Source organism: Urocitellus parryii, chromosome Y (assembly GCF_045843805.1).
Source record: "Urocitellus parryii isolate mUroPar1 chromosome Y, mUroPar1.hap1, whole genome shotgun sequence".
In the NCBI taxonomy this organism is placed as follows: Eukaryota; Metazoa; Chordata; class Mammalia; order Rodentia; family Sciuridae; genus Urocitellus; species Urocitellus parryii.
Genome location: NC_135548.1, coordinates 15,554,898 through 15,843,255, shown reverse-complemented (window position 1 = coordinate 15,843,255; position 288,358 = coordinate 15,554,898). Strand labels below are relative to the sequence as shown.

At 35.1% G+C, this 288,358-nt stretch overlaps 2 protein-coding genes and 2 pseudogenes across 2 annotated transcripts; 3 read left to right on the top strand and 1 right to left on the bottom strand.

Moving 5' to 3' along the window:
* The first annotated feature begins 26,866 nt into the window (after window positions 1–26,866).
* On the top strand, window positions 26,867–34,706 carry LOC144250941 (ankyrin repeat domain-containing protein 34B-like). The gene is given in 5 exon segments (XM_077794107.1): window positions 26,867–26,882; window positions 28,745–29,133; window positions 29,246–30,029; window positions 32,745–33,335; window positions 33,835–34,706. Coding segments are annotated over 5 exon segments (2,652 nt in total).
* Window positions 34,707–45,584: 10,878 nt separating this feature from the next.
* LOC144250940 (protein FAM151B-like) lies at window positions 45,585–67,555 on the bottom strand. Its single transcript, XM_077794106.1, has 6 exons — window positions 67,546–67,555; window positions 67,102–67,227; window positions 65,431–65,596; window positions 61,655–61,872; window positions 58,587–58,722; window positions 45,585–45,744 (listed from the first exon to the last, which is right to left on the bottom strand). The coding sequence occupies exons 1-6, from the start codon at window positions 67,553–67,555 to the stop codon at window positions 45,585–45,587; spliced, it is 816 nt and encodes a 271-aa protein (XP_077650232.1).
* A 26,257-nt stretch (window positions 67,556–93,812) lies between these two features.
* Window positions 93,813–115,297, top strand: LOC144250939 (nucleosome assembly protein 1-like 3; annotated as a pseudogene).
* A 5,211-nt stretch (window positions 115,298–120,508) lies between these two features.
* On the top strand, window positions 120,509–263,501 carry LOC144250938 (roundabout homolog 1-like; annotated as a pseudogene).
* Window positions 263,502–288,358: the final 24,857 nt, after the last annotated feature.

The window sequence follows — 288,358 nt, the reverse complement described above, 5'->3', positions numbered from 1 at the left end:
CTTGGTTCAAATTCTTATGTGATTGTCCCAGCGCATCTTCTTAAGTCAGGCCCTGTAATAGCCCAACAGCTGCTTGTGGAATGAAGCTTCTCCCCAGTCAATGAACTGCCTGGTCCAGAGAAGCACCCTGCTTCTCTCTCTGAATTCCATGTGGCAGGGCAGGCACGCCAAGCCTTGGCTTCCTTAGCTTGTGATTAAGGACAAGTTTTAACCTTTCCCAGACCCCATTTCTTCAATGGTACATGATAGTAATACCTTCCCTAGCCCATAGAGTTATCATTCATGCACTCAAATATCAATGCTATGGACTGAATATTTATGTTCCTCCCTGACTCCCAAATTTATATGTTGAAGCCCTGACCCTTAATGTGATGGTGTTTGGTCTTACAGAAGTAATTAGTTTTAGATGAAGTCATGAAGGTGGGGCCCTGTGATGGGATCTGCATCCTTAGAAGAGGAGGTGATGAATGGAGCTTGCTCTCTCTCCACTTTATGAGGACATAGGAAGTAGGTGGCCACCTATCTACAAACAAGGAAAGGGCCCTCTCCCCAACTTGCCCATGCTGGCACCCTGATCTCAAATTTCTAGACTCCAGAACTGTGTGAAACAAATTTCTGTTGTTTAAGCCACTCAATCTATGATACTTCACTCTGGCAGCCCAATTTAAGAATTTCAGAGAGGTGAATCAATCTGAATAGTCAATCTGAATAATCTCAGATTTTTCTTTTTAGAACAAGAACACTGAGGGACAGAGCAAGAAGAAGGGCAAGACCAGAAGTAGTGGCAGTCAAGAGAGAACTGTAACAACATCAAGGAGAGAAGATGGGGACCTGAAATAATGGGGCCACAGTGGGGAGGGGGAGGAGGGGAGCAGCCCCAGCCAGGTTTTAGAACTTTTTAATTGTGGAAGTGAGGAAAAGAAAGAATAAGAAGCTGACTCCCAGGTTTCTGGCTTGAGAGACTGGGGAAGAGAGGGTTGTTGAACCCCAGAGAAGGAGATTAGGAAAAAAAGAGGCAGGGAGGTGAGAACTCCCATTTGGACAGGTGGTGTCTGAGGTGTGTCCAGAATTGGCAGAGACACTGTGGTTCTGCAGCTGGATGGTAGGCCCATGCTTAGTGGAGGATGCTGAGCTGGAATCCAGGTGTGGAGCTGTCAGAATGCAGAGGCATCTGAGACTGGGGCAAGAGAAAGTGGGTATGAGAGTGAAAGGATCCATGGCGGGGTGTATGGGGGGCACCCCTAGGTGCAGGGGTGAGGATGTGGGGATAGTTAAGGGAGGCTCACTCACTAAAATAGAAAGGCAAAACCGACATCCCTAAACTAGCTACTCACTCCCATCCTGCCACTTAGGTGTGTGCTTTGACAGGGACTGAATAAAATCATTATTTTCTGACAAAGATTCATGGTGTTAGACAAGAATTTTTCTGGCCAAGGTTTAAGATAAAATACAGTTTCAAAGTTCCGGAGGCGTGTGTGTGTGTGTGCACATGTGTGTAATGGTTGTAGGGTTACAGGTTCTGGGGAAAGTTCAGTCATGAACGGTCTTTCTTGTGTTCCATGGGGTTCTGGTCCAGTCTGGAACTCTCATTGCTCTGCCCTATAATTTACTTGGCTATCTCCATTGTGGACACAGGCAATGCATTAAGGAGCATCGTTCTAGAAAGGATTTAAGGCATGGATATACTGATCAGCTGAAATGGAAGACTTTAACGAAGCAGAGACTGACGTCGCACAGAGAGGAGGTAAAGGACACAGAGGACCCCAGAGCCCCACTGCCTTGGAGAGGAAGCAAGAAGGACGCAGTTGGGAGGGGGCCCAGCTCACTGCGTAGGTGAAGGGGGATGAAAGCATTTGTGGAAGAAGAGGTAGGTCATGTGTGAAGTCCCCATGAATATAGAGAGATGGAGAAAGGCTCCCTGAGGATGGGGGAATACACATGTTTAAAGAATGTGAGCTCCAGGGCTGGCAGTAATATGAAATAGAATTGGCCAAACACCATAGATAGATACAGGACAAGCCAACAGGGTTTAACAGAGAAGAGCATCTTGTACATCTGTCAAGGTATGTACATTTGGGAATGAAAGTGAAGGACAAAATGTGAACTGGGGAGTTGCTCAATGATGGAGCCCTTGCCTGTGTGGGAGGTCCTGGGTTCAGTCTTCAGCACTGAAAAAAAAAATTGTGACGGACAAAAATCTCTGTATTTTAGTCTTTCAGTGGAAAAGGACCCAGGGAAAGTCATTGTTTCTTCTGTAATAAATACAGACTAATTCACAGGCAATACTATGACAATACATATGACTGTGGTTTTGGCAGGAGAGTACAGTTTTTTTAAAGTTTCAGTTTCCACAATATATTAAAAAAGTAATAAAAATGAAGAAAGAAAATGAGCACAAGTGGGCATAAGATATGATCTAAACAATTATCACAGAAAAAGACCTTTAAACATATGATAAGCGGCTCAACATCACTAGAAATAAGAGAAACACCAATTAAAACTGCACTATAAGACTGAAAAGCTTAGCTGAGCATAGTGGCACATGCCTATAACCCCAGCAGCTTGGGAGGCTGAGGCAGGAGGATCATGAGTTCAAAGCCAGCCTCAGCAATGGTGAGGCACTAAGCGCCTCAGTGAGACTCTTTATCTAAATAAAATGCAAAAAAAAGGGCTGGGGATGTGGCTCAGTGGTTGAGTGCCCCTGAGTTCAATCCCTGGTATCCACCCCCCAAATATGTTTAGTAACAGAAACAGAAGAAATTATACTATAAATTTCCATTTGTATAAAGCTCATGAATACACTACATTAATACATGATATTAGAAGCCAAGAAAGAGGTTGCATTTAGGGGAAGAGAACAGGGCTATTCAATTAATGAAAATTCAGAGTCAAACTTCAGATTTGTGTATGTTTGTTTTTAAAACGTTTTTATTGTGGTATAACATTGGGAGTGATCTATAGAAAGTGTAATAACCTTAAAATACACAATTAGATGCACTTATATATGCACCCTGTAACCACTACTCAGATGAAGACATAAAACAGCGCTCCAGAAGCTTCTATGATACCCCTTCCCAGTCAACACAAACCCCCCACCACTACACATACATGTAATCATTATTCTGACTTCTATCACACTGGATTAATTTCTAGTGGTCTGTTAGTCCATTATAGGAATAGAGCATATTATGTGTATCTGTTCCCTGTGGGTGGCTAGTTGGGCTCTTTCCAGTTTTGAATTAGGGACACTCCCTGCACACGTGCTTCATTCAGTAGACACTCTTTTCTCTTTGGTGATAAACCTCAGAGGAGGACAAGGTAAGATAAATTGCTGAGTCATTGGGAAGCAGATGGTAACTTTAGTAGTTAATGTCAAATAGTTTTCTAAAATGGTTGTACCAACCACAAAAAAATGAGAGTTTTAATATTTCTATAACCTCAAAATTCTTGGATTTGTCATCTTTTAAATTCTAGCCCTTTCGATGGGTGTATATGTCATTGTGGTTTTAATTTGTATTTCTCTTATAATTAATGATGTAGAGCATCTTCTCATAAGTTTATTAGCCAATTGGATGTCTTTTTTGTGAGGTGCCTGTTAATTTTTTGCTCATATTTTTTTTTAAACTTGGGTTGTCTTTTTAAAAATGGATTTGTGAGGAATTCTGTATGTTTCCTGGATATCTGTGAACTTTATCAAATATAAGCACTGAAGCTATTGTCTCAATCTAGAACTTTCTTTTTACGATCTTAATTGTATCTCTGATCTTCTGATGAACAAATATTTTATATTTTAGTGAAATATAATTTGTCTTTTTTCTTTCTTTAGTTACTATGTTTTTTGTTTCCTGTTTATTTGATTCTGAGCTAAGGGTATGGCCCAATGATAGAGCACTTGCCTAGAATTATAAGGTCCTGAGTTCAATTCCCAGCACCACACACACACACACACACACACACACACACACAACACACACACACACACACACACACACACACATACACAAAATGCTTCCCTAAATCAGGAAGACTTGTTCCAACACTTTTTTTAGAAATTTTATTATTCTACCTTATATATGTAGGCCTTAAATTAATTTTTTGTATGTAGTGTGACATAGGGGTCAAGTTTTTAAAATATTTTTTTAGTTGTAGATGGGCTCAATACCTTTATTTTATTTATTTATTTATTAATATGTGGTGCTGATAATCAAACCCAGTACCTCACAAGTGCTAGACAAGCAAGCACTCTACCGCTGAGCCACAATCCCAACCACACAAGTATTTTTCTTTTTTAAATAGAAATATCTCCCTGCACCAGGACTATTGAAAAATCCATGTTTCTGCCTTTGGATTGCAGTGGTGTTTTGTCTCATGTCAAGTAACTGTATATGTTTGGACCTGTACATAGACTCTGGTTACACTGATCACCTTGTCCTTGAAACAACACTGCCTTGATGACTCTAACTTTATAGTAAATCTTGAAATCTTATGGTATGTGTTCTCAAAATTTGTTCTTGTTCACATTGTCTTGCCTATTCTAGGTTCTTTGCAGTGCCACATAAATTTGAATTATTTTGTCAGGTCCCACAAAAATACCTCTGGGGATTTTAATTGAATCTAGACATTTGTGGGGTGGGGGATGTACTGGGGATGGAACCCAAGGGGAGCTCAACTACTGAGCTACAGATATAGCCTTTTATATTTTTTATTCTGAGACAAAGTCTCACTAAATTGCCCAGGATGGCCTCAAACTTGCCATTTTCCTGCTTCACTCTACTGAGTAGCGGGGATTACAGGAGTGCGCCACCAGATCCAGTTTAGACATTATTTTTTGACAGTTAATAGCTCTATTTATTTGACTTTGTAATTTCTCTCATCAATATTTTATGGTTTTCAGTGTAAGAGAGGTCTTATACATCTTTAGTTAGGTCTATTTTGTGAGAATTTAGAACTTTTAGATAGTATTATCATTGCTTTTTTAAATTTCATTTTTGCTCATTTTTGGTAACATAGAAATAATTTTTGCATAATGATTTTGTATAAAGAGACCTTGATCGATTCATTAATACTAAATTAATGGATTCTTTTGGGTTTTCTTTGTAAACAATCATGTTATTTGTAAATTTAGACAGTTTACTTTCTTCTTTTCTAAAGTTTAGACCTATTTTCTTTTTCTTGCTTATAATGCTTGCTACAATATCTAGTATATATGACATATTATTCTGTATATATGAATGACATACTGAAAAAAAATTTTAACTTCATGACAACTGAGCTAGAATAAAATGACATAACCAAATATAATACATGAAGCCTGATTGGACCTTAGTTCTAAAAAATTTACAGAAGTCTTGTTTTTACAATTGGAGAAATGTGAATATCATCTGAATATTAAATGATTGAAATTATTAAATGATTGAAATGATTGAGCATAGTGATACATACTACTCTTAGAACATGAATGTTATTTTGAGGGAAATGATAATAACAATATTTTTTTTCCATAAGATCAATTCTTCTTATTTATTTTTTCTCTTTATTGTTGCATTATAATCACACATAACAATGTGATTTCTTGTTACATATTCATACACACACTCAACATAAGGGTATAAGTTGGCCAATTTCATTCCCCAGTAGCTGCCCATTATCTTCCATGGTACCCGTCCTCTACTCTACTGGTCTCCCTTTTATTTTCATAATATCCTGACCCACCTGTTTTTCTCTTCTCTCTATAGCTTCCACATATTAGAGAAAACATACAACCATTTGACTTTCTGAGTTTGTCTTATTTTACTTAGTATGATATTCTTTAATTCCTTCCATTTACCAAAAAGTGTCATAATTTCATTCTTATTTGGCTGAATAAAACTCCATTGTGTATATGTGCCACTTTTAGTTTTTCCATTCATCCATTGATGGACATCTAGGCTGGTTCCATAGTTTGGCTATTGTAAATTGAGATGCTATAAACATGGAATTGCAAGTATTGTCATATAACACTGACTTTAATTCTTTGGTAAACACCAGAGTGGTATAGTTGGCTCATATGGTGATTCCATTCCTAATCTTTTGAGGAAACTCATACTGATTTCCAAAGTGGTTGTAGTAATTTACAATCCCACACCAGTGTAAAAATGTTCCCTTCCCTCCACATTCTCACCAGCATTTATTATTATTTGTATACTTGATGCCTGCCATTCTAACTAGAGTGAGAAGAAATCTTAGTGTAGTTTTGATATGCATTTTCCTAACTGTTCAAGATGTTGAGCATTTAAAAAAATATATTTAATTTTTTGCTGATATATTTAAATATATTTTAAATATATTTAATATATTTAAAATTGCTGGCCATTTGTACTTCTTCTTTTGAGAGCTGTCTGTTCAGTTTGTCCATTTATTGGTTGGATCATTTGTTTTGGGAGTGTTTAGTTTTCTGAGTTCTTTATATGTTCTGGATATTAATCCTCTGTCAGAACAGTAGCTAGTGAAGATTTTTTCCCCATTGGTTTGTCCTCTCCTCATTCTCTCATTTCCTTTGCTGTATAGAAGCTTTTAAATTTGATGTCATCCCATTTATTAATTCTTGGTATTATTTCCTGAGCTTTAGGAGTCCTATTGAGGAAATCATAGCTTGCATGTTTGTGTTGGAGTATTGACCCTACATTTTGTTTTAGGAGTTGCAAAATTTCTCTTCTAATGTCCAGGTCTTTGATTCATTTTGAAATGACTTGTATGCAGGTGAGAGCAAGGGATCTAGTCTCATTCTTCTACATACAGATAGCCAGTTTTCACAGAACTATTTGTTTCAAAAGCTGTCTTTTCTCTGAAGTATGTTTTTGGTACCTTTGTCATGACAAGTATTTTTAGATAGTTCAGCAAAAGGGTGTGTGTGTGTATGTGTGTATGCACATGTGCACGTGTATGTGTATGTGTGTGTGTGTGTGAGTGTACAAAGAGAAAGAGACATGAGGAGAGAAAGAAGACATACAAAATGCTAATAATTCTTGACTCTAAATGCAGAATTGTCACATGGTACCCCCTAATATGTAAACATTTTGTAATAATTTTAAAAAGAAAAATGAAAATAAATAAACGGAGAATTATGATTCACAGGCTTGGAGAGGTTCCCATGATCGATCATATTCTCTGGTGTTTGTGCTGCTATGTGACCCTCTTCCCTTGTGTGTACATGGGATCTGTGACTTGCTTCTGAATAGTAATATAAGGAAGACAGAATGTACATGATTATGTGTACATGATTATGTTCCTTGGTACCTAAGACTGTACCCTCTGTCCTTGTGGAGACTTGTCAATTTTGAGGAAGAAAGAGGCCATGTAGGGGAATTCTACAAGGCAAGAAACCAATGTAGCCTACAGCTGCTGAGGGCAGACTGCAGTTGACAGCCAGTAAGAAATTGAAGCCCTTAGTTTACAGACACAGAGAAGTGAATTCTGCCAACTACCTAAGTGAGTTTAGAAGTGAATAGTTTCCCAGTGTAGCCTCAGAAGAGATTAAAAACCCGCCTGACACTGTGTGCAGTCTTGTGAGACTCCATGCCCAGGATCCTGACCCACAGAAAGTGTGCAATAATAAATATGTGTTGTTTCAAGCTGCTAAGTTTATGGTAATATTGTTTTGAACCAATTTAAAGTTAATCAATCAATCAATCAATCAATTTAAAGTCAATCAATCCATTCATCCTATTGGTTCTGTTCCTTTGGAGAACCCTAGATCATACACAAGGTCATCAAATGTCATTACAACATTCTGAAAGCTTTTCTTTATGTTTGAAAAAATTTTTAAAAAAATTGGGGAAAACGTTCTAAACTCAGCAAGTGATGAGAAAGCTCCTAAGAATACTCAATGGGCTTCTTTCTGCCTTAATTTTCAGCCTCCCTCCCTTCCTTTCCTTCATCCCTGAATCTACTTAATATTGGATTTTAAATATACAATAGACACTGTGGTTAAACATAAATAATAAATCTACCCATTTTAGTGCAGATTTATGCTCTATAAACATCACATTGATAAAGCTTGGCCTTAACCTTTGTTCAGTAAATGTTTCAGAATTTTTTCTACTGCCATATTATAAGATAAATGTCAGTCTAACCGTAGGCTTTTTGTAAAACTCGGGAACTCTACAGATGGCATCTAATCCATAGTTACAAAAGACAGGAATGCATTTTTTTGGTTGAAAATAATTTCAAGAAGCTCTTCTTAAGTTCCCACCAGAACATAATGCTGCTCTTGACTCTGCAGAAAGTCATTTAAATAAACTCAGACACTGTCCACCCCTTGATGTCAACCAAACAGTAAATTATATAAAAGCAGTTTTTAGCTAAGTACCAATATAACCACTTTTTTCAAAAACTCTGATATTATCTATGACCAAATAGCTTTTTTATCCCCAGATTGCTTTACCTGATTTGAGTTGATGAATAATTATATAAGAAAACATACATGGTTAGCTAGAGGCAAATGATAGAGATAAGCCTCATACTTATTTTCTGAAATATCTACCTTTAGGAAGCCTGTTACCATTGACTTTAGATTCTTAGGAAGTCCTGCTATACAGCAGAGTTATGACTCTTCACTTTGGCTGTACAATAGAATCCCAGTTCTAGAAGGCTTAAGAAATACTGGTGTCTGAGCTCGCATCTGCCCATCCCAGACAATCCAGTTTTGGTCAGGGGTGTGGTATGTGCATCAGGATTTGTGTTTCTCTAGTGATTTTAATGTGCAATGACAGTTTAAGAATTGCTCTGATAAAGGTTCAATAGGTATTATTGGAGAAACGAAATGAACTCTTCACATAGTCTCAGATCATACTCAGAACTAATTTTGAGCAAAGTGCTGTGAATCAACTGTGAAAGTGAAAATGAGGGTGCCAGGTGATCGGGGCTGCTCATGCTGTACCAAACGGCATAAACCTTGAGGTAAAAACAGAGCATGAAAGGAAAGGACTCGGGGCTGGGGATGTGGCTCAAGTGGTAGCGCGCTCGCCTGGCATGCGTGCGGCCCGGGTTCGATCCTCAGCACCACATACCAACAAAGATGTTGTGTCCGCCAAAAACTAAAAAAAAAAATAAATATTAAAAAAAATTCTCTCTCTCTCTCTCTCTCTCTCTCTCTCCTCTCTCATTCTCTCTTTAAAAAAAAAAAGAAAGAAAGAAAGGAAAGGACCCAACATTTTGCAAGATTGGAACAGCTATAGCAAAAGAGGGTATTAAGTCTGAAAAGAAAGAACCTGAAAGCATGAGATTGCCTTCATATCTCTGAAGGGTGCACCAAAGGCCTCTAGGTCATGGATGATAGCTACAGGAAGCCAGACTTTGACATAATATGAAGACTTGTCTAAGAAGCAATGCTATCAGGAGACAGACTGAGATGCCATGACATTCTGAGTAACTGGTCTCCATAGGAATTCAGACATTGGCTTTTGATGTCTAGGTCAGGTAGGTTGCGGCAGAAGAAACCCCTGCACCTGGTGCCTAAAGATCAAGTTCTTTTTTGTCTGTCCAGCTTTCTTTGGCTCTTTCCTTAGTAATGCCTTCTAATTTTCTTTGAAGGGCTACTCTTCCCTCAATCTCAGTTCTGGTAGAGCCAACATCCTGTCTAATTTAGAGAGGAACGCTGATTCACTCCCAACCATTCAGAAAACTGTGGTCTCCCTATATAGTACCTGATTCAAGAATGAGAAAATAACTGAGTTAAGCCAATCAGCCAATGAAATTAAACTCTTAGATTTTTGCTCAAAATTTGAAGACTCTTTCTTCTACTAGATAATCTCAGTTCTGGTAGAGCCAACATCCTGTCTAATTTAGAGAGGAACGCTGATTCACTCCCAACCATTCAGAAAACTGTGGTCTCCCTATATAGTACCTGATTCAAGAATGAGAAAATAACTGAGTTAAGCCAATCAGCCAATGAAATTAAACTCTTAGATTTTTGCTCAAAATTTGAAGACTCTTTCTTCTACTAGATACAAAGTTTTGAAAATGTGATGCAGATACTATGAACTCAGACATTATAAAAAGAAGAGATGAAAAATTCAATATGATTTTTCTAATAGTCTAAAGGAGATTTAAAAAAGATTTATCTGTGAAAGAAGAATATGGTGCTTTAGAAAAAGAACGTTCAGATACCAAGAAAGAGTTCTTAGAAACATGCTTTTAGTAATTAAAAAAATCACCTATGAAGTTGAAAAACAAATTGGAGGAGATCTTACCAAAAGTAGAACTAAAAAAAACGAAAACAGATGAATAATAGAAGAGCTCTCTCTCTTTCTCTCTCTCCTCTCTCTCTCTCTCTCTCTCTCTCTCTCTCTCTCACACACACACACACACACACACACACACACACTCACATGCACACACACAGAGACACACAGACACATGATAAGTCTAAGAGGATTAATGTGCTAAAAATAGAGGCCCCCAAAATTAAAAAAAAATGAAAACAAACTATCAAAAAAATAACACAAGAAAAAAATCCTAAAATTGAAAAACAGGAATGTTTATAATGAAAGGTCCTACCACTAAAAGCACAAAAAAGATATATTTAAAAGACACTTCATGCTGGGATTGTGGCTCAGTGGTAGAGCCCTCGCCTTGCATAGGCGGGACCTGGGTTCGATCCTCAGCACCACATAAAAATAAAAGGCATTGTGTTATATCCATCTACACCTAAAAAATAAATTAAAAAAAGGCTTCATTATTGTCTCTGAAGATAAATGCATATTGTCATAGGGCTTGGAAGAAAGTAAAAATAAAAATGTTGCACTAAACAAGGTTCTTATCAAGATTCTAAAACACAAGTACCAACCAACTATGCCCCTTTGTAATAAATGCTACACTTCAACAATTAAAAATGTTAAAAAATCATTAAAATGTTAAAAGCACTTGATATTTTAAGGAATTCTATTATGATTTATTACATCAATATGGCAACTAAAAGATTGCCTATGTGTTAGTCTTTGTGTCACTGTGACTAAAATACCTGACAAAAAACAACTTAGAGATGAAAATGTCTATTTGGATTCATGGTTTCAGAGGTTCAGTCCAACTCCATCTCTTGGGGCCTAAGTTGAGGTAGAAACATCACAGCAGAAGGGCAGGGAAAAGGAAAACTTCTCACCCCATAACAGCCAGAAAGCAGAAAGGGAAGGAAGAGTCTTCAAAGAAGATAAAACCTTCCAGAGCAAGCCCCCAGAAACCTACCTCCTACAGCCACATACCAGTAACTGCCTGCAGTGACTACTCAGTATAGAAGTACTTTCAAATTATTAATCCATAAAATGGATTAATCCATTGATTGGATTACAGCTTCCATGATTTAATTGTTTTACTTCCGAACGTTCCTGCATCAACACAAGAGCTCTGGCTGGGGGGGGGGGAATCTACCTTGTCTCCAAACTATAGCACCTAGTTTGTGCAGGTCTAGAAGACAAGCTAGGGGACTAAGAAAGGGAACTGGGAAAATAGCCTCCGTTACACTTTTCCTAAGGATGTTAAAGCCCATTTGTCTTAGTCCATTTTGTGCTTGAGATTAAAATTTGTAAGTAACAGAAATTTATTTCTACAGTTTTAGGACTGAGAAGTCTAAGTCAAGGCACCTGGTTTGATCTGATGAGGGTCTTCTTGCCATGTCCTTTCATGGCAGAAGGCAGAAGGGCAAGCTCATCTGTCACTGGGTGAAGCCTCCATTATATAAACCTCATTAATAAGGAAAAAGCTATCTTGGCTTAACCATCTCTTAATGGCCCTGCCTCTTGATACCATCACATGGGCAACACTGAATTCTGGAGTGGACTCTTTCAAGTCACAGCACCAACAGACTGCATATAATTTTGAAATACTACACAGGACTAGCGAACCTCTCAAGATGCTTTTCTGAGGTTCAAAAATTCTCTTGGTAAAGAAATGAACACAAAATTTTGCCAATACTACAATTGCATAAAAATGCATTTATAAAAGGACCAACCATAATAATCATAAAATTAAAATGTTTTGACATTATGTTTCTATTAATAATACTTTTATTCACTTGAATTTTTCTTAATATTATTATGTTACTTATTATTATGTTACTTTTTCAATTGAAAATTAAACTTTTCCTTTAATTTTAAAATTAAACTGACCCCAAGTTAAAAAATGATGGTTTTAGTTCATTTTGTTTACTCTCATGACAAGTTCCTAGACGATTTTATGAAGACCTAAGTCTTCCATTTAGTATTAGGAAGAAGTAAAATGTTAAGGGGTATTTAAGCTCTGTAAAGTTGAATAGAATAGCATTTGAATGACAGGATATAATTACAGATCACTAAGGATATGGTACAAAATGTACCAAATCCCACCTCTTCATACTTAGCTGAGAACAGAGTGTCTCAGTGAGATATGAGATTAATAGAATATTGAAAGAAATAATGATTTGAGAAGAACCAAATTTTCCTGGTTGAAGCCATCAGAACTGGAAGAATTATTACTAAAATTAAATAAAATCCAATCAACCATAATGGGCTAAAGTCTGTACTTCTCACATGTTATTTAATTGAAATCTACCCTTTTATTTTCATTTTATTATTTTCCAATAATATTTGTACAAATACTCTAAATGCTGAAGTTCCTTATGGGAAAATATTGTACTGTATACAAAATATCTCTCTGTTTTGGTAGAACTTCCCTAAAAGCAGACTCTAGGTCTGAGAATAGGTTGTTTCTTAGGGATGCAACCTAGGAAGCAGAATTAGGGAGTGGAAAGAGGGAAGAGGTGGAAAAGGTCTTTTAAAAGGATAGATTCTCAAGGTCACTTAGGTAATAGAAGCCTGGTTAAAATCAGAGATGGTCCAGGTGATGTGGCCTGAGGCACCCAAAGCATCTTGGTAAACTCACATACCTAGAATTTTGGCCCATGGTCAAAAGATTCTCAGTTAAAGCTTTATGTGTAATGCAGTCCACCCAGTGACCCCCAAGCTTCCTGCTCCCATCAGTGATATCATCGAAGACCATCTGAGGAAGAGTTGCATGTTTCCTTTTATAATTATATTCCAAGATCTCAGTTTATTTTGTCATGTGTTTTGTAGCCAACAACAACAGAAGCCTTCCCATACTAGTGTGATCTAAGCATGGCAATATTGTTTATGAGGATATGAAAGTATCTCAGGAATCCCCAAAGGAGCTTCAGACTGAGTCTGCATTCAGAAATCTCAAGGTGGCCCCCTTCTCCGCATGCTGCTTTGTTCTTCTCTCTGCAGGATTTAAAATGAGCCATCATGTCATGGGAAACGAGGATGAGAAATGGAGCGGGGAAGTTGCTGACTATAGATTGCGTTGCTGGCTATAGATTCCACAGAGGGCTAGTTGCATTCTGTCTTTCCAAACATTTTGTAGACTATTAACCTCTTTTTTTTTTCTGCCAGAGCTACTTTGGGTTGAGGTGCTGTCACTAGAAACCTAAGCCATCATTTCTAACACTGCATTCAGAAGTTGTGGTGTTCACACTGGGTTTTGAAGGACAGTAGCTTTTGCTAACCAGAGAAGAAGAGGTGGAGGAGAGAAAGTCCAGAAGAGCAGTTTATGCAGAGCATGAAAGTGGAGAGCCACTTGGGAAAGCCACTTAGAATGGCCTTGTGCTCCATCCCCAGAAAAACACACATGCAAGTTAAGTATCTAGTCAATTAAGGAAGTCCACAAAGACATTAAGGCTGGCCAAACACCTTCTTTGCCTTCACTCACCAGCAGTGATTGAGTGCGTGTTGTGATTCTATGACATGTTACACATCATTACTACAAATGCTACATCACAGATCAGCTGGCTTCTCCTTGACTTATTTTAGGATGCTGTCATGTTCCTGATCCTATCCACATCTGCCTTCCTCTCGTGTCCTAATCTTTATAACCCTCTCCCCAACTCTAGCTTTTGTGAGGACTGTCAATCAGTCACCCAATGCTCATTGCCCATGCTGAAGATGGGTACTCCCTCAGAGAGCTGAGAATTTCACTACAATAAGGCAGATAAAGAAGATAAAGAAGTCTAAAGACATCTAAGGACTACATAAGAACTACAGGAGCTTGCATAAAGCATATGCCCTCGTGCTTGGAATGGTCAGTGAATGCTGCACAGAGGAGTTAAGCTGGTCTTCTAAGGAGGTGTCAGAGTTAGAAAAATAGGGAAGAAAGGGCAGGAAAGGGAACAGGGTCAGCACAAACCAAGAATCAGAGGAAAGAATGTGTCCAGTCCAATTCTAGGACTGGAAATGACTTGACCCGTGGCTCCAGTCACACTGGTTAACTCCCTTAGTGAATGTTGGTCAGAATGATAAACCATTAGGATGTAGGGAACATCTTCCTGTTCGTTGAGAACTAAGTTCAGCTGCTGACTTAATCTTGCATAAGATATTAAAATCTGCACAGAATATCTTTGGTGACCATAAACAATCTTCACTAGGATCAAAATAACATTTAGATGTCAGTCAACAGAAAGGGGTTCTAATGGGAAAAAAAAGGTGTTTTTCCACTCAAAGTCTTGACACGTACATATTTTCCCACAGAACCTGCAGACACGGATTATATTATATTAGTATGAAGACCTCATAATCCATTTTAATATTTCAAGCTTAAAATGATTTTCTTTGAGTTGGAGGCAAAACTAAAAGTTATGTTATTAATTTTCTATTTCTTAACTTTTCCAATTTACAAGAAATAACATCCCCAACTTAAACCCACAGATCATAAAATTCTCCTATTATAGAGTGAACAGTTATCATCACCTAAACGTTACTTCCATGCAGATTAAAACAATTTCACCTTTTCACAGTGACTGAATGCATGTTGTGATTCTATGATATGTTACACATCGTTACTACAAATGCTGCACCACTATGATGTAAAAACACCAAAGACTTTCAAAGTTTCAAAATTATTTTTTTAATATCGTATCTCAATCAGGTACTCACTTCTTCATTTTTTTCTCCTACCATGTTTAAGTAGGAGTGACAACCTCAATCTTATAGAAGCAGTTCCTTTTTGAACACTTCTTCTTTCCTAGAGTGAGAGCTGAACTTTCTCCATGAAGTCATGTCTCAGTTTGGGCAGGATTTCATCTCATCTTCTCTGTCCTGTGAAACCTCCATTCCCTATATAGTCATCACCCTGTTTTGTAGACAATTTCCTTTTCCCCGAAGATCCATACTCATCCAACAACATAAGTTAAAAAAAAATTGAAAAAGAAGATCTCTATTGGGTATGCTATGATTTGGATAAGTGTTTCCCCCAAGACCCATTTGTTTATAAACTCTTGTTCTCCAGAATGATGCTAGTGGGAGGTGGTATAACCTTTAAGAGATGGGACCTGGTGGGAGGTCTTCAAGTCAGTAGGGCATTCCCTTAAAGAGGATTGTGAAACCCTGGCCCCCTTCTCTCTCTCTACTATGTCCTATCCATAAAGTGAGTGATTTTGCTCTGTCAACCACCTCCACCATGATGCACCACCTGCCCACAGGCCCAAAGTGACAGGGCCCTAGACTGTGGACCAAAACCTCTGAAACTGTGAGCCAAAATAATTTTTTTTTATCTTTATAAGTTGATAATTTATAAGTGATCTATTTGTTGCTGTAATGGTGAGCTGACTAACAAAGGCATAAATCAAATGAAAAACCAAAATCAACTCTAAATGGCAATAGCATACAGAAGGGATGAGTTATCCCAAGGCATATTAGTGCTTTCAATATGTCCCATCTGTCAATAATGTAACATTAACTCATGGTGATGCCCAAGAAAGCAATTTTATTTTAAAATCTCTATTTTAAAGCCTAAATGAATCAAATTCCCTCCTTCCAAATAATTTATTAGTTCTCTTGAGGAGTCCATGTAGCTACCATCTGTACAACACATAAAGTAAAAGCCTCAAACTGAAGGACTGATTCGACCTAATGACCAGACAGTGGAACTTACTGGTGGTATGTCCATTGGCAACCTGATCCTACTTGGCGTGTCAACACCCAGATCAAAGATAGAGTGGGCCTAAGTTCCAGAAGTTACAGCTGGATTCATGAGAGTTTTTGAAAGGTGAGAAGTTTCAACAAACTTCAGGGGGCATAAAAATACAACAACCAGGAAGTAGAGAAGGATATTCAAATTCTTAGGCTCCTTATCCATACATCCCTAGGGACAAGAAGAGAAGGTCAAGTTTGGCTCTGGCTTGGAGACTCTCCTGTTCTTGTCCAACCCCTTTGTCCAGTAGCTTCTCAACACCTTCTCACACTTTATGTGTGGCCATTCTCTGACCTGATTCTGCGACACCTCGGTCTCTTAACTTCATACTGCATAATCTCAGCTCTTAAAACTAAGCACCTGTCTTTGCCTCTCTCCTCCCTACCCTGCCTATCTTTCCTGCCAAATGACATGGTTCCCCACCATCAAGTCCAATGGACATCCCTACTCTCAGTAATTACAAATAGCTACACAATTTAGAGTAAATCTTATTTTAGCTAGTCTGAACCTCAGTTCTCCTATTTGTAAAATGAGGTGTTTGGATGAAACTGTTTGTATGGTCTCTTTGAATTCCAAAATATTACTGCATTGTCAGACTCTTGGAGATGGTGACCTGCCCCTGATTAGTCTTTCATCAACAGAGGAGGTGAGTAGCAATTGAATGTACTGAACAGACATGTTAAAGAACAATATTCTTTGTAAAACATATGCTTTCAAGTCAGTGGGCCCTTAAAGTAATTGTAGTTTTAAGATGAATCATTTCTGGCCTCTAATTGAACCAGGTCTAGAATAAAGTTTTCTTCTTGTATAATACCCTCTGTCTTATCCTCACAAAGAGCATGAAACAGCCAAAGTTTCTGCAGATAATGAAACCAACACTGGTGAGCTGATGCAGAAAAAGAAGTTACTGAAACAATTCAAGGGTGTTTCAAAACATTTCAGAAAGCCTGGAGAATTAGCCTTGGAAATAGGAAATCAGGTGTGCATAGTACAGCCAGGCTCTTACCAGAGGCTCAGTCAGCAGAGAGTGTTGGCCCCAACATCATTAGCCCTGCACACTTGTCATCATCCATGAAGTCTCAATTCCATCCAGCCATCTCTGGCTTTCTTATCATTCCTGAAGATCCAGAGTCCCAGGAAAGAGTATCTGATTGACAGAGCTCCTCAGATGTCCTCACAAAAGATTCAGGGATCTATAGGGGGATTATCTGTTCCTCTCCAGCTTCCAGAGCCAAAAAGTGAAGGCAGAAAGATGTGAACCCTTCCTCACCCATCATTACTTAATCAAAGTTTTGCATGACATGGGAGCCTTCAGAAATAAACACCCATGGTGAAAGGCCTGTTTTTGTGCCTAATTTTGATGAAGAATGGACCAGCCACATAAAAAATGTAATTAGATAAGAGAAAAGATCTACTAGGGATTCACTGAAGAAAAACTAAGAGGGGCTGTATGTCTAGATTCTTCCTGGCCTTTCTTTGTAGCTTTCCTGCCTCCCAGGTATGAGGAAAGACTACTCTGAAATGAAAGTCTTCAAGGGAGAAAAGAGAGAGAAGACTTTCTGGATTTTATGGCTTGATTTTTTGGAAGAGAGTTCTAGTCTCTATGATATTCTTTAGAGAAGAAGAATCCTGTTTTCTATGACTTTGAGGGAGAGAGAGGGCTGGAGAAGGTCAGAGAGACATTCACCACTGAGGCCTTCCAATCTCCTTTAGTTCAAAGTACTCAGCATGGCAAATTGCTGTACTTTGAGGTACATTCTTCTGAGCTCCTACAGAAGAAGGATTCTGGATCAGTGAAAAACAATCTTGGATTTGCCAGAATAGAAAGGGTATTTGGATGCTGGACACACAAAAAACAACAACAACAACAAATATTCACCTCACAGTTTTCTCACTTAGGATTACAAATTTCACACATTATGAAGGCATGTGTACAGGGTTTGATTATGCTATGAGCAACTTTAAATCTTATTAATTATTGCAGTATTACCTCATCTCTTCAGTGTTTTATATGAATCAGTAGTTGCTTCTGTTAATGAAAACATATTCATCAAAGTAGTGACTAATTTATTAGGCTGGCTTTTCATATTTGCATGGCACCTCTGCATGGCAAAAATGAGTATCTAGAGTGAATAATGAATCACCAGAAGAAGAAAAAAAACACATCTTTGTTCTGAGTAGAGGCTGTCACTGATTTTTAAAGTGAATACAATACCTGGTATTTAGTCCTGGTTCAAAGTTCTTCACAAAACTGATGTGATGTTTTTCCAAGATGTTCCATTGCAGTTTTATAGGTCAGAGAGGTGTGTCTGAGTTACCTGGAATTCTTCTTTTAAAGAAAAGAGGTTCTGGTCTAAGGCTTAAGGGTTGCATCTGGTAATGGCAGAGTCTGGAGTGCAGGGCATCATGTGGCAAGAGACAGGGAAGCTGACTTACCTCGAAGTTAGAGGACATATTTGAAGAGACACAATAGCCAAGACTTCTCAGTCTCTCCCTAGAATCTACCTGCTACCTCTCACAAGCTGTTCTTCCACCCAGAAACAAAAGCAGCAACTTATGGCACTCAAGGCCCAGGTATTAGTAGAGTTTTGTCGAGGAGCTCAGGAGTCAAGACAGACCTTCTGAGAGAATGTTCAGCTCAGAAGGGGGATTGGCTGATGAACTGCAGGGGCATCACTGCATAAAAGACTCCCCCTTTTTTAAAGACAGCCAGGGACCAACCAAAGAAAACCTTCCCAAAGAGAAATAATCATCCTGCAACCCAGAGTCATCTGTCCTGGACCCCACATTCCTCCTCACCTCAGTGTACCCAGTGGCTTTGACTCCTAGCTCCATAGGCAGAACAAAAACAACAATAGACAATGTGTAAACTAATGATGTGGCCATGTTTCAATAAAATTTTATTAATGGACACTGAGATTTGAATTTTGTATAATTTTCATGTGTTATCTTCTGATTTTTCAAATCATTTAAAAACGTAAATGCATTCTGAGTGCATGGGCCATGCAAAAGCAGACCAGAGCTGAACTTGGCCCATGGACTATGTTTATCCATCTCTGCCAAAGAGCACAGTTCTGGCAGAGAAGAACTGAATTTGGTGCATTTTTTTTTTAAAAATCCCTGTACACAGTGTATTTTGCATTCATAAGCACCTGCTGTGTGCCCAGTGCTGGGCTTGATGTCAAAGACAAATATGAATTGTCTGGTTTGGGGGATGTAGATGCACATAACTATAATACTGGACTGGCAGTGATAAATACCCTAGGAAAGCTACAAACTGAAATTGCAGCTCCTGGTTAAGGGGATGGAGAATGCTTCATGACAAGGTGGCATCTGGAAAGTGAGAAATGGGTCAATTGCCTTATGCACCTAGAAATTATGAGCATCCAATCTGGCTGTGGTCCAGGATGAATTCCCCAGGGAGTCATGGACAGGTTGGGATGTCCTGGTCAGGCTGCGCAAGGGCCCTCCGGAGCTACCATGGCTGGGTGACCAAGAATTAATAAGGATAATTCAAATGGATACTATCAAAAATATATCAGTTCTTTAAGATTCTAAATTTCAAGCCAGTAAAAAGCAATTTTTGAAGTTATTTGAATCTTTTTATGTTTCTAATTTACCAAAGAATCCACCTGGCTAACTGTTCTGGAAATGAATTGAGTTCAAGGAATCCTAGGAGGGGAAAGTGCCACCGTGTACTCCAGGAAATAGTGTGTCCCCAGGAGCCCTAGTTTTCAAACGGAGCCATTGTATGAAAGCAAGCATAAAACAATCATTTCAAATATGCACTAGAACTCTGAGCTTCTATCAATCACACTATGCCCTTACTGAATCCTTATTAAACAAGAAACCCCCATTTTGTGCTTCAGGAGAAAATTACTAAACATTACACTGCCCTTTCCTTTTGGCTTTGAAATGGAAGTCTTTTTGGAAATCATGAATAGGAAAATAATAAATTACCCATCCCAACATAAAATAGGCAGAAAAAAAAATGAACTCGTACTGCAAGGATGAGAACTAAATTCTCCTTCAGTTGGTTAGAAAAATGCCACGTTGCTCACCCAACAAAAAATACAGAATGAATCTCTCTGAGTGCCTCATATGAAAAAGATACCATCCTGGGACCTAGGATGCTCAGAAATGGAAGTGACATTAATCTGCATGCAGTGATCACCTCCCTCAAGCTGACACACAGGCTGTCTGATGGGAGATGAGCAGTCCAGTTGCTGGCACCCAGATGAGCTGCACTGGGAGGAGGCTCAGGCAGAGCGCTGCAGTCCTGCCTTCCCACTCAGGCATTCACCGGCTGCTCCTCTCTCTGCCAGCTTCATCCATCACCTTTCTCCTTTGCCTGGTCATTGGATTAGTAGATAAGAAACCCAAATGCAGGCTGAGTGCTAATCAGTAATGAATGTGTACAAACTACAGTGCACAAGATCAACACTTCAAATTCAATCCATCATTATTTTCTTTCTTTCTTTTTTATCTGTCTATCTATCTATTTATTTGTTTATTTGTGTGTGTGTGTGTGTGTGTGTGTGTGTGTGTGTGTGTGTGTGTGATACTGGGGATTGAACCAGCACCACACAAACATACACAAATAGGCAAGAACTCTACCAACTGAGCTGTATCCCCAGCCCTTATCATTAGTTTTTGAAAAATATTACATTTATATGGTTCAAATTTCAACTATTCTAAGTATATATGAATTAAAAACAAAATAAGACTCCCTCCTGTCCCCCAGCCTCTCAGTTCCCCTCTTTCAACATAGCCAATGTTACTAAAATTTCCAAATCTCTTTTCAGAAATATTCCATGCATATTATAGATTTCTAAAGATACTATTTTAAATTATGAAAATAGTTACATCAGTTGAAGTAAAGAGCTAGGAAGAAGAGATCCAAAATGCAAAAATCTCAAATAAAAATAGAAGTTTCTTCTAGCATGCATGAGGCCTTGTGTTTATCCCTAACACCACAAATAAAAGAAAATAAATAGGAATTTCTTTCTCATTTAATAATCCAGAGTAGGTGTTCCAGGTCATTGGGTGGTTCTGTACTAAAAAGTCGTTCAGGAATCTAATATTCCTGACAGCTGTACCATCATCATCTACCAGGTAGTTCCCATCACTGCCACTCCTGCAGGGGAAGAGCAAGTAGTCAGGGACCTTCTCTTGTGCACTTCACTTCCACTCTCTGATGACCAAAGCTTAGTCACCTGGCCACAGCAGTTTCAAGGGAAGCTGGGAAATACAGCCATATCCCAGCTATAACTCTGCTACCACTCTTGTGGGTGTGCCTTGTCACTCTAAGGAGCTGGGTTGCTTAGTCCCTGGCCCCTTCTCTACAGGTCACCCACAATACTTTTCCAGGCTGCTGTCATGTGTCTCTGCCGAATGAAGGCATCTGACCTTCCCTAAATCCTCTAAGTACAGCTAATATCAGATTGCAATGCTTAACTGTAATGTTTACCTCAGAGGAGGATTACCATGCAGAATAACCATGCATAATGGTAGGCCATGCTAAATGCCTATCCAGTGGATATTCTGCCCTTTATTGACTTATCTAAAAATACTTTCATAGTGCTATGTTCTGTGTGCTTTATAAACATGAGCTCATTATATTCATGATAACCCTCTGATGTAGGCACTATTATGGTCCAAAGTTCATATTGCAAATGAGGAAAACAGAGCCAAGAGAGGTTAAATTGTCCAGGGCCATGGGTAGAAACATGGAATCCTTACTTTTTGTACTAACAGAATCCTGATTTCACTGAGCTCAGTAAATGACTCTTGCTTCCTTTAAAGGCAGAGATAGTCACATGACCCAGTTCAGGCCAGTGACTGTGAGTAGAAGTCAGAGGTCAGGAAGGAACCAAAGAAATCTTTTTTTTTTCCTGATCAAATAAGAGAAATATAGGACTGAGGCTGTGGCTCAGTGGTAGAGTATTCGCCTAGAATGCATGAGGCACTGGGGGGTTCGATCCTCAGCACCATGTAAATGTAAAATAAAGATATTATGTCCACCTAAAACTAAAAAATAAATATTTTTTTTTTAAATAAGAGAAAAACAGTTGTTACACATTGTTTGCATTTTGACCCTTACCCTTCAGGCCTATAATATGGATATGATGTCTAGAAGATAGACAGCTATTTTGTGATCATGAGAACAAAACTATGAACTAAGAATGACTGAAAGGGAGAGAAATAGAAAGAGTTAACCTTAGATTCTTTGTTAAGTAATGTGTGTGTGTGTGTATGTGTGTGTGTGTGTGTGTGTGTGTGTGTGTGTGTGTGTGTGTGTGTTTAGTCCCATTTGGTTAAAACACTGAAATTTGTCCAAAGCTACCTTAACTGATATTTAAATATGGACTCTGGTCCTGATCATCCTGAAGTCCATAGGTCAATTGTCCTTTTTTAGGAGTACCCCTACTGGCCTCTCCTTCATTAGACCTGCCTTGTCCTCTTGTCCAAGACTTATTCTCTCTGTATCAGGCCCAATGCCAACTTTTCCTAATGCACAGCAGACTAGCTTTTCATGACCTTGAACATCTGCATTCCAGAAAAGGAGTTTGGATATAGCCATGTAAATCTCAGGATGCAATCCCGAAACTGGATAACCCCATCTCACAACTGCTTCTGAAGTTACATTTACTAAACCCTTTATAAAGACCAAGAAAAGAATAAGAGACATCTTCTAAACTTTGAGAAATTACAGCCTTATTATAAAGTCAAACAGGACAATTTGTTGAGAGACCAAATAATGAGACTCTCATCTCTGAAGGACAGTTTTCAATTAAAAAAGAGCCAAATTAGGGCTGGGGTTGTGGCTCAGTGGGAGAGTGCTCACCTAGCATGCATGAGGCACTGGGTTCGATCTTCAGCACCACATAAAAATAAAATAAAGATACTGAGTCCACCTAAAATTGAAAAATAAAAAAGAGCCAAATTAATACACATGCTGTGCAATATTGACAGACAAAATCCCAGTTCCTTTTGCAGAGAAGATGGTCTAGCATAGTGATTATTGACTAAGAACCAAAAATCAAACAAAAAATGTATATTCCATTGCTATTTGGGAGACTCCCAAAAACTATTCTGAAGCCAATCTTTTCTGTCACTTTTCCTTTGTTCTCATAGTGAGGGTGCCCTGGGCAGCACAGGAGAGAGGTGCATGCAGCTGGGATTCCCTGTGACTGAGCACAGCCAAGTTTAAGGGTTGTGGATTTTAAGCATAGAACTCTTGAAAGGAAGCATTAGCCCTCACTACTGATCTTTCTAGCACATTATAAGCATTTCTTTTCTTCTCAGAGCAGGGAAGCAATTATCTCCCAAAGATGAATCAGAAAAAAGAAAACTATATAAAAAAAACCATCCCCGCTTTAAGCTGTTAGGATTCAGAGAACATCAGGGAAATGTTGAACAGTGAGGGGAAAGGGGGACTTAAAGAGAAGCATGAAAAGAAACCAGAGGAAGAAAATTATTAATATAAGAAGCAAAACATGTTCTGCATTGCTCAGTGTGACTAAAGCTCAGTGTTCAACACTTACCTGCAGCGTTTCTTGTCCTAAGGAGAACCCCCTCCAAAAATAGATCATAGTCACTGTACTGAAATCTTTTCTTCAGTGAAAAAGGCCTTCAAAAGTGTATTTGCATCTCCAGAGCCAAAGCAAAATACTTTCCTGTATTTTAAAGCTAAGAGGATCGGGGGCCAGGGCCTGATGATCAGGGACCAGGCTCCACTGGGATGGAGCTCCACGTGCCTGCCACAGATCCAGGTGGAGCCACCTCCATAATACCCTGTGGTCCCAAAGCAGGAGAGGCCAGAGCTTTGGAGGCCAAGCCAAAGTCAAGTCCCACCACAAGCAAAGTCCTGTAGCCTGAGTGATCCATTCAATTCTCTAGGACATATCTGGAAATACTGAGGAAAAGCTGAGAACCTGTCATTAGAGATGGGAAGAATAAGGGTTGCTTTTCTGAATTTGGGTCACTAAGGCTTTTTTTAAAATCATTTTATTGATCTCCTGAAAGAAAGAAAAAGCTTTCTAAATAAAAATAAGTTTCTTAGGAGACCAAAACAGGAGGACCAAAAGTTCAAAGCCAGCCTCAACAACATAGCAAGGCTGTAAGCAACTTAGTGAGACCCGTCTCAATATAAAAAATAAAATAAAAAGAGCTGTGAATGTGGCTTAGTGATTAAGCACCCCTGGATTCAATCTCTGGTACAACAAACAAACAAGCAAACAAAAAAATGTAAAAAAAATGTTTCTTAACTATTTGGAGTGGGGTTGGAGGTGGGTGACAGGGAAATGTATTGGGGTGGAACCGCCCCCCCCCCCCCGCCACACACACACTAAACCAGTTAGAATGTGTGTTTCTAAATTCCAGATGTTTATTATTGAAAAATGAAGGAAGGAAGTTTGGTTTCTTTACCTGTAAGGTGAGGATAATAAGAGTTGTGAGGACTAAAAGGAATAGTGCTTGTCAAATGCTTAACTGTACTAAATAATGGTGAGCACTGAATATCATTAGTTTTTCTTACTTTTTATTTTGAAATAATTTGAGGCTTAAGAAAGGATCTAAGAATAGTAAGAATTCTTACATGCTTGATCCAGATTCTCCCATCATTCCCATCTTACCTCTCTCTCTCTAGCTATCACTAATTTTAAAATTAACATTTAAGTTGTTATTGACGAAACACCTGTGCATGTCTTGTGCAGTCAAACAATTGCTGTATGTCAGGGCTTGGACAGAAAACCATTAGCCTTTGACTGACATCCCCACCATGGTGCCACTCCCCAAATGAAGCCACGTAAACTCCATGATTATGCCTATACTCAATTCTTCCTGTGAAGACTCCATATTCTTGATAGTGTGCTTATACTAGTTATTGTTTTAAGTGTTACCCATTTGGGGCTTCCAGATGTTCCCTTTTCCACAGTTATTTTTATGGAAAGATTTAGGCACTTAAGCAAGCCCTTCACATCTGGAAACATGTTGTTCATCTTGGGGAAATTTTCTTGGATCCTTTTTTTCCCTATTTTTTCTGATTTGGGGGATTGAACTCAGGGGATACTCTACTGCCGAGTCCCAGTCCTTTGTATTTTTTATTTTGAAACAGGTTCTTACTAAATTCTGGCCTTGAATTTGCAATTCTCCAGAGGAAGAAAATTATTAATATAAGAAGCAAAACATGCTCTGCATTGCTCAGTGTGACTAAAGCTCAGTGTTCAACACTTACCTACAGAGCTTCTTGTCCTAAGGAGAACCCCCTTAGGGGTGAGATTACAGGCCTGTGCCACTGCACCCAACTTTGGATTGGCTTCTTGATAATTTCTTCCTATGTTTTCCCCTGTCCTTTCTTTCTGAAACTCCTACTGGTCAGATGTTGGACATTTTAGATTCATCCTCCATGCCTTTTTATTTTCCTCCATGCCTTTTTATTTTCCTCTCTCCCTTTCTCTGATTGTCCTCTCCCTCCCCATTTTTTTCTTCATAGATGACTTTATTTTTATTATGTACCCTTTCTCTTGAGATTATCAACTTCATATTTTCATATCTGCTCTTTAAAATTTCAAAAGCCTTTTGTTATTTCTGATTGTTTCTTTTACATAATATCTTTTCTTGTTTTATATTGGATCTATTATATTAATGATGGGTTTTATGTTTTCTTCTTCCTACATTGTCTATTTCCCCCAAATTTTGATATTTCTGTTTATTTATTTGGTTTAATTTTTTTACATTTGAAACTTTCTCAAGTCAGAAAATCCTAGATGGTCAGCTCATGTTTAAGAGAATTAGAAAATATAAAGATGTTTGGGAAACTCTGAATATGTATGAGAGATTTCTGGACCATGAACTTTATTGGTGGTTAATCTGAGGGCCATTTGGAGGGAGCATCTGGCAGAGAGGTCTGTCTTCAAACTCTCTGGGAATGCAGCAAGAGGGTAGATAAATAATTATCCTAACATTTATATTACTCCTGTTTCCGTCAGGATGATACCTACACCCCAGCTTAGAAGGACAGGCTTTGGCATCCCATCCACCCTACCTTACCTCTCCTGCTATAGGAAGTCAGTCCTCACAATCCCATCATCAATCCTGAAGTAGATTCATCCCCAGAAATGGAGGATGGAAAGGGACTGATGGTATGTGGGGGACATTCCAAACCACAAAGCCTTGCCCACAATGAAGCATATGTTGTGTTGAACACTGCCTTCCTGCTGTTAACAACTAACAAGTCTTAGTCTATTAGTGTTGCTACAGCAAAGTACCATAGACTGGGTAATTTACAAATAGTAGGACTTTATTTCTCATAGTTCTGGAGGCTGGGAAGACTAAGGGGTTCAATGTCTATCAAGAGCTACTCTCTGTTTCAAGATGATGTTGCCTTGTTGCAATATCCTGGTGGGGGCTGCTGGGATAGTGAACACTGTTTCCTCACGTGGCAAAAGGACAGACAAGCATGAACTGACTACTTCAAGCTCTTTTAAAGGGCCCTAATATCATTCTTTTTTTTAATATTTATTTTTTAGTTTTAGTTAGACACAATACCTTTATTTCACTTATTTATTTTTATGTGGTGCTGAGGATTGAACCCAGGGTCTGGAACATGTGAGGCTGCTCTACTGCTGAGCCACAACCCCAGACTCCTAATCTTATTTTTAAGGGCTCCATCCTCATGAATTAACTCTTAAACACACTGTCTCTTAATATTATTACTTAGCAATTAAGTTTCAGTATATGAATTTGGCAAATGTATTCAGACTATACCACTCCACAATGCAGAGTCTGCTTTCCCTAATGTTTCCCTCAGCATTGGTCCCCAGCCCAAGCAACCCAGACTCTCATTCTCTACATGAAAGCCCTTGTCTCAGACATGGTAGTGGTGGCAGGTTGGTGGTGGCCAGACATGGTGTTCCAACATCAGCTCCCTCTCCTACCAGCCTTAACACAGACCAGGTCACCAGGGAAATCCTCTGATGGATTTTATCTCAGGGCTTTGTTTTTGTAGACATGATTAAATTAAGACTCTTGGGGCTGGGGTTATAATTCAGTTGTGAAATACTTTTCTAGCATGTGTGAGACACTGGGTTTGATTCTCAGCACTGCATATAAATAAATAAAACAAAGGTCCATTGACAACTAAAAATTTTTGAAAAAAATAATCTTGAGATGGCAGATTATTCAAGTGAACCTAGTATAATCACAAAGTTCCCTATAAGTAAGGCAGGGGAATCAGATGCTTCCATGTGACAATGGAAACAGAGATGGGAGGAGAAAAAGGAGAGAGATTTGAGCTTGGAGGAAGGAGCCACCAGCCAAGGAATGCAGGGAAGCTTCTAAAGGCTAGAAAAGTCAAGGAAACAGATTGTCCCCTAGAGCACACAAAAGTAAGGTACCCTGCAGGCAACTTGATTTTAGCCACATAAAACCCAGTTTGGACTGTAAAAAAAAAGAATTGTATTGTTTTAGGCCACTACATTTGAAGTGATTTGTTTGTGGTAATAAATAACAAAAGGAAGGCTAGGCCTGTGGCAGAGCACTTGACTAGCACATGTGAGGCACTGGATTCAATCCTCAGCACCACAGAAAAAATATAAACAAAATAAAAGCATGCCATCCATTTACAACTGCAAAATTTTTTTAAAAAATAAATAGCAATAGGAAATTAATAACATAGGAAGAAAAATTGGATTACTTTAAAAAGTTGTTTGGCAATATCTACAGAGCTGAACATATGCCTACTTCGTGACTCACAATTCCATTACTAGGTATGTACCCAACAGAAATAGGTACATATGTTCACCCAAGGACATCTAGTATCATGTTTATAGCCATATTGTAATGTCTCAAACCTGAATATTACCCAAATGTCTATCAGGAGTAAAATAAATAAGTTGAGCTGTATACACATCATGGAATACTATATAGCAAAAAGAATGAACAAACCACAACCACACACAGTATTCATCTCTAAAATTTAATATTGTGGTAAATTAGTCAAACAACAGGGTGACAGGGTGACAAGGTGATTCAAGTGCCAAACAAGCAAAACTAATGTATGCTGTTTGAAACCACTACTCCCCACAAGGGGGAGATATAAAGAGATCTTCTGGGGAGCTGGCGGTGTTGTTTCTTAATCTGGATTATTCAATTTGTGCAAAATCACTGAATTTGGGAAATGTGCACCTTTAAATATGTACACTACATATACATAGATAAAAAGCTTTAAAAATAGACAATGGGAAGAGACCTAAGACTTCCAGCAAATTTGCCCAGTCCTTTCTGGGAACCTCCAAACAAAACATGGCAAAGGGCAACCCAGATCCAGGACTTCCAACTCCCACCTCTAGGGTAAAATGTCCCATGAACTTGCTTCTAAAGACTCTGAATGACAGAAAACAGTGAATCTTTTCTCTGTCAGACTCTCCAAGATAAGCACAGAGTTAAAACCATTTACTTGGTATGGGGATATAGCTCAATGAGGGATAGATCATTGGCTCATGTGCAAAAGGCCCTGTGTTTGATCTCCAGCACCACCACCACCACAACAACAACAACAACAAAAACTGTTGTTTTAATTTCATCTTTCTTGATCTTTCAGCGGAGTTTAATATATGAACTGTATTTTTGCTGAATGTCATATTAAGCCTTAATAGCAGTATAATATAGTTATGAATTCATAAAAATAAAAACAAGAATGATTGTTCCCACTAACACTCCAACCAGAAGTGAGGCTCTGGCATTGCCTAAGTGACCAGGATAGAGCAGAGTCCCCCGAGGGCAGATTCACTGACCAGCCGCGTGGATACTAGCTGGACAGAAAAAGGGGTGCAGAAGCCGACCAAAGGTCCTAGGGGCGTTGGGGACCCTGCCACCCTAGCTTTAGGACGAGTCAAGTCTTTGGGGCCAAAGCGCAGTGGCCAGAGGAGGGGCGGGGGCCGGGCTTATGAGAACAGAAGGCGGAGCTTCGGAGAACAACCTCTGGCCCCCACCTGCAGCGCAGTCACTCCCAGTGCATCACTCCTAGAGGAAGCCCGCACAGCCCCAGCCTCTGGCGAAGTGCGCGCCTCCCGGCTCCCACTTCAAGCTTCTCAGCCCGCCGCCCGCCTCTCTCTGCCAACCAGGGGCTGGGACGTGGAGGCACGGACTAGCATCTGAGATTGGCGCCACGGAAGACCAAAGACCATTACCCAGTTCCGACGGCAGACTGGGGTGGGCAGCTTGGTCCGGCTTTGCGCCCTGGGGCCACCAGTTTGGAGGGTCAGAGCTGCCCGAGGGAAGCGACGGGCGGCGCTGCCAACTCGACAGAGAGTCTCAGGTCAGTGTGCGGCGCCGACTCTGCTGGCTGCACTTGGGGAAACTTTGGGTTGCCGTGGCAGCTGCTGGGAGGAGGGCACCGAGGGCGCAGCCCGAGACCCCGAGGCCGCGTGGCCTTCCTGCGCCCCGCCCTCGAGCTCAGGCTCTGGATCTCGCACCTCAGGCGCATCCTGACACTGCAGTGCCCCGAGCCGAGAACGAGACCCGGCCCACAGAGAGGCAGCGGGCTTCATGGGCCTCCCCAGCGCTTCTGCCCCACCACCCCGGGGTGCGCTCAGCAGGAGCTTACCCTCTCGCCTCCTGCAATCCCCGCCGGTTCTCGGCTCCGGCTTTGCGGCGGCTGGGGCTTGGACCCCGCAGGATGCGGGTTCCTCCTCCTTCTTTGCCTCACGGCGCTGGGGGAATGTACCCGAGCCGCGAAGCTGCTGGGTGTCGGCCCCGCAGCGGGAGCGGTGCGCGCTCGGCCACAGGAGCGCGCGGGTCCGAGGGTCCAGCTCGAGCGCATCTCCGCAGGTGCCTGGGGCCGCTGGGCAGCAGGAGGTGCAGGCTGGGCGCAGAGGGTGGGTTGTGGCTTGAGGAGCCCTTTGCTGCCTCTGGCTTGAGCAACCAGAGTCAGACAGGGGTGGGCAGCTGGGTCCCGTGGCTCTCCAGCGCGCACATCCTTGGCACCAAGGATGTGCGCGCTGGAGACCCCCTTCACACAGAGGCGGGGTGCAGAGGTGCGCCTTCCCTGGGATAAGGGCAATGGCTGTCCCCTCCCGCGCGCCATTCCCCAAGGGTGGGCTGCATCCTCCCAGAGGGCTGGAGGTGAGGAAACCACTCTTCAGGGGCCCTGGTCAGAATCCCCTTTCGTGGATGGCAATAGCTTCAGCCCGCCAGCGGCTGCCCTGGCTCACAGAGGTGAAGAAACATGCGCCCCGCTCCCATCCGTGCCCCAACGCTGTCGCCCCAGTCACCTTCCTTTGCCCTTCTCTGACAGCAATTTGCTCCCTCCCGTTCTTGGAAAAGCCTGAAGAGACGCCATCGCCATCGGGGATCCAGAGACGCTGCCAGCATCCTCAATAGCTTAGAAATCTAGTCATCTTGGTTCCCTGAGATTGGAGGTGCAGGTTTGTCCTCCACCCACCCCTCTGTTACCTGTGTGTGTGTGTGTGTGTGTGTGTGTGTGTGTGTGTGTGTTGAGGGGGAATCTATTCAGAGATGTACGGGTGTATATATCCCAAGGTAATAGAAGATACCTAGTCCTTTGTGGGTATGTGTAGGGAACAGTACTAGCTACTCCTTCCCTTAGGCATTTTGTCAATAATTCTTAGAAACTGGTGAGGGGGAAGAGCACTCTTCTTGGCCAGTCCCTTACATTTCCTGGGACAATCTCAGATGCATCTTGCTGGGTAGGAGAGGCATGCTTTTCTTGTGGCTGGCAGGCTTTCCTTACTCCAAGTTGGCCTGGGCATCCTGGCCTTAGGCTCCCCACAGGACCAGGTTTTTTCAGACTTGTTTGGGAAGAGCAAGGCAGCAAACCTCCAACCCCCGGGGCCTGTTCTAACTCAAGGCTGTACTCTGAAATCCAAAAAGGCTCCCTTAACTCCTTTCTGGGCTAACCATCTCTACCCTTCACTCCCGCAGAGGAGTTGAGCATCAAACCACTTGAAGACCTGTAAGAGTTAGAGGTAGGGGTTGATAGCATATAGGAATGAAGAGATTGCCCCACATTTTCTCGAAGTGGGCAGCAAGCACCTGGTATTGAATATCTAGGAATAGAGCCTGGAATCTTATTTTTAACAGATTCTCCCTGTGATGTTTATGCCCACAAAAGGTGAGAACCCATTGGTAGAGGAAATTTGGCCTCATTGTCTGACCCCACCCGCACAGAGGATTCACATGCAGAGGACCTGTATTTGCTGATGTATGTTTAGAAACTGTCATTTTTTGAATTCTTCAGCAACAAGTATATTTGAGTATTTTTAAATTCTTAGAACTGTCTACTGTGACATAGATATTATCCTCATTTTAGGGGTGAGAAATGACTTCCCAAAGGTTGGTAACTTGAAGAGAGACAGCCCAGGTTCTTGACACACACACCTTGCTGCCTCTTCTGCATAAAGGCAGGACTCGGGTTAGTGGGAAGGACTGAATTTGAGCTTCAAACCTATTTCTGATGTTTCACTCCCTCTCTCCCCAACCATAGCCAGACAACTCACTTTATGGTGGGATAATGAATCCAATTAGAAAGTATAGTAAAAGGAACAAAGGAAAACAACTTTTTTGACCTAATGAAAGGAAAACTGAGGGAAATATTGGGAGAGAAAGCCATAGGAAAGGCCTAGCCCGTCACCTCCAAGACAGCTTTTAAAGTATCTCAGTCAAAACGGCACTGTCATGTTAGACACTGCATGAGTCAAGTTCTCCAGACAGAACCATGCTCTGCAGCAAACTGGTCATCCAAGAGACAAAGAGATGTTAAGAAAGGACACAGAAACTTGTACTTAACCTCTGACAGGCAGGTGGGTAAGACGAAGGACCTTGGGAGAATTCCCTTTTCTTTTCTTTTCTTCCTCAGCCTTCTTGCCTGGATGAACCAGGTAAGGGCCTGCAGGGCAGGCTCCATCCTACAAACAGACACCCACCAGTTTGCTATGCATAAAATCCACTCCAGGTGCTTTTACAAACTCGTAATTGGTGAAATATGATAAACTGAACAAACACTGTAGAGATTTCTTAACAAGGAATTAAAAAAACTAGACTCTAAATGAGAAAGATGCTTGCAGCAAATCATTGGTGTTTATGTGCCTCTGAATAGCTTTGATTTCCTTTGGTAGGAACTGACAGCTGGCTGCCAGGAGACTCATCCAGGGATAGAAGAGAAAAATTGAAGTATGAAATTTGGAATAAAGTTTTCATGTAACTTTCTATTTCCATTTGGAGTGGGTGTGTAGAAGGGTGAGTATAGTTATTGTTTGAACTGCTTCATTTATCCACACATATTTTTAATAGGACTCATAATTTTAAAATGCAACGATTTTCTTTCTTCCTGGCTTCCAGTCTCCTGGTAGCAGGGCAGACAGAGAACTGGGGATCTCAACTTTCAGCCTACAGATTCTCACTTTATCCACATTTTCAGCTTGCTGCCTTCAAGTTCAGAGCCTTTCTGATCAGTTTGCTCAGGTTATCAATCTTTGTTTTCTTGCAGTTAGTTGTCTGCTACTTGGGACAGGGTGAAATAGCTGGAGGTCCAGGTACTCTGTCTGCAGATTTTCAACTGTCCTCTCATCTTCAGTCCTGTGCCTCCCTGCCACTTTCTTCAATGCTTGGAATCTCTGAGTGCTCAACTTCATGGGCCCTGTTTATGGGTGGGCTCCCTTCTCTTTGGGCCTCCTCCCCTGGCTCTTTATTTTGCAGCTATCTACCATTCCACCAGCTCAACTCTCTTCCAGGGCTTATTTGTGGTGCCTACATCAATGAGAGCAATGACCGTGGGGAAACGCCTTTAATGATTTCTTGTAAGACCAAACACGTGGATCACCAGAGTGTCAGTAAAGCCAAAATGGTGAAGTACCTGTTAGAAAACAGTACCGATCTCAATATACAGGACAAATCTGGGAAAACTGCCTTGATGCACGCTTGCTTAGAAAAAGCTGGTCCAGAAGTTGTTTCTTTGCTCCTAAAGAGCGGAGCTGACCTCAGCTTGCAAGACCATTCTGGTTACTCAGCTCTTGTTTATGCAATAAATGCAGAAGACAGGGAGACCCTGAAAGTTCTCCTTAGAGCTTGCAAGGCAAAGGGGAAAGAGGTCATCATTATAACCACTGCAAAATCACCCTCTGGGAGGCACACTACCAAACAGTACCTAAACATGCCTCCTGCAGACATCGATGGGTGTCATTCCCCAGCCACCTGCACCACTCCTTCTGAGATAGACATCAAAACAGCCTCATCACAACTTTCACATTTTTCTGAAACTGAACTGACGCTTTTTGGCTTTAAAGACCGGGAGGCCTGTGGAAGTAGTGATGATACCTGCCGCAGTCTGGCTGGGCACAATTCAGGAGCCACTTGTCAAAAGAAACTAACTTTATTTTTAGAACTACAATCGCCAAACAAAGCAGCTCCTCAGGATAAAACCCTCAGAGCCCAACTGCCACCACCGGCTTCCACAAGCCTCTCACCCACACAAGCCTCCCCACCTCCCACAATCCTCCTCCTCTTGAGGCTGATTGGCTGGGTCGCGTGGGCGGAACCAAAGAAGTCCCCCAATGAGCAGCTCCATGGTCTGAAAGGGCAGGGAAACAGCCCAATGAGCAGCTCCGTGGAGGAGCCAATCAGCTAGATGTTGCTGGGGCCGCTGTGAGCCAATCATCAGCTGGCAGTCTGAAGGGCAGGGAAACAGCCCAATGAACATCACTGCAGAGGAGCCAATCAGCTAGATGTTGCTGGGGCCGCTGTGAGCCAATCATCAGCCGGCAGCTGGAAGTTTGCTGGCAGCTGGAAGTTTGCTGGGGCCCCTTTGGCTGTGGCTCTCAACAGATATCTGGGAACCAGGCTCCCCTGTGAGGAAGCCTGCAGTGTCCCCTCATGGGCTATCCCAGGGTCCAGCCTGGATCAAAAGTACCCCGTTATTAAAGCCCCAGAACAGAGTGGCCTCCTTGCAAGAGGAGCTCCTGGATATTACACCAGAGGAAGAATTCTCCAAAACCAATGGGCTGGCACTTTCTAAGCGATTCATCACAAGGCACCAAAGCATTGATGTAAAAGATACTGTGCATTTGCTCAGAACCTTTGATCAGGCTGGTTCGAGGAAGATGTAATATGATGAAATAAATTATCAATCTCTGTTTCCAGATGGAAATCAGCCATGCGCTGAAATTCCTGTTGACCAGGACCCAGACCCTAACCAGACGATATTTACCTCCACCTTGAGAAGCATAGTTCAAAAAAGAAACTCAAGGGCGAATCACTACAGCTCTGATTCTCAGCTCTCCGAAGGCCTTATTCCACCAACTTTAGAAGATGGTAAAGCATTTACAGGAAAAAATAAGATCCTCTCGCCATCTCCTTCACTATTGTCAGGCTCCAAAGAATTGTCAGAGACCATCCCCCCAGGGCCCCTGAGCAGGAGAAATCCTGCAGTTTTAGAAAGGCGGGGTTCTGGAGCTTTCCCTTAGATCACAATATTATGCAGACCAGGCAATGGGTTTCTGCCACCCTTAATTGTAATTCCTCACCCTCCCATGTCAGATATCAATGTCAACAATAGGATTTGTAGTCTTCTTTCTTGTGGTCAAAAAGTGCGTATGCCAACAGTTCCTATTTTCCCTAAAGAATTAAAAAGTAAAAAAATGTTGTTAAGGAGACAGTCTTTGCAAACAGAACAAATTAAGCAATTGGTAAATTTTTAAGAGAAGGCTAAAAAACACATTGTCTTCAGATGTCTGTGTCAGAGAAATACACACATAGAAAGCTTAAATGTCCATCCTTTTATGTCTTGTAATTGGTTAGCCCATTGTGGTTAGGTAGACTAAAATATTATGTTTTGAATTAAGCACTGTGAACATATGCATATTGTACAGCTTCTGCTAAGGGAATTCTCTCAAACAAAATGAAAGCTATTTTTCTCAAAGCTTCCAATATTTATCAGCCTTCATGTGGTCCAGGTTTTCCATTTAAACAAAAATGAGCAAAGAAAGGTCACAATATTTTGAAGATTTTAAAAAATTTTTTCAGAAATGTTTTTATTAGGAAACAATGTTTTCAAGTCATAATTATTTACCATTTCATGTCAACAAATAAGGTGGTGATTTTCCACAATGCAAAAAGCATAAAAGAAAATGACAGCTCTAAAATGTTCCAACTTCAATCAACTCAAGGTACAAAGAAAGAAAGATCAAATTCTGAAAAAAAAATGTTGACTGAAGGTAGGTTAAGAATTAATTTAAAAATTTAAAAGGTCAAAACACTATAGTTAAAATAGGCCACCCGTATTCCTGGTGTCAGCTAAATCAGTATCAATCTGGCAGGGTCAGTGATTTTACAAGCTACTAATAACCTATGCCAAGTGTTTTTGTGTGCTTTTTATTTTGCTTTGGTTGTTTTTAAACAACCTTATATACAACTGTTGTCTAATGGTATTATTCTTGTACCACATCTTTTAATTCCTGTTATTTTTGGAAGTAGCATCTACAGGTTTCCAATAACAAGATAATACAGAATTCAAAAAGCATTCTTCCTAAATTACATCAAAATATACTTGTCTTCCAAAAAAAAAAAACAACCAACAAGAAAAAAAAAAGGTTGACATTTATCACAAACAGAAAATAATGCTTGCTTCATTTTAAAAAAGAAAGGCCAATTATTAGATTAGTTTAGGTAAACTTAAAATTAAGAAAGCCAGTAGAAACTTAATGACAAAATGTGTTAAATATTTGGTCAATATTAAGCAATATCTTTTAATTTCAATATGCAGTTATTAGACATTCATATAATAAAGATACATAAGGATAACCTCAGTGTGACATTCTAATCACGTAGTATTTTTTTTTTCACGTAGTATTTTAGTACCTGTGCATAACTTCTAAAAAGATAAATGCTACTATTATAAAATATTTAAAAATGATTACATTATCTACATAACTTAAAGTATGGTGTTTATACAAAGATTACTTACTTCTTTCTAGCAATTCTAAAACAGAATAAACCAAACTATACAAAACCTGAGTGTACTAACCAGAATATTGTCACATCAAATATTATTGCTTTGCATTCTGTAATGGGGGAGATCTTAACAATAGGCATGATGCTCTTCTTGGTAATTTGACAAAAGCAAGTTGTAATGTATATAGTGATTATTTATGTCTTGTGGCTTTTATTTTAAAAAGTAATGGGAGGTTTTTCATTTGATGTTTTGAAAAAATTAATATTCATCACATTAGAAATATTTTTTTATTCAGAACTTAAAATTGTACCAGAAGTTCTTAAGTAGGTAAATGTTTTTTTTGTGAGTAAATGTCAAGAAAACTGCTTGTGTTCAAGTTATAAGGATACAGTTTAAATGAGTATGTAAACAGATTAGTTCATAAACAAAATGGTATCAATAAAAATTTAAAATATCATTTTGATTATTGCTGATGTTTATTTCTTAAATACTAATAATAAATATTTCTACAATTTTCAATGGAAACAGCCATATATGTTACTTTGAAGAAATACAAAATCAAGAAAAATCTGATATTCTCATTCCAACATGACAAAATTTTTATGGGATTAAAAATTTGGGGCCATATTTGGTAGAATTTTTCATCTGCTAGCCATCTTCAGAACATTGTAGGTGCTGAGATTTTTGGAGTCCAATTGTAAAGTGATCCCATGGGAATTTTCACTCCATTAAGTGGAATATATACTGTGGGTACCAATGTGCAGATATTTGCAGTGTGTACGTGTGTGATTGTATGTATGTGTGTGTGTAAGATCTATTTTAAATTATATTTTTAACTTTATGTAAGTATGATTTCATGTGAAATTCTGATGGTACTTTTTTAACTAGTTTTACAGGTACCATTTTCAGTCTCTTGGGACTGGTACTTCCAAGAATGTAGCTGACACTAATGGTAAGAATTGTTCAGTAGAGAACATCGGGCAGTCTCAGTTACTGAGACAAGTGTTGACAATGTGCATCCAATTTGATTCTCATATTGCTTACTTGAGGGAGAGAAAGAATGAACTAGTGAGGGTGATGAGAAGTATATTCCTCAGGTTTTTTAAATTTTTTTATTTCCTGATGCTTTGACATCCTAGGGTCTTGTTGATACTCTTACCTGAATAATAATAAAACTTTTTTTTTTAAATGGGTCTTGCTGTGTGTTACCCAGGCTGACTTCAAACTCCTGGGCTCAAGCAATACTCCTACCTCAGCCTCCCAAATAGCTGGAACTATAGGCACATCACTGTGCCCAACTCAAAACCTACATTATTAAAACAAGAAGGGTCTAGCCCAATGAGAAGTCATAATTCTTAATAGATTAACATTTGAGTTTATATAGCCTTCTTGGGTGCCAGAACTCCTTATATTGTATACCTTCTTTGTGTCTATAGTATCTTTCTTTCTTTCTTTTTCTTTTTTTAGTTGTAGATGGATACAATACCTTTATTTATTTATTTCTATGTGGTGCTAAGGATTGAACCCAGTGCCTCACATGTGCTGAGCAAGCACTCACTGGAGCTACAACCCCAGCCCATTTCTACAGTTTGTTTGTTTGTTTTGTTGTTTTTTGCAGTACTAGAAATAGAACCCAAAGGTGTTCTACCACTCAGCTATATTCTCAATCTTTTTTTTTTCAAGTTTTGAGACAGGGTCTCACTAAATTGCCAAGGCTAGCTTATGATCTCCTGCCTCAGCCTCCCGAGTTGCTAGGATTACAAACATGTGCCTAGGATACAGAATGTCTTCAATTCTTAAAAGGTAGGAAACAAACAAACAAACAGGAAAGAATAGTTAAGGTTGCAATTAACAACATTACCAAAAAAAAAAATTTAAAGAACCTTAATTGGCTAGAACACTGGAACAAAACCAATAGCCTAAAAGCTTAAAAGTCATGGATCTCATATATTGAGGTTTTGAAAATCAGTTGCATAAGATTAAGATGATCGACAATTAATGAGGGAAAAATATGACACTTATTTAACTCCTAGCTTAATATAATTCAAGTATGTTGGGATTGCCAACAGGGATAAGACTATGTTATTAAAAGATTAATCAGTGCCTTCTACTGATTCTGCACTCATAGGTCATATCTGAAACAGTGGTTTTAATTCTAGATACCAAATCTTAAACCAAAGTATATACACAAGAAAATGAAAAAGATGGTAAAGGCACTTTTTTGTTTTGTTTAGTACTAGAGATTTAATCCAGGGCACTTTACAACTGAGGTTACTACAGAGCCACCTCCCCAGCCATATATATATATATATATATATATATATATATATATATATATATATATAGAGAGAGAGAGAGAGAGAGAGAGAGAGAGAGAGAGAGAGAGAGAGAATCAGTTATTTAGGGACACCTTAAATTGCTGAGGCTGACCTTAAGCTTCTGATCCTCCTGTCTCAGCCTCTGAAGTTGCTGGGATCATAGGTGTGCACCATCACCGACCCTGAAAGTGTTTTAAATAGGTTGAATAATTAGTGTTGTTTAGCCTATAGATAAAAGGACTCAGTTGAAATGAGCGAGTTGGCCTACAATACTCTAAGGACTGATGATTGACTTAGTCCAGAATCCTCCAGATAAAAACAAACTAGGACCAGAAAATGAAGTTACAGAAACATTTCAGTTCCCTTGTAGCTACTAAAAACTCTCTTTCTATGGAAAAGCCTGTTCTAGAAAGATGGGAACTGCCATTTCTGGAAATAAGCAGAGAGGATGTTGATCAGACATTTGACAAAAGAGATTCTATAAAGTTCTTTCAACCAGAAGGTTCTTTGAGATAACCTTTTCTTATTAATAGCATTATGTAAAGTTGGGACAAGTGGAAAACTAATTGTCAAAAGTAGATTTGGGGATTTCAATCACCACAAGACTTTTTAGCCATATTTTTGTGTTTATCAGGGGTTGATTATAGTGGCACAAATTTTGATTGCCAGGCAAAATATTTCAATTCAAAGGGGCTTCCTGTCAATTTGGAAAGAAATTTCCTTTGGCATCCAAGGGAAAAACACTTCCACCAAAGGACATAATGATACTTCTTCCACTACTCACTCTGGATTCCTTTCCAAAAGGGGTCATAGTGTTAGTTGGAGTGATTCTCAGAACTACAAAATCAGAGATAGAAAGAATGTGGATGGAATCTGAGGCACACACAGGGGCACCCTTCTGTTATCATGTCCTGTGGTAAACATGAGCTATCACAACCCCATTAACACCATCCTCAAGTCCTCAGAACCCGCAGGGTTGGGGCACACCACCACACACTTTTTCAACTATCAGTCCCTACACAAAACTGTCAGCAGCAGAAGAAGTCCACCTCTGTCTGGGGAAGTCATGGAAGAATCCTTGAAGGAGCCCCAGCTTGGAAGCAGAGCTCAACAGGTTCTGTGAAGAGCACAAGCCCTCTACTCTAACACAGAGGTTGGTTGGTTTGCTGTTTTACTATATGGGGACTGTATGGGCATCATGCATGCTAGGCAAGTCTACCCCTGAGCTACACCTACACATTGAAACCATTTGTTGTTGTTGTTTTAATTGGCCCTTGAATTGACAAAAGTAGCAACAGACTTTCACAAACAAAATTTCAATTAAATTTCCAAAACTGTTATTCTTTCATTCCACAGAAGGGATTAAGAAGAAAGGGACAATGACTAGCCTTATTGAAGCTTTTGCAGCACCGGCCAGACGGATCCAGGACAGTTCAGTCACCAGGTGAGTCTGACTGGTACTTGTAGCAAGACAGGAACATAAGCAACCTCCTTAAGAGGACAGGAGGCTGGGAGCCCTTCTAGCCTGCCTGCTTTCTTTCCCTCCAATCATGGGACCATGTGGGTAGCTTTATTAAGATTACTGTGTTAATCAACTTTTCAGTGCTATGACCAAAAGACCTGACAAGAACAACTTAGAAGATGAAAAACTTATTTTGGTTCATGGTTTAGAGGTTTAATCCATGGTCAGATGATTCCATTGCTCTGGGCCCAAGATGAGGTGGAACATCAAGATGAAAGGGCATGGTGCAGGAAAGCTGCCCAGTTGATGACAGCCAGGAAGCAGAGACAGCTTTAAAGTAAAAGAAGTCAGACATAATATAGTCCCCAAGTGTATGCCCCCATGACCTACTTCCTCAGCCATGCCCTATCAGCCTACAGTATCACCTATTAATCCATTCAAATCATTAATTCATCAAATGGATCAATCACTAAATTTATCTAATAATGTCACCTCTGAATGTCCCTGCATCTACTCATCCATGAGCTTTGGGGGATACCTCATGTCCAAACCGCAATAATTAGGAAATAATTTAAATATGTAGTAAAGTAAAAATTACTTAGGTGGGGAGAATTATATACACAGTGGGGAGAGCAGGGAAAATGGTATTTAAAAAACTGATAGGATTAATTTTTTTTAGAAAAATCTTTCTTAAAATGGAAGATAAGTTCAGAATCAGGCAGATGGAATTTTCATTCCCCCTCTCCCCAAAGTTGGTATGAAGTAGAAAAATCAGTGAGCTACTGAGAAATAAAGCCACACCCTGGCCTCTTTTCTATTTGGGTTCAGTGGCATCACCTGATCTTCTGACATACAACCTAAAAACGCTAGACCCCTCCCTCTCCCCCATACTCATTTGACTAGTTTTAAGCTTTGTAGAATTCTTCCTTTTTAGCCTTTCCTCTATCTGTTGAGCTTCTCCATCCCCCTCTGCTTCCATCATAATTCTGTCCTTCATCTTCTCTCACTTTTGAGAATCCTGTCTCCTAATTTGTCTCTCTCCTCCTCTGTCACTCTGATCACTTTTCTAACACTCAAAATTGATTATAACCTTTCTCTACTTAAAAGGTGCAGGGCAGGGCTTGGGGGGAATGGGGGGGATGGGGTTGTGGCTCAGCAGAACGTTCACCTAGCATGTGTGAGGCCCTGGGTTCGATTCTCAGCACCACATAAAAATAAATAAAGGTATTGTGTCCAACTACAACTAAAAAATAAATATTAAAAAAAGGTACAATGCCCCCCACTGTCTAAGACAAAAGATACAAAGTTTAGTAAAGAAAAGGAATGCAGGCCCTGCCTCAGAGTCTAGTATGCCACAGGTAATTTTTAAAAATTTCTATGTCAGATCAGTATCTTCCCCACTGGCTGGTGTGCCCCCTCCGACTGCAAGGCCCTTCCTATGAGTGAACCCAATTCATCTTTCAAAACACAGCCCAAGCGTGCCCTCCCTGCTGTCTCCTTCAAGCTCTCACCACACCCAGATCTGAGGAGTTTTAGCAAGTGTGCAACTCATCATTCACATCTCTCTCTCTCTCTCCCTATTAGAACATAAGCTCCTTAGGGTAGGAACCTTAGCAAATTAGACAGAGAGATTTGATGCCTGTTTCCTTCCTTCTTCAGAGTTCCTACTGAGCTGGGAGGATTCATGGGATTCTCATTAAAAAAATAAAACAGGTGACTGGTGCCCAGACTAAAGGATGATGGGTATAAAGAGGGGAGAGAAGTAATTACAGCAAGTAGAAGGCTGACATTGATTGGGCTACTCAAACACTATACCCTGAACTCCTGCTGCTGAGGTCCCCAGAGCTCCCTAGGATCCCTCCATACTGCTTGAAGACCTCATTATCAGCTGTTCTTGGCTCCACTTATTCATTATCCTCTCATTTTCTATAGAAAGAATTTCTTTACACTACTGTCATTTTTCTTGCATTGATTCATGACTGTATGAGTATAAGTAGGTTATAAGCTCCTACTAGGTAGATTTACATCTTAGTTAATGAAGTTAGAGAGCATTTTTCTATATATTCACTAGATATCCAATTAAATATGGGTGTGTGTGTGTGTGTGTGTGTGTGTGTGTGTGCGCAAAGAACCAAAATCTTAGCAAATAAGCAAACTGTTCCAAATTACTTTTAATAATTTCCCACTGGATAAATTAGTACATATTTGAATAATTAGCAATTCTATCACTCTTACAGGGCCAAAATCAACTGTGCTTTTCTTTAATTTTTTATTAGTTCATTATATTCATACATAACAGTGGAATTCATTTTGACATATTCATAAATGCATATAACATCATTTGTTCTATTTTAATACCTTGCTCACTCACCCCCTCCCCTGATTCCCTTTCTCTGCTCTATTGGTCTTCCTTCTATTATTCATTATTTTTAAATTGGTATGTAATAGTTCTACAAAATTAATTGTGATATACTCATATATGCTCTTATGGTTTAGATATTTTAGATGTTCCCCAAAAGCTCAAATATGAGACAATGCAAAATGATTCAGTTATGCGAGTCTTATCCTTATTAGTGCATTAGTACCTAGTAGGGATTAACTGGGTGGTGAATGTCGGCAAGTAGGGTATGGTTGGAGGAGGAGGGTCATTGAGGGCGTGACTTTGGGGTATATATTCTGTCCCTGAAGAGTGGAGCTCGCTCTGTTTCCTGATGTCATGTTCCTAGCTGCTTTCCTCCCCTATACTCTTCCACCATAATATTCTGCCTCACCTCGGGTTCCAAAGAAAAAAAGTAGGCAGGCGATGGTCTAAGACTTCTGAAACTGTGAGTCCTAAAGTAGGCTTTTTCTCCTCTAATAATTCTTGTCAGGTCTTTTGGTCACATCAGGGAAATAACTGACTAAAATCATGCACATAGCATAAGTTAGTCATTCTGAATTTTTGAACAACTGAATGAATATCTTATCAGAGTTAGGGTTAGGGTTACTCTGCCAGTCTTGGGCAATAGCATTTGGAGGCTTTGGGATTTCAATATGTTAGACTGGAGAACTAGAGAAGGGACAAATAGTTAATACTTAACCATTTACCTATTTTCATGTTTGAACTTCTTTCCAAAATTTTTCTATAAATATAAATACATACAATTTTACATAAATAGTATGATACCATAATGTTATTTTACAACCTGCCAAGATAGATTGTAACATCTTTCCACATGAAATTCATATATATATAATTTACATACAGTAAAATGTACAGTTCAATAATTTTTTGACTACATACACATTGAAATAACCACAAGAACAAGATACAGAACATTTTCATCAACCCTCAAACATTCCCATATGCCTCATCTTAGAAAATAATCTACCCATGCCCATGGGTAACCACAGTTCTGACTTCTATCCCAATATACTGGTCTGGGCTCTTCTTGAACTTCATATAAATGGATGCTTATACTATGTGGCTCATGTAAACTGTTCCTTTTGCATGTTTTTAATATTTACCCTTTTTGTTTTACGTATCAGTAGTTCAAACATTTTTAGTGATTTTGCCATTTAGCAATCTTCTAATTGATGGAAAGTTGGTTGTTTCTAGTTTATTTTTGGCTAAAAATATAGTTGTTATGAACATTCATTTAATTTTTTTTTTTTTAGTTTTAGATTGACACAATATTTTTATGTGGTGCTGAGGACAGAACCCAATGTCTCACATGTGCAAGGCAAGCACTGTACCATTGAGGTAGAGCCCCAACCCCATGAAAATTCTTGTAGAGATCTTTTTATGCACACATATTAGCTCTTTCCTCTTGAATTTATGCTACAGCGAGAATGGCTGGGCCCTGGGTATAGATACTGTCTTTATATGAAGCTGCCAAACTGCTTTCCTTTCTTTCCTACAATGCACCATTGGTCCTCATTAACATTCTTAGCCTTTCTGCAAGGCAGGATGTCACACGCCTACAATCCCAGCAGCGCCCTAGGCTGAGGCAGGAGGATAGCAAGCTCAAAGCCAGCCTCAGCAACGTGGTGAGTCTATCAGCAAATTTGAGAGATCCCATCTCAAAATAAAATAATAATAAAAGGTGGCTGGGTATGTGGCTCAGTGGTTAATGCCCTGGTTTCAATCTCTGGTACAAAAAAAAATTAGACCTTCTCATTGGTATATATTGGTATTCCGTTGTGGTTTAAATTTGCCTTTACTGGATGAATAATTCGATTGTGAACCTTTTCATATTCTTTTGGCCATTTGACTATCTTCTTTTGTGAAGCATCTTTTCAAATTTCTAATTAGTTTTTTTGGCTTTTTCTTATGAGTTTACAGGAATTTTTCATATATTTTAAATATAAGCCCTGTCAGGTATGTGTCAATGGTGGTTTTTTGATGAGAAGTTTTAAAATTTGATAAAGTTCATTTATCATTTTTTTCTTTTCTGGTTAGTGCTTTCTGGTTATTAAAAAGTAAAAAAAAAAAATTTGCCTACTCCAAAGTCACAAAAATATTCTTATTCTCTTTTAAATGCTTTATAGTTTTAGCTTTCACATTTAGGCCTAAGATCTCAAATTACTCATGTATGGTGTGAAGTAGGGATTCAAGGTTATTTTTCCCATATGGATAGTCATTCAAAATTTACTTTAACAGAATACATTTTATAACTCCCTTGGGTGTTTTTGTTCCTAAGAACACCTTTACATCTTAATCTAAGTGCTATTCTGCTTATAGATTTCTCAATATAAAGGAATTATAATATTAATATTTAAAAATATTATCAAGGGTAAGATAATCAAGTAGCAATTCCTTCTGGACAAATAAATTTTATTTCAAATTTTATCAAAATGCAGTTTATTTATTAAGTCAAGTCTTTGTACAAAAGTAATTAATATATGTCATTGTAGAAAACAAAATTTTTACTGTAATTTAAAAAAAAATTTATTACAATTGTAAAAATTTTAATATGAAATTGCACCTTTCATTTTGGCAAACAACCACAGAAAATGAAATTTTAGGTGTTATATGACAAATAGCACTGTTCTCAACTAGAGATGAATATTAAAGTAGAAATACTATAACTATTTAAGTATATGTCTACAGTGTTTTGTGTTGTATCTTTTAGAACCATCTATCTATAATGCACATAATCATAAGTTGTCTTTTTTGTTTAAAGAAACTATCTGTAGGGCATTAACTGTGTGATAGGCATTGAGTTAGATGTCTGTGTAATGTGAGTCTCACTTAATCCTCACAACTTTCTGAGAGAATGCTCAATTTACTCCCCACTTTATGGATGAGGAAAGTGAGAGTTGATGTCATTAAAATTGCCCAAAGTCTGTGGCTAGTAAAGGACAAAAATGGGGCTGTAAAGAAAATCTGTCTGCATTCAAAACCAAAACTCTTTTTTTTTCTCTATAGAAAACTAATTGATTTTCTGGGAGAAAAAAATAATTGATTAACAAAAGGCAAATTATACCTTAGGGCATTCTCTGGTAAATCAAATTTTACTAAATCAAAGAAGCAACATATTTTTCTGAATGCCTTGCTCAGGACCATGCCAGGCAGAGCAAAGGATACAGATGTATGTACCCTTACTGTGAAGGAATTTACAATCTAGCTTGGAAAACATTTGGTAAATTATTATTATACTAAGCCCACTTTAGTCTCTTCTTATCAAATCTTTTATATAAATGAAGCATTACAAGGACATATGTCTAACAGAGTAAGCATATAATAAGCACTTTTTGATTAGAAAAACTGAGCACAAGCCTATAATCATGATATGGCAATTAATTCAGACCAAAGCAGAGGATTACAAAACCAAAACAGAAAATAATTTAGAAGATGTTCTTCTTAAAGAGTAAATTTGATTCCAATGGCCTGTTTAAATTCATGGTTTTGTGGTTCCAAAATGTCATAGAAAACTTGACTTTTATTAAAATGGTCTCGAATATAAAGCAAATCTTCAGTGGAATAGTTATCATTTTTTCCAGCCCAAATTGTCAGACTGTACCTGTATTAAAATAAAACAGAACTATATTGTTAAAATGAAAATAAGAAACATAAATGAGCAATTCCCATAAGCCTAAAAATATTCCCATTTGTCTCTGAATCAAAAGCACACAGATGAAAAAATTAATTAGCAATGGTGTAATTAATATTTTTCTATTTCATTCCTTCATCAACATCAAAGAGACTAAAGAGAAAAAATTCACACTGATGTTGTCTAAATTATATCACCTCTCTATGTGAATTAAATGGCTTTGGAAACTCACACTGATGGTAATGAAAATGGGTCTAATTTGGGGAAAAGGAACTGAAGAGACTGTGTTGCTAATCAAGGAATTCATCCCCCCACATACAAATTCCAGCTATAACCTGGTCAGAGTACAAAGCACAACTGGAAAAGAGCTTAAATGTTACTGACATTCCCAACACTCATAGTCACCATAGTCAACCCATTCATTCACTATCCCTTTTGGGGGTTTGTATGAGATGTGAGAATGCCAAGAGATGTCATTAAGAATAACAGAACACTGGGCTGGGATTGTGGCTCAGCAGTAGAGCGCTAGTCTAGCACAGGCAGGACCCAAGTTCGAACCTCAGCACCACATAAAAATAAAGACATTGTGTTGTGTCCATCTACACCTAAAAAATAAATGTTTTTGTTTTTTTTTAAAGAATAACAGAACAGTGGCTGGGGTCCTGGCTCAGTGGTAAAGCACTCGCCTAGTACATAAGGGGACTTGGGTTTGATCCTCAACACCACATATTAATAATAAAATAAAGGTTTTGTGTCCACCTACAAGTAAAAACATATTTTAAAAAACAATAACAGAATAAGTTTATATCACCTTCTGAGGAGTTAAAAACAACATATGCAAATTTGTATGGATATATGAATATGCTCAGAATCTAAATGTTATTTACACTCCACATTTTCATTTCTTCCAGTGATAATACCACTATTGCATTAGAGTCTAGGGAAATGCAAAGCTGTTAAGCTCATATTTATTTTCTCATAAACATGTCAGAATTAAGGGAAAAATCTTTAAATCATTTCTTCTACTAATGATAAGAAATAACTGCCTGAGGCATCTGGTCTTAAATTGACACATTCCAGCCCTTAAGAATACTAACATCATTTTCGAAATATAATAACAAAAGAAAGTACTTTGGATTTTATTGCATAGCAGCATCATATAACAAATCAAAAAGAATTTTAAACTACATCAAAGAACTCAAAATAGAAAAAAATGAAAATTAGTTTTGAAACCTGTATTATTATTATTATTATTTTTTGGCTAAAATGGAATCTACTAATTTATGGGTACCATGGCGACAAACCTTATAAAAAGACACAGATATGATCATTTAGGTTAAAAGAATAGCTTTCCAGTGTTATTTTTCATCATTTAATATTCCTCTATTGTATTTAAACTGAAATGGGAGAAATAAAATTGCTGAATATTAAATTGAACTCATTTGAATCAAGTCATAGGCTTCATTTATTCAACTTTTTATTGTGAAAAACCATACATGGTACATAAAACATAAATGTAGATTTTAACAAATCATTATAAAATGAATGCCATTGTAGCCAAAATAAAAAGCAAGAAATAGCACATGGCCATCACCTAAGAAGGCACCTGTGGATCCCTGCTCCATCTCAGCCTCCTCTCCCTGCATGGCTCCTCTTCTACCTTTCCTCCTTCTCCCACTTTGAGAAGCAAAGTGTATAAAGTAGGTCTCTTGTTTTAAAAGGAGAGGGAAATAAGAATAAATTCATATTTTACTCTGATGTGCATGAAGAGAATAATAACTCTGGTTAACAAGAAGCTAACAATGATGGTTAGCGAGATTGGGCAGGAGTTTTAGGTAGATGGAGAGAGGATTTTCATAGTGTAACCATTTGTTTATTTGGTTTTTGAACCCATGCATTACATATTTAAATAATTATATTAAAAATAATTCTGAAAGACAACAAAAAGGCACAAAAGAAACAGCATGTAATTGTGTGAAAGAAGCTAGTAGTTTTACTCAATATCAATTTTCCTTTTTATATCCACAGTACTAGATGACTTAACTAGTGAATTCTACCAGATGTTTTAGGAAGAATTAACATCAATTCTTCTCAAATCCTTACCAGAAAATTAAAGAGGAAAGAATACTTCCAAATTCATTTTAGGAGGCCAACATTACCCTAATATCAAACCTAGAAAATGATACTACAAGAAAAGAATAATTCAGGCTGATAACCTAAAGAATATGAATGAAAAATTCTCAAAAAAATATAGGCAGACTGAATCCAACAGCACTTTCAAACCATCATATATCACAATCATCTTTATCCCTGTGATGCAAGACAGTTTAAAACATGCCACTCAATAAATGTGGCATGGCACATTAATAGAATGAATGATAATAATCATATATTGTTCCAATAGGTGTAGAAAAAATATCTAACAAAATTTAAAATCCTTTCATGATTAAAACTCAACAAGTTAGGTGTACAGAAGGAAAATTCCTAAACATAATAAAGCCCATATATGATATGCACATAACTAACATCATACTCAATAGTGAAAAGCTAAAAGTATTTCCTCTAAGAATAAGAACAAGACAAGGATGCCCATTTTCACCAGTTCTCAACATACTACTGGAAGTCCTAATCAAATCGATTATGGAAAAAAGAAGAAGGAGAAGGAGAAGGAGAAGAAGAGGAGGAGGAGGGGAAGGGGAAGGGGGAGGGGAGGGAGGAAGGGGAGGGGAGGGAGAGTGGTAGGGGGAGGGGGAGGAAATTAAAAATTCACCAAATTGGAAAAGAAGAAATAAAATTGTCTGTGTTTTCAGATTAAATTATCTTATACATATAAAATGTTAAAAGATGCTGGGAACAGTGGCACAAGCCTGTAATCCCAGCAGCTCAGGAGGCTGAAGCAGGAAGACGGTGAGTTCAAACCCAGCCCCAGCAAAAGCAAGGCGCTAAGCAACTCAGTGAGACCCTGTCTCTAAATAAAATACAAAATACAGCTGGGATGTGGCTCAGTGGTCGAGTGCCCCTGAGTTCAATCCCCAGTACCCACCTCAAATCCCTAAAAGACTCCCCCAAAAAGCTGTTAGAAGTAATAAATTAAATAAAGTTATAGGATATAAAAACCAACATATAAAAATCAGTTGCATTTATTTACTTATTATTATTATTATTTTAGTTGTAGTTGGACACAATATCTTTATTTCATTTATTTATTTTTATGTGGTGCTGAGGATCAAACCCAGGGTCTCACACGCATGAGAGGAGCACTCGACAGCTCCGCTGAGAGCCACAACCCCAGCCCTCACTTGCATTTCTATATACCAACAACACACTGGCCAAAAAAGAAAGTAAAAGAGACATTCTGATTACAAGAGTATCAACAAGAATAAATTACTTAAGAATAAATTTAACAAAGGAGGTGAAATATCTGTAGACCAAAACCTACAAAGCATTAATGAATGATATTAAAGATGGCACAAATAAATAGAAAGATAACTTGTGTTCAGGGATTGGAAGAATTAATATTGTTAAAATGTCTATACTACTCAAAGCAGCCAATAAAATCCCTATCAAAATACCAATGGCATTTTTCATAAGAACAGATCAATCCTAAAATTCATGTGGAATCATGGAAGATTCAAATAGCCAAAGCAATCTTGAGCAAAAAGAATAAAATTGGAGGCACCTGACTCCTAATTTAAAATGACATTAAAATTACTTGAATATGAATGAAAAATCCTCAAAAATACAGGCAGACTCCTAAAATTACATTATAAAAATTACAAAAAAATTTTAAATTACATTACAAAAAAAATCTACAGTAATCAAAATAGTACGGCATTAGCATAAAAACAGACACACACACATCAATGGAACAGAACCAAGCCCAGAAATAAATCCACAGATTTACAGTAAACTGATCTTCAACGAAGTCTATAAAGTATGAATATAGACATTATCGGGTTACAATACAATGAAGCTGGAAATTAACAAAATGAAAAAATTCAACCACTGAGGTGCCTAAAAAAATTTCCTTCTAAATACCTTTGAGACAAAAGAGAAAAAGCTACAACTACAGATTATTTATAAATGAATAAGATGAAAAGCTACGTAACAGTGATAGGATACAGTCAAAGAAATGGAGAGAAGGAAAAAAAACAGTCTTAAATGCTTACGTTGATAAATATAAATAATGACTATAAATATATTATCAAATATAAAAATGAATATAAATAAGCTAAGAATCAAAGGAAGAAAAGAAACTATAGAAAGTAGAATCTCTATTAATAAAGATAAAAAGCAGAAAATAATAAGTCAGAAGCCATAAAAATAAATAAATCCAAAAGCTGATTCTTAAAAACAAAATAAACTGGGGCTGGGGTTGTGGCTCAGAGGTAGAGCTTTTGTATACCATGCGTGAGGCACCAGGTTCGATCCTCAGCACCACATAAAAATAAAATAAATATATTGCGTCCACCTATAACTAAAAAATAAATATTAAAAAAATAAAAATAAACTAAAAAAAAAATTCACATAATCCAATCAAGACACTAGTGGAAAAGCTCAAATAAACAAATTAAGGGAATTATCTTAAAGACTTAGAAGTGGAGAGTAATAAACAGTACTTCACTCAACCATATCTAAACAAATTTAAAAACCTGGATGAAACGAACAATTTTCTAGGAAAATATAATTTGTAAAAATTTGTTTCCAAAGAGATAGAAAACATAAAAAAATCATTTACCAAGAAGAAAATAGACTCGGGCCTGGTGGAACATGCCTGTAATCCCAGTTACTTAGAAGACTGAGGCATGAGGATTACAAATTTAAGGCTAGACTAGGTAATTCAGTAAGAACCTGTTTCAAAATGTTAGAAAGTGCTGGGGATACAGCTCAGTGTTTAGCATGTCCAAGGCCCTGGGTTCAATCCCCAGTACCACAAAGGGGGTTAAAATAGAAAAGTCATTTAGTTAAGCTTTCCCCAAACCATTTTACTATTGAATTTACCAAAACAAAGGTTCAGGCCATTTCATTATTATTTTAATACATCCAAAAGGAAAGATCCCTCGTTTATTTATGAAATGTGCATGACACTCATGCCTAAAACTGAGAAAGGAACAAAAAATTACAGACTAAGCTCACTTCCTAATGCAGAAATTCTGATTACAATATTAGCAATTAAATTGAATAGCAAGTTAAAAGACTGATATATCATAATAAAGTGTTGAATGCAAGGATGGTTAAATACTATGAAATATCAAGATAATTTATCTTATTAATAGATACAGAGAAAACATTAGTATTTTTATACAAGTTGGAAAGGTATTTAGTAAAATTCAATTATCCATAAGAATACAGATATTTCTTTAGACCGTTATCACTAGAAACTACTAAAAACTTTTACATTAAAGGTAGAGAGATGTATATGTTTACTAGCAATACTATTATTTAATACTTTTCTAGAATTCTCAATCTTGACACGATTGCCTTCTGTGTGGGGCTGTCCTGTGTAATACAGGGTATTTAGAGAAGTGTGGCTGGCCTCTGTCACTAAAAGACAAAGGAATCCCTGCCCCTGCAACACACACACAAGATCTGACAACTGAAATGGTCCTCAGGCATTGTCTTCTGGAGAATTAAAATCCCCATAGTGACAATCTCTGTTATAGAGGTACTAAGCAATATACCTAGAAAAGAAAAAGAAATTTTTAGAGGTATAAAGGTTGAAAGGGAACAAATAAAATTAATATGATGGAAAAGAATCTAATTTTTTGTTTAGAAATTAAAAAAAAATAATCTGAAAGACTTTAAAAATGAATAAGAGAATTTAGTGTATATATATATATTAGGTCACAGTGTAAATTTACAGAAATCAATAACACACACACACGTATAATATATATATATATATATATATATATATATATATATATATATATATATATAACAACCAGTACCCAGTACAAGATAAAATGGTAGCAAAGAACCTATTTTAAATAGCAACTTAACATAAAATACTAAGTAGGAAAAAAAACTTCATAAACAATGTAAAATATTGAAGTAGAGAAAAGCTTAAATGCTTTTGAGAAATACAAAAAAGGAACTGTACAAATGTATGTTTAATATGTCTTTAGGAAGACTTTAAACCTTCAATTCTCTTGATGTTAATTCAAATTATTCTTCAAAAAAAAAAAATAACAGGGTTTTTCACTTTTGAACCAATAGGCTGATTCTAAATCTCTAGTAGAAGAGGAAAGCAAGCAAAAATAACCAGTATGTTTTTTGGTTTCGTTTTATTTTGTTTTGTTTAGTGTTTTTGGTACTGAGGATTGAACCCAGGGTTGCTTAACCACTGAGCCACATTCCAATCCTTTTTTTAATGTAATTTCTTTAGAGACAGGGTCTCACTAAGTTGCTTAGAGCTTCCCTAAGTTTCTGACACTGACTTTGAACTTACGATCTTCCTGCTTCACCCTTCCAAGCCACTAGGACTATAGGCATACACCACTGCATCCGGCTGCCAGTGTGTTGTTTAGAGCACAGGTTAAGCTGTTTTAACACGGAAATTTCAAAATACAGTGACTCAGACATGACAGACTTTGTATTTCTCTCCCAAATTGTTCAACGGCAGGAATGAGGACTCAGGTGGCTGGGGGTCTCTGTTTCCATGGTCATCTAGAGTTCAGGTTCTACTCTACTCTATCTTCTTCCTCTACTAACTCCAAGAGTGTTCTCATGCACAAAAGTGAAGGCTGCCATTTACTATCTTATTCACATTCTAACCCACAAATGTTGAAAGAAAAAGGGGAAAAAAATGTTGTGAACAGATATGATGTTTGCTGGCCAAAATGTGGTCCCATAAGCACACCTAGTAAGTTGAGATCAGAAAACAGACTCTAGCTAGATGGCCAAGATTCTAATAAAAGCTTATATGGGTTTCAATTGCTTCTGGAACATTTACAAGTAATCAGAAATTCAGAGAGGTTTTTATTCTTTCTGCCTTCTGGTTTGCTGATAATTCAGCATGTGAGATTTTGTTGATATTATTGTCATTCTCCTTGTGTTTTTGATATTTTCCAGGAAAAGGTGTAAGACTGGGAATTAAACCTGTGCCATGATCCTGCTTGAACTATAAGTCCCCATTATACACATGAAATAATATGAATAGTCTAAGAGTCAAAAGAAGTTGAAGGGCTGAAGTTTTGGCTCAGTGGTAGAGCACTTGCCTAATGTATATAAAGAAATGGCCTCAACCCTGAGCAACACATTTAAAAAAAATACATAAAATAAAGATATTGTGTCCATCTACAACTAAAAAAAATTAAAGATGGTTGTATATTTGTTTGCTTGTTTAAGATTAAAAAAAAAACTTTAACAAACTTCAACTTCTCAGCAGAGCAACTGTTCTTGAACAGGTTTGTTGTCAAGAATTGGAACTTCTCCATGCTTCATAGCTTCTACAGCAGGATGAGTTCACCAGCTGCTTAAGCAAGAAGCAAAAACTGATTGGCAGTTCATTGTTATAGTTCCCTGACAAAGAATGAATGCTGTCCTACTTCAATGGCTTTCTCAACATCACAAGATTCATTCATGTACTATGCATTACTGACTGTTTCAAGATGAAGATCTTGTTTAAAGGTGAATGAAACATTGCTGTGCATCTTCTGGGAAATGTTCTTTTTCTAGAAGCCACTCCTCTTTTGTTTTAGTCAGCTGTTTTTGCAGCTGTGACTAAACAACCCAACTAGCACGACTGTAGAGGTCAAAGTTTTTTTCAGGGCTCACATTTCAGAGGTCTCATTCCATGGACAGCTGGCTCCATTCCTTGGGGCTCAGGGTGAGGCACAACATCATGGCAGAAGAGTATGGCAAAGGGAAGCAGCTCACATGATGATCAGGCAGCAGAAACAGAGGCTTCACTTGCCAGATACAAATATATTCCTCCAAACCACACCCCCAATGCCTTACCTCCTCCAACCACACCCCACCTGCCTTCAGTTACCACTCAATTAACCAGCAGGTGGTTAATTCACTGAGCAGATTTAGGCTTTTGTAACCCAATCATTTCCTCTCTGAATCTTCTTGCTTTGCCTCATGCATGAGCATTTGGGGTACACATACATCCAAGCCATAACATCTTTGTAGTATACTATTTGTATTGTATTGTACAAATAATGTACTGTATATATTTATATTGTATTTGTTATGTATCATGTAGTAATGACATTAGTGCATGCCACAACATGATTTATGCAGCACCTGACACCAGAATAATCTAAATAACCTCTAAAACTCTTTGTTTAACATTGCTGCTTGTAACTATTTAAAAACCAGAAAATTCTCTCCAGAAGGCACTGATTTCTAAGTCTCTATGATTAAAGAATGCCTATGAGCATTTGGTTTTTCCCTTTAACACGAGTTTAGTAAATCCCTGTGAAGTGTGCCTAGTACTGTTCTAAATGTTGAGGATTCATGTTATCAAGATAAACAAGGCTGATGTTTTTATGTAAGCTCCAAAACATCAGATAATAAGAAATAATTATTAGGAACAAAATTAAAACACCTACATCCACCATGAAGATAATTCTAACCTTCAGTCTTCTGGCAGAATCTTATTCAAATTTTGTTGCTTGAATCACTAATGATTGAATAAATATCTCAGTGATTTTGCCCTAATTTAAAAAAACAATTAATTTACTATTTCTTCCTATCTCAAACAGTATAAGCCCTTCCAGGACTCTAAGAATGACAAAAATGTTTTATAGATTTTTCTATAGGATAATTAGAAAAACAGTCAAACTACAAAATTAGAAACTTAGTAGAATGAAAATGATCCTATACTCCATAGAAAGAGTAACTAGGTAAGTCTAAAAACAATTGTACTAACCAAAGGTATATTTGGACCATCAATTTCTAAGCGCCAGTAGTTATAAGCCATTTATCCCACTGGTGACAGAAAGTTCCCAAAAGGCTTTTTTTTTTTTCAAGTATGACATCATGATCAGAATTGCATCTTGGAAAACATTCAATTTTAGAATGGGTTGGTGGCAGTGTGGAAAACAGATTAAAAAGGGACACGACCGGAGACATGGGGACCAGTTAATGATAAGAGATGATGGTAGGAAGTGTGGCAAAGCAGAATCTGTGGAACTTGGCAACCACCTGGAGGAATAGCATGAGGAGAAAGTGGTATGGACAGTCTCTGCACACCCCAGACTATTAGGTTATAGTCTGTTGCTTCCGACAATGGAGATCAGTGTGTGGGGAAAAGAACTCGGACTTTTTGCATTTATCTTTGAATTTCTTGTATTTTTTATTCAAAGGACATGTATTCCTACTGTATTTTTTGAGGGGATATTTAATTTAAGGAAACCAGTAGCTGTATGACAATAACTAGATACAACCTCCGAATTTTCAAATGTTTTCTTTCTTAGTAGTCTAACTCTATAGGTCAGACATCATTTAAATAAATGCTCATAGAAGAACTGAAAAAAATTAATTGTACTAATTTTGTGTTGGCCTTTTATGCTGGCTACTATGAAAAACATCCATACATATAACTAAATTTTTCAATAAAACATTTAGAGGCTGGATATGTAGTTTAGCAGTACAATGCTTGCCTAGCATGTGTGAAGAACTGTGTTCGATCTCCAACAACACACACACACACACACACACACACACACACACACATTATAATCCAATATACATATTAACTTCAAATATTTGCTACTATGAGGTTAAAGAAAATGTATTATAATGCTAACTTACATTAAGTATTAATATACAAACATATTTGTCTTTGTACATTAATAAGATGGTATTGAAATGAATTCTAAATTATTTTTAGTGATTATTTAGTGTTCTTTTAGCTACACATTTTTATCTAGTTCCTTTAGCATATATTTAGGCAATAAATTGAATGAGAAGGGAAAATTACCTGTATTATATCACTAAAAAGAGGCTTAAAGCTCCCCATAGAGACTGCCAAGTGCTAGGCAATTTTGTTTATATGAAGAAACTAGATGAAAGCACTTTCATACAGGGAAGTTTTATAACACACACACTCTTAGTGGTTGAAACAATATATGAATAAAAATGCATCATTGAAACAATTAGCACTTCATAACTAAAACAAATAATAAAATACAATTTATTATTTGGCATCCTATTCACTAGGATACTCTCAATAATTACTTATTAAGTACAGTGCTACAATAATTAATTTTTCTAATGACAATCCTAAGATAAAACAAAAATCCTAAAATGCTTTCTAAATCATTTTTAGAAGATTTTATTTATACATATTTATACATTGGCCTGTATTAATCGATATTCTGAATAGTGGTAATTCACTGTTTATATTAGAATTTGTTACTTAAAAACTTTCTCCAACCAGTCACACCTCACCCTTATTGTGAAAATTTGGGGCAAGGATTAATTAATTTTAAATTAATTTTTAAAATGCATTATATAAATTCAGAATAAGGGGTGAAGATAATCACATCACTGTTCCTAAATATATGTTTCAACAACACCTTTTTTTTGCAATATCTTTTGAAAGATAAGATACTTTATTGTGGAAAAAAAGCCTGCTTTAAAAAATTACTTTTACCTTTGCTGTAATATTAATTTAAATAGCTTTTTGTTTTGACCTACTTACATGTGAAAAACTATAGAAAAAATAAATTATTTCTGCATAAACCAGTACTTTCCAGTTTGAAAGATCTAACACTAGATATTTAAGAAATACTTTCTGCTTAATGGGGAGGAAGTCTTAGATTTCTTAGATCAACTGCCACATTGAACAGCTCAGGAATATCTAGTTAGCAGCTAATAATTTTCATCATGCCCACAGAATACTCTGTGTTAATTCAGCTTTTACAGGCCCATGTGGATTATGTTTAAAAGATCTATTTTTGATTGAGGTCTGTTGGGTTATCAGATGTCTCTGTGAATTGAAAGTTCCATAGTACTGAACATGACTATTTGAAAAGCACTGTGACACACTGTTAAAAGACAATATAAAATGTACAGAAATGGAATTCAGCCTGCGCTGAATTTTCTCACAAATGTGGTGTACTTTTATATATGTACTTTTATACATCCTGTTTTCCCATAGTCTTCTGGAGCTTGTGTGCTTGATTATTTGAGTACTATGTTTTCATGAAAATATAGTTCATCTGTATTATAAATGTTTCTCAGATAGAGGCATGAGAATATATTCTCAAGGGCTCTAGAGTTCTGAGAATTTACAATTTTTCATTTAACTGAATGCTTTAATTTCAATAATAATCTTTAAAAGTTAATACAGTATGCTACTTGATTTCCATGCAGTTCTCCAACATTAAAGAAAACAAAACCAGAGGCAGAGTTAATAAATAAATGATGGGTTTGCAATAAGAGAATGTCTAATAGCATCACAGGATACTGCAAGAGTGGATGTCTCCCTGTAGTTCAATAAATCTCTTTCCTGCTTAAGTTAGCCAGATTTGTTTCAGTTGTTTGAAACAAAGAACCTAACTAGGACATTGTCTGGTACCATCTAATGTTTCTCTTTAAGCATAATGCTAGCAGCCATTGATTCAAATGATTCTAAATTCATCTAAAAATACTTTTATACATCCTGTTTTCCCATGCATATGGAATCAAACTACACCTATCTTTGGTAACTTATTCACTTAAAAATTATTTTAGAGAACATTCCATATTAAACATAGCATCTAATGCACTATCTGTAATGAGTATATAATACTCCATCATATGGGTGTACCTTAATTTATTCAACTGGTTTCTGTCTGATAGGGATTTAGAATGTCTCAAGTCTTTTTCACAACTAAAATACTTCAAGAATATCTTAGTACCTATTTCTGTGTGCTTATGTGAACTTCCACTAATAAGATAAGTCCTCACTGATGAAATTCATGGCTCTCTGCCAATTTCTCTTAAGGAAACTACTGGCCAGTTTACACTGTTTCTAGTAATCTATGTCAGTTTCTGCTACTCTCTACAATCTAATGAATTTATTAATCTAGATCTTTCTCTGGATGATTTGTAAAAACTATGTGTTAGAATTCTTTACACTTCTCTGACATATATAAAAAGTACTATTTTACCAGAATCTTTCCATTTTTATGTATTTAAATGTATCAAAATTTCCTTTATAGTTTCTGTACTAAGGAGAAAAATATATTTACTATATTTAAATATCATCCCAGGTTTTTTTTTATGCATTTACTATTTGATGTTCAAGTCTTTAGTTCAACTGGAATTTATTTTGGAGAAGGAAAAAGGAAGCTGTCGTCATTGATTTACCTGCACAGTTAAATGGCCATTCTAACATCAGTTATTAAACTTTTGTCCCAGTGATTTGCAATGCCAGCTTTTTCCTATACATGATAGATTTGGGTTTATTTTTAAACTTTCTATTGACCATTCTATTAAAAACATAGTATCCAAACTGTTTTAAAATATCTAACTTTATAATACATTTTAGTAGTTAATATATGGTCCAACTAATTTTATATGAAAAAGATTTCTGAAATTATGATGAAATTCAAAGAGAAACTATTTAATCTACTCATAAAATTTTGTAAATTTATAATATAATAAAAAGATGAAAACATTTACTAAACTTTTCTGTGGAATAGGATGTTAAATAAGTGAAGGCTCATCATGGAGTTTCAGCTAATGCAGGAGTCTGTGCACTTAAATACTATTTTCATTCTCTCGGTCTCTTTCTCTCACACTGTCTTTCAATTTTCATGCCCTTTCTGTCTTACATGCATACTCTATATTGTTAAACTAATAATACTTACCTGTTTGATTTCTTTAACAGCCAGAGTAACTGAGAACAAGATTGCCTAACTAATGCTGCTCTGACTGGGAATGTCACAGGCTGATTTAGTTCATTGCATATATATTCCATCTCCTTCACCATTGTCCAACTATACCCTGAAAGGAAAAGAAATTTAAGTTTTTGATTGGAATCTTGTGAGTTGATTAATAAAATACTAAATTACCTATTAATAGGTAAATCCATAGATAATCTACAGGTAAACTCATAGGTAATTCATAAAAATTTCCATTTGGAGTTGGAGTGAATTAAATAACATAAAACATAAAAAAAATTCCCTTCAGTGCTGGGGATTGAACCCTGTTCCCAGTGCATGCCAGGCAAACACTTTACTACCTACTGAACTACATCCCCAACCCAAGGAAATGTTTTAAGTGGGAAATGTAGATAAAAATCATGCCATAAATACCCTAGAGCAAATTCAACAGGAAAAAATTAAAACATTAAGAAGATTTTACTGTGGCTGGGGGTACAGCTCAGTGATAGAGCATGAGCTTAGCATGTACAAGGCCCTGGGGTCAACCCCAGCACCAAAAAACAAAACAAAAACCCAAGAAGGTTTTACTAATCTCTCAAGTGTAAAAAAAAAAAAAAAAGCAAAATTTTAAAATTAATTAATTAATTTATTTGTTCTAATCAGTTATACATGACAGCAGAATACTCTTCAATTCAGTGTACACTAATGGAGCACAATTTTTCACTTCTCTGGTTGTACACAGGATCACACCATTCATGTAATCATACATGTACCTAAGGTAATGATGTCTGTCTCATTCTACCATCTTTCCTATCCCCATGCCTGCTCTGCTCCCCTCCCTCCCCTTTGGCCAATCCAAAGTTCCTCCACTAACCCCATCTCCATTATGGATTAGCATCCACTTATCAGAGAAAACATTCGGCCTTTGGTTTTTTGGAATTGGCCTACTTCACTTAGCATGATATTCTCTAACTCTAACCATTTACCTGCAAATGCCATAATTTTATTCTCTAAAAAACACAAATTTGACACTATTTTTACTTACTTTAAAGGTTCTAAAGCTTTTTTCTTAGATATATCTATATCATTGATATTCATTAATATTCTCTACAAACTGAGATTTTCTAGTTGTATTTTCTTTCTCAAAATAAGGTGGTAGGTATTTACTAGCTGTTCAAGTGATAATTCAAATCCGTTTTATTTTTGGCTATTCCAAATTATTTGTACATTTTAACTAAAGTAGAAATAGTGCCAGGCATAGTGCCTGTAATCCCAGTAGCTCAGGAGGCTGAGGCAGGAGGATCATGCATTCAAAGCCAGTCTGCACAACTTAACAAGGCCCTAAGCAACTTTAAGACCCTGTATCTAAAATATTTTAAAAGAAGGGGCTGGGTATGTGGCTCAGTGGTTAAGCGCCCCTGGGTTCAATCTCTGGTACCAAAAAAAAAAAAAAAAAAAAAAAAAAAGAAAGAAAGAAAGAAAGAAAGAGAAAAGAAATAGTGGAAAATTTGATCATGTTAGGACATGTTAACACACTTGCCTGTTTATAAACAACATCAGAAAAATATTTTTAAAAATTGCCGTCAACTCAAAAGTAGGTTGTAAAAAGTATTGTAAGTTAAATTCAGTATAGAAATCCTAAGTCAATATGTTGGTTTGACAGTTAAATTCCTGATAAATAGAAATGTTTTTAGAAAATAATATTTTTATCATTAGAAGAAGGGATTGCTAACAGAAGCTATGCCTTTGTGATTATAAACCTCTGACCTCTCTTTTTTAAAAAACTATGCAACATAAGAAGTAAGGGAGGATAAAGCCTGAGTTGGCAACGATGAGAAGCTAGGAAGGGAAAAGTAGCCTGGAGACATCCAAAGACCCACGTGTGGCTGAATTCAGTTCAGCATGAGGCTAAGACTAGAGTTAGACTAAACAGTGAAATGGAGTTTAGAACCAGTACAGCAGTATCAGATAGTTTCTAGTTTATTCCTCAAACATTTTAAATTATAGGCTATATACTTTAATTAATCTAATAAAAACTAAATTATTAGAAAATTAAAGTGGAATTAGGTTAAAGTATATGATTTTTTCTCTCGATTATACCAATTATTGGTTATTAGCTAAATGTTACTACTCACTAGACAGTAGTTACTCTAAATTTGTTCTGGATGCAAAACTTTACATCTGGGGCTGGGGTTGTAACTCAGTGGTAGATCACTTGCCTAGTATGTGCAAAACCCTTGATTCCATTCTCAGCATAGTGGAAAAGGAAAAAGCACATGAATAGAAACTGAACACCCTGAAATCCACAGGACAATCTTGATAGTCTCTAATGTCTTTTAGTTGATGATTTTATATTTATCATGTGGGTAATATGGCCCAGAGAGTTGCTTACTGGCTGATTATCTAGAAATCACTACATAGGGATGTATGAATAAATAGATAAACCCAATAGTGTAATAAGTTTAAACCAGGAACAAACTGAATGTGAGGTCCACCTGTAGAAAGACAAGAATAAAAAGAAGGGATCCAGCCTACAGAATGTCTTCTGGCTTCCCACTCTCCTGTCAGCCACAAAGAACATAATGAGGGCCCTGTCCAATGACTTGGGAGCAGAACTTGTGCTCTTTTGGTTTCATATCATTTGAAACATTTGAAATTTTTAACCACTTTTTGTTTCATATCATTTGAAAAGCTTTTGACATCTGACATATGGAGTTTGCTCTAAGGAATATGGGGGTGTCTAAAACAGTTAACAAGTTGAAAGAGACCAATTCGGGACTTGTTCAAAGAATTTAAAGAGGCAACTTTGGTTATTCTAGATTTTGCAAATAAATATTTGCCACGGAAGCTCTGTGATAAGATACTACCATACACACAGTATCTATCTAAAATAACAGAAGGATCATACACATACCTGTTGGGTCAGGTCTTTCTCTCCATTACTCTTACATTTTATGGGATGATTTTTTTTTACTTTATATTAAAGATGTTATTTTTATAATTGAAGGATATTTTAATTTGACCAACAAAAAATAAATTATTAGCATTATCACCTTCATTGACTTTCTCAGGATGCCATCCTGTTGTCCAACACAAGGAAAATGTCACATCTGGAAAGAAGGATGTCACGGTGTCTATAAATGGTTTTGCATTTACTACTTTGTTACTTCCATTTGGACCAGGGAGAATATCAGCATTAATCCATACGGGACACTTTAGGTGCCTCTTCACATTTTCTAAGAGTATCATGGATGGTTTCACAGCTGCCAGACTAAAAACATAGTTTGGTATCAATGAGAAATATTTCTAGAGTAAAAAGAAATTCTTTTAGACTAATGGTTTTAAAGTTCTTGAATTTGTAATAAAAATGTAATACAATAATACCTGAATTAAATAAAATAAAAAAATCACACACACACAGAAGAGAAAGATAAGGTATCTCAAAATGTTGATTTATACTTATTATTCATGAAAGGAACTTAAAGGTTCTATCAGTACTTAAATAATTCCACTACTTATGGACGAAATAGGGGTTTCAAAGCTCTCCATATTAGGATCACTAAGTGTGAAACAATATAAGACATAAATATTCACTCATCAGACAATGTATAAATAAGACAATAAATGTGAAATGTACTCATAACCTACACATACACAGTCATGAAATAAAAAGTGTGTCCAGGCACTATATCTCCAGTATCAGCTCAAGACCTTAAAGGAAAAAAAAGAAATATTTTTTTGCCTCATGTATTCTTTGGGTGAATTTGGAGACATAAACACATTTCTAAAAATAACTAGAAAGCAAAAAAATATATATATTTCCTTAAAGTGTTTATGAGTTCCACATTTATTTTTCTTTTACTGTAAGCACCTATTCTATAAACTAGAGACAAGGATATTTTAGTTAAATTGAAAGGCTGCTTCTTTTTTTTTCTTTTCTCCCTACATCTACTGAAGCTGACACCTATGTACTTTAAAACAATAAGGTTTTAATCAGCCTACATCACTTTTACTTTTTAAAATTATACACATAATGTACTAGAAAACCTCACTACTTCTAATTCTATCTTCTGACCTTTAAGATTAATCCTTCTGAACCTTTAGAAATGCTCATTTCCAAGAAAGTTAACTGCAGCGAAGGCTAAGCATTATGAAGGTGGGTGCCAGAGAGAACACTCAGCAACACTCTCCACACTTTCACCTCATCTTAGGGGAGGACACTTCCATCTGTGCTTCTATCTTTCTTCTCTCCACTCCTTTTGTGCCTCCTACCTTAATGATGTATTAAGAACTATGTAATGTTATGAACGACCAATATAAAAAAAAAAGAGGAAAAATTAATACTCTCAGTAAGTTGGGAAATAAACCAGAGAAACCAGGCTCTAGCATTTAGCTTCTGGTCTCTCACTCCTCTTCTCCCACATATCAGCAGAGGGAAAGAGATTCAAGTCTTCTCACTCTTCTGCTCCTGAAATGAAGGCCCTAGATTTTAATGGCTCAAGAAGCCCTAATGTTTGGCTTTGTAGATTCTAATTTAAATACTCTCATTTCTCTGCTTTAAATTCTTCCTGTCTTGTACTGTATCAATGCCATGCTAAAACCACAAATCTAAAATTCATATGAAACAACAGAAGACCCAGAATAGTCAAAGTAATGCTGAGCAAAAAGAATAAAGCTGGAGGCACCATAAGACCCAATTTCAAAACATACTACTATGGTGGGCTGGGGATGTGACACAGTGGTAGAGTGCTTGCCTGGTATGTGTGAGGCCCTGGGTTTGATCCCCAGCACTGCAAAAACAAAAACAGAAAACAACAACAACAAAACATACCACATCGCTATAGAAATCAAAATAGCATGGTACTGAATATCTTATCCTACTTTCCTACAAGTTTCATATAGACATTGGGGATGACAAAACATAAACTATACTTGACATTATAATAAGTAACTTCAAATTACAATTTAAGGGAAAATAATTCTTTGCTTAAACTCTGGAGTTGGCTAAAACTCCAGATAAAATTTAAAAACTTATTATTTTATACTAAAACATGAAACCTAGAAGCATAAAATAAGAACTACTAAACATTGACTAAAATATCATTCAGCTCCTCTCACACAGGTAGTGCAGCAATCTGGCTAGGGGCATGAACTCTCCAATTGGGGTGACAGCTCTTTTTACCAACAATGTGACCTGTGGCAGGCTACTTATCCCTTCGATCTCCATTGCCTCATCTGGAAAATGAGAAAAGCAGCAACAATCTACCTCTTAGGATTGTTACGAGTATTAAATGAAAAATACAAGTAATGCCCTTAGAACAATGTCTGATGCATAATAAGTGTTCTTATAACCATTAATTTACATTCATTCCCCTTCAAATGTTATGGAAAAAAATCACTATAAAATTTCAGTTTTCAGTGGCCCAGTTCTTTTGGGGTAGCTGCTAGCATTTAAGAATAAACAGTTGGGGGGCTGGGATGTAGCCCAGTTGGTAGAGTGCTTGCCTTGCATGCACAAGGCCCTGGGTTCAATCCCCAGCACCCTACCCCCACATACACACACAAAGGAATAAACAGGGGCTGGGGTTGTAGCTTAGTGGTAGACTGCTTGTCTAGTGTGTGGTAGGCACTGGGTTTGCATCTCAGCACCACATAAAAATAAAGAAATAAATATAATAAAGGTATTGTGTCCATCAAAAACTTAAAAAAAATTAAAGAATAAACAGGCTAATATATAGGGAGCCAAAGAATAGATCACAGTCGATAATCCAAGGGGCAATAGTAGATCTACAAAAAAAATGAGCACATGAAAAGGCAAGGCATTCTAAAACTTTAAACTGCCAAGTATCAACGATCAGATGCTTTGTCATAGTGCATAGAATGCCTAGGATCTGGTGCTACTTCAGCTGGCAAAGCTTAGCTGTCATCCTTAGGTAAATCACCTAATCTCTCTGGGACTAAGTCTCTTTGTCCATAAAACAGAGCTGAACCAGTCATCACTCGAAAAGCCTGATGATTTTAAGATAGCTCTTTAACTCTTTAACCTAGTCAATTAAAACCCCTGCATGTCAAGATTCTGTATATTTATTTGTTCACCAACAGAATAATGAGGCTTATTGATATACTCAGCCCCATAAGAAATGGTTAGTCACTTTAAAAATCCCATAAAATCTCCAAATAATTATTTTTGGGGGCAGAGAGGATAATTCAATTTTAAAGTATGACTCAGAGATAAGGCAGGTTTACTGTCAACCCTGGATTTCAATAGCAGCAGCCTTCATAGGGCTTATGGTGCACTTTTCTGGTGTCACAGTTTATTCCTGGTTTTACCTATAATTTTTCACACCAAAATACTTAAAGGCAAAATTTCCTATGATGGGCACATAGAAGTAATGACATTTAGCCTCATTCTTCATTATCAATGTCTCCAAAATAGTATTTTTAAGCAATTCTTTGGTTACTGAAAAGTTCCAAATTATTCCCTTGTTACACAAATAACAACATAAATCAAACTGAATACACATAAAAAAAATCTCTCCGAACCTTTCCTTCCAAGACTACTTATTAACAAAAGAACTTTAGATTTAGCAATCTGTTATCAGAATGATCATGCATGATAAATCCCTTTATAAAAATTAGCTTTAGCCTCAAAGAAACAATTATAGCAAACAGCTCAGTAGGTCTTAGGTCCACTCTGAAACATACTAGAGTCCATAAATCCATTTTCATTTTGGAAAAGATACAAAAGTAGATAGTCAGACATATGTGTGGCTATTAATTTTGACCCCAAGTTACTCTATAACAGCCAGTAGCATGTTTGTACAAATACCTCTTGAAATCCAGCTTGATGCTTTTATTGTTCTTCACAACCTCAGTGAGCCACTCCTGTAGAGTATTATCACTGTTTGTTTCAGGGGGATGGGCCATGACTGGTTGTGCATGCTCTGATCCATTACTTGGAAGAATGACATTGGCCTCTATCATATGAGCATTACCTGTCCAAATAAAAGAACTTAAGTTAATGCTGAAAAACTGCAGAACTGCAGGAGATGTAATGTCCCTCTTAAAGAAGATAAAAGGAAAGAAAGAAAACTAACACTGAGTAACTACTACATGTCAGGTACTGTACTTAATCCTTATTTGTTACAGATGAGCAAACATGCCAAGAAGCTAAATTAATTTACCTTAAACTAGTGTTCTACTTTTGAATTTTTCCAAGTAAATAAAAGTATTGTGTCCATCTACAACAAAATATTTTTTAAAGAAACCACACAAGATGGCTATCTTTAAAAAACTTTTTTAGTTATAGATGGACACAATACCTTTATTTTTATTTGTATGCACCTGAGGATTGAACCCAGTGCCTCACATATGCTAGGCAAGTGCTCTACGACTGAGCTACAATCCCAGTCCAAAATGGCTGTTTTTAAAAACGCACAGTAACAAACGTTGGCAAAGATGTGGAAAGATTAGAATCCTTATCTACACAGCAGTAGGAATATAAAAGATAGAGCCATTTTAAAAATGTATGGCAGTTTAAAAAAATTAAACATACTATGACTCAGCAATTCTACTCTATAGACATATAATGCAAGAAAACTGCAAATATATGTCCACAAAAAATTGTACATGAATGTTCATAGCAGTAGTAAAAGTATCAAAAAATAAGAAACTGAAATATTTATCAACTGATGAATGGATAAACACACTGCAATATACATACAATGAAATGATACAATCATAAATAGACATGAAATAATGATAGACCTTAGAACATAAATGAACTTTAAAAATATGCTAAATAAAAGAAACTGGACACAGAAGTTCACATGTGAAGGAAGAGTACAGGGAGCTACCCTGAATTGTGATTCTGAGTTCAAGAAAAGTCTTCATAAAGCATCAGGCAATTTAATTGATACCAAAGGATGTTTAAGAGGTTAGCCAGGCAAAGTGTGAGAAGAGAGCATTCCAGAAAGAATGTATATAGCAGTCAGAGGAGAATAGCTGGGCCATGAGAGGACTCTAAGGCTGGTACAGACGCAAACTAAGCATACTGGGACAGGAGAACTTGAAAAAACAGGCCAGTTTGCACAAGGCCTTCAGGCTATCGATGCAGTTTGAAGGTTCAACAAACAGCATTACATTTTCTGAAAGAATTCTGAAAAATAAGGTAGCCAAATTAGTAGATGGGGTTCAAAATATTACTTATATTACCTATAAAGATAGGTCAGTGGGTACAGCTTAATTGAGAGATAATTTCTAACTTCCACCATCATCCCCAAATCCAAATTCTGGAACAGTCCTTTTGAAGAAAGTTCTAGCAAACACAAATGTCCAGACTGCTGTTTCTCACTGTTCAGGTGGAAGCAGAGAGAAGAATGCCCTCCTTTGTCCAATGAATTTGGTAGATTAGGACTAAAAAAATTTGGTTAGATATCAAAAAAAAGGTATTGAATTAATCTACTCTTTAAAGCAAACATCAGAAACTGGACTGACTTACTTTTCAATGCCTCATTCATCTGTGCTTTGTGGTTAGCTGCATGATACCAGATGATCTCAGTGCTATCTTCTGTTTTAATCCGGTTATTTCTCAGAAAATATTCCAGTATATTTTCACTCCAAGATCCTAAAATGACAGTATTTACATGAAAAAGAATGTTTCTTTAACAGGTAAAATTTTAAAATGTTTTATTATGTATAATAAGATAGATCATATAGATACATATTGATAGTAAAAATCTTGCTAAAATGAGGCAAATTAACATCATCAGTCATTTGATACAGTTACCTATTTTTAAAGTTTTTGTGGCAAGATAGCTAAAATCTCTATTCACTGAGCATAAATCACATATACACTATAATATCACATATACCCTCATGTTGAACATGAAATCTCTATATTTGTTCATCCAATGTATTTGCCACTTTGTATCCTCTGACCTACGTCTCATCATTCCTCCTTTGAGTAACCACACTTTTATTCTCCATCTTTGTATATTTCAAATTTTAAATTTTAGATTCCTCATATGAATGAAGTCATGAGTTTTTTTCTTTCTGTGTCTGGATTATTTCACTTAGCATAATAATGTCCTTCAAGTTCATCCATATTGTGGTGAATAGCAAATCTCATTCTTTTTAGGGCTGAATAATATTACATTGAATGTGTGTGTGTGTGTGTGTGTGTGTGTGTGTGTATGTGTGTGTGTATGTGTGCGTGCACGTGCACATAGGCACATATACCCAATGCATGCTCATGCATGTGCAATGTGTGGACATAGCATATCTTCTTGATATATTTGTCTGCCTTTAGACATCCAAGTTCTTTCCATAACTTGGGTATTGTGAATAACGTTCATAGAGATATATTTAAGAGGTAGTGATTTTATTTTATTTGAGTATATGCCCAGAAAAGGGATGGCTAGGTGATAGAATAAAAAAAATAATAAAAATGAACTTATCCAGGGAGGATAACAAAGTAATTAGCCTGAGGAAAATACAAGATTAAAAAAAACAAAGAATACTTATGATGTGACGGGTATATAATACATATGAGTAATATAACTAGTAGATATATAAGATGGTCTGAACACCAGAAGCATAAAAATGTAGAAAGAAAATAAAACCAGAAAAAAAGCAGAAATTTAAGAGCAGAATATTTTACAATGTCTTCTAATGATTGTGACCCTAATTTATGTAAAGCGAAAGTTATAATTAAAACTTTTAAGTTTTGTGCAATTTAATTGTTTTCTCTACCTGAAGTCTTACTGTCTATTGACAATTTATAATTCAAATGACAGGCCAGGCATGGTAGTGCAGGTCTGTAATACCAGAGACTGGGTCCAGGAAAGAGGACCACAAGTTCAAGGTCAGCTTGAGCAACTTAATGAGACTGTGTCTCAAAATAAAAAATAAAAAGGGCTGGGGTTATGACTCAGTGGTTAAGGGCACCTGGGTTCAAAACACCAAACAAACAAACAAGTAAATAAATAAAATAAAATTCAAATCTCATATTTTGCTACATATTCATCTTCAAATTATGATTCTCAGACCCTCATATTAAGTAAACTCGAATTAACAGTCATAGATTTATCTAGTATGTACAAATTTAAATAATTCTCATGTCTATCAACTACTTTTGGCATACAAGATTTTTCATAATTATATATTTTAAAATGAAAGTTAACTGAGACTAAGGCAGGTGGTGGCAAAAAATACTTGTATCCAGGCCAACTACATACTATGCCATTTTCTAATATAGAACTTTTTTGAAAGCTTTAAAAAGCAAAAAAAGAGGGAAAAAAAACCCATGTGAGGCCCTGAGTTTGATCTTCCACACCATAAAAAAAGTTTTTCATAATATTAACATCCCTAATTATTGTTTTTTTTTCACTTAAACATTGCTTACAAATTCCCTATGTGTAAGTCATTTGAACTCCATCTAACAACAGTTACAAACCTTAAAAAGGCTATCAGAAACTATAAATAAAAGTAATATTTTATCAGGGAACAGAGGAGCAAATAATTAAACTTTTTACTAATATGCATAGGGACCCAGCAACCACCCTAGATTATGGGCAATAGAATAAAGAAGGAAGGGTTAGCTGGAGAATCCACTATCCCCAGTCTCCAAAACACCATGCATGGCCCTACTTAGCATACAGGATAGAGTCAGAGACTTTTCGGACTTAGATGGCAGTGCATAGGTATCATTTTTAAAATATTTAAGCCAGGCATTATAGAAGGCCTATTATTGGTCCTAACAAATGTCCAACTATAGGATGATAATTAAATCATAGTATATTCTCATGATAGAATATGTTACTAATGTGGCTGTTACAAATAAAGTTTTTGAGACAGACCAAATGACTTAAATAAATGGTTACTTAATGGAATCTAGTTGTTAGATAATGATTCATAATAAGATAATCCATGGCACTTTTCAACTAAACACTGCATTTGAAGTTTTATAAATGCAATTTATAAATTAATAATAATGGGCAACAAAATAGCCAAATTTTATTCTTCTATTGTGTGCATGTACAAATATGTAACAACGAATCCCACTACTATGTATAATTACAATGACCGATGAAACACAAATACTGTGACTGAAGAATCTAAAACATTAGAATTAAAAAGTTCTTGGAGTAGGAAAGACAATGGAATACAATGGTCATCATTACCCTAAGTACACATATGAAGACATGAAGGATGTGACTCTACTTTGTGTACAACCATAAATATGAAAAATTGTGCTCTATATGTGTAATGTAAATTGTAATGCATTCTGTTGTCATATATAACAAATTAAAATTTTAAAAAAATTTCTTGCCCTTTTAATGAGTGAAATTGCTATATTGTACTTAACCACAACTATATGCAGATGCTCCTTAACTTATGATAGGGTTATGTCCTAATAAATTCACTGTAAGTTGGAAATATCATAAATAAAAAAATGCACTGAATACACCTAACCTACTGAACATCTGAGCTTAGCTTACTCTACTAAGCATGCTTAGAAGACCTACACTTGGGCAAAATCACCAAACACAAAGCCCATTTTACTATAAAGTGTTGAATCTTATGCAATTTTTCAAATACTACATGAACATGGAAAATGAAATGTTTTTGCACCAGTATATTTTTGCAAATGAGAGCTACACCAAGAGGTGAGAGAGGGATGAATGTGTTTAGCATGGTACTGTAGGAGGCAGTCTGAAGTAGTTTTGGAATCGATGCTAGAGTCAGATTTATTGAGTTAAGATCTGATTTACCAGCTAGATAACCTTGAGAATGAGGTCAGAAGTGTGCATGATGTGCAACTTTTTTCATGTGATGGATAAAAATGCATTTTTCTTTAATAGAGTGATTCTGAAAATTATTTTTAAGTGATTTTTGATAAATTGAAAGTACAGATATTAATATTTCAGAGGAAAAATAAACTAATTTTAGGTGAGAGCACTGTATATACATTATAGTTACAGGTGATTTAAGATATATTCATATTTATATATTTATACATGTGTTTATTCCTTGCAAATCCCAGCAGAGTAAAGAAGGGGTTTTCAATGTGACGTTTTTGCGAACATGAGTTTCAGCCTAGACATGATGTGAATTTCAAGTTGTATGACTTTCTGGATCTTTTCTGTTATCAAAGTGGTGCCTGTGTGTGTGTTTAAAGATTCAAGATGTGCAATATTTGGCATGTTACACACCATTTTCTTTCCAATTATTGGACTATTATTTAATTGAAATTTTCCTAGTCCAAAGATTAGATCACATAACAATTGATAAAATATCTGTAAGTGTGTTTTTTTTTTTTGCATCCAGAATAGTTGATAACATTTTATATTGAAACTCTTTTATCAATTTCTAAAAACTACAAATACAAGGAAAACTACTTTTAGTAGTTTAATATTTTATTCTTGTCATTTAAAAAGTTCTACTACAAGAATAATTGCAAAAATCCAATTAAAATAATGGTTTAAGTTAGGATTTTAGTTTGTTTTAGCATAGTGATATATCATGCTTGGAAATAAAAATATAGTTGAAATTTATTCATTGCATACTTTTCAGTTAAATATTAATTTAATATCACCTTAATGGCAGGTACTATTCTAGGTGCTGAAGTGACTCAAAAGAGAGGAAAAACAAACAAACTTCAAATCCTGCTTTCATTGCTTTCATGGTTCTTAAAGTACAGAAGAAGGGATATATGGTAAATAATATAAATAACTAAAAGTAAATTCTTTGTTAGATGATGAAGCAGAAAAGGAAAGCAGGAAGAGGGGATAGGAAATGCGAAGTCCCTGGGTGTTCATTCAGTTTTAAATAGGGGGATCTGGATAAGCTTCAGTGAGCATGTGACATTTGAGTAGAACTCTGAGGGAGCTGAAGGAGAGAGCCTGTGCCTTTCCCCAGTGGACACAGAGGGAGTAGAAACTGCAGCAGCCCAGCCCTGAGGGAAGAGGCTTGCCTGAGGCATTTCGGGAATGGCTAGGACCTCTGTGTGGCTGGGGCGGTGGGATGAATAAATGGTGGAGAGTCTCCTAGACAGTTTGGCTTTTACTCTAAGATGGGAGTATTGGAGGGCTTTTTGAGTTAAGGAAGAGTGAAAGAGAAATGTAATTTTGTAGGAAGATGAAAGGAAGTTTAAGGCAGAAGACTCAGTTTGGGATAAGTTTCGAAAACCCATTTTTTATTTAGATGTGTATGTAACCCCTACTAGCAAATTCTACTATTGTTGTATAGGTCCTAAAGAACGTTTGGGTCCACCTACATTGTCAAAGGACTTCTATAATTCAGGCACCTTGCTAGGAGATCTCATGGTAACATTTAGAGAGTTGCTACTGGGGCAGGAGCTTGAGTGAGATTGACAAGTGATATGCTGTAGAAAAGTTTAGGACTGTGTTCTGTGTGAGCATGGGAAAGTAAGATCCTTTTCCCACCTTACAGTAGAAAGAAAGCAATAGAAGTGATAATGAGATAAAGCAGTGCAAAGAAATGAATTGGAAAAATGGCAGGAAGAACAAAAAGAGTCTCTGATCTGAGTCTGATAGGACAAATAGGATTTAACCCTTAAGATTTTGGTGTGTAGGAGGAGGTCATACACTAGCATTGAATTGGTAGCTAAATGGATAGTGATTCCCTTAGGGAACTGAAAATCTACAGTCTCCCTAGAACACAGAGTGTTGGTGGGGGTCAAGAGATGGAAAGACCCTAGGTAGGACAGAAGCTAGATCATAAAGGTGCTCCTCAGTCCAGAACATGGATTTTATTCTCAGGCCAATTGAGAGGTATTGTAAGATTTAGTTGTTTCTACAAACTAGAAGAGCAGCTGTGGTGTCAAAAGATCAGAGTAGAATCATGAATAGAAAACGTCTTAGAAGGTAGACTGCTTTGTTAGTTGGCTTTTATATCATAGAAATACTTCCAAGTAGTAAACGTTTTCCAATTAAAGAGAGAATTATAGAAAATTCCATTAGGGCTTTAAAACTTTCTCTTCTCTAATTACACTAGACTGTGCAGACTTTTTGAACTTGAACCAGCTTTAGTTGAATTTGTTAATGATACTTTATTACATTTGAGAAACAAAACTGAAATCCAAATTATTTTGGCACTTTAGCCAGTAGCCTGAGTAATTTCATAGAGTAATAGGCTTTGGGGCTTCCATTTGAATCCCATTAAGGATTTCTGTGTAATCTGGAAAGATATTATTAAGCTGTATGGACTGAGAATGATCCTTAACAATGAATTCCCAGTAAACCAGTCATAGAGTATAATTTCATAATAAGCAAACTGCCTGGTCACAGAGCAGAACTTGTTAGGAGTGCACACATGTGTCTCAACTGGAAAGAATCAACAGACTCTACTTGATGTTTTAATAAATATCAATAAGGCATATACGGTGTATATATACATACATAGTGTGTGTGTCTGTGTGAATATATCCAGTCTATCCATGTGTCTATCTAATCTCCGTCAAAAGGTGATCTCTTAAGGTCTTTTTTTTTTTAAAGAGAGAGAGAGAATTTTTTTAATATTTATTTTTTAGTTTTTGGTGGACACAACATCTTTGTTTGTATGTGGTGCTGAGGATTGAACCCGGGCCGCACGCATGCCAGGCGAGCGCGCTACTGCTTGAGCCACATTCCCAGCCCCTCTTAAGGTCTTTGGGGGCAACAAGCATTGATTCCACAGGTGGGAGTGGAGGAATGCAAGTGAATTGACTCTGATAGTGTGAACATTTTACCAGGTGAGGATCTTTTACTCACAACACTTAGCACCAGAATGAATCTGTCTGTAATATACCTCAGTATAAGCAAGTTTAGAAGATCAAGTAATTCAAGGTTTGTTTAAGTAGTCTTCATGCTAGAGTCTGTGCTGTTTTACACAATGTATGTTCTTGAACAGTCTAGTACTTTATTTTTACTTCAGCAATGGTTTGGCTGGATAATTTAGTCCACCAATTAAAAAAAGCACCTTTTCACCATTTTCTAAGGGGGGACATGCACAACTGCAACCATTCTCTTTCCCATGAATACAACCAATTGGTGAACTATCTATTCCAAAGGAAATGCTTCCCTTCTCTCTTTCTCCTTGTGTAAAAAATAAATGAATGCTGCAGTTGTTGGACAAGGGATAGCAGTTGATTTGGAAGGAACCAGCCAAAAATGTCCCAAACAAATTAATAGCATAGAAACATCTGCTGCTGTTTTATTAGAGTTTCACATAAAAACTTAGTTTACAAGCTGGCGTTTGGAACGCTTTTCTTTACACTGAACTCTTAACGTAGCTGCGAAAGGCAATCAAGACCATATGTCTTACGTTTTTAGTTCCAAATTTTCCTGCGTCTCCCTCCAACCTGGGACAGTTGCTTGTAACACGAGTGCTGAATTATGCAACCCATTTTTAAAATCAGAATTTTTTTTTAACAGTATGTTTTAAGTCATTGAAACTGTGACATTTGCCTCTCTCTTCTTTGGTTATTATTACAATTTAGCTTAAAAATCATTGTAGTTTATTTTTATTCATCATTATGTCAGTGATTCTGTCTTTAGCTCAGCTTAACACTTACATATACATTACATTACTCATTTTCATTGTTTTTAACCCAATTATGGATCAGGGAAAGCAGTGTTAATTTTTGTGAGAATGAAAACCATATAATAGCTTATAAAATAAATTATTTTACACAACAAATTCACTTACTACATGTTTATCTCATTTTACTTAAACTCTCATAAACTCTCATGAAAAAAAGGGTGAATTTTAGTTTCTGCACCATAAAAGTATTATTATTTATTGCTGTTCTGTCATTGTTATGTGACAGAGAACTGTAAAGACAAATCTTCTTAATATTTTTTTAACTGGGTTTTAATGTTTTTTTTTTTTTTTTTTTTTTTTTTACTTAGTGCTAATAAGAATGCTATAGCTCATTTTCATATTATGGTATGGCATTCTGGCTATTCATTGCCTTGTAGATTTTTCCCTCTTATTTCCTCTGTCCGACCCTCCCCTCCACCCCATGGAAATTCAGTCTTTGCATGCATGCCCACGTGCACACGCATACACAAAGTGTCCTGTACATGCATGAATGCACATGCGTATACTGTATGTATGCATACAAATGTTTAAATTAAAGCTTAAGAAGATGCAACCATATGTTCGCAGAAGCTTTTGTTTGTATACAAGCATCTTCATTATTGCGTTGGTTCTGAGAAGACCGTGAGAAAGTTGCTTAGGGACATTAGTTTTTCTGTAGCGCTAGTGTTTTTTTTTTTTTTTTTAATCACTTATGTCTTTTTTATTCATGTCCAACAACTCTGAAATCAGGCTAGGTTTTACAGTTGATAGCATTTTAGGTTCAGTGAACGATGGTAACATTTTTCACTAAAATAGAATGAAAAATAGCAAAGCCTCATTTGCCTATAGGAAGGAAATTTCTTTCGCTCTGACAGCCCATTTCCTGTTATTCCTCATCACCTACAGATTTTTCGTTTCTTTGGGAAATACCTTAGGTTACACAAAGGACTAACAGTATGAAGATAGAGGAAATATAAATTGTTAAAACTGTAACATTATTTTCTGTGGAGAACACAATAATCAAAAATGAACACAATTTCCTTTTCTCATTTATATTCTAGAATTCTTGGTACTACCACTGTATGTACTTCTCATTTATAGGTGGCTTTGTTAATAAATCTTAAAAAGCAAGTGCTGTGTCCCTATTAACTGTCTAACGGTTGATTTTAAAAATATAGAAAGCTTTTTTTGTAATATAAACTAAGACAATTACATTGTCCTACCTAGAATATTCAAATCATTTAATGACTATGCAGGAAACTTTATTATGCATTATGTAAATTAGCATTTAATATAATTTTAGTTTGCAAAGTTACTATATGCACCAATTCCATCTTAGAACTCAAGAACATATAAAGGGGCAATTGAGTGATATTGTTATTCAGAGGTTTATAATATCAAGTTCATATCTTTTAGTACAAAAGTGTTTGTTTAAACTCATTCTTCCATGTTGTGAGTTGGCACAAGACTTTCAGTGTAAAAGAATATCAGTGTCATTGAAATGAACTTCTACATATGTTCTGCCAAAATAATCTTACTGTAATGCAGATCTGGTTCTCCCCTGTTAAAAACAAAACAGAATAAAACACTTCAGGGGCTTCCTAATTCCTCAAATAGCAAGTTCTTGCAGTGGTTGATAAGTCCTTCTTCATCCAGCCCTGTTTATATTAGTGGCCATCTCATCTCTTGGAACCTACTCGCTCGCCACTTCCATGAAGACTTGAACCTTTTCCGAAGTTTCTTTAGTGTGAGCCTGCCATGCTCTGTTCTCCTTATATGTGTATCCCATTTCCTCATCATGATGTGTTCACCCTCTCATGCCTACCCTCTCCCCTCACCCATCAGTTGTCCATCTGAGACACCTCTTCTCCCTCAGAACTTTCAGTGACCCCTCAAATTTGAATTGGGTGCCATATTGGTTAGGATGAAGGTCAGCACAGGTAACTCAAAAATTAGAGATAGTGAGCCAAAATATTTTTAATAATTTATCAAAAATCCTTCATAAATAGAGTATATGATATATAAATAGGTATATGATATATAAATAGGTATATGATAATGATAATGATATAAATAGGTATATGATAATAGTATATGATATATAAATAGGTATATGATAATTATAATTTTAGTGCAAGTATGTCTTTGGCCAAAATACAGTATGCTTATACTATACTACATATTATGTGCTTTGTTCTTCATTTTGTAATATGGTTGATGGATGAAAATGCATATATTGGTAAGGTATATTGCAACATATAGAATCTAGGCTAAAAACAGCATGAGTTAAAAATCATGAAGATATTGAATGGTATTATATTCATTTGATGATAATAATGAATGATGCATTTCCCCCAAGAGAACTGGAGTCAGTCTAAAAGAAGATGCCATAATGAATATGTTAGAAATGGTTTATCCTCAAACCTAAATCCTGTTCATATTTAGATACTATTATGAGTATAAAAAGAACCAAATAATAGAAAATTAAAATTTTAAGATAACTTTAGAGTTCAAGAAAGGTATTTAAGGTACATCAGAAAATTATCAAATTTGTTTTGCACATGGCTCACTGATCACTATTTGTGTGGTTAAATATTAGCATTAAGAAAAAGGTTTATAATATTTCATTTTCTAGTGACTTTCTCATATGGATGATGTCATTTAGAAACAAAAGACGGAGGGAGATGGAATTTGTCCTAAGTAATCTTTTGACAAAGATATTTCTCAACCTTTGAAAGTGTAAATACTTGGAAAGAAAAAAAAAGGGGGGGTTCAGAAATTGTAAATTTCTCTTGGGTTTGGTAGAAACTTTCCCACAGAGAGCCCTGGTAGAGCAGAAATGAGAATGTGTTAATTGGGCTGACAGACTTTCAAGTGGTAGAAAGCGGACAGGACCAACACGGATTCTTTCCAAGCATTTGAAGATCAAATGAATCATTATGAATCCTGTAAAAGTTCCAGCAGTCCGTGGTTACTTGGAAAGGGGCATTTCATAAACAGGCACACACAGGAAGCCACAGACAGGAACAAGCAGAAGGAGCTCTGGTGACCAAAAGAGGCTTTTGAACCTGAAGCTTCCAGGAGCTCTTACAAGACCACAAGGTCCTGAGCTAATGGGAAAAGGCCCCAAGCAGATGAACCCAACCAGCCGACACTGACACTCAATGGTGGTGACAGCACGTGTTGCCACCAGCCAGTGGAAGACACCAGAAGATAAGGTTTTTGCCAAATCCTAGTTTCTTTCCTTCTTTTTCTTTTTCTTCTCTTTGTTCTTGCTACAGTGAGCTAACTCAAGGAACAGATAACCAATTTCTTATCAAGTTGCTGAATTTCAGACCCTTTGTCATTGAAAATAAATGTCCTCCCCAGAACTTTTTATTCCTTCACAGAGCTCCTTCTTCCAGTGTGTGTGTGCGCTGGGGCAGACAGGCAGTGGCTTTAATAAAGGAGTCTTTTGCCAAAAAGGGTGGGTGAGGCAATGGGAAAGGAGTTACTTTGAAGTATTAATTTTTGAAACATTCCCACTGGCAAAAACCAAACAACTGTTGTGGTTTTCCTTAATTAGGTTCTATACACAGAAAATGTGTTAGTGGAAGAAAGACGAAATCTTAAGTGAAAATGCTTGAGAAAGAAGAGTTGCTTTACTTAATTTTTAATATAAAAATAAATTTTCTTATACATTTGAGGGGGAAAAAAAATAAAAGACTTCCTGATACTCCATTTCTTTGAAATCTTGGGTTTACAAAGGAGTTAATAGTAGAAATCCTGGAAAATAAACAGACAAAATCTCCAAATAAGAGTTCATCGTAGTTACCAAATCTAAATGCAATTATTTGGGAGGGAGGATGTATTATTAGTGACATTATTTGTGAAAGGGTATTTCAAAGTGCTGCTGGGTGGTTTGTTTATTAGCTTTAATTAAATCTGACAAACAATCATTGGAAGAAAATGATTTGGTGTACTCTTAAAGAAACCAAAGTTTACAGCAAAAGAGACACACAGGATTTAGGTGCATGTGGTTCCTATGTGGAGGAAAAAAAATCAAAAGGTTTTCAAAAATCAAACTGCATGTTGTTACCTTTTAACACACAGTGTCACTTTATACAGTCTCAAATCTTTATAAATGAACACAACACATTTAAGAACTTATCACTCACTAGTACCAAGATTTTCCTTGACTGAAAAGATCCAATGATATTTTTCCTTTTCAACTTTTGGTTTTCTGCAAATAAACTACGCTTTGTGTTGCTGGTTTGCTAAGCCACAGCTGAGTCCCTTGGCTGACATGTCCCTGTGAGGTCACTCTTCCTCCTGCCAATAGCAGCCCCTGCTTAGCTTACAGGGGGAAAATGAGGATCATGAACTTATGGTTTCATGGAAATATCTCAGAAATAAGACCTGTTACAATTACCTTTTAAGAATGTTGTGTGGAAGATTAAAAGACCAGTAACTTATGGGGACTGTAATTACTGGCAGAAAATAACTATCAGGAAGTGACTACTGGAGGCCCCTTCATTTTCTATCTTATTTAAGAGCTATTGGTGCCTCATATTTTTGTGTTCTCTCCTATTTACATTATGTTGTTCTATATTACAATTTTTTTTCTCTTTAGTCATGAGCAAGGACCATAGCATATATCCCCTTGGGCATAATGTTATATTCTCAGAATAGAATGTTTCAATGTTTGGAGGAAAGGGAACATTTTGAAAATGTGTGTGCCTATAGAATGTTTTCGACATTACATAGAGCTCTCATCATATGTATCTAATTTAATCTTCATAATAACCATATGCAGGGGGGTTAGAGAGGCATTTTTCCAATATGCAAATGAGGGAGCTTAGGATCATGCTTGTTGACCAGCTTACCAAAGAAACAGAGGAGTGTGAACTTGAGGCCCCTGAATGTAATGCACATGCCTGTGTTTTTAATTTTAATTTTGATTTTTTACTTTTTTAGTTGTAGATGGGCACATTACCTTTATTTTATTTATTTTATTTTTATGTGGTGCTGAGAATCAAACCCAGTTCTTCACTTGTGATAGGCAAGCACTCTACCACGGAGCCACAACCTCAGCCCCCATATCTGTGTTTTATCTGCAATGGCATATTTTCTCCCATTAGAAGGTAGTATAGCTCACAGATTGGGTATGTCTTTTCATTAAAGGCAGAAAATACGTTCTTCCTAAAGCAGGGTAGAAATAGCCTTTATCTAAAACTGTATTTGTTCAGAATGCTTACTGGCTATGTGTCTGGGATCATGTCATCATGAGTTTATATACCTTTTCTGTATTTCAATTTTTGCATCTATAAAATAAGAACTTATATGGAATCTGTCTGCTTAGACTTTACCCCTTCAAAAGGAAAGGACAAACTTGAAACAACTTTGTAAAAGGCTTTAAAATGTTGGTGATGTCATTGATGGTGATGAGGAGGAGGAGGATATTCTATGTTCCTTCTATACCACCTTTCCATGAAAGTCTTTTATAGGATTGAAGTCACATATTTATTGAATTACAATTAACTAAGCTTGATAAACAAAAATAGGTATATCTTTGAACTGTAATCTGTTTTTCTTTTGTTTTGCTTTTGTACCAGATAGCTTAATGAGTCTGTCCAACTCCTTAGACATATCTTAAATTACATATTTGAAATCATATCACGAGCCATTTTTATTTTATTTTGGGATACAATCTCTCTAAGTTGCTCAGACTGGCTACGAAATTGTGATCCTCCAGTTTCAATCTCCTGAGTAGCTGGGATTACAGGTGTATACCCCCATGCCCAGCAAACCTGAATTGTTCTTCGTATACCTTGGCAAAGTGATATTTTAGGCTTGTGTTGTTTTCCAGTGATTAGAACACGCTCTGAAACATGTCTCTCCATGTGTGGAAGATCTTGCTGTCTAGTTTGTACTTTTGAAAAAAAAGTTGGAATGATTATATCTTTTAAAAATTTTTTATTTGTTCTTTTTAGATATACATGGTATTATACATTCATGGAATATGATTTAATCTAATTAGGATCCCATTCTTGTGGTTGTACATGATGTGGAGTTCACTAGTTATATATTCATATATGAATATAGAAAAGTTACATCCAATTCATTATGTCTTTCCTTTTCCCATCCTCCCTTCTCTTCCCTACATTCCCCTTTGTTTAATCAAATTAACTTCTATTCTCCCCCTACCCACCTTTTGTGTGTTAGGATCCACATATCAGAGAGAACAGTCAGCCTTTGGTCTTGAGGGATTGGCTTTTTTCACTTAGCATGAAATTCTCCAGTTCCACCCATTTATTGGCAAATGCCATAATTTCCTTCTTCTTTAAGGCTAAGTAATATTCTACTGTGTGTATGTGTGTGTGTGTGTGTATTATATTTTCTTTATATATTCATCTATTGAAGCGAATCTAGGTTGCTTCCATAGCTTAATTACTGTAAATTGAGCTGCTATAAATATTGAGGTGGCTACAATACTATAGGAGTATGATTTCAAATTCTTTGGATTTATTCTGAGGAATGGAATAACTGGGTCAAATGGTGTTTCCATTCCAAGTTTTCTGAGGAATCTCAATAATGTTTTCCAGAGTGGTTGCACCAATTTGAAGTCCCACCAGTAATGTGTGAGTGTACCTTTCCCTCCACATCCTCGCCAAGATTTACTGTTACTTGTATTCTCGATAATGCCATTCTGACTGGACTGAGTTGAACATTTTTTCATACAGTTGTTGGCCATTTGTATTTTTTTTTCTGTGAAGTGTGTGTACAGGTTCCTTTGCCCATTTATTGAGTGGGTTATTTGGATTTTTGATGTTCAGATTTTGAGTTCCTCGAATATCCTGGAAAATTGGAATGATTATATCTTGAAAGCTTTCTCTCTGGTTCTTGGTAATATGACAAATGACACTATTTTGTATCACTCTGAGGATGTTCCCCCATAAACTGTGCATTCTTCAGCTAGATAGTAGAATTGGTCTATGAGGGGAGCATGCTATTGTAGCAAATTAGCTAGAAAAGTTTTCTAATTAAATGAAATTCTTTTGAATCTAGTTGGGAACTTTCTCACTCCCTGTAAAACTACTCTGCTTTTCAGGAAAATCTCTTCCTAGTGTAACTTAGGCTGTTGAGTCATCTGCAGAATTGCAAAGTAACAGAAATAATAGCCAGAAAAACTGCCTCTTGTTTAGAAGAACTTGACATGTATGAGACCTCTTTAGGGTAGATCAGTTTAAGAAAAAATATCTTTTAAATGCTGTTTAATATAATCTCACTTTTAATATAAAAGTGACATTGATTAGTAAAGTGACATCAAATGTTTAAAAATATCTTCATGAACCCATAGGAAGTGGTTCCTCTTCATTTTTTTTGTTGTGTCCTCATATATGTAAATGAACCCCCAATGTTACAGAATATTCTGATTTTTTAATTACTTGTGGCATTTTATTCTCAAACCAGTTTCATCCTGATTTGTTGTAACTGTACAAAGAAATTAAAATTGTTAAAAGAGTGACATATAGAATGTGCCCCATATTATATTTAGAACTATTGTTACTTTTCTATGTTACGTCATTATCTACATCTAACCACTTGTTTTTCATTTATATTTTATATAGCATATTTATAGCAATTATTTTTTCCAATTAAATGTTTATAAAAAACTCAATTATGTTATTTTCATTTTGCAGATATGTGTTTTTTTTAGTGGCAGTAATAGGGTATGGTTGTAAAGACAATTATTAAAGAAGATAGATTTGAAATTTTAAACTTGGAAATCAGTGTCTTTTGATATAAACTCTTCATTTTGAAATACTGAATATATCTGATTATAAAGATTCAGGGTTAAAATTATGAACAGAGTATTCTATATTTTAATCTTAGAGCTTTAGAAAATAATTTGATATAGAAATTTGTGCTTAACAAAATCTCAACAAAAACAGCAAAAATGTTAATGCTTAATTAAACTGATCCAGAATCCATTCTGTGGTGATACATCCATGAAGTTTTTTGACAAATATATTGACACAGTCTTTAACTTCCTTTAATAAAACTCTGGATCTATAATTTGACTCCCTTAAGCCCTTGAACAGCCATACCCTGCCTCACAGTAATAAGTTCTCTATACCTGTGTTTAGCTGAGTAAATCATTTGTTCCACCAAAAAGCAGAGGGTATTAAGAGGTTCAGTATTCATTCTTTTCATGAACACTTTCATATTTTCTTGAGTTCAGCTTTTCAACTTGTGTTTTTTTTTAATTAAAATTATCTTTCAAAAACCTCATGGTCAGTTGTGTGACACCACACCTATAATCTCAGGGCATCCAGAGGCTGAGGCAGGAAGATGGCAAGTTCAAAACCAGCCTCAGCAATAAGCAAGGCACTAAGCAACTCAGTGAGACCCTATCCCTAAATAAAATATAAAATAGGGCTGGGGTTGTGGCTCAGTGGTCGAGTGCCCCTGAGTTCAGTCCCTGGTACCCAAAACAACAGCAACAACAAAAACCTTCAGTATGCCATCTTCACAAATATGATTAGTATTATTTTACTATTAGTGCTTTATTATTGCTGGTGAGGGTAACATACTATTCTGAGATTGAGGGAAATGCCTTTGGGGTCCCCTTTTCATTCCAAGTTAACTTTCTTGAGCATATTATTAAATTTGTTCATTTCTTTTCTTTCATAATACGTTAATGTCTTTTAAGAGTCCAATAAGAGATTCTAAAAAGTGTAGCAATTTCCTGATTGCCACTGATGGGGTCTTTTTGTCTTAGTTATCTTGTCTTGATTTGTTTCTGAGTGGCTTTATACATCTACTTTTTTTCCCAGAAGTATTTCAGGACTTAATGTTATGTTTTTAATTTTTTTTTTGGTTGCAGATGGACACAATACCTTTAATTAATTATTTTTTTAAATGTGGTGTTGAGGATCAAACCTAGCACCTCACACATGTGAGGAAGTGCTGTACCTCTGAGCTATTAAACACAGCCCCTTAACATTATACTTTAATAGAAACATAATCAAAAAGTACACCTTACTCTGAGGAAGAATATGAGAAAGGTTAATAACAGCTATTATATTATAAAATCCTTCTAGAACAAGAATAACACTCTTGTACTGTGAGTGAGACACCTGTGCCTACTGTAAAGCCACATACAGTGTTAAAAAGGAGATGCTCCAGCCAGGTCAGGGACAGGTGAGGCGCATGAGAAGCTGGAGAAGGTGTGCTAGTCCAATCACAGTTGCTGAATGTGGAGAAAAACCAGGAGATGAGAAAAAGGAAGACCATGACCAGACACCAAGTGGAGAAACAAGATAGGGATTAAAAAGCGATAGAGCCGGGCATGGTGGTGCCTGCCTGTAATCCCCTGGCTGGGGAGGCTGAGGCAGGAGGATTGAGAGTTCAAAGCCAGCCTCAGCCAATAGGGCTGAGGATGTGGCTCAGTATCGAGTGTTCCTAAGTACCGGAAAAAAATAAAAAAGGTAATAAAATAAGAAAACTCAATTTCAATTTTAAAAACTGCAGTAGTACTTAGGCTTAGATTCAGAAATGGCCCCAAACCTGGTAATGTACTGCATGAATAGGTAAGGATGGAACAAAAAAGTAAAATCAATTGAGTTTTATACACCAGAGAATGGACCCACACACATCCTTTATATTTCCACTACCTACTGAAGAGGTTTAGGACAAGCTGTGAGAATTTGTAGCAAGCAAAAAGGATTCCAGGAACATCATCAGATTCCAGCATATGATTTTTATCTATCACATTGTCATTCTGGGAATTCTGGTAGAAAATCATTCAAGCTGTTTTTCTCATAGCCTCAAATAGAACATGCTCCTTCCACCTGCATGCTTTGTCTGGGGATTTTTCTATCTACAAGAAGAACGCAACCTCTCATCTCAGTTTATTGGTGTTCTCCTCTTCATCTTAGTCTGCACTCATGTCTTGCCTCCAGGCAACTACTGAGTAAATCCCCAAGCTCAGTCTCACCTGTAAAACTTCAGCTAGGAAAGTACGAAAGCACACTAAACTACTCTTCTTGGAAGTTTCATTGAACGGAAAATTTCCAAATTACTGTACCTTTTGGATCACTTGATGTCTTGACATGTCTGTGTTCCTATATGTTTGCTTGGTCAGAGATCTAAAAATATGTGATGAAATCTCTTTTGATCTCCTTTGTTGAACATCTGAAAAAGTTTACTTAGCATGTGGTAACAATTTTAATTTGGGAGCATGCTGATAATAAAAAGATGTGTGTGCGTGCATGCATCCACAAGTTAAAAATGAGTTCACATTTATTTGTTCTTCACATTGAGCTTGCCTAACTTTGTTTTTATAAATAGAACTATTAAGCTTGTGGCTTTGGGTAGTAAATGCAGAGTAAACAAAGTATGAATCAATCAAAAAATTTTGATAATATCTATCATTACTCCCTAATAATTTTATGTATTTGGTGCATCAACTGCAGTATACTTGACACTTAAATGAAAATATATTAGAGCCCATGAGACATTAATAAAAGTAACTTTTTATAACAATGGTATGTTTTGCTAAAGAAAAGGCATTTTATTTAAGTGTAACACTGGAATGACAATGAACCATATTCTATACTTTAAAAATCCTTCATTCCTTTATATCTATCTGATTTTTTTCCATATTTTCTAAATAACATATATCTTCTTTATACTGAATTCCACATGTGAAATATGAGGAAAATAGCACAGGCTTCTCACAGTTGTAGTTGATTTGGATTATTTAATGTTTTTTTTTTTTTTTTTTTTTTTTTTTTTTTTTTTTTAGAGAAAGGAAAACTGAAAAAAAAAATCACAAGAGCTGGTGGCACATTACACTATTGTTCTCTGCTTCCTCATATTATGAGGAACAGTCATTGCATGCATATCCAGAGGTCACTTTTTGTCTTGTTTTATTTCCCAATCTTATGGTAAGTATTTCATGATTTGGAAATACATATCTGATTTCTAGGATTACTTTAGGATCATTATTTTCGAATCATTACTATAATTCCAAGACACATTATGGTTATAATTGGTTATGTTAGTGGTGTTTGAGAAAAACAAATTAATTTTTGTAGAGAATCAAATATTTTATTACATTAAGGGTGTGTAATTTCTGTCATCCTCAACTCTACCTGCACTCAAAAACAAACAAGTCACCTCTCTGCCTTTGAAAAGTGGTTAAAGAAGTTGTTCCTGATTGGTTACAAATCCTCTTAGGACATAGTCTGTTTTGAATTGCTGTAACCATATCTCAGAAGCAGGCTAGAATGTGCTGAGCTAAGGTGCAAATTCACAGGTGGTGGTGCTGTTATACTCCAAAGGGCCACATAGCCTTTGTAACAGTTGATGGCACTTTCCCATTCCATGTATATATCATAGCAATACGGAGTTTTAAAATAAGGATAATAGGAAGGTTAATTGAAAATGTCTAAACAACCACTATGGAAAGTGAACATGCTGAAATTCATTCCCTTTGATATTTATAGTAGTCCTCTCTTATCCCCTAGTGATATAAGAGTCCCAGTGGATGTGTGAAGACATTTTTTTTCTTTTTTATTATTAGTTGTTCAAAACATTACAAAGCTCTTGACATATCATATTTCATACATTTGATTCAAGTGGGTTATGAACTCCCATTTTTACCCCGTATACAGATTGCAGAATCACATCGGTTACACATCCACATTTTTACATACTGCCATACTAGTGTCTGTTGTATTCTGCTGCCCTTCCTATCCCCCCTCCCATCCCATCCCCTCCCCTCCCCTCCCCTTCCATCTTCTCTCTCTACCCCATCTACTGTAATTCATTTCTCTCTCTTGTTTTTTTCCCTTTCCCCTCACTTCCTCTTATATGTAATTTTGTATAACAATGAGGGTCTCCTTCCATTTCCATGTAATTTCCCTTCTCTCTCCCTTTCCCTCCCACCTCTTGTCCCTGTTTAATGGTAATCTTTGAAGACATTTTGTGTGTGTGTGCTGAAGCCTATAAATACTATAGACTATACATACATACATACATACATATGGTACTCATGATATACTTTTCCTATACATATAATACTCATGATAAAGTTCAATTTATAATAGAATAATTAAAATGATATACTTTCATCAAATGTTAATGTTTTCTCTCAGAATATCTTATTTACTTTAACTTATTCATTTAAAGGAAACACTTTACAACTTTCCTTTAACATATTCAAATTGCTAACATCAATACTGTTGTGCTTTGAGGCCATTAATAAGTAAAGTAAATGTACTTAAACACAAACTTTCTCATACCACAACAGCCAATCTGATATATGAGATGGCTAAAAAATGAGTAAACAACAGGTAGCTTATACACTGTGGATACACTGGACAAAGTGATGATTTGCATCCTGAGCAGGACTTAGAAATGACACAAAATTTAAAATTCATGAATTGCTTATTTCTGGAATTTTCTATTTAATATTTTTAGAATGATTGACCATAGGTAACTGAAACTTCAGAAATCAGGACCACAAATCAGGATGTTCTACTATACTGTGTGACTAGAAATGGGCTAGGAGTTAACAATATACCAGTGAACAATGACAATGATGCTATTCTTTGCAAGCTTTTTGTCTTATGGGAAGCTCATTTAAACATGCAGTTATGGTGGCTAAAGGTAAATTTAAGAAATTTAAGAAATATCGACTGCTACCATAGCATAAGCAGTTACCTGTCAGCCAGATGCAGTGGTGCATGCTTGCAATTCTAGCCACTCAGGAGGCTGAGTCAGGAGATCACATGTTCAAGGTCAGCCCAAGAAACTTAGCAAGCCCTTAAGAAAGTTAGTGGGACCCTGTCTGAAAATAAAAACTATAAAATCTGGGGATGATGTAACTTATTGGTAAAGTGCCCCATGTGTTCAATCCCCAGTGCAAAAGAAGAGAGAAAGAGAGAGAGAGAGAGAGAGAGAGAGAGAGAGAGAGAGAGAGAGAGAGAGAGACCAGTCTTAGAGTTAGAGGGGATTAGGGAAAACTTTAATAGGAGGAGATACTAAATAGGAGCTAAGCGAAAGAACACATAGGTGAAAACTGGTTCAGATGGTGGAAGCATAGAGTAAATGATTGAAAGATGAGAGATAAGACTAGAAATTAAAATGGTCAAAGTATAAAATTTAAATTATGCCAAGGACTTTATCATTCTTTTTAAAAGAAATAAAAATCTATTTGCATATTAAAGAGGGAAGTGAAAATTTTCAAATATCCATTTAGATAACACAGGTATGTTGCAGAGAGAAGGAGAAATTAAAGAGGTTCAAGTCTGGAGACCTAGAAAGTTGGTTGCCGTAACTCAATAGGAAGAAAAAATGAAAGAGTTTTAGCAAACCGTACAATGTTGAGAGTTCAAGTAGAATTAAAATTGGGACTTGATGGTACATTGGAAGGATTTGAACATAAATTCGTGATGGAGTAAGAATGGGCACAACAGAAATAGGCAAAGTAAAAGATAGAAGGCAGGAAAGATTAGAAGTTCACTTTTAAATCTGATGAGTCTATAGAATACCTATGTGGCATCAAGTGAGGATGTTCAGCTGGCTCTTGCATACAGTGGCTTGGGATATCTACTTTCTGTGTTTGGTGGCAATTTATTGCACTGTAAACAACTTAAGAAAGGTGTGTGTGTGTATGTGTGTGTGTGTGTGTGTGTGTGTGTGTGTGTGTGTATGTACCAATACTATATGGGATTCATTGATTTATGTCTCTCATTGGTCAAATTTGTAGCCAGATGTGGCTAAGGGAAATATTTCATATACACTGGGAACATGTTCCCTATTATTTTTGGCTGCTCATGTCTGATTATTAGACAAATAATAAATTACCAACATAGGTGATGTCTTATCTCAAACATTGTGCTTACATTATTTCATTTGTTTTTCATGACTACAACATGAGGTAGCTACTACTATTATCTTCTCCATTTCGTAATGATGATGAAAAGATAAAAAGAGGTATTATAACTTGTGAAGAGCACATTTGCTAGTATATGGTGGAATTGAGATTCAAAATTAGTAAAAGTCTATGCTAGAAGTGGATAGAACTTGAGAAGATTATGTTAGGTGAATAAGCCAAACTCAGGTCAAGGTTTTTATGTTTTCTTTCATAGGTGGAAGCTAGAGAGAACAAAGAAAAATCAAGTTGGTGTTTTGGTGGCATGGCAGTCTTGTGAACATCAAGGGAGATCAGTAGAGGAAAGGAACAAGCAGGTGGGGAGAGGAAGGAGGAGGAAAGTGCTGTGGAGGGATATTTGGCCAAATTATATTGTTATATTGGGTGCATGTACAAAATATGTAACGATAAGTCCCACCATGATGTACAACTATAATGCACCAATAAAAATATGAAATTTAAAAAAATGAATTAGAAGTTCAGATTAAATTCAGCATCATTAATGCATTAAAAGTTGTTTCCTGGGGATGGCTTTTTGTAGTGTCAAAGATCTGCTCTGCTCCTATGTGTCTCTTCCCCAACTCTTGGGGTTATGTCTGGGTGGCTCCTCTTTTTGGTGATGAACAGTTATCTTCCATAGAAGGCTGATCTGGAAATCCCCTCCCATTTATAATAACATAGACCTTAACATTTCTCTGTGGCAATTTTAAACTTACCTCAGCAGCTGCAGATTGGCCTTTTCCCCTTTTTGGTTTAGAATTGTACTCTATTCTAACTCCCCGTGATATGTCTTATACATAATTATAAACCATCTTCATACTACATTCATGTTTCCCATAAAAACATTGTACTACCTGATGACAATGACCTTGGCATTATCTTCTTTCTTCTATAATATATTATTTTTTTGATATCTCAATAAAGATGGCATCTGGTTCCCTGTCTCAGTGTTACCTGTATATGACAAGCCACTTTTGAAGGCTGTGAAATATTTTTGAAACTTTCATGTCAAAAAAAAAAATATGGTTCATTAACCAGAATGTTACCCAATTTCCATGGTGGGAGGGGGAGGTTATAACTTTGGCCTTCAAGATTGTGTTTAAAAGAATGTGTGATTGCATTGAGAAATAGCTTCATATTTAGCAATAGGATAATAAAAGAATGCCTGAGTATGAGTTGGTATTCTGCTTTCTTCTTTCATTATTTTTCTTGTGTCATCAAACAAACTTGTAGTTAGAGAATAAGGTTAAATCAATAGTGTTATCTAGGGTAGATAGTGTTACTCACCTTCCCTCACCATGAAGAATTGCCTAGAATAAAGAGCTTAAAGAAGGACATGTTTACTTTGGTGCTAGGTTTCAGTAGTTTCAGTTCATGATCTCTTGGCCTTGTGTCTCTGGGCCTGTGGTGGCATAGTAGTAGTATGTATATCATGGGACCAGGTGGAGAAAGAGCTGATCACCTCATGGAAGCAGGGGTGGGGGAATAGGCTGGGGTTCCAATACCCCATGAATGGCATGCCCATAGTAACCTAACTTCCTTCCAGTAGACCCCGCCTGTTTTAATCAGCCTTTTTGTTGCTACAACCAAATGACCTGGCAAGAACAATTTTAGAGTGGGAAACTTTTATTTGGGGGCTCACAGTTCCAGAGGTCTCAGTTTAGAGATATTTGGCTCCATTCCTGGGGTTCCAGGTGAGACCGAACACCACGGCAGAAGGGTGTGGCAAGAGGAAAGCAGGAAGGAACATGGCACCAGGAAGCAGAGAGAACTATGCTCAACAAAGGATGGAAAATAAATACCGAAGGCACTCCCCTAGGAACCCACCTCTTCCAGCCACATCCTAGCTGCTTACAGTTACCAAGTTAATCCCTATCCAGGTTAATAAACTGATTAGCTTGATCATTTTATAACCCAATCAGTTCATCTCAAAACTTTCTTGAATTGTCTCACACAAGAGTTTTGGGGGGTCATCTCACATCTTAATCATAACACCACCTCTTAAAAGTTTACCATCTCTTAGTAGCACCACAGGCTGGCAACCAAGCCTTCAGCATATGGGTCTTGGGGGAACATGTAAGATCCAAACCATAACAGTATTTGAAGGCAATGTTATGTATTTACCGGCCAAAAATTGTTTTCTGTAAAGAAAATATAAATACTGCATCAATAGTTGGAACACTTGGCATAATTTCTGTTGAATAATTTTCAGTATGGGTTGTTTTCTGTTAAATATAATTACAAGTACTGTAATAGGCTGTTTATAAGATACATTTCTGGAAAAATATTTAAATGAGTGATTTAAATTTTTTTCCTATTTGAAGCTCCAAAAATGTTGTCATTGGTAAAGAATGTCATTGCAATAGAACTACTCTGTTTTATTCAGCACATTATCTTCTAAACATTACTGTGCAATTGACTCTCAAATTGATTCTCAAATGCAGGATAGCATTCCTTTCCCTCCTTGCAAAATAAGGGGCCCCTTCCAACTCTGAAGTCTCATACTCCTCTATTAGAAATCGGACTTTGATATATTTAAAATATCAGTGAGAATAATCAACATTTATATAGTGCATACTACATATTTGTATTTAATATCTCTGTTCTATTAAAATATTTTCATTTTATATATTTTTGTTTTACATAATAGTATATTATAATGCCATGAAATTAGCATAATGATTATTATTTCCATTTTATTGGTAGGAAAATTAAGGTAAGGTGAAGTTCAGTGAGTGCCCTTGTTGACTTAGGTGGCTCAGACCGGAACCACGAGTCCAATACAAGCAGCTGGGTACCACAGTGTGGGTTCTTGAACTACCTCCCAATTTGTTCTTTATTTTTATATTTTTGTGCTTTTTTTAAATATTAATTTTGTAAATTTGAGATTAGGAATGGAGTATAGGTCTTTGATTATATTTAGAAAAATTGCAGTTCACAGAAAAAATACAAATGGTCAACAAAAATATGAAATGTTCAACATCTCTTGCGATTAGAGAAATGCAGATTAAAACTATACTGAGATTTCCTCTCACTCCAGTCAGAATGGCCATTATCAAGAATGCCAGTAACAACAAATATTGACGAGAATGTAGGGGGAAAAAGGTGCACTCATACATTGCTGGTGGAACTGCAAATTGGTGTAACCACTCTGGAAAGCAGTATGGAGATTCCTCAGAAAACTTGGAATGGATTCACCATTTGACCCAGTTTCCCACACCTCAGTATATACCCAAAGGATTTGAGATCATCATACTACAGTAATGAAGCCACAACAATGTTTATATCAGCTCAATTCACAGTAGTTAGGCTATGGAGCTAACCTGCATGCCCTTCAACAGATGAATAGATAAAGAAAATGTGGTATATATACAGAATGGAATATTACTTAGTCTTACAGAAGAATGAAATTATGGCATTTGCTGATAAATGGATGGAACTAAAGACTATCATCATGCTAAGTGAAATAAGCCAGTCCCAAGAAACCAAAGGCCTACTATTTTCTCTGGTGTGTGGATTCTAATCCACAGCAAAGGAGAGTGAGGGTGAGGAGGGGAAGAATAAAAGTCCTTTGGATTAGACAATGGAGAATGAAGGGAAGGGGGTCAGGGAGGGGAATAAGAAGCATAGTAGAATTTATTGGACTTAACTTTCCTATCTTTGTATTTGAATACATGACCAGGGTAATGCGACAAACATGTACAACCACAAGAATAAGCTGTAATCCATGTATGTACATATGCCACAAAACATTCTACTGTTGTGTATATATAAAAAGAACAAATAAAAAAGAAAATAGAAAATATGGTCAAACATTAAGTTTTATAAAAAGTCACAAAATAATACCATTTTCCTCTTTGGTGAATGACAGATTAGTTAAAATATAATTCTTTAGTGAATATACTTAAATTTATGTATTTTAAAATAATTGAATGTTTTTTCCTTGAAGAAAAAAAATATGTTTCAATGACTGACTCTTTTTGGCTACAGGGAATTACCTGTGTTTATGAAGAAGAATATTTTATATGTGAATATCAGTTCACAAATCCATATGAATGAGCACCTTGAGATTTTTTAAAAAGCCAAATATTTTTTTTCTTTACCTTCACCTCCCAATATATAGCATACTACAACTTTAGCATTTGCATGTTGGAGTCTTCTGTAGTCTCTAGGGTTCAGTGAATAACCCAATTGACATTGATGGTTTACGTGTCACTCAGAGCACAGTGAAGAACCTTGTTCTGCCATATTTCAACAGAAAAAAATGGTTAAATCATATACTGGCATTCAGACCCCAGGTTTAGGAGATTTCTGCCCGCCTACTTGCCGTCTCTTTCAGTGACATTTTATGATTATTCTTGTAAGTCTAAGTATAACCAAAGTGTTACAATTAAAAGTGTGCACCAGAATTATCTGCAGAATAATTTTTAAATGGAGGAAACCAGATTCCCAGTCCAGGCTAGTGAACATGACAGGCATCAGTATCTTTTTATTTTTTAGCTCTTTAGGAACTTTTATTATGAACTCAATGTTTAAAAAAAAAAAAGACAGTGAACTAAAATGAAGCTTTTGGAATCTAATGAACTCATGTTTACAGTCCAACTCCCACAAGTTGCTAGTTCTATTTGATAACAACTTTCAGACTATTTCTTGTATAAAATACTGATATTATTACTTACTCATAAGTTTGCTCAACAGATAGTGGACACTATTAATATTGATTGTAAGTTCATTTTAATCAATATAAACTATGAGAGGAAGGAAATGAATTTACTCTAGAATCTTTCCTGTCTAGAGTCCTAACATTAAATGTTTGTTCTCTTCAGTGGTATGGGGTGGCCCGTACAGGAATATTCCTTTCTCTTTGTGACACAGGCTGCTCATCCCTGCACCCTGTACTTTTCTACTTGTTATTGTCCACCCAACCTTTGCAGCACTTGGATACACTCAACCTCATGACTGCATAATTACTTGTGAAATTGCTTATTATCAAATTCTGCTACTTCAGCAGCTTGCTAGCTAATACTGGCACATTAGTAGGTAAAGTGATAAATCATATTTTAAAACTCATAACATTTGCAAGAATGACAGGATGATGAAAACAAAGAAACACATTCCAGACCAAAATTAAAGTCAACGAAGCCATTGTGCTGTCTAGTCTTGTTTATGGAAATGACACCTACCATCACCACATTCAATTATGAGACAAATTCTATCAGCATTTCTTAGTACCACACTTCACACCAGATGGTAGGGCATGCTTTCTACAGTGAGGTCTCAGGATTCATGCAATCCTGAGAAGTAAAAACCATCCTACATGAAAGTCAACTCCCCAGGGCTGGAAGGGAGTGGAGCACATGGCAGACAGATGAAACCCTAAGAGGGTCCCCTGTAGCACAGCCTGGAGCAATGTAACATCACAGAAGATAACTGGAAAACACCTGCAGCTGAAGGGGTACTCTGGACAGCAATCAGGGACTGCTCAGCTCATTTAGAGCTTAGCTCTTGTCATATCCTGGAGACAAACTGGCAGGAACAGATGCAATAGTAGCGTCTTGCTGGAAAATAGCAGCCACAAGAGAACACTGTATATCGATGATTATAATAATTACACAGAACATTTCTACATAGCAGTTTTTTGTATGTATTTCTGATCCTCATCACGGTTTTGCAAGAAAGGTAGGACAATTTTTAACACAATGAAAGAGGTGGATAGAAAGGTAAGTGACGTGCTTGATAGAGTACAGATAAAAAAAGCTGATATATTAACAGAGGCAGATGCAGATTTTAGGGTCTGAAATTCATAAAAATTTCAAGTCTTTTTTTTTTAGAGCAAATTAATACAATGTCAGAATGCATAAGCAGCAAATTTTGAAGGGCCTTGAAGCTTCAACTTCATTTGATTCAGGATACATTCACCTGTGCATATTGGTTTCCAAAGTTGATGGCTTTCCCAGGTGACAGAAGTGTCACTGTCAGAGCTTTAACTATGAGAGTGAGATTCTGTGGTTTAATTTTATTTGAAATAAAGTACTATTTCTAATATGCCATGCTGCTCTTTTTATTAGATAATTAAGCCAATTGGCTTGAGTCTCTCTATTAATCTACAGGAGAGAGTAGGATCATAATTCTACTGATACTTACCTAACCCCACAATGGGTTCCTGTGAAGCATTGTAGGAATGAGAATAGCAACAGAGAAATGAATATTGACAGGGAAATAAAGGAGCAAATCCTTCCTGTGTGCAGTCTACCAGCCACTCTCCTTCCCATTCTTTCAATTAAAAGTGTTTGGTCTGGTCTGCCTGTTTCTCTTCTGCAAGACTTAGGGAAGCATGAACCTCTTACTACCACCAGGGTAAATCTGTATGTTAGCCCATTTCCTTTACAGTACTTGTTTTTGAAATTATGTATGAACCCTTTCTTGTCCATGAAGTCTGATGATGGATACTTCAAATGTCTGGGATGGCATTTCCCTCCTCACTCTATCCCTCGGTATTTTTTACTATACGTGAGACTTAGAATTATAGTCACCATCTTTCAACCGTGAAGAGGAAGCAAACATAAAGGGTGAATACTGGAGAATGGAAAGAAACAGGGGCCTTGAAGAACATTGCTGCCCTGGAGAAGGGACAATTTCTGAAGCTTCCTTATCTTAAAACTTGTCGTTCTTTGCTGTTGAGATAATTCCTTTGGTGGTGGTGGTTGTTGATGATAATCTAATGGAGCTGAGAATGTTGGCAATCTGCTGCTGAGAGTCTTTACCGATACAAATATTTAAAGCAATGGATCTAAAATTCCAAGCTGCATATGAGAAGCTGTAAGTCTAGGAGGGGAATTATTTAAAAAAAAAAGTGAGGCTGGGACAGATCTACAATCTACAATCTGAAAGTTTTAGCAAATTTTAGTGTCCTGATACTAGATATAGTAAGAAGAAGCAAACTAGAAAAATAGGCTATCAGAGGTATAAGAGATTTATTTAGAGTTTTATCTTTTGGAGTTCAAACAGCCTCCGGTTTTTGTCGAGGTTCCTGGCATGTGGATAGGGCTACAGTGGAGTGCAAATTAAATTTGTTACAAAGATTTTTTTAAAAAAAGTAGGATTTTTGTATGAGACCTCAGTATAGATGTTGAACTAGACGTTCCTAGATGTTCCCCCGATGTTCCTAAAATTTGGAAGGGTATAGAGGGGATGTATGGGATTGAATTGTCTAAATCCTGATCCCTAGTGGTGCTGGCTGGAAGTGATGAGATGCGATAGCCAGCTCTATGTATGAACGACTTGAGCTTGTTTTCAGGAGTGGGGATTTTTTTTCCCCCTCAAGAGTGTATGATCCATGAACTAAAAGTCTAGAGAGCTCAAGAAGGGCATGTTAGCCTTTCTTCCTAGCACTGGAAAACTGAGATGGCAAGAGCCTCCCAGCATTTTCTCAGGTTAATCAGATTTCATTTAAGACAAAAGTGTATGAAAAATGGAATATATGTAAGACAAAGGGCAGATCTTTTAAAATTTACCAAAGTATGTAGTAAAAACAAAAGATTATAGGATTTTTGAGACCATAAGTGACACCCATTGTTTCTATTTTAAAGGTGTTTTTTTATTTTTATTGGTATGTGAAGTATAACCCATGCTGCTCAAAATGTCAGTCACAAATCATTACTGAAAATGAATCTATTACTTCTTTATTCTAAGGTGGTGAGAGATTATGGAAAAGTCCTCATTCTTACTCATTAAAAGACTGTTTCATACTTGTACCCTAGTTTCATTTGGAACTTTGAGCCAAAAGCTGAAGTTAGGTCCAAATTAGTGCTTTTGAAATACAAATACCATTATCAATATCAATATCTTAACTTCATTTTTTTCTCCTATTTTCATCATTAAAAGTGATTGTCTTGCTCTTATTCATTCTGTTTCCTCGAGACACAAAACTAGTGATGACTTGTTGAATTTTAGTTATGTGTGGTTGTTTTCTCTAGCTTTGCCAAGATCAATCAACACTTATTAGAAATAGATTTCAGCACTTTATTCAGACCTTACTAAGATGGTTTATTATCTTGGATGACAATACTGATCTTTTATATCTTAGCATTTGGCCCAGCCCACATTTGGTTAGTGAAATGAACCCATTCATAATTCTTTTCCCTTAAGTTGTGGAGGCATTTGTCTGCCCTCTTAAATACTATAACTAGTCATGGCATCATTAAAATTTTATAGTATGCAATCTTTTCTAAGTATCATGTATGTATTTGTGGAATTATAAAATTTTAGTGTACTAGAGGCACAACTTTTTCCTGATTCCTCAAATAATTTGTGACATAAATTTAGAATTTAATGTTAGCCATTTTTGCCTATTATCTGTATCTGTTTTACCTGTTTGAACAAGAAACCTTCATATTTTGCAATTATAAAACCAAATGTCCTATACTTTAAGACTTGAGGTTCATTTTTTTCCCTCTTTTTAACAAAAAGAAAGAAACACCACCAAGATGGTAAATATTTAGATGCTTTGGAAATATTTCAGATTGTAACAGGGAGAGGGCTGTCTTCAGAGGAAATCAATATACTAAATGCCTCTTAGAAAATAAGGAGGTAAAATCGATCCAAAATGGGAAGCAGCATTTTGATGTCAGAAACTTTATTTGGCAATATTGGATAGTCTAGTCCTAAGAGTGACCTTTGAATTCAAATTTTTAACTTTGTTCTGGGATCAGTGTATATAAGTGTCTATTAGAGGAAAACCACACAGAGTTGATCGCTTGTTTTAAATGTGTATTTTTATTACTACAGTGTAGACCAGCAGATCACAAAATAAACTCCACAAGAGTGAAAGTAGTTATGTTAATTATGTACCTTGGATGAACTCATTCTCTTACAAATCAGTATCATCTCCCTTCCAAAACTCAGTATTGGATAGTTAAAAAAAAATCTGACTTCAACTAAATAAATAGTACTTGGATTTGACTCTATTAAAGACTGCTTTTAAAGTCTTATATCACTCAAACATTAGTACATTGTGAGTGGTTATATTACAACAATCATGAAATACTATTCTATGCCTACACATTACTAATTAATTTTATTATAGTTTACTTAACAGTCAAGTCAGTATGCTTAATAATTTAGGACAATGATCATCAAGTGTGGTTTCTTGGTTTAGGAACATCAGTATCACATGGGAACTTGTCAGAAACCAAACTCTCAGATCTTTCACTGGAGTAAGTTAATAAAAAATGAGGGGATCCAGGAATCTGCATTTTATCAAATCCATCTATAGGGAATTCTGAAATGAAGTGAGGTTCACGAACCACTAGTTCAGGAACTCCAGCCCGAGAGTATAAATCTTTAGTTCTACTCATGAATTGTTCCTTTATTAACTGTGTGACCTGTGGTTAGTTGCTTAACCTCTCTAAGATGAGGATCTCTCATTTGCAAAGTGGTAAATATGATAATACTTGGATCCTAAGGCTGTCATAAAGATTAAATTGAATAGTTTCATCCCAATACAAACTAATTCCTAAATTATTGACGATTTTAAGAAGAATATCAAGAATTCTTTCTTATTCTGAATGGATTTTTAATTTTATTTAAACTGACATATAAAACATAAAAATAATCCCTTTTACAGGGGTACCATTTAATTATATATATTTAAATCAGGTTAAACATATCTTATCCACAATCATTTATCATTTATTTATGGTGAAAACTTTCAATATACTGTCTCAACAGCTTTTTGAAATGCCCAGTGTGCACGGTATTGTTGGCTATAGTCACCCGATTGTGCAACTCACATGAGGATTTTTTGACTCCTAATTAACTTTGAACCACTAATAGAGGTTTCCCCCTCCTTTCCTATCCCAATTCTCTCGTCTCTGGTCACCACCATTTTTTCGCTCAGCTTCTGTGAGATCAACCTTTTTAGATTGCACGTCTAAAGTGAGATTATGCAGCACTTCTCTGTGTCTGGCTTATTTCATTTAACATGATTACCTCCATTTCCATTGATGCTGTTGCATATGACAGGATTGCATTTTTTTATGGCTGAATAACATTCCCTTGTGAATATGTCCCAAATTTTCTTTATCCATTCATCTGTTGATGCATACTTAGGTTGTTTCTATTTGGGGGGCTATTTGGGGGGCTATTGTGAAAATGGACATGGTAATACAGATACTTCTTTAACATACTGATTGCAATTCCTTTGAATATATACCCAATGGCAAAATTGTTGGGTTCCATGATAATTCTATTTTCAATATTTTGAGGAGCCTCAGCTATTTCCTACCAATGGCTGGACTAACCCATATTCCCACCAATAGTGTGCAGGAGTTCCCTTTTCTGTGCTTTCTCACCAATCTTGTCATCTTTATTCTTTTTAATAATAGTATTATTAAAAAGGTAATGCTCACTATGGTTTTGATTTGCATTTTCCTTACGATTTGTGATCATGATTTGTGACTATACCAGTTGACTGATGGTATATTGAGAAGTAATTCCTGAAGTTCAATGAAGCTTGTTTTTTTTTTTTTTCATTTTCTTGTTTGTTTTATTTTTGTTTGCTTTTCAGTACTGGGAATTAAACCCAGGGATGCCACATATCGGGCCTTTTCATTTTTTATTTTGAAACAGAGTCTACCTGTTTCACTGAGGCTGGCCTCCAACTTGCAATCTTTCTTCCTTAGCTTCCCAAGTACTGGGATGACATACATGTGTCATTGCATCCAGCACTGAAATTTGTTTTATGAAACATTATTTCAACAATTTTTTTCTGTTGTTATTGCTCATATTAAACTTGGTTACATAATATAGGTAGCACAGAGAGCACTAGTAATAAGTCACTTTTCTAAGATACATGCACATCAAATTTGTGTGATAGACAATATTAGTAACTTTACTTTTCTAAAGAGGATAAAGGTAGCAGAGAAAAGCAGTGGGTGGTACATGGTGGAACCAATTTCCAACCAGAAGACTGACTATAGGACCTGTGCTCTTATGTATTTCAACTGATTTATATTTTTAAAAATAAATACTCTTCACGTTAATGCTGTTTATGTATCATTGTTAAAATGTTTCATAATGATAATGAGGTGCTTTTATTAGCATTTAAAAATATTAGTCCTGATTTTTGACTTAGCAAATTTACCTGTTGAGAACCAACAACCTTCACTGACTACGACCTGTGGTGAACTGTACTGAGCTAAGAAGGAAGCTAAATAAAATATGCATCCATGATTTGACAAGGGCATTTATGTATTCATTATACCTTGCAAAACAAGTCTTAATAAATGCAAGTATACAGAGGATAAACACAGTGAAATATAAGGTGGACATATGTGGGGTTACTAAGAATAGCAAATTGTAGGAGTAATTGGAATCAGGTTAATCTCCAACCAGATTGTAAGAAAAAATATAGTACTATGTAAGGAATGATTTACATATTCATCTTCATGTAAGAAGGAATCGAATCATAGGCAGAATTTGTGAGTACATTTGTCTCATTATCATATATACAAGCAGGTATATATTAGGAGCAGCACAAATAAGAAGGCAAAGACAGTTGTTTTGAAAAGTTATTAAATAAGTAACCCACAGTTCCATGTCTCGAGAGCGGTGATGTAGTAAAAGTTGTGTAATAGCCTTTTTGCAGGGGAAATTGGTAAACTGGTATTACCTTGGATCCTTAAAAAGAGAGGCAGTCTGACACCTTACTGATAGTTAGCATCCCCACTGCACTGTTTTAAGAATGAGAGAAAATAAGTGCAGATATGAAAGAAAAAGACCTAAAGGAGTTTTAATTTTTGCCAGATTAACACAATGAGAAATTTAAGATTGAATTTGCCACAACATATTTATGGTGTGCTTCATTTTTATATGGTATTATAATCTCAGTCTGTACCTTTGCAATTTTTGCAAAAAACTCTCTTCTTTTGGTGGTCACATCCCTGAGCACAGCATGACAGGTGGAAGGTGAGCTGCATTTCAGTCCCATTGAATAACCTGTGAACTTGTTCAGGGTGGTACTTCATTAGTAATTTTGCAGTATCTAATGGGACAAGAACTTAGCAATTATCCAGATGAACATGTTCACACTGTAGATGAAAAAATGAAGCCCACACACAAGAACGCCTTGGGAATTATTGAGTAAGTAACCCTTATAGCTGCAAATGACTAAAGGCATCCAAGATTATTCTAAAAGGAAGGAAGGCCTAAGTATAATTTAATATTTAGACAAAATTTACCTATGCAAAATAAGTTTTACAAGAAATTATTGGTATTTTTCTGTAGACAAATATTCATTTATTCCTTGTGTCATAAGAACTTCATTGTTTCCTGAAGAATATGTCTTTTTTTCTCCACAGTTTATTTTTAAGTTTATTAGTAAATTTTTCTAGGTGAATTTCATACTTGGTTATTATAATTTAGTAATTCATAGGTATGTGGTCATCATGTATTCTGTATCTAGACTAAATAATGTTTCCTTAGGCCATATAGATAGAGACTTCAAACGATAATTGAATTGCTTCTTTTTGTATTCTAAAGCATTTGTCTATAATGTATTCTTATGTTTTTGATAAAAATAGTTTTGGTTAAAACTTTTAGTGTTTCAGAATATACCAGACATGACATTTGGGCTTTATATAAGTAATCTTATTTAATTATAAAAGATAATAATCACTACTAATGTCCCTGTTTTACAGATGAGAAAACTGTTGCATTGAATAGTAAGTGGGTGTTTTAACAGTGAATTCACTTTCAGCCTAAACAAATTTATGCTGCAACTTTTATCTCTAAGTTAATAATTAGATAAAATTTTTTATAGGTGTTATGTGTTATTATGCTTACATAAGTTATTATATCTAAGGAATTATAGACCTATTATTCAGAATATCTTTTTTGTAATCATGTACCATTCCCTAACCATCACATTTTCTTTAGTTGCTTAAAAAGATGTTAGTTCAATACCACTTAATATTTCATAGAGCCATAATAATGTTTTATATTTCTCAAGTTTCACTACATGTAAACAAAGAGAAATAATATTTTATTCATAATGACAGCCTGTTCATTGGACAGTGAAGTACAATTCACAATGTAGTCTAGGATTAGATATCCTAGTTTACCAAGAGAATTTGGTATAGTTTGAGAAGTGCTAAAAATCAGTATTTGGAAGTATGATTTGTACCAGTGGCTCAGTTAATAACTAATTATGGGACTTTATAAAGACCTTTACTCCTATGAATCTGTTTACCCATTTATGAATTGAGTAATTTATCTCTTCCGGCACTGTCATTGCATAAGTCTGGAATTTTCTTGCAGTTAGAAAATTAAAATATGCAGACGGGTATGGTGGCACACACCTGTAATTCCAGAAACTTGGAAGGCAGAGGCAGAAGCAGCATTGTGAATTTGAGGCCAGCCTGAGCAACTTGATGAGGCCCTGTCTCAAAATAAAAGATAAAGACTAGTATTATAGGTCAGTGATAAGATGCCTTTGTGTTCAGTACTCAGTACCAAAACTACTATAAAATACATTACAAAATTTAGTAGAACCTAAGAGTATAATAAACATAACTTAATCTTTGATTGAGGCAGCATTTTAGAGTCTTGGATTTCCTTAGGATCACTGTTATGCAAATGTAATTAAACTATAGACATTTAGAATTGCTATATTAATTAATATTAATGTAAAGAAAACAGAATTTGTGTAGTACATAGAAGGTATCTTGGTCAGAAAAGATTGAGTTGGTTTTTGTTGGTTTGAATAATGGCTAGTTTTGTTGATCATCTTTATAACAAAAAATCACACATTCGTTTTTTAAAAATAATAAGAAATTAGTTTTGTATTTTTATTTTCATAGTACCTGTATGAGTGTCTGGCATGTAGCATGGAATCAATAATATTTTTGAGAAAACTAAATGAAATTATCCAGCAAACATATTACATTAACTCACTGTTGTGTATTTAGCTCACTGTAAAATATTGGGAAAATGTAAAGATGAACAAGCCAATTTTAGTCTTTGAGGATCTTAATGTTTACTGAGGACAAATAAACGTGTATGATAATAATTGCAATATAATGTGATAAATGCTCTGATAGACATTTAATTCATACTGTTTAGAGAAATCCTGAAATATTTGAAAGAAGAGCCATGTTTTAATCATCTTTTGCAAATTAAATGAATTTTTGCCAGGCAAAAAAGAAAAAAAAAGTATTCTCATAGATGAAGAGAGACTTAGATATTCAGATAAAAGGGATATCATTTCATCATAAAATATATGGATGAAAAGGAGAGAAATTAATTTGTACATCTTGGAGATAAACCATAGTTTCTGCAAGCTGCATTAAGAATTTCTACTTAATTTTTATAGATTACTTAGTATAATGATCATCTTGAAATATATATTGGGAAATTCGAAGTCAATAAAGTTAATATTTTGTTTTGTTTAATTTTTGGTCATTCAGAAGTGAACAAGAGTGGAATAATTATTTGGCCCAGCAAAACTTGCAGGCTGAGTGAGAGAAGATCAGGTATTAGACATTTGTGTACATAAGAGCATACAGAGCATAAGAGCATTCAGCAGAGATCCCGACTATTTGGTTTTTGCATGCCTAAGTAGAAAGAAACATTTTCCTATTTAATACAAATTTTTCATTGTTTTTTTTACTTGTGCTACTATATACTAATGCCACAGTAGTAGTATGTATATTTTAAATATAATATTTTATTAAAATTTTAAGTATTAAACTAAGATATGTGTATTAACAAAATTCCTGTGAATGTCCTTTATTTATGGATTAGTTTCTGGAGCCCTGGAGCAATGTGTGCTCTATGTAGATATTGTTAGTCTAGAACAGTGATTCTTAACCTCGGCTATAGGTTAAAATCACTGAGCTGCATCCCAGAACAATTATTTCTGAATGTCTTCTATGGGATTCAGACATCTAAATTTTTCTATATCCCCAGGGGATTTCAGTGTGCATCTGAGGATAAGAACCACTTAAAGGGATTAGAAGAATTATTTCAACCCAGAACAGAGAGACAGCAGGGGAGAAAAGTGATTTCTTATATTAGAAGCACATAGGAAACTATTTTGAACCACAATCACTAATTCACCTTTCTGGAGATTTTATATATTAACTTGGGCTAATTTTTTCAGATTTTTGGAATATTTGCATGTGTAATGAAATATCTTGGTGATGAGGTCCAAGTCTAAACATTAAATTCATTGTGTTTCAAATACACCTTAGATACGTAGCCTAAAGGTATTTTTGTATAACATTTAAAATAATTTTCTGCATGAAACAAAAGTTTGTATACATTAAATCATCAGAAAGCAAAGGTGTTGCTATCCCAGCTGCCCATATGGACAATCTATGATGATTTGGCATCAGTAGATCCCTGACTCTGAATTTGTATGCTACTAAATGCAAACATGTTTTATGCTCATTCACACACTAATACTTTATAGTAAAAAATGACATGTTGTTAATATAGAAAAAAAAATAACGTGTTCAGGGTAACTAGTCAGCGAAGGTAGCATCACCAGAATCCCCATTTGGACTATTAAACAACAGCAACAACAAAGAACATCTTTATCCGTAGAGCAGAGAATAAGAAATCACACAGTAAAAAGCCCACCATTGGCCATCAAGCCCACCATGTCTGTTTTATTACCATTTGTGGCAGTGCTTGTGTGGAGGAATCTGGGCATATGCAGAAAATACATAGAGTAGGTGAAGGGGGTTGGGAAGGTCCGTTTTCATTGGGAATGCTGAATAAAATGTGCCGTGTGTCTGTTTTGATTGCAGCCTCTCACATGAGGTCAGGTGTGGAATTTCCCACTGGGGTTTCATATCAGCACTCAAAGTGTTTCAGATATCAGAGCATTTCCAATTTGGGGTTTTATAGATGAGGGGTCTGTGTCTACCTGGTGACTTTCAACAACAAACAAATAGAAATAATCTTAATGTAAATTATACCTTTTAATTTTAGTACAACTAGTAATAAGAAAAACAGCGTGGTACCAGATGCCTTTTTCTTTTTTTTTGCAGGTATGTCCTATGGAAAATTGTGTAGCAAACAAAGAATGTCTTCATGATTCTTCATTTCTGCTTCAGTGTCTTTGTCTCTTGTTTTAAAATTCTCCTCAAAATGACATTGCTGTGTACTTTCTCTGAACCTTCTCTTCCGTTCCTCAGATGTTAATGTTTGTGAGTGTAATCAATTAAAATAATTTACTTATGTTAACTTATTATTGATGCTACATTAATTAGCAGCCAAAGGTGACTGTTCTTACAATATATATGTATTCTAATTGGTTAGCCTATGTCAGGAGTTTAGTACTCAGTTTTGCATAATGAGGAAATCAATTTTACTGTCCACCCTAAAAATATCAGTTCCTTGGGCATCCAGTTCAGTCAAACCTAACTCCTAATGGAATTAATAATATTGGTAGCAATGCTAGAAAGAGAGCCCACTAATACTTAATAAGCAAAACATGAGACTACATTGGTAAACATAGGTAACATTCTGGTTTTATTCAGTGTACTGAGTACAGATTTAAGTGCATCACATATAATAATGTATTTAATCCTCACAACAGTTCTCCAATTGTGTTTTTATCATCAATAGCTACTTTGTGATCTTTCTTATATGTATAGGGAAATTCAAGTACAAAGAAAGCTAAGCAACTTGTCTAAGTCATAATCTATGTAAGTGGCAGAGAGAAGTTTCTTAACCCAGGCAGTGAGACCCCATCGTGTCTTCTCTTACAAACATAGTACCCTCTAGATTTTGTGCACTTGGATTTAAAATAAATTAATTCACACAGGAAAATACGTATGTCAGCAGGAGAGTGTATTTTTTCCCAATAATAACCAAAGGTTTGGTTGTTGTTTATAGAATCGTATTAAAAGCCAAGAAGGGCCAATTTCTGATGGAGATTCAAAGACTTTCTTCACACAGGAGAATGTCTGATAGGGGATTCATGGTTCGATTATTCAGTCATTCATTAAGCGACACTTACTGAATGTCTACCATATCCTTAACTCTATTCTGTGTGCTAAAGACAAAAGTTTTCTTAAAACCCATAGATGAGTGGGAGTAAGAGACAATAAAAAATAAAGATATAACATGCTAACTATACTGTTCAATTGTTATGATAAGATTCTGATTCCACTGCAGCACTGAAGGGTAAAGGTTTGCATAAGGGAAAGTTTATAGAAATACTATAGTCTGCCCTTGCCAGCTTCTTCAGTCCTGTGAAAGCAGATGCTGAGGTCTCAACCACTGTGAGAGACTTGACTGGGCAGAATGTGTCCCCAGATCTTAGCACAAACTGAATAAAGCAATAGCTAAGGCAACTGGGGGAGGGGGAACCTTGTAATTCAAGGCCAAAATGGTTCCCAGTCAGTAATTCTGCCCTGAACAATGCAGCAGAACTTGGGCCAGGCGACTAAACTGTAGTGAAATACTGTTGAATAGCACCAGGGAAACCAGGGCAAGCTTGTTAGAGAAAAAAGTTCTGAATGCTTTAAAGCTGGGGTAATTTGTAATTTTTTTTCTCAGCCAGTTAGTGAAAGATCTTTGCACATATTTTAACGCATGTGGCTTCACTCCTTTTTTTTTTTTCCCTGTAGTTAGCGTTAGGGTGAGGGTGAGGGTGACGGTTTTGCCTCTTTATACAGAGGAATGACTAAATTATTGGGTGTTGAGTGAAGTGCTTTTGCAAAGTAAATAACTGTAGTCCTTTAGTGCATGTTTTAAAAGTCTTATCAGCCTCATTTTATTTTAGTTATTTTACTTATTTCCTATTAAATACATATAATATATGTCACATGGAAAAATGTATTACATAAGTAGAATTCAGTATGGAAGAGAAAGCTATGCCCTCAATTTTGTTTGGTCATCTGAAAATGAACATCTGTACCTTTATACTTGCTGCAATTTTCTACCCTAGCAATTACTCACATGAGCTAGTAGAATATAATTGTCCAAGGTTCGTGTTCATCTGGGTAATTTAGTGGAAAAACTCCTATTAGATAAGCTGGCTGACAGAATTTCATTAAATTGTTTACCAGTTAATCAGCTTTGTTTTATGATGGGTATAAATTTGTATCCTCTATAAAGGTATATGTGCACATAATACATTTCTTTAAAGTATATGATAAACAAAAATCAGAGATAACATATCCATTCAATGTAAGAGTCTGTAGAAAAACAGAATAAATCTATTCTTAAGTAATTAAAATTATAAGTAAATTTTAAATTTTATGATATGCTTTGAAGAGGATTATCAAATTATCAGTCTCAATTTATATAGTCTCAATTTGTATTTGATAAGAAATCTATTAAACAGAAATACTAAGTATATTTTCACATCTGTCATACATAGCAAGATGAATAGAAGGTCATTTCTGAATGGTTTTATTTATGTAGAATAATGAGTCACACTAAAGACTATTGGTATTAATAACTGTTGTTGCTTTAATGCATTTGTTCAAAAAGGGACACAATCTGAATTACTTATATCTTTGGTTGTTTTGTAAAAGCTATGGTTTACCAAGATATGGAAGTCAAAGCAAATCTTCTCTGATACCTTCAAGTGATTTATTCAATTTTTACTAAAATGAATTTAGCAAGTATCTTTTTTGCAATAAAGAATAAAACATCTGAAGGAGTTTTCAATTTGCATCTAATGTGCAGGATCATAACACCTGGAAACATTGAGGACAGTGAGAATGCTTAAATTATGTGATAATTATAATTGTTGCAGTTATGGGCCAGCTGTAGTATTAGAGCTGAACTAAATGACAAATGAATGGTAAGGACTGGTCAGTGAAACTGGTTATACATTGCCTAGGTATAACAAAGTAATAGTCCTCTGTTATGAACTAGCTACTCTTCATTGGGCAAAATTCTTATGTTAGAAAATGATTAAGAAAATAAGTAGACCTCTCAGGATTGTTCTGGCTATCATATGAGATGATTTCATTTACTCAGAAATTATTTGTTGATCTCCTTATTGTGAAAGAAACACTACCAGACCCCAAGTATTCAGAAAATAACAAGGCATTGAAACTTAGTGATATTGATCTCTTAGGAGTTGTCAAGATGGAGATGAGGCATAATATTAAAGCCATTCAGGGCTAAAACTGATATATGGTTAATATGGTTATTCAGTAATCAATAATTTTGTGCACCTACTATTTGTCTGATACAGTATTTTATGACCGAAGATAAGGAAGAAGACAAAAATATTGAAAAAGAGTTAGTGTTGGGGATTGTCCAGCACACGACCATGCAGAGTACAGAGCAAACTTATCAGGAGGATTGGTTTTCTTTCCCATCCATATCCAAATTGGAAAATTATAGGATATTAATCTTTGAAGAACTTTAAAATTTTTTTATTGAGAAAACATATATTCCCTTAAGGCATTTTTTGGAAATTTAGTAAAATCTGAAATGGTTTATGGTATGGATTTTGTCATTATCTTTATATAATGGTTTAATTTAATCATTCTATTGAATAAATACAAGTAAAATAAATAAACATCTATAATAAAGTTCAACTAGGCTTATCCTCTAAACTTTTTTTTAAATAACTTAATTTGAATATTTCATACTAGAATACCAGCACATCCATTCTGTGGATGCTGATTAAATGGGTAAGAGCACTGATTTTAGATTTAACTGATATGGTTTATTCCCCAGTTTTGTATCTCTGTATTTCTTTCTTTTTTTTCTCACCAATAAAAGTTAAGATGATCTGGTAAAAATTAATGAGATGAATGTATAACAAATTGTTAACCCAGTTCCTAGCATAGCATTAAACACTTAAGTAAATGTTAGCATTGAGGACATATATCTTGCACCTAATAGCTAATAAGGAAGTGTAGTTATTAATTTCACTTGAGTGTTATTGTATGGCAGAATGATGATATACTTTGATAATATATAATATGATATGTGATTCTTGCTCTCTTGGAAGCTTCTCTTGGAGCTCAGTGGTAAGACCCTGTAATTTAACATCAAACAAACCTAGGATGGAAAGCTGGTTCCCCCTTACAACAAACAAATGACCTCATCTCCCAAAATGTGTAAAGTGTGTGTGTAAAATAGTAGAAACTCTTGTATTTTTACAAAGATTAAAAGAGATTCATTCCTCAACATAAACTCTCTACATAGTCAACTGCAGATTTTTAGCTATTTATAGTACAGTCATTAAGAATCCATCACATGAATTTATAAGTACAAATGGGGTAGTATTTTAGATTTATGTATATTTTCTCCTTCTACAAAACAATATAAAGTTACTTATAAGAAAACAAGTCAAAACTTAGGAATGTGCAAAGGAGAAACTTTAAATCATTCATAATCTCATTACTCCTAATAGTTGATCTTTTCTTTTTGACACTGCTTGGTAGATACATGCATATATCTCTATGAATAGCTATTCTCTCTCTCTCTCTCTCTCTCTCTCTCTCTCTCTCTCTCTCTTTCTCTGTGTGTGTGTGTGTGTGTGTGTGTGTGTGTGTGTTTTTGTGTATGTTATGTGTATTTACAAAAATAGAAACATTTGACACCAGGCTTTCTCAAATTTATTACTAATGATTTTGTTTTAGAAAGATGTCCATGATGTTCCTCAAATTACTTTGAAAAATTAATGAAATAAAGTTAGCATGGACAGTTGTGTTTGCAAAGTATTAGGGTGAGATAATCAAGTGGGTTTCTTTGTCATTGGACCTTGAAATATTTTCATACAATAAGGACTGTTCTTATCTCCAAATTGGGACTAAAATATCCAGGATTTTCCAGACGTAAATGACTTTTTAAAGAAAATACATAAGGTCAGTTCATTTTATGATAATTAGTGTTTTATGCAGCATAGGTTTGGAAACTACTAATTTTTATGTACTTTTTCAATTAACATTTTATCTTGAGTATTTCATTATCTTCTTTTGAAAAGAACATGATATTCAATGATTGTGTAATAGTTCTTTGCAATGCAGTTCCTATTTTAATAACAAGGTAAAAATCTTCATTGTAGAATGTGGTTGGTTGAAAGCTTGAAATTAAATACACACAAACACACACACACATACACACAAACACACACACACACACACACATCAAATCTGAGGTGACCCAACGAAAGTATATGCAAGTACAAGTGAACTGGGGATGGGGGAGGGTGCTAGAGTATTGTGCAGAAAAGATTCCATTCCATTTTTTTGTTCCTCTAGGAGGAATTGCTTCTAATAATTTCATGGTTGCCTGTCAATCTGAGGCAGATGCTTTACCCTTCCTATATAAGTGAGAGATACTACTGCTACATGCCTTTTTCCTTTTCAAGATCATTTTGAAAGCATAATTTTTAAACAAAATTATCTCAACTAGGAGGTTGCAGGGAGGAGGTTAGGAAAATTTATTCAGGCAGGCATTTTAATCAAAGACGTATTTGTTAGAAATGTGGTCAAAAGTGTACTTGGCCAAGTCACACAAATAATAACTTTTTTCCCTTTGAGCCCTGGTCCAAGGCTTTAGAAATGAGTTATGAATGTAAATAAATACAAATCAATAGGAGTTCTGTTTTTATTATTTCTCAGGGAATTTCTGTACAATTTGAGAGCAACTTGCTGCAAGTTCAGCAGATGATTAAGTTTAACCTTGATCCTGAGCCAGCAAGATTGGCTTGCTTTCTATCAGCAAGGGATGTAAATTTACTCGGACACATTTTAATTGGCATTTATGCAACATGTACACACAGATGCTGAATTCATTGAGAAATCCTGAGTGCCATCTGTTTAATGAGCTTTGCCCTCTATTGTAGTACACCATAAAATAAAATTGGATCCCCTTGGCTTTCTCATATATTTATCTTAAACCATACATTTTGAGTGACCACCCTATTAGCGTGCTATTCTGTTAAATATTAGTTCTTACTATAATAATCCAAATATATACTTTATTTTCTCTTTCCTTTTATGTGGAGAGTTTTTCTTCTACTCTTTCTCTTAATAAAAAGATTATCTTCATAAAGTGTCTTTAATAAGTTTCAAAAGCAGGGTTTTTTTAAGTTTAAGGTAATCTCTTAGTAAAACATCTAACATAGTTATATAGAGAGAAATAACTATATCTCATAAAATGCAAATTTATTTTTTAAAATTTTTTTAGTTGTAGATGGACATAACAATTTTATTTTATTTATTAATTTTTATGTGGTGCTGAGGAACAAACCCAGTGCCTCACACATTAGGCAAGCACTCCACCACTGAGCTACAACCCTAGCCCTGCAAATTTATTTTTAATAATATAGTTAATGTTTCTAAATTTAAAAGAAAATATTTAAAATAATCATTTTATTTTTGGTTCTTTTTTTCCCTCATTTACAATCAAAACTTTTTGTTGGACCCAGTTTTGAATGAAAGTCAGTTGACTCGCTACAAGACTTAGGGCAGAATATAATCCCCAAATGATCTGCATAGACAGACCTTGAAGGAAGACCTTGAGGCAATCTTGTGAAGGTTAAGGGGGAAGTGCTGGTCTTTGCCCATTCAGTGCCTTAGGTTTTAGACAGTAAAAACGCAGCTGGGGGCAGGGGCAGAGCTCAGTGGTGCAATGGTAGCCTGGCAAGTGTAAGTCTCCAGCTTGCAATTATTAAAAAAAAAATCAAAATTATAACAACATCAACAATAAAAACATAAGTCTAAAATACACATTTGAAAAAAAAATCTGTAACAGATATAGATGACATGCCACAATTTGAAGCAAAATTACAACTCTACCTTTCTGATACAGTAAGTCTTTTACTTTAAAAAAGAAACCTAAACCAGCAAATTATTTTTTTTTGGTGCCTTTTCATTTTAAAGTAGGTAGTCAGTCTTAAGAGAGCTGTCACTTTTTAAACCTGTCATGATGACAGAATGAACCATTCATTTGATCAGTATTGGCCTTATATCTCTGTGACAGCTAGTGATTATGGTGACATTGTCTTCAACCTAAATTTGTGAGCCTGAGAATGAAATTCTTGAGCTTGAAAGATGTTTAAAACTGAAAGTAAACTAACAGATATAGTATCAAATTTAAGTTGTTGTTACAGGAATAGGTTTAGTTAATTTCCTCATGTGGTTAATGCTTAATATAGTGATATTACTTACTATATTAATATAATTTTCTTCTAAGTATTGAGACTCTGGGGTTGCTTTAAGAGGTAAACTGTAAAATAAGCAACCTCCCCCACCACCCTACCCCAGGGAGCCACCTCAATCAAATCTTATGGTTTCCAAGGACTTTTCATTAAAGTCCCACTTAGAGCTCCTTCAGAAATTGTCTTAATTCCATCTAAAAAATTTTTTTAAAGAATTTTTTAAAATTAGAATTCCTTTGTTACCTTTGGAATCTGTTCAAGTTTTCATGGGTAATGGTAATCTGATTTTAAGTCAATGGTCTTTCTTAAACTATTTGGGTTATTATAGCATTAAACCAATTACTTAACCTAGCAACTCAATTTTTCCACCTTTGAAATGAAAAAAAAAAAAAGACTTGGACTAAAGAGATCTCTAAATTCCTTTTAACTAAAACATTCAAGTTTCAAAATTATATCCATATAAAATAAGATCACAGAATGTAGATTAGATTGCTTATCTTTTATCTCTGACATGTCTCCAAAATATAAAACTTTAGAATATAAGAATAAATCCTTTGCTGTTAGAATTAAACTGAAAATCTTCTTTAAAATTCCCTTTGCTCTGGAAAATTCACATCCCAAACAATCTGCTTCTATCTTAGCCTTCCTACTAATTGAAATTAAATTCTGTAACATGTTCATCACATCTCTTATGCCTTTACTCCATAAAACTTGTATTTCACGTACTAACACCTACTCACCTTAACTGCTCATATTCTCTGTGTGGATCTAAATTTTCTCATGTACAGACTATCAGTCTTTGGAACAAAGGTAAGAGGTAGGAAATAGGGTCCAGGTGGGAAAGGCTGTAGGTTTTGGAAAGGTGGAGTTATGGGCAGTGAGCTGTGGGGGTGGTGTTGGCCAAGCAGTTATTGTAGAATAATGTCTCAAAATAGATGTAGGCCTTGGTTTTTCACATGCCCTCTAAGTAAGAATTCAAATGTCTGTTTACTGAATTAAAATCAAAGATGTATAAATAAAAAAGATAATTGGCATGGGGTTTGGAGGTAGAGAAAATGATGGTTGTTTTATTTTTTTCTTTTTTGTAAAGTCTAGTTTATACACATGCATTACCAAACCTTATAATGCAGGTATGTGAGATGTGGTTAACTAGAAGTTGCAACTGCCTCAACAGTCTGTCAATTTTGATTATAATCTGGAAGATTAAGGTATGGATTTCTTTAAAAAAAAAAAAAAAAAAAACTTTATTTTTTACGTAGTGCTGATGATCAAATGCATTGCTTCACACATGCCAGGCAAGTGCTCTACCACTGAGCCACAGCCTTAGCTCGTGAATTTCTTTTCAATGCTAAAGGTAGTAGAGTGTCACATATGTTAAATTACTCAAATTGGGTTAAAATATTATGGATTAAAATATTAAAACATCTTCTAAGTGCAGAAGGCCTCATCAATTAGCATGAATAATCTTCAGAAGTTCATTTCCTAGCCATCAGTGTACCAAAAAAATTGTACTAGAGACTAACTTATTAATCTGGCTTTTCTCATGTCTTTACATTTGTTTAGTTGCTACTTTGATCCTAATTCTGAATTTATGCAACCATATGAGCCAAATAATATTTTTAATTGCAAGTATGGCCCCATACCCTGCTCTCATTCTTGTGAGAAATGGGGCAATATTTCAAGTATTTCTTAGATCAATTAGTTATAATTGCAGTAGTTGTCAATTATTTATAGTGTTTGAGAGAAGAATGTACATGTCTCTAATGTCACTTGTCACCTGGTAGGGTACCCATTTCATTTTCTTCTTTGTTAATTACTTTTCTCCATGTGCCTATGATCCCCTCAAATCCTGGAATGTCATAGGCTTAGTGATTGTGGTTTTTCATTTACTAGTGATGATGCTCTGAAATTCTTTTCCTTTGATTCTTTTGCTTCTTAGGAAAGAGAAATGACATCATTTTCAAGATTTTCATGACTAAACAGTATAAGTAGTTTGGTAGTAAAGATAATACAATTAGTGATCCCTAAAAGGTATGCTTTCAATCAGAAAAATTAAACACAACTGATTTTTTTTCTTATATGAAATGTTGGTCATTATCTTCTATTATTTTTTGCAAGTTAAAGAGAACTTCATGACTCAAGTAAAATTATTTGTCTACTTCTGATCTTGAGAACACGAAAGAAAACCAATATAAGAAATTATGATTAAAAAATGCTGCTATATCATTTGTTTAGGGTTATTATTACATTAAATGATATGCATCCAGATTGTTATATATTCACATAAGCTTTTCCTTATTACAGTGAATTTGACACTAATAAACAAACAAAAATAACAAATAGAAATATAATTCAAAGTAGGAATAACAATGTGTTTTCAATTTTATTATTTCCTGGCTTTTGGTATTTAGGTCAAAAAGGCATTCTATGTTTTGCCATGCTGCAGTTTTTTTCTTTAACTCATAAATAATTTTTCATATAACACAGTGATTTGCTCATTAAGACCATGGGATTGCTCCAGGATATCTGTAAGTCCATACCCTCATCTGCATAATTATAGGTTATTGTCAGCTAAAAACAATCATGAATTTAATGTGGGCTTTTTATTTACTTACCTCTCAATATCTGTGAAAAAACTTGAAAACCTGTTTAAACTAGAAAAAAAAAACTGTTTTCATAATTTCTTTAGCAGCAAAATGTAATTTTGTATCATTAGAGACAATGTAAATCTTATTTAAAAAATAAATGCGAATTTCAATCACAGGTTTTTTAATAAAGCTAGACTCGTGGTTTGCGGCTTGCAGTCCCGCCCCGCCCTGAGCTGCCACAGCGGTCGCCAGTGCCACCTCCGAAGCCCGGGCCCTCACTGTCGCCAGCCAAGCATCCAATATGAGCCTACAGAAGAAGAATGTGAGTGGAATTCAGAGGATGAGGAGTTCAGCAGTGATGAGGAGGTGCAGGATGACACTCCTAGTGAAATGCCTCCCTTAGAGGGTGAGGAAGAAGAAGAAATGCCTAAAGAAAACTCTGAGGTGAAGGTTAAAGAAAATGAAGTTCCTAAAGAAATTCCTGAGGTAAAGGATGAAGAAAAGGAAGTTCCTAAAGAAAGTCCTGAGGTAAAAGCTGAAGAAAAGGAACTTCCTAAAGAAATTGTTGATGTAAAGCCTGAAGAAAAGGAAGTTCCTAAAGAAATTCCTGAAATAAAGGGTGAAGAAGCAGATTCTACAGATTGTATGGAAGCAACTCCTGAAGAAAAAGAAGATCCTAAAGAAGCCATCCAGGCAAAGGCAGAACAGGAAGAAAAACCTAAAGTAACAGAGCCAAAGGCAAGGTCTGCAGTAAGAGAGGCTCATAAAAGAGTTCCTGAGACAAGGCCTAAAGAAAGAGTGAGTATTAAAAGAGCTCGGAAGGGGAAACCTAAAAGAGAAGATCCTAAAGGCATTCCTGACTACTGGCTGACCCTTTTAAAGAATGTTGACAAGCTTGGGCCTATGATTCAGAAGTATGATGAGCCCATTCTGAAATTCTTGTCTGATGTTAGAGTGAAGTTCTCAAAACCTGGCCAGCCTATAAGTTAACACCTTTGAATTCCATTTCCTACCCAATCCATACTTCAGAAATGAGTTGCTTATGAAGACATACATAATAAAGTCAAAACCAGATCACAATGATCCCTTCTTCTCTTGGGGATGGGAAATTGAAGATTGCAAAGGCTGCAAGATAGATTGGAGAAGAGGAAAGGATGTTACTGTGACAACCACCCATAGTCGTACAACTGCTACTGGAGAAATTGAAATTCAGCCAAGAGAGGTTCCTAATGCATCATTCTTCAATTTCTTTAGTCCTCCTGAGATTCCTAAGACTGGAAAGCAGGAACCATGAGAAGATGCTATCCTTGATGAGGACTTTGAAATTGGTCAAATTTTACATGATAATGTCATTCTGAAGTCAATCTATTATTATACAGGAGAAGTCAATGATACCTACTATCAAGATGGCAGAGATTACGGAAATAGGAAATACCAGAAATAGGAAATACCGAAAATAAAAAAGCTGGCTGAAAACAATTTTCAAGAATCTTAAAAATTCAAGCAAGCAGAAGTGAAGCAGGTTTATGTAGCCTTGAAATAAATAAAAACCTGCCCTATAACCTGAACACTATTACTCTTATAAATGTCTTGTGTTTTCCTATGTTCTTAGCCCATTTAAAAATTGTTCTATAAAGTGTCTTAAGTATCAGTTTATTCTATTGAGCCTGTTATAGTGTAATATTCTTCAAAATATGTAAACTGTTGTTAGTTATTTAAAGCATGTTAGTTTGGTGCTACAGAATGTTGATTTTTGTGAAATCCTTTTGTCATGTTCCTCTTAGATTGTAGCTGTGAAAACTGTCAGAATTATTAGAAAAATATTTGCTTGGAAAAAAAAGTTCCTGAAGTAACAATGCAAGAGTTTTATTGTTATTTTTTCCTTTTTCCAGCCCGGAAGTCTAAGGGTTTAAATCTGCTTTCACTAGCTGTGCCTTCATTAATTTGCTATAGAAATACACTACTTATTGTTAACTAGAACTGTGCATTGTGAAATTTGACTGCTTGAAAAAAAATGAGTATACTTTTAAGAATGTCTGTCAAAACTATATTTGATTTATATGGATTTGTTTATGTGAATAATAGTTTATAAATCAATCATAATGAAGTTATTGTTTACCACTAAGGTGTTAATATGACAGTATTTTTTTAAAAAAGTTTTATCACATTGTGTAATTGCATACTAAAGATATCACATTTTCTTTGTATTATGTTTTACTTTACCTTTCACTGAAAATGATTGCATTATTTGATACTTGTTTCACGATCCTTTATTGTAACCTCAAATAAATAAATGTCAAATAAAGTGTATGATGCTATTAAAAAAAATACTGAATTTCACATATGAAAAAAAAACACATTTCATTTATAGGAAGGTACAGTGATTTTAAGAATCAAATTTTAATTCATGTTTTAAAATATAATGTCACCAATTGTGCTTTCTTTTGTCAAAATTAAGTATCAGTAATTGCAGCTAAGAAAGTTAAACACTATCAATTTCCAGTTATTCTACCTTTCCCTCTAATAATTAATATCATAATCTAATAATCAATATAGTATTATAGTAAAAAGAATAGATGGCTAATAAAATTATTTTTTGTTTAGTTTTCATTGCAGTTCTAACTGAAAGAGTTGCTAATATATAAAGGAAATTTACATTATATATATATATGCCAAAAGAGCCTATCAATTATTTAAGAAACAGGTTTATCAACATATTTAAAATATAGACAAAGTTTTGTGATGATCAGATTTTATTGACCCATTATAAACTTTGTTTGATAGAAACAGAAACACCTTTCAGTAAGTAGAAAATAAAAAATAAATAAATAAAATAGCAGTCAAGAAAACAGAAGTTACAGCTGCTACTTTAGGAGAAATAAAACATTATACATTTGTTTAATTTACAAGAAATGTTGCTATTCCAACTGGGATCTGTTAAAGGAGAAAAGTAATCCAAAGCTTGCCAGCTTTGCAAAGAAACTCAGAGGTTTCTTTGTATTTTTTTCCTCCCCTGAAGTTGCTAATAGTTTTATAGTTCCTTAAATTGCTTGTAGGATATATTTAAAAAAAAAACTGGTCAGCTAAGCTGGACTTAGGAACCATTTGTTCTTCATTAGAAGCAGAGACCTTAAACTCTCCAGAGAAAGCACACCCCCACCTTCCACCTCCCAATACATCTGACCTAGTTCTTGTTTGATTCCCATTTTGACTATTTATCATATTAAAACTATTCTTTGATCTGTAGACCTTAGATGATTTACCAAACTCAATAATTATAATAACTAATTATGTTTGGTTTGTATTGGTTTTCTGTAAATTTTATGATTAAAATATAACACATAGAAGAATCAGCTCCAATTATGAAATTTAACCAAAATTTTGTTCAAAGTTAATTGCTGTTTATTTGTGAGTTGCCATATACACTGACATTTAGGTTGTGGCTGCAATTAAAACAGGGATGACTGGCCATCTTCTTGGAAGCCCATGACTTGATTAGTGGGAGTGGGGGCCTTGGTTAGGGGGTGGTGGTTACCAGGTAGGTACCCATAGGTTTCAAAGATGTACAGGCATGATGATTTTACATCATTCCAATTCTCACCATCCTCAATATGTCATTCCTAAAACTGGTTTGCCTAAAATGTCCTTGCTTCATGATTCTCTTTTCCCATCTTGACTTTCATTCTTTTACTTCATTCATTTTTACAAATGAAAGGCCATTCAGAGATTCAGATCTTTCTGTTTTGCACCTTTAGAGGTGTAAAAAGCCTAAGGGCAGCAAATATAGGAGCATGTTCCCTGTTCCTCAGTATCCCAGACAGCATGGACTGGGTGATCCATGAGCAAAAGTAACAGATCTCTCAAGTATATAAAATCATTTTGTATGAGGATAAAATTGGGTAGGAGTTGAGTGGAAATGTAAATTCACAGAGGAAAATGAACACTGAAATTTACAACTTTAAGAGGCTGTGCATATATAATGCTATTCCTTGGCATCCATTTCCCTTAGTATTCAGATTCTCCTATCCCTTAGATGAAAGAGTATAGCATTTGCATAAAACCTACACATATCCTCCTATAGATTACTTATAATGCATAGTATAATGTAATGCTATGTAATAGTTTTATACTCTTTTATTTAGTGAATAACAACAGAGAGTGTACATGTTTGGTACAAATGCAGGTTTTTTCTCCATATTTTTGATCTATAGCTGGTTGAGTGTATGGATGCTAAATCTGGAGATGTGAAGGACCAAGTATATCTTTAAACGGGTAGAGTAGACATTTAATCACAATGGTCTTTATAGTTCATTGATGTACAGAATTATGAAGAGTCACAGAAGATTTATTTTTTAACTCAATGTCTATGATATGGAATAATCTAAAACTTTTGTAGGAGCCAACTTTGACCAGTGATTTTTAAATTTTTTTTTTAATTTTTCTCTTTCTCTAACTCCTTTTGTTGATAACCCTGGTTTTTTTGTTTGTTCATTTCTTGCATTTGAAGTAGTCTTTGAGGACATCTTAGGTTTGAGATTCCTTATCTTTTCAACTACTCCATAGCTGTGATAACTGCAGCAAACCACTTGGTAGTGTTTTCCCTGTGTCCATTTTACAGAGCCCTACTCATCCCTCTGGTAGCTCATCATCAACTTTATGTCTAGTTTGATTTGTGGATCAGAACCCACCAACTTGACATGCATGAGCTCTTTACATTTGGATACAAGCATATCACAATAGGCCAGGTGTTTGTGCTAATTCCTTGGCAAATTAAAGAAGTCCCTCTACCAGGCCATCATGGGTGAGGGTATTCTTCAGCATCTTTGAAAACATACGAACTTCCATCACACTTCCTGCAGGAGCCTCTCCTCTGTGTGAGCCAGGAGCTCCAGGGAGAGAGCTAGAGCTTCTCCTGTTCTCAGAGCTGGCTATGGTCTTTCTGTTGTGCACCTTTAACCTGCCATTGTTAGTTGCAATTGTTTGGCCATAAATAAACTCACCTGAGACTTTGAAGTTCAGGTGAGAACTGTGGAAGACCTGCTTTTTATAGCATGGGATTTCCCTCCATTGGAACCGTTCCACTTCCAAGATCTGATATAAAAATAAACACGTGCAAATAACATTTAAGAATGATTTGTGCTTCAAGATTTTTACTTTGATAGAGCCTTTTTTTTTCTCCTTGAGTTAGTTTGTGTTCCATATTAGTTCTTTTGCTTCTACTATTCCTGAGGATAAATAGGTTGTATATTTCATAAAAATACAGTTATTTATATAGATAGCATCACTGATACGATTTGTAAAATGATTTGCTTTTCTACTAATTTAATCCCTAGTACCTTCAGTCAGGGCTTGTTAGTGTGATTCCAGTGCTCAGCAGAAGGGGGTCTTCAGCCTTGTCTTCCAAAGAAGCTGGAGGCTGCTGGGACTCTCCCAAGAGCTCTGTAGTTTGTTAAGGAAAAGGCAGCTCACACAGCTTCACAATTGCATGTTTGTTATGTTCCTTGGAGATTGAAAGCCCTGTTAGGTACTCCGCATTATTATGCTGAAGCCCTAGACAGCCTGTGATAGGGCAAGATACAAGGAATGAACAGATCTGAAAGTTATTATGTTCAGGAATAGTAATAGTGATATAGGGCAGATTGTCACCAATTAAAGACATTTTTGTCTAGATGATATGTCCCTGTGTGTGTTATTTAGACTTGGTGTTTTGTTTTGTTTTTTTCCTGCTCTCACCGAAATATTCCTTTGGGCTTGGGGAGGAAAATGTTATAACTGGCAGCATTAATTATGCTGCACAAAGATGCACAAAGATACATTGGTGAGAACAGTTTTTTTTTTTTTTTTTAAATCTAATAGCTATTTTCTCTGGTCCTCCACAATTGCTAGTGAGGTTTTAATGAGATCATTTTAAACTGTGAGAATGTTTCTCCCTTGAGATTGTTCTTTCCCTCCTATCCCCCAATAAAATCTGAAAACGGCCTTTAACCCTCCTCCTGGGCTTCAGAGGATGAAGGAGCACTTGTGTATATTCCCCCACCCCCAGCCACCTTTGTTCCCCAGCAAATATTTTAAATTAGAAAACATTCTAATATTTTCAGACACTTTTAAAAAATATATGTGTTTATCAAAATAAAGTGTGAAAGCATTTGTTGTGAGGATCTAATCTCATGCATGTCCAGTAGTTCAGACAACCTTGAGTCCTGTCCTTCTCTCCTGACTGTGAGTCCTCATTTGCAGCTGGAGGTGGGAGTCAAAGTGTGGGAGGTTGTACAGAGATGGTATAAATTTGTGATTTTATGAGCTATCATAGTGCACAATTATTTTAAGGAATTATTTGAAATGCTAGGAATGACACTCCTCTGCACTTCAGTTTAAAGTGACAGAAATTCCTCAGCTGGATGTATTTTGAAATGGCCAGAAGTGGATTTCTCATGTCAGCCACCAAAGTCTGAGTTCTAGAAGACCAATAGAGTTTAGTGCTAAAATTTCATGTTGTTGTAGCCAACAGAATTCAGGCCCATATTCCAAATTTATCATTGGCTGACTGCATATTATACACCTGTAAAGGAGTTGGAGAAAAATATTCAACCTGTCCTAAGTCACTCCACCTAGGTGTGAAATGAAAACAATAATGGTCCTCACTGATTAGTTCACTATGAACATTAAAGGAGTTAGTACTCATACATCCCTTGGAACAGCACTGACACTTGGTATGAGCTGTTTCACAGTTTACCTTGTTGTTGTTTCTTACTGGTGACTTTCCAGCCTTTTCTGAAGAACCGTTAGATTTGGATACTCCCTTCTCCTCCATTGTGGAAGTGAAATGGCATCTCCTTCCATTCTTGCTTCCCTCTTCATTTCATTCACAGGACAGCCAGGACAAGCATTTAAATATAATTCCATCTTAAAATCACTTTGCTTAAGACTTCAGTGTGGGCTCTACCTTCTCTGTCAAACTCATGTTACACACATTGCTCTCCACCTGACTCACTACATAGGGTCGACATCTTTAAAATTCCCTTGAGTGTATCTCCTCAAACCAGATTATTTGCTTTGCCTGCAGTGTGCTTCCTTGGGATGTTTTCCCCATTTCTCAGGCTTCAGCTTAGTTGTTCCTTCCTCAGGGTGCCTTACTTCCTATCGAAATTATGTTTCTTATAATTCTTATCCTTTTCCTTCATGGCATGTATCGTAATCCTGTCTTTGTGCTTGGGTTAACTTGAATATTGTCTGTTTACCCCCACAGTACAGACCTCAAGGACCACGAGCATAGGACTTGTGCCAAGTTAAGCCACGATTCATACCCAGTACCCAACATGTAGAAACTGTATTTTAAGCTTTCTCTGATGTATGCTGTGTCTTGGACATTGTTCAGGGTACTGGAGATACAGAGGTGATAAAGACAACCCTGTTCTCATGGACCTGACCTTCAGATACAAAGAGCTGGGCAATAAATACAGAAGTATAGTCTTTTGATTCAGGACTCTCTCAGGGCAGGGTGCTAAATGTAAAAGAAAGAATGCATGCCTGTCCTGCTCCTAATCAGGGTCCCATAGCTCAGATATCTCATTTTGTCTGTGTTTTTTTAACCCTGCTGGGCTACTCCTGAATGTGACTTTTGCTCTGGCACTTAGAAACCCTCATCAATAGCATTCTTTGTCCTCCTTTCCATTTGTACTGGCAGCTGAAAAATTTGGCAATTCCTTACATAGTGACTAATGGCAATACTTCTTTGCAGATGTAATGTACCATAAAAATGGCAAGTCCTGTACAAACATTAAATAATTAGTTTTCATAATAACCCTATCAAGATAGAGTGTAAAAACTCTCTCTTTTGTATGGAAATAACTGAGTCATTATGAATATCCTAACTAAAGTCACAGAATAGTGGAAGAATTTGTTGTGATTCTGAAATTCTTGACTTCTGTTTTCTAACTCATTCATGATTACAACAGTATAGGAACCTAATTGTTTTCTATAAATTTTGCATTTTTTCATTAATAAATCCATTTTACTTACAATTTACATCCAAAAGTGTAAAATGCAAACATCTACTAAGTTACTGGCATCTTTAAAGTCAGGCGTATAATTCTACCTATTGGACTTAATTTGGTGTTACATTTTTTTTATGATCTCAAGGTGTGCAAGTCTGCTGAATATTAACTGTTTGAATGTTGTTTCTTACTAATGTCTACTTTTCTCTGGAATATGTGACAGTCTTTAACTTACATACAGGATGCCAAACTTTTGTTTGTCTTCATGACTTAGTGACACTGTAATAAACACTAGGGACTATGCTCTACTGTATGCAATGAAGGAAGTGTCACGATGGCACCCATGTTTCTGCACAATGGAAATGTGGCTTTAAATTAGACCAAATCTGGAAGTAAGTCTAAACAAAAGGACTAGGGGTGGGTCTGGAATGTAGCTCAGTATTAGAGTGCTTGCTTAGTGTGCGCCAGGCCTTAGATTCCATTTCCACTATTGCAAAGAAACAAAGAACAAGACTGGCTGTGACATACCCTCACTGTCATAGCCCAGCAGAAAAACAGCTCATACAGCCATGTTTAAGTGAGCTGCTCTGCTGTTATACCTCATATAAAGAAACAAATTACACTGGCTTCCTTTATTCTCGTAATGGCATCTCTTTCCATTTACAATAGTTTGTATTCACTGTTCTCTAAGGTTGAGTGATGTTTGACATCTATCCCTCTTATATGACATTCAGAATGTGTAATTTTTGAGTTAAAAAAAAGTACTGCTTTCCTAGGATAAAGCATAAGAGGTTTGTGAAACCTTCAAAACTTCTGGTAGTTAAGAAAATAATTGCTTCTCCCATTCTCCCAGCATATTTTCTTTCACAGTCTTAACCAAAGTATAATTTAAGGTTTTAAAATAAAGTGGCATTCTATAAAAAACACTAGTAGAAGATGACATAATTATTGAAGAATATTCAAAGAATATTCAATCTCAAATTTTAAAAAGTATATGTGTTTCTTTAGGAAATAATCATTATTAAATCATAACTTCTTAATGATGTCTACATGTATCATTTTAAAAAATTATTGGTTCTTTTTAGTTATATATGACAATATAATTTATTTTGACATAATTATAAAAGTATGGGCTATAATTTGTTCTAATTTAGTCCCCCTTACTTCTTCTTCCCATTCCTTCTTCCCACCTCCTGTTCCCTTGCCCCCCTACTCTACTGATCTTTTTGCTCTTATAGGTTTTTTTTTAAACTATTATCTTGTAGATGTGCATGATCATGAGAGTCACTGTGGTATACTTATACATGTACATAGGAACGTTAGGTCAGATTCACACTACTGTCTTTCCCTATCCCATTCCTTTTCCCTTCTCTTCATTCCTCATTGGTAGACAATGGAGTGATCCACTGATCTTTCTTCTATGTTTTCTTTTTTTTTTTTTACCAACCCACCCCCAACACCTCATGAGTTTCCACATATCAGAGAAAACATGCAACCTCTGACTTTTTAGGACTTACTTATTTTACTTAGAACGATATTCTCCAGTTCCATCCATTTACCAAAAAATTTTGTAAAGTCATTCTTCTTTATGGCCAAGTGAGATTCCATTGTGTATTATACACCATATTTTCTTTATCCATTCATCTGTTAAAAGGCACCTAGGGTATACTCATACATTGTTGGTGGGTCTGCAAATTGGTTCAGTCATTCTGGAAAACAGTAGGTAGGTTCCTGAAAAATCTAGGAATGGAAATACGATTTGACCTAGTTATCCTACTCCATGGTATATATCCAAAGGATTTAAAATCAGCCTACTATCATCCTGCAGCCACATTAATGTTTACAGCAGCACAATTCATAATAGCCAAGCTATGGAGCCAACCTAGGTGCCCTTCAGTAGATGCATGCATTATTTTAAAAAACAAATTTCTTAGCCTTAGAAGATGATGGTGTAAGGTAAATGAATAACACTTCTCAGAATATCATTTTAAATGTGATTATTTAGTTTTCATTTCTAATGGGTTCTCTTTCTGTACATTTGTATTCTTGTTGAAATATTTTTAAAAGATTAGAATTATTCAAGAAATTTGAAGAAGTTTTAAGCACATGGTTCATATATGTACATAGGAATATTAGCATAAATGGCAACAACTACAATGCAAGAATGCAAATAATGCTTGTAAAAATGCTTGTACTTTCTTATCCAGCTCCCAAACATATATGTGAATTCAGAATAATCTGCAACAAAATCCTGTTGCATTGCCCTTCCATACAAGGTGGATATTAAGATTGTTTTTTTTTTGTTTTTTTTTTGTTTGTTTGTTTTTGTTTTTGTTTTTTTACAAATATCAGCATTTAACATGTATTTCACTGCAAGGGAAATGCAAGAATTGTAGCATAACTGTCAGGTACAAAAAATGTGCCCAATGTATATTTTAAATGAGAGAGAATTATAGTTATTTTGAAATTAATTGGCATTTCTTCTTATCAACATGTAAATTGGAATTCAGACAGAGAACTAAAAGGACTATAAAAATGACTAACATATTCTCTACTAAAATTAAGGACTAGGTATATGCTTAATAATTTTAAAAATAATTATATGACACATTGTAGTAGAGGCATACTAAATATCTATAGAGTTGTCTTTAGGAATACACTTCATTTATTTTCTTTTCCAATAAACTCTGTGCTTTTTAAGGGTTTCATTGATTTTTTTCTCTTCCTAGTCAACAAGTTTACTATTTGCTGCAGGGTTGCATTCATGAGGTAGTTTGTAAAGCAGAAAAAAAATCCAAGACTGTGTTATTATCTCCCTTTGTTTTCCCCAAGATACCTACTGATAATTAAATGCCCATATTTAATTAAAATGATTATTATTGTACAGTCTGTTCATTTTGTGGTAAAATATGAGTCATTGATAATAAGTAACACATCATGTGTATTCTGAATAATGAATTCTGATTCCCAATATGCTGTGAATGTCAAGTATCTTCTTCCAAACATGGAAAATCTGAGAAAATTCAAGAATGCAGAATAAGATAAACATATGACTATTAAGAGGGAAATTTCTCACTTAATTTCTGTTTCATTGGAAAGAGATTGAAATACTAATTATATCATATACTTGTGTACTTAGAATTGTGAACTCTGTGTTAAGACCAGATAGGTAGACAACTAGAAATCTGAATTCTAACTAGAGATCTGGTCATACTAGAGACCTGAATTCTAACTTGGCCACTAAGTTTTTAAATATTTCTCATTGTGTAATGAAACTAATAAACTCATTTTATCATAAGCTTGTTCTGGGGATTAAGTAATTTGATACTTAGTATGGTTTCTTATACAGTAAACATTTGTTAAACATCCACCATCATTAACATTATCATTTTGCTAAATCATCTTCATCATTTTTATTACCTTTGTGACATGTTCCTCTACCCATGAAAGTCTTAGTTTATTAATTTCTAAAACAGAAAATTTGTACCATATACTCCTGAGGCTCCTAAGTGCAATGAGATTCTCTGTTTCATGAAGTTGAATGCATTATAGTTTGCAGATGTTGAACACATGATTAGGGGACAAGATTAACTTGAGGAGCACTTGAGCCCATCAAGACTGGATAGAGTTATGAGACCCTGGTGCAGCGATGTAGAGACATCATAGGACAAGCCTTCTGTGGTGGTGCTGTGAGCCACATTGGATCAAATCCATTAGAAACACAGTGTATTTGGTCAGAGAAATGTTTTGTACAGGACAATGAGGACATGGTTAGAAAGCCAAGGGTACTGCTCAGGAAATAAGAATACCTGTGTTTTCCTCTTGTCTTTTTTCAGACAAATCACATAGGCTAGCAAGTGGCAATTTCCTGACACTCCATTATATCTAGTTTGGGGATGAATTTGATATTGTTAGCTACTATATTGTTCTATAATGTTTCATTTCTTTCAGTTCTAACTTTTTATAATGTTTCTACAGAATGTTTTAATAAATTAATGCCTCCATTGTTTTTGGAACAGTTTACGTTTACATATTATTTTCTACTCTTCCTCTTATCTTCTCAGCATTACAGATAGGTTTCTAGCACACCACCAATATTTTTCTTTTCTGATAAAAAGCTTTTACTATTTTCAAATTGTATTAAAATCGGTATAAATCTTCTCAGAAAGATAAATGATTAGATTTTGTTTTTTTTCTGTTTAACAAAGGAAAAAATGGAAATCATTTGAGCTGTGTTATATGCACTAGCTTAGACCCATAAAACTTCATAAATATGGAAGAAATATAATCTGGTTACAATATTAGAATGACTATGTCTTAACATCTTCTTAGGTGACATGTACTTGAATATACTATGTATGTTGTTTACTCTTTTTCAAATTAATAGTGAGACCTTTTTAAAAAAATATAGTCCCAAATTAAAAATTAAAATTTAATTTTTTATACTGTTAAAATTGAGAAACATTACAAAATATAGACTGATTATGATAAATGTTAGAGAAGGAAATGAGAGATGTTTAAAAAGATCTGAATTTGGGTCTACATATGGATGTTAAAATTTTTTCTTCCATACTGTTGCCAATTGCATAGATTTTATTTTTATTTTAATGAATTAAATATACACATGTGTTAAGAAAATTCAACAATTTAACTAAGGCTTCATATCATTTTATAATGTGACACATACCATTTTTTCTCAAAATAAAATGTTCAGGGCAAGTATAATAAGAAAGAAATATTGCTTTTATGAAAGAGAGGAGAAAAATCTTAAATTCATAGTTTTATGCAGGATTGCCTGTAGCCATAGGCAGTGCTAGAGTTTTATGTTTTACAGCTGCAAAAATAATTACATGAGCATTATCTAAGCAACAATCTTTAATGGATTACATTTTGTTAGCTTTTCATTATATACTGTAAAGTCCCAATAACATAATAAATGAAAAAATAGCTTGATTTATCTGACATAGCCCTTTGATATTTTGCAAGACATTTTATTATTCATTAGTTTATTTGTGATGTGATCTCAATTTGTAAATAAGATATAGTATTACCAAGTTGGATTAAAGCCTAACAAATTGAAAAATTGTGCAAATTATTTACTTTTACTTGAAAAATATTTTAGTTTGGGTATTTCTGGGGTGTTAAAGCTTTTCAGATGTGTTATCATAGATTAATAATTTTATCCAGCAAAACATACATGTTGCTTGTTAACGTTAACTCATTTGCTTTTTTTATAAAATTTACATTTTTTGTAGTACATTATTAACATGTAATAATAGTCTAAGCTTATAAATAATGAAATTCTTAATAGTCTGTTTTTTTAAAATTATGTTTTAAAGGTAGCTAGAGATTTTATTTCAACAAATCTTACTTTTTTGTCTATATTTTATTGATAGTGTATAATTTATTAATAGTGTATGATGTTAGAATCACAACAGCTTGGTACAGTCATATTTCCATGTCTTTTTTTCTTTTACTATTTTTCCAAAGATAGTGAAGCAAGTATTTTCCAGGCATTAGCATAATCATAGTCTGCCCAAATTGTCTCAATATTTTAATTAAAGAACTGCTTTGAGTATGTGCTATGGCTTACTAAGATATATGCATGTGTTCAGTTGGTATAGAGGAACAAAATTCAAGAAATGAAATAGGAAAATAGAGCCTTTGGAAAACCTATTAATCTGAGGCTTTGAAACTAAAATTTAAGAGTAATGTTTGAAATACTGGTTTGAGTATAAGTTTTTCACATTGTAGTGCTTCATCTTTGAAAACATTTTTAAATGCCATTAGTATGGAAATACATCCATTCCAATGTACAATTGTAGTATCAAATCTACAATGCAATTTATTTTAAAAGATAAATAATATTTATCATAATGTATATCTTAATATACCTATAAACATTTTAAGCACTGTCTTAAATTGAGCTTCTACAATGGGTCACATTCTGTTACACCCAGGATCAAGGATTTGAAGATGGGGAAGTTAACTATTCATTAGACCTCAATGAAGTATATATTCCATATCAGTTTTGTAAATCGGGAAACAGAGATCATCAAGAATGTGTTCAAGCAAACAACAGAGTTGTGATTTAGGACTTACTGATGCCAACTAATTTGAGATGGTTTGATGTTATCAAGATACTGAGGACAATTTTACCATATGAAGTATTCATGAATACATATTGTTTTAATTTTTCACATTTTATTCCTACAGTCACAAAGTGAATAACACTGCTTATCTTATAGGAGCTTAATACTGTATTAGTGTCCAGTTGAGATTACAGTAATGAATTGTTCACGCCTCTAAACTATAGGGTTGATACTATATAAGTTAATAATATCTTTCATTTTTTATTAATATATACATTTAAGTTATAATGCTAATATAATCTTGAACATTAATTTGAGGTATCTGTAACATCTTTCAATTAATAATGCTTTGAATTATCTTTATTTTCCTTTTAATATTTTGTTTGTATTTATACTTAATTTATTTAACTGTAGAGAGCATCATCTTGATAAGTAAAAGGAACTATAATCATTAGCATCTGGAAAGAAAAAATATAGGCAGTAGGCAGCAAAGAAATGGAAGTGAAAATGAACTCAAATGCTAACTGTGAAGGCACTAGGCCCCAGACTACATTCACCCACTGGCCTTTGAAGAATGTCAGATTACCCCTCCTGTGCATGCTAAGGCCAAATATCTTTTTTACATTGAAGTTGTCTGTAAGTAGATATTCTTCAAGCTGCATTGTGATAGCTAATAGTAGTAATTTATTATAGTAAATGTCTCTTTTGCTGAAGTGCAGAGATAAGGATTGCATGTGTCACTATTGAGTGCAATGATTTATTTTTGTTCCTACAGTACTACGGGATGACTTCAGACAAAACCCCTCCGATGTTATGGTGGCAGTAGGGGAGCCTGCTGTCATGGAATGCCAGCCTCCACGAGGCCATCTGGAGCCCACCATCTCCTGGAAGAAGGATGGCTCTCCACTGGATGACAAAGATGAAAGAATAACTGTAAGTACTTAACCAATAGCAGGACCATCTTCAGGTTTGACTGTACACATCTTCACCCTGCTCCACAAAGCAGGTTCTTAGATGAAGACTAGCATTAGCTCTCATTTTTCAATTCTTCCTTAAAATAAATATATTTCAATTCTCTCTCTGTAGACATGAAAATAAGTGAAGAAAATGCACGGTGTTTAGTTTAAAGATCAGTAAAAGTGAAACTATAATTTCAATTTTAATGTCTTGGATTTAACACTTTTATGTAGACTTAATTATTATTGTAACTCAGGGCTTATAACATTTCCACATATTACCATTAAAAGTGTTTCTCATAAATTTTTTAGTTATGTAGTATGTTTCCAGGAGGTCTCCTAAGTCACTTTAGGATTTTTTATACCTCTGTCTCTTTTTAAAATTGCTTTTCTGTTCCATAGAGTTTGATATTGTTTCTGAGAAATAAATCTCATTCGTCATGAGGGTTAATGATGAATTTATCTCATAAAAGAAAACTGTGAGAGTAGGTGATTGAATTTTGAGTTCCTGCTCTGATCTAAGTAGAGAATTACATGATATGTAGTAGGTTGTGTGTTTTCTTCTTGATAGCAGCGCTTCTGTGTGACTTCATTGCTTGTTCTGTAGTGGTAGGTGTTCACTATCACACCTCCATCAACCAAGTTTTCATTGATTCTATGATTGTAAAATATTACCCTTTACACTTTCCCTTTTGTTCTGCATGCGCTGATATCTGTCCATTGTGAATTCATTTACCAAGAATCAAAGTTCCCTAGGAGAATATGTGTGTGAGTAAAGGTCACTGCTAAATTTGTTGAAGAACACAGCTATAACATAAATCTTTTAAATGCCTGCACTATTTCTGCACAACCAGTTAACTGATGAGTGTGCTAATTAAATAGGAGGAAAGAAGAGAAGGTTGTGGCAAAGTTTTAGGGACCTTAAAAGACAACCAAGCATTTTTTTTCTGCACTGATTTGAATTAAAATGAGCCTCAGGGGATTTTTGAAATTCTAGAGACTGGGGTGAGGATGACTCAGCTCTGCATTTAAGAGGTGTTGAAAAGTCACATGTCAAAGTGAAAACTACATGTGGAAAAGTTGGTTATGGGAAATGAAGCCCATAGCACAGGGGAATAGAGGGTGTAGGAACAAATGCTTCTCTTGTTAGTGATAACAAATTCCTTTTGGGTTTATGCACAATTAAGATAAGAATATTCTATCCTTAAACAAGTATTCCAGATCATTTAATGATCATCATCTGTAATTCCCATTTCTCTGCCTTAATAATTCAAACACATTGAAACCATTATTATCCCTGATTTTCCTTATGTCTTTCCTGATTACCTATTTGTTTTCAATATAAATTAATGACAAAATTCTCAATGCCCCGGATGTATGATTAGACCAAAATTGGTGAGTGCCCTTGTGGAGTTTACATTCTAAAAGTGTATATACAGACTATACTAATTAAATGTTATATGTAGTATGATACAGTATAACGAGTCCTGGAAAAATAAAGGAGTCAATAGATAGAGGGATTCATTAGAGGTCCAGTAGGGATTGAAATTTTCAATAGCCCGATCAGAGAATGTCTCATATAAAAAAAAATGGAAAAAAAAATGAGGAAGGAAACTCTACAAGTTTCAGGAAAAAAGGTGTTCTTGCAGACAAAGCAGAACATTCAAATACCTTAAGGTGAGGTGCAACTAACACTGTCACTTAAGTGCTAAGTTAGTGTGGGTTGAATGCAGGGAACAACAGAGAGATTTGTAGGAGATAGTGTCATGTGGGGAGAGGTAGCTGATTGCATAGGACTTTATAGGCATTGTGAATAGCTTTTTTTCTAAGTAAAATGGGAAGAATCAGAGGTTTCTCAGAAAAAGCCTTTGCTATCTCCAGAAGACACAGAAGGTGGCAATGTCAGTGGCAGGAAAGCCAGGTGGGAGTTTTGTTAATCAGGGCAAGAGGGAAATGATGGTTTTAACTGGTCTGCTAGGAATGGAGGTTTTGAGGAGTGATTAGAGTCAACCTAAACTGAGAAGCAACAGCCAACAGTATTTGCTAATGGATTAGATATGGCTTATGGAAAAAAAGAAAAGTCAAGCATTGCCTTCATTGATTGGCCTGGGTAGTGAAAAGGTGCTGACATCTTTTTTTATATAACTTTATTTATTTATTTATTTTTATGTGGTGCTGAAGATCAAATCCAGTGCCTTGCATATGCAAAGTGAGCGCTCTACTGCTGAGCCATAAACCCATTCCCTTGACGTTATTAACTGTCATGCAGATTATAGAAGAAGATTTGGGGCAGGACATACCAGGGGTTGTTTTTTACAAGAGAATTTTGAAATACTTATACATATCCAAGTCAAATGGGCAGTTGGATATGTAAATCAGAAATTCAGAGTTGAGGTTGAGGCAGGAGAAAAAATTAAGTTGTGGTAGATATGTGAGTACTCATTCCTATGTCATCCTCCCTGTCTCCTGAGATCTTGAGCAGACCTAATTGACTATTTCAGATTTATGGGCTCTAAGTGAAAAATAAAGAAATTTTCAGTAGTTGAGTGAAACCAGGAATGCTCTTCTTCACCGCTCTGCAAACAGGGAAGCCACATGTTTTAGGTGGAGCAGCTACAACATAGAGGACACTTTGAGAGCTTCAGCCCCTGAATTATGTGCAGCAGAGCTTTTGCCCCACCTCTATCTTCTGTGATCAACATGAGGAATGAATGAGCAACAAATTGTTGCTGCATTAAATCATTGAGAATTTCTTACCTCAGTATAATGCAGCCAATCCTGATGAATTTGCAACTCATCAGTGTATGTACATCATTTGGAGACTGAAATTATCTAGGGAGTGGTTATGCATAGAAAGAAAGAGATCTAAGACCATGCTCTCAGGGAGTAGAGGCAGAAAGAACAGCAGAAACTGAGAAGGATTAGTCAATGAGAAAGGAAGAAAACCAGACGGCAGCCACCAATATTGCATTTTAAGGAGGTATCAGCAGTAACTGAGTCAACTGTAGCTGGTAGTAATATGAAGATTGGTAATTAACCATGGGAATTATTGAATTGGTGGTCAATCATGGATGAACCTTCTTATGCTGTATCTCATAAATTATATAAAAATAAAAGTGATTGTAATCTCATATGTTAAAAAGGTTCATGTTAATTTTGAAGGATGTTTTGTGTGTGCATCTGTGTGTATTAGTTTTTTTGTAACATTCACAGTTTAAACTGCTGTAGTAAATCTGATTTAAAAAAAATCTTGGAATGTCCTACTGTATCATATATTGAATGAGACAAAATTTTATGGTTTATGTGAAAATGCTTAATTCATTATAATACCTTTATTTACTTTTGCTGTCTAGAAGGATGCTATCTTCTAATTTAAAAAGCATCAGTCCTCAGTCACATGAGTAGCGTGAAGTCAATGTAAGAATCACTTCTAATCGGGAATCAAACAATTTAGAGTTGTAATAACCTATGACTATGAAACGATGGCAGGATGAAAATGTATAAATAATTTTAAAATCATTTGAATGCTGCCAAAATGATCATCCACTATAGTGTTCCATATGCCAGGAAGTTGTAGCATCTGAAACTTTTACTATTTCTGTGACCATCTGTGTGTTTTGTATAAATTATGACTCTTGAACTGACAAAACACTAGAGGTAGAAAGCACATTTATACATTTGGGGAAATGAATAGATTAAAAACCGGCAGTTTGGTTTCAAAGTCAGTGTTTTTATTTAGATCAAAATTGTTTTTTGCTTTATTTTCCTCCTTTAGGCAAAACTAAAATTGAGTATTTCAAACTTAGATCATAAATGGAATGCTTGAAATTTTTTTCTAATACTTCAAAAAATTGAAAATAAATTCTTAGGAGATGTTGGTTACAGATACTTTATGTGAGTCTTTTTTCCAAGCTTTGTATTCAAATGATTGTTTTCATTTCTGTTACTAGTGTGCTTTGCCAAATGTGTTGAGTACGAATGAACAGAAGATTAAAGCACATTACATTTTTATGAAAGGCAATTGAAAATTGCATGGTTATTGCTACAGTTTTTGTTATAGGAATTTCTAGAGATCTTTAATGTGGTGACTTTCTTTGTTGAAAATTTGAAGTACACATCTCCCAGCTGTGAGAACAAAGACACACCCTGCAAAAAGGGGGAAAATGTAATTGAATTGTAGCTGCACCTGTATTTTTTATATTCTTAAAAAATACATTGGCTTGGATTCTGAGCCAAATTTTAGGTCCATGATGATCATAAACCAAGAATATATAAATCACCTTTTCTTATTCCTCTACATGACAAGAGGATCTTTTAAAACCATTCTGGCAAGCTTTTCTTGGAATAAAAGATGTCTTAAATAATATTTGCCTCTAGTTGTTTCTTAGACATGAATATTTACATTTATAGTTAGAAACAGAAGTAGTTTAACTTAGAGACTAGTTTCAGTTGACTTACTTCATGTGTTTGCAACTTAGAATAAATGATATTTCATCAATAGAGATGAATCAGAGGAATAAAGTCTTCCTTTTTGATGTACAAAAGCATTCCTATGAATTGCACAAGAAGGAATGTGCTTCTTTTATTGAACTACATTTTGGAAATATTGTATTTAAGCTCAAGATATTTTGTAGGAGTGCAAAAAGAGAATGATAATATTAAAAAAATAGTGCACAATATTTTCCTGCTCAATCAAAAAATGAAAATTACTCTTGAATTAAGTAAAAAGTTAAATTTACTATAAAGTTGACATGACAAATATTTTCCTAGATTATAAAAGGTTGTAAATATTCATGATGATGGTCACTTACAGGATTAGGTAGAATAAAGGTTGATATGTACATTATTAAAGGCCCAAGGAAAACTTCAGTATAATTTTGGATTTCTAAATAGAATGAGAGATAAATTGTCAGATAAATAATGAAAGTTTTGGAATTAGTGAAGAGAGAGGAAAAATATACTCATGGTAAAAACATTGTTAAGAGGTATAAAGTTTATTAAAATTTGTAACTTATTTTACAATTGTTGGCTTAGATTGCATGGTTATTAGTATGGTTATGTTAATGAAAACGTCAGTTTGTTTTACATTAGTGCAGTTATGGAGAGATTCCAACACAATTTCATAATGACTCCAGACATCAGTTTGATATTCTGTCTGTTGAGCTTCTATAAAGCTAATGCTCTAGTGGTAGCTACAGGAATTGCAGGCGTAGAGAAGGAAGGAAATTGTCAATTTGCTATGGAGGATAGCTTATAAAATTTTATTTCCTTGATTTTTAGATGCATAATAAATGTATTTATAAACTAAAATATTCAGGTACCCAGTGACATCCACATGACAATTAATGAAACAAGAGCAATTGTGGTCAGCTGTCCATATCTGTGGCCTCTATATCCATAGACTCAACCATCCACATGTTGAACATATTCAGAAACAAACAAAAAAAAAGGGGGGTGGTGTTTGTAATGATCATATACAGATTTTTTTCTTATCATAATTTTCTAAACAATACAATATAATAACTGTGTACCTGACATTTATAATGTATTAAGCATTGTAAGCAATAGAAGATTTAAAGTATAGAGGAAGTTATGCATAATATATATGCAGTACTCCACCAATTTGAGCCTTCACAGATTTTGGTATCTGAGATGGGTCTAGGGACCAATCCCTCACAAACTCTGTAGAACAAACATATGTTACTTGCCTTAACATACAATAAATGTGAGATAGCAAATTTATACCACTGTATCAATAAAACAAAATGATAGTTGTATGTATTTATGTGTAAGATCTGATAATTGATGAATAGAAATTAAACATTTTTAGATTAGTTAAGTGAATATTGATAGAAATAATAATACTTTCTCAACACTTGGTGCTTAATACCTATGAAATGTTTATTGAATGTTGCAAGTTAACATTTCAAAGCTTGTATTCAGCACTTCTATTTAAATATATCACATAAATGAATTTGAAAAGTACTTCATTTTTAACCTAAAGTTTTCCAAACACGTGTAAAGCTTTAGAAACAGTTATTGTTCAAACATCAATAATGTAATAGCTATTATGTATTTGAGAATTTACGCATATTTAATGTTTTATATTATCTCATTTCATTTACTTGATTACTTAATGAATGAACTATTTTATTTCCAGTTGTGCACAGTTACCTCACAATTCAGTTTCCCTGGGAAAACAAGATGTTAGTGGTAAGATGTTGGTTGTAGTAGGAACTTAACGTACCACTTCTTATGTGCTAAGCCCCATTCAGATCATTCTGTGTACATATTGACATGTTTAACTTAAAGACACCACTGTCAGAGAAAGTTTGCTAGTGCATTAGCTGATTCCAAATTGATTTGTAGGCGAGAGGGACAACAATTTGGGAACTAGTTTTGTTTGTTGATAACACTTTCTACAGGGTCCTATAGATTTTGCTACATATATGATGATTTTGATAGGCTGTCAATGTAAATTTCAACTCAGTATGACTATGTCTCTTAGCTTCCACTATAAAATTTTGTCTTATTTGAAAGGGTATGGAGATGTTATGGTAATCTTGAAATCGGGCTTGTTAATTTCAATAATTAGTTCATATTATTTCCAGTAATGAAATCATGTAGCATAACAAAGATCTATAAAATTTGGTAAGTTTAGTAATTTCTCAAAAGATGGCACAGGAATCGTGAAATTCAACCTAAGATTATAATCTTATAGCTCAGATAAACTGAAATTATTTATTCTAAAGACTAGAAGTTTTACCTAAAAAATTATTAGAGATTATATACAGAGCGTAATAATTAACTTGTTTCCCATTTGGCAATTAGGGAAAGAAAAATTGATATCCGAAATGATATTGTGAATCAATAAGTGATTCAACTGAATTTACATTTTAGTTAGCAGTCCAAGCTGTGGATCAACAAGCTTCTTAAAGCATCAGTTGCACACTTTTTGAAAGTTATGGCGGAAAGGATTAAGCAATTATGAGAAATTATCTAATAAATAGGAACTTAATTTACAGAAAAAATTAATTGATTTAGTGGTTTGGTAATTTTGTGTAGATTCAATAAAACATAGTAAATACAAAACAGTGTACATGGTAAGTTTTGCCTGGACTCAATTATGAAATTCTAGGATGATTTTCTTCTTAACGACTCTGTCATTTTTTCTAATGATTTTATTTTAGTATTAAAAAGGACAGCTTGAAAGATATTAGTCTTTTCATGTTTGAAATTCTTATCAGGCATAATAACCCTTTGTGACATAAACATTTTCGAATGATTTGTATTATTCTTTTGAGATAAGCTGTCTTTGAATTTTTTACTATTCTTCCTACCTGTCCTTAAAGCAGTCTTAAGTGTTTTACTTGATTAAGGAAAAATAATTTAGATGGTAGGGAAATGATCTTTTATGTTATTTATTTCCATCAAATCTATAGTTCAAACTTAAACCATTTGGGGGGGCAATTTTATCTACTTGTAACTTTTTCCCGTCCTTTCTGGATCCTGTGTATCTTTGCAAGTTTCTTTGATTTCCCTTGTTGGTGTGATATTTTGGTAAAAAGCAACTGACTCATATCCCATCCAAATCCCTAGTGTCCTCCAGATCCTTCACAAATTTGGCATTCAGCCCACTCCTTGCCAATTGCTTCCTTTCCCCCCAATTCCCACGTGTCTCCCTCCTAAACCATCTGCTCCTCCTTCCTTCCTTTGATTAGTGCTTTCATCTGGTCTTCCAATTTCTTTCATTGTTCAGTGTCTGTAGCTTCCTTTCCTTCTCCTCTTCCCTAGAGGAAATGAACACACTTAATGCAGCTGATGTCATGGAGCTCCTGTTCCCTGAGAAGTTAAATTTGCTTTCCTGCAAAATAAATAAGTAGTTCTGTTGTGTGAAGGTCAAAGGAAACTGAAGGGGCGATAAACCAGAAGTAGATTTTTCCCCCTGTGTGTCTTACAAAAAAAAGGTCAATGCACATTATATATTTTATATCTTATAAAGAGTTAAATTTTAAATTAAGTGTTTTTAAATATAAGTGTAAGTTAAACTAACATAATTCTTGTATATCAGTAACAACAGGAAGAAATGAGTTAAAAAATGAATTTATTTCTTATCCTGAATTTTTAAAATTCATAACTGAAAACACTAGATTAATAGAATACAGCATAGGCTTGCACATTATAACACTGTGTTATAAGGTTTTCACATCTGTTAAATGTATAATCTTAAGAAAGTCATTTGAACTCCATGCATTTCATTGTTTGCATCTGCCAAGTAAATTGCCTAATAGCTTACCTAGCTATTATAGGAATACAATGAGAAAATACATGCAATTGTAACACACTCTCTACATATTAGTAATGAGTTCTCTGGGTTAGTAAAGCAGTATGAGCTCCACTATGTATTTGGTCATCAAAAACTTGATGGAGAAGGAAAATCAGGGATATTTGTACCATAATAATTCCAAATATCCCACATAAGCAAGATCATTTGAATGTATTTGAAAATAAATCCAGCATTATATCTCCTCTCTCCTTGTTTGTATCTATATGTGATCCACAACTGTAAGAGTATTTCCAGTTTTCACAGAATAACCATGGGTGAATATTATGAGTAATTAAAGAATTTAGACTAGTGTTAAAATGAAGAAATTGTTTTAAGTTTTGTGTTCACCATTGTTGTGCAATGAAATAGTCAACTGGTGATTCCACAAGGGAATTAAGCCCTAATGCTCTAAGGCATCCATGGTGTTATGAATCAACTCTTTTCCCATGAGTCTAGAACATTTTAGTTATGAACCATCCTTAAGGGAATTGAGAAATTTTGTGATTCAGATGAGAAAGGCTGGTTTGTCTTCCCAAGGAACACCCTGAACCTTACCACAAACTCATAAATCTACTTAAATAATTGCATATACACTTATCATGTCTGGACACTAAAACCAGAAAAACATAAATGCAAGCATTCCTTACTTAGTTGAGAAGCCAAAGCACTCTTTGAAAAGATGATAATGAACTAAGGCATTCTCAGTTGTAGCACACAAGTTAATTTAGATCACAGTACAATTATTAATATAATTCTGATGAGCATTTGATGGTTACTCTAGTTTTTCATTATTCATTTACTAGATGTGCATGTACAGACTTGGATATCAGAGCTTCACAGATTTATGAAAGTCTTTATTTTTGCACATGCTATTCTATATGCCTAGAATATTCTGCCTCCTCCACCCCTTTGTCTAATTCACTCATTTTTCAAGTTCCAACTTAAAGGTATTGTCTTCAGGAGAATGTTCTACTGAATCCTACCACAGTTACTTTTTTTGCCAAGTATTTTATTTCTAATGTGTTCAAATCATGATGTATACATTACTTCTAACCATGCCTAAGACACATTTCAGGGCAAGCTGTATTCCTTGTATGTGTCCTATGGTAGGAGCTCAATATAAAATTTCTTGAGAAAATGTTAAATGAATGAAATATTAATCAGAAATAATGTCTTGTTAAAATACCCTACACTGAAAAGTTGCTAATTTGAACACATTTGATTTTCTTAATTTTATTATCATGCACAATTATGTATTTGTTTTCCTCAATTCGCATAATATAGAACAAGAATATCCTTGCCCCAGTTACTGGTTTCCATTGGTTTAACAATAGGAAATATTACACAGATTATTTGAACACATATATTATCTTAAGTGTGGCTTACGGCTATTCACAGAACCTTATAGATGGTGCTGATTTGAGAGATTGTGAATAGGCAATCTCTTTCATTTTTGGGGAATGAAAGGGAAGCCAGAGAAGTTGATTTATCCTGAGTCACATAATGGATTAGTCTTAAATCTGGAATAAGTGGCAAACCTCTCCATATAGATTTCTTTCTGTTTATACCTTTCTCATGACAAATTAGGTCAACCCATTTAAAACAAGACTTAACTTTGATAATGATATAGATTAACAAAAAAGCCACAAATACAGTGCTTTACTGGATTTATTTCAGACAATTTCTTGACTTGCTTTGTACCCTAAATTCAGTATTTCCTATTTTGGCACTGGTACTAAAATGATACATGAAATACATAGGGTTTAACAACATTATTTATTTCTTTATTGGTTGGCTTACAATAAAAATAGCTATGGGTTTTTTATTATTATTCTATATATTCTGTTTTTTATTAGAAAAAGGTCCAATTCATCTTAATTGAATGTCTGAGTTCACCTCACAATCTCATTGACAAAATTACAGCAATTTACATAGTAATTTAATTTATGGCCATGTTGGTAAAAAAAAAAAAATCTCTTATGTCTGACGTTCTTTTTTTGAGCCCCACTAATAATCAAACCTTGATCAAATCCTTTAATTGTTAAAATATTAAGGTTATAGTATCTTCTCTGCATAATAATTTTCAGGATTCTTATGAGAATCAAGTCATAGTAGTTGAAAGTATTTTGAGGAATAACAGCCTCATTGTAAGCTTATTTTTAGTACTCCTCATCTTTAACTTCAACTAATGTTCTTTCTGTACAATATTAATGATAGAGAGAATCCAGAAATCAAAAATATTTAATGTCAGTGATTAAAATTTAAATTGAATATGTACTAAAAAGAACTACCCCATACCTGTAACACTGTGGTACATCCTGTTTTAACCAATTTACAAGTATCTATCAATTTTATGTCTTCTTTGTATGACATATGCATTTAGTAGAGTCCAGTTTAGGGTCTGCATGCCATTCCCCCACCCCACTCCAGGTGCTTCAGGATACCCAGTTATAATTCCTTACAGAGCCCTGACAGGTCCAATTAAACTGATTCAAGAACCATAGAAAGGGTTTCAGTGCTTAGATGCAGAAAGTAGTACAAGCCAAAGATTGCCAGATAGTGTGTTTTATAGCGTGTTTTGGTCACTTTGGGAAGTGATATGTATATTTTAAGTTTCTTTTAAGTAGTTAAAATGGACCTCCATCTGAGTAAATGTCTTCACATATGTGAAAAATCTGAATAATCTCAATACAGTATGGGAATTGTTCAATATTGGTGTTTTATGCTGTTTTGATTGTTGCCTGCTGTCAGTATTCTGATAAATCTCTTGAGATTATTTTCCTCATTTTTTTTCTCAAATAGTTATCCTCAAAACCAGTTTTGAATGTTTTCCCAAAGCCTAGTCCCACCCAAGTTGTGTTCAGTCAGAGTCCCATTAGGCAACATAGAGGACTGCTTGACGGGTCTGCCTACACTGCCTTCCATATGGAATCTGGCCAACTCTTTTGAAATGACTGGGCCAAAGCTTGGTGTGGAAGTGTGCTGCTGGTCAGCATCTATGATTCTTCAATCAGAGTAGCTCTTCTAGAAAGCAAAAAAATGTCTCAGAAATTCGAGTAATCAGCCAAAAAAAGTTGGTGCTCATCATTCAAAGTAATTATCAATAAAGTACACTAAGCAGAAATATTATAACTCTACAGACTCAACACACATGGCCAAATGACAATGCCTGTAACAGAAATTTGAGATTAGTTTTACTATTCCACCAGAGACAGCAGACTTTCAAATGCAGTTTCCTCTTTTATTTTTTTCCTTACAATATATGCTTACTCAAGCAGCTGAGTTTCTTCAGTTTCTAAGCACTTTGATATATCTGATCAGGCCATTACATTTCTCCAAATGGCCAAAGACTAGTGGAATTTTACTACTGCCTGGGAGCACTTTGTTTAATTATAGGTTAGTAGTTTGCCAAATTAAAGGCACACTCTTTTGTGGGTTCAAGGATGGTGTTCTAACCAGTTTAGTTTATTTTCAGTGTTCTATTAATCACAGATGAGCTGCTTCCCTAAATGTATAGTTTAAAGTTTATTTTAAAGCAGTGCTTAAAAATCTTATGTTTAAAATTGGGAAAAATTTAAATGAAATCAGAATATTTTTTGGTAAATTTCTCTTTTTTAAAAAATTGACTTTTCCAATTGCTTTTAGTCTTTGTGATTGTTCATGAGGACCCAAACAGCATGTGTTTCTTTCTGTTTACATAAAACCAAATGAATGGCAATCTTTTTTTTTTCCAAGAAGTACATTTAAAAAATGCACTTATTGTACAAGGAATTCTATCCTTAAAGCAGAGTCCAAAGTGCAGAAATTGAATATACTTTTAAGGCTTAAGTTTTAAACAATTTTAAATCTGAGCCTTATAAAGGGAGCTGGGATTTCCTTTTCATTATTTATAATTGGCCAAGGTTAACTTTATCTGTTTCTTCATCTTGGCCACATTATCACTTTTATTTAAAGATTCTCTATTAAAGGATAATCCTAAATTTTATGCTGAGGCTGAGGTCTCCTCTAATCTAGTGCTGATTGTGCATTTTCTTTGTTTAAAGGCTAGTTGCTTTAACCAAATAGTTACCAGGAACATCTGACCATTTCAGTTTTTATCTCCTTGAAACTAAAGAATTTGATAATATGATAAATCGTACACTTGTAAAATAATGTGATGTGCATTAACAAAATTGCTACCAGATGGTGCAGGTTTTCTCAAATCTTACAAATCTAGGTGATCACAAAGCTTTAAAGGCCCATCTCATTAGAAACAGGCTCATGTTTAAGAGCATTATCTTGTATGGGAAAATTTCAAGAGTAGTTGAGCTCAATCTATATAATACTGGCTGAAAAATGGAAATTTGTCTCTTTGAGTGGATAAAGTGTAATTTAGTAAGGAATCCATTATTTCTTATGTCTTTGCTTTTAACATACATGGTGTCACTCTTATCTCACTTAGATATATCACATCACCATATTGTACCAGACAGTATGCTTATAGAAGATTATGTCAAATTTTCTCATCTTTATTAGGGAAATTTGTAAATATTCTGTTCACACTTTAAACATGCTACACTCATAATCTCAGGATTATATGGGAATAGGAGAGCAATTCCTCTGAATAAAAACTAATGTGGGTATTTAACTATATTTGCTCCTGCAAATGAAATGTGCATGTGTGAAATGTAAATATGCACATTTTTTTTTCTGATGACAACTAGATGGATTAAAGGCAATTAGGTTGGCTGTTCGCATCAAGCAGGCTTAACTGTGGGGTGAATATGATGGAAAGTGGACTCTCAATCTGACATACTCAGGGAGTCAACGGATCACACCTGTTTTTTCCTCCAGTCGTTCGGTGTTGGTATCTACATATGTGCAAGATATAGCTAGTTGGTGGAATTGGCATGGGAAGCATTTGTTTTCTACCTAAAAGAAAGTCATCTACAGAAACTTTTCTTTGGACTTATCCAGAATGGGCTCCGATACACTTACTAAATGATCTGGAGCAAATTTCGATATTCTCTGAACCTCAGTTTTCTCATTCAAAAATAGGAAACTATACTTTTCCGTGCGAGAATATTGTAAAACTAAAGAATATGCACATAACAGTACCTTGTGGATGGCAGATGTTAGGACATTAGTACATCACAGTTCTTATTATAGCAATAATATATATTTTTAATAAATTCATTAGTGTATTTATTAAATTTACCACAGATTTACTGATGCATTGTTCATGGGTTTGCAGAAAGAACCATCAATTACATTTTTTTCAGATGTTATGTTTTAACAAGTTATGCAATTTGTTCTTTAAAATTTCTGTAGAAATGACAGAAATTTAAATTTTGTTATTTTGGTGTATAGAATTTCAATTTGTTTTCTGTAATGTAATATAAAATAGTGTGTCTTAAATATAAATTCTAAACTATTAATTCTTTTTCTGAAGAGATGACGACTGAAAGTGTAAACAATTCTACATAGCCAATCTCTGTGAAAAATACAGATAATTTTATTTCTACATAGAAGGTTTGCATTTTAAATGCCAAAGTTTAGGTAAAGTACTTGTCATCATGGAATACATATTCTATGTTTAAAAAAAAGAGGTAAGAAACTTTTCCAGTGGTTTTACTTTGACCATTAATCTTTCCTATGGATGATATCCCTTCTTCCAGAAACTTTCCCACCCCTTAACATGGGAATTCCTAATTAGGTGTTTTTATGAAAGCAACTGAGGATTCAGGAAATCTTGATTTTTTTTTTCAATTCAAAACTGCAACAATGCAACCTAGACTTGGATCAGAAACAATTCAAAATACCAATATCCCTTAATATTATTTACCCCACATTTTCTATTCAGTATGCATTTTGTCCCCGTCATGGAACTGGACCATTTATTGAGTGAGAAAGGATATCTCAAATACTAATCCAAACAACTTTTGAACTACTTTTTAGGTAGATTTAATTTTCCCATTAATTTTGTTTTCGGAGATAACTATGGAGTCAGAGGTGGACAGGATGCATTTATTTTAACCTTTTATTTGCCCACAAGTTAATCATTATTTCTCAGGCCATGGTGAGAAGTATCTGTAGATAACACTGTAGCTTTATTTAACCTATAGAAAAGTTCCTGTAAGTTCCATTTCAAACTTTTCTTCCAAAGATTATATTTTCTTCCTTATATAGGTGAATTTGTCTACCTTCTTCCTCTTTGGAAGCACACAGATACATTTTCATTTATATTACCATGTAGCGTAGGGGCACATGGGAGTTATTTATCTTCTTATCATGTACCTTTTATAAAATGAGCCACAAATTTGCCAAATAACTGAGCTAGATTCTAGCATAGTCTTGTGATCAATAAAAGAGAGTAAAGCGACTGGCCATATGGATATTGAATCTCTGACTCTGGCCTGATGAGCCCTGACTTCTGATTAATCAATTAAGCTTGTCACAAGCTCTTCTTGCTCCCCTTGATGCTTTGGGATTAAAATACCACAGAACAGAAATGAGAGTTTATTTCAGTTTGCAACTATTTTAGACATGTTCATACTTCTATAGAGTGTTAGCTAATGATATTGAACTACTTTATTGCTCTTTTGTATTTACAATTAAAAATATGGTTTTGTAAATTTTGTCATTCTCAATTTCTGAATCCAAGAATTCCTGGCATACACAGCCAGATTGACTTTGTCTGCCATGGCTTTGTGTCTTCTTCAGAATATAAGTGGATTTAAATTTCCAGAGGAAAAAATTACACAGGTCTCTGGAAAAGGTATTATCTTAGCAAGGTATTTGGTAGTGAGGGAAATTCTCACACTGGAACAAAACTATAGAGAACAACCAAGCTTAAGAACCCATAGAGGAAAAATAGGGATTTACTGTTGGAAAAGTATTTTCAGCTGGTGAACTCCAAAGAGACAAGAGTTTAAAAATGAGCTTTTCTCCCCTCAACTACTATGAACATTTGTCATCTTTATTTCTAGAGCATAGTCATAATTCCTCCATAGATTTTAGGTTCAGTCTGTTTTAGCAGTGACTGTATGTAAATTCAGAATTATAGCCAGATGGTTGGATGAGGTGATAAAAAACAAACCTGGTTTTGTGGGAAAGTGAAAATTGCCCATAAGACTTTGTTTTTACCTTTAAAACAGCGGGACATTGTTTCATGAGACATGTGAAGGAAATAATACATTAACTTTAATAGCTATAAGCTAAATTAATTTTTCATATCCATGCTGAATACTGCCATGTAATCTGTCCAGAATTTTCATAGAGGTAAACACCAATCAGCTTTCTTTTTCACTTTTAGGAGATAGCTAGCAAAGGCTATTTTATTAGAAAACCACTCTTTATATTGCATGCTTTTTATAGGATTCACTTTTAGGTTCCAGTATTAATGACTTGGGAACCAGACACCTGGGGAATCTGCTAAAAGGCTTCAGTGAGTCATCTGCTTTGCATTTCGTCAGCACTCATTCCACTTGTCTGTCCCTAGTTTATAATACTATAAATTAGGGGGTGATTTCTCGGTTGATTGCTTTAGACTACATACCTCTGAGTGTGCCAAGAAAATGGGTTTGCAAGAGAAAATGCCAAACTCAAGTCTTTGTTCTGGCTTTGAGACACACTTAAGCAGTCAAAATAAGTATATTTAAAGAAGCCTGTGTTTCTTCTTTCTTTTATTCTTTGTTAAGATTAGGATTCATTAAAAAGGTACTCTGGTGATATAGTAGATAGATAGAAAGGTACTAATTTATACCTTCACAAAGAAAATCATCTTTTCCCTTTAAGTTAAATATGTCTCTCTGCAGGGTGGCTCTCACTTTCCTGCAATTAACAATACAGCTCTTTCTGGTGTAGACTATAATCAAATTATCATAGGTGTGCTTCTGCAGCAGCAAACAGCCAACTACCAATTTATAAATCACTAAGAGGAAGAAATGAAAAGTTTAAAAGGAAAAATGGAAATAACAGAGAAATGCAGCTGCCATAGTCCTAGGCAGCAACTCTCCCTGGCCTGTGTGCTCAGCTGGCAGCTCACCAAGCTGTGTGGAGAGCCACGTGTTCCCACTGGGATAATTGCTTTTTCTGCATGAGCCTCTTCCTGTTTCTCTCTGATGATCAAGTGTGTTTAAACTCCTGGCTGAATTCATGTTGGTTTTCAAATGGTATTGTAAAGTGTACCAGCAAGCAAATGAAATTGGATCATGTTCTCTTGTATCTGTGTAGTCCAGGCAAACATGGGACACCAATGGAGAGCTCCTAATTGCCTACTTTTCTCTCAATTCCATTCCTAAGAGAATAATCGAAACACTTATAAGTACATTTTTTTTTCTCCTTGTAACGCTGTCCACTTTATGTCACCTGGTAAAATTTAGAATGGCCCTTCAACTGCTTTCAGTAGGCTGCTTTCAGTTTTCTTTACAAGACCTATATACTCACCCAGCATGCTTTTGTTAGACAAGATGTGTGTGTGTGTGTGTGTGTATTTGCAAATCCCAGAGGTGTTATATATATTTTAAATAGACTGTGAAAGATGAAATACATTTTGCTTTAAAATTGACTGGTAAATGGATTAGTGAAATCAACACGAATCTTTAAAAATCAAATTGAATATTCTTTACAATATGATTGAAACCTCACTGGTAAACAAACAAATAACAACAACAACAACAAAATCAATCTGGTCAATATTAGCATTCCTCTGTTTTTCTTAGTTTGACCTATCTCAGGGTACTCTCAGTTTATATAATGGTCACGAGAACATGTAGCTTCATCTCCTGGCCTCTGGACAAGCAACATGAAACCAGATATGTTCCAATCAAGACATACTTAAAACCATGTGTGTGTTTTTATTCCTCCTCATCCTCCTCCCTCTTCTCCTCCCCCACCCCACTCATCTCTCCAATAGGCCTATGAAGCAGAATGAAATAGGAATAGGGAGATATGAAAATTTTTTGGAAAATGAAATGAGAGTCAGTAGCTTTCATGAAAACTAGAAAGAGTAAATAAACTTTAATAAACTTTGCTTGCCTTGAGGAATAACTGATTTCACTTCCCTTTGTTTATTTTTTATATTTATCCAAAATAAAACTTGTGCTTGGAGACTTAAATATGAATTTATTTTGCAGTGGATATACGATATCATTTAAAAGTGTTATTTTTTGTGCTAACTTAATATAAGCAGAGAATGTTAAAATTAATTTCTTGAGATACATATATTTTTAAACACATTTTTAGTTGTTAATGGACCTTTATTTTATTTATATGCCATGCTGAGAATTGAACCCAGTGCCTCACACATGCTAGGCAATCAATCTACCACTGAGCTAAAACCCAGCCTGAAATACAAATACTTAAGAGAAGTGACCAGAATAAAAGATATAAACCTTATGTCAATGATTTTTGATGGTGGAAATTTATCAAAAATTTTAATTTTTATTTCATAAATACAATAAAAGTCAGATCTCAAGGAGAAAAGCAAAATTATTAATGTGTGTATTCAGAAATATAAAGTACATACATATAATATTAAGCAATAATTAATAAAAACATGATATCATTTAATACTATGTCTTCTTTAAAGCTGTTTTTATTGTACTACTTACCTGGGGATATGCGTAAGAAATGTGGCCAAATGAGAAATACTGTATTTTCTCTGATATTATATAAGATCAGAATTATCTGAAGTATTTTTTACTTAATTATATTGTTTTAGATTGCTAACGAGTCTTTATGGATTGTTTATCCAATCCTTTGTCTATTATTTATACAATGTAATTATGCTACCAGTGTTTTTGCTTGATTTAGAGTGCAGCAAAAGATGATTATTTTTGAAATAAAGGTGATATGTTTTAAAAGATTCGGCTGCTTTATTCTGCACTGCCTAACACTAGAGGTTGACACCAACCTTATCACCCAATAAAAAGTAATGGGAGTTATTTTGCTTTTTCCTTCTCTATGTTCCAAGCTCACACAAGGTTACATTTTTTTTTTTTTTGGTTATTGTTGTTACCATTGTTGAATTAATGCCACATTTTAAGAAAGAAGAGCTGTTATTGCTGTGACTCTTCTTCATGTGTTTCTGTTGAAAGAAGTCCTTGGAGACCATCCAAATCTGTCCTGCAGCTTACTTCACCAAGGAGAATGTCTAGGGGTTATGGCTGGCCATCTGGGATACCTGCATCTCATTGTCACTAAGGAGCCATACAAGGCATTTCTGTAGTTCACAACAGCTTGTTGTCCAGTCTGTAGGTCAAGGATCCAGGCAGAACTGACAACATTGCTATGAAGAGATATCCTGCCCATGCAGAATCAGTGGAAAATTGTTTAAGAACAATAGACTAAATTACAATTCTAAAGTCTCATCTCAGTTTCTTTGGAAAATAGCATGACAATGATTCCATGGTAAAGAACTGAGATTTTTCAGAAAAAAATCACTTCTAATCCTAGGTGCTTTAGAAAAATTAACATTTCATATTAATCCTGCTAATCAAACTGTTACTACTATAAGTGAATATTTCCAATCTTTTAGAAAATTATAAAAATTAAGTATCACACATATTTTTCATTAGTAAGATAATGCCTATGTGTGTCTTGTATGTATTACCTGAACTGTTTCTCTTTTAGCATTCTAAATCAGTATTCTATTAATCCATTATTTGGATGGTATTTCTTAAATGTCTTAGTATTTCTAGTAAAAAGCACAGATTTTTGAATGCAAAGTCTATAAAAGGAAATGAGATAAATTATATGACAGTTTGGTGGTTAGCAATTTGAAATTATCTTTGAAGCCCTTAATATAATTAGCGGTTTCGTTTTTGGTCTGTTGAATTCAAGTCACATTAGGTTAATGTAATTAAAAGCAGAAAAGATTTTGTGTAGCCAAACTAGTTAATTAGGCCCAGTCGGTTTAGTGTGTTAACCCAGAGGTGTATGGATAACATTGTGGGGTTGATGCCTGAAAAAAAAAATTCCTGTGTAACAGATCCTGCAAATCATCTGACTTGCTCTAGGTTAGAAAATGAAGATGTACCAAGGAGTTCATTCTAAGTTCATCTTTATTTCTGATTGTGAGCTCTGATTGCAGGGTAAGCTGTGTACTCCATAGAATAACTAAACCAAAAAGCTTACTTAATTTACTTTTTTATAAAGAAGCATGCTTTTATGTTTGCAAAGATAATACGAATTTTCTCCTGTATTCCGAAAATAAAAATAATGATGGTAGATTTTTTTTCATGCGAATCAGGAGATATAAATGATTTTCTTCACTTTGGGCAGAAAAAATGTACTTTATACCTGAGTTTTCATTATTGTTATTCAGTAAACAGGTCAGAAAAGGAGATAAAGCCTTAGAGAAAGGGATTTCCTCTTGCTCCAGAGCAGTCTTTAAGTGTTTCTAGAGGACTTTCACTTCTCAGGAAGATAATCAAGTCTACTTACTCATAGGGACTATTTCTGCTGTATAAAATCAAATGGATTGACTACACTGAAGACTTTTATACCTAAGCGTCTTCAAAACATTTTCTTTTTAAAAAAATTCTGACTCTTCCAATGAAGAATATAAAGTTTAAAGATATTTGAGACTTTGAAAAAAAAATTTTACCACCCTTCCTCTCTTCCTTCCTGTCTCCTTCCCCACAAGGAGCAAGACTACTGGGACCTTCTTTTTGTTTTGCTTTCATCAAGTATGTATATGGCTGAGGCCCCCCCTTTAAGCACTGTCTAGAGCTTATGGAAATGTGGGCTTCTAATGTGGTTACCACTGGGGCTCGTAAGGTGGATGGTAATGAGGAAGCAAGACCTCTGCCTTGGATTTTTGACATAGGCTAGATGCCAGCATATTATCTGCAAGCTGAACACGTTCTGCTTCTGCACCCCCAGGATTATGTTAATTGAAGTAGTGCTGCAGGAGCTCAGTGTTTAACATTTTGTCTGTTCATTATACAAACTAGTTTTTGATAGGTTTACAATTTGGCTGTCAAATCCAGCTGTAGGAAGAAACCTGCCAAGAAACATTTCTTAGATTGTTTCAAATAGTGCCGTTTTCACATTTCTAGTATTTTGTGTGTGTTAGACATATTTTTCCTCCTTTCACAGAGAGAGGAAATGTCAAATTTTCGTTAAAAAGGGGCATCCTAAATTTACAATAGGTATTACATATGACTCAACATAAATTGGTGATGGTTAATAGTACATTATGTACCAACTGAAAGCTGGTATGCTAATTTGATGGAGGGCACCATACTATGTGCTGTTTCTGTTCTGTGTTTTGAAAAGAATAGGACACTTTGTATTCCATATTGGTTGTTGTGGCAAAGAGAACTAAGGCTTCAGTTCATCCATTGCCAAATGGCATTGCCATAATTCCTAAATCAATTTGATGTTATAGAAATGATAGACTATTATTATATTTTTTTTCTCCTTTTGTCCAACTGTGTTGCTTGTTCCTTATACTTTTATGAATTTCTGTGTTTATAATCTTTGAGGAAATCAGTTTCTCTCAGGCTTAATGAAGCTTGTTTAAAATTCCATTGGAGTTGTAACATCTTTGGGATTCTTAAATGTTATTGCCAGGATACTAAATGGGATGTTGTATTTTATAGTGAAATTGTCTTATTGATGGAGTGGGCAGGGGTTGTGGGCTTGAGAAGTGTTTATACCAATTGGGGAAGTCCAATCAATTTTTTTTCAAATAGAATAAATGTGTCTTATATCATCTAATTTTATCTTCTCCTTCCATTTATCATTTTAATTCAGCCTTTCTCCGTAGTCCAGAGCTCGACCTTTAGAACAAAGTGTCTCAGAATAAGCACTATTGATGTTTTGAGTCAGATAGTTCTTTAATGTGAAGGATTACCCTGTACTTTGTAGGATGTTTAATAGCATCTCTGCCAGGTACCCACTAGATACCAGTAACACTGTCTCTGCTCCTAATTCATTCATTCTTTCTTTCTTTTTCTTTTTTATACAAACTGGGTCTTTATATATATATATATATATATATTCAATGAACCTTTATTTTATTTTATTGATATGCAGTGCTGAGAATCAAACCCAGTGCCTCACACATGCTAGGCAACTACTCTACAACTATGACTCCAGCTGCTTTTTTTCTTTTTAATCTTTTTTGTAGCTGCAGACAGAATGCCTTTATTTTATTTATTTTTATTTTTATGTGGTGCTGAGGATCGAACCCAGTGCCTCATGCATGCTAGGCAAGTGCTCTGCCGCTGAGCTACAGCCCCAGCCCTCCAGTTGCTCTTTCTTTCTTTTTTGTTTTCATTTTTTTGATGGTGGGACTTGAGCCCAGGCCCTTGAACATGCTATAAAAGTGTCCTACACTGAGATACATCCTTAGTCCCCCTTTCTCCTACTTCTGACAATCAAATATGTACATATATATCCAGATATTGCCAAATATCCATGAGGAAAGATTAGGGTGATTGCCCTCACTGAGAATCATTGTTTTGGAGGAAACATTTATAACATATAAAGCCTAAGTATAACTTATTTGTTAGGCTTTACAGTGTTAATACACATGCATATGTTTCCAGATAAAACAAATGAAAGATATGTTAGTTATTAATTTTAATAGAATAATGCTAGATTTGGCCTAACAAAGGAGATTACTTTTGATTAGACAGGAATCTCTTGAATCAATTTTTAGGTTTTTTTTTTTAGTTTTATTGATTTTATTGTTTTTTAAATACACGATAGCGGAATGCATTATAGTTCTTATTATACATATAGAGTACAATTTTTCATATCTTTGTATATAGAGTATGTTTAGGCCAATTCATGCCTTTATACATGTACTTTTTTTTTGCATTACAATTCTTATTACACATATATACCACAATATTTTCATATCTGTTTATACATAAAGTATGTTTACACCCAATAAGAATCTTCATACATATACTTTGGATAATGATGTCTATCACATTCCACTGCCCTTGCTAATCCCCTGCCCCTCCCTATCCTTCCCACCCCTCTTCCCTATCTAGAATTCATCTAATCCTCCAATGCTGCCCCTCCCTACCCTACTATGAGTCAGCCTCCTTATATCAGAGAAAACATTCAGCATTTGGTTTTTGGGGATTGGCTAACTTCACTTAGCATTATCTTCTCAAATGCCATCCATTTACCTGCAAATGCCATGATTTTATTCTCTTTTAGCGCTGAGTAAAATTTCATGTGTATATATGCAACATTTTTTTTTTATCTGTTCATCCACTGAAGGGCATCTAGGTTAACTCCAAGTTTACCTATTGTGAATTGTGCTTCTATAAAAATTGATGTAGCTGTATCCCTGTAGTACGCTGTTTTTAAGTCCTTTAGGTATAGTCCGAGGAGAGGGATAGCTGGGTCAAATGGTGGTTCCATTCCCAGATTTCCAAGAAAACTCCATATTGCTTTCCATATTGGCTGCACCAATTTGCAGTCCCACCAGCAATGAATGAGTGTGCCTTTTTCCCCACATCCTCTCCAACACTTATTGTTGTTTGTCTTCATAGTAGCTGCCATTCTGACTGGAGTGAGATGATATCTTAGACTAATTTTGATTTGCATTTCTCTGATTGCTAGAGATGATGAGCATTTTTTCATATATTTGTTGATTGATTGTATGTCCTCTTCTGAGATGTGTCTGTTCAGGTCCTTGGCCCATTTGTTGATTGGGTTATTCGGGTTTTTTTCATGCTTAGCTTTTTGAGTTCTTTATATATCTTAGAGATTAGTGCTCTATCTAATGTGTGAGGGAGGTGAAAGATCTATACAATGAAAACTACAGAACCCTAAAGAGAGAAATCAGAGAAGACCTTAGAAAATGGAAATGCTCTTGGATAGGCAAAATTAATATTATCAAAATGACCATACTACCAAAAGCACTATAGAGATTTAATGAGATTTTGATCAAAATCCCAGTGTCATTCCTCATAGAAATAGAAAAAGCAATCATGAAATTCATCTGGAAAAATAAGAGATCCAGAATAACTAAAGCAATCCTTAACTGGAAGAGTGAAGCAGGTGGCTATACCAGACCTTAAACTATATTACAGAGCAGTAGTAACAAAAACAGCATGGTATTGGCACCAAAACAGACTGGTAGACCAGTGGTACAGAATAGAGGACACAGAGACTAACCCACAAAATTACAATTATCTTATATTAGACAAAGGTGCCAAAGACATGCACTGAAGAAAAGATAGCATCCTCAACAAATGGTGCTGGGTAAACTGGAAATCCATATGCAACAAAATGAAATTAAACCCCTATCTCTCACCATGCACAAAACTCAACTCAAAATGGATCAAGGATCTAGGAATTAGACCAGAGAGACTCTGCATCTAATAGAAGAAAAAGTAGGCCCTAATCTTCATCATGGGGGATTAGGACCCAACTTCCTTAATAAAACTCCTATAGCGCAAGACTTAAAACCAAAAATCAATAAATGGGATGGAATCAAACTAAAAAGTTTCTTCTCAGCAAAAGAAACAATCTGTGAGGTGAACAGACAGCCCAAATCCTAGGAGCAATTTTTATCCTTCACACATCAGATAGAGCACTAATCTCTTGAATCAATCAAGTGCATAGTATAATATACAATTATTATAACTGGTAGATATTTTTTGTTTTGTCTATATGTGCGTATCTCTGTGTGTATTGAAAGATTGTCTGGGATTTAAAAATGTTTTAAATATCTTATATAATTTTTGTATATATAGTACTATCTTAGAAAATATTAATGAAGAATACCGTAAGTGGAAAATCAAAGGTGCAATTTGGTTGATGTTTTTCAGTCATTGACAGCTAAAATCGTTGTTATTGATGTAAGAAAATACATTTTTTAAATTTAAAATGTTTTATAAATTTAATTTTTAAAGCTTTTATAAGTTTGGAAGATTTTTTTGCATCAGTATGTAAAGGTGATAGTGGGTCTTCGTTGGAAGGTCTTGATTTTATGATACTCAAATTGTTCTGACTCTCAAGCATTCAAGTTTATTAAACTCAAATTTATTAAAGAGTAATGATGATAACAGGATTGTGGGCTGTGCATATATTTTCATCTGTCCAACTCACGTAACCAGAGACCCATATCTTGCCTAGAATCTTAGCCCTGTTCCAACTTGTTATGTGACATCAGACAAGTCACTTTCCTCCCAGAAAATTCTGACTGTTTACTAGGCATGGTGACAGGTTCTGAGGCTATGAAGAGGAATTAGATATGCTCCTCTGCCTTGTAATTCACAGTCAGGAAGGAAAATCTGACATTTAAAAGCACAATTAGAACATGTTGTAATGATGAACACAGTGGAGGTGAGTGGGAGGTAAGGTTGCAGTTTGCTGAGCTGCTGATCCCTTTAGTGAGAAATGAGGGTATTATAACACATTTGCTGCCATTCTAACTGTGGGATTTCACTAAAGACCAATATTTAAAATGATATGTTTACACCAAAAGCATCTCCTGAAACAAAATAGGTAGCACCAAGAACCAAGAGTCTCAAGCTGGGTTTTCATTTTATTTAAGAATTCTACTTCAAGATTTTCTGAGATGATTGCAGATGCATAAGAAACACACAGACATGTAATGCTGATGCTGATTTCAGTGCTATTTATGAGAGGAAACATGGGAACATTTTAAATATCTATCAGTAGGGGAAAAATTTGACAAAATATGTAAAACCATACAATGAATACTATGTAGCCATTTAAATTAATGCTGAATAACTGTTCTATATTTTAGCAATCAAAATGTAAAAGTCTCCTCATTTTCATTGAAAATTCAGGTCACAGAAGACCACATGATTCTATTTTAGTAAAGTAGAATTTTAATATGTACATATGTTCATATGTATATATGTTTATGCATATCTTATTGCCTGTGTGCATATACTACATTTGTGAATACTTATATATGTATGAGTATATATATATATATATATATATATATATATATATATATATATACACACACACACACACACATATACATGCACACACATACATGCGGAAAGAAAGCTAAAAAGAAAGATCACAAAACATGGATAATAATTAGCTCTGGAAGATTTTTTTTCTTTTTAGTGTGACATATATTTTCTTCCCTGATTTATTCAAAAATTTAAATACATATGGAAGCAATGAAATTATAATTGTATATTTTAACATTTATTTTTTAATTGTTTATTGTAATTTGTTATACATGATGGCAGAATGCAATTCCTTTCATAATGCACATATAGAGCACGATTTCTCAAGTCACTGAACACAAAGTATTTTCACACCGTTGGTGTCTTCATACATGTACTTAAGGTAATGATGTCTAATTCATTCCACCATCATCCCTACCACTTTAAGGCTTTCTTTCCCCTTCCTCCCCTTTGCCCTATCTAAAGTTCTTCCATTCCTCCATGCTCCTCCTACCCCATCACCATTATGAATCAGCATCTGCTGCAGTCCAGCTGCAGCAAAATAACCAGGGCGGGGGGGGGTGACGAACAACTTGTGTACATTGATACAGCAGGAGTGGGAGCCGTTTATTGTAGGACAACAGAGGTATTTATACATTCCACACAGCTTATCTTAATTAACATAAACTAGATACAGCAGTCAACCAATAAGGAATCTCCACACTTAATGGCTCGATGGCGTTACTTCACAAACACTCCCTCTGGCAAAATGCCAGGTGCCATCCTGACTTGTTTACAGACTCTAACAAGCATCCTCACATCAAAGAAAACATTTGGCTTTTGGTTTTTTAGGATTGGCCTGATTCACTTGAAATTCTCCAACTTTGTTCATTTACCTTCAAATGCCATGATTTTATTCTCTTTTAATGCTGAGTAATGTTCCACACATCAGACAGAGCACTAGTCTCTAGGGTATATAAAGAAAACTCAAAAACCTTAACAACAAAAAATCAAACCCAATCAATAAAGGGGCCAAGAAACTGAACAGACACTTCTCAGAAGAGGATATACAATCAATCAACAAATGTATGAGAAAATGTTCAACATCTCTAGCAATTATAGAAATGCAAATCAAACTAAGATTTCATCTCACTCCAGTCAGAATGGCAGCTATTAAGAATACAAACAACAATAAGTGTTGGTGAGGATGTTGGGGAAAAGGCACACTTATACATTGCTGGTGGGACTGCAAATTGCAGCAGCCAATCTGGAAAGCAGTATGGAGATTCCTTGGAAAACTTGGAATGGAACCATCATTCCACCCAGCTTTCCCACTCCTCGGTCTTTACCCAAAGGACTTAAAAAGAGCATACTACAGGGACATAGCCATATCAATGTTTATAGCAGAACAATTTACAATAGTGAAATTGTGGAACCAACCTAAATGCCCTTCAGTAGATGAATGGATAAGGAAACTTTGGTATATTTTAACATATATAAACCTTTATAAACTATATCAAATTGGATAAATAACTAGATTTTACCTATAATAGTAGTTTCTAGTCAACACATCTCATGATTATTGTATGCAGGTATTATTTCAGATATGAAAGTTAGAGAATGAACAATGCAAAGAAAAAATACCAGGATGATATTTACAGTAAAACCTTAGAGCATCTCATCATTTGTTTATACAACTATTGAAAAAATACTAAATTTTAAAACAACAGAAATGAAAACCTCTCTGTTAATATTTGGTTTGTTCTTATACAACCAGAATATTTAGTTTGATTTTCTACATTGAAATAACTCAGACATTCCAAAATAGTAAAATTTTATAGAGATTTCAATAAACTCTATTAGGCATAATGAAAAAAGTGCTTGAACGTTTCCTTTCTTCTACCCTCTCTCCCTCTCTTCTTTCATCCTTCATTGTTTCTGTTTCTTTTTTCCTTTGTTTAATCTGCTCACAATAAATAAGCAAATGTGAGATTAAAACCTTCATGAATAAACATTTTAGAAGTTATCCTTGTAAAATTTGGGACATTATAGATATTCATGGGTAACTGAACTCAACTCCCTAATTGAAAGTGCGTTGCATTAAATAAATTACATTAAGTAAATCCAGTCCAATTTCTGCATCCCAATCTTAATTCATATTTGACTTCAGTCTACTTTTTGAACTGGATATTTATTTATATTTGTAATTATTCAATTAATGTTCAAGACTATACCTGAACATGACATTCCAAGTGATTGATTGGGATCTGTTCAATCTGTGCCTCTAAAGTTACCAAGAAGCTGCTTGGGAGAGAGCTACATGTACATCTACATATATATAAATATATTTGAAAAAAATAAATATGTGCGCGTGCGCGCGCGCGCACACACACACACACACACACACACATATATATTTAGAAAATGGCAGATTTTACTACATTTTGGAAAATAAGATATATTTCTTTAAGAAAACTCTGAAAAACTTACTAGAGAATTTTTTTTTACACATACAACAATATTAGAATATTCTTTCCTGAAATCAATTATTACATAAATACATTTACATATTACATGTATAATATGATAGTAAGACTCCTTTTTCTTTCTTGCACTTGCTAATCAAGTTATTCAAGCACTGTCTTTGTGGTTTTCACTTAATTAATTTATAGGAAAGAACTTGGTTGATTTGAAACACAAGCATAGTGAGAATATAAAAATTTTACAAGAAATGTAGGTAATGCAACATGTTTTCCTTTTATATTATATTTTTGGAATTTACTCTGTTTAAAGTTACTAACTATAAATATAGCAAACAGTACACACCAGCTGTATAGGCTTTGGTATATAGCTTTGAGTGGAATTCATTTATGAAGACCTGCCACAAAACCATAGCTAAAATTCTTTTAATGGTATATATGTCAAACTTTTTCTTTTTTTAAGATACGAGGAGGAAAGCTAATGATTACTTACACCCGTAAAAGTGATGCTGGCAAATATGTTTGTGTTGGGGCCAATATGGTCGGGGAACGTGAGAGTGAAGTAGCAGAGCTCACTGTTTTAGGTAAGTGCCATTGTATCAAATCTTCTTACTACTGTACAGCCTTCTTCTTATTATCATCATTATTTTTATCATTATTATATTTTTGTACAAGGGAGAATAAAATAATATTTAATCAAAATACAAATGATCTTTATATAAGAAAGAAATATTCTTATATCATTGTTTTCGGGGTAGAAAGAGAAGTGAAGTGACCTGATATAAAATAGCCAAAGGTGTGGAAAAAGAAGTAGAAGGAAATATTAAAGATGGGGAGAAGTCTCTACAAGTTGGAAACTATGCGAAGTAATTTTCTAAACAATATTTTGAATTATAAATCTTTTCTCACTGAACATCTGAAGTGTTTTATCTTGAGATGGCTCTTTCTAATTTTAGAGAGACCATCCTTTGTGAAGAGACCTAGTAACTTGGCAGTGACCGTGGATGACAGTGCAGAATTTAAGTGTGAGGCCCAAGGAGACCCTGTGCCTACAGTCCAATGGAGGAAAGATGATGGAGAGTTGCCCAAATCCAGGTACAGATCAGAATTTAATGATGTGATTCATCGACTTAGAATTTCTGTTTCTCATCAGACTCTAGGTGCCGATAGATGGTTAACTCTATAGATGGTCTTTGACTGCTAAGGTTTGATTTAAAATGTTCTACTTTAAGACAGTATGAAAGCTATATTCACTCTGTAGACACCATACTTCAAATCTGGATCTTTCCCAGGCTGGTGATATGTGGTATGATACTCTAAGCTAGCTGCAGTGGTGAGCCATAGCTTTCAGTTGGCTTTGTAACCAGGAGGAGAAAGAACCAATACTCTACAGTGTACTGTGTTGCCATGTGGGGTCTTCAGTGGGCTAGGTGAACAAAATGCAGTTTTGTACTCTTGGTATTTCAATTTATGATAGGTTTACAAAGACACATCCCTGTCAAAGGTTGAGGAGCATCTGTAGACTCCTTGATCAGGAGCCAGAATAGAATACTAGAGATACTTTGAACCAGGAGGTTTCCAGATTTCCTCTGGGGTTGGATTATATTTTTGTGACCCTGGTTTTCCCTAGTAAAACATGGTATTCTATAGACAGTTTCTTTCCTGCTCAGCCAAATCACATTTAATACCAACTTCTTATATATGGCCAGGTAGGAAAAGGAAGAAACGTATAGCAATAATGATAGAATTATGAACCAATTAAAAATCAGACTTTGCTTTCCTCAGCTATGTGTCACTAATGAATGGTAGAAGAGTTCGAAGTTTCTTAGTGTCTGATAAGGACTTAAATTGGCTAGGAGCAGTGATTCAGGAAATACCAAGCTTTGGGGAATGAGACGGTGGAATAAAGCATTTGAGTTTGCCAGTTAGCTGTCAGCATGCACGCATTGAATGCCTGCTAGGTGTTGGGGTTACAACATTGGCATAGAGAGGGCATCTGCTCTCGAGGAGCTTGCAAAAAGACACATTTATGGGTAGATATGGAATAACCTCATTATTCCCTTTCGTGACGTAAAGGCAGACCTATGCAACTGTAGGGAGAAAGAATAAGGAGAATACCCATGGAATAGGACAGATAAGCACAGTCTTCAAAAATAGGTACCAATATGATAAGCAAGAAAAAAAAGAGTCCTGTGTTCCAGACAGAAGATCCTTACAACATAGACACGAATGTAAGAAAGAACACCACATATTTTGAATGGTAGAAAGTTGAGCATCACTAGCACATAATATATGTGGTGAGAAGTAATGGATATCATAAGGAAATACTGGGGACATATCATCAGGGGCTTTGTGTAATAATAAATCTCACATCATATTGTATGACATTGATGAGTTGAGAAATATTATTATGAGCAGGATTAGTTTTTAGAATAACATAATTTTGTTAGCATGATGTATGTTCCATTACTATGAGGAGAAGCCGGTTATAGGGACACCATTATTTGATTGAACAAATCAGAGTTGTATATTGTTTAGCCTGGAGAGATGGAGATAATGTACAGAGTGGAGAGAAATTTGTGAGACTACAGTGGCAAACTGGACGACTAGTTAGAAATAGAGAGTTGATGAAGGAAGATAGGCAGATTGGGGTAGAAGGAGGAGGAGGATTATGTTAAGAGAAGAAAAGAATTATTGAACATATTAAATATTAGGGTCCCTTGAAATGTGATGTCTAATTGTTAGTAAGTTGGGAATATGAATAGGGGATTTACTTGGAGTGTGGGAAGTATCTGGTCTATCAATATATAAACCGTATCAGACAATATAACTCAGGAAAATTTTATATGAGAAAATTTTATATCAAGAATCCCTATTTTTAAGGGCAGGGAAGTCTAGACAAATCAAGTGAACTCTAGAAGACTATCTGGGTTCAAAATTTTAGCTCTGCCCTGAAATTCCCTGAGGACCAAGGCCAAGTAACCTTACTTTCCTGTTTCTCAGTTTCCTCACCTACAAAATGAAGATAAGGTTAATACTTATCTTATCAAATTGTTATAAGAATTTAAGAAGGTAAAATCTATAGATCATTTAAAGTCCAGCACATGATAAAAATTTAATTAATTTTCAATGCCATTTAATTTTAGTGTGAGTACCACAGCTTGAGGAAATAGATGTATAAATGTTAACTTTACTCAAAAATGTTATTTTTAAGAAAATATTTTAATGTTAGTTCATATACACGTGGAAACAAGCTCATTTCTTCTGCCTGCTAACTTAGAGGAACATCACATCCTCAATTTTGTTTTGAATTACTGAAGGGATTATTGCATGTGATTTGATGTCTGGATACATCATAGTGTAAAAATGGGATCATTCAAGAACAAAATCCTTAACCATGCTGTTTTTGCTGCAATATTAGATATGAAATCCGAGATGATCATACCTTGTAAATTCTGAAGGTGATGGCTGGTGACATGGGATCATATACTTGTGTTGCAGAAAATATGGTTGGAAAAGCTGAAGCATCAGCCACTCTGACTGTTCAAGGTAGGCACCGGGGAGCTCGTCATTGTGGTTGTTTTATCATGTGAAATAGGATGTTGATTTTGAATAGAATTTTATGTCAAACATATTTAAGAAAGCATTGCTTTACCTATGGGCACTATTATATATTATGTAAGTGTTTATTAAAGAAGAATGAATTACATTTTTGAAATTATGAAGAGTTCTATCTTGGGTCAGAGAAGATGGTGTTTTATTCTCTGGGTCCTTAAAAATAGTATATTTCTAATCGTTAATTACATGACAGCTATTGCTGTGAAAACATTGTCTTTGGAGGAAAACACATCTTCATTACTTCAGATGATGTGCTTTCAAGGGTCTATGCAATTTATAGCATAAACATGGATGGATCTATTGCCCTTTAGAATGTAAGATCCATCTGTACAATAGGGACTTAGCCATCTTTATTCTGAGCACATAGTTCCTGTGATCTAACAGACATTCAATATTTGTTGGATGAATGATTTGCATTTGTACTTTGCTAATTTTTATAAAGATTTATTATTTTTGCTGTTTTTTGTACATACGTATTTATTGTGCATTATAATTATACATAACAGTGGAATTCATTGTTACATATTTCTATACTCCTATGTGCACACAACATAACAATATAATTTGGTCAATTTCATTCCTTATTATTTGGTGGATAGGGCTTTAAAGGCTTCACGTTTTTTTTTTGTTGTTGTTGTTTGTTTGTTTGTTTTTTAATGGTTATTTTGGTTACTTGGTTTATTTAGATGTTTTGGTACCAGAGATTGATCCCAGGAGCGCTTCACCACTGATCTACATGCCCAGATTTTTTTAAAAAAAAATTTTGAGGGGCTGGGGATGTGGCTCAAGAGGTAGTGCACTCGCCTGGCATGCGTGCAGCCCGGGGTTCGATCCTCAGCACCACATACAAACAAAGATGTTGTGTCCACCGAAAACTAAAAAAAAAAGTAAATAAATATTAAAAAAATTTTTTTGAGACAGGTTTTCCCTAAGTTGCGTAGGGCCTTGCTAAATTGCTGAGGGTGGCTTTGAATTTGCAACCCTCTCACTTCAGCCTCCTGAGCCACTGAGATGTTTTACAGACATGTGCCACTGCACCCAGCAGACTTCAAGTTTTAAAATCAGAGACGTTTCTGTCACCTCTGTGGTATCCACAATACAGGCATGTCCTCATCATTACTTTCCTCCTTTGTCTCTGACGTCAAAATTATTATTTCCCACATTTTTTCCCCTTTCTGGTGATGACTTGTTTATTGTGCAATTTGAGAGGCAATGACCTTTAAAACATTTTATTGGTGGAAAAAATTCCCTATTTTGACAAGCGACTGTAGTAAACAAGGGTTTTGGCCATAAACCACTTAGCTTGTTTCTGGGCCTAACATTAGCAATGCCCGGTGCTGTCATCTTTCTCAACACTGTCTCTTCAGAGGCTATTAAGAAGAAAAAGGTGGCTTTTGAGGGAGTGCTTCTACTGCGGGCTTTCTACAAAAGAGCCTTGTGGGCTTTTTACACTAGAAGAAAGAATAAAGAATATTTCCTTCCTGTCTCTAAAGCCATTATGTCCCACTTTGGGGTTTTTAGCTCAACCTCATAAAAACAAAAGAAAAAAAAAAGATCAAGAACAAACATTGAATTTCTAAGGCCTAGACTACTTCTCTTTAATCTAAGTTAGACTTGAACTCTACGTGAGGCTAAGACTGTAAGAAAAGAAAACCCCTTTCCATTTAGAGAAAGCATAAATTTAAAAGATGTCAAATCCAAGTTCAAAAGCCCTTCAGAGGGAGTAAAAGTAGCCAGGATGAATATAGGACATTAAAAGGTGTGTCTGTCTCTAGGCAATTGTGACAGGGAGCTTGATTGTCTATCACATCAGTCAGTGAAATATGTTTCACTTTATGTTTTAAAGTTTTCATACCTTGGTATCCTGATGTTTTATAAATAATAGCCATTCTGCTATGCATGCAGCAGACATTGAAATCAAAATAGAGTTTCCTCCTGCAATTTTAAACTCAGCTCCAAAGCTAATTCAGCCTTAAGATATCCATATGGAATGCTTGCTCCCTAAGCCTGGATTTCAGTTGAAATTGGGTACAAATGATCAAATCCAGAAACTACTTGATGAATGCAGATGCTCTCATTTCAACTGAATTTAGCTATAAACTTATGAAGGATCTGTATATAGTTAGAATATATTATTTGATTCAATATTAAAATAGAATATGCACATTAGCATCACTGCTAAAATGTCTTTAACATGTTAGAATAATGTACACAGTATGTTAGAGAAAGTAACATGACTCCCAACTGCAAAAGATAACTAAGAAAAAGCATTCAAAGGAAACCTGAGAAGTTAGGTCTTGTTTCTTCCTTTGAGAAGAATGTAGAAAATATTAGTGACTACAAAGGAAACTACATCACAAGTGAAACCCTCTGGTAGCAGGAAACAATTACAATAAGAAATTCAGTAGAGAATTTGGTTTTTATTTCTTTGTTTTATATGTGGTTCATTTTTAAAGAGACACTATTGGAGTAAGTATATGTTTAAAAATAAATTTCTACCCCCTTACCCCTTATCCAGTGAGTACTTAATTCAGAGAATTGAGTTAAGGCAATAAAACTATATGCTGAAGATAGAACTTATGGGGAAAATTATCTTAAATAAGGGTGGTTATTTGATTTTCACCCCCCCCATTACAGAAGTAATTAATTTCAACATCTTTAAAAGATCCTTGATTTGAGAATCATTTCTCTTTCTTATTGGTTCTTTTTAGTTATACATGACAGTAGAATCCATTTTGACATAATTGCACAAGCATGGACTATATCTTGTTCTAATTTCTCTTCTGTAGATGCTTGTCTGTAAAGATACACTTAAGTATTCTTTTCTTAGGCCTAGCTTTTCCTTGGTCTTTAAACGTGGGTACTCTTCACAGTGCTTGGATTTGTACTACACATCTAGTAGGCACTTTGTCTAAAAAATACTGCTTGAGTGGTGGAAACAGCACAGGGAATCGGGAAACTCTAGCAGCTGCTGAAAGCTCTGATCCTGGGTGCCTGCAATAAGTACCTGTGGCTCAAAATTGAGGCACTCACCATTTATGATCAATGCTGCCTGGAAATCTGTGTTCAAAAGAACAAAAAAGGGGACCCAATTTATTATCTATATGTATCTCAGCATATCATGTTTTATATTTTAAATATATGAAATAAAATTTATTAAGAAAATAAAGGGAACAAGGTTCATGACACCTGTAATCCCAATGACTTTGGAGGCTGATACAGACGGATTTAAGTTTGAGCACAGCCTGGGCAACTTAGGGAGATCCTGTCTCAAAATAAAAAATAAAAAGGAATAGGGATGTACCTCAGTGGAAGAGTACCCCTAGGTTCAATCCCTAATACCAAAGGGGCAGAGATGGGGGGAGGAGAAAGAGAGCACAGTAAAATCTAGGACCAGACAGAATTTCCTAAATTATCTGAAGTTTCTTGTTAAGTATGCGGATTATCAGACATGGCCTCTGGAGAATCTCTTTCCAAAGATCTGGGTTAGGACACAGAAATTTGTTTTGATTTTTGTTTTTAAGCAAGCAAGTTCACAAATCCCATGCATGAGGAGTTATAAGATAAACTGACAGAAAGAATGAAGGACTTTAAAACATTTCTTTGTAGTTTGGGACTTTCCAGATGTAGTAGAATTGCTATAAAGAATGGTTGCTAAGAGCATTGACATTAGCATCAGACTGGATTTAGTTGGATCCTTCTTGTACTGTTTACTACTATGTGACTCAGAAGTATGTGACTGAGGACTTGGTTTCCCCCTATGTAAAATGGGTATAGTAATACAATATCACAGCATTTTTATAGGAGTTAAATTATTTATATATTAATATTTAACATATTGTCTATTGTGAGTAAATGATTTATAAATAAGGAGCACAGTACTCATATGAGTGTTTTTATTTTTGATAGTTCTATTGCTTGATTTTAATAATTATTGAGTAACAAAAATACTAATTCTGAGTTAATTCTAGATAGTTCTAGTAGCTCATTCTAATAGTTCTTCCGCTATTGCAAATGAGAAATCTGAAATACTAACATATACATGACAATTTATTGTGCAAACAATGATTAAAAACTCTTCTCAAATACAAATCATTGCATTTCCATGTTAAAAGTCAATATTGACTTTTGTAGTAAATATGCTGGATTTTGCTAGTTTTGTTAAAATAGTGGTAGACTCATTAAAGTTTTACAAAATAACTCAATAATGAAAATTATGGCTATTTGGGAATAGAGATCATTTAAAAATTGCATTTTATATGCAGTGGTATATTATTGTTGTGGGAAAACATTCAGCAGAAATCATTTGACCTCAATTTTATTTCATTATTTCTTGTTTTCCAATTTCTAAGGTTCTCAAACCCTCAATCTATCTTCCTATAAAACAGGTGCATTTTCTTATGATTCAGAGACTAGTAAGAAGATTATCCATGAGTAACTATCTTCAAAAACTGATTACTCATCTTCATAGCCATTTGGAAACTTCAATTAACCACTCCAAAACATGGGAGCAATATGAGATCATACTCTCTTAGTAGCACATCAATGTCTGGGTTACTTCTTCGCACAGAGCAAAGTACCAAACTCAAATATCTGAAACAAATCAAAATATTGACTATTTAATATAAAAGATTTTTATTTTACTTTGAAAATAGGCAAATTGTAATAAAATTTGGTGATACTAGGTAGTTTCAGAGTAAAGATATATTTCCACTGGCCTCTGAAAATATTTAGCCAATAAAAATATCCCAGTGCCTTTAACCTGCATATCAATTTTGGTATGTCTCTGAATCTCATTATTAGAATGAAACTCAAAGGTCTAGAGTAATTTGACCTATTGAAGAAGAATAACCTTCATTACACAACAAATAAGCACAGTGGAATAGTTGGGCACAGTGTTGCATGCCTGTAATCCCAGCTACTGGGGAGCTGAGGCAATGAGGATCCAAAGTTTGAGACCAACATGGGCAACCACTTAGCAAGAGACTGTTTCCAAATTTCAAAAATAAAGGGCTGGGTATGTAGGTCAGTGGTACAGCACCCTTGGGTTCAGTACCAAACAAAACAAAAAGAGAAAAGAAAAGAAAAGAAAAGAAAAGAAAAATAAAATGCCATTTTGGACTAATTACACCAGAAATGTTTATGCTTACTCATTTGTTAGACTTATCAAATATTGACTGCCTATAAATGTAAGCCATCATTTAACCATCAGTTATTTTATTTATACTTAATGTTTGTCTGCAACTGTTTTCCTTTCAGATGTATAACGTCTTGCACACCCTCAAGCATTCTTTTTATGAACCTAAAATTTACAAACAAAATGAGGTAACTTTTTACAGACATATCACACCACAATTTTGATTTGTTCTATTGTTATATTTGAATTCTGGTGTCACAAATGGACAAGTGTTAGGATTGCTGGCTTGGTAGGAATGACTTATTTTTTGAACTAGTGTTTCGTATTGCCTAATAACTCCCATGTTTTAAGGAAAAAGATATTTATTGTAGTATTTATAACAATTTTATAGGTTGTGACATACCTATAAAACATAAAAATCTAACCAGAACAAAATAGATGCATAGAGGCACCCTGCCAAGGTTTTAAACATTGTGTAATTGAACCTGCTAAAATTTATGCTTCCCATTGTTGTTTGAGTCCGGTTGCAGGTTTGTTTTATATTATTTTACTGTCTTAATCTAAACCCATTAGTTCTTTATTAGATGCTTGTCATGTGTGCCTCAAGTTTCTTCTTGGAATCAGAATAGTCAAATTAGTTTGCTATTTCAGGATCCATTCATGGTTAATTTAAAAAATGAGTGCTTTTTTTCTTTTCTTAAAGATAGATTTGAGGAAAAGGATAGAGAATACAATCTCAAAATACTTCAAAAAATAAAGGAAGAAACATTATTCTGTTTATTATTACTAATAACAAACCCCATAAAATTTACAAATTATTTACTCATAATAGCAATCCTATGGATGGCTTTTTAAATCACTTCTTTTCTGGGGAGTGCTATCCCCAAAGAAATATAGCAGAGAAAGCCACACAGTTTCAACTTTGAGTTTCTTCCATTTCCAATTTTATCCTCAGCCTCAAACATTCCTTATGAGTCTTTGCTTCAGCAACTCATTTCTTAAAAAGGGCAAACTAGATGGCATTATTAATCTTTCCACTCTCTTTGCAGCTTCACAGATAAAGCAGCTCTTATTACTGTCACAATTTTATTCCCAAAGTGAATTTGTGACTCTATCACCAGAATGATCATGTTCTCATCGCCATGTCCCATCCGTCACAGGAAACTGAACTGAACCCGACTTCCACCCACCAGTCATTTCCTAGGCAATCACCTTTTATCTCCCTGAGTTGGACCATTAGGAAAATCTAATCTCATTTTTGTTCATCTCTCTTACAAAAGGAACTAAAAGACATTTAGTCCTCCTGTTTCCCTGGAGGCCTGAATACTGGGCCACTAGACAAAGGAAGCCATACATTTAGATCTCTGTTCACCCCCCACTACACTCCTCACTAGACTTCTCACAGGGACCAGTTATTCTTTGAAGGTCAAGGAATGGTTGTTTTTCTGCCCTTTCTGCAAGCTGTGTTTAAAAAAAAAAAGAAAGAAAAGTCAAGTGCCAAACATTGCCAAGCCGGTTCATGCTCTGTGATCAGATGGATGGGATTTCTGTGAAATCTCAGCCCTTCTCTAAATAGTGCTTGCCAATTTTTATTCCCTTGATGTGAAATTACTCCATTCTCTGTTTCATCACCTGTTTTTAAACTATTAAATATGGTTTGAATTATATTGTTAACTCTTTAAATTTATTGTTGACCTATGGTAAGAATGTTAAAATGAGTCATCAAAAGGACGTGCATTCTGTTCTACTCTGTAGAATTGCTATTTTGTCTTATGCTTCCCATAAGTATTTATGCCAAGCATATAATGAATGAGCAAAGCACTTGCTCATTAGGATTGATTAGCCAGTGACAGCTGCTGGAAGGCTGAGCCTTAAAGTATGAGATTGACATGAAATGAGGGAGACACAAAGGCAGGAAAAAGACGTGGACTGTCTTTTGGCTGACTTAATTGCTACTAATGGAATGTTTCCTCGAGCTTCTTTCCTTGCTAGTAGTGAACTACATGCTTCAAACAGGGAGCTTTGCTGAAATATTTGGGGTGCCACAGTTTATGATTGACCCCTGTTAAGTATCCCAATGAACTAGGAATTGAAGAGTAATTATAGCTTTCAGTAAAACAAGAAGCAACTGTCAAAGGTGTGTATGCTAAGTCCCTTCTAAACCAGGCTGTAAGTATAATTCACAGAGTGTAGTAGTGATGCAGTGAAGATAAGATCAGACTAGACATTCAAAGCTAAATTTTGCAAAACCTCCATTTTGGTTGTCGGTAGTACAGCCTGCAGAGACATATCCAGCAGACAGTGTGAGGAGGGGAGTCATCCTTTACTCTCCTGCTTTTCCCATGTCCTACTCCTAATTGCCACAGAGTCCCACTTCTTTTGGCTTTTCACTATTGTGAGCTCTTACTAGCTCTCTCCCCTTCTTACCATTCCACCTATTCACATCTTTGTCATCTGTCTGTAAAGTGCTAACCTCTAACCAATTAGCTTTTATCTTGCTGTATCTATTGTCCATAACAGACACATCTGTCTAAAACACAATCTAGTTATAGTAGTTCCTTCCATAAAACTTGGTCATGGTTCCCTCTCTATACATAAGATCCACAATATGTACTGGTGCTAGCCTCCTCTCTCACTTCTCCCTTCAATCTAATACACTATATTTTCAATTTTGTTTCACGCATGTACTACCCTGTAACTTAGTTCTTTTTGTTATGTTGCCTCTAAAATGCCCCAAACCCTGCCTGAACCACTTGTACTTGCTAATTACACTTTCCTTGGACTCAGAGAAGATTAGCATTCTCCAGAAAACTTTTCAGACATTGTCCATCCCAGCACACATGAGGTGTCCCTCATTCATAGACCCTCTGGATGCTATAACTGCCCTTATTGCATTTCTGTTTACCCTGCTTGAATATGAGCTCCTTAGGGGTGCACTTTGGTTTCCTTTGTCTTCTTAGTCCCTTTGCGTTCTACTGTCTCAGAGGCATCTCTTTTAGAGAAATAGAACCAGTAGGATATATAAAAGGGTTAATTAAGAGAATGGGCTCACATGATCAGCAGTGCTGAAAAGTCCCACAGCAAGCTGGAGAACCAGGAAAGCAGGAGGTGCAATTCAGTCCAAGTCCACAGATCTGAGAACCTAGAGTTCTGATGATTGAGAGCAGGGGAGGATGGATGTCCCACCTCTAGGTCAGAGAGAAAATTTGTCCTTCCTCCACTTTTTCTTTTCCCATTCAGACTTTCATTGGATTAGATGATGCCTTCCCACGTTGGTGAGGGAAGAACTTCTTTGTCTAATGTACTGTTTCAAACAATAATCTCTTCTGGAAACAGGCTACCTGTAAAATGGTGTTTCAGGAGGCTGAGACAGGAGGATTGTGAGTTCAAAGCTAGCCTCAGCAACTCTGCATTGAGATCCTAAGCAGCTCAGGGAGACCCTGTCTCTAAAAAAAAAAAAAAAGGCTGGGGATATGACTCAGTGGTTGAGTGCCCCAGTGTTCCATCCCCAGTAACAAAAAGAAAAGAAAACAAGTGGGAGTGAAAATGTTTCTCATAGATAGCAGACATTGAAGAACTGACAAACATCCAATGCTTAGTACATCATCTGAGGCACTTAAATTGTCATTTCAGTGATGTGTGTTGTGTGTGTCAGAATCTTACTATATCTGCCTTTGTCCTTGCTTCCTACAACTAGCTGTGTAAAAGAATTAAGGTTTGAGTTTTTTATACATCCACCTAAGTTTTTACAGAAACACAATAAATATTTTTCAACGAATTATAGCAGAATATCTGTGACTGTGGTTCAAAAATGTCAGTTGTCTTTTCTAGTTCACTTTAGCAAAACTGGACAAGTGATATATAAAATTAGAAATCTGCATTTAGTTAAAATTCCTTTTTTGTATTAATTCTATGAATCTAATATATATTTGAGAACCAAATCATATATTTACTTTTTTAAATTAAACAGATCCACAATTTACATGATTCTTTCAGACAGTTAACATAATTATTATCCCTCTGGATATGTTTGATGATGCTGAATTTCCTGACAAAACGAATAATATTGAAATGTTTCACACCTCACTCCATAAAAATAATACAAATATTAGAACAATTGAGTGCACTGAAGTTAAAAATACAGTCATCCTTCCATATAAGCAAGTTCAAAAAGAGAAATTCAACTGTACTAAATGCATACCAACTATTTTTCTTATCTTTATTCTCAGCAATATAGTATGACAATTATTCCCATAGCATTTACAAAATATTAGGTATTATAAATAATCTAGAACTGATTTAAAGTACAGGGGAAGACATTCATTTATCACATGCAAGTAGTACACCATTTGTATAAAAGAATTAAGAATATGTGGATTTTGGTATCCACAAGGTTCCTAGAACCAATTCCCTACATTTACAGAGGAACAACTGAATTTGGGTAGATGGTGCCCAGCTATAACTACTTTATAATTTGGTCTTGAAATGAATCAACAGGCATAATTCCTTAAAATAAATTTGCATCTATGAATTTGATCATTTTCTAACATATAAAATAATAACTTTGAAAATGATCAATATACATATTAATGTTACATAATAGAAAATAGTATATGCACATATGACTTTTTATGGACCTATTAGATAATTATTTTAGAATGTAAAATTTAAAATTTTAAGTAAAAATTTAAGTAAAATAAAAGTAAAAATTTTAAGTATTTAAATAAATGTAAAACATTATAGCTTTCATGTAGACTTTACTCTCAGTAGTACAGAATGAACTTTTTAAAAACTTTCATTAAAAAATAAACTCTGGGGCTGGGATATAGCTCCGTTGGTAGAGTGCTTACCTCACATACACAAGGCCCTGGGTTCAATCCCCAGCATCACACACACCTCGAACAAACAAACAAACAAACTCAGGAAAAGAAGGTTTATTTTGTGAATTTGTGCTTTCCATAAATATAGTTCACCATGTTTCACTTTCTATCAGCACATGAGATCTTTATACAAAAGTCACATGACATTTTGGAGTTCATATGATATCTAGGTATAAAAAGGAATAAAATGATGGATACTTCATTTAAATCATTTGCTGGAACCATTTCCTTAACTTGCTCATTTGAGAAAAGTGTAATGGTGCATAGTTTCTGACCATTAACCTGGTTATTTGAGTCAAAGCCAAAACTAATAGTGTCAAGGGGCCTTTTGCAGGTTCAATGAGATTTACTCTAATCCATGATTCTGGTTACAAAACCATGAGTTCATCACCATTTTGAAGAAATACATATTAGGAGACCTCCAAAGCTTCACTTCATGTTTTTAAGAACCTTGATTATGTGTGTGATACTTTTGTCAGACTCTGACAAGATAAGCAAACTGAATCTTTTAGGAGATGGTTCTTCGTGACAGATGACAATAATCACGAAAGGCAAGGTGCTTCATGGGGTGGAGAATATAAGATAGTTACATGAATACATACATTATGCATGTAATTACATATCTATACTTACTTCCTCCTGTATATATTGCTCCTCTTAATGCTGAATTCTAGAGTCAAATTCAAACTGCCACCCTCCTAGAATTTTTATGCTTTTATTGTGCGCTTCATTTTCTTCTCATGGTTGTTTCATAGTTCAGCTGATGACTGGAAAAATTCAACTGAAATTTAGAGGGGGGGATGAGGAAAAAAGGTTTGTGATTGTAAAAAGAAACACCCCCCCCAAAAAAATTTTAAAAACTCAATATGTGATGGAAACTTTTCAAGTTTCAAGTTTCAGTATTGCCAGCTGAGTTCTTTGTGAGCAGACTGAAAGAAAGTAAAATGCCATCAGCTAAGAGGTTTAATGAAGTCCTACCACAGAATTTAACAAGAGAATGATTTGTGAGAACAGCTCCCTCCCTAACTGTTCTGATCCAGTAGTGTAAATAGGATGCAGAGCTTCACTCCTGCTGGGTTTTTTTAAATATTTGGTTTGATTGAGTCCCAGTATCATTTTGACATGTGATAACTTGACATATTTTTTTTCCAGTAGTAAAGAAATTCTTGTGCTCTTGTAACTTAAAATTTCCACCAAAATGATCACTAAAGATGTGATATCCTTTTAGATTTCTTTCACTCATATACAGGTTTTGGATTACTTTCAGTTATTTCAAATGCACTGATATAAATTGTAAAAATTAATCAAAAGAAAAAGCCTTCACCAGGTGATCTTACTACAGAAAATTCGAAACATTCTCTTAATGTATGTGCCGGGCAAATATTTGAAGAAATAAGAAGAGCAGTCAGGTAGAAGAAATAATTGATTCATGAGATAATTTGGTGACAAGTAATTACACAGCACCACACTAGTAAATAGTACATCACGGGCCTTCCATTATGGTCTCAGCTTCACTGTGATTTATTCTTCTGTGTAACAGTGGATTGGGATTTCTTGTGAGGCAGTTATATGCATGTATAACTGAGCAACTATCTTTAGCAGCCAACATTATCAAATAAAGGTGTCAACATGGAAATATGTAATTGAGTTGTGTGGATCTATAAAATCTGAATCACTTGGCCTGAGAATGATATTCAGAGAAATAAATTACATTTTTGCCCTAGTCATTTACAGATAACTGTTTTAAAATGTTAGATTCCCTGCTAACAAGCTCACATAATTTTAAAACATGGAATTATTATGTGAAATTGTTTATCACTGAATGTAAAAGAAATAAACCTAAATTAATTTCATCTTGCTGTATTTTATCTGAAATTGTTCAGACATCAAGTAATAGAAATTATTTATTATTTAAATGACAATAATCATAAAGAGAATAATATAGAGTATATTAAGGATGCCTTTTTGTTATGGAAAACTCTGGATAATTCTATACATAAAATGATTGAAAATTGGATTTTTATTCATCCATATGTATTAACTATTTTATTATTTATTTGACATGATTTTATTTTCCAACAGATTTATGCAGTATTAAAAATAATTTTTAACTGCATTCATTTTTTGTAGATTTAGTAAATCTTTTCAGCATATTCCAAACATCAGGTAATCATTAAAATAAATAAACTTTAGAATTATGTTAGCATCTGGTGTCCTTTGAGCTTTATTTCAATAATTTAAAATATGAAGTAATTATTTTTATTTTAAGAGGATTCTGCATAGATTGAAAAATGAACATTTTGAAATATCATACCCAAAGTTTGCAAAAACTGATTAAAATACCATGAGCACTTTAATTTGCTTTTAAACTATAATTCTCATGACTTGATAAATAATGTGCCAAAATAAACACACCTGCAGAAAATACTAAAATAGGTATAAGACAAAATATAGCTGAATAATTGCTTTATAACAGATTTATGAGGATAGGAAAATCCATAAATGGTTGTTAATGTTAGCTTTAGGACATTTATTTTGTGTGGTCGATGTTCTTAGGAGAGAATTTAGAGCACTGCACAATTAAAGCTGATAGATGGGCCATTTTACAAAGGTGCTTTTAAAAAGTTAACAGTGTATGGTAGTCATTTCCAACTGTACTTTTTAGTTTATTAGTTAAAGAGAGGAGGCGCATTTTTAGGCTTTTTACTCTAAAACATGTACAGGATCGCTAGATAGAAATGAAAATTTTGGCTTTATTTACATATCTTGGGAATAAATGTGAAATTATGAATCCTATGCTGGATTTTTGAAACTTTCATGAATGGTAGTCTACAAATCATTTACTTTGGAATTATCTTACAAATGAGAAAAATGAGTTCCTATGTGTCTTTATATTAAATAGTCAACTTAAATCATGCATACTTAATTTCTTGACTGCATATTTTAAATGTGCAGTGAAAAACAAGGATTCTAAAAGCTGGAGACACTTGAATTCTAATTCTTAATTTCTTGACTATATATTCTGAAAGTTTATAGTGATTGTCCTAAATGATTATATCACATCACATGTTGGAGATGGAATTGGCTATTTTGACATTGTTGCTAAGAGAAAATAAAATATAACATGAGTTGTTTCTTCTCCCAATTTTTTGTACATATGAAATATGTCTATGTAAGTGGAATCATTATGTATGTGTTTATTTAATGTATTACTATGCACATCATACATTCATATTACTTATTACTGATTTGGAGAAAAAAAAATAGAACAAAAATTACATTAAAGTAAGGTTTAAATCTTGAAAAAAAAATGCAGTGTAATAAGAAAAGCGAGATTTTTAAAAGCTGGACATACTTGAATTTCCAATTCTTTTCTTACCTGATGAGCAGCTTTAAGAAAGCCCCTGAATCTTCACTTTCCAACCTTTGCACATTTGGGATATTGAATTATTTCTTTGCTAAGAGAATTTCTAATATTTTGGTCTGACATACAGCTAACATTGATAGCTTCTTCTTGTTAAACTGAGAGTTAGAACATGTATGAAATTTATGAAGGATAGAAGACCTGATTATTTCTTGAAAAAAGCATTGGATTTTGAGCTAAGATCTGAAGGGTGAGTAAGAATTAAATAGGGGAAGGGAGAGATTTTGAGGGATGGCGTGCATAGAACTGGAGGTAAGATGGAGCATGGTGTACTTAAGATCCAAAAGAATGTTTATGAGGCCAGGTTGAGGAAATGAGGGAGGGGTGGGGGATGGTTTGAGAAGACAGAGAGCATAATGCACAAGACCATGTAAAGGATTTAGCTCTCTGTTTTAAGAGCACTGGATGATATTGAAGGATTTTAATCACATAAGTTCTATGATCAGTTTAGTTTTGTTTTGCCTTGTTTTGTTTTAATCCCTCTGGTTGCAATGTGAGATTAGATTAGAAAAATACAAGTCATTAGTTAAGATGAGTGTCATTTGATAGCTTTGCCAGGGTTGTGGTATCCAGAAACAGATGGTTAAAATCACAAGTAATTACAAAATAAAAGCAATGACCATTGGTAATTAAGTACATCTTTCAGGGAGGATGGAAAAGAAAGCATTCTGATGTGATGCTTTCTAAAGGCTGACTTAGGGAATGTTATCATTAAAATGATGACCCTGAGATCCATGTCAGGTAATATGCACATTGTCATAGATGGCTGGATAGTTTTTTTTTTTTTTTTGATGTTTGGATTCTTTAATGGACAAATAAATAAGTAGAACCATTTAACAACTGTGCTTTGTGGGAGAGTATGGGTATTTTTAGAAGAGGAAGGAAAGGAAGAAGAGTGTTATTCATCTTTTCTGAGTTCCTGTGACATATCAGGCATTGTACAGGGTACTTTTACATAAATTGGAAGTGTTTGTTAGTACATATTCTGGACAATTCTTTTTTAAACTCTTTCAATAACCTCCAGCAAGGTTTCTCAGCTATGACACTGGAATTTTGAGCTAGGGTATTATTTGTGGTGGTGGTGGTGGGTTATTTTGTGTATTGTGGGATATTTATTAGAATCCCTGACTTCTGTCCTATGAGGTAGAGCTACTGGCCAGCCTCTCCCACTTCCTCTCCACTTCAGTTGTGACAGCCAAAATTGTCTCTAGAACTATGAGCTACAGAATAGCATTAGATATTTGAGTGGAGGCAAAAAGTTCATAGCATTTTATGTATCTATTAAATATATTCTAAAAATGCCCTTTTATTCTCTCTATTTTTATGTCTGAAAAATTGAAAGACATAATGACAGGCTTTTATGTTAAACTCAATCTTTTCACTCCCAAAGAAATCATACCTTGTATTAAAGTATCCTAAGAGTTTTAATTGTTAGAGATGTTATCATTCATGAGTTCCTGTGCATATCATTTTTCCATTATCCCAGTGACTGGGTTTTCTCAGTACAAATGTAGATCGTTTCACCACTTGAAAATTTGAGTGTTCCTCTGTTTAACTAAGTGTTTCTTCCAAAAAAGTCTTGTAACTCACTACCTTATATCCATTCATATTCTCGTGGAATGTGGTATTTACAGTACTAGTCTGTCAGATTTGTTAATTGAGCCCTGCTATTGAAAAAAAAACACTATAGATTAAATGGGAAAAAAATCACATTATGTTTAAGACTTGTTAGAAATTAGCTACTGATAATGAAAAACTAGTATCTATTAACTAGCAGAAGAATTTCTGAGTCAAGTTTATTTCATTAATAGCCAATTCAACAAAAATGCTTTTCTCTGTTGATTAGTAGGATTGCTCTTATCACAGATAAATTTGGTTAACTGAATCTTCCATTGAATCATCCTAGGAATGTAGCGTACTTTTATTATTTTAGAGCCAAGATCTCTGATACACTTCTCACTTATTGCTAACAGTGAAGAATTTCTATATTTAATTCATAAGGATAGATACAAATACGTTTGCCAATATGCCTCAATATTAAAATCTCATTGTGAAAATACCAAAATCTTAATCATAATAGTGTCATCATTTATGCAAATATTTCATTTACTTGGAATTTTCTGATGTGTCCTGAAATTATCATAGGATCCACATGTGTAAAGTACTTCTTCCTTTAAGATGATATGATCTGAAAAGAATGTTCTTGAGGACTTTTTCCTTGTAGAATATGCAGTTTAATATTTGTAATGGGAAAGGAAGCTACCAGGGCAGAAGGAGGTATCAGTTGTCCTGCTTTCCCTCTGAATGACCACATTCTTAAGACACTAGCACTGAAAGCACTTTAAGATTCAACTTGCCTTTGCCAGACAGGGTTATATTTAAACTGAGGTGGCCAAATGAAAACAAATCCCATTTTAAAGACCTCTAGAGACATCACAGTTGGCAACCACTTCGTGGTTCACTGACCTTTACTGTTAACTGCTTCTTTTCTACACTTTGCCTAGGATGTTCTTGCTATTATTTAGGCCCATTATCTTTTCTTCTGGCCTAAGTGTTTGTCAAAATTGGCTGCTTTCTCTGTTTATTAAACCCAATCTGGAGACTTCTGAAGGATCTATGGAGCTAACTTCTTTTCTTCAGAACAGAAAAGTCTTTCCTCCAACTCCTATATAATTTATTTTCAAACATTTATCATCTTTCGGACTCATGCCTCCTGAATATGAAAAGAAGATGGAAGAAATATGAGGCATATTCTCTGCCTCCCTAACCTCCTTGCTTCTCTTTCCCACTCCCCACCCTTCCTTGTATTTTTTTCCTAGCTGGTCTATCCAAAGATTATTGTCTGAAAGTATATACTCTTAGATTATAGAATATCTCAAAATAAGGAGGCTTTTGATGCTACATTCAAAACAAGGAAGAGAATCTTAGAGCATCTTTTTATTCTCTGTGTGTGTGTGTGTGTGTGTGTGTGTGAGAGAGAGAGAGAGAGAGAGAGAGAAAGAGAGAGAGAGAGAGACCGACCAGTGGGAGAAGGATGCTAAATTCTCCCCAATTTTTTAAACAGTTTTAAAAAAAACTATTATTTAATTATATAATAATATTTATATATCTTCCAATACTTTACACAGTTATTGTTTTTCCTTTTTAGACTCAAAAGGTACCATAGAATTTTACAATGTCATACCTTATATGCATGATGTGAATTTATGCATAACACATATTTCAGGCTTTGCTTTACTCCCTCTTCCTTCCTCACCAAAAAAGAGGAATGTAGGTGAAAACAGTATATTTTTATTTAAATTCAGCCTCATGGCAAATTTTCTAATCCTTCACCCCTTCTAAATTCTCTTCTAAACTAAGAAAATTTAGAGCTATCACTATAGATACTGCACAATGTTGCTAGATTAAGAAAAAAAAAACAGTAAATTTTACTCTTTTTAAGAATGTATATTCATGGCTGGGGTTGTAGCTCCGTGGTAGAGTGCTTGCCTGACACATGTGAGGCACTGGGTTTATGGTTTGATCCTCAGCACCACATAAAATAAATCAATAAAATAAAGGTTTCTGTTCATCTACAACTAAAAAAAAATTTAAAAATATATATTCGCTTTTTAAAGGTATTTTATCTGCCTATTTATGTATTCACTTTACAAAGTATTTTTGCCAAAACATAATTTTTTCTCATATTCTAAAAGTGATAACTATTTTATTCAATTTATAATGATTACAAGTGAAGGAAGGGTGAAAATTGGTTTACCCTTAAAAGATTACATTACTTTTCATTGCAAAAGGGCAAACTTTTCAAGCAGCTTTAAGTCTGCTTTATCACTTCTTAGCTTCCCACGCTTTTAAAGACTTCAGCTAACTATTCTCAAAGGTGTTTTTATATCATAAGGAATTATTTAAAAACATATTTCATATGTGTATGTAGTAAATATTAGGTTAAACAGCTCTTAAAAGTTTAAGTGTAAAATCAAATCTATTCGGTGTCCTATTGCATGTGTCTCTACTAACTGATAAGTCAGTAGGAGAATTTGTACAGAGACATGATTTAGTCCAGAGACCTGGAAGCCATTCTTGGCTTAACCATCTGTGAACTTGAGAAAGTTATTTAACAATTTAGGTTCTCTGTCTTCTCATGCAGAAAGAATGAGGGTTAGACTCTTTAAGTTCTAAGGTCTCTTCCAGTGCCAGCATTTTATAGTTTTATTGTTTTATTAGAGGTAGAGACAGACAAGCTTTTCCTCTTTGCTAGAGTGAAGGGGACAGGTTAGATGTGCTCTGAACCTTAAAAGTGGAAAGGAAAGTGGAGGGGAGCTAGCCTAAGGGTGGGAGTTGAGGTCCCCCATGAACCCAGAACTTCAGAGTTAGGATTACAGATAAGCAGATTCCTAGCCACTCTCCCTTTTCCTGTATCTTTCTGATGTAATCAACTGGACAATAATGGGCACTGACCGTTTTATAGAAGTGTTCCTGTTCTCTGTATGAAAAGAGAATCCTTTTACCTGACCCTAGGAGAAATGTAGATAAAGGGGAAATAGGTATAAAAAAAAAATTAAGTAAGTTTATATAATGTGGTCTTTAGAACAGAAGTGAGGGATGAAAATTTCCTTCCGGTGAGTAAAGGGATTTTATGTGGAGGATTTATTGGCTTTTATTTGTTTACAGAAACTGGCACAGATGCAAAGGGATGTTAATCTGTGAGCAGACAGGTTTTCATTGGGACAGGAAACATCATTTCCTGATAATCTTGGTTGTTAAAAGCTTAAATGATCATTCAAAATAGAGTTTTCTCAACAATCTCTGATGTTTAAGAAGCTTCTGTGTTAGAGGATGTGCTTACCTAACTTTTAAGATCCTTAACAGACTGAAAGTTGTCATTGATATGATATGCAAATGTAATAGTCTGAATTTCTTATATTGGATTTTAATTAATAAAATTATTCTAATGCTGTGACCCAATTGTAGTTAAAAACTCTACACAAGGAAAGGGATATTTTAAGTTTTAAAGTTGCTGCTTTCCAGTTATTATCTTGTTTTTTCCTATATCATATATTTTTTAAATATTTAATGAATTTTAAATTACAAAAATAGGTAAAAAAATTAGAATTATTTTTCTAGTCTTCTGACTTAACTACATTAGTTTAATGGGATCAAACTTATTTTCACCAATTAAGCCAAAAATAATTTCACAATTTTTGTTGATTCAAAGAAAAATTTTATTTTGACAGTTCATTAGGTACTCTTGTATTAAATGTTTCTTCCTGTCATTTAACAGATACTATTGTTAAAGTATTATGAAATGTAAGAATGCCTACCTCCTCTATGGTTTTGAGTCTAGTTATGAAAGCTAGTGATACAATAAATGTTAAGCCTGAGTAATAAGATTTTTTAAAACATTTTTTCTAATTGAATGAGTGAAAATTATGCTAAATTTTTACTTTAGAATAAAAAAATAAAGAGAAATTATTTCACTCATTTTTATTATTGGAATGTGTGATTTAAAATGTGTTTTTGATTTACCTTAACATTTTGCATGTATTTTCCATATCTGCCATTTTATGGCATAGTGCATATATAGCAAATATATAACAGAGAACCTTGCCTCTGTTTTATAAGTCTACTATTTTATAGCATCAGCCCTTCATTTTTTATTTAAACTACAGGAATATTTAGTAAGTCTAATTAATTTTGAGTTACTAGCAGATATAGGATCTATTTATTTGAAGTAAATGTAGTGTGGGTTTTGACTCTACTAATATGGAAAAGTACTGCATTTAACAGTAATTCTATGTATTTTTAAAATAAAAGAATTGTTTTGAATTAGTTTGAACATATATAATTTGAGCTTTCTATATTAAAATGCCCAACGTTTCAGCACTAAAATTAAGTAAGGTGATTTTGACTTATATCTAAGGTTATAAAAGTTTTTTCTGATCTTGTAATTTACTCACATTTTTTCTATAGATCTTCTCATCTATAATATGCAAAAATTTAAGTGAAACATTTTAAAATATCTTTCCTGATTGACTTATAATCATGGACCAATAGCATCTTGTCCATGTTAGAAATGCAGAATCTCAGGCCACTGCCCTGACCCATGTAACCATAATCTGTATTTTAACCAGATTGTCTGATGATTTGTATGTTTATTCACATGTGAAAGCATGATCTGAGTGGAATATTATTGGTAGCATGAATCTTTTAAAAACTAGTCTGTTGATGGAGTTATGGGTTTTAACATTCCTTATCTTTAAAAGATGATCAATTTTGATCTCTGTATAGCCTTAGTGGCTAAGATTTATAGTGTTTTTAAATCCATTACACATATAGTTATCTAACCTTTCTTCTGGTAGCAAAATGTAGAGTCATTGAAAAATGTTTTATAATTTCATGGTTACCATCAATCGTAGCTCTGCCATTTAATCATAGTAAAGATTTGAAGATTTGTTTCTATTTTTCTAAAATTATTCATAATTACACTTGAAATGCTAACAAATTTCCATCCATAGTGTGCTTATTATATCCAAATATTAACATGTTTTTTTTTATTTTACATTAATAGAAGGATCATTGTTAAGTCAAATCTTATACTTTTTCTGTTTCATTTTATGTTTCCTTAATTTTATTTATTCCATGTTTTCTTTTTTTTTGTTTTGTTTTAGTTGGGTCTGGTAAGTTGACATTTTATTCGCCATCTTCTAATCACCGTGTCACTGTGACTGGAACTTCTCTTCCCCTTTCCATCCATACCCTTCCGTGTCCTTCAACCAATCAGCCTCCATGTTTCACTTGTCATTGGCCACAAAGACAGACTGCACAGAATAAAGTCTGCAGGAAGTATGGGTAACTGGCAAAGAGTAAAGGTAATGGGGTTGCTAACTTTATGTCTTTATTAAATCATGTATGGTCTGCATCCTTTAATTTCTTCTGTCCTTAAATAAGTGATAAGTGCTAGGATTGATTGGTTAAGTACTATTTCAATTTACATCTTACAAGATTAAACAAACAAACAAAATATATGTCTAGAGAATAATTTGGTTTTTCCCCCTTCAGAATATTTATTAATTCATGCATGTCTAGGTTTTCATAGCTATAAGTCAGTAATAGTATTAAAGTTCTGTTGGTGAATAGCCTTTGCACTACAAGCTTTCTTGCATTCATTTTCATTTCTGTGTCAGATTCATTTCATTTTATATGAAATAACTACATGGTTTATCCACAGTTTATCAAATTTATTTTAATAAACATTTGTCCCTCTATAAAGAAAGCATCCTCATGTTTCTAAGCACTTACCTTAGGAGAAGGCTTTATTATTCTGTAAGCTTCTAGAACACCATTTTTAGAGAATTTTACATGAATATGGTATGCTAAAGGGTATGTCACCCTAAAAGGTTCTCTCTCACTATTCTATAAGCTAAAAATTGACACAAATATTACTGAAATGACATTCCGTATTAATGCAGATAGGATGGACTGCTCAATAATTGTGATGCTGTCAATGGCTATTTGGGAAAAAATTGCTTTCTTTATGCTACCATATATACAAAATTATAGTTGGATTAAAAATTAAAAATAATAAGGGCATTAAAGTATGGGTGCAATTGGAGTTGAATATTTATGTAATGTATTATATTCTATACATATGTAATGGTATATTACACAATACCATTATCATATCATTTTATTGATACAATAACAAAAATATTGCCTAAACAGATTAGAAGGAGTATTAACAAAATGAAAAAAGACATTTATAACTGACATGAAAAGTTTTATCTTACCAACAGTTCTTAGAAATCAGAAATAAAATATAAATAAACATATGAACATAATATCCAAAACAAATAGAGCAGAACCCTCTGAACTGGGGCCAGAGAATCAGTAGCAATAAGTATATGAGCCACCTCTGAATCGGGAAGTGCTTGAGGAGGTAGCTGTGTCCTGTTCTCAGAGGCAGAAAGGTAATGTGAAGACACATACTTAAACTCACAAAGGTAAAAATATTAATTAAGAGGAAAGTCTATTCTGAGGTTGGCAATGATGTTAATGTTCAGTGTTGATAAAATTTGGGAGAAAAGGCAATTTGTGTGCTATTAGTGAAAATCTCAGTTGATTAAAAGTATTCCTGAGCACAACTGAGCTATTTTTTAATGTGCTCTAGACCTTTGCATATTTTCAGACTTTGTAATTTTGCCTCTAGGAAATAATCTTGAATATCTTTAGGAGAAGGGTGTTAATCTTACACCATCTTTAAAAGTGAAAACGAGAAGAGTCTAAGAGTGGTTAAATAATTTAAGATAATTTGTAAATTGGTTATTGTAGAGTCATTAAAATGATATTATAGGAGAATATTTTAAAGCCAGTTTGCATGGTAGAATTCTAAGTGGCTTTTCTGTTTTTCCTCTTTGTCCAACTTTTCAAATTTTCAACACTGAATATATATGACATTGTCAGTATGATTATGCATATTTGATCATAGAAAGTTTCAATATTTTATCCTTCAGGGGCTGGGGATGTGGCTCAAGCGGTAGCGCACTCGCCTAGCGTGTGTGCGGCCCGGGTTCAATCCTCAGCACCACATACAAACAAAGATGTTGTGTCCGCCGAGAACTAAGAAAAAATAAATAAATGTTAAAATTCTCTCTCTCTCTCTCTCTCTCTCTCTCTCTCTCTCTCTCTGTCCCTCTCTCTCTCACTCTCTCTTAAAAAAAAATTTTATCCTTCAGAAAACTCCAATATATCCTCGCAAAATTCAAGTAGATGCATTTGATTAATGGCCTCAGTCTAGATTGGTAAACACAATAGATTGATAAATAGAAGCAAATTTAGTCCATGATTTTTTTTTCTTAGAGATATGGCTACATCTGACATCTAATGTGAAAGTAGAGGATTTTTGTATTTTTTTGTTGTTGTTTTTTGGAGACAGGGTTTTGCTACATTGCTCACGCTGGCCTTGAACTCCTGGTCTCAAGGTATTTCTCCTTCCTCAGCCTGCTAAGTAGCTGGAACACCCTATCTGTCACTGAGGCTGGATGAAGAGGATTTTTAAAAGCTTTATTTCTGAGACATGTCTTGTGGCTGATGTCACTGTTGATGTTGGCTTGAGAATATGCCTACAAAATACAGTAAATTCATTTCCAGGCAAATATCCTGTGTAGAAGGATTGCTTCAGGATAAATGTAGTTAGCATGAGGGTTTGTGTGCCTTGTTCCCCACCAAGTCTTTGAGGTTTTGAAGAGAGCTGGCATTTTATAAAAGAAACACAGATTCTGGCACACATTCTTAGACATGCTCCTGAGATTTCGGAAAGACACCACCCGAAGATTTTGCTTGACTAAATGGTTTGAACATTTATATTTTCCTACTCAAATTCCCTTCATATTGGAAAGTCATATTCTCCCACTCATCTGATTAATCACTTGGTTTTCTTTCATTGTAAGACACCAAACTCTAGACTAGGTTTTGTTTATTATCCATTCAGTCCTTTCAATTTCTTGGTCTGATTTCTGTGTCAATTATTCCAACCCTTAAGTAAGGAATAAAATGCTCCTGTATGGATTTGTACTGGAGGAAAATCCCGAAAGGATGATGTACATGCCTATTATTATACCTGGGTAATGATAGTGTTTGTTAAATTCATGAGTAAACCACTCAATTACAATCACAGTTTAAAAAAATTATAAGCTAGAACTTCACCATTACCAAACTGAACTTAAACTGTATCTTCTAACTTTGTATTTTCTTCCCTATAAGTTAGAGGACATTTGAAAGCATTTGACCTGATTTTTCAGGTCTCCTATAATTTTCTAGTCAAATGGTATAATTTCTACTAAACCTCAATTTTCTTTAAAAAAAAAAGAAAGAAAGCATAGAAGAAAGCACACTAATCTAGAAGTTAGGAGATCTAATTACTTTCTTCAGTTTTGCCATAATACAATCTCAGAAAAGTCATTTTACATTTCATTTTTAAGGGATTTTATATTTTAAATATATTTATAAATAATGTACATATTAAATAGACTTTAGTGTTTTTTAATGACTTATGTATTTAAGTACCCAGAGTAAAGGGCATGTCAACTATTTTTTGTAAATGCATAAGTTTATAAGTGTATTATATAATACATACTATACATATATTATACATTTGCTGCAGTTGACTAGAAAATATTAAACAAGAGAAAGAATCTTAATGAATACTGACTTTTAGTAACAAAGAAGTAAGCAGAATGGTAACATTTGCAGTCTAATCTGAATACAATTTTTGATTCATATTTACTTTGGGGAGGTACCTTAAGTGATGACTGACATAAGTAACTGAAAATACTTTTAAAGAAAACTTTAGAAATAATGAAAAATCCTTAAAAAGTGTATTAGAATAATCCTGTCCTGCTAAATGTCTGGCTTGAAACATTTGTTCACTTGAATTTGAACTGAGACAAGAGAGAAGAATAATTAGGTGTTTCAGACAGCCAGCCGATAAGAAATGGATAGGAAAGTGTAAACAGTAGGTAAAAGGATTTAAATTCAGTACATATTTTTCCATCCTCAAAACTCATCCTCAAAACAAGATTTTTTTTTCTTTTTTGGGGCCAGGATTGCTTAGTCAGCACACCTAATGTTTCCAAGTGCCATTGCGCCCAATGTAATTGACACAATTTTGTGACACTCTACTTACCGCTGGATGAAGTGGCCATTTAAGCCTGTATAAATCAAACAGTTTGGACAAAGCTGGCAGTATTTATAATGTCAGGATGAGCAGATGTTTCAAATTTGCCCTCATTTCCATATATATTCTGTTTGAGCATGCCCTTGCCTATGTAAATGAAGGAAGCATTTGACTGCACTATTGCTTTAAATTCATTTCTATTCAAGCAACTGGACTGAAGATTTGAAATATTATAATTTGCCTGGTAGCATTTCAGGAGCTTTTGAGTTAAATTGAAGTAATTTCAGGACCTGCCTGCATCAGAAGGTCCTTGTGTATATGATTAAAGTTCATTCACCTTTAAGCACTCTGAATGAGAAAAGATAATATTTATTCATACATATTTCAGGTACTCTTTGAATGTGAAGGGTCAAAATGTAGCTCAAGAATTATCTTAAATTTGAAGGTTAATCTTAGGAGGTCAAGTCATTAAAAAAAAAAACCTGTTCATAATACATCTCTATTTCATTCTATAAATATGCACTTAACAGTTTAACTTAAAATTAAGGGTGAAAATTGGTCAATTATTAGTAGTATACATAATGTGTTGTATAAAAATAAAGGCAGCACTTGGGTTATCAGGAAGCTGCCTCAAAGTTGGGATCTTAACTGCATGCTTCTGAGTCAATGTAATTTTTTCATCTCCTTTAGAACCTCCACATTTTGTTGTGAAACCTCGTGACCAGGTTGTTGCCTTAGGACAAGCTGTGACTTTTCAGTGTGAAGCAACAGGAAACCCTCAACCAGCTATTTTTTGGAGGAGAGAAGGGAGTCAGGTACAACCTTTTACTAGTTTTGTTTTTGTTTGTTTTGTTTGTTTGTTTTTAATCAGTAGAAATGGGGGCCTGTTCTATGAGAAGAAAAACCAATGTGTGATGTAGCTATCTAGCTGTTCCATTAAGAGAATCCAGAAACTGGTCCCTCTCAGAATGAGAGGAGGCAAGCTATTTTCCTTGCTTAATTCTCAAAGCAGTATTTTCCTGCTTCCATTTGGTACAGAGGGTGGTATGTAGAAGTCACTGTTGTATCATGTAAGTGTTATTTTTATTTCTACTTCAGAAATATTAAAAAAACTACTCTTTTTCCACATAATTGAATTAGCATTTCTGTTATTCAAATATCTAGAATTAAAAAATTAAGTTCCAAATTTTCAATTCTATGAATATTTTAACAAAATTATCACAGGTGAAAATAGGTTAAAAATCATAATTGATAACTTATATATATTGATATTAATTGATATTGTTAATCATATTATTTGCAATTATATGTTATGTAATTACATATTACATACCATATTCAAGTTTTTGTAGATGTTCCACATCTGAGATGATGAGTTAATATTGATGTCACCTAAATTATAAGTTCATTATATTCTTTTAAACTGTCAAATCTGATCATTATTTGCCAGTAATCCTATTTTCTAAACATTTTATAATCCAGAGTTTTCTATCCACACTAGAATATAGAGATCTACACTCTTTTAAATTGACTCTTGGGCTTCCATTTAATAAGAAGAAATATTAAAATAATTTAAATTATCTTTTTATCTCATTTCTTAATGACTTCCCTCTCACAGGAATGCAAAACATTTCTCTTCACTTATTTTTGATGCTTGTAAAAAACTGATTCTTATTCATTTTTAATAGTTATTCCTGACCATTTTTGTTTTTGCTTGAATCAATCTTCGGTGTTTTGTTTCATTGTCTTGCTTCTAATGTACCCTTACAAATAACAAACAGGTAGTTTACTGATGGAACTCAATAATCTTTTATAGACAATATGTTCAAGTTCACTTCTGTTTTTACTTTGGTAGACAAATATTGATTTATGGTATGTAAACTATCATTTTTATACTACTATAATGCTGGATTCTAGGATACTCCAGTTGGCCTCCCAGGATTAAATTTGCTGATAGCAAGTTAAAGACAAAACAGAACAAAATATTTTAATGCAGTAGGAAAAATTGGAAGTAGATTATAGAAGAAAATCTGGATAGTAAAAAGAGTGAACCCACTAGAAGATTTTCTTAATAGTATAATATATAGATGATTCACTTAAGTTATTTAAACTCCAGATTAAATTTCCAAAAAAGTTTGGTTTCATGTGGTTTGGTTTAATGATACAAGTCATTTTTCGTTAAAATTTTTATCATTACATATGTATCTGTGGATCACTAATTAATCCTTAATAAAAATGATGTATGCTAAAAAGCACCAAAACTCTTTAAAACAAGCAACTTTATTTGATTAGAAGAAAAGTTGATATTCTTTATTTTATGAACTTCAATTAGTATGGATCATTATTATGCATGAAATGTACACTCGAAGAAGCATGATCTTTTGATTCAGAACAATATAGAAATTTCAAAGAAATCCATTCTAGAAAGTTTTACCTTTTTTAAAATTTATTTTTTTTAATTTTGTACCAGGGATTGAACCAGGGGCACTCAATCACTGAGCTACTCCTCAGTTCCCAGGCTTTTTTCTTTTTATCAAGACAGGGTCCCAACTAAGTTGCTCAGAACCTCAATAAATTGCTGAGGCTGTCTTTCAATTTGCAACCCTCCTGCCTCAGCCTCCCAAGCCACTGGGGTAACAGGTGTGCACCATTGCACCTGACAAATTCTTACCTTTTAATATGAAAATCTGGATAGCAACTGTTAAGGTTCCTGGACATTTATAATGGGCAGCTAATGAGATACTGGTCATGATGCCAAAATGGTATTATACTCCATTATAATTTATAAGAATGAATCAGAATTCTATTCTGCTTATGTAGTAAAGGTCTTAAGGTTTTTCTGGTAGCAAAATGTAAACCAAGGATTTTGTCATAGTGGGCTTACATGTATAAAATCTTCTATACTAATGATACCTAATATCCTTATGTTGTTTCAAAATTGATAGTTATAAGACCATATGTCAATATTGAGATTGATTTAAAATTTTACATGATCCTATTTAAGCCTGCCTTGTTAAATCCATGTGTGTTTAATGATGTTTAAACATGTACACATCTTTATATGTGGGTATATGAAGAAAGAATATTGAGTTTATTTTTGTATATATATGTGTGTATTTATACATATTCACATATATTTATAAATGTATATGTAGCTTTGCCAAAATGTTGGAACCTAGCATTTAACCTATTTTAATTCTTTCCTCCCAAATTCTGGTTTTAGAATCTGCTTTTCTCATACCAGCCACCACAATCATCCAGCCGGTTTTCTGTCTCTCAGACTGGTGACCTCACTATTACTAATGTTCATAGATCTGATGTTGGTTATTATATCTGCCAGACTTTGAATGTTGCTGGAAGTATCATCACGAAAGCATATTTGGAAGTTACTGATGGTAATGTCAAACATTTATTTCAGAACGTTCAATTTGTCCTAGGATCTAGAGATAATGTCAATAGATGTATTTTTTCCACTTTAAATATTTTTACAGATATTTTAATGTAAAACTTAAGAGTATATTTATACAATAATAAGTTCAAACTTTTACTTTAATATAAATGAACTAATGTCTAGTATCAAGTTAGATTCGTAAAAGCATAACAGTTATCCAAGGAGAAGTTTATAGTTGTACACAGGAATATTTCATGTTTTGGAGATGAAAAGATTATTTTGCAATCTCTTATTGTAAATTATTGACTATTGTGTTTTCTCTAAATTAAGGTAACAAAATGAATTGGTCATAAATCCAAAGTCTAACAACTCACAATCAATGATAGTGAACAAGTTTTTTTTTTTAAATGATCTGATGTTATTCTGTTTATCAACATCTTTGAATGTGATAGGTTAACACCAACTATAAAGATATGGTTAATTGAGAATAATCTCCAGATTATAAGAGAGTAGTGATAGTTTGAAGCTCAAAGAGAAAAAATACCTATAAGGGTATGCAATGTATATATGTATACACATCTATTTCTACATAAGGAAGATACCTATAAATACATTGGATGAACACAAGTGGTTTTGCAGAACCATTGAAAGCATAGATAGTACACACAATATATTAGTCTATGTGTAATCCGGAAATATTTCCAAATTAAAAATAAAACTGAAAGCATAATACAGTTAAGAAGTTTGTTGCTTCTAAAACTAAATATATTAGAGCAATTGAAATGATTTTTTACCCCCAATTCTAAACAGTAGGTAAAGGAACATGTTAAAGATGAAACAAATGTCTTTCAAAGATGGTGATGGAACATGAGTCAGGGAAGAGAATCAGTAATAAAATATATTTGTTCTTTTCATTCAATTTGCTTGTTTTTAAACTTCAGATAATGATTAAAATATCATACACAGTAGCATTTCTTTAATTAGAAACTGTGGAGTCATCTTTGACACTCATCCTTCCTTATCACTGAATCCACTCAATAATCTTTCAAATCCATCCTGTTATCTTTATCACTCCCAGTCCTAATCACCTGAAACTGCAATAACCTACTAATTCCATCCTTTCTTGTTCACTGCACTCCCAAATTACATTTTCATATTGTTGCTGGAGCGTTTTTTTCTCTAGACCGCTCTTTTTCTTCCCAGTTATATAAATGGAAATATAATATGCATACTGTAAAGTAAGTCAAGTAAGCAAATGCAGTATGATTAATTTATTCACATAATGATCACTCAGATCAAGATATGGAGCATTTCCAGGACTGTAGAAGGCTTACAATTATTAGTTAATAAGCCTCTCTCTGCAGAGATAAAATGACTTTTAGGACTTTCATCACCATTGATCAGTTTTGCTTATTCCGGAAACTCAACTAAGTGAAATCACATAGTATCTAATCTCCTGTGTTATAGCATCTTTGGTTCAAAATAATGTCAGTGAAATTCATCCATGTATATAACAGCAGTTCATTCACATTTTAGTGCTGTGTAGTACTTCATAGCATAAATAGGCCATAATTTATTTCTGTGCTCTTTTACTGATAGATTGTTTTCAGTTTAGGGTTTTAAATATTCTTATACAGTCTATTGATGGGCACGTGCACTTACTTATCTGGGTTTGCTTTTTGGTGGACATGTGTACTAATTTTTCTTCTTTTCATTTTATCATCTAGTTAAAATACATTTCTTTCTCAGATGTATGCATTGTAATTATTTCTTCCTATTCTCTCTCTTTTTTAAATCATAGTTGTAGAGGGACAGCATGCCTTTATTTTTATTTATTTTTTTAATGTGGTGCCGAAGATCAAATCCAGTGCCTCACACATGCTATCCAAGAGCTCTGCCACTGAGCTACAACCCCAGTCCTCTTCCAATTCTCTTCATGGTTATTTTAAGTATTAGGAAGTTAATTTTAATAATGATCAATGGGTAATAATTATTTTTCTTTTATTATTAGCACTTTTAATGTCCTGTTCTTTCCTCAGGCTACAAATATGTTCTTTCTTTTTCTAAAAACTTTATTATTTATTCCTTTGAGATTCAAGTTTTTGATCCATCCAAATTAATGGTGTGAGTCAGGAATCAAAACTCTTTATTTTCCTTTTAAGAAATCTAATTGTTTCTTCATCACTTATTGTCAAGACTATTCTTTCCCTAACTCTGGTGGTATTCTATCATGATTCAGATGAACATAAATTAGTGGTTGATTTGTAATATCTCTTTTCTGGTCCAGTGACCTATTTATGCCATTACATAGGGTCTTACTTATTGCAGCTTTATAGTAAGTCTTAAAGACTGGTAGTATTAGTCTCGAACTTTATTTTTCATTGTTTTAGGCTTACTGTTGAAGATCCTCTGCATTCCTTATAAATTTTAAAATAAACTTATAAAATTCTGTACATATGAACCAATAACCAATAAACAATTTAGATTCAATTTTAGTACTGGATTATTTAGTGAGAATTAGCTTCTTAGCAACCTGAAGCTTTCAATTCAAAGAAATGGTATATATCCCACATATGCCTTTTAATTTGTTTATATGTTATAAAGTTTCTCTTAGTAATATTTTATAGTTTCCTGGATACAGGTCATGAATATGATTTAGTAGTGTTATACTTAAGATATTTTATGTTTTTTGATGAGATTATATATGTATATTTTAAGTTTCAACATTTTCAAAGTTTCATCATTGAATTGTTTAAGGAAATTTTCTAGTTGTACAATTGACTTTTGTATATTAACCTTATGTCCAGCAACTTTTCTAAATCCACATATTATTTCTCAAAAATTTTTACATAGGTTATTCTGAAATTTTCTTGTACAACATCTGTCAACTTTAGATAGATACTTTTACTTCTTTCTTAATGTGGTACCACTTGTGACTTCTTTGTGTTGTCCTATATTGTTTATAAGCTTCAGTATAGTGAGTAGAATTGGTGATGGTCAATGTAATCATCGTGATCTTAACTTCCAAGGGAAAGCATTTAATAATTCACAATCACACATAATGTTTACTAGAATTTTTGAAATTATTTCATATTTTTAAAAAATACGGAGGACATTTTTAGAACACAAATTTTCATTATTTGATGGACTAGTGCTCACAGAATAAAGTTTATAGTCTTTAAATAGCACCATGATACTATCACAAATGGTTTGTATTTTTGAGATTAGACATGCATAGAACATTTACTTAAAAATTTTTTTTGAATTTTTTAATATTTATTTTTTAGTTTTTGGTGGACACAACATCTTTATTTTACTTTTATGTGGTGCTGAGGATTGAACCCAGTGCCATATGCATGCCAGGCAAGTGCGCTACAGCTTGAGCCATATCACCAGCCCCCAAAAAATTTTTTTAAAAACCTAACTAACCCTGGGAATTAGGGATTTATTCCTAGTAGATTGTTCATTTCCAACACTAAATGGGGTGTTCCACCTTACTGTTTTTGTTGCCTGATATTTCATTCTAATAATTACCATGAAAGATATTAAACCCTAATTTGAAATTTGTCTATTAAATTCTAGGTTTGATTTATAAATGTACTACATAGGTGTTAAAAGTTTAAACGTTTCATTGGTATTTTATTGAAATTTATGATTTTATTTTTTATACCTAAAGACATGGATTGCCTTAATGAACTATTAAATCTTTCAGCACTGGTTTACATATTAGTTTTTTGTAAAAAGGACAAGTAGTAATATGTATATAGATGTCTAGTCTTTTACAATTAGCCAAGCACTTTCATACTTCTTATTACACTTAAATGTCCATAGCAATCCCCTGAGCTATTAAGAACAGATTTTATTATCCTCATTTTACATGTTGAAAAAAATCTGAGGCTTATAGAAGTTAAAGAACTTGTCCAAAGTCTCATGACAGATGATAGAGCTGATCCTTTTCTTGCTTTATTTTTCTTAACTGCCCAGTGGAAATCATGCAGAAATAGATGACAGAGAAACTGCACCAGTAAACTGGGTTGGAATGGAATAAGGAGGTATGCCTGATGCTAAATATGATGCAAATAACCAAGGACTGTAGACATAAAGAAAGTTGAGTAAATTCCAGGTGTCGGATTGCTTCTATATATTATGAGACTGCCAAATATAACCACACCTTTACTGGACTTAATTAAAATCAATTATAGAGAAGCACTCTGCTACTAATTTAATTAATGTCTGAAACTACATGTTCATTCATTCCCTATAATGAAAGGAATACCTCAATGCAGTCAAATATTTTCCTATTTTTATAATACATATCAAAAGGGGCTTCTAATTTGTTATTAGCAACCTCTACTGATAGTGTGGAACAGATTAAAATTTCTAACCAGTGGAACTACTGGTTTACATTTTTCAACCACGTAGTATCTTAAACATTCCTGCCAAGTTTCAAAATTTAGCTTTCTAGAATACACCTTTTGGTATCAGCAAATTTCACACCAGTGATGACATAGAGATAATTTGAAGAGTAGAGTGGAAATGCACACTTGCTGATTTCATGTCATTGCTTTTCTTTAAAAAAAATGAATGCAGAAAAATAGTAATTATTGCATGATAAATGAGGAACAACTTGAAGTGTGACTCTAGCTTGTGAAATCTTTGGTGCATACAACTTTGAACATGACATATCCAGATTTGTAAATTTTTGCACCCCAAATTTAGTTATTCTGGCAACTGGCTTCCTTTAATCAGGCAATTTCTTACAATTTTCTTTTGAGTATTTGTGTTTTTGTTTTTTTTTTACTCTAACTAGTATCCAGATATTTAAGGCTTTATAGTTTTAATTTTTTTCTGCAATTTTATTTTATTTGTTTTCATTCCCCAATACTTGTTTTAGATTTTCCTTAAAGTAATGACTTGATCTCAGCAAAGTTTTCAGGTTGTAGAATTTTTATATAACAAGAATAATTTTATCTACACATAATAAAAGTGCTTCTCGTTGTTACTTTTCATAGTGCAATTAAATTAAATCTATTATGAAGTAACAGAATGGTTTAAGTGCTTTTGTCATTCCTGATAATTCTAATAGAGGAGTATGATATTTGCCAAGTTTGAACATCTTCATGAGCTATCTTTGGATCAGGCTGCCAACAATGAATTTGGGCAATTTTTCAGTTTCTTTGAATTTGTTATACTTGGGTAATTTTCAACCCATATCTATTTTAATAGAAAAAAAATCCTAGATAAATAGACACAGGGTGTTTGATCCTATTGAGGTGTGAAAGTCCAAAGCACCTTTTTAAATCCAAAATCATATGCTGCTCTAGGACCATTATTTTGTTGTTGTTGAGCACCAAACAGTTTTGAAATGTCACATCGGGTTTCGATCATTCATTAAAATTTGTCTCGTGTGTTTCCTTGGGAAAAATGTTTTTATTTGGTTTTGTGTTCTGTTTTTTTCATGTTTACAGTATTCCATGTGCACCACTACTTATCTACTTCACCATCCACAATCCTCTTTGAGTTCTTGAACTCCTAAATAGGTTCCTTGACAATGCAGCAAGCTCAGTCAGTGGTTGGCCCTTTGAAAGGACATTGTATCTCTTCTTAATATTCTGAATCAGTGCATCATATAAATGCATTCTGAATAATGCATGTCTCCTACTTTAATTATTTGTTTAATTATCTTCAGTTTGTTTCAAAGCCTGCAGCAACTGCTATTGCTTGGATGATTAGAAAAATTGCTTCCAGTTGCAGAAATCTATTTCCTGTTGTTTCTTCTGGCAGTGATTGCAGACCGGCCTCCCCCAGTCATTCGACAAGGTCCTGTGAATCAGACCGTAGCTGTGGATGGTACTTTAGTCCTCAGCTGTGTGGCCACAGGCAGTCCAGTGCCCACAATTCTGTGGAGAAAGGATGGAATCCTTGTTTCAACCCAAGATTCCCGAATCAAACAGCTGGAGACAGGAGTGTTGCAGATCCGATATGCAAAGGAAACTTCCAATGACACACTGGACTTCCTGTTTTGTTCCACTTTGTTCTTGTCTCCAGAAACTTGTGTTGAGACCTCTTAGCATGATTGAAATATTGAGTGAAAGTATGAATGTATTTTTTATTTGATGCTTGATTTTTTGCAGGCATTTTACTATATGCACTTGAGATGATTTGACTCATAATTTAGCCCATGAAAAGCAATTTTTTGTTTTATGGAGGAGGATAAAAAATAACTTAACCTGTTGAGGAAAGTAGATGGGAATTTGTGGGGGGAAAATACCTTCTAAATAGTGGTATGATGCAGTCATTTCATAATGCATTTTCTACGTTATATTCCAGTAATATTTTATGTGCAGTGTACTTACCGTTCTTCTATTTTGAGTATTTGGTTCAAAATTTTGCAGTTCCAAAGCACTGTACATGCAAAGAAACCTATAAAGCAATGCACACACTGACTAAGCATTTCAAATCAGAATGTTAAATGATTGAAAGCCCACAGGTTTGGGGGAAACATTTAGGAATTTACCTTCCTGGGTGTCATATCTCATATCAGATTTTTCTGGACTGTATTATTTGTTTTGATTTTCTTTTTCTTTTTTAGGTCAAGACAAGCTCCTTAAAAAAGCATATGAAAGAGTTAGTTTTGACAGCAGTAAACATAAATTGAAATAGCTTTATTACCTATTGTGGGTGGCTTCTTTGGAATTTTGAATCAGCATCACAGTTAATTTCTGTATGCCTCAGAAGTTAATATGTTGTGCTTTTGTGTTACAACTGTTGTGACTTTGTTATTGCAATTGCCAGAGCAAGATGACAAGGGTTTTGTTTTATCAAATGTTACTTGAAGATAGAATTATTACAATAAGCAGAAGTATAGAGGTTTATTGAGTTGCTAATGATTTTGAAATTGAATGTGTGGTCTGTGTTTGTTTTTTGGCATTCCATCTTCAGAAGGGCGAGAGAGTGTTTATTCAGGCAGGAATTTGGCTTCATACTTCATAGACTGCCTTAAGTTTTCATTTAAAAAATTAGGGAAAATAAGAATGATTACTTTTTTAAAAATTATAAGAAAATATTTCATGCTGATTCTTTTTCTACAACATCTGTTTGTCTCAAATATCCATATAAGTGTTACAGTGATAAAATATGCAATAAGCCTTATTTTGTGACTTATTAATCATAGAGATATAATTTAGCCATAAAGATTAGCCCTTTGATTTTGAAGAATTATATACCTTAGCAATTATTTATTGTCCCTGGTATTGATAATAATGTCAATTGTAAATTTTTAGTTAATGTAATTAATACTATATTCTATTATACAATGAGAATAATCATATAATTTTTTTTCCTGTCCTCCTGTAATGTTTTAGATTCAATAAAAATATGTTCGATTAAGGGAATGTTCCTACTTAGTGAATTTTAATGCAGTTATCCATATTCATGGACCATATACAAACCTGTAATTGCTTTTCCAGCCCAGTAAGCTCTTGATTGTTGCAAATATTTATCTTCTGTCTGCCTCTGCAGCTGGGTGACACTGGTCGGTACACCTGCATCGCATCGACCCCCAGTGGTGAGGCCACTTGGAGTGCTTACATTGAAGTCCAAGGTAAATTATTGCTTTTGCCTTAAAAAGAGGCTGAAAATAAAGTTAGTTGTTTACTTTATGGTAAGTTGGTGAAGTAAACATCCTGTTCCTGAGTAGATGTGTGGATAAGTCATCTACATTTATATGCTTATCTGTACATGGATAAACAGCTTCCTTTTATTTCTTTCCCACTTGTTAGAATTTGGAGTTCCAGTTCAACCTCCGAGACCTACTGACCCAAATTTAATCCCTAGTGCCCCTTCAAAACCTGAAGTCACAGATGTCAGCAGAAACACAGTCACTTTATCATGGCAACCAAATTTGAATTCAGGAGCAACTCCACCATCTTATATTATAGAAGCCTTCAGGTAGAGTGAAAAGGACGTTTTTTGGTTGTTCTTTTGTTTAAAAAAATTATGCATTTAATATGCGTGTTCTAACTTCTGTATCTGTCTTTAGCCATGCATCTGGTAGCAGCTGGCAGACCGTAGCAGAGAAAGTGAAAACAGAAACATTTGCCATTAAAGGACTCAAACCTAGTGCAATTTACCTTTTCCTTGTGAGGGCAGCTAACGCTTATGGAATTAGTGATCCAAGCCAAATATCAGACCCGGTGAAAACACAAGGTAAATATTGATTTACTTAACCTGGTGACACCTACTTATCCTTAGAGTTATAATTTACAGGCATATCATTTGTACTAAATGCTAGGATTGTACATTTACAGTCTGTTCAAATTGCTTAACTAATTTTTTAAATACACAGACACAGTGTCCACAAACTTTATTATTTTCTGTTTTAGGAATAGGAAGGTAAGGTTGATAACAGAGAGAACTGTTTCTCATAAAAATACAAATTCTTAAGGCAAAAATATTACATGAATGTTTGTGTATTATATTCAATTTGTTGATTTTTAAATATAGATATATGTGGATATAATATCCTAATCATAAGGTAATTGTATTTAACATTGAATATACTATTTATGTTTAAATTCAGTACTCATCACCTTCTGGGTGAGTTTTCAGGATTTCTATCTTAATCAAGTCATACTTTTTCAAAATCACACAAATGTAGGAGATATTTGGGAACTTGTTCTTAATTCCTATGTCCAATCACCCTCCTACAGAGCATGGAAAATATTTAGGTCTTTATATTTGTTTGACTGGTCTTTCATTGTTGATTATATCAGCCAAAATATTTGAGACTCTTCAATGTAAAATACCTATAGATTGATCAAAGGTAGGTTGAAGAAATAGATAAAAATTTTAAAAAGGACATGTTTAAAGCTGTTTCTAAGCCATTTAAAACTCAAAATTTGGTTCACTTGGACTGTTTTGGATATGGCTTTTACATTCTCTGAAGAGAAATTATTTTATCTCTCAGTAGACAAATTATTTTTTTTAAAGAGAGAGGGAGAGAGAGAGAGAGAGAGAATTTTTTAATATTTATTTTTTAGTTATCAGCGGTCACAACATCTTTGTTTTGTATGCGGTGCTGAGGATCGAACCCGGGCCGCACGCATGCCAGGCGAGTGCGCTACCGCTTGAGCCACATCCCCAGCCCAACAAATTATTATTACCTTTTACTCTCTTGCTCATTTTTATTATTTTAGTGCTCTGATAGAGACTCTTATATTACATTGAAATTAAAAAAAAGAATCATTTGAATTAACCTTTACCTTTCTTATAACCTATATCATTGCAATTAAATGTACTTGTTCTTATATTAGCATGGAAAGATAATTCTTAGAGGTGCTAATTGGAAATACAAAATTCTTTTTCCAACATAGAGGGGAATCAACATTTCTCTTGTAAGTTAACATTTCCAAAGGAAAAATCACAAATTAGTTCTGATGAAAGAAACAAATTATGTGCAAGGTGACTAAAAGACCAGAACAACTTTTCTCCTGGTTCAGAAGGGGTCTGCACATTTTGTCTTTTCAAATGTGTGTATTAACAATCTTTATGGAAGGGATTCTGCCTCAGAATTCAAGAGAAAGCAAGCTGAGCTAAAGAACATGCCCACGTCTGTCTGTCTCTGGCTGTGTGAATTCAACACACCCAGATGCCTATATTTGCTGTTATGAGTCACCTCATCAGGAGCTTTAATACACTTGGAGCCCGCCCTGAGGCAGTTTGAGGTTTTCAATATTGGATACGCATTTGTAAAGAATGCAGGAAACTATGGCAGCTGTAAAATGAATTTAAACTTTTGTCCCCAGTACAGGTGTCTCTATCTAGTGGACTCTAACCAAAAGTCATACTACTACTTCATCTGATTCTATCTTGCATTCATGTGAACGGTTTTATAATCTATATTGTCATTTGTAAGGGTAGTTAATATCTTATCTGAATATTAATTTTTTTAGAAAAGTAAGTTTTAATCAACTTCCCTTTGTTTATGCATAGCGGGAGGAACAATCTAAGGGAAATGAATCTATGTCAACCAGAAACTGATATATGGGGAAACAGGCACACATTTGGAAGTCAAAGACATTTTCATCTCAGCTCTTCAGTCTTGTAGCTCTGTGACATTGAGGAAGATAGGCAATCCTTCTGCATTTTGGTCTTTTTGCCTTTGGAATGGAACTAAATAAGTGCATTCTTCGGGACTGGACCCAGACTGAATTAATCTCTATCAGAACAAATTAATCAACAAATAAGCATGCAGGATAAATAAATCAATATATGAGCATAGATTTAATTTTTTTTTTGAAAAAAATGCCATAATTACTTTTGTTTCTTTCAGTGTCCAGATTAAAAATAAAGTTCATAAAATTTGCAGCTATCATAAAACCAAGAAAGAGAGCTAGTCAGCCAAGTGAGAGAATCAGAATCAAATATATCTTGACAGACTGGAATGAAGAGCCAGCACTAACATGATTGAAATTAACAGAGCAAATTAAAGAGTCAGGTACTTGAACTGAGGTTGAAAAAATTAGCTTTAAAAGGATAGTCTGAGAACTCTAGGCTTACAGGAATAGAAGTGTGTGTATGTTGGTGCTCTGGGAGGTGGACAGACTTGGTGTTTGGAGTCAACTCAAACACCTATCTGTAACCCCTGAGTGATATAGCCGCCAAAAGAGCCAATGTTGTTTTTGCTGGAATAGCACAATTGTTTCTGGATCAAGGCGTCGTCTCTTTCACTGCGAACTGGTCAAATCACAAATGGAGTGATGGGTTTGCTGTGAGCACTGCATTTTCAGATGGACTTTTAAGAGAACACAGTGCATGGAAAGCCGAAGATCACTTCACAGAGGAAATGCAATGCTCTTGGCATGATTAGCCCCAAAAGAAAGAAGTGTTAGAGGAAACATGACATCCTTTCCTTAATATTTTAGGAGACTGGACGATAACATGCTTTTTTCTGACTCCAGGACACAAGAAGCAACCAATGAGTGAAAATAATAGAGGCGTGTTTTATTACTTAGTTCTTAATCTGCTTTTGAGACACTGTACAACCCAATTGAGGATTATGATCATAGTAGAAATCTTGGAAAGGACCTAAAAAAGAAAAAAAAATTCTATCGGAGGTGACAGAATGCATATGCTGTAAGGGAAAGGAAATCATGCAGAAAGTTCAGGGAAGATTTGTTGGCAATTGATTTCCAAGGGAACAGGCATGGTGTCTATAACCACTTGGGAAATATGGTTGCACCAGAGTCTTCCCCAAGTGGAGACACCAATGAATGAGCTGTAACCAAAAGTTAAACATGCATACATACAGAGAACAGGTTTGTAGTATAGGAGTCAGGTAGACGGACCTGTGTCACATTGGAGTTAGCTCCTTGTCACCAAGCGCAAGATTGGACTCTGCAAGGAGGAGGAGCTAAGAAACTGGCAGCCAGGGATGGAATTGGGTGGATAGTGGTCATTGTTGGGATGGGGTGGCCGTCACCTCTATTGCTATTATTCTACCTCCACATTTCGTGTCCTTGAAACATTCTTGAGCCCTATTATTTAAAGGAAACGTACACTTACACAGAATGAAAGATGGTGTATAGAATATTGATAAGAAGATGACAGTTACTATAAATAGTGGGTGAATTCTGAACATTGCATAGAGGGATTCCAGTACCTGTGAAGCTGTAGGATAGAGCAATATTAAGATTTCCTGCCAGTCCAATTCTGAGTGTGGGGAAAAGCCTTTCTGAATTATAAAACATTTCTTTCAGGAGGAGAACAAGAAAAATAAAAGGATCAATTCATAAGCATTTCCAAATTACATTTCTAGGCATCACTTTCTATTTTTCTTTCTAATATGAAATTTTCTAAAATAACACATAAAAGACTGCCATTGCAAAATGGCTAATGCTCTTTATTAAGCATTCTTCACTGTGATACAATAACTAACGTAAACCATCATCAATTAAGATGATGTTAATAAGTGCTCTTTGCTCATGGATCTAATTTATTTTATTGGCCTCAGTAGTGCCTTCTGCATCCCATATTGCTGCCACTTCCTTATCCACCCTGCCTGCCTGGGAAGAGACCAGGGCTCTCTTATGAAATGTAGCTGTTGGGCTTCTTTCTGGGCTTGCTTCTGCTGCCCATGTTTCTCTGCTCTTCCTTGCCCAACTCTCTGCTAACAGGTCTGGTTGTTGTCTTCCTTGCTTAGTTGGGATCCTTCTGTTTTTGTTTTTTTTTTTTTTTAAAGTTGGGATCCTTCTGGAAGGTTATACCAGAGAGGACTGCCTAGCGTCACTCTCAGCGTGAACATGATCATGACATGGTGGGAGCAGCCCTTACACTTTACTATTTCCCATTGTCTTTTTGTTTCTTGCCCTCGGGCTCTCTGCAGGCCCTCTACTTGTTCCCTTCCCCTCCTCTTTCTCTGTAGGTCCCTAGTCTTCTGAACCTAATGAAAAGGCTAAGTTGTTCTTATTTTGTTCTGTAGCACAGGTTGGCTTCCTAGGCCCAGTGAGTCTTCTTTTCTAAGAGTGGCTCTGATTGAAAGGACTGGTTCAAGCTGCTTTGCTTCAGTTCGTTAGCATGATGCGGAGCCTGACAGGGTCTTCTTGAATCCTTGCAGATGTTCCACCGACAAGTCAGGGGGTGGACCACAAGCAGGTCCAGAGAGAACTGGGAAACATCGTCCTGCACCTCCACAATCCCACCATCCTTTCTTCCTCATAAATTGAAGTGCACTAGACAGTGAGTTGTTCTTGTAATATTTTATCTCAGTCTTAATAAGCAAGTGGCTTGTCTGAGATCATTATATATATATATATATATATATATAATATATATAAATATATATATAAGATATAATTTAATTACCTGTTGATCACTTCTATGCCATGACAGCTTTCTCATGTAACACATGACTGTCATTTACTATGGTAGCCATGGACGGACTTTTATCAATAAAAGCTTCTTATTTGTGTATATTTCTTTTTGTTTATATAATGAAATAATGAACTCTACCCCTCTCAGAGGACAAAACTCCAAAATATTAACTATGAATTTGCAACTTATGGTAGGCCCATTATCAAAGGATTTTTTTTTAATCTTAGAAATATTTCCAAGTAGTATTAAGTAGGCTTTTAAGATCAAGAAGTAGTAAACCACATACCCTTGACCTTCACGTGTCTCTAGATGATATATCTCAGAACTGCTATGACACTTCATATTTATTCATAAGGCACAGAAATTAATATCATCCTACAAAAGATAAAAGATTTTTTAAGTATTAACTTAGGTGAACTAGAAATACTCAGGGTGAAACCTGATAGGAAAAAAAATGTGTTTTGTTGCACTTCATTTTTTATTATTTTGCAATAAGCAATAAAAAGCTATGAGTGATTGCATTTTTATTTTTGTTATTTTAATAGGTGGACCAACAATCTCAGTATATTCAAGGATATAAAATTCTCTATCGGCCATCTGGAGCCAACCATGGTGAATCGGAGTGGTTAGTTTTTGAAGTGAGAACTCCAACCAAAAATAGTGTGGTTATCCCTGATCTCAGAAAGGGAGTCAACTATGAAATTAAGGCTCTCCCTTTTTTTAATGAATTTCAAGGAGCAGATAGCCAAATCAAGTTTGCCAAAACCTTAGAAGAAGGCAAGTATATGGAGTGTGTGATATCTGTGCACTGCAGTAGATTTGTTGGGCTTTTATTAACTTGGAGTTGTTAAAATGTTAAGAGTGTCTTTCTTGAATGTTTAACTGTCTTTTTTTTAAAATGGATTCTTTTTAGCTATACATGATAGTAGAATCCATTGTTTAACTGTCTTGATATTAAACATACTTTGTTAAGAAATTTTGTTTAAATAGAACAACTATTTTTGGTTAAATAGAAAAACCAAAATGCTGTAAGCGTTGACTTGCTTTATTAGTGGCCTATACATTAAAAAAGTGCAAATGTGAACCTTGTGTTACTTAATGACATAGACAGGGTCTGTTAAATTACTCAGAACTCCAGTCCACATTCAAAGATGGACTCACTCTCAATTTGCTTGCCTTTCCACCACCCATTTATTGAATGTTACTTTGATTAATGATTTATAAAGAAGGTGAGTAACACCTGGGTTTTCCAGGACTTTCCAGAATTATCATTCTGTCCTTTTTCATCCCCTATCTGGAAATCCCTCAGTTCTAGGCAAACCAGTATGACTGGTTACCATAAAACTAGAAATTAAAAAGTATTGTTTATGTAAATAGTTTTGTGTCACAACTACACTCCATAAAAACATTAATAATGTCTCCTAATATGTCCTTGCCACTTCTTGGATTAGTGATAGGATGTGGTTAATATCCTGATTAGCATTCACTTTTTATATTTTTCCATGTTTTGGGGAAACAGGAAATTAGGGTTACAAAGAAGTACAAATAGAAGTCCTTTCATGTTTCATGGAGATAATATATATAACTTTGATTATGGAAATTCACAATAACATCAGGTTGGTAAGGTTGAGGGAAAAAAGTAATTTTGGACTATTAACATTTAAGTGGGTTACATCTTTGAATCATGCAGATATTGAATTTAAAATCCATATACTTCTTTTTAATTTTAAATATTAATTTTAATCAGTTCACTATTGATATTTACTTATATTAATTAATAAGTATTAATTATCTGCTTTTCAGTGTTCTGTAGCACACTTTAATATATCTGCTTTTTGAAACAATTTAATAGCACCAAGTGCCCCACCCCAAAGTGTAACTGTATCAAAGAATGATGGAAATGGAACAGCAATTCTTGTCAGCTGGCAGCCACCTCCAGAAGACACTCAAAATGGAATGGTTCAAGAATATAAGGTAATACACATATGCTAATTTACTGATGGACACCCTCTTCTACTCACAAAGCTAAATAAATTGTTTATAGATATTTGGCGCCATCTGCTGGTAAAACTACCAACATGTACAATTATTCATAGACCTAGTCTTGGAATGATTTCTTTGCTAGAAAAGTTACTTAAAAAAAAATGCTAGAGAGAGTCCAAATGGTTACAAAATTTACACATCCATCTAATTCTACAAAATCAATAAATTTAAATGGTAATAATATTTTCCTCTCTGAAAAATGCTTTAACATATTTTTCAGAATTGGATTGCACTATGGAATTGGCTATATAGAGAGTCACTTTCTACCAGATTTTTTCTAACTTTTTAATTTAATTTAAAACATTTACATCTTTGAGATTTTAGAAACTTCGAACAAAGTTGGAAAAATAATTTTGGTGTGTGTGGAAATCATATGTTTATATATCTCTTGTTTTTGTTTCAAAACAAAATATCATGTCTCAGGAAATAGTCCTTTATAAATTTCCGTATGTTTATATAAACTTTTAAAACATGTGTGTATTATCGGTTGATTTAATCCAGTGGTTCTGAATAATTATTTTTCCCTATGAAATAAAGCAGCTCTATTCAATAAATATGGACAATCTTAACATGGATTCATTTTAGGCAAATATTTTCAAGCATGCCAAGATGCATCAAAAACTGAGATGGAGACATGAGACTTAGATGAAAGATTGTGTTTGAACTTATTAATGAATCTGTATTATAGGATGATCCTAATGTGCTGTCAGAATGGATAAATATAAATAGAAAATATATGTGTACATTTTTATGTGTACTTTTTCGACAGTTACATACTAGAAGAATTTTAACTATAAAAGATGTACTTCTCTGCTGAGTGATCTGTATTTCTCTGATGTCTGAGTCATTTTTTAGTTGACTAGCTAAATAATGATACTTAGAATATTAATTTCTATATGTAAATATTCCAGATCATTGTTTAGGATGTGAAACTGATTTTACGAAGGTGATATGAAGTTATTGATTCATAACTGAGGTTAGAGTAGACACACCTTGATATGTGTCCATTGACAGGACATAGGATATCTACCTTCACTAGTATAGGTCAGGGATTTTCAAGTATAGGCCAACAGCAGAATCACTGCAGTTGATCTGACAGGTCCCTTACATGTGTATCCTGATAAATCTCTCATACATTCTTTTGAGTAGCAAATTTATTTGTTTGATAACTAAAAACCAATCTAAGCTTAATTTTGGGTATGATATTTTATTTTAAAATTATTTTTAAATCAAATTTAAAAAACAACATTTTGTGAAATTTAAGTATATCAATAGGGCTGCTTTAAAATATATTTAAAATATGACTACAAATGCACTGTGGATGTTTTGAGATATTTTGAATAAGGCTTTTTCTAGCGTAACTGAGTTATTAGAAGGTAAAAATATCCATACTTTTAAGTGCTTTCTCACAAGTTTCAAGGTTATTTCAATACTGGTGAGTGACAGGATGCTATGTTTCACTCTGGAAAAATAGACTGTTACAGAAGATTTTTAAGGATTTAAAATGAGGTGATGTCTCAGCTCTCACGCAAAATTGTATAATGTAGGCATTTTCCCCTAAGAGTCAAAACTCATTTCTTTCCTCAAGAAATGTGAAAGGGTGGATTTCACTTAACTTCATGGTCAATTTAAAATAATAAAATGCCTTTCAGAATCTGATTGACTGGTACAAAATCAGTTTGTGGCTTCGGTTCAGCTGTGTAATGTAATTGGGTGGGAAAAGATTCACAAAGGAGTCTTTATTTCCAAATGGTCAGATCCTGATATAGTGTCTGACCATTCGGTGGCATTACACGTTGAAACTATATGAAAATAATATTAAATTTCAAAGAACAAAATTAAAGGTTATTGACCAAGTAGTAGAGGATGCTGGTGTTTTTAGATTAATTTAAAATCCCATTTCCTATTCCAGTGTGGACAGTAGTCCACTTGAAGCTAATCCTATATTTAGCTTGAGGATATCATAAGGAATATAGAGTGTTCTTCACTCCTGCACGGATTATTCTCTTATGAAAACTGAATCCAAATACAATTTCCTATCACAAATATCACTATCAAAGTCAATGAGGCATACGACAACTTTCTCATTATAGAATGTCTTTCTTGCACTTCGAGTATGTACTCTTATTCTTTATGATCTTATGGATGTTGTGAAAGACTAGTTAATATTCTCCTTTAACTATAATACCAGATTGCTAATTTATCTCATTGATATTAGTTCAGCGTACCAAAAGCTGAATAAAAGCCTAGGATGTTTTTTTTTCCTCCTGGAGTGCAGTTTTATTTTTAATAATCTTATTTATACATACTTCTTTGTATTATGCAGAAACTACTCTCCTTTTAAATCAACCACTTCATGAGTTTGATACGAAATGTGAAGTGACAGTACCAGGTGATTCTATCCCAGAGAACTGTTGAAGTGTCAGACAGAGTTCCCTCCTCACCTTTGATGCCTGGTCATTGGGCACCACATCTATCACACAAATGTCGAATAATTTTACACACATTGTTATTCTTTACCTGGATATGTATAACTTTTTGCAGAGTCCTGTTTTTCCTGACAAATAACCTCATGCTATTAAAATTTTTTTTAAATAAAAAGAATAAAAACCTAATGATATGCGATATGATGTGGATTGAGAGGAATGTTTATCTTCAAGCAAAAGTTTGTAGACTCACCTTATACAATCCTTTAAGATATTTGAGAAAGTGTAACTATTACAATTCTCCAATTGTGCAGCTATTACCAATACTGGGCTTGACTGGAAGAGTCTTCTCAGAGCTCCATCTTGGAGAAGAATGACTTTTTTGAAACCTTGTGTTGGTGGTTCATGCGGCATCTCAACTGGGTCAAGGTCTAAAGTCCGTCTTCACCCTCTGTGGATCTTTGCATTATCTTGGAAATTTTACCAGCTTGATTTTCATTATGTTCTTCTTCCAGCTTTGGTGTCTGGGCAATGAAACCCGATACCATATAAACAAGACAGTAGATGGTTCTACCTTTTCTGTGGTTATTCCCTCCCTGGTTCCCGGGATCCGGTACAGTGTGGAAGTGGCAGCCAGCACTGGTGCTGGACCTGGGGTGAAAAGTGAGCCTCAATTCATCCAGTTAGGTGAGTGTCCAAGCAGTCCAGTTTCACAGTCTGTCACTGTACTACTTGTCCTGCTTTGCTGTTTTTACATGTGTCTGAGCCACTGTTGGAAGTTAATAGAATTCAGAAGTGAGGCTTATAACTAGAGTGGTGTTAGCTTCACTTAAAATACACTCACATACAGTGTTATGCCTTGGTTACCAACAAGGCCACTTTCCAACAAAGACATTGGTAAGCAATTTTGTCCTTGTGTGAACATCACGGAGTGTAGTTACACAAACTAAAATATATGTGATGTCATTAGCCAGTATCATCTTATACAACAGTCAATAGAAATCATTCCTCGTTGATAGAAACGTTATGTGAGGCATGACTGTAGATATCTTATAACTAAACTAACCTTATCCAAATATACATTTAAATGATAGTTCAAATAAAAGTTAGGTAATATTCAGTATCATCCTAACTGGGGCCCTGTGGAAATTTTTTTCATCTATTTAACTAATACTACTAATCAAGTCCAAGGACACTGCAGTGAATAAAGAAGAAGATAAGTTGAGATGTCAGAGCACTGGAATGTTTCTATGCTAATCACTCAAATTTAAATACAATTTGTGTTTTGAAAATTATACATAAATTAAAAAAAAAAAACAGCAAACCTGACCTGTGTTTCATTACTAGAGATCACTATAGGCAAACTATTATGAACATACTATATGAATTAGTAAGTGATTGCTATTTACATGTAAACAAGCAACAACTGAAATGCCAATAAAACAATATTGCAACTAAGAAGTGGGGAGAAAAAGGTCAGATTTTAAGAGTTAACATTTAAATTAGGAAAGAGGCCAAGAAGTATACAGTCTGGTTTGTGTCTTTATATTGCAAATCAGAAGTTAAGCATCAGTAATATTTGTAGCAATCTTTATGCTTCACAAATGAGTACATACTATTTTGGCATATTAAAGAAGTATGAATGACATCCTGGAATTATTTCATAATAAAAGTAAAAGAAACATTTGACTTTGATTAACTCTGTTGCAATACCTAAAGAACTTCATATTTATTTTGAAAATATTGTTAATGTTCCACTGTTAAGACAATGCTAGCTGCTGCAATGCATAAACTTGCAAAGTTTATATGACATAACACAGTAAAGTCTACTACAATTCCAGTTGTCCAGTAGGTCTCTGTTTCACCTAGTGTTTGTGGGTTGTAAGCTGAAGAGCCCTAATTTCTTAATGTGGGCTTCCAAGGTTGTCCCTGCACCAACAGAATGCAAGAAAGGAAATATATATTCTATGGGAAGCTTGAAATGGTGCAGGCTAGAAAGGTGCACATGACTCATGCCTGATGTGATTGTAAGAAGGTGAATGAGGACTAAATGAAAGCAGCGGCCAGGAGCTGCCTCCCAGCAGTCAATTATGAGAGGCCCATTCAAGCCTTCAGTGGGGGCTTGCTGACTGTCACAATCTGGGCCAGAATTTTATATTATTTTTTTGGACTCTTTTTTTCCATGTTACACATTTTTAAATGATTATTTAAAAACTTCTAGACAAAAATAGCTTCCTGGTTTATTTCAAGCAATACAGGAAACTAGGAAAAATCGTTTGATGCATCTGTTGCAATGTTATATAACATGGGGAAGGGGAGTTTATATTGAAAAATTATAGCTGATATTCGAATATTTGTCCACTTTTTTCAAATGTCAGCATTAGGTTATTAAAACTGAAATTAAAAGGTATGTCTTGAATGACCCTAACCATTGTGGATACTGTTTACCTGTTTTTAGAACATACGATGTTTAGTCCTAGTTTTGGGAAGATGAATTGGAAAAAGAACCATATGTAAATTTTATTTATTGAAGATTTAAATCATGGGATTTAAGGGTCAAGTTGATTTCCTTGAAATTATAAGTGGGTTCCAGTTTTTCAGATCTTAATATAGCCTCAGCTGCAGGGAGACAAAGCCTGAGGTAGAGAGGGGCTGCTTTAATTCATTAGTCACACTGCACTTTATTCTGTTAGGTCCATCTGCTTGCTCGCACGGAACCTCTCTGGGCTGTTTCCATAAAATCTGAAGCTACCCAAAATAAACTTGCGCAAATAGGCATAAAGTCTATAAACCTAGCAGATACAAAGGATGTATTAGGAATAAAAAGAATAGGTCTGGTTAGTGAACTTTTAGAGGATGAAGTGCTTTTAGGATAACCAGAGATAAAAGGGTCTGGAACATGAAATAAAACTTTCAGTCAACAAACAGTTGAAGGCAGGTGACTGCTTGTGAAAATAAGGTTTTCAGTCTTGATCCTCCATAGCATGAAATCTGGAATCAAGAAAAACAAAAAAAGGAAATATCCTCCCCCCACAACATATATACACACAACAGAAGGAATTCAGCATTTCACAGAGAAAGGCTGTTTCCATAGCTATTGAATGCTGCTGATTTTTTTCTGCCAATTATCATATTAAGATGCAATATCATTTAATAAGAAAACCTGTAGGATTTTTTTTCTTCAAGAACTGTTATCCCTATCGAATGAGTTATACTAATTATTTTTATGGAAAATATATTTTTGGACTGGAAAGATTTCTATTTCAAAGCAGACTGTATTACATTAGCAGATTGTATTTCTCTCAAATTTGGTCTGGAGATCTGTGAAGCAGCTATAAACCCACCTTACAGGGCTCCAAGGGATTTGGTTGTAGATGTTTACATGGAGCCCGTGGGATACTCTTTTGTCCTGACAGAGAGCATAATGCCTAAGTATCCAACCCTGTGACTGGGTGTCCTTCTCACAGCAGACTGTTCAACCAGCAGATGCCCTTCTGGCTTTTTTGACCTGCTAAGATAGCTCCTCTCTGGGAGAGCCCCAGCTGGGAGGAGAGATCCTGCCAGGTGTGTTAATCAGATTCAACTCAGAGGGGTGAAGCAACAGAACACATGAAATAGCAGGAGTGGGTTACTCACAGATCCACAAGAGCAGAGGTGCTGACAAGAGCCAGTCAGAAGGCCCAGGGGCCACTGAGCGGCCGGGGGGGGTGGCTGCAGGTGGGGAGACAGAGAGAGAGGACCTGTGGGCTGAGGGTTTTATTGGTGCTCAGGGTGTTTGTTGTTCAAGGAGGTTTCCTACAGGGAGTTCTAATTGTTCTTAGAGAAAGCTGGAAGGATTCCATGGGGTCGTGCTGTGACTAAGAGTTGTCAGTTCTGTGGATGATGAGTCCAGGAGGTGGTATCTCTGTGGCCCATGGGGAGGTGGTCACCAGGAGGCAGTTATATAAGGGGGATATCTGCCCTGACCATAATGAGGAATTGGGAGTTAGCAGAGAGCTGGCAACTCTGTCCGGGTAACTAAACCCTTCTTTTAGTATTTAATCTTAGATTCAAAATGAATGCAGAAGCAACATAAAATTTTAAAAGTGTGGTACATGAATCTTTTCCAAGTTAAATGATTTAATAATTGTGAGGAAGCCCCAATCTCCCAATCTTAATGAAATGCACAAGCCCCTTCTTATGTCATCAGATGTTGCAGGGGAAGAACATTAAGACTACAGACACCACTGGGAATTCTCCCCACTGGGCAACCTCAGGACTAGCATCACAAGGTGTCTACAAAGTGACATACAGCTTTGATGGAAGAGCGACAGTCTTGCGTTTTCTACAAAGACTTTGCAGGCTGCTCTGTGTGACCTGGAGTAATGGCGGGCTTGAAAAATATCACCGAAGGCTTAAGACATAAATGTAAAATAAGCGTATTTTATTAGCCATATATTCCATCAATTTTTAATTCTTGAATCAAAATATCCAACCTAGAATGTCTTTTTGACTATTCATAACACTTGATAATTCTTTTACATATTTAATGTTCTTTTCTTATATCTATTGCTGGTGATGGTTATTATTTTAAAAGAAAGATTATTCATAGTTCTTACAATGGTAACATTATCTTAATCTGTCATTGTGTTTTAATGATCTTTAATTTTATAGGACGTTCTGATCGTGGGTTCAAATAATATGTTTCTAAGACAGTGAAGGATGTTGCAATATAATCTTGGGGAGGAGTATGCAAATACACACACATGCACGCACACACACACACACCATTTTTCAATATCTAGCCTGAAGAAAAAGTAAAATTTTATTTTAAGCCTTTTTACAGCACATATTTGATGTTTCTATAGAATTTTGAGAATTTTTCAACCTTTTCTATACATATAATATTCAGTACCTGTTATTTATTTGTATAATTGCATTAAAGTATTCTTGGTTTTGGCTGGGGGTTTGCATTTTATGGTATTAACACTTTTATATTTATCTCAATTAGTGAGCATTGTTTCTCTGAAACTCAATCTAAACAGGATCCCACAAACTTGTAAAATAAAAAGAAAACAGAGTGCCACTGTCCTTGTTTCAGCTAAGATCACACAAAATTACACCCATACTTCTTTTAAATTAAAATGAATGAATTTTACTAGTGATCTCATGAACTCATTCACTTCCCTGCAGTAATGCAGAATGAAAAAGAGAAATCATGGTCCAAAATTAACAAAATATAATGACAGGTATTTTACATCATATATGTATTCTTACATCATCACACTGAGTCTTACTCCCAACTCATCAGAAGATGGCCTTTCAGATTCTCATGGGAACCCTGTGTCACCTGAGGACCAGGTCAGCCTTGCTCAGCAGATTTCAGACGTGGTGAAGCAGCCAGCGTTCATCGCAGGAATCGGAGCAGCCTGCTGGATCATCTTCATGGTCTTCAGCATCTGGCTCTACCGACACAGGAAGAAGAGGAACGGACTTACTAGTACTTACGCGGGTATCAGGAAAGGTATTCGCTTTCTCAGGTTTTTCATATTTTAATATGTTTATGAAACTCTTAGTTTTACACCTGACTCCACCTGATTCACAGGGACACATATCCTACCTGTTAAATTATTTCAATATACAGCAATTCTCTAAAGTACTTTTATCATGATATCTGCATATGAACAACTCTCCTGTGGCAGTACAACAGAGTTAATCAGTTTCTTAGGACCCAGATCCTTTCAAATATGTTTCACTAAGGTACATCTAGGCTTGTCTGTGATACTGTGGCCTTCTTCTCTTAGGCAATTATTTTATTACTTTATTTCTTGGGGGAAATTTGTAATCTCCCTGTCACAGGAATTATAAATTGGGTCTTTAAACTCACATAGTTTTAAGGGGATTGTTGTCCTTTGAAAAGCAACAAAAAGAGAGATTTCTTTGATTATTTTTAGAAGCAGTCCTTTCTTAGTGAATATGATCACATTATGAGGGATGTCCTGCCTAGGGAGGGAAGAGTGTTAGTACTTTTCCATTCATAGACTTAAGATCCTGCAATCCAATGTCTTATATACTGTCCATTAATGATGATGATTTTGTTACGTATGTCTTTATAATTTTAGGAAAAAAAATATTTGCTATTATTTACATTTTCAAAGATAGACTCTGCCAATATATTTCATAAATACCTTGGCTACATATCTTCAAGTCCTATGAATTGTTGACAATCTAAATATTGAGGCACATAATCCTGCTCCTTCCTCTCCCCCAAATATATCCTCCAACTCTGGTCGTCATACCTCGGCTGTAGATTGTGTGGCCTCCTAGTTTTCCGATTTTAGTCCATTTTTATGTCTTTAGTTCAATAAAATGATTCATAGTGTTGCATTTTACTCTCAAAAAATGCCATGGTTTGGATTGAAAATTACACATTCACCTTCGTTACAGAGCCAACATAACAAAAAAGTTTTGCTTTGCTGCAAAGCAAATTTAAAGATAATTACCAAGAAATTAAGTCATCCCTTCCTTGACTGTCACTTATCCTTTCTTTTCCTAATGGTCTACATATCTCCTAAGAGAACATTTTCTGTGTATCTTGGACAGAGTATTTCCTCTAATCACATGAAATTTTCAAGACGAGATAAAACTTGAATGTCGTTACACATTTATAAAACATTCTGTGTCAACAGTGTGGGATATTTGTGCTGTTCCTGGAGGTCTTGGGAAAAAAGAGTCAACAGAGATTCATCATCAATACTGTGAAATAAATCCATGTGCCTCCTGCCTGTGGCTCGGCAGCAGTCTCCTCATATGCATAGATTTGCCTTAGCGTTATCACCCTGAAATATGTTTTTTTTCAGATATGTGTCCTACCTAGACATGAAGCAAAATGTCAGTACCCCTGCCTGTGAAATGGAAAACAAGGGCTTAGAGGTTACTGAGAAGCGAGTGGTGCTCATTATGTATAGAAAGAGAACAATGTCAGGCACATGTGTTACTAAATAGAACCTTTGACTGCAAATCCATGCAGAGACGGGGTTTATGAATGTGTTTGGTGGAGTGGGGAAGGGGCAGGATTCTGGGAGGAGACTAGGTTTAGAAATCTGATTTCAATAAGGAAAAGCAACTAACATTTAGATGTGAATTTTCTGTTCATCAGACTTGCCCCATTAACTCCATTTCATAAACAGCCAGTCAGTGAAATCCAGTGTTCCTTGTCATGATCAAGTGTCATAGCTGTGTGATTATAACAGTTTAATGCTCTGTATTGTCTTGAAGTCTAAGAATGTGACATGAAAACTCTCCTTTCTGAAATGCTCCTTGTTCTTTACTAATGTCCTTTGAGCATGCTGACAAATGCCCATGTGATCTTTCTATGGGACCTTTAAACTAATATCCTGGTCTTTTCAACTAGCTTCTGTTTAAGCAGAAATCATAGAACATAATTACAAATGTAATTGGATGAGCACTGATTCTGCTTACCTCACTTCATCCTGTTGGCACTTTTTCAAAATTCTATGTCTATGCACTTTTTTTTTAAAGTGCATTTTGGGTATCTTAAATTTTACTATGCCAAACACAATGCCAGTTTTGTTTGGTTTCAGGGAAACAGGAAGTAAAATATTTTAAATAAATGAAAAGAACCTCTTGACATAAAATATCAAGCCAGAGTGTGACTTTGGGTACTCATGAGCATTGTTTTAGCATTTCCCCTTACGTATAGCTATAGGTGTGACATCTGCTGGGACACTGGGGGCTCCATCCACATACATCCACATATTACATCAGCACCACTCAGTACACAGAGTTCATTATATTTATTATTGGAAGCTCTGAAAATTAAGTTGTTCTTTGGTGTGCTAGCAGCGAAAATTTTATTTAAGGCTGACTTTTTTTTTTCATTTCTTCTTCAATTCCTCAAACTGGGGTTAGCAGTTAGCTATGAGAAGTAATGACAAGGACCTTTCATATTTCCCGTGTCCTTGTGATTGCAAATTAATGTTCAAGCACTCCACTCTTGCTTGAATAGCTTTAGTTTCAAATGTACCTTTTTTTTTCTTTTTATGAAGACTTGTTACTATGGCTCTGAATTTTTGAATGTAGCTAAATTACATTGACTCTCTGAAAAGATCTGACTGAAAGACAACACAATGGAATTCTTAAGACAGGGGCTGCTGTGCTGCAGAGGAAGGCCAGTGTATCAATTGGGTACACAGCATTAAGGTTTTTGTTGTTGTTCTTTCCAGTCTGCTCAGAGATGAAGTGGTTTGGTAAGAAGTGACAGTTGTAGAGGATGCTATGTGTTCCACTTTGCAAACCCAGAGCTCTAATCCTAAAGTAAATTTCTTATCATTGTTCAAATGTACAATGGAAAATGCATTTTGGCAGCTTTTTTGATACATGATCGGTGATCAATATTCTAGTTTGTTTGTTGTAAAGATTTTTTTTTTCCAGGCAAGCTTTAACCTTAAAGGGTGTAATGTGGATTTCCTTGCTTTTTTTTTTTTTTTTCATCCAGAGCAGCATTTACTTTAAATTAAGGGGAAAAGATTGGAAAATATGTCAGTCTCCTCCCTTTATGAAATGACATGCAAATTGCTCTGGTGTGATCCCACACCAGGAATAGAAGATAGGAAAAGTGGGGGAGGCCATGCTGCTACTTTTGAGGTCTGAAGTTCAATTTCAGGCATTATTGATTAGATTAAGATTTATAACTGCAGAGAGAGTGAAGGTTCTCAGAGGGGTGTTATTGTTCTATTGTTTAGCTTCTAGCGTGGCATTAGAAAAATGTTCAGCCTACTCAACCACGCTTCTAAATGTAAATTATGACATAGAAATCAAAGTTTAAAACTCCACACATTTTTCTATCCGTTCAGAAATGTTTATAATGATAAAAATGTAGTGTTGTACTGTTTGTGTAAGGCATCAGACTTATAGGACGTTTTGATTTTTATGATTCTCTTTGCTTTTCCTTCATTCCTTTCTCCCTCCCTCCTTCCTTCCTTCCCTCCCTTTTTCCTCTTTCTTCTCTTTTCTTTCCTCCAATAATAAATACTTAAGTGCACCTATTAGTCCATTTAATAAGCATTTACTTTCAGATTCCTAGATAAGGTTCCAGCATACACCTGATAATACTTGTTTAAGAATCCATCATCCAGTGTTTGGAAATGATTAATAGCAGAGGATTCCTGTTTGTACTGGAGCCCATGAGCTAAATCTCTGTTGCTAAATGCAGGGTCATTCACAGGGTAACGCACAGCTCCCCTCCCAAGGTACTAGAATGTCAGACACTTCAAAATGGTACCTGTAGAGACAAGCTTCTTTTTCTAACCTCATATTGGGTTTTATTCATATATCAGAGTTTCAGACCTACTGGCTTGGTTATTTACGTTTGTTTTATGTTCAGCTGTCTGCTTGATTCATACTAATGTGATATGTTCCCTTTCTCTTCAGCTTAATAACTGGTTTATATTTTGTTTTGATTTTCAGTCCCATCCTTTACCTTCATGCCAACAGGTATATATTTGCACTTACCCTCCTCCTATCCTTTGTTAGTTTGGCATGTGTTGTACTATTGTGTTTCTGGTTTTATCTCATTTTCAGCAGTAACTGGGGGGAAAGGACTTAAATGGAATACAATACTTCATTTACTCACGGCAGGCATGCATTTGAAGTAGAAATGGTTGGTGTTGCTTTTCATCCATCCAATGCATTTATTTATTCACCACTCCACGTTGCATCTTAGCCCTGTTTGCATGTATTTTCATTAAAAAGACACAGTGTTTCTAGCCTCAGCATGATTTAACATGCTAATCATCTTATTGATTATTTTCATACTTGGCAATGCATTCCCCCCTCCCTTAACTTAAGCTTTTAGGTTTTCCAACAAAAATTTCTCTGCCTTTTAATTCTCTGTCCATAGAATCAGTATTCTGAAAGGTAACCAAAATACCCAGCACATGTGAAAGATAAAACTTTTCATTTTCCCTAAGTCTGAGTCCTCATATTCTGTTCTATTCAGTTTCTTTCAAAGTGGATCCTCTTCTTTCACATCACCTCTAGTAAAAGATGTACCTGTAGTTATGCCACCTCAGTTTTAATCCAGTTATTGGAATCACTGGGAGCAGTTATCTCTCCCAAGCAGACTCTCAGTTTGGAGTTTTTCTAAGTAGCAGAACTTGGCAGCTTTTAAAAATACATTTCTTCTTAGAAAATGTGTCTGTATTTACAGAAAACCTAATCTTCTTTACCCTTTGCCTAACTATGTGCAAATCTTTTTGTGGTACAGTTCTATTTTTATACCCCAAATTTATTTAGCTGAGAAAGCCTTCAAAAGCATTAAACCATATTTTATGAAAATATAGTTATGAAAATATAATGAGTATGAGTTTCAAAAAGCCACAATAAGAAAAAATAGGTTAAAAAATGGTCACATCTATAGTCACAACTTTACGTCTTTGTCTTTGGAAGGGCTTAACATCTATTTTTTGTCTCACTGGTTCTCAATCTTATGGGAAAATCTAGTAGGGTTTTGTAATATTTACCTACAAGGGCAAGACTTTAAGATTATACCTACAGAATTATAAAGTGGTATGATCTAGTACACTCAAAATAAAAATCTATGGGAATGCTAATGTACAAATAAATATATAATAGTTACATTTACCAAGAATCTGCTGAAATTTTACTGTTGCTTTTCTCAATATTGTTAAGGCTAAGAATGATGCATATTTAATTTAATAAGAATTTTAAATTATTAGCTGAATTAGAAAACTGCTATGTCCTGTAAGGATTTTTACAATGTTACTGGGTAGGAAGGGATAAAGAATTCCATTGTACAAAGATGCTTGTGAATGTAATAGCTTTTGATATATAAATGTGTCTATTAATTGTTCCTTTTTTTAACATTCTAGTAACTTATCAGAGAGGAGGCGAAGCTGTGAGCAGTGGAGGGAGGTAATTATCTTCCTTGTTTTGTAGATCCTTGGGGGAATTAAAAATATTTCTTCTTGTCTTCCTCACCGATGCAAGTTTCATTGCTTCAGAGGTTTAACAACTTAAAGATAAAAAGTGTCCCAATCTTTTGGAAAGAATCCATTCATCTGGGGTGTTGAACCAAGTCATTTACACAGAAATACAGTTCCTGATGGAGCTGTTGCACTTTACACAATGGCCACCAGAGGGAGTACGTTAACCAAGAAAAACAGACTGCTGATTTAGCAGATGATTAAAAGGAGTTAAAGTGATTAAGCTGTGGCATTTATGAAGATTAAGAAATATAGCTAGTTAACAGATACTATCAAAGAAAAAGTGCTCATTTGAAAACCTGCTGAACGAAGCAGTTGCTCAGAAGTTATAGGTTATGTTTGTTTGTTCTTGTTATGAATTCAGCTTAGTAGATACCTCCGTTTGCAGGGAAATACATTCGGATAAAAAAAGAAATCTAGGTAGTTTGTTAACAAAGAAATTTTTCACCCTTTAACTAAAAATATCCTCAGTCCTATACTTATGATTTTTGAGGTAATTATTATTCAGTGAACTTTAATATATTCACAGAGAAATCACAAATTAATGTGACAGGTGGCTTAAAGGGGCTGAAACAGGATGTAAATTACATTAGGCAAGTTCCAGGATTTTCCACAATAAGGTGATTTTTCTTTTTTTCAAAAACAGTAGCACCTAGGCACAAAGGGAGAAAAAAAATTTCTAATCAAAACCAATTTATAATTCAATTAAATTAGCTTATTAGAGTGCCCTTCTTCATATGGTCGGATAATATGGTTAGCTACTGAATAGTCAAAAAATGAGTAAGATATTATTCCTGAATCCAAGGAATATACCTCCTAATAAGAAAATTACTAAACTTAGTTTATGACAAAGAGTTATTTAAATATATATATATATATATATATATATATATATATATATATATATATATTGACTGCCTTTAGCTGGTGCTGTACAAATGTGTCAGTAAGCATTAATCTTTTCTTTCCTGGGTACTACTAACTTCCTGTTTTCACAACTGTGAAACAAAGCCAGCCACCAAAAGACCCAAATACTGGGGTGGTTTTCATGAGAAGTAAATCCACTTGATTGAAGGATGAAAGCAGAACACATTTTTGCATCCAGGGGAATTCCATATAAGTCACAGTCCAGATATTCATGAAAGAGCTTCTGCCATGAGAACATTTTCCTGTGGGTGAATCTGGAATGCCTGATTGTTTAACTACCTCTCTCTGTGTCTATTCATGACTGTTGACTTCAGTTTTATTGGCACTAGCTCCTGTGCATGGGCATGTGTTCACATGCTTATACACACGTGCACACCCATAAAATATTAACCTAGCTCCTTCTCTAAACAATTTACAACCCAGACAGACCAAATGGTCTCATGGAAGACAGTGGCAGGAATGCATAGGTGGGAAATGGTGGTTTCTAGGACAGGAATAAAGAATTGTCAAGTTCCTGAACTGTCTATTTGGAAAGCTCACTAGCAAAGAATCATAGCGTTTTCAACTGAAAAACAGAATCCAGACAGTGAAATGGATATATCTCAAATACTAACTAGAAATCATCATTTTCCTAAATGAATTGATAAAAGATGCTGGAATGTCACAGAGGCAATAATAGTTAAATAAAAATTTTAGAGTCAGTGCTCAACTGACAGTTATACACACAATTTTAAATGTATTTATTCATTAACTATAATGGACACTGACTACAGGGCAGATACTGTGTTAGCTGCTTGGAATGCGTCAGTGAGCAAAGTGGATAAAATTCCTGATCTTGTGGGCATTTGATTATGGTGGGAGAGATGGAAGATGGATAATAAACATTTTTTAAAAGGTCAACTGTACAGTGTCAACAGTTGATAAGTACTGGGGTAAAAATCAAGTAGGACGAGAAAGAGAAGGTTCATTAAGAAGAGGCCTCTTTCCTAGCCATGATGAATCTGTGCGGGGGTAGGGAGGGGTTGCTAGGACCAAAATACCTAAAAGAACAACTTAGGGAGGAAAGTGTTTTGGCTCAGTCTCACAGGTCTCAAGCTCTGGTCCATTGACTTCATTTCTGCAGCTTTTTTTTTAATACATATTATGTAGTGCTATGGATTGAACCCAGCACCTTGCACGTGCTAGGCGGGCTCTCTACCAAGGAACTACAACCCCAGCCCCCATTGACCTCATTTCTTTAGGCTCAAGCATCATGGTGTATGGCAGAGGAAAGCTGCTCAACTCTCAGCAGCTGGGAAGCAGAGAGGTGAGAGTTGAGGAAGGGCCAAGGACAAAATAAACTCTTCCAGAGCATGCCCCTGGTGATTACTTCCTCTGACGAGGTCTCACTTCCCAGTAGTCTGCTGAGCTCTCAATGTATTAATCCATCAAGTGGATTAATCCACTGATCAAATGAACTCAGCCACTGATAAGGTCGGAGCCCTCACCATCCAATCATTGCCTAAAAGCCCAACCTCCTAACTTTGCTACGTGGGGACCAATCTTCAACACAAGAGCTTTTGGAGGACATTCCAGATCCAAACCATAACACTGAGTTTTGTGGTCACTGGAAAAGAGAATGAATAGCAAATTCAATATCCACTTGGCTTTCCTCACCTCCAACCCCTGTCTTGGTTTTCTTCATTCATCACAAACTTCCTGGGTCCTCCCTGGACCTACCACCTCTCTTGGCTGATGGCACCTAAGCTAAGATCTGTTGATCATCCTCTTTTGCTTCCTGCAACCATTACTGTGTTCTATGGATCCTTTTTTTTTTTTACCCCTCCACTATGACTGATATTCTTTCTTTTTAAGCACTTATTCTCCCTTGCCAAAACTATGAGCTCCCAGCTGTCCTAAGTTCATCCAGTTTTATTAGCACTGTTGTCTACTAATTCTCTTTCCAGTAGAGGCAGAATAATCTTTGAAATTCATGCTAATTGTGTAAGTTCCTGAGCTGTTGAAAAATCCCACCTGCAGCAGAACTTGCTGTGTTTAAAATATCAAGTCCAAACGTGCCATAGCCTGTGAAGTCCATAAAGTCTTGGACTTTGCAGCCCCATTTTTCACTATTATGTGCTGTGCCCTATGATCCCTTGTGTCAGCTTATCTCCAGTATGTCAGTGTCCTGTATCCTTGCTACATGGCACATTGCTTATACACAGGCTAACAATGTCTTCCCACCCATTATCCCTAGTTAGTGTATCAGATTTTACCTGCTGTACCCTCTACAAAATCTGTACTATGCAACTATCACATTGTCTCCTACCCAGGAGGAGACAATGCATTTGCTTTTCTTTGTATCAAGAGTCACCAAATTATAGCTTTTGCCCTGAGTCCACCTGCCATCTGTTTTTGTAAATGAAGTTTTATAAGAATACAGACAGGCTCTCATTTATTTGAGCTATAAAAGAAAAGTCAAGTGGTTACAACAGAAATTGAATGACCTGCAGAGATTTCAGTGGTTTCTATTTGGTCCTTTTACAGAGAGAGTTTGCCAACCTTGGTAGATAGAATTGCCTCTGACAAGAGAATATGAGATCCTGGATTATAGAAAATATGAGGTTTATTTATCGATAAGTTAATTTTTTTGTAATGTAATAAATGTAGTTCAGTGAAGGACATCAGTAAATTCAAAAACTGTATGAACTTTCAGTCATTTACAAGTTACCTAAAAAAAGAACAAATGAGTTATTTAATAAGTGAATGTCAGAAGACCTCAATTCAGTTCTTGATGACTTTAAGGAAATTATTCGGTGCTGGATTGTGTCCTCTAATAAATGAGGAGGTGGTCTGGAACTCTCTCCTAGTTCTCCAAACTGTCATTTAGTTATTCTCAGAAAAGAGAGAATAACATAATGGTAAGCCAAGAGAACTCTGGGCTCAACTTGAAAATGGCAAATGACCTTTGAGGTAACGCAGTAGAGAAACATAGAAATACTAAGGAGCCGTCTTTATTAATTTCTTTTCTTTCCCTGGAAAATTCCAGTTGCGTCTTCCAAAACCTCTGCTTAAAATTCAAACCACAGATTCAACCAGGAAAAATTAGAGAAAACTCCAAAAAAAAAAAGCAGTGAACAAGTGAAGATAACCTGGTGAAAAGCCAGTACCACATTCCCTGTCAGTAAGAGGGAGGAGAGAAATGGAGCATCAGGTGAAGGTGCTCTTTAAACCTTGGCCACTCATTCAGCCTGGCAGGGGGTCAGACATGACCCACAGCTGACAATACTTACTTTCTGTAAGGCCCCTCTGCCATATCTCCAGCTCTGGAACCCCATAGTCTTATATTTTGTGGTTTAACAGTTTAAACAGGTTCTCTCAGAGTGAGTGATTGGAATGTGTCAAGTAGCAGAGCAGGAATTGAAGGCAGTTGCCTCCTAATTATTAGTGCACGTTTGCCCTCTTCTCCTTCATGGCGCAGGTCTGTCCCCTTAATATGTAACATGATGTAATGATGTGTTAGGCACACGTTAACCTCGGTAACGAACACATGTTTTGCTTTTGCTTCATATTTGGCTGTAGTTTGATTGTCTGATGCATGCTGATGAGTTTTAAGGGATACAGGGAGCCTGTGAAGCTGTTACTTTGAAAGACTTCTCACGCTCTGTTGTCAGAGTAGCTGCCAGTGACCTCACCTTCCTCCAAGATCTTGGACACACACACACAGCATTTTAAGATCCATCATGGGACAGTGAACATGGCTTACCTTTTTCCTTAAATAATTAGCATTCCAAACTCAAGTCTAAACAGAAAGCAGGATGTGAGTTGTTAATCCTCCTTCCTGTTGGAAATCACCCATCTATATGAAAAGTTCTCTAAGCCAGTGATGCTAGCAAAGCATTCACTGGAAAAATATTAACACTCCCCACAACCACAGACATACAGAGGGAGTCATAGTAGCATGAAAATATTGTCTCTTTCTATTAAAACATATAAGTTGAGCTGTGGAGAATTTCTACTTGACCTCTACTGCAGACATAGTATCATCTCTTCAGTGTCAAAAATGGGAGTTTTATTTTGAATAACTTCGACAGTGATAGCATTTATGGTTTAAGTTCAAGGAGAAATAAAGTAGGAAAGCTAAAGGTTACTAGATGAAGAAGTTCTATAACCAACATGTATTTCACAGACACTAGATATCATTTAAATGCATGAAATTTTAAGTCCAGCGACATTTCTCTTCAAAGCAAATTATTTATTTATCTGTTACTGGGGATTGAATCCATGGATGTTTTACCACTGAACTACAACCCCAGATCTTTTTTATTTTATTTTGCTGAGGCTGGCCTCAGAATTGCCATCCTCCTTCCTCAGCCTCCTGAGTGACTGGGATTACAGGCATGTACTACTGCACCAGGCTTCAAAGCATATTTTTATCAACAATTATAATAGGTAATTCAATTTTAGCAACTTTGTCCTGAATTTGGGGCCTTCAGATATTTTTTTCACTCTCCATTAAGAATGTTTAAGAGCTTCAGGGAACTTCCTCAGGCTCCAGTGTGTGTTTATAGCATCCTAGTTCATGGTGTGAACTCCAGGGCCACAGCTTGTGCTGGAATCCCAGGTAGTCACTCACTCACTCCATATAGCTGTGCCCATGTGCCTTGACTTCCCCCAAGTGTCCCATTTCCTCATCTGTAAAACTTGGGTATTAGCAATCCCTGCCTGTAAAATGGCTGTGATGGTTCAATAAATGAATATATGTAAAGAATTCAAAGTGCCTCTCCCACTGTAAACAAAGAGGAAACACATGCATCCTTAATTGTATAAATATGCACATATATGGATACAGATATATGGACTGCAAATCCATATTCTTCATTTTAACTGACTTACAAATAACCATCACTTGCAAAATATGTTTCTCTGTGGCAAAATAGGAACCATTTAGAGGGCAATGTCAGTTTCTTGCTTCTCAAGTAAATGAGAAGGCTGGTTATTGCATTTTAACAAAGAAAATGAAACCACCAAGAAAATCTTTGCATAGTCTGTAGCGCCAGACTGTTTATTGAGGATTGGACAGCACATCATACATCATCGCCTCTTTTGCTGAGTTATCACACGGAGTCAATGTTGAAAAAGGACGTGAAGAATGCTGCTCTTGGACTCCAGTTTGAGTCCCTGGCACTGGTGGTCCAGGGCTCCCATTAATAACTCCCGATGCACTTGGCCTCTCCAGCACTTGGTGAAAGAGGATTAACATCTGTTGTGCCAAAAAAAAACATGAGTGCTAATATTTCTTTTAGTCGACATCTTTGTTTTACCAGATTTCATTCAGTAGCTTTCCTTTGTTTATTTAGGAACTCACGGCATTTTACATTGTCACCATCAGAAAATGTTGACAAGCTCACAGAACTGTTCACTGAAACATCATTGTAGCTCTGTGCAAAATGTCACGCCAGTCTGCGCTCACTGTTTCTTAAACATGGGTTGGAAGCAAAATCTGTAAATCTGCCTAATGTGAAGGGTTCATTGTCTCCATAAAGGAAATTGTTGCATTTTTTTAATGAAGTTGTGAGAAGAGTTGCAATTTTTTAATAGGTCAAAAATGAAGAAATGCAAACAGATTTAGCTAGAATAATTTTTAGTTACTAAAAGTCTTTATGCATCTGTGTTTTCAGATTCCACGTTTGATTTTTCAATCACCATGACTAAAGGCAGAATAGAACATTGTAAACAGTAAAAGATTTTAAGTCTGAAGTACAGCAGTACCAGTTCACAGATGTATGGCTGTGTGCACTGAGATACATCTGGAACGATATATTATAATTGCCTCTCTGTAAATAAAAAGAATAATATCATTCAGTATAATGCACCAAATTATTGTAAGAACAATTAAATGAAATATTTGCTGCAATTCTGAATAGAAAATATTATTTTCTGTCCATATAACATTTACTCTTTTTTTTTCTCTCTAGGCCAGGACTTCTCAACATCAGTGAACCTGCCGCACAGCTGTGGCTGGCAGACAAGTGGCCTAATACTGGCAACAGCCACAATGACTGCTCCATCAACTGCTGCACCGCGGGCAATGGAAACAGCCACAGCAACCTGACCACCTACAGCCGCCCAGGTTAGGGACACGGAGAGAGGGAGATATGCACTGGCCTTGGGCTAGTTATCCAGAAGCAGCTGACTTTCCTTTCCCTCTGCCCACCTGGGGAAGGGAACTTTGATCCACATTTTCATGAAATGTCCAACACTGTGTAGCAAGCTAGCATGATTCAAATATTTTCTCCATTTCTAAACTTTTATATTTCACCCTCCACCAAGATTTCCTCAGAGAATGAAGAAGACAAGCTCTAGCATAGATTGCAAGAAAACAAAGTCGTGCACAATCATTTATAAGAATGAGTACAATGATAAGTTTAGTTGCAATAATTTATTATATTCATGATTTTAGGAATAAATAACAAAGATCAAAAGGTCAATAAATCCATAGTTTGAGTGGACTTAATTCTAACAGTAAGAGTTATAATATTTGAACAAGAATAATAACAAAAAAATTTAAATGAAAGTTTAAATCAGATATTATAGTATAGATGTAAATCCTGAAGACATAAGAAATACACACATCCATATATATTTCAGGTGTGTAAGTGTACATTTATAGTCTGTTATACTTTGGTTCTGAAATATGTGTGAGTAAATTACTTCACTAAAATTTCATGCTAAAACATCACAGTAAGACAAGTAGATATGGAGCACTGCAAGATCTAAAGGCAGAAAAAAATACAGATAATTTCTTATGAAACAAAAAGTCCCATTATTAATAAGATAGGAAACATTTAAATAGTTGTAAAGAAACAAATAAGATGCCTATGAAAGTAAAATAATGCCTGGAGCTAAGGAAATGAGAATGAGAAGATGGCATGTAAGTAAAGATGTAATAAATTATAAAGAACAAATCATAGAACTATGAATATGTCTACCCTAAAAACAATCCCATGTCTCCATTATTAGATGTGGATATGACCATTCACACAACTAGTGTGTGTCCTCCAGAGGCCCAGGTTCTGCTGTCTATATAGATAGTCATGTATCATAAACAAAAGGGACACCTACTGGAATTAATATGTTGCATTGTCCAGTATGATAGTTACTGGCAACAGATGGCTACTTAAATTCAAATCAACTAAATAAAATACAGTTTGAAATTCAGCTCCTCATTCTCACTACCCACATTTCAAGTTCTCCATAGCTGTTATGTGGCCAGTGGCAACTATATTGGACACTGGAGTCTAGGACAAGTCCAACACTTTTAGAAGACCTTTTGGATAACACTCATATAGAAATATTGGCAAAGCAAAATGAGTATAGTGCCTTTAGATTATTTTTTAATCATCATTAAACAAAACAATTCCTAGAAATTTGATATGAGAATTACTGTAATCCAGATGTACCAAATATCTCTGCTGCTTGATCATGTATGATTAAATTAAGTAGCTAAATTTAGTAACATAGAGAAGCTGAAAATTTTTCTTAAGATTATATTCATATTTACATCTTCAGTAGAAAGCATGTTAATTTTCATTTATTAATATATCCAGTTAAAACCAATTCTTAAAGAGACCTGTTAGTGATAGTGCCACTTTTAATCAATCTGAATAGAATAATGATGTTTTTCCATAGCACCTTTTTTAATTTAAAAATGTTTATCCTTACAATATGACTTTAATTATTCCTGCTGTTTTAATATTTTCAATCATAGGCCTTAAATATCTCTCTCTCTCTCTCTCTCTCTCTCTCTCTCTCTCTCTCTCTCTCTCTCTCTGTGTTTGTGTGTGCATGCGTGCATATGTGTGTGTGTGTGTGTGTGTGTGTGATCAGTTATTTAATTTCTAAATATTTCAATGAAGGGAAGATCAGAGTGGAATGAGGTATTAGACATAGTAGATATTATTTCAGGCATTATTTGATTAAATGACCTGGTTAGTGTGGTTCATTTTGTCATCATTATTGTCATTTTATACTTGGGATGTCATTACGAAACCATGAAAAAATGATTATGTAGCATTTCTCTTCAATAATGATTACCCTATATGACCAAGATAGGAACTAATAAAATTCTCCTAAGCACTATTAACTATCAACTTATCCCTGCTCATCTTATCTTTTGAGGATAAAAATATTAGAATTGACCTGTGGATACATTTTCCTCTTTGGATTCTTATGTGCTTTGTTCTGTAGCTTCAAATAGTTCATTAACCCAAGACTAGAAAATTTAAAGTTAACAAAGATTCACGTATGTATTATTTTAGTGGAATTCCTGTTAAAATGGTTGTTAAAGGAAATTCCTATTTTAAATTAGATGAATTATTTAGCATACAGCAGTGGCATAAGTTTATAATTATGTCCTCTCTACACAAATGCTCTGGATGCTCTTATTCCCTCAAGTTTGATTTCCCTTAGAAAGTCCATATGAATATGGGGCCCTTTCTATTGATCTAATTTAAGCCCATTTGTACTTTACATCGCAATTTTACTGTGACTCGCAAAGCTTCTTAGAAAGAAATTGAAAATGAATAACCATGCAGAATGACTTTTTCCTTTTCCTCTCCATTGCACATAGCTGATTGTATAGCAAATTATAACAACCAACTGGATAACAAACAAACAAATCTGATGCTCCCTGAGTCAACTGTTTATGGTGATGTGGATCTTAGTAACAAAATCAATGAGATGAAAACCTTCAATAGCCCAAATCTGAAGTACGGGCGTTTTGTCAATCCATCAGGGCAGCCCACTCCTTATGCCACCACCCAGCTCATCCAGTCCAACCTCACCAATAACATGAACAATGGCAGCGGGGACTCCAGCGAGAAGCACTGGAAACCACCCGGTCAGCAGAAACAAGAAGTGGCACCAATTCAGTATAACATCATGGAGCAAAACAAACTGAACAAAGGTGAACAGCTCGGCCCTTATTCCTTCTCTTTCCCATGTTGACATTCTTAGCCCCTCGGCACTAGATGTCAACAACTGTCTGTGACTCGAAAGTCACCTCTTTCCTTTGGTTATTGTGATTTTCTTCTTTCTTTGGTTTCGGAATTTCCAGTGTCAAAGAGTTAATTAGCACCACAATAAGCTTGGAAAATTGATTTTATAATAATATATAAGTATTTTCAAATGGTTTTGAGATTAATTTAAATTTAATAGTAGGTGAGGGATTGCTGAGGACATACAATCTTTTATTCATAAGGCAGATGTACAACTGTCACAATACCTCGAATTTTCAATAAATAGACTATTCCACTCTTTCCACTTGAGGATGGAAGATAATTGCTTCTACATGGTCCTATGAATGAAGGGCCTTTTTATATCAAACTGAAGAAAAATAATTAAATTAAACTTGAACTGGAGAAGTGGTTCAATTTGTTGTATTTCTCAGACCTTGTGTGGTTCCTGAGATTGCTATGATGTATATAATTTTAGAACCTCAATTTCTTGGGTTGACCTGATTGAAGTCTGCCAGTATAGAACCTAAAATAAATGGAGTTTAGTATTAACTTGAAGCAGCAGAATAGTATTTTATGGCCTGAGGGGAATATCTGTGTATTGTAATGTTGTAATGCATGTGGGTTGAAAGAGATAGGTGTTTGATTTCTTTGTAGTTCTTCAGGCTACTGCTTTAATAACATGATTTGCAAAGTTATATACCTCTAGCTATAACTAGATTGCTCTAATTTGAATAGATGGGGCAATGTTGTGCACGTATCCTGGTCAAGAATGCATTTTATGGTACATAATTAGAGGTACGGATTTATTTTCTTAGGCTTGAGTTGAGAGCATTTTCTTCAAAAATAAAACTTTGTGAAGCTGGAGAGTATAACAAGATAATTTAAACATTTCATTAAGTTCATGTCATGTTTTAATTTGATAATAAAGTCATCTAGCTTTTTCCCAAGTTTGAGAAGGTACTTAACTGGTATAATAATCCAATTTAATAAATATTTATTAAGATTCCTACATACATTGATGACAAAGACTGACAAAATTGAGAGCAGATTCTGCAGCTATGGAGATTACTGTGGGGATTCAAACCATTACATTATTTTTCCATAGTGTGTGGTTTTACTCTGGACCTCAGAAAGCTCTGACAGTCCTCTGTACAAACATTTCAGAACTCTGATTTATTGTTTGTACTGCTTGTAAGCAGATTTGGTATGTCAGAGTGTAATAAAGACCCCGGAATGCAGCTAGGCTGACAGATTATTACTGACTACATTCCAGTAGCAAGCTTATCATCTGGATTTTCACCTTTGCCTAAATAAGGAGAAGCATTTCTGGGGCAGATTAGATATTTTATTTTCTTATCAGGGATACATTTTTATGAGATATCATCTAGCTGACAAGTTTCCGTTTTATTTTTATTTTATTGTAATTTATGTTTTATGAGTTGCAGATGTGGCATTTTCTGATTTATTCTTGTTAGAATTATTTTGTTACTATATATACATGTATGTACATATTTTGGGGGGAGAGTACTACTGATTGAGGGTACTGGGTCTCATGCATACTAAGTATGTGCTTTACCACTTAGCTATACCCCCAGTTTCTATTCCTATATTTTTAAATGGATATATAGACATCCATTTTGAGTGTAAGTCTTTTTATAGCCTGACAATTTGAATCTAAAAATAAAAGAGAAAAACAGACAATTGGTTTCTTAATGTACTCAGAAATATATACAAAATAAAGAGATTAGAAATAACTCACAAAGAAAACATAAATGTATATATTTTTTCTATCTGAAATATCTAGATTATCGAGCAAATGACACAGTTCCTCCAACAATTCCATACAATCACTCATATGACCAGGATACGGGAGGATCCTACAACAGTTCGAATCAGGACAGTAGTACATCTGGTAAGGGGATCCCAGGAAACATCTACCTCTCTGTTTAAAAGATGGTACAGCCCCAGATGGACTGAAGTATTGAATCACTTTATATCATTTGAATCTAATCTTTCTTTATATCAGGCTTGGGTTTTTGTTTTTTATATCAGACATGGGTCTTATTTTTTCAGTTTAAGGGACTATATTCTCAGTAAACCATTTTATTTTCCATTAGGTATCAAATACTAAGCTCCCTGTTTTCTTCCTTTATCAGTAAATCAAAAGTATGAACTAAAATTTAAAAGTAGCTACCACTAAACTTTAAAGGCAGCTGAAACTTTTTTCTCCCTTTTCCAAAATATAACATAAGAAATGTTGTACATATAGGTAATCAGATAAATCTGTTACCATTTGAAATAATGCTATTAAAGCAAGTAACGTTTAAGTACACTTCAGCACTGTAAAACCCTGAGAGACAATAACCTGAGATCCAGCTACTCTCTCAGTTTGTACTTTCTCTGTGATCCCTCCGTTCTTGTTCAAGAGCCTCATAAAGCAACCTCTCAGCCTCAATTTGTCCATGCCTCAAAAACCACAGAGACTCCTCCCTGTGGTCTTCATGCTGGGACAGCTGTTTGCCAGCTGTTTTCCTGATAGGGGTTGCAGATGGGAGCTTGATGGTACTTAAGTCCTGTTTTTCTAATTAAAGGTGGTTCATTATTAGAACTAACATGTGGCAAGTCACACCACAATGAGAACAAACTAATTGGTCTTGAATGGAGCATGTATCTGCAGGAGAGGGTAGAAATGGCACCTCCCAGCAACTGGATCAAAGTCATTGCTAGGTTCTTTTAGCCAAGTGTCTCTACCTCCTTCTGTAAAGAACATCACATTCACAGTTTGCTGCCTTCTTTTAGCTAAAGTATGCTGGTTTAACATTTTCTAACCTGTGTTGAAATTTTTCTTATTTAAAGGAGCTTAGAAATGGCCCTTTTTCTTTGTAGATTTTCTCAGAATCTACTGTACATTAATTTGTATTAACAATGAAAATATTATCAAATATTTTTTTTCTTTTTTAAATCAAGTAAACTGACTTAAAAATTTCAAAGATCTACTTTTGGGAAAAACATAAAAACATAAAATATTTAGATATTTGAATGTTGATGTCATTTCATCTTTATATTCTTACTTATAGAGAAAATCATATTTTAATAGGGGAAAAACCCCATGATTCTAGGTTATTAATTTTCGATTGACCTTCTCCATCTCTTAGCTTAGACACTGAGACCATGATGCCATGCTGCTATTCATCACCTGTTATTCTGTGGATATTTGGTAAAACAATTATAAAGGAGTGAGGTCTGGTGAAGGTAGGGAGCAAGTAAAGCTAGTACATGAAGTACAGGAAAGGTTTGTATGGGTCAAGTCACTGGGTCAGGTGGAGTTACTACCATGCATGTGTCTCAGGAAATCCAGAGGAAGACACTGGCCAATGTTGACTCTGTCATGCATGCCCAGTCACCCCAGTACATAACAACCGAGTGACAGACAGAAACAGAGACACCAAGGCTCAGGGCTGGAGTCACAGTTTATTAGTAACAGCCTGTTCCTCAGCCCACACTTGGTGTTGTAACATACCAAGGCAAGAACATCTGGTATAACAAACACTGCCGTTAGAAAATTCCCAAGTGACTTAAAAAAAAGTAAGTCCCTCTGCCACTGAGTAAGCTAAGACCTGTGTCATATGCAGGGTGACATGTAGCTGTTTAAGTTAGGATTAAAAAAAAAAAAAAAGATCAAGACAATTCACTGATATTACAGGATCATATGAGAAAAATCAATTACAATTCAATTGCAATTAACAATTATTGTCTATAATATAAATATGATTCTAAAATATATTCAGGGGGAGAACTTTATCCCCAGATACCTTTTGACCTGAAGGTTTTAAAAGGGGAACATATGCATCTATGGTGTTCAAAGAATACACCAAATCTAAAATTGGAAAACTGTAGCACTTGAAGAATTGGGTTATTTCAAACTATTAGGAACGTTCAGCAACATTATTTTACTATAAGCCACAATTTTATAGAAACAGCAGCTGAGAAGATGTCTGTCCCTTTCTAAGAGCATTTTTTGGCTTCTTTTGTCGTTAGTTATATTAGTTCTTCCAGCATTTATTCTCATCTGTATCTGCCCTTCTGAAGAAAACTAATAATTTCATTGTGCCCAAAACATTTCAATGGACAAGTACAAATTATATATATTCAGTGATTTAATGCAACAGTGGAACTCTAATAGATCGTATCTGTATCATATTGTATTTTAGGTTTCAGCAATTAAATAATAGAAAGGCACTCCAGAAAATATGTCTACAGCTCATTTGTTTTAGATGATAATCCATAATGCAATTAATTACTGTAGGAAGATCACTATTAATGATATGACTTGTAAAATTCATTTATGGTTTTATTGCTTTTTTGCTATGCGTTCTACAGTTAAATTGACAATTCTTTGCTTCTTCTCTTCTATAAAATTCTGAATTAAAATTAATGAAGAAAAGTGTGTTTATCTCTATATACCTGAATAAATTATAAGATCATATTCACAGAAAATAATTAATCATGGATAATAGGAAAAAAAATTAAAGGCCAGGAATAAAAGACTTGTACTTCATTTCTTCTCTAGGAAGTCAAGGGCACAAGAAAGGGGCACGGACACCCAAGGTTCCCAAACAGGGTGGCATGAACTGGGCAGACTTGCTTCCTCCTCCCCCGGCACATCCTTCTCCCCATGGCAACAGTGAAGAGTACAGTATTTCTGTAGATGAAAGGTAGGCGGAACATAACCTGTGAATGGTATAATACATTTGCTTATACCCACCCAAGTAGTTGTTACCCTGTACTGCCAAGAGGAGACTGACTCCTGAAGTTCACAGTGTTATCTCTAAATAAGACAATGTTGATCAGTGTCGCTTTAAAACCCTCCTCAGGGATGCCCATAAAAGAATGAGTGCTCTAGAAACTTCTTTAGGAACTGGGAATTACACACACACACACACACACACACACACACACACACACACACAGGAAATCTTGAGTTTGTATATATAGAATTTCACATATGATTTTGTGATTTTCAAAATAGTCATGCACTGCCTAAGGTCATTTCAGTCAATGGCAGACCACATATATGATGCTCTTCCCATAATATTAAAATGGAGCAGAAAAATTCCCATTGTCTATTATTTGTACTGTACCTTTTCCATACTTAGATGTGCCAAGATACCTGACTACTTCCCCTGGTGTTACAGAGGCGTTCAGTATTAAGTATGATGATATACAGGTCCAGAGCCTAGGAGCAATAGGCTATATTATTTAGCCCGGTTTGTGTTAATGCCATGGGAGTTTGTCTAAATCTACTCTGAAGTTCAGACAGTCATGAAATCCCTAAACAAGGTGTTTCTTAGAGCATGTTCCTGTAGTAAAGTGATACATGACTGTGTTAGAATTTCTTTGACACATTGTTAAGTTTTCATAAAATAATTATGTGGATTTACATACCACAATTTCTGGAGACTACATTTTTCTTAGATATTATCACATTATGCTGAAAATTACTTGTAGAGGTTTAAACTTCCCTGAACTATTTCTCAGAAGGATTTAACAAGAACAAATAGTCCACATGAAAAAATGAAAAGTTAGAGTGCTTCCTCTCATTCCAGAATCTTTATAATTGGACATGATACCTCAAACAAAACAAAACAGCTGCTTTAGTAGTGAGATTAAAAGCAGAGAATTCTCTTGACTTAGAGAATTAACTACAAAAAAAATGAAATCTACTTGGAAATAGTCTTTTCAATGACTTTATAGAAATAAAGGCTTTGTTTTTTAATTCTTATAAAAAAGAGTTTTACAGTCCCAGCTGTGCACAGAAGACAAAACCTCTGTGCTTCTGTTTTTTAATCATTTTTAAATAACATATATTTTCAAGTAAAATTCTTTTACAAAAATGTTAACAGGCGATTCCCATTATCCATAGTAGTTATGTTTTATAAAGTTGCTGTGAACACTGAATTGGTGAATATGGAACCATTAGTCTCTAGGGGAAATACAGGGTTAGATTCTTTGAGCCTCAGGTCACAACATTTTGGTTGATCTGAGGCCTTTTTTTATATGTGTTTTGTTTAAAGCACCATTATTTAATATATATTTTTCATTAATATAGTGTCATTTCTGAGAAAACACATCTGTTATAGACACATTTTCTCTGTTAGGCACATCACAACCCTCTTAAGTTAGGAGTGCCAAGCTGCATGTTAACATTTCCTCTGGGTGCCATTTTTAACAGGGAAATCACTGATATTAAGCAAGAAAATTTCAAGCAATGTGGGCCCTAAATCAACTGTTCAAATGATGTGAGAGCTGACGAAAGAAAATATTTGTTGTCTTGTTTTGCTTCTGCTGGGTACATGCATGTCAGGTGGTTCAATTTTTTGGTGTCTTTTTGTATGTATGAAGATGGCCACAAAAACATCACTAGTATTGATATGGGGGTTTCAAATTCACTGAATCAGTGAATTTGCGAATATAGAATCTGCAAATCGTGAAGATAAGTTTGGTCATAATAGTTTGTTTTCCAGGCTATTTTAATAGAATATTTTATTCTATTTTAGTTGACTAAAAAGGGTTAAAATAAAATATGCTATTGTAGATTTTAAAAAAATACTACAAGATATACAACTTCTCCCCAAAGAGAAAGATTTGATTTGCCTGGTAAGAATGAATCTAATCTGCTGATAAGTGTTTTTCACCTTGAAAATGATAAAGTTATCAATTAAGAGCAGGGATTTTTATGGATCCTGGGACCATGCAGAGATATGGACTTTTGCAAAACTAACATGGCAGGGGTGGGAAAACTGGGAAGGCAAACGTAAGCCAGATTATGCCGATACTCAAATGCCTTGCTGCAGCATTTTTATTTTATTCTCTAAGCAATTAGAGAGCCATTTATTACTTGGAGCAAATGAACGACCTGACAGTGACTTGTATTATAGTAAAGCAATTTTGGAACAATGTGACCATGGCGAAGCAAGGAGTGACTGGCGGCAAAGAGATCAATTAAAAGATTATTGCAGTAGGACATGCAACAGATGAAAACAAGGGAACAGATTGTAGAGAGTCCTTATAGGTAGAATAGAGATGAATTGTGAGACAGGTTAATGAAGAGGAGAAAGGAATAATTCTCTTCAAGATTACTAATTTGGATAGGTGAGCAAATTGCTTGGCTACTTGATAACAAAGGAAACATAAGAAGGAGTTACAAAAATTGAGGTAGGAGGATTAGGGAATTAAAAAAGATAAAAAGCAACCACATTATTTAAGCATCAGTTTTCCTAAGGTAAAGTAAACAAGGCGGGGTGGTAGAGAACAAATAAGAGAGAGCAGTAATCAAACAGTTTATATAATGCAGTACATCTTTGTCATTCTAATCATTAAACATATTCCTGGGATAAGATAAGATAGAAAAGTGTAAGTACTCTCCAGATTTATCTTGTTTCCTACTCAGATCTAGCCCAGGAGCAGAAGAGCATTTTACTGTTTAGGGGTATTGTATTTTTCACTCACCATCCTAAATTCAAACCAACCAGTTCATTTTGTGCTCAACTGAAGAAATAATGATCTATTTGCATTTTCAAAAGAGAGTTCTATTGAACTATGTAAGTTGTTTCCAGTATCTCTCCCTTTGAAAGAATTTAGAAAGTCCTTTGCTCAGGGTCTAGAACTTCATCATCAGACTATCTGCAATGCCATCTTTGCATCTTCTTGAGAATATGTTGAACTGGAGGAATAGAACATAGTACATTTGATATATACTAAGTTAAACTATGTTAAGTGGATTTTTTTACTGTTTCTTTATAATTTCTCAGCCTGTATAATATGCTAATAATAATTTACAATCTTGCAGAGAAAAATAGTATATGTAATACTTCAAAAATCTTTATGATAGCAGATTTTTTAAAACAATGACTCCTTACTATGATTTAGAAGAATTAGCAGGGCGGTGATGTATTGCATTATATAAGTTGTAATTTCATTACATCTCTCTTGTTTATTCTCTACCACCTAAGTTGATGACATTAGCTCAGGAAAGTTGATGCTCAAATCGTGTGGGTGCTTTGTATCTTTTTTGCTTTCCTAATCCCACTGTCTCACTCTGTGTAACACTTTTCCTCTGTTTTCTTTGTGATCAAGTAGCCTAGCAGTTTCCTCATTCATCCAAACTAGAAGTCTTGTACACAATTTTTCCTTTTCCTCTTCTTCAATAAGCTCTTCCACAATTCATTTCTCTCTTCATATTTGAAAACAAGTCAAAGCTGATATTCCACTTACTATAGCAGTAGTTCATTGGGAGAAACTGAAGTAAGTCAGCATGTTCTTATAGTAACACATAACATGTTGTTTCAGCTATGATCAAGAAATGCCATGTCCTGTACCACCAGCACGGATGTATTTGCAGCAGGATGAATTAGAAGAGGAGGAAGATGAAAGAGGCCCCACACCTCCTGTGCGGGGAGCAGCTTCTTCTCCAGCTGCTGTGTCCTATAGCCATCAGTCCACTGCCACTCTGACCCCGTCCCCACAGGAAGAACTCCAGCCCATGTTGCAGGATTGCCCAGAGGAGATTGGCCATATGCAACACCCACCCGACAGGCGGTATGTGGTTTAGAAATAAATTTTAGCAGAATCAGATCATTTCCACTACTCACTGAATGCTGTCCCATGAAGCAGTTTTCAAATCACATGAGCATTTTCTTGGAGTATTTTCCCACAGTAAAGCCTGATAAAGGACATATCAGTAATACTGTTGACCATGACATTAGATTAATTGATCCCAGGGCACTTGCAACCATAAAATAATGGGCATTGATACTTACCCACTTATGATAATTACATTCAAGTACACGTGGCCTGCTAGTCTCATGACATGTTATTGCTGGTGGGTGTTTTTGTACTTTAACTTTCGTTGTGCATGAGCAAACCACTTCTTTCTTTAGAAAAAGAGATTTTTCTCTTATCTTCTAAAATTGAGTTCCACATAATGATTTGTTCTTTCATAGCTGTAATGTCATAGTAGAATGAATGAGTTTAGTGTGTTCATTTTATGTTGACCTCAGATACCTTTACTTTGATATAGGTTGGGATTATTTTATCCAGGTTACTACACAATATGTGTGAGTGGGTGTGGGTGTGAGTGTGTGTGTTTAGACTTTTTACCCTAGTGAACATCATCATCCAATACATATTTTTGTTATCTGGGATTTCAGTTGTCATTTCTACCACATAAAAGCTATTACTGTATCATGTTAGCTCTTCTCTCATTGTTGATGATATTGTTTGTACTATTTTATTGCCCTTGACACATTATAATATGTGTCTATTGCTTTCCATATTCCTAATATCATTTGAAATCGGGTATATCATTTGCCTCAGAAGATTTTTCCTCAATATTCTTGAATGAATAACAAATCCTGGTTTGTGCTGTTTGAATTTTATTCTGCAGATTAAGATAGAATTTGCAGCGTTTGCTAACAATTCTGTCATTAAGAAGTTATTACCAAATTCAAATCCTATACTTCTTAAACAGAAAGAAGTAGTTAAACCTTTCCCTGTGTGACAAGGGGAAACTTAGATTGCCATATATTTAAATAGTATTAACCTTTGAACTTCATGAAGATTGAAAGCAAATAAGTTGTCTTTTTTTTCTATTAGCATCACAAGCCATCTCAGTTACTTTTATTAGAAGCAAATGAGAGATGGACAGAGACCATTAAGCTTCTTTCCTTCTCTCAATAGTAACCTATTTCCTTCCACTCTCCTCTTTGTGGCCACTGGGACCCCAGATCTTCCTCCTGAATAGCCTTTTGTTTGTTTGTTTAATTATTCCTTCTGTAATCCTTTTTACCTTCCTTGTAAACAAAAAACAAACATGAGTTTCCTGTCATCTGTGTGGACATTACAGACGTAGGCTCTCCCTTCAATCCTCCCTTCTTTCCCTATTAACTATGTGGCTTTTAAACTTTCCGTAGCCTTCTCTCCCGGTTACAGGGTACAGACTCTCCTACTGCTGACTGTGGTTCAGCCACCTCCACCTTCCCAGTTCCTGGCTACAACTCTGCCCATTGTGTCCTAGCTTCTACACTTTTTGCTTCCATCTGTCTGCTGAAAGTAACTTCCTAATGCTAAAATCTAAAGACTTCTTTGCCCTTATTTTTCTTGAGCTCTCTGCAATGATGGCAGTTTTATAAATTGTTTGGAGAATTGAATGAGATAATGTATGTTAAGTACCTGCAGAGGGGTAAGTTTTCAGCAAATACTAGTTCCCTTTTGTCCTCCTCCTTGTGTATCACCCCATCACTTGATTTGACAATTATATTCTGATGGCTGTCAAATTTATTTAGCCAGCCCAGACCTTTTCCCTGTGTGTCACAATGATATTTTCACTTGGACATCTCCACATGTCTTAACCCAAATTGATCATCTTTGCAGTGAACACTTGCTCCTTGTCCTACTTTAATGACTACTTATTTATATACCAAAGGGATAGGCAAAAGCATAAAAAATACTTTTGCCATTTGGAGATGAGCTTAATTATCCTTCTGCCTCATCTGTGGTTTTCAAACCGTCTATGAATTAAAATATTTACCGTTTCCCTTTAATGCTAATTCCAAAAATAGCCTACGATTTTGTTCCTTTGTTTCCATTTCTCTTGCTACTGGACCAGGGGCCCGATCCCTGTCCCTTGGAATTTTCCCATACTCTTGAAATGATATCCATTTTTCATTCCTTTCTCTCTTTACCTTCCAATGTTCATTCATTGCATGGAAGTCTGGATCTGTTTCCCCCATTTCCAGTCCTCCTCTGGAGCCCCGCACTCAAAGCCCCTGACTGTCCTCTCTTTCCCTTCCCACAACATTTCTAATTAGTCTGTTTGAAATTCTCTGAGTTTATCTTAAACTCACCCAACATCCTGGTCTAGGACGTGCTGTTTTTTTGATTGCTTGGCAAGCATTGTTCATCTTTCCAAGTCCTGCTCAGAAACACTCCATGGAGCTTTCCTCTGACTGACTGGCAAAAATCCACCAGTCTTCTTTTTCATCTTCATCAGGCTCTGTTCCCATCTCAGTTAATCAGTTTTCTTGTTGCTTTAGTATTTCCTATTTGTTTATCTGATGCTCTATTTAAATTCAAAGCTCTCTGATGTCAGAATTCATGTCTTTCTCACGTCTTTGCCTTCACAGAATTTCCCCCACCCCCCGACTCAGTATATGATGGCTGAAATCTGATACTGAAAATGACCTACTTTCTCCTGTTTTAGGGTGACAAATACATGTATGATCTTGAAGTATACAGATGTGATTGAGAAAAACACCATACCTGCAGCACTTATAGTGAATTTAACTAGTTTTAGCTTTTAAGTTTTTTTTTATTTTCAGTCTATAAAGAAATTATGAATTTTATTTCCAGGATCATTGCTGGAAATAATTCTGGACACTAATAGAAAGGTGGTGTGAGCCCATTAAAAAAAAAGAAAATCCTGTTAATGCTTTTGAAATGGTGACTATAGACTCTGTATGACATTTTAAAAATACAGATAAGCAAAATGAAAATATAAAGTACCAATGATCTGTATAGTCAGAAGCAGTCACTGTTCAGAGCTCAGTAAAAATCCTTTCAAACTTTCATCTCTACCTGTTTTCACATTGTGTTGAATTGGTAGCTTGCCAATATTATTTTGCAAGTTAATCTTTTAGCTGAACAGTGTATTTTTCTCTGTTGGTAACTTTTAGTGTAGACACTTGGGTTAAATAGATACTGTAATTTATGTAGCTCATTCCCTAATGTTGGCATTTAAATTGTGCCTACCCTGTTGAGACTAGATAGAGTGTTGGACTCTCATCTGTAGTTAAGTCCTTGAGTGAAGCCTCTTCTCAATCCTTTTACCTATTCAAACATCAGTCGCATCAGTCAATGACTTCTGTTTCTTATCATCCTGCCACTTCCCTAATGATGCAATCATTAGAGATAGATAGCTATTTCTCTACAGGTCTCATTCTAGAGCTTCGACCATATATCCCAGAACTTATTCCTGCAGATTTTTACTGCCTAAATATCACTCTGAGAGAAGCACATATATTCAGGCATAAATGCACTTTTCTTGTTCCAGCAGCCATTTTCTCATGCCTGCATTACAGTAATGTTCTGCTAAGTGGTCTCAGTGCCTTTGACCCTGCCCCTTCTTCAAACTGTGCCCCTGCTGAAGGCTGTACAGAGACATTTTCCTAAAATGCAATGCTGATCAAGTTTCATCAATGCTTGAAATCTCACAATGGTTTCCCATTCCCCTTAAAATAAAGACAAGATTCCTTAATGTAGCAATCAAGACCCTTTGTGATCTGACCCCTCTGTGACTTCATCCTTGCCCACTGCCACACCCCCATCAATGTCTGTATTGTTTTACTCTTAAGTTTCTTCCAGTTCCTGGAAGAAGAACAGTTCTTGTTCACTTCAAGGTTTCTGCACATTCTGCCCAACTTCCTGGAACACTATTATCTGCTCCTTTTTCAGAGCTAACACCTATGTATTCTTTAAACTCAAAATTAAGTGGCAGATCCTCCTTCCCTAATACCACAATGAAGGGATGGGAGCCTGTTATATGTATTCCCACAACACCGTATATAGTCCCATTAGGGTGCTGACTTAATGTATTATGATTGCACACATAATGAATTGTTGATCTCTTCCACTGGACTACAAGTTCAAATAAGAAGTATATTTTATTCAGCTGAATTTCTAACATAGTGTCTGAATTCCTGTCTCTATTGCTGTCTAACAAACTACTCTAAAACTTGGTGGCCTATAACAACCATTTTATTTTATTCACAATCCCATGAATTTGGGATTCTGAAAAAAATTCAGTTGGACAATTCATCTCTAATCTACGTGACTTTCGCCTGGTTTGGGGGGTAAGATCTCCTGCCAAGTTAGTTTTATCCCTCATATCTGATGTCCCAATATTTCTCAGCCTCCATCTCCAAAGTGTCATCACATAAGCCTGGGCTTCTCATAATATAAGGTTTCAGGATAGAGACACTTTTAACATGTCAGCTGGTTTCAAAGAAGGCAGAAAGAGAAAGTTTTCAAATCAGTTTAGTACTATATTCCGATTAGGGGCATAATCTTACTCCTTCTATAGCCTATTGGTCAAAGCAGTCACAAAGCTCATTCTGATTTAACAATGTAGAACCAAATTCCCTCTCTTGTTTCAGAAGATCATTTGAATTTAGAGATATTATTATGGGTATTTTGAAAAATGAGATCTCTCTTGCCCAGATATGTATAGTTAGTTTGTATTCAGTATGTATGCCTTAAAACTGAATCCTTATAATCCTTAGTCTCAAAATCTAGTAGGGACCACACAATAATAGATGCACAATAGATGTTTAAAGAATAAATACACTGGGGCTGGGGTTGTGGCTCAGTGGCAGAGCGCTTGCCTCGCACATGTACAGCAGTGGGTTTGATCCTCAGTACCACATAAAAGTAAACAAAGAAATTGTGTCCATGTGTAACTAAAAAAACTTTTTAAAAAAAGAATAAATACATTATTTTATGCTTGTTGATTAGGGGCATATGTAAATATTACAATATATGTAACAAAAAGTTAATGAAAAAAGTATTATAATACCACAATATTAATTTTATAAGCCTTAAAGGCTTGAACTATTATTAATATTGCGATTTTTCGTTCTTATGAGCTTCTAGCATATTCCATATTGTCTAAAATTAGATAAACTAAGTGACTAACATAGTAGCAACCCTTCTCTTTTTCTCATATAAGAACAATGAAAATAATATAATTAAACTGATACATATTGTTTCAAAAAATGACACTATTGCATTCACTGCAGTTAATAATAAAAATACCTTGAACAGCAAAAATAGTTTTCATGTATGAAGTAGAAAATTGTCGAATGTTTTTTCATACAGAGAAGTTGAATATGATATTGTTAGAAGGAAAAGAAAGAAATAAGGTAAAGGAAAATTAAATATCTTGTCTTTTTACAAACTAGGTAATAGTTGATTATACAAAAAAATTGAAACTACACTAGTGTTAGAAAAAAGGATTTGAAAGGTATGGATTTTTTTTCCCCTTTTGTCTTTTTCCTGGTACATGCTATATGGTGAACTGTAGAGACACTTGCTTTCATAATTTAATGGAATCACCCCTTTCTTTCTTGAACATATTTATGAAGGCATCATTTTTGTAGGAGCCTAGAGTGTTGTGAGTCACAGTCATATACTTGTACATTATTTCAGAAGATGCTGAAACCCCTCAGGGGGAGGAATCTAAAAGGTTGAGGTTCGTTTGCAACAAGCCCCACTTGAATGCAGCATCTCGAAATAGCTTTTTGTTTTCAAGTAGAATATATTACATATTTCAAACTGTACATGTTTATCACACATTCCCCGGGATGGCCTTATTTACAGATGGTTTGAATACATTTTTTTTCATGTCTTTCTTCAGAATTTGCACGTGTTGGTAGTAGTTAAAAGACAGCCCTTGTTTAACATTTTTGCTCTACAGAATGTGAATTATCCAAACAGCAATGCTGGCATCCTTTCACAGGGAAGCTGGCCATTTTACACCCCTTTATTGATGGTCAAAACAGTACCCTTTGTACTAAAAACTCTTACATGACTGTAAAAAAAAAAGAAATTTCTTGTGGTATTTTGGATGTGCATGCTTACAAAGGCTGCAAATTAACTTTTAAGTATGCTATTTTATTGCATTCCAAATTAAACAAAGGTTTTCCTCCTATGTGTATGACAGAATCCACATTGAAACAATTATCCATTTTAATCTCTTAAATAACTCCAGCTTTGGCACATTTTTCATATTTCTTCTAGTGCCACACACAGACACATTACAAACCACCCAGAAATGAAAAATGATGAATTATATTAAAGAACCCTGCATGTGTGAACATATAAAAAATGTGTAATAATGTATACTTATATACACATAGTCCTTTACTAAAACATGTTATTTTTGTTTCTTGTGTCTTTAATTCAAATATAACTGAAACATACCTCTCCTGACATGCGCGTGCATGCACACACACTCACACACACACACCTCTCTTGGCATACGTTTTGTGTGTGTGTGTGTGTGTGTGTGTGTGTGTGTGTGTGTTAATACCATTCCTAGAAGGAAGGAAGGTCATGATCTTGGAAGCAAAATTTGAGTTTAAATTCTGAATTTTAGATACCCTACCTTTAAGAACTTTGACAAAATCCTTAATTCCTCTGAATTTCAATATCCTCACATATAAAATGATAATTTAAAAAGTAACTCAGAAAATTGCTCTGAGAATTGAGATAACATTGTAAAATATGCTTAGATACAAAATATGTGCTCAGTGAGTTAGTTGTTGTGTTTAAAATAATTATCATTTATTTTAACTGTCATGTGCTGAATCTGTGTTTTTCAATTCTATGAAATCAGGAGTGCAGGATCTGATGAGGTGCTGTCATGAACCTTCTGCTTGGTAGTCCCCCATTGTGTCCCATCTTTGACCTTGCATCTTCTGAGCATCACTGTGTGTTCGTTTCCCTTTTTTGCAGGCATACTCTTAATTAGGTGCTGTTCTCTTGTTATTCTTCTACCTTGAGAATAACACCTTTTCATGACTTTTCTTTCACTTAAGTCCAAATGCTCTCTATCTTCTCAGACATCTTATATTCACTGGAGTATATTGGGTAGCGTTAGTAGAAAGACTGCTTTTAACTGATGTTCTTCAAGCCTGTGGAGAGGTGGCTGAAACATCAGTTACTCTGTGAACTAAGACTGTGGGATACTACTTAATTTTACCCTCCTTTTTGATCCTTAACTAATTTCAGGTCATTAGAAAAAAATATCTTTAAGCATATTATTAAAGAGATAGATAGAATAACAGAAAACCAAGGAAGTTTAAAACAGCCAAATACCTTCATTTAAACTCATAAATGAGTAAATTAGAGAAAAATTGCTCTTGGGTCCCATAGCTTTTAAAATGAATGTATAGGGGCTGGAGATGTGGCTCAGTGGTAGCACGCTCACCTGGCATGCGTGCGGCCTGGGTTCGATCCTCAGCACCACATACCAACAAAGATGTTGTGTCCGCCGAGAACTAAAAAATAAATATTAAAAATTCTCTCTCTCTCTCTCTCTCTCTCACTCTCTTAAAAAAAATAAAAAAAAATAAAATGAATGTATAGTATTATTTAAAACATATATGTTACATACATATTAAAATACGAAAGGAATTGTGTTATGTGCTGAATATGTTTTTGTTAATTCTATGAAATTTTACTATTTATAGTCTAGTTGAATTGACTTCGTTCACTTGGAATTGTAGAGTGGCAATAAAGAAAAGGGAAAGAAATGAATGTTTTGGAGTGAATTGGGGATGAATGAATGTTGTCTTTGGCAATAATAAGCTATCGATAATTTGGAAAGTCTTTAGGACAAATATATAGTTGGATGCTCCCCAAAAGAGTATTAATCAATGAAGTGGAACAAACTATGTTATAGGTGCATACATGAATATTTCACAATGAACCACACTATTGTGTATAATTATAATGCACTAATAAAAACATTAAAATATGTATCACTTCCTATTTTAACTTTTAAAAACTTTTCAATTCAACCGATAAACATGAGACTTAGCTGAGTATATTTCTATAAAACTTGAATAAAATGTACTGCAGGGAAGCCCCTAAGTGAGATACAAACCAAAGTAAAATCAAACTCTGATATAAAAGATTTATAGCCTTTTTTTTTCTCCCTCTGAGCAATTCAGCTCAACAGAAGCAAAGATCAAATCAGTTTCCTTGTGAATTTCTGGTTGCTTCATTGGGTCCTGACTTAGATAATGAGCTGAGCTCTTGCTCTTGATTCCTCTCCATGCAGACGGCAGCCAGCGAGTCCTCCTCTGCCTCCATGGCCAATTTCTCCCCCGCACACCTATGGCTACATTTCAGGACCCCTGGTCTCAGATATGGATACGGATGCGCCAGAAGAGGAAGAAGATGAAGCAGACATGGAAGTTGCCAAAATGCAAACTAGAAGGCTTTTATTGCGTGGGCTTGAACAGACCCCTGCCTCAAGCGTTGGGGACCTGGAGAGCTCTGTCACTGGGTCCATGATCAACGGCTGAGGTTCAGCCTCAGAGGAGGACAACATCTCCAGTGGGCGTTCCAGTGTTAGTTCTTCCAATGGCTCCTTTTTCACTGATGCTGATTTTGCCCAGGCAGTGGCAGCAGCCGCAGAGTATGCTGGTCTGAAAGTGGCGCGAAGGCAGATGCAGGATGCTGGTGGTAAGTCGGGCACTTTCCCCAAGCCACAAAGAAAGCTCAATGTGTGTGCATTAGTGCTGGTTAGCACCTATGGTCTGGTGTCTAATTTATAACTACTTTTTCTTTTCTTTTTTTAATTGAGTAAGGAAACCAAAGTCCAAGAATATAATTTATTTGTATTATTTTCTTTCTTTCCTTCCTTTTTTTTCATCAGACTTTTAAACTCTGCATTTATTGAATAAATGCTATATAATGAGAGTAAAAAGAAGCTAATTCAAATGTCCTCATTTTAAGTGTAATTGTATAAATATATATGACTGTATATCTGTGTGTCTGTTTCACACTGATTGGTCTAGTTTCTTTAAGGTATGTATTTACTCAGTTAAATGAGCTTTGTGTTGCTCAATGAATAGTATGTATAAAGTAAACCAGATAAAATTTATTGTGATAATTCTTTTATTTCATTTAATCAGATGTTCTGTCAAAGAAATATTTACATGTCCAGGTGGGACAGTCAGCCATTGGAAAATAGGCTATTTCTTTTTGAAACTCATTTCCTCGTGGCTTTTCAAACTAGAATATTAATTTAATTGGGAAAAATTAAAGATTTGGATAACACACACACATTTGCAAGCATAAATATTTTCCCTCTTTGATCTAATAATTGAGAGAGCAGGTTAATCCAGATGCACATAATAAATTTTCTGTTTCCCTTTCTCATTGCCAGTAACCTACTTTTAATGAGAATGTATCTCTTATTATGTTTTAACCCATTTTTGCTTATTGCCTTCTCCTCCCAAGTATGATAAAGAAAATAATTTGAATATAAAATAGATTTTTATATGATTTAATTTGTGTAGGATGAATCTATGTTTATATTAATACATATATTCATATTATTGTGTGGTGCATTCGCGTCTGTGTGTGTGTGCACACACATGCATGTGTATTTCTCGAGTCTAAAAATGCAAGTAGTAGAATAAAAGAATGTGGTCATCAAAAAAAGAGATAATATTTAGGAAAAAGAAAAGACTATCACAACAATTGATACTTGTTACTTAGTTGTTTTACTAACAACTACCACATTGGTAATTTTCTGTGTTTTCTAGATACTTCATTGGTCATTATTTTTTATCAGTATAGAATATTTTCAGAGAAAATTTAACTTGCATCGTTAAGTCATCTCTATAAATTTTTTTATCCTGAATATGTTGCAGAAAAAAAGATTTCTAATTTTCTTCATCTTATTATTATGGAATATATATATATATATATGTATGTATTTTAGTCAGGTCTATATTTTATGAAATTTAGACAAATATCTTTTCTTCCAGTAGCTGCTGAATTCAGTAAAATATGCAAACCTAATTCTGTTTCTTAATGAATAAATAACCTTATATATAGCTTTTGTTTCCCTTTCCTTTTTAATTCTCTGCTAAAAAAAAAATACAGGAAATTAAGCATCTCAGACCACTACTTTCAGATTGCATTAAGGGTGTTTTTCAGTTCATTAAATCAGGAAAACATAGAAATGATGTTGAAAATTCATCTGTAAAGGACCTTATGCCTTAGGGTCTATGAGCAGTGGATGGCCTTACACAATAGAATGAGTAATGGGCTTCCTCTCAGCCCTAATTCTCTGTTTTCATGGATATGTAACGTTAATTGTAATAGTCTCTATCACAGCTAAGGAGAGGTTTTGGTTTAATATTTTATTATATTGTAATTGAGTAGCATTTCTGGTTTTCTCTTGGCTCATGATTATAATGAACTAAATACATGTCTGCCTATTGCAGTGTTCTTTTCAGGAAATGGTGGTGCTCACCATGTGACTTGAAGTTAATATGAATGAATAATCCAATCACCTTGCTTCTCACCTGGCTGCATTAATGTCTATTATTTAATATGCTTGGGTTAGCATTTTTAAATGTGTTCATTTCTCTGTATGTGGCTTCTTCTGTTTAAAGTCAAAATATATGTTTTCAGGTCTGTTTGAAATTTCTTATGGTACTAAGGAGTTCTGGGTTTGTGACTGGATTTTGTAGAAACCAAAATAGGGAAGGTCACCAGAAGGCCAATGGCTCTTCATTGCCCTTCTGGGTTAAGTATGTTGTACCTGTTGTAATAGATCATCTACGTGGGAGAGCCAGAGAGTTTGATAGCACTGAAATGCACCATGTCTGATTGGTAAATTCAGTTCCCATTGGTATCTGGAGTATTGTTTCTCCAAAAATAAATAACCAAAAACTACCTCTACCTCCATCAAAACACAGTGTTTAGAAGAGTCACATTATCTAGAATCAGCAACTATCTTGAGACAGAAAAGGGATGTAAGTCATTTTTGGTTCATCTAAATATGTGAGATAGATAATTTTAGATCACCTCAAAAGAAATACATTGGATTCTGCCATCATAGAATGTCGAAAATATATATTTAGCTAAAATAAGGATGTGATTAGAACAGTTCATTCTTAGAACATGAATTTTTTATGGACTCTGACTCTTTGGAGAAAACAACAAACATTGAATATATTATGAAAATTTTTAATTAACGTTTTTGTCCAAGAACATTTACTAATACTAGTTGCAAAAATATGGGAATGTGGAGCTAGGGATATAGCTTAGTTGGTAGAGTACTTGCTTCACATACACAAGGCCCTGGGTTCAATACCCAGCACCACAAATTAAAAAAAAAAAAAAGAATGTTTTTCTTTACCAAATAAGTATCATGAACTCTTACAGAATATAAGAAGTGATTAAAATAATAAAAGAAAAATAAAGACTGGAAATTCTTTTAGGCTTTTTTCTCTAGTGACTAGCACAGAGTGGTAAACAGCCTAGTATTTGTTAGATTTTATTCAAGTGATTTTTAAAATTAGATTCCTAGCTTCAGTGTTTTGCTGTTGTTGTTCCTGTTGATAATTAATATTCACTGATGTGTCTGGCTCTGTTGCTTCTTTCCCAGGTCGCCGACATTTTCATGCATCTCAGTGCCCGAGGCCCACAAGTCCTGTGTCTACAGACAGCAACATGAGTGCTGCGGTCATGCAGAAAGCCAGACCAGCCAAGAAACAAAAACACCAGCCAGGACATCTGCGCAGAGAAGCCTACACAGATGGTAAGTCCACTGAAAAGCACCTATGAATCCCGCCTGTTTACCCTGCCTCTCTGGGATCAGTGAATGGGTTCACTAACATTAGAAATTACATTAAAAATTCACTGATAGTAAGTGTCACATTATGTACAGGAGTGATCTACTTCCATAGCTTGTCAAGCACCTCTAGCCCTTATTGTTTTCTAATAAGTTGATTATTTAAGAACAAGTGTACACGTTTAATATTTTGAAGTTTTCATTTTTCAAACAATTGGATGTGACTATATTTGAAATAATGGCAGAGGATTGACTTTTGTCAGATTCCTCCAAAGTATCTCTAATTTTTTTTTTCATTTTACTTTTTTACAACATAACATTCAAACAGAAGACAATACATTTGTGTGAATATTAATTCTACCCGCAGTGGTATCACCACCCAGTTATTTTGTGCACCAAAAGGCAAATCAAATCATCTTCTTCGTGCCTTCACATATGATATTGACTCTGACTGAAGAGGGGCTGCTTGTATTCTCAAGGGAGCATGGGAGGAGAATGCAAACCACTGTGATGTTGTCTAGAGAAAGACTTTAATGAAAGTGCCTCAGGTGGCCCAGCATTTATTAAACCGCCACCTTCTCATTTTATAACACAACGCCACGGGCTTCGTCGGAAATGCATGTAAGATAAATTCTCTCCAACTCACCCACCTTGTCAAGTTTTCTAAATTTGCTAAAGGGGTGGGGGATGAAGGGTGTCACAGGCACAGTTCCTCCACCTCCTGGTCCTCTGCAACCACAATCTGATTAGGACTTTCATTACAAGTCAGCAATTTTTCAAAAAGGGCATCATTTGCCATTATCATATGAAAGCCTAATATTATAGATCCTTATCCAAGGTTACGAGGAGGGTTTTCTGAGGTACTTCTCCCTATGATTCCTGCCACTTGACAGAAAAATTTAATACAAAGCTCACAGCACGATGAGCACAAGTAATTTTGCAATGAGTGGCTGTCCGGGCTATTATCTGTACTTTATTCTGAGTACTTTCTCTCACTAGCATCTATCTGATATTAGACTACATTAAATACTGGTGTGACACAGCGCACCTGGGCCTCCTGGCTTCCTCCCAGGACTCTTTTGTCAGTGAAACTGAGCTGTCAGAATATTATCTGATTTTGAAGGGTTATTACAGTGGCTTTGTGCGTGTTTGCCTCTGTGAGGGGACAAACACTAGGTGTAAATTCCCCAACTCTACCAGCCATTTTACATTTATGGGATCCCTGTAATGCCATTTTACAAGTTTTATGGCTGTTTTATCAATTTTTATCATCTAGAAGAGCGTGCTCCTAACTGGAAAACTGGCCAACATGGAGTCTGGATGTAAACACATCTAAATTGAATGCATAAGGGAAAATCTTCCTAAAGCAGATCTTTCCACTTCTTCTTTATGTGTGTTTCTTTGGGAAACATGGCATTGAATAATGCCCCCTGAAAATGTTTTAAGTAATGCAAACATGCCAAGTTGAAAAATACAGCATTGTAGTTCTGAATTACACTGTGCTGGAAAATTGTTATCTGTATTTATTGTCCTCAGTCCACAGTACTTATTTCAGTGTGTTTAATAATTAAATGTAAATTCTAACTAATCCCTGAATAATAACTTAAATTGAATGATGAAGCACACAAGTTATTTTTTTTTTAATTTAATTTCAGGAATACCAAAGAACTATATTGAAACATGTGTAAAGCCAAAAAGTTAATCTGAAACATTATTTGGATTTCTAATTGCTTATTTCACAAAAGTGATTATGCAAAATTATCATAGTACATACTTTAATATAGAAGCTAATAATTATTTTCTTTAGGTAACAAAATTAGATCAAATGGAGAAATAACTAAAACTGTTTTTAAATTATATATTTAACTTCCCTTCAACATTTTGCTAAGTTATGCTTATTATACTAATATTTCTTGAATTTAATTCAGTGTGTTTACTGGTGGGTAGGAGAAAAAGTAATAAAGCTATATTTTATACATATCCCAGCATGCACATCAATTAATTAAAACCACAAAAATGCAGATATTTCTTAATGCCTCAAATAAAAGAAATTCATGTATCCCCATACTCCATAGCACTAGAGATTGAACCCAGGGCCTCAGATAGGTGGGGCAAGAGTCTACCACTGAGCTACCTACCCCCTCTGAAATGTACATAGTCTTAATGGCTATGGGTATGACAGGAAGAAAAGTCATTTTCTCACAAACTCTTTTATCAACTTACTACATTATATTTTTTAAACATATACTCACAAACCATTCTACAATGAAGCTCAAAGCAGACAAAATTTGTATAATAATTTAAAAGGAGAAGTGGGAAGGAGATAGAATTTTAAAAGCTTACAATTGTTAGAATGTGAATTCCACATATCAGTAAGATATGGAAGGTTTGTTGGCTTTTCTTTTTTCCTGAATGTAATGCATAGACTGATGGATGAGCTTGATTATAGTTTATAGATTTATGTCCACTGTCTAGAACATGATGTATCAGTTTTGCATTTGTAGCTCTTTTACTTTGTAAATTTAGTTCAAATTCTGTATTCCCTTGGTAGAATTTTTTTTTAAGAGAGAGTGAGAGAGGGGAGAGAGAGAGAGAGAGAGAGAGAGAGAGAGAGAGAGAGAGAGAGAATTTTTAACATTTATTTTTTAGTTCTCGGCGGACACAACATCTTTGTTGGTATGTGGTGCTGAGGATCGAACCCGGGCCGCACGCATACCAGGCGAGCGCGCTACCACTGAGCGACATCTCCAGCCCTCCCTTGGTAGAATTTTTGTAAACTGTATGAAGAAGAATAAAGAGTAACTTTGAACTGAGAGAGCGATCTGGAATGAGTCTTCTCAGTCCCCATAGTAGTTGCTGAGGCTGCCAAAATAATCTACCAAAGATTGGGTGACTTAAACAACAGAGGTTTCTTTCCTGAGCTCTAGAGGTTAGAAGATCACTAAGAAGGTGACAGCAGGGTTGGTGTCTTGGGAAGCCTCTCTGGCTTCAAGATGATGGTATTGTCCCTGTGTCTTACATAATCTTCCAACTGCCTGTATCTGTGTCCTTATCTCCAGTTCTTAGAATGTCTTTGGTTAGATGAAAACTCACACCAGAGAATTCATCTTAATAACTTCTCTAGAGACTCCAAATACAGTCACATTCTGAGGTATGGGGAGTTAGGACTTTTTGATATGAATTTTAGGGGGACATATTCTGGTCCCTAAGATTCTACCAGCCCCTCCAGAATGCTTGCATTGTGGGACTGCTGAATGCTAGGCATCGTGCTTCACACCACAGTCAGACTGACAGGCAGCATCTGATTATTTATTTATTTCATATTTGCCACGTTCAAGTTTAACCCAGATGGAGGATAGGATTAAAATATATGAATATTTATCAGCTGAAATCTTATGGAGTTATAGCCAAGCACAAGTGCATTTCTAGGACCTTCTAATAGATTCTTCCCACCCCCTCTTTTCAACCTTTCCAATACATTTACATACTTGATTTAAAAACCAAATCTACATTATTTCTCTAGGTGTACTTTTCATAAATTATAAATTTGCCACACTCTTTGGAATGATGTTATTTTGACTTGATTTATCATAAATTACAAGGTCTTGGGACTTTAAGCAGTTAAGTAAATAGGCTGCAGAATCTCTATAGTGAGTTAATGCTGTGCTGGCAGAATTGTCTGCATTACACATGTTCTTACATATTTCTGTACATGCTATATAATTTGTTATTTAGAGTCTTGTGTAAGAAGTGAGTTAGTATTCTTATATAAAGAAAGAATACACACACACACACACACACACACACACACACACGTAAATCAGGTCCATAATCCCAGTTCTTAAACCCAATTTGAAGTACTTTATGACATGAATTACGTGAAAAAACTACTTCACATAGGTGTATTGTTTACACGTGATTATGCCTGGTTTGAGTTCATAATCATTTTATAATCCTAAATAATTTCTTGGGCAAACATGTTTATATGAGAAATTAAACCTGCTAGCATTCCTCTATAATTGTCAATTAAACACAGTGAAGATTATATACAGGAAGTTGGAATCTTTAAATCATCACTGAGTTCTACTTTTGACATGTGTTACAGATAGCACCTAATGGAACATGTGGTAATAGGTTTTGTCTTAAGAGTTATATGTTCCCAAGACTTTGTATGATCTTGTGTTAGTGGTAATTGTTAGATTTGATAGTTGATAAACACAGATAATTTGTGATTTGATGGTAGTGGCTTTTACTCATCTGTTTCCTGATAACCTGAGTCCACAATCTGGTTTATGTTTACAGTAAATAGAGAGTAGGGAAATGCATCTACAGCCAGAGTATGCTCTGAATGAGGATTTTTCCCTTCCTCTTGTTTTTAGTCCCAGGTTCAATCTGAATTTAAAGCACTCTGCCTTGGGTTTCCTGCCTTTAGGCCCTTCATTATGGTCTGGTTTTTAACTCTTTCTGTTAACTTGATCAACAAGTAGCAGAGGGAGGACTTATCTAGGACACATCTTGTACTTATTTTTAAGTAATATTTTTGAAAAATCCACTGAAATAATGGACAAAGGAAGTAATTCATGTACTAGTAACAGTGGCAATCCATGTTGCAAGACAGAATACTTAGAATTTTAACATCAGAGAGAAATTAGTACTGTTGGCTCTACTTTGGCCACCATATTAACTACTATGTTGAGGCTATTGATATGACACTTGAACATGTTAAGTCCCTGAAAGCCAACAACAAGAAATTGAAATTAAAACTTTGATCACTTTTTATAATGGGTTCTCAAGTACAGCAGCTGGTACTAAAAAAAAAAAAAAATGTGAGTTCAAGCTGCTTCTTTCAAAGACCAATGCGATGAATCCTAATGCCTTAAGCTTTAGCCTATAATGTCAAGAGAAAATTAGTTAAGAAAATCTTACAATTTTTTTAGGAAAAAATAAAGGGTTCATTTATTATCTTTTAAATATAAGAATAGACTCCTAGATTAAAGCTGATGCTTTCTAGGTCCTTCAATATACTATTGTAAAAATCTTCAAGTCACAATTTTAACGTTTAAGTTTCTCATATTGGTACATGTAAATGATAGTTGGTAGACCATTGTTAGTAATAATAAAATAATTGGAAATAGCCTACATATTCCTCTGAAGACATTGGCTAAATTAATTATATATTAATAGAACAAATTGTTATGAAAACTTCTCAAAAAAGTATGCATTCATAAAAAATATATGATTACATGGTAAAAAGAAAAAAAAGTACAATCCAATTCATGTATTAAACACAGACGGCTATATACTTGTGTCTGGCACAATCTCTCAGGCTTGCCATCTGTGGATTATCAGGTAAGCATTATATTTAATCCCAAGTGTGACCATTTTTGGTGGTCCTTGACTATGAATGCTGCTTCTTTGAGTTTATGAGTTGGCCACCCTGTTTTTGTTGTTGTTTGTTTAAATAAATCACAGTGGAATGCATTACAATTCTTATTATACATATACAGCACAATTTTTCATATATCTGGTTGTATACAAAGTATATTCACACCAATTCCTGTCTTCATACATGTACTTTGGATAATGATGTCCATCACATTCCACCATCCTTGCTAATCCCCTGCCCCCTCCCTTTCCCTCCCACCCCTCTGCCCTATCTAGAGTTCCTCTATTCCTCCCATGCTCCCTCTCCCTACCCCACTATGAGTCAGCCTCCTCCTATCAGAGAAAACATTTGACATTTGTTTTTTGGGATTGGCTAACTTCACTTAGCATTATCTTCTCCAATGCCATCCATTTACCTGCAAATACCATGATTTTATTCTCTTTTATTGCTGAGTAATATTTCATTGTGTATATATGCCACATTTTTTTTATCCATTCATTTACTGAAGGACATCTATGTTGATTTCACAGTTTAGCTATTGTGAACTGTGCTGCTAGAAACATCCATGTGGCTGTATCCCTGTGATATGATGTTTTTAAGTCTTTTGGGTATAGATTGAGGAGAGGGATAGCTGGGTCAAATGGTGGATCCATTCTAAGTTTTCTAAAGAATTTCCATCCTGCTTTGCTTATTGGCTGCACCAATATGCAGTCCCACCAGCAATGTATGAGTGTACCTTTTTCCCCACATCCTCTCCAACACTTATTATTGTTTGTATTCATAATAGCTGTCATTCTGACAGGAGTAAGATGATATCTTAGAGTAGTTTTGATTTACATTTCTTTAATTGCTAGAGATGATGAACATTTTTCCATATATTTGTTGACTGATTATGTATCCTCTTCTTAGAAGTGTCTGTTCAGGTCCTTGGCCCATTTGTTGATTGGGTTATTTGTTTTTCGGTGCTTACCTTTTTGAGTTCTTTATATACCCTAGAGATTAGTGCTCTATCTGATGTGTGAGGGGTAAAAAATTGCTCCCAAAATGTAGGTTCTCTGTTCACCTCACAGATTGTTTATTTTACTGAGATGAAACTTTTTAGTTTGATTCCATCCTATTTATTGATTATTGGTTTTAATTCTTGTGCTATAGGAGTCTTATTAAGTAAGTTGTGGCCTAATCCCACATGATGAAGATTAGGGCCTACTTTTTCTTCTATTAGATGCAGAGTCTCTGGTTTAATTCCTAGATCCTTGATCCACTTTGAGTTGAGTTTTGTGCAAGGTGAGAGATAGGGGTTTAATTTCATTTTGTTGCGTATGGATTTCCAGTTTTCCCAGCACCATTTGTTGAAGATGATATCTTTTCTCCAATGTATGTTCTTGGCACCTTTGTCTAATATAATTGTAATTTTGTGGGTTAGTCTCTGTGTCCTCTATTCTGTACCACTGGTCTACCAGTCTGTTTTGGTGCCAGTACCATGCTGCTTTTGTTACTATTGCTCTATAGTATAGTTTAAGGTCTGGTATAGTCATGCCACCTGCTTCACTCTTCCTGCTAAGGATGCTTTAGCTATTCTGGTGGGTCTCTTATTTTTTCAGATGAATTTTGTGATTGTTTTTTCTATTTCTATGAGGAATGCCATTGGGATTTTGATCAAAATTGCATCAAATCTGTATAGTGCTTTTGGTAGTATGGTCATTTTGATAATACTAATTCTGCCTATCCAAGAGTAAGGTAGATCTTTCCATCTTCTAAGGTCTTCTTTTATTTCTTTCTTTAGGGTTCTGTGGTTTTCATTGTATAGATCTTTCACCTCTTTCATTAAGTTGTCTCCCCAGTATCTTATTTTTATTTGAGGTTATTTTAAATGGGGTAGTTTTCCTCATTTCCTTCTCAGAGGATTTGTCACTGATATACAGAAATGCCTTTGATTTATGGGACTTGATTTTATATCCTGCTATTTTGCTGAATTTATTTACTAGATCTAGAAGTTTTCTGGTGGAGTGTTTTTGGCCTTCCAGGTATAGAATCATATCATCAGCAAATAGTGCTAATTTAAATTCTTCTTTTCCTATAGATATCCCTTTAATTTCTTTTGTCTGTCTAATTGCCAGTGTTTCAAGAACTATGTTAAATAGAAGTGGTGAAAGAGGGCATCCCTGTCTTGTTCCAGTTTTTAGAGAGAATGCCTTTAATTTTTCTCCATTTAGAATGATGCTAGACTGAGGCTTAGCATAGATAGCCTTTACAATGTTGAGATATGTTCCTGTTATCCCTAGTTTTTCTAGTGTTTTGAACATGTAAAAGTGCTATATTTTGGGGAATGGTCTATAGAAAATAGTTCAGATTGATTACTCTGTAAAATCAACATTGAAGATTTGAAATGCAGATGGGAGCTACTAAATGTTGTAATTTAAAATTTAAATCCTTAAAAATGTTTAAAATTTTTTACTATGTAAATGTATTTTTTGTTTAAAATCTTAAAGTACTAAATATTTAATAAATGTTTTATGAATACTTTTTAGGCTGTTTATTATAGACATCTCTAATGACATGACTGAAAACATAATTATGTTGTTAATTCCCAAATCTCTGTTTCTCTGGTTTTGACACTCTTGAAATTCAGATTTTATATGGATTTACCTATCCTACATCTCTATCTGGCTATCTCTAAAGCTCCTCCCATTCACTTTTCTAAAACTGAGCTCACACTCTTTCTTCATAAACATCTCTTCCTATTCCTACATTCCATACTTTCGGTGATGTTTTTCTCATCAACTTAGCCATCTATGGCTAAAGTCCTAAAAGTCATCTTACGTTCCCTTCACCACCCCCTCCAAACTATATTCCATTGATCATTAGGTGATATTGCTTTTCCTTCCTCAGTGTCTCAAGATACTCTTCATTTGAACAACCACCAACATTGTTCCATTTTCTGTCATTACTTATATGAGCAATCGTAATAACATTATGGCCTCCCAAATTGAAACTTTTAAAATTTTAATCCATCCTTCATACCATAGCTCAAACAATCTAACCTGTAAAAACCTGTTCATAATCTTCTACTAATTTATCAAATATTATTAAGACATATCTACCTTTCCTCCCTGGAATGTTTATGATTCATTTTTAAAGGGTATACTGGCCGGTCATGGTGGCACATGCCCATAATCTCAGTGTCTCGGGAGGCTGAGGCAGGAGGATCACGAATTCAAAGCCAACCTCAGCCAAAGCAAGGTGCTAATCAACTCAGTGAGACCCTGTCTCTAAATAAAACATAAAATAGGGCTGGGGTTGTGGCTCAGTGGTTTAGTGCCCCTGAGTTCAATCCCCAGTGCCAAAAAATAAAAAATAAATAAAAGAGTGTACTGTTTAAATAAAACAAATATTTTCTAGTTATCAAATGTTATGCTTTCATTCTTGTATATGTCTACAATGTAAGAAATTAAATTAGTTTATTATTTATATTAATTAAATATAGCTATGAGTATACATATATACAACAAATATGTATGAAGTAATCAATCTGTATTTATATTAGTAATTATGTGGCTTAAAACTCGCAGATCTATACAGAAGGGAGAGAGTCCATCAATGGATGTGAGATTATAAATGTGATTAAATGAAGAAGCATAAAGAACACTAAACCAGAAATTTAGAATACAAAGACATTAGTCCTGATTCTGTTGTATCCTGCTTTTGAGATTGGAATTAGCTTTAAGACTATCTGGAGCTTTCTTGTCTACAAAACAAGAAGGGATTTAGGCTGGATTGGACAATGGCCAGTAAGTCTCAACTGAAGTGCCATGTTCACTCAATCTGGTGTGGTTATCTGAGGGTGTAAGAGCACTTGTATCTGGGTTCAACAATATTATGCTGAAATCGATTAGGAAGTCTTGCCCTAAATGGAGTAGGAGAAATTACAGTACCTGTGCTCAGTACTGTCTGTCCCAGAAGATAATCTCTACGTCTCCACCCTGTGATTCAGTAGTCCCTTGCTAGACAATGAGAGAACATTGAATTTGGCAGTTGTCTTATCCATTGGCTGTCTTCATCTGGTTCCTTTAAGATACAATATTTCACGGTTGAATGTGACTCCAGTAATATTTGATTATTTTCTAAGTGGCAAACTTCTTAAAATATTTTAAATATTTCTTTTTAGATCTTCCACCTCCCCCAGTGCCACCACCTGCTATAAAATCACCTACTGTCCAATCCAAGGCACAGCTGGAGGTACAACCTGTAATGGTGCCAAAACTCCCTTCTGCTGAAACCAGAACAGACAGATCATCAGATCGAAAAGGAGGCAGTTACAAGGGGAGAGAAGTATTGGACGGAAGGCAGGTTGCTGACCTGCGAATAAACCCGGGTGATCCCAGAGAAGCACAGGAACAGCAAAATGATGGGAAAGGACGAGGAAACAAGGCAGCAAAGCGAGACCTTCCACCAGCAAAGACTCATCTCATCCAAGGTACTTATTTACTTATGCATAGAAAACACAGATGAGAAAACACAGTGCAAGGCACACAGGCTACCTAGGGCTATATGAAGAGAGGTAAGATCAAGAAGTTCTCTCCTTATCATGGAGCCAGGAATGTACCCTGGCTTTTGTAAATCACTCAGTTATCAACTCTGTGTCCTTGGTTCTGAAATTCACTCCACCCACAACTTTTCTCCTGATCTTTAAAACCAACTGTCTACATTCTTATTGATTTTCTTTATATCTGTGTTCTTGTCAGCATCCTAATTCAAGGTGGAAATTATTTTCCTCCATGAAATCTAAAGCTAAAGAATAATTTCAACAGGTTCCACAGGTGAAACAAGATATCAGATAGAGAATATAGGCCAAACAAAAACATGAAATTGTGAAAATGAATGTTTGATGAACAGTGGTTTCCAGTTTGGTTGAAGAATAGGATGCTTAAGGCCAGGGGATAAATGGAAAAATGGTAAAATTAGAAAAGGTAATTAGATTGGAAAGGCCAGAGGTACTCTTCAAAAGAGTTTGGGATTTATGTTATAGGATATAGTGAGCCAATAAAGAATTCTGAGTGAGAAATAGCAATCAGATTTGACTTTAGCAAAATAACTGCCTGGGCTGTATGGCACAGAAAGAGACTGGAACCAGGTGGAATAGTGCAGTGATCATCCAGGCATAAAATGTGAAAGCACTGAATTAAAATGGATTGAATGAAAAGGAGAGAACAGCCTACATTTGCATTTCAGATGCAGAATGTAGGCTTGATGACTCATCAGATGTCAGAATGTAAATTGAAGTAATCCAGTTAAAGACAATTATCCAAATGTTGATTAGGTGGCCCTGTCTGAGTTGTAATATAATTGAGCACAATTATATAAACCAATATAGAAAAAAGAAAAAAAAATAATAATTTTCATGGGGAAAATAAATTTAGTCTTAAATGAAGATGCTGACAAGAGCATAGATATAAAGAAAATCAATAAGAATGTAGAAGATTGTTTTTAAAGATCAGGAGGAAGGTTGTGGGTAGAGTATATTTTGGAACCAAGGACCCAGAGGTGATAATTGTGATTTACAAAAGCTAAATATCAGCAATGATATGCTGGTAAATGGTTAGCCATTAGTTCTCAGGGAGAAAAAAACCTCAAGACTAATTTGTAGCATGCTGTTAACTTTGTTTTTAATCTACTTAGAGGAGATTGGTGAATGTGGTAATAGGAAGAGACAAGTACAATAGTTTCTAGTGAGATGTCCCAAAGTGTCACCGCCAGCCACAGAAGATTATAATTAGAAAGTAGGCAGAGAATCCATGCTCTGTAAAGGAAACTGAGATTGTCCTGTCTACAGATAATAATCAAAATTATCCAGGGTTTTGAACATAGTGTGCTAATGTTGGGGTGTGGCTCAGGGGTAGAGAGCTTGCTAACACATATGAGTGGCTTTGAGTTGACCTTCAGCATTGCCCATCCCCCCAAAAAAATAAACTGGAAATAATGGAGGAGGAAAGGATTTTTGTAATACATCACCCATGAGTACTAGTAGTATTAAAACAAACAACTCTTCAGTGCAGTATGCAAAATAGGAGCCAGAATTCAGAGGATTGAAAAGTGAATGGAAATTTGGAAAGGGAGGTGTTGAGCAAAACCTCTTTCCAGAAAATTGAGTTGAAGAGAAGGAAGGGCTGCAGTAGAGTTGGCAGGAAAGTCAAATTGGTGGAAATCTTTGAGGATGAGGGATTTGAACATGTACTTTATAAATAAGGAGAAGAAACCATTTAAGAGGAAGAGATTCAAGAACAAAATTCGCTTGAAGGAGGAGTCAGGAAAGAGAGAGGGTAGTAGACAGGAAAGCTGAGGGTACTTCCCTATAGAGATTATGTCATGGTAAGCTCTGACATCCGTCTGTTGCTCTGTCCACTGTGGGCATCTGGGCAGTCGTGAACTTCCCTTCAACATGGAGGGCAGTTTGGCTTTTTTCAGGGACTGAAGCCTGGACTCCTACTGCATGTGTGCACTCAGCAGTGAGGTAGAGAGTTCTGTTTTGCTCTTCAGTCACCTCCACTCTGGGACCACAAACCCCTGGAGACGTCACCACAACCCAAAATTTCAGTAATGTGCTTGCTTATTTTTAAATCAATTAAGTTGAGTGGATCTGGACCTGAGCTTTTGGCTCATGGTGACAGTGCTCCAAGTACTGATTCATCAATAAAAAGTCACGATGTAAGTTATGAATTTTATATCTTGCCAGAAACTGTAGACCGATTTCCTGCTCAGAGCAATCTCTCTCTCCAAAGTAGGTGGGATTCCTCAGGAGGAAACTTTACAAGCCTGGTAAGGATCTTGGTGTCACAAAATTGGGACAAAGAAAGAAAATTTAAACATTGATCTTCAGAAATTTACTGAGTGAACTAAGACTGGAACCATTAACCTTTTTTTTTAAGATATATATGTATATTTTTTAGTTGTAGTTGGACACAATATCTTTATTTTATTTATTTATTTTTATGTGGTGCTGAGGATCAAACCCAGCACCTCACGAGTGTTAGGAGAGCCTTCTACGGATGAGCCATAACCCCAGCTCTGGAACCATTAATCTTGAAACAAGAAATTCTTTCTGTTTCATGAAAAGTATTGAGTATAGTGCTTTTCAGATTTTTTTTTGAACCATGGCCCTCTGTATGTGTCATTAGATTATCATTTCTATGCTTGCTATAATTTTCACCTTCATAATTCAACTTACATTATTTATAATGAAAGAGGCATGCTGATTTACATGTGTAATGTATGGTACTTTTTAATTAAGAAGAGTGGTTTTTGAGACTTGAACATCTGATCTTTTTGCTGGCATTTACCTCTGTGAGTTCAATTTATTTCTGCATCTATCAAATGCCCACTATGCTATTAATTATTGTACTAAGTCCTGAGATTTGTGTAAGCATGAACCTTGACCCTAAGGAACTGAAGTCAGAAAGAGAGAGACAGATAATCTATAAATTCACGGATATTTTTATTTAATTTTTAAATTTCTGCAGCCTCCCTAGGGCCATCATTGCTGACCATTGAGCCTCTAGGCAGCCCTAAAGTCTCAGTCAAATGAATATTTTTATTTTATATTCAGTATACTTTTCATGGTATTATGCTACTTGAAAGTCTGAAACAGGGACAATTAACTCACTGTTGTGGGAGATGGAAGGTTAGTAAAGAACTATTCAACTGACATGTAAACTGAGTGTTTGAGCATGGGTGGGATTTAGCCAGGCAAGGAAAATGGATTGTTCACGTGGAAAAGTCAGCGTTTAAAGCTATATGGTCCCATTGGGGAGATTGTAGGAAATTCAATCAATAAAAGTGCAAAGATGAAGCTCTTGAGGTGAAGAAGGATTAAATCATAGGCGCCCATAGATCATAGAAAGAGGAAGGATGTTGAGAGAAGCTGGTTGATATGGTAACAGCTGTAGAGGCAGAGATGTGTTAGAAGATGTGTACAATTCCCACACAAGAGATACAGAGAATTTAAACCAGGATATCGGAGAATTGATGAGTTATTAGGAAAATTCAAGAAACTCTTAGAGTCAAAATCATCCTTACTTGTTTTATGTTTAAATATATGGAGGAAGTACATTTAAGACATACAGGAAGGTTTTTGAAAGAATCTCAGGCAATACAAATTTTCTACCTTGAATATCCTAGTGATTAGTGATACCAGTAGTTGTACTAGAGAATAGAAAGGGGGATGAAATCTCAGGGAGATGGGCAGGATGAGATCATTGTCTGTATGCTGAATCTGAGGAGGTGTTCAGTTAGGCTGGCTGTGGGGCCCAAAGATTCGGACATAATTTGGGAGTCAAAAATATAAATGAATGTTACCTAATGATGAAAATAGCAGTTAAAGGTGCTCACTCATTCATGCATTTGAAACTACTTATTAATGACCTATGTCAAACGGGGAATATATCAATATGTGAAGCTGACAAAAACACCTGTCCTCATGGCAATTATATTCTGGAAAAGGTTCAATCTATAAGAGTGACAGAAATCACCCAGGATGAATGGGAGAGATAGCATACTATCTGAATAAGAGGCACTGGGCTGACAGAAGAGAACTATAGGGTGCTGGCATGCAAGAGGCACTTCTTAAAATCAAAAGCATTCTCCGGAAAATTGGTCAGGAAGGAAGAAGTACTGGAACTAAGAGAATAGAAACATTTAAATGATAAGGGCAGTGAGAAGTCCAGAGATTAAGGAATGAAACTTGGTTAGCATTATTCATTTTTTTTAGTTTTACAGTAGTAATGTGGGCATGAATAGATTTCAGGGGAGACGGAGTGATTGGGAGTTGTAACTACCAATACTGAGTCAAAATTGCTTTTCAAGAAGCTCAGCTGAGCAGTGAAGAAAGAAGGTATTGATTCCTACAGAAAAGAGGGTAAAGCAAAGTTTTAGCAGAAAATATTTTTAATGTATTATAGGTACAGATATATCAGGTAAAACTGGAATCAATAGAAAGAAAAAGGTTTCTGAAACAGGGACAGAGGGCTAAGGCCTCAGGTGACCAAGTCTCCGAAGAGAAGTTGCCTGAGAGTTCATCCTTATGGTCTGGGACACCCCCATGAGTCCCATCTGCGGATGAAGTAGAATGATAGATGGCTCAGACTTGGAGGAGGACAACGTTATTTTGTGCGAGATTGGAGGAGTGATCATTTAGAAGTGGTGCTGTGAGTGAGCGGCAAGTCTTCTAACCTGACCCTTCCTCTAGGAAGAGTACCAGTGGGCATGTCAGAAGAAGTGGGGTTTCTTCAGACAATGTGGATGGCAGAGGAAGCATTTCAGGGTGGGGGGAAGCATGTAGAAGAGATTGGTTTTGATGTCTTTCATGCTCAGAGGGTAGAGTGGACAGGATACAAAGAAATGTGACCAATTGAATGGTGCATCTTCAATAAAAGTAGCAGTAAATTGAAAATAGTCTGGAGATAGAAATTCAGATACTAGCTAGACATTGACGAGCATGCCTTGTGTTTTAAAGTCAGCAATAATGGCAGGCTTCTGAAGTCCAGAGTTCCATAAGGCATACACATTGACTACCTCTGTGGCTGGGGAGTAAACCCAGGCTTGGCTCTGATTTAGTAGTTCTAGAAGACTGGGTTTCATTTCTGCTGATTCCTTTTAAGAACACTCTGTAGCTTACATGTATATTTCACTATCTTATCTGTATTTATATCAACACCAGGAGCTTCTCTAAGTAGATTCTATTATCACTTTTTTGGGAAAAAAAAATGGAAACTAAAGCCTAAATAATGATCAGAGATCACATGGTGAATGACATAGAATTGGAAACCAAGTCGACTCCAGGTTTGGTTTACTTCCTTAAGTGTTATCAGTCCCAAGAGAATTCTGATGTGGATATAAGCTTAGGAGTGGAGTCAATCCAAATCTCCAGCCACTACTAGGAAAACAAGGCTTGCTACTTTTATTTTCAAAAGCCAGTGTGCATTATGCATTATGCTTTTATAGTACCCTTATTTATTCTTTGGAGTTACTGATGATTTCCCATTCAGAATTACCGAGACAGGAGGGATGCTTTATACAATGAAAGTGCACAGTGGTGTTCACATGCATTTATTATATTCTGTTACACAGAGGATATTCTACCTTACTGTAGACCTACTTTTCCAACATCGAATAATCCCAGAGATCCCAGTTCCTCAAGCTCAATGTCATCAAGAGGATCAGGAAGCAGACAAAGAGAACAAGCAAATGTAGGTCGAAGAAATATTGCAGAAATGCAAGTACTTGGAGGATATGAAAGAGGAGAAGATAATAATGAAGAATTAGAGGTATCTCTATTTTGTTCCCAATTTTTTTCCTCATTAGACTGTAGTTAATATGTCAACCTCAAAATTAGGAATATCCATCAGTGTGCAGAAACATTACTATTTTTATTACACACTTCTCTATACCCTAATGTTTGTGATGTCAAAAACTAAACTTCTGAGCATATAAGGATTTTCTTGAAATGTATTTTATAATTTTAAATGTCAGTAGTAGTTTCTTTGAAGATATTTTCAGATAAGAAATATACATGGCAAAGATAATGATGGGAAATAAGAATTATAGATCTAGATATACTGTAATTCCTATTGTTATATGAAAACTCAGTGAGGTGATGGAGTTTTATAATGTGAGAGTGCGTAGCCCATGTTATCTGTCAGTCTAGCAATCACCAGGATCAATTTAGCTGATTTGGACACACAACTTTATATATATATATATATATATATATATATATATTATGTATATATTTTAGTTGTAGATGGGAAACAATATCCTCATTTATTTATTTATTTATTTTTATGTGGTGCTGAGGACAGAACCCAGTGCCTTACCCATTTGAGGCAAGTCCTCTACCACTGAGCCACAGCCCCAGCCCTGGATAATATCTTCCACCTTCATTCTTTTAAATATTCAAATATTTCCTCCCTTATTGGAATCTATAAATTATGATGCACGATAGAATCGCAAGTCATGTCATATTATAAAATCCCCTCCCTTTTAAAAATTATTGTTTTCTACATTTAATAAAAAATCAGCACAGAATAAATTTTTCCTATTACAAATATATTTAGCCTCAAATAGATGGTGAGGATTAAACTATAACTTCATAATAAATGAAGAAAATATTAGAACCAATCTTGTCTGATTGAATGCTGTCTAAAGCCAAATGTATTTTGATTTTGAAGTTTGGAAAAAGTCTTTCCTGCTGCAAATGCTTTGGGGAGATTTTTTTTTGTCAAATTTGCCTGTTTTATATAGGAAAACCCTCTTGGAGGATAAAAAATCATTATAGTTAATTCTAATATTTAAAGTCAACAAAGGCAGAGTTATAGGATTGAGTTGAGATGGAGAGGGATGGAGAACTCAGCATATTCCTTCTCCTGCAGAGCCCTGTGTTCTGCCCCCACAACACTGAGGCACAGTGCAAAACAGTTTGGTGCTTGTTAGAGAACTGTTGGATTTGCTATCAAGACAACTAAAGTTGATAGATGAATTAGTTGTCATGAGTACTTTTCAACTTATGCCAGTGAATGAGTGAAAAAAAAAACCATTAGACTGTAAGAATAAATGCCTAAAAAACAAGACGAGTCAATACTCTTGTGATTTATCTTCAAGTTTAACAATACTGCCTCTTTTACAGGAAACTGAAAGCTGAAGACAACCAGAGAGGCTTATGCGATCTAATGTGAAAATTATCAGTCAAGATTCCTCCTGTCTGATGACACATGACGCCAGATAAAATGTTCAGTGCAATCAGAATGTACAAATTGTCGTTTCTATTCCTCGTATTGGGGTACCATTTAAAAAAAAAAGTTATTGGGTTTTTATTGTTGCTCTTTGATCCCTAACCCTAGGAAGAACCTTTCTCTTCCCCTCGATGTTGGAACCATTTCTCTTGACTTCCAGCAAGAGAAGTGTATCAACTTCTTGCTTCAGTCATCAGCCTCAAGAAAGAACCAAACAGTTCTTTTGCATTTTGCCCCTGAAATATGGCATTGCACTGCTTATATACCAAGCTAACTTATAGCAAAATATTGATTGAAGATACAAACTTGATTTATCAACCTCATGCCAAGGGCTCTCAAAGTATAATCTTTCTATAACCGACTGCTAATTCAAATCAAAGCATATTTCATTTTAACATGATTTTGAAATCAGTCTTTCATACCGCCCTTTGTGGGGAGAAACTAAAAATATAGCAAATGCAGAACAACAAACAATTCGAACGCGGTAGAAACATTGTAAATATATACTCTTTGCAACCCCTGGTGGTACTTTATTTTGTCTTCATTTCAACCATGGAAGTATATTCTTATTGGAAATGTACTTTTTGATAAGGAGGGCTAAGCCAGTTGGATCTCTGGTTGTCTAGTCATTGTCATAAGGACGCCTAGCAAAAACCTTGTTCTATTTTTCAATCAAGAAGCAATTATAAATGCACATTAGAAACAAATGGATGCCTTTAATGACCAATCGAGTAAAGACATCCTATCTTAACTGGCCTAAATTTCTTCTGGTAGTGTCAGTTCAGCTTTCAGAAGTGCCACTTAAGGAATTTTATTTGATTTTTGTTTTTGTAATGCACTGTTTTTAATCTTTTTTTTGTTGTTTTAAAAGCACAATCACTAAACTTTATTTGTAAAACATTGTAACTATTAACCTTTTTTGTCTTATTGAAAAAAAAATGTTGAGAAGCGTTTTTAACCTGTTTTGTTAATGCTCTATGTTTGTATTTGGAATATTTGAATGATAAGAGATGGTGGAGTCACGTGCATACTTTATCATGGGCCATGAACCAGAGGGTTCTTACTTTTCCTAGATTTAAAGAAAAAAAAATGGTTTAAGTTTGTTGTGGCCAATGTAGAATCCTACAAGCTTTCATTATAAGCTCAAATAGGGCATTACTGCTTTGAATTGCCAAACGATGCCCTCTGACTGTAGATTTTTACGATCTTTTTTTGTCATTATATGAATTTCATTGACTTTATAATTGGTGCTATTTGAAAAAAAAATGTACATTTATTCATATACAGGTATCAGGCCTGACCCCACTGGAAAAACAAAGCCAAACAAAACTGAACCACAAACAATGGCTGGTATTCACCAAAAATGAAAAGTGCTCACTTAGATTATTTGAGAAAGTTTCATAGAAAGCGTGTGCAGTACTAAGGGAACAACCCATGTGATTAATGTTTTCATTATGTTCATGTAAGAAGCCTCTTATTTTTAGCCATAATTTTGCATACTGAAAATCCAATAATCAGAAAAGTAATTTTGTCACATTATTTATTAAAAATGTTCTCAAATACATCATTCTTTCTTGTGTTGATTTTTTTCCATTGTGTGCTGATCAAATTTACTTCATTTAATCACAAAGTCGTTTTGTCTGAACATTTCACCACTATATTATCAAATGAGTAAAAATTCTCAATTAGTTTTATGGACATCCAGGTTTTACTTATAAGGAAAAATTCCCATTTAATTCCTCTGATATGAAAAATGTGAGATGAATCTGAGCTTGAAGTTAACTATTTGGTAAAAGAGTAACTCTTAAGGGTTTGCTGTATTTGTTTATGTATGTGCATCTGAATTTCAGTAACCCTATTTCTAAAATAATCAGAATTCAACTATGATAAACCTGATTTGTAAAGTTTGAACTGCCTACATTTTGTTGACCAAAAGAATCCAAATTGCTCATTAGTAACTATCTTTTTTCTTGTTACAAATTCATGTGACATTTTAAGAAACCATATACCAGGTTGCACATTATGATTCGATAAAATCAGCATTTTTAAGCATTCAACTTTAGATGGATGAGATGGGTATCATGTCTTGGAAATGATAAAAGCAAAAGAAACTGTGGAAGGTTCTTTTGCTATGACATATATATTGTTCTCCTACCTAAATTTTATGTGTATCAGAATTTGAAAATCAGTAAAAAACTGAAAAAGCAGTGAAATTTCAAATTGCCAGCATCCATTTATAGATGAATAGGTCCACAGGTCAAGTCAGTTTCCAAGCTTTCTGAAGGAAAACAATGAAGAGTCATGTTTAATGGCCTAATTTTTTCTTTTCCTTGATGGGCAGACTAGTTAAGCCTTTCTTTTTTTATAGTATGCAATACACATGCAAATTATGTGTATCAAGGCCCTGAATTTTAGTCCCAGTTTTTTCTTGACTGTGTTTCCTTGGACATGTTACTTAACCTCTAAGTCTCAGGTACCTCACCTGTAAATTCAGTAATACCTACCTCATGGAGCTATTGTCATGATTTAGTGAGTTAATGTATATGGTATGGACTTTGTAAACTCCACAAACAATACAAGATCTTATATTCATGGACTGAAATTCATTACACATGCAACCCCATTTTCATACATAGTTTGTTCTTAAATATTTGCATGAACGTAAAAGAATAAGTGTGGTATAAGGATGAGGGTGGTCAGTTTCCGGTAAGTAAAATTCACTGTGAAATACCTAATTGTGGAATAAATTCTTGGTGTTATTGTTTGTCTGCTTGCTTCTGAATTCAAGGGCCATACAAGGGGTGGTGATAATGATGTTTCCAGCACTCTTTGCACAACTCAGGGATGCAAACATGTCACTTGAACTCTCCATATATAGATTTGGTATATTGGGCTGCTGTTCTGCCTAGAGGCAGAAAATGTAATCCTAATTCCAGGAGATTTAGGTCATATCTGGCTTGCTTTCATTTCAGATATAGTCTAATTTCCACCTTTGCAAGGTGGCATCTACATTCCAGAGGCTGACTCCATGTGTAGAAAGCACAGGGACGTGGGAGACAGGGGGCTTGGGGTATTGCTATTGCCAAAATTTCTGGTGATCTCCATTTGTTGAACCCTTGATGTGTAGCCTCTGGTTTCCAGCCTTGATTTTCTTATCCATTGACCCTCCCTAGATACTTCTGAGTCCTTTGAGGTAGGTTGAGTAGCAAGCTGGGAGGAAAGTTTTTACACTCTTCCATGCCATGTCGGGACTCCAGAGACCCAGGATTTAGAGATCTGGGGCTCTAGAGACTTGGGACTTCCTCAGAGCCTTTCAAGGTACTGCTATGCCTCCTCAACTGCACGCCAAGTTTGGGCAGTGTGTGGATTGGAGAAGAGGATGAGAGCTACCACTGCAGTTTGGAAAACACTAAAGTAAAATCATTTGCATTTTGAAGATAAACCCCTTTACATTAAAATAGTTTGGAAGCCATTATCCTAACAAATCATTGTTGTATGTCTGAAACTGGAATGCATCCTACAGCTGCAGTATCTTAAACAATCACTTCAGCCAGGTGACATTCATGATGTAGTTTTCACTGCTTGCCATTAAAAAAATTATGTCTCATAAAAACAGATAGTGAACATGTGTCAAACTTTTATTTGCCTCATTAATAAGGAAAACTGCAAGAAGACAAGAGCAGTTGAAGAGCAAGCAACTGCAGAAGGAACTTACATATGATTGCTTAGTTAACTTTCTTTAGGACAATGCAAACATGATATTATTATCTCTACTGGGCTAGAGAACCCTAATACCATTCTTTTTCTTTAGGCTAAATAACCACTACCCTCACTGCTACATGAATTCCTCACATTTATTATTTGCAAAATATTAATCAAAAAAATCCTTGGAGAATTTACACTCATCCATGAAGATGAAGAGGTCGGTGACTTACTCTAGTCCATGTTTCTCCAGAAACAGAGTCTGAGACAAAGACTTGGATGTGAAGAATATATTTGGGATACAATCCCAGGAAGTGGAAGTGAGAGGTGAATAAAAGAAGAAAAAGTTTATGTAAGTCCTTGAAAGGATGTGAAAATACCTCCACTGGAGGGCTTCACTGGTTCTTCTGAGAAGAATTCAAAATGCCTCCCAGAACCTTGCACAGAAGGACAGGAACCTGGGTCATTATCATTTGGTTCCTGTTCCTTATTAGTTGCAGGTTGCTCGTTGGGTAAGGGACCTAACTTCCAAACACTATAGTGAGTCGACCAAGTGGGAGCAGAAAAGATGAAGCAGAAAGAAGGCAGCATCTGGCAGGCATTTGAGCTGGGAAGTTGCCAAGAGGAGGTGAATCTGAGCTCAAAGAGAAATGACAGCCACTGTGAGTCCTCAGTGGCAGCTCCTATGAATAGGATTGTCAGAAAAATGCTTCAAATTGGTATCAAAAATCAAATAATCCTCAGATTACCATTTTCCAAATTTAAGGTAAATATTCTTTCCTAATACCCTAAATGAAATTAGTCACAATTACTCAAATTACTTTCACATTGGTGGAGTTATGACAAATTATCAATTATTGGTAGTATATGTGTTGAATTTTAACTGCCATTTAACCTTCTAAAAATTTTTACAGTATCAGCATTAAAATACAACAAAATAAAGGATATGAAAACAGACACAAAGAGGATCCTTAGAAAAATAGCTGCAATTTTCGATTTTCTGATAAAGAGAAAAGCTTTACTATACATAAGAAAAATAAGTGTTCACAATCAATAAAGTAACTTCTAACACATGTGCTCTCTCTCTCCCTCCCTCTCTCTTTCTCTCACACATACACACACACACACACACACACACAAACACACACACACACACACACACACACACACACACACACACACACATAGTGGATGAAGGCAGGCTAAATTACCAAATCCCTTGGAATAAAATGAAAGAAATACCAAGCAATGTTGAGGATGGCATAACCAATTCATTTGTTGTCTAAGACTATCATTGAGGCATTATATTGTAATAAAAGTTGGTAGCGTTTTCACAGAATCTCATAAAACAAACCTGTTAATTTAATGGAGTATTAAATTTAATGAAATGTAACATTTATATGAGCTTATTCCCTTAAATTGTGCTCATAAAATTTACATGAATTGGGTACTCGAGCAAACTTAATGTTTGTCTTCCCAAATGTTTAACTACTAATCTCCAATGTAATGGCATTATGAATTGGGGCCTTTGGGAACTAAAGAGGTCTTGAGGGTGGAGCCTTCATGAATGGGACTGGTGTCCTTATAAAAGGGGACCCTGGAACGCTCTTTCTTTTTTCTGCCATGATACAGGAGAAGTCAGTGCACTAAGACCTAGTAGACTTCCACCTTGATCTTGAACTTCTAGCCTCTAGAACTGTTAGATTTGTTATTTATCAAGCCACATTATCTATAGTAATTTGTAACAACAGGTTGAAAATAGTAAGACAGGTCTTTGGCGTAATCACCAGCTCTCTGTGCAAGTTAATCTTTGAGTTATTAAAAATTCTTTTGGGAGAAACTGAGGGTTTTGATTCTGAGTAAAACAGAACTTTCAGTGCTTCTAGGTCAAGTGATTTCTATAACTTTCTTAGTTCAGAAATTAACAAAAGTAACCTGGACAAGTGGGACATTTTCTCTGACCTGCACTTTAGGGGTCTTCTACACTTTGGAGAGCCTTGTTTGGAACTTAAGTCCTTCTCTGTTGCATGCAACTGGCCAGGGCAGGCAGTGTCATCAGAACTGAGTTTTAGAGCCTACATAGGGACCAATGTGTACCTTGGAGTTGACATCTGGTAGTTTCAGAATTAGAGCCTAGGGAGTCCTCCTGGGGCCCTGGAGCTGGCTCCCTGGTTCCAGGAAAGTAGCTTTGTTGGCAGATTGCTCACACTGGCTGACTTACTTATTTTTCATAAAATTGAGTGGGGTTATGCTGCCAGAATAGCACTGTCATCTGATTTGGGATGACTTAAATTGTTACTATAGATAGGAGCCCTGTAGAAATATTTGCCCTGGCTGCCGGCTAGAACAACTCTGAACACAGGGAAGCGGCATGGTTTTAAACCAAATCTAATATAAACCTGAGTTTTATGTTAAATGCCTATTTAATATTCTACTTAGTGTTTTCCACAATAAGATTAGATAGTATATATTCAGCACATTATCTACCTGTCCTCTGTAGAGGACACTCATACATCATTTCTAAAATGAATCTTCCTTGTGTGTATGGAAATGAATGTTTATGTGTGTCTCTGTGATTTGGGTGGCAATGATAAAGTTAATGGTTCTTTACATACATTTTGCTTTTGAACTTACAAGAAAAAATTATGCAACATGTCAGTAAGGGCTTAGGAAGTGGAAACCATTCAGAATAGCTACTGTGGGGAATATCATAAGAAGTAAATTGTGAATAAGTGGATACCCAAAAAATTAAGTCATTATTATGTACCTGCTAGGATTTCAACATATAGTCAAACTGAATTTTGGCCAAAATTGGTATGAAATGTGTAGTTCACTTCCTTTGACAAGGAAACCAAGACTAGGAAACTTGCTGAAATTCACAATAGGGAGATAAAAATAGAGTATTTTAAATGAATCTTACTCAACTCTAGTGCCCTTTCAGAATTTAAAACAATCCTCGAGACCAAGTTAATAAACATGAATAAACATTAAAACAATACCCAAATTCCATTCTTAAGTAGAATACAAGAATGGTATCTGTATGTGGGTGTAGGGGTGCTAAAAGTGGTCTTGCTAAATATTTAAAAGTGCCATTGACTGTAAAATATATGTAAATCTTAAAATATTATTTAGGCATGCAAAGACCACTTTTAAAAATAAGAAATTGTGAATGTAAATTTCTAAGAATTGCATATAATATATACAATCATCCCATATTAACATTTTCAATATTAAAAGAACTTAACAATTTAATTTAACAAAACTTAACTTTTCAAGTGCTACTCAGCATCATTTATAATAGAAGAACTCAAGAAGTTATTCAAGGTCATAGAAATTGCTTCTCAGATCAGAATTTTTCATTGCTTTACCTGACCCAGCAATCCCATTGGTCCAGCTCATCCCTATTTCCATGAAAAGTGAAATGTTTTGGAGAAGTTTTAGCATTTTTTGCATTGTTTTTCTTAAATTTGCTAATACATTTATAATAATATTTTTGCCATTTGAATTTTGAGGTGCTTTGGAAAAATAAGTCAAGAAAAATAATAAATTGCTTATACTAATAATGTACCTATGCATAGCATTAGCATATATTTGGAAGCTCATGTATTTTATCTGGATGATTTAATATCAACAATCATTAATTAAGCCTCACATATTTCAAGTGTACATAATTAAGCAATCATTATGGATAAAATTCTTAATTCTGCTATATAATAGGGTACCAAAATTATGACTACCAGATTAACTTAAAAAAGTCACCCTCTATAAGGTATTCAAGAGTCTGATAAAGTTACTCATCAACTATTTTTCATGTTCTTTACTCTGATTTCTATCTAGGTAGTCATTCCTTGATTCTGTGATCTTCTGAGCATCTCCAATATATAGGAAGAAAAGAAAACTCTAGACATACACACAGCAGTGTGGATTGTGTGGTAGAAGTATCCACACAGTGTCAGGGAGCTTTAAAAAGGAACTGAAGGCATGTTTTATCTGGATCATGAAGGCTGAAAAGGAAGTCATAAACTCATTTATAGCATATGAATCTTGTGTATCTCAATTATATTCTCAACAGAAGCACATAGAAGACATTTGAAAATTAAATATGATTTAAATGAGCCAAAGGATCAATTATTAATCATGTTTGAGTAATGATTTAGATTGTTTGTTTTTATTGGTCAGTTTCCATCATTCTCCAGCTAAAACAGTTTTAGAACCACACAAATTTAAAGAATTTACCAATAAATGCATAGAAGGATTAACTGATGAAACTTATTAAGAGGATTTGGGATTAATTTTTTTAAATATTTAATTTCTCCCTTTTATATAGACAGAAAATCATTACTGATGCTTCTGAACTCAAGTTATAAACAACAAAAAAAAACACATGAAATCCAGGTCAATGCAATGAATTAAATTTATGGTGTAATGGTGCAATGGAAGTGAGACATACAAGAGGACTCAGAGGAGACATGGTTCAACCAAGGCTCCAACTCCACCTGTCTGTGAACTTCTTTGCTCTGCTTAGTTCCCCATACTGCTTTCTCACAGTGTTATCATAGCAGATAGTCCAGGTGCAGTGGCACAGGCCTATAATCCCAGACATTCGAGGCAAATCAGGAATATCACAATTTAGAGGCAAGGCAGGAATATCACAATATAGTGAGAGCCTATCTCAAAAGAATTACAATTTAACTTCTCAAAAGACTCTGACAGTGCATCCAGTGATATCAATTGTTATACATACTCTTTCCAGGACCAATCCTGTGTCCAGAATAATACCATACACTATTTGACTTAAACCTAGATTTCCCTCTGCTGAAATATATTGACCTACAATGCCTGAAGCATTTGGACTGTTTGTTGAAGAGAATGGATAATAGGAAAGTACCCGACAAGGAACAAAATAAACATTCTCACTAATATATTTAGCAGTTAGTCTGTGTGCTACGTGAACACTTATACTTAGTGTATGTGGAACTATTTTAAATGATTATAAAGTTTTTGACACTTTTCTCATTAGGAGGCAAGGTTTATCACCATGAATTCTCTAGATGCATGTTTGACTGCTTCAACCACCAGAGAAAGATCATGACTTCTGTGATTAAGTCATTAAAAATCAATGAAACTTCCTTCTAGTCCTTTGGAAATTTACACTACACTATCTCACTCTTTCAATATAGTTGCTATGCTGCCAAAAGCATGAAGGCATCTAAAAGGTTTTTGTATAGGTCAACAATCTCAAAAGAGGCCAGCTTTACTGCCTGTCACGGGAATCTGAGGATTCCAACCTTCAGCCATTTGAGACACCCCAGTCATTCACATCGCCCCAACTAGTACCCTGGACTTCATGAAGCAGCCATGAAGACTTCACAAGACAAGATGTCCCAGCTGTGCCTGGAATTCTGACCCACAGAATCCATGAGCATAAATTAATGACACTTTAAATCACCAAGTGTGGGGTGGTTTTTACACAGCAATAACCAGAATTGTTTGAATGTCTCTAGTGAATAGAAAATCCATAAACGTAGAAACAGGAAGAAAGATATGAAAAAAAAAAGGGAAGTTGCCAGGCATTTAAGCAATATCATATGTTTCGAGAGTGGAGGATGAAGGGTTGAAATAGTATGATGATAAACAAAACCCTTGTACTGTATGTCTAGCATCACTCTTAGTGATCCAAGTAGTATATTGTCCAGCTATAAAGAAATCTGCTGCCCAGAACACACACATCAAGTCACTAGTTCTCAGGTTTTACTTTATAAACCAGAAATATATATTTCTTCCCCTGATTTTATGTGCCAGAGATGCAGCAGGAGTTCTTAAAAGAAATTTTGAAGTTTAGGAAACAGCTCTTCTGCTAGTAACCAGGACCTAAATCATTCACACAGATATGGCAATCACACAATTTTTCTTATCTTTCCTCCTGCCTCTATTCTTTTTCATTATTTCTTATTTCTAATTTTACCAAGGCAATAAACATCAATACAGAGAAAGATTAGTTAATATTATTCCCTTTACTAGAAACAAAGTTTTAATAAAAAAATTAAAATTTGATAGACTATTTCCCTACTTCTTTATAATGTTTATGGTATTTATCAGATAATAATGAATTTTTAAATGCATTTCAAATAGAATCATCATCATAACTTTAATTTGCAGATGAGACAATAAGGCTTCAGAAGGTGATTTGCCCCAGTTCACACACCTAAGTTACTAAAAAATAGACATAAATCTAGTTTATAAGTTCTAGATTGACTATAATAACCTGAATTTACTGTACTATCAATTCAAACAACACCTGTATTTCAATATCTTCTCCCATTAATATCTCAAGGATCTTGTCAGTGCAGGTGTTGAATTTTAGTCTTTATCCACCTAATATTTTTCAAGAATTTGGAAACATTGGAAAGAATTTGGGGATTTACAGAAGCATGATGTTCCACAATACACAGAAAAGAGGACTAATGAGTGGCTATCCCTGTTTGGCATTATGGTACCAGAATTATAAATGCACTGGCACGGTTGTTTATAAACTACTAGTTGTGATTTACTACCACTCTGAGAACCCAAACAGGGTACATTCTCATATTTGGAGTCAAGGAAATTTCTTTTCTTTAACTCAATTCCCTGGGACTTGTAGAACTGGTAACCTGTTGACTTAAAGACAATTCACTCTGAAGAGTAATTGATGATTGAACTAGTATCTCCAGCACAAATTATCTATAGTTTCAAGGAGATTTTTTTTTCCTTTGGTCATTGAACTTGTGTGTGTAACTATATTGGTTTACAAAAATATTCCACAGAGTGGTTTAACATAAAGCAAGTATGTTTTTCATATAGCAATCAGAGTGAAACTTCTAAAATGTATTTTTGATCATCATTCTGAATCTCTTTCGAAGCTCCCCTAGCTTTGTTCTCATTCATAGTATAAATAAATAAATAAATAAATAAATAAATAAATAAATAAAAACAATGAGCTATGAACTCTCTTTCCATTTATCTCTATGACCTTACCCGTGTTTTAGCCAGATTTTTGTCATTGTGACCAAGATATCCAACATAAACAACTTATAGGAGAAAAGATTTATGTTGGCTCACAACTTTTCAGTTCATGACTGACTGACTTCATTGCTTTGGGCTCAAGGCGAGGCAAAACATCAGGGCAAAAGGAGATGGTGGGAAGAAAGCTACTCAGCTCATGGTAGCCAGGAAGAGAGAGAAAAAGCATCCCAGCACAAGACAGAGTCCCTGTTTTAGTTAGCATTTCTGTAATGGTGACCAAAATACCCAATAAGAACAACTTAGAGAAGAAAAGTTTATTTGGGGCTTACAGTTTCAGCAGTCTCAGTCCATGGAGAGCTAACTCCGCTGCTCCGGACCCAGGGTGAGGCTGCCCAGCATGGAGGAAGGGTCTAGCAAAGGAAAGCTGTTCCTCTCATTGCAGCAAGGAAATGGGGGCAGAGGGAGAATAAGAGAGAAACAGAAGAAGGGATCACAAGAAGAACAACTCTTCTAGGACATCCACTTCCTACAGTTATCACACAACACCTGCCAAAAATTACCACCCCGTCAGCCTATTCAAACTAGAATGGAACAGATTAGGTTAGGACTTTTTAGGATTTACAATCATCTCACCTCAAAATAGTCCGTCATTAACAGAAGCTTTGGGGGGATATCTCATATCTGAACCTAACAATCCCCGAGGCCATACCCCCAGTGAGCTACTTCCTCCCACCATGCCCTACTGCCTACAGTTCCACCTCCACCTACTAGTTTATCCATCTATTAGTAGATTAATACATTGACCAGGAGAGAGCCCTCATGATTCAGTCACTTGCCAAAAGCCCCACCTCTGGACACTGCTACATTGAGGACCAAGCTTTCGCCACAGAAGTTTTGGAAGACATTGCAAATTGAAACTATAACAACCTACCACTAATTTCCAGTCACATGACCTCCTTCTGTTCAGTGAATACATCTGGTAAACACCCTACCTTTAAGTATTTGCATTTGATTTCCCTGAAATTAATACACTCTTCCTCTAGCTATACCAAGCTTAAATTTTTTGTTTCAAGTCTTTGTTTTCTAATGACATCTTGTGTAACGACTTTGTTTAAAATTGTAGCTCAACTGCCATACCTTCTTTCACCTTCTGTTTTGTTTTTCTACATAGTAATTACCTCCCTTTAATTTTTTTCTTAATCATCTGCTCTTCAGCAGGAATGATTATGTTTTATGCACAGTTCCTGGAACCAAATGAAGTATAAAACAGGTGCTCAATGTGTGTGTGTGTGTGTGTGTGTGTGTGTGTGTGTGTGTGTGTAGTATAGATTGAGTAGAGATGGCACTATGATTCAGCAATAACAAATAATTGTCTGAAGAAAAACCTTTATTCTTGGGCTGGTCTCTGGAGTGTCTTAATGGTGCCAGTGTGGATTAGTGAATAATTAGGTCTTTTGTTTCTGAGGGACTTAAGAAAAACTGTCATTCTTCTGGTGAGATTTGGGAAAGGAAAGGACAATTTTTAAATACCCCACGTACCTTTTGGGCAAGAAAGAACATAGATCCTCTAGCCTCTGTTTCTTCAAATAAGGAGTTAGCAGTAACTACTCAAGCTGACTGTTACAGTGTGTAGCTGGAATGTGTCCGAAGGCTCGTGTGTTGAAAGCTTGATTCCCAAGGCAACTGCGTTCAGAGGAGAAGCTTTTACAAAGTGATGTGGTAATGAGAGCCTTGGATCAATTAAATCTTTTATGAATTTGTAGCTAAATGAACTATTAGAAGGTGGTGGAAACTGTTGGAAGCGGGACGTACTTCAAGGGAGTAGGTCTTTTGGGGCATGCCTGTGGGGATTACATTTGTCCTACACTCCCTTTTTTTCAGTTCTCTTGCTGCTTCCTGGCTGCCATGAGGTGAGCAGCTTTACTCTACCACACCTTTCTGCCATGATGTACTGCCCTGCCTCAGGCCCCAAAACAAGGGAGGTAACTAAGCAGACTGAAAGCTCTGAAATCATGAGCCAAAAATATCTTTCTTTTTTTAGGTTGTTTTCTTCAGCTCTTTTGTTACAGCAACAGAAAGCTGACTAACACATTAAACCTCACCTTTCCATAGCCTTTTTGTTTCTCTTACAGCACTCCTGGGCCTCAACCTGTCAGCCATATCATCCCATGTCATATGCCCTAGATACTACAATATCTTTTCCCTCCTAATCAAAGAAAGACTGAGATCATGTACAAGAATGGGATCCTAATTAGAATAAGTTATACTCCATGTATATATAATATGTCAAAATACACTCAACTGGCATGTATATCGAAAAAGAACAAATAACAAATAAAATAAGATAAGTAGATGAGAAAAAGCAGACTAAAGCAATGGTTCTCTAAGTGTGCAGCAGCAGCACCTGAAAAGTTGATCACTGGGTCCCACTCTAGTTCTACTGATCTTGAACTCTGTAGTGGGACCCAGAAATCTGTATTTTAACCAACACTACAGGAAATTTCTGTGCATGCTCAAGTTTCAAATACGCCATGCTAAGCACACAGCATTTCAAGGGCAGATAACAGGTATCCTTGGTCCAGAGATAAAGATGGACCTAGGGATGTGCTACCTAGAATCAAGGTACTTGATCTCTGGCCCAGTGTCCTGGGGAAACAGCACAAGAGCAATTGCAGGCAGCAGCTACATTTGGCTCTGGGCCAGGAGATTCAAAGACCTCAGTCCTGCAGCATGGTAGTCTGGCTAAACTGCTGCAGATCCCTGCCCCCTTACTGAGCTGCAGGAGATGCACCCATGCCTCTGGATCAGTGGACCCTTACTCCTGCTCCCACCCATGTTCGTGGCTGCCTGGTGATCAGATTCACCTTGCCTCTCATCTTACAGAATGCCAATTTGGGAGTTAAATAGGAATTTCTGATTCCTAAATCAGATAGGCCCCTCACAGCCCACATTTAAAAGCTGCCTTCCTTTCCCACCTCTGTCCTAGGTAACCCTGAGGATCAGCCAGGTCTGGAAGTAGAGAATCTGTTTATGGATTAAAAGGATTCACCTCACCAGAATCCCTTACTCACTCTGCCTCAAGAGTTCAGGGCTAGGCATTTCTGACATAATTTGGGGGTGCACTGCCACCTTGGTCCCGAGAAGGGGACTCAGAGGTGGAAATTTTATAGAAACCTAGTCCAAAGTGTGTCAAAGCTTGTGAAGAGTTCATGTTAGAGACCTGAAGTTACATAGAGACCTGTCCTCTGAATCCAACCCATTCTCATGGACCTCAGCCTTTCCCAGGCCAATGACATTACCCCATCCCTCTTGGCTGTTAGCAGGGTCCCCTCATAGGCAGTTTGACCAAGATGGTAGTTTCCTCTGAAATCCAGAAATAATTTAGGAATCAAAGTATCTTTCACCCTGAAGTTGTTAGTCTATGTTAATCACCAGGTTTGAATATCTCTGTTGTGTTCCTAGGTCCACCATTGCTGGCTTATGTGCACGCATCATTCTTAGTTGGTTTCTGGAAGGGGGGAAAAACTGTGCAAATGGCCCTCTCTGCAAACAGAAGGCATCCCACCTGACTCCCTCTTCAGAATAAACAGATTCAGACTTTCATTTGCAGCTCCTGCAACTTCTAATAAATGTTTTAAAGCACTTGTTTTTTTTTTCAGTAAGTAATTAAAGGTTATGTTTTAGAATATGGTTTGAAAATCTGGATGGATAATATTATCCAGAATATTTAGAGAAACTTTGCAGAATCCTTTCTTGTATTCACCACTCTTATCTTTCAAGTTGCTTTATTTTCTCTCTCTCTCTCTCTCTCTCTCTCTCTCTCTCTCTCTCTCTCTCTGTGTGTGTGGTATGTGTGTGTGTGTGGGGGGTTCTTTATTTCTTTGGCAGAAAATATACTTTTCAAAACTTCCTGATCAAAGAAGTAATATCTCCTGTAATTTTAAGGCATTAAGAATGGCCCCTCCCCTTTATTTTGTGTCCTCTTCTCCTTTCTTTTCTGGTAGGCTTATCCCTTCTTTCTGCTTCAACATCACAACTTCACAGAGTTGCCAACATCTAAATACATTAATAAAATGGGTCAAGTATAAGATTAACATTAACTTGTTGAGTCCCATCCCCAGTACCACAAAAACAAAACAAACCAAAGCAAACCCAAAAACCCACCTTGTATACATGGAAGAAAAATGTGAGTATTTATTTCTTAAGACCTTAACGTTTTCTGGATAAAATTTCCTTTTTCCGTGGTAAAGAGTGAACATTTGGATATAACATACCAAGATGTTTAAGTGGACACCTTCGGATTTTTCAACTTGATTATAAATATATCCCTCATTCTGACCTTGATCATTGAGTAAAATCCATGTCGGTGTTTTTTGTGCATCTGTGCACACATGATATGAGAAGATGTAACTGTGTGTGTCTTTCTGGCAGTTTTAATAAGAAAAGTGACTGAAATCACTCTTATTTTGATTAAAATGTTCAGATAGAACAGAGAGGAATTACAGGAAGACAGGACGGAGGTCTATACTGGAGCAGGATCGGAACTGCAATGCACCAAGGTATGTGCCGCAGAGCTAAAATCCAGTTTGGTTGTTTGTTTTGGGATTCCTCTTGGCATTGACCTGTTCTTTTATAATACAAGGTACTGCATCTCTAGTCTGGAGTTGGCCTGACATCGAAAAGGTCAGGCGGCACTTGGGAGCCCCCTCTTTTTCTTTCTGAGCCGTACAGTGGGAGACTTCACCAGTGTCCATGTGTGTAATTGGATGTAAATTTTATTAAGGGAAAAATTAGCTTAAGTAACCAAACTAAAATTTATTATGAATAAAGAAAACAAACAAAAAAAACTAGTAACTTGAAAAATAATCTTCCTAGTCTAAGATATTTTTAAGTAATGGACAGGGAATGAATATTGTGTATACATGTAGTATATGTATGTACAGAAATTTTAGTATGTAAATTTGTGTATAGAAATTTCTGTGTGAATCTACTTATAACTTCAAATACTCCACCAGATTGGAGATATTTTTGACATATATTAATTTATTGACTTCTTTTTTTAAAATTATTTTTAAAGTAAGAGCATCATTTTGATCTGATTATGTGTAGATCTGTATTATAAATTTATTCCGTTATTTTTGCTTAGATTTTAACCAATATTTTCACATAATCAATAGTCCAGTTAATCATCACAATTTGATTTAAATAAACCAACTGATCATTTCTATAAAGGCTTATGTAGACACTCCAGAAAACAAATTAAAGATTAGGTAGTCAAGGATATCAGAGAACAATTATTGTTTTTCCTCTATTAATACTTTAATTCATGATAGAATATTGATAATAGCCACTGGGGTATGGACAAAGTAAATAAAACAGAAACATTCTTGATGAAAAAATAGAAACATATCATTTACTTCTTATTTCACATAGACTAATTATAGCTCATGAAAAATAAATTATGAATCCACAAACATATAGATAGTTAAAAACAGAACCAGGGTTAAAGTCAGTTCTTTGCCTTCATATCTCATGTACTACTTCAATTTTAATAATTCTGTACTTCAGTCTTTTGAATCTCTTGTGTTATAATCCCAAAGATCCCAATTCAATATTCATGACGCATGTTTGTACTCTTTAGGCTTTTTTGGTGCCAAAAATAAATATTGGTTTTGTTCCTGCTTAAAACATCCTGAAATATGTCCTACTCATAAAAATTAAGTACACATTTACTTTGGAGTTATTTTAACAAATGCAAGTGTGTATTTAAAAATATTAATTTAAAACTCATTTGTTTTCATTCAAATCATTAATTAAAAATTATCATTTCTGTAGTTCCTAGTTTCCTGAAACTTCAAACCACAGATATAAGTTCCATTTTTTTTCAATTTTCATGATAGTCAAAAACGCTCATTTTTACTTCCTATTGGAAATCTTGTTTTATGTTATAAAAATATTTTTACAAGTATTAATTTTAAAATTATAGGCTAATCAGGGACTGGATTTGTGGCTCAGTAGTAGGGCATTGTACCACATATAAATAAATAAATAAAGGTTCATCAACATCTAAAAAATTGTTTTAAAAAATTGTAGGCTAATCAAAGGACTACTTTATTGTACATATTTGGTAAATATCTACTAAAATATCTCTTATGTAGACAAATATTTATCATGATAAACTCTGTTATTGAGAATATAACAAATTTAAATACATGTGAGATGTAATGGAAATTCCATTGTATCCCAAACAATATAAGCATGCATTGCTGCTATCATTCAACTATTTGGAATGAATTTAGATAATGTATAATACAGCAGAAAACATGAGAGTTAACTATTAAGAAAGAGAGGAAAAATATTAATTATTTGTAAGTGATATGATAACCTCAAAATTCAAAGACAATGAACAAAGGATTCAAATTAATAGAAGAATTCATCAAAGTACATAGATTCAAGCTCAATATACCCATGAATACTTTTACTTCATACCAACAATAGCCATCTAAAAATAATAGAAAAATAATCTCACCTAAAATAGCAATATTAAAATACTTCTAGGGGCTGGGGTTGTGGCTCAGTGGTAGAGTTCTCACCCAGCACGTGTGAGGCACTGCGTCCAATCCTCAGCACCACATAAAAATAAATAAATAAAGGTATTGTGTCCAACTACAACTAAAAAAAAATTTAAAAAACCCAAACACTTCTAATGAGAAATGCACAAAAAAACAGTTACTAAACCAGGAATAGTACTGGAAAACTATTATTTATCTGTAATAACAACATAGACTAACTGCCAATAAATGATGGACACTTGTTCCAAAAATATTGCTTTAAAATGCAAATTTCAAAATTAAATCATATTTTCCCTTTGACTTTAGGTGAAATATGTGATGATGTTTCTGTATTAAAATATTCTTTTCCAGCATATTTGCTATTAAAATATTTCTCCCAATTAAAAGAAAACCCTGACAATAAAAATTGCAATGTTCCTTGCTAGTCTTGGACCATCCCAAGGTTTATTTACAAGGAGTGATTACAGCACAATCTATGTATGTTAGGTATGCATACAAATGACCTGTTTGTGTCTATATATGTATGTGTGCATATCACAATATTGTGTGTATTTCAACCAAAGAGAGAAAACTCGTATCAATATTAACTCATTATGTCAGATGTGTCACCAATATTTACTTAACTTAAATAGGAGCTAGGCATTCAATACATAGTGAATATTTGATCAGTACAACATTTGGTCAAAAATTATGACCTTGACATTGAAGGCTAAGCAGGAAAGATATTGTACTACCTTTGGAGCATTCCTAACTGTCCAGTTTCTTTTGGATCTTTCTGAGGATGCATGTGAATATGGGTAATTTATAGCCTTTGAATAAGTCACAGTTGACACTCATGGTCAATTTGAATGTTACTATGGAGGCTTTTATTCACTACTTTATTTATCCAATCTAAATGTAAGTACTTCCTTCCATATTTTGGTGCATTGATGAAGTTGTGAGTAATACAGCCCAATGTAAAACTGAAAAAATGCAGTTTATTTGCATGTGGTATTGAATTGTAGTAAGACTTTTTGTTGTATTTTTTATTTCTTCTTTGTTGATTTGCTTAAGTGTGGACTTTCGTTTCTTCAGAATCATACAGTACAAACGACAGAAATAAAAATCTTCTTGTAGAACATTTTGATTTTTTAGAACACAATTTAAAGGTTAAAAAGAAAAAGAAAGAAACATGATAACAGACAGGTGGACCTCTCTCTCTCTCTCTCTCTCTCTCTCTCTCTCTCTCACACACACACACACACACACACACACACACACACACGCGCACACACACATACACACACACGCACAAACACACACACAATACATATCTGGATAGCTGTTCCCAATGCAAAACTTGTTTCCATATTTCTAGTTTATTGCAATGGCAAATAATTTCTAATTTTTAAAATCAAAATAAATCTTGGACAATCAATATCATCATTTAATATCCTGATGTTGAGGGCCACAGCCTAGTCGGAATGACACCTGGCATTTTGCCAGAGGGAATGGTTGAAAGGTGCTGCCAGTGAGCCATTGAGATGATAATGGTTAGTTAAGCTGTGTATTCAGTTGTATATTAGACCTTTGCTGTCCAGCAATAGGGCAGCTCTTGCTGCCTCAGGCACCCATTACATTGGAGTTGAGTTGTCGTGGGGTTCCCAGAGAGTTGGGGCAGAGCCCGGTGGAGAGCTGGAAGAGAAAGCGGGGAGTGTGCCTGGAGTGCTGGTGGAGTTTGGGCAATAAAGCTTCCTGTTTGATATACAAGTGCTTTGTGGCTGTGGCGGCTCGGTGATTTGTGCCCAGCCAGACTGTGGCATCCTGACTTCACATTTTTTTGGGAAAAAGTTCACTCATATATGCTTTTTTTGCTAGAGTATGATAGACTTGAAAAAGAAAGAAAACTAAATGAAAAATAGTGTAACATTTTCCATCATTCTTTTTTTGCCATTATCAAAGCAAGCCTTAGCAAAAGTGAGGTGCTAAGCAACTCAGTAAGACCCTGTCTCTAAATTAAAATACAAAATAGGACTGGGGATGTGGCTCAGTGGGGAAGTGCCCCTGAGTTTAATACCTGGTATCCCCTCCCCCCAAAAAAGATTATCTTGAAATATACCACATAATCAAGATAATGGCATTTCTTTATTCTGATCCTGATGGTATGTATATATGAGTTTTTATCAACTCCAAATATGATAATGATTAGCTGAGAAATCCTTCTCTTTAAAGACCAGTTTTTATTGAAATTCAACAATACCTCAATTAGCATAATATAGGATAGGTTTTTAAATTTTTGGTACCAGAGATTTATCCAAGGGGCACTCAACCACCAAGCCACATCCCCAGGCCCTTTAAAGTTTTATTTAGGATCTCACTGAGTTGCTTTGGGTATCTCCAAGTTACTGAGGCTGGCTTTGAACTTGCAATCCTTCTGCCTTCACTGCCCAAGCCACTGAGATTACAGGTATATGCCACCACACCAGGTTTTATTTAAGAATCCTCTGCAAGAATCTTTGTGTAATCTTGGAAACTTCCTTTAAGTTATATGTTTATATTTGTAACATTCTGTTCAACTTGATTCATGATCTTGTGGTTCATACATATTAAAAACATTGAATTCTTATGATTTAATTTAAATTTTAAATTAGATGTTTCTTTCTGTTTATGTATTTTATGGAAATGCTTACATGGTACTAGTTAAACTTAAATAAGTGGGCATTAAGTTGCCTAATATAGCAACTTGCTTAGTAAAATGGTTGTCCATTATGACTTAGATACATTTATATGCTTGATATAATCACAGAAAGAACTGCCAAACTTGTTCCTTGTATTATAATTCAATTTCCAATTTCTTATGGATGAACTGATTTAATGTCTAAATAAATACTCTTAAGTTTCTGTAGCAAACTACTCATTGTGACAGCATGTACTCTCTTAGTCTGCTTAAAATGTGTAAAAATTTATGTTGGATGATATGAACTAAAAAAAATAGAAAACCATATCTAAAGAAAACGGATGTATGTTATATGCTGTGATCTTCTTTTAATTTGTTCGAATTAGGTTTACATGACAGTAGAATGCATTTGACATATCATACATAAATGGAGTGTAGCTTTTCATTCTTCTGGTTGTACATGGTCATGTAATCATATATGCACATAGGGGAATTCTGTCTGATTCATCCCACTGTCATATGATGTGATCTTAAAGTTTTCAAACCAAATGCTTTATGAGTCCAAGTATTAAAGAAAAACTGTAACTATGTTGTTTCATGTCACACATTTTAGCTTCATAATTTCAACTGCTATGAATATCCTATCATTTTACAGTTTTACAACAATTGTGCCATTTTTAAAAATCCATTAAGGAATATTATATGCTTGTTATTTGGTCTTAAAAATGAAAAGGCCCATGGCTTTTAATACTCAAAGTAAATTCGTTCTTATAAGAAAGCTGTAGATTTAAGTTCCTTGTGAACTATATTCACAAGGTTAGTATGGTTCATATCATTATATCTAAATGTGAGTTTCTAAGTATAATTAGAGGAACATCATTTCACATATTTTGTCAATACTTTGTAATGATCTTCAGAGTGAGTCAATTCAGAAATAAAATCATTTAAAATATCTGTACCTAATTTGGTTGTAAAAAACAACAATAAAACTCCAAACTACTTCTTCCTAACATTTACAAAGATTTTTAAAAATAATTTAAAATATTCACATACCTTATCTAATATTTTACTGATGCAATGAAGACAATTTGGTTTTAGATCAAAATGAAGTATATGGAATATCTAAAATAGAGGTACATGCTATAATTACTTAAGTAGCAAGTGGTTCTTTTCTTGATTAACTTTATTTTTAGTTTATCTATTTTGAAGAGTTTTGTTTTAAATAATATGATTTTTTTTTTGTAAAAATGTTGACTTGGGACCTAAAATTTGAAATTTGAAGAAAATTCCTCCTGTAAGTCACATCATGCTATCATGTATTTTATCCAAAACAGTTATACCTCCCTCTCCATTAATACAATCCTTTATTGTGTTCTAAGAATAAATACATACTTGTATTTACAAGATTATATTTATCTTATTTAAGGTAAATTCATATCCATAATTTTAATTACATTTTTTTAAAAAATTCCCAATTAGGCCATTTTAACCCTGATTAATCACAACAAAAATTTGGCACTTATTGAAAAATGTTTAATTGCTATTGGTTTTCTTCTACACCAATTATCTTCTAATAAGAAGTATTTCTGTATGTGTACACAATGGAGTTTTATTCAGCCTAAAAGAAGAATGAAATTTTGTCACTTATTGGAAAATGAGTGGAATTTGAGACCATTATGGTAAGCAAAATAAGCCAAACTCAGAAAGTCAAGGGTTCTATGTTTTCTGTCATCTGTAGAAGCTAGAGAAAAAAAAAAATAAAAGAAAGGTGGAGAGGGGTTCTCATGAAAATTAAAGAAGGAACAGTTGAGAGGAAACAGATCAGAGTGGTGGAGCAAGGGAGGGCAAGGGGAAATTCTGGGGAAATGATATTGACCATATTATATTGTTTTATTGTATGCATGTATGAATATGTACCAATGAATCACAACTTTATGTACAATTATAATGCACCAAAAATATAGGGGGGAGGAGAAAAAATAAAAGGATTTCTATTATCATTTTACATATCTGGAAAATGAAGTACAAAGATATTTAATAATTTATCAGAGGTCAAATTTTTGGCCAGTGATAAAGCTGGAATGTGAGTCCTAGTCCATCAGTTTCCTAAGCATTTGTTAATCTTGAGAAGTTTTGGGAAAAATCAGGCAAAGCATTTGTCTTTGTTTCAGAAGTAAGAAACATAGTAACTGTTATTATAATTTGGAGTTCAGTAAAAGTAAGCCAAATGTGATGATCTTTAAAATATTTGATAAATAGCTCTAGGATGAATAAATAATCCTGAGAGATAATCCTGATGTCATTCCATACTATTTTAATTGCCTTAGTAATTTTAATCATTTTCACAACTTCAAAACCTTTCAAAAATTTTCTAAATGACTGACACATTGTTACTCCATATTATTTGAAACTTGCATTTGGATTTGAATACTTCTCTGCTTCACTTGATAAGAAGGTATTCTTGAGGACAAGTCAAATATGTGTTGGTGATGAGTTATGTCTACTCTTAGTGCCATTTAAGAAAATAAAATGTAAGAATTGATGTCATCAAACTTCAGAAATCTCTTATATCCAGTTAAGTTTATTTTCTCCATCAAATTTCCTCTTTCTTGCTCATCTCTCTTTTGTCTCTACTGTTTTTGTAATTTCCTCTAAGTCCCCTGTATTGCATTTAAGTGTTATTTTATTTGTTGTGAGGCTAATGCATTGGATGATTTCACAGGATGATATGTGCCCTGGCATATTATCTTGTTGAACTATTCAATTAAATATGATAATGTTGAGCACACTGACACTGTTAAACACTCAGGTAAATGAGCAATTCACCGTGAAGAAATATTTGAAGTCATCTGCATGACTGTAAGCAATATTTTTAATGTAAGTACTTCAGGTTTCTAGTGAAAGATAAATATAAGAGAAAAACAGGAACTAGAATATATGAAAGACTAAAAAGACATCAGAAATTATTTTTAATTGTTCCTTTTTCTATACAAAACATAGAATGTGAATGGACTATTAAAACCTTTTTCCAAGATGGGGTTGCAGCTCAGTGGCAAAGCACATCCCTCGAACACGTGAGGCACTGGGTTCAATCCTCAGCACCACATTAAAAAATAAATAAAGAATAAATATGTTGTTTCTATGTATAACTAAAAAAATTTTTTTTTCAATTGTAAAGTGATTCAAATTACACTGCCCTGTACTTAACTCATTTTATTGACTGCATTACCATAGTTCTTAGCCCTTTAAAAAATGCATTATTTTTAGACATTTTCCTTAAGTACAATATATAATTAGTATTGTCTCATTACATTCTGCATCATTTATATTAAAATCTCTTTTTATGGAAGTTAGATATTTAAATGTCCCTTGGGCTGTTTAGAGAATTTTTAGCTGTCAAAGCGACACTTTAGAACATTTGGAGCTCAAAAATAAAGGAGGTTGCTGATCAATGGCATGTGGGTGACAACTGATGAAAAACAATCCCTTAATATTGTGCTGAAAATTCAAATTAAATGACAGTACTTAGACCTTGAGGTCTTCAGTTCTGAACATTTTTTTTTTTTTACTGAGAAGCTCTTTTGTTCTGTGGGAAAGGTCCTCTTTCTTGGCAGTGAAGTGTAAGAATTCTTAATTATTTTTCAGTATGATTTTGGTTAGAAATAAAAGAAAGTAAAATGGTTTGTTTAGGAAGTCTTCCTATTGGCTTAAGCATTTATTCTAATTTAAATGTCTTCACAATGAACCAGGTTGTAACTTATAGAATGAAAACATATATTGTGTTTAAGTATTAGATATTTAACTTTGTATGCATGTTAAAGGTTTATATAAATTTTAGAGTTCTGGCAAAACTCTTTCATTACTAGAAATTGGACTAGCTATCTAGATATCTAACTTAAAACAATGAAAAGTATTGGTTATCCATGGGATAAAAATGTATTCAGTACTCACGTATTAAAAAAAACAATAAAACCCATTAAATGATACACATTTCTATTTCCAACTTTTCAGTTATTGTACTTCATATCAAAAATAAACAAGCAAAGAAATCACACACCTATCTCAGGGTTTTGAACATAATAATATTGTATATGGTTCATATATTCTTTGCCTCCTTTTATTGTTATCATTTTCATCATCATCAAAAATAACTGGGCACACATATATTAAAATAAGCATGGTAGGTGAAATACAAAGTAAAATTTGTTGATTCTATCACTCTTGAAATGCAATCCGTGTACTTTTCCCCATTATTATTCTGATTTTTAAAATATTGCATTATGTCCTATTGTGTAGTTGTATTAAGCCCACATCATGACATGTCTATCTTATTACTTATATCCTTTTGCCTATTAAACCATATTTTCTTATTTGCTTTTATTTGCTCATTCATTTTTAGACAAGTATATTTCTGCTAAATTATTGATTTGCTGCCCATTATTCCCCAAATAGGACAACAAGCAATTCACAAAACCCTCATTTTAGAAACTGAAGTCCAGGTTAATATGTACTCCGGAAATAATTGAGATTTACCAGTGTTGATACAAAAAAAAAAAAGGAAACAAATAACATAGAGCCAATAGAAAAGTAATTTATCTGTGAAAGGTGAAATATATTAGAGAATTCTTTGGTACTCACTATGAAAATAGTCAATAAGGAAAAGATTGTGAGATATTCTTGAATGAATTGAAAGTAGAAAGAATAATTATAGGGGACATGAAAAAAACAAGTGTAACAATTATTATACTTGAAAACTTTTCACAACTAAAGAATTGATTACTTATAGCAAAAATGTTCACTATATTACATACAAAATTGATGGAAAGAGATAAAT

Bases quoted from the DNA above. Each gene is read 5' to 3' on its own strand.
- LOC144250940 (XM_077794106.1), bottom strand. The intron at 61,873-65,430 runs GTATTTGTACAA...CTATGTTTTTAG, and splicing joins ATCAAGCTGGATTTCAAGAG to TCTGGCAGCTGTGAAACCAT. The intron at 45,745-58,586 runs GTAAGTATTATT...ATTTTAATACAG, and splicing joins CTGTTAAAGAAATCAAACAG to GTACAGTCTGACAATTTGGG.